Source organism: Schistocerca cancellata, chromosome 6 (assembly GCF_023864275.1).
Source record: "Schistocerca cancellata isolate TAMUIC-IGC-003103 chromosome 6, iqSchCanc2.1, whole genome shotgun sequence".
NCBI classification, from domain to species: Eukaryota; Metazoa; Arthropoda; class Insecta; order Orthoptera; family Acrididae; genus Schistocerca; species Schistocerca cancellata.
The window spans coordinates 441,625,992-441,914,349 of record NC_064631.1 but is presented as its reverse complement, the minus strand read 5'-3'; the positions used below and the strand labels follow the sequence as shown (position 1 = coordinate 441,914,349).

Here is a 288,358-nt window from a genome sequence, read left to right as displayed (position 1 = left end):
AATGATATTACCCGAGGGGGGGGGGGGGGGGTATTGTAACAGAACATATTAAAGGCTTTACTGTACCGAAGTATGCGATACCCTCCAAATTCAACCAGTTTAACGAGTATTTATGATTATAGAAAAGTTATTGTGTATGTTAACAATGATGGCATAACATGTCTGCATAAACAGTCAACCCATTAAATTATACTGAATAACTGACCCACACAAAAGTTTATATCACTTGATCACTGATACAGCAAATGTCATCATGTAAAAACACTAAGTTCATCTTAAATAATTAATATGAAGTACGAAAAATAGTGGCCAACTTAGGTATTTTGGATCTCCTTAAATAAAAATCACCCAGTGAAACCTATTTGTTCACTAGGAGCGTTTTCACTCAGTATGCACGAAATCAATCCTATTTTAGATGAAAACCAATGTAATTCTTAATAATTCATGTTATTTACTTATTTATGCAAATTAGAGAAGTCAATTGTCAAACTTCTAAAAAACGGCCTTTTTGTAACAAAGAATTATTCTGTCAAGTCAACAAATCTGTCTGTCATTTTAATAACATGTTAAATTATGTCACTCGATGCAAATTAATAACTTTTCTGCACAAATTATGATAACAGATGTACATGTGACTTGTAAACTATATCTCTTTTTAGTAGTTCTTTGACAATGTTATAAATACAAGCAGCAAGAACGGTCGAGGGGCAGTCGGAATGTCACTTTGGTAAAGTGTGTTTGTGTGTTATTGTTTGAGGTGGATAAACAATGCAAAGAACATGTAACAGAAGTACTACTTTGTGTTGAGTCATGGTCTTTGGTGGACAGTGGAATTAAGATGGCCACCAGAGTAATAAATATTTGAAGTTTACATATTTGTTGGTTTCGCTCGTTCTTTATCATCAAAAGCACATAAAAAACACGGGACCTCATGTTCTTAACCCTAGACAACCAGATGTAGAGCCAGCATCAGCATCGAGAGACAGCAGCGATCCAGCAAGTAGCAGCGATTACTACAACACAATGCATTTTAATGGCGCCAACCTAACATCGAGTGCTAACAAGCTCCGTAAATGGGAGTGAAATAGTGCGATTATAGCAATTAGCAATATCTACGACCAGGCGACCATTACAAGGTGCAGCCTTAAGACTAGCCGCTATCTATTTGAAAAAAGTAGCATGATATACCAACAGTTTCAAAAACGTTGTCTGACATTTTTTAAATGTGTGTGGGAAACATGTGGCATGCATTTTGAGAATTTAAATTCTGTAATACACTAGAGAAATTTATTTTTATATATATGTGGGGGTGACTCCACCTCAAAAACTTTAACTATGGGGCATGCGTGAATAGAAACATTAATGAATGAACCACAGTCTTGTAAGTAACAGGTGCCTGAAAACTGTCCACCCATGTGAATCTGTTGTTTATTATAACTCACCAGCCTCCATGACACTGGAGTCAGAGGGGGAGAACCCGAATCCATGTAAGTCTGAGAATTCAGCAATGTTGTTGCTGCACCTGTATCCACCTGCATTCTCAGTTACTTGTTAAACACACAAACTTCAATGTATAACTTGGTTTGAGGCACTGTCACTGCTGACGCAGTGTTCACACCCATTTTTGTTTCATCCTCACTCAGGTTTGGAAAGGAGTTACATACAGAAGCAATGAATCCCTTCTTGTGGCATCTAATACACATTACTCACCACTTGGAACATATCATCAGTTTGTGTTGAATGAGGCAGTATGGGTACAAAGGCATCAGAGGACAAGGTTATTGCTGTCTGTGATGTGGGCTGTTGTTGATGCAAATGGTGGTTACCTATACAATAGTGAGGTGCGTGCTAGTTTGCTGCAATAGCATCCACATTCCCTTGTGGCTAAAGGCGAGATGAACTGATTTCCGAAACTTTGGACCAGGTTCCTATCTGACTAACTGCAGGCCACGAAACTTCAAATGGTTGGGCTATGTTCAACACTTCCTTAAGTATAAGATTTTCTTACTTGTAAAGCTCAATCTCAAACATCCCTATCAAGAGTAAAATATACAATTGCATCATGAACCATTTGATCTGCATAGGATTCCTTATGAACATTTGTCACAAAATTATGACAACAGCTAAGTCCATGTAGTTCTGCTGTCCAGTCCCTGTATGACTATTTTGGTCACTTTTGGCAGCTGTAACACTTTTATTTATCTCTGTGAGTACTTTTACAATGATAGGTAGAAAGTAACTCACACATCTGGTTGAAAGAGAGACTTGAAGGTTGTTGTAAGGGGGCAAGCTTACACAACAACTGGTACCTATGAGGTGAAATCCACGACACAGAAAGTTTACATCTGTTATCCCAAATGCCCAGAAATGATGCTACACGCATTTTTTGTAAGCGCTCTAGTCTTCTGCTGCATCGTTGTACACAGGGGATGGCAGTAGATACATTGTTGGTGAGTCACAGGTTGTGCCAATGTAGTCATTAAACTGGAAATAGCAACTGTCAGTGCCCGCTGTTGCTGAAGCACTGCCTCTATGTAAATTAAACTCAAAGAACTAATGTATGAAGTGAAACACATGGGGTTGAATGCTGTACGTCTCACTTAGAAGTGTTCTAACCCAAGAATACTGTATTTAATTGCTCAGACAGTACACATATATGGAAGTGAAAGCAAGGTACAATACAACTGGCAATACACAAAGTGGCCAGTAAAGCTTTATGCTCCAGCCTGTATGTCCATTAGTTCCAAAAGGGAGCACAGCCAGCAGGCTGTGCACACAACTGCTCTCATGTTAGCAGGCCAGATGGCCTCTTGTGGTTTAATCAAGCACACATTTCATGTGTGAACTATGAAGTGGCACAAAACAAAATTGGTAGCTAAGCAGTGATGTTTTTTACAGATTTTCAATATCTCTTTCTCACTTATTGTACAACCTGAACCTGCACTCATTTGAAGAAGGAGTCTAAGAATTTTAATTAATTGCACAGCACAGAATAATTACCAAATCATGATATGCAATTTATATTTAAAAAATTCCATCAGTCTACATCTTTAGCTGTGCTGCTCCCAATACTAATCTGGAACAATTACATAGTGCATTATTAAACAGGCTCAGCACAAATTCAGTGAGCAGAGGTGGAAGCCAACTCACAATGGCAATTGCACCTACACAATTATTAAATTATAGTTTCAAGATCATATATATTCATCAACTTCCTAAGGGAGTCACACCTAGTGATACATGGCTGGCGACCATGGGGCCCTGAGCCGAGTCCTGGCATTGCTTCCACTTACTTATGCCAGGCTCCTCACTTTTATCTTTCCTATCTGGCCACCCTCGGCCAGCTCTTGTTCTTTTCCGACCCTGATGCTATTAGGTTTTGAGGGCTAGGGGTCTTTCATTTTCCAACCTATACTTCTCATGCAGCGTCTGACCCGGAGCGGGCGGCTGCAAAAGGCGTCTGTATCCCATGTTAGGGGCGGCCTCCAGAACTGCGGAAGGCAACGGAATACCACTGCAGATTATCTTCCCTGCATAATACAGTCTCCATTTTATGCACAAAAAATGGCTTCCTCTCATGTTAAATCAGTGTCCGGAGGTAAAATAGTCCCCCATTTGGATCTCCGGGAGGGACAACTTGAAAGGAGGCAAAAAATCAAAACGAGAATTGGTACCTGGAACGTCAGAACTCTGCTACAAGCAGGAAAACTAGAAAACCTTAAAAGAGAGATGGAAAAGAATCATATGGACCTCGTAGGAGTTGCTGAGGTAAGATGGAATGGACATGGAGAGTTGCAGTCAGATGAATATATATTCTACTACTCGGGAGGAGAAGTAAAAGGAATTAATGGAGTAGGAATGATTATGACAAAGGAATTGGCTAAATGTGTGGAATATGTAGACTATGCAAATGACCGGGTTATTGGTGTAAGGCTGAAAGGAGCACAAAAAGATTTACTGATTGTCCAGGTGTATATGCCAACTTCAGAACATGATGACCAAATTGTAGAGGAAACGTACAATGTAATAGAGAGAATAATGGATGAAAATAAAAAATGCTGCAAAATAGTAATGGGAGACTGGAACGCCATTGTGGGAGAAGGGAAAGAGGGAAACATAGTAGGCAGTCATGGTCTTGGAAAGAGAAATGACAGAGGTGAATGGTTAATTGAGTTCTGCAGGGAAAGGCAGCTGATAGCAGCAAACACATGGTTCAAGAACCACACGAGGAGGCTATACACTTGGAAATCACCAGGGGATAAATACAGAAACCAAATCAATTTTATACTGGTAGAACAAAGATACAGGAATGGAATCAAGAAGGTGCACACATTACCAGGTGCAGATATTAACAGTGACCACAAATTACTTATGGCAGAAATAGAAATAAGAATGAAAAAACTGAAAAAGGCGACAATGGTGAAGAAGTGGGATTTAGAGAAGATAAGGTCCAACAAAGAACAAATTACAGAAATGCTGTCTCGGGACTTTCTAAACACATTACGAGACAAAGAAGCACCTGACAATGCCAACGAGTACTGGAATATGCTGAAAGAAGGAATCATTAAAGCAGGACAGCAAAATGTAGGATATGTAAAAGGGAAAAGGTCAAAAAAACCATGGGTCACACAACTAATGATTTCCAAGATGGAGGAGAGAAGAAAATTGAAAAACAAGAACACTGAAGATGCAAGAAAGGTATACCAAAGGTTAAATAACGAACTGCGAAGAGAAACAGAGCAGGCTAGGAAAAAATGGCTAAAAGAGGAATGTGATGAAATTGAAGAACTGGACAGGAAGGGAAGATACGACTTACTATACAACAGAGTAAAGACTATGACATGGGAACAAAACAGAGCAGGAAGTGCTACTATGGAAATTTTGAGTAAAGATGAAGAGGTAGTGTACAAAGACCGTGACGATGTCCTCCAGAGATGGGAAGAATATATAAAAGAGCTATATGACACAAATAGCAAACCAGAAACTCTGGAGCTTGAATCACACAACAGTGTAAGTGAAGAAGAGAAAGGACCAACCATCATAATGGAAGAAGTAAAGGCTGCCATTGCTGCAATGAAAAATGGCAAAGCAGTAGGTACAGATACAATACCGGGAGAAAGACTAAAATGCTTGAACCACAATGGAATAAGAGAAATATTGAGATTATGTAATAAAATATATGACAGTGGTGAATGGCCTGAGGCCTTTTTGACAACAGTAATGATTCCATTACCGAAAAAAACAAGGAACCAAGAAATGCAGCAAGCACAGGACAATCAGCCTCATTTCACATGCAGCCAAAGTGATGTTAAGAATAATTAATAAATGACTTGAAAAAGTAATAGAGGAGAATCTCGGCGAGGAGCAGTTTGGCTTTAGATGGAATACAGGCACCAGAGATGCAATAGGGATCCTACGAATCTTGGGAGAAAGGTTTATTGAAAAAGGAAGAGACCTATATATGTGCTTCATCGATTTAGAAAAGGCATTTGACAATGTGGTTTGGGACAAGCTGGCGACTATTGTGAGGGAAAAGAGAGTGGACTGGAAAACCAGAAGACTTATAAACTCATTATACCTTAATCAAAAAGTTTCAGTTAAAGTGAGAGGAGAAAGTACAAACTGGATCAGACTAGGGAAAGGAGTAAGACAAGGATGCTGTTTATCACCTACTCTTTTCAACCTGTACTTGGAAAATATGATTGACCAATGCTCATTAGACGACAAAGGAGTAGAAATTGGAGGAAGAAGAGTAGGGTGCTTGAGATTTGCTGATGACATGGTCCTTCTAGCCACAGGGGAAAAAGAATTACAGGATTTGGTGGACACCATTGCAACTAACAGAAAAAAATATGGAATGAAAATTAACACAAATAAAACAAAAGTATTGGCAATAGGAGGAAATAAGGAAATAAAAATTGTGCTGAATGGAGAAACACTAGAACAGGTGCAAAATTTTAAGTATCTTGGAAGCAGGATAGACACCGCCTGGAAGTGCACCACAGAAATTAAAACAAGGATAGCAATGGCAAAAGAGGCGTTTTATAAGAAAAGGAGAATCTTCTGCAGCGGTCTGGACAGAGAACTCAGAAAGAGACTCATAAAATGTCTTGTATGGAGTGTTCTTCTGTATGGAGCTGAAACATGGACTATGAGGAAAAAAGACAGAGAAAGGCTGGAGGCTTTTGAGATCTGGACATGGCGGAAGATGGAAAGAATAAGTTGGATGGACAGAGTAAAAAATGAAGAGGTACTGAGAAGAGTGGGAGACAAAAGACAGTTACTAGACGTAATAAAGAGAAGAAAAAGAAATTGGATTGGGCATATATTAAGAAAGAATGACGGACTGATAAAAACAGTTTTAGAAGGTTATGTAGAAGGGAAAAGGAAGCGAGGAAGGAAGAGATTCCAGATACTGGATGACATGATGGACGGTACAACATACAGCAGCCTTAAGAAGGAAGCAATGGATTGCAGAAAATGGAGAGGCAAAGGACCTGCTAATATAGCAGATAACTGATGATGATGATATTCATCAACACTATAATGCAGCTTATCTAAAAGATACATTTTAGAGTGGTTTTTTTTGTGTCTTAATGTGGTGTGGAAACTTGTCAAGCTTTTTCCCTGCTAGTAGGGGCCCATCTTGTCTACGTTTTGTTTTTGCATATTCACTAAGCACTTCACTTTCTGTTGTGTATTGTACTTACGAATTTTTTATTTATTTATTTATTTATTTATTTTTACCCCTATGGTGCTTATAATTCTTTACCGGCCAATAAAGCAACTTCTGCTGCCAAGTAAGTTTCCCTAAAAAATTATGCCGTATCTTAACAGTGATTCCAGCGATGCATAATATATATTTTTTATCATTTGTTCTGTCATGCAGCCAGTGTGAATTTTCATGTAATAGCAGGTGATACATACTTAATTTCTTACTCATGAAGCTTTCAAGTTCATCTCACTCTAGGTTTTCTTAAATCCATATACCAAGAAATTTAGTGCTGTTTACAGTTTCTAATTGTTTGCCAGATAACATTATGACAGGGCTTGAGGGGTGTGTGCTTAGTGTTGTATGTAAATGCATAGCTACTGTCTTTCCTGCATTTGTGATAAGACTGTTTCCAGAGAACCAATAAGTTATGTGTAATTTGCATACTTTTATTTCATTCTCCAGTTCACCTACAGTTTTCCCTCTTACCAGAATGTTGGTGTCGTCTGCAAATTTTATACATGTCTGCAAAGGGGTTGCTGACTCTTAAGTCACTTATAAACAGAATATAATGAAGTATAAATTAATGATATGAATATAATAGAGGGAAACATTCCACGTGGGAAAAATATATCTAAAAAGAAAGATGATGAGACTTACCAAACAAAAGCGCTGGCAGGTCGATAGACACACAAACAAACACAAACATACACACAAAATTCTAGCTTTCGCAACCAATGGTTGCCTCGTCAGGAAAGAGGGAAGGAGAGGGAAAGACAAAAGGATTTGGGTTTTAAGGGAGAGGGTAAGGAGTCATTCCAATCCCGGGAGCGGAAAGACTTACCTTATGGGGAAAAAAGGACAGGTATACACTCGCACACACACACACACACACACACATATCCATCCGCATATACACAGACACAAGCAGACATTTGTAAAGGCAAAGAGTTTGGGCAGACAAATGTCTGCTTGTGCCTGTGTATATGCGGATGGATATGTGTGTGTGTGTGCGAGTGTATACCTGTCCTTTTTTCCCCATAAGGTAAGTCTTTCCGCTCCCGGGATTGGAATGACTCCTTACCCTCTACCTTAAAACCCAAATCCTTTCGTCTTTCCCTCTCCTTCCCTCTTTCCTGATGAGGCAACCGTTGGTTGCGAAAGCTAGAATTTTGTGTGTATGTTTGTGTTTGTTTGTGTGTCTATCAACCTGCCAGCGCTTTTGTTTGGTAAGTCTCATCATCTTTCTTTTTAGAAGTATAAATTAATTCACACATGAAGAATATTAATGCCGCTGCATGTGAAACTGATACACAATCTGAAAGTGACACATTTCAGTCATATATGCAATCAACTACCAGTAATGAGCAGATCATGATTGTAGTTGTTCGATATTCAGCTGATATTGCTCTCCCACCCTTTAACATTGAATGTTGTGAAAGATATTAACTAATATGGCCATTAAAGATGAAATGGCCATATTTAAGAATAAAATTGCTACAATGGTATCAGATGAAATGACCATATTTAAAAGTAAAATTGTTGCAGTGATATCAGATGAAATCACCTAAAAGTTCGATGGAGCAATGAAAAATATCATAGCGCAGATTTCAAACATATGTAAATAGGCAGAAAATAATATACATGATTTCTCATTACTATCTTTTTGCAAATGTTGATCAACTGGATGAACATAATGCAGAAAATAATAGAAATGACTTCTCTATACTACCATTTTCCATGGCAAAATTAGCAGATGATTGCAGTAATACAGAAAAATTTGAAAACTGCTTTTCTGTCTTGCCATTTGCAGATGATTATTTGTTCTGTGATGGTTCAAATGTTGTTGACTCAGTATCCATAGTCAAACAGAATATAAGTGAAGGATTACAACAAAATAAATTTGTCAGGGACGTGAATTGTGTCAGTTTTGTGAAAAAATTTAAAGTAATTTACATAAAGAGGCACCAAAGTGGCCAAACAATCTCACATCACTCATGACTACAACACAAGTTGAATTTTGATGCATTTAATACAAGTCCTCACTTATGTCTGTTCAACAACATGTATCCTAATTTCAGTTATGTTTTAGTAAACATGAAAGACTTTTTTACAGCCAAGCACAATACTAATATTTTATATGGAACTGTGTATGTTTGCAACCCACCCTATGATCTGGATGCAGTACTTGTTTTTTCCAATACTTAGATCCTGCTCTGATAAGAGATTTTAGAAGTCAGTGCAAAAATAAAAACTACTTACGTGTTTGGGGTAAACCATTTTTATTTTTTGACATAGTCTCCTTTTAGACTTATACACTTTGTCCAATGCTGTTCTAATTTGTTGATCCCTTCTGAATAATAGGAATTGTCCAAGTTTGCAAAATAGCTATTAGTTGCTGCAATCACCTCTTCGTTTGAATAAAATCTTTGTCCCACCAGCCATTTCTTTAAATTTGGGAACAAACAGTAGTCTGAGGGAGCAAGTCTGGAGAATAGGGGGGATGTGAAATGAGTTGGAACCCTATTTCCATTAATTTTGCAACCACAACTGCTGAGGGTGTGTGCTAGTGCATTGTTGTGATGGAAAAGGAATTTTTTGTGGTCCAATCGCCAGCATTTTTCTTGTAGCTGGGTTTTCAAATGGTCCAATAACAATAAATAATATTCACCTGTAATAGTTTTACCCTTTTCCAGATAGTCAATGAGGATTATCCCTTGCGAATCCCAAAAGACAGTAGCCATAACCTTTCCGGCCAAAGGAATGGTCTTCGTCTTTTTTGGTGCAGATTCTCCCTTGGTAGCCCATTGTTTGGATTGTTGTTTGGTCTCAGAAGATTAGTAACATATCCATGTTTCATCCACAGTGATGAAACGATGCTTAAAGTGCTGCAGATTCTTCCTGAACAGCTGCAAACCATCCCTGCAACACTTCACACGATTCCGTTTTTGGTCAAGCATGAGCAATTGTGGAACCCATCTTGCAGATAGCTTTCTCATGTCCAAATGTTTATGCAAAATATTATGTACCCATTCATTTGAGATGCCCACAGCACTAGCAAGCTCACGCATCTTAACTCTTCTGTCATCCATCATCATATGATGGATTTTATCAATGATTTCTGGAATGGTAACCTCCACAGGGCATCCATAACATTCAGCATCACTTGTGCCCACATGGCTACTCCAAAAATTTTGAAACAACTTATAAACTGTTCTAACCAAAGGTGCAAAGTCACTGTAATGTTTATCAAGCTTCTCTTTAGTGTCCTGAGACGTAATGTTTAATCACCACACAAAATTCTTTTTCGTTCATTTTTTGACAATCACTCAACTTCCTTGATTCACACGAACACCAAACGGAAAGAAATGGACCAATATGGCTGAAACTTGATGTGCGTTCTTTCCAAAGATGCTATTAACTAAATATGACCTCGATAAGCGCCGGTGGTGCCATCTCTCGGACTTTGCACAGACTTTCCAAACGCCCCTCATATAGTACATGACATCAACCAGCCAGCCATTTTTTGACAATCACTCAACTTCCTTGATTCACACGAACACCAAACAGAAAGAAATGGACCAATATGGCTGAAACTTGATGTGCGTTCTTTTCAAAGATGCTATTAACTAAATATGACCTCGATAAGCGCCAGTGGTGCCATCTCTCGGATTTTGCACAGACTTTCCAAACGCCCCTCATATAGTACATGACATCAACCAGCCTAGTAACACACATGACAGAAATCAGAACAAGACCCAGTTTCATTACCTAATGCCATATCATCCATGGGCATAAAATGAGATTTTAGCATATTTTCATGTTCCATAATATTTTGTTCAAACACTAACAGTTCAGTGTTCAAATCTTTAATGAAGTTCAAAGTACTTTTTAAATACATGATCTTGCTGTCATATGGGTACCAACTCATGGTCATTACAACTACAAGAAAAGAAAGGAATTAACACTATCAGCCAGACTGGCACTTGCATTATGACAACTTAGCCATGTTTTAGATAAATGAGAAACAACAGCCAAATGACATGCCATGGTACATTCCAATGTGCAGTGGACAGTGCACCAGTCTATGGTTAATAATAAATAAAGGTCACCAAACGGTTACATTATGATATGCCATAAGCATCAATAATGATCGTAATTGGGGCAACAACATGTCCCAAGTTAATATTGAGAACCAGAATAAGTAAGATACAAATCAGATAAGTATTGAGTACAATCAAAACATGGATCTTCAAGACAAGTTAACTGAAGAAAATACGAAATTTTGTGGCCCACAGAATGAAGTTGTACAGGCCACAACACTAGCTATTGTGAGTCGTGTGCCAACCACAACTGTTACAGATGTGGGGGCAGCAATAAGTGCTGTATCATATAATTTGTACTAGAGGATGAGGGAATTAGATCCCATTCCATATTTTCCTGTCCAGAAATGCCAAATTATGAATGCAGTTGGCGTTAAGTCACTTGGATTAGGATGCAGGCTTCTGTGATGATTAAGCTGAGAATTGGAGTGATGATATGTCCATTCCTAGCAAATGCTCATTTAGTTACTGATTGCCTTTTAGGTGTGGATTTCCTTAGGGAGAAAGATACAATAATCAGTTTCTACTTAGGAAAAAGTTTCTAGAGGCACAGTGGTGAAGAGATTGAAGTAATTCTGGACAGACAAAAGTTAAATCATGGCAAATACTGCCAGAGCTATCATATATTGTTCTTAGGTATTGGTGATGGCCATAACATTAGCCACCTCATAACAAAAGATAGCATATCAGTCTTAAAGGAACTTGTAGCTGATAAAGTGAATGAATCTACAGCAACTACAAAGGAACAACAAGGCAAATTATATGATTTATTACTACAGTATCTACAGGTATTTACACGAAAATCAAGTGCTATTAAAACCAAATGTTATATTGGAACATGACTCAACCATCTATATCACCATACTGTATCCAAAAGTAAAACTAATGGAATCTTCATCTAGTGTTAAAGACACTTGACCCATAAACATAATTATTGTACCAGTATACACAAAGCCTGGAAATCTTGATGAGCGATTAAAAAAATTCTACTGTGTTGAATACTTTACAATTATTGATTTAAATAGTACTAATGCCTGAATGAACAAAATTTACATACCTTATTTTTGATGGTAGGAGTTATCAGTTTTGCATCCTACCCTTTGGACTTAATCTCAGTTATGGAGTGTTCATCACTGCCTTAGACACAATACTACATCCACAAGTGTTAGAAAGTGTAACACTGTTTGTTGGTGACACTCTCATAGCAACAGATACTTGGGAAGAGCAGCTATACATTCTATAAAGAACATTAGAGACATTTTCACAAGCGGAAGTAACGGCAAATTTACGAAACTCGAACTTTGCAAGAGATGAGATCACATTTTTAGGACATATAATATCCTCACAAGGAATATGACCAGACCTGAAAAATTAGCGCAATCAAGAATTTTCCATATCCAAACACCAAGAAGCAGTTAAAAGAATTTTTTGGTCTTTGCTCTTCCTTCCAGCATTTTGTTCCAGACCAATTACTAAATAGCACAGGTTTTATGTCTTTGGACACAGGAGTGCTCCAATAATTTTAATGCAATCAAAGATATGTTAGTTAATTTAAATATCTTTCGTCAGCCTGATATGAGCAAATATTTTTGTGTTGCTGTAGATGCCCCATACATGGGTTTGGCTCATGTCTGTTTCAAAGTGACCAAGAGCATGATAAGTACGAAGTAAAAATGATTAGATTTACAAGTAGAACACTAACTGAATATGAACATCCTTATTTGGCAAGCATTCAAAAACTTCAATTATTTCATATGTGTCTGAAACATAAAGGTATACACTGATCACTAAGCTTTGAGTTTATCGATGTCATGCAGATTATTACATTCACACCAAGCATGTTGGGCTTAGTTCTTACAAGAATACTTGTTTGAAATAGTTCACTCATCAGGAATAAAAAACATTGTAGCTGACACACTGTCTAGACTGCCGCAACACTTAATCAAAAATGCAGAAACACTATAACAAGTAACAGACTGTTGCATCTTACTCATGAGAGATAAACACTACCAACAATACTACATTGATAGGTGCAAAAACATGAAAGAGCAACAAGAAGCAGATCCATGATGGCACAAAATGATAAAACAGGTGAAACAGGGTAACGCAAGCAGTTTGGAACAATAGTACGCCATACACAATAAAACATTGTTCTACAGAAGACATCCGAATACAAATACTTGGTGTTTATGCATACCATTTGAAAGCATAGGTAAACTTATTTGGTATACACTGGGGACACTAAAGTATCACAAAGTGTGTAAGAAAACTTAACATATTTTGCTACTTTTTCCAATATGCAACAAACAGTACTTTGATTACTTAGCACTTTGGTCACCTGTCCAAAAGCAAAATCCATCAACAAAACTAATAACAATGAACTGCATTCTATTTTGCATAGCAAACCACTTGAAATCACAGTTGTTGATTTTGTCAGTCCATACTTGCCCTTCCGTGAAGTTATCAAATATGTTATTGTATTATATGACACAATGTAAAATCCAAGTAGGAATATGAACAATGTAGGATAAGACAGATTGCTACTTACTGTAAAGAAGACATGCTAAGTTGCACAAAGGTACAATTAAAAGACACTAATGTAAAGCCTTCAGCCACAGCTTTCATCAGTAAAAGAGAAATAAGTGTGTGTCTCTTTTTCTAATGACGGCTGGAGCCAACAGCTTTAGGTAAGTGTCTTTTAATTGTGCCTGTCCGCAACTTAATGTATCTTATTTACAGTGTGTGTCAATCTGTCTTTTCCTGCATTCTTGTTATTGTATTATATGACATTCTTTTCAAATTTGTAAAGTTATAAGCTGATAAGTCTGCCATATCTTCAGTAATTATCAAAAGAATTTTAAAGATTACATTACCACACTGGGGAAGCCCAAGACACTGCTAATGGTCAATGTATCTTACATCACTGCTTATAAATGAAGAAAGTTTTTCAAGAAGATGGTAAAATAATTTTAATATAGAACTTTAATCTGCAAACATAAACTTTGCATGAGTGTTCCAAGAATTAAGCAGGTTTGTACAGTCTTATACTCATATCTTGATTTATTTGAGCAGGTAGTGAACCATCTTCCTATTTATGGCACACAATACATCCTGCAGACTTCACATTGAATGTCAAAGAAGGCAATGGATGGATAGATCCTCTTCCAAAATTTCCAAGACAAGCAGAATCCTATGAAGAAAGGGTAGGATCTGTGTTAATTGCACTCACTTATCAAGCACATCTTAGAAAATTGCAGTATGATGAGAACTTCAGAAACACACAAAACTATCAAGTAGGAAATCATGTTTTACTCAGAACTCACAACAAATCTTCACAGTAAATGGGAATTACATTATGAAGGACCATACATCATTTCATGGGTTTCACACATAGCTTGTTATTTGCTCACAAATCCTAGAAGCAAAAAGATTCAAGTTTTTTACTCAAACAAGGATGTGAACAAGTTATACAAAACCAGTAAATGAACATCATGAAATGTAAGTACCCACTACAAGATAATTGTCATATTGATCACTGAATCAAACATCACATATCCTGACTTCATTCTGGAATGAGCATTATATTTGCAACACGCACATGTATCAGTGATACAGGATCTACACTAGCTGGAAATGTATTTATCTGTTTGCATAACTACACACACATTAATTTCAAGTTCATGTGTGGTAGCACTCTTATCTAGAGTTTTCTATGTTTATTATGATTGCTGAATACCTTCTATGCTTAACATTTTGATTCTGTGACACTTATTTTGTAAAGTGGATAACAAATAGTCATGAAATGATAAAACTGAGTGACCAGTAAAATTCCAGAGAAAGATGCCCTGTCAATAAATAAAAATATTTATACTAATATATTGCACTGTGTGCCATGTACCATTTAAACACAGAACAATCACAAGCACACACATAATGTACTCACCTGTTCACAAAGTAAACATAAGTAGTATACTCACACAAAGGGTGGTGTACTGCTGATGCAAAACTTGTGGCTAAGAGTTCTTCCTTCTGCTCCTTCTGGGTGAGGATCTGTTTGTTTCGTTCTTAATAGTAGTACTTTGCTATTTTTCACTCATGTACTTCAGATAGTGATGTGTTGTTGTGACTGTCTCTGAACTGATTTTTATATGTATATCAGTAAATGAGATACTAACTTTAATATATATGAATCCTACACTGAGATTATAAATCATATTTTAAAGGCTGATAAGAAGCTAAGTAAAATTTGTAAAAATATGTTACTGGTTAAAAGAAACTGTAGATAAAATGACTTGGACAGAGAATCTGTAAATACATTGATGCGACTAAAGTCATGGGACTTTACATATACAGATGATGGTAGTATCACGTATAAAGGTACAAAAGGTCAGTGCACTGGTGGAGCTGTCAGTTGTAGTCAGATGATTGATGGGAAAAGGTTTCCAATGTGATTATGACCAGAACAAATAACAATATTTCTGTTGGATACAAAGGTGTGCACTTAGCTCATGAGGAAAACTGAAGGTGCTTTCTCCAAGAGGGTGTACTACTGAAGGGGTGTCAATGGATACCACTACACAGTAACTCAAAACACATCTCCAACACCAACCCTTCCTGAGAAAACTTCACATCACATAAGCGCAATGTGCCATGTCCAACGGCCATGTCTGAACTAAGCTGCAGGTGTGCCTGCAGTAACATGCAATTGTCATTGAATGGTTGTGCTATGCTCATTATTGAACATTCTAAATGTACATGCTAAGATGCCTCTAAGTCACCAAAACATGGACACCAAATTATTCATGTGAATGTATCAACTTTTTACTTTTGTAGATAAGTAGCATACTACAATGATAAAAAAGGAGTAAATGAATATTTAATTTTGTCTGAATCGGGCAATATCCAAGTCTCTCCAATTAAGTAAAATCGAATGAAAAGGAATAATTTCTCTTGTATATAGTATGAACATTCTGAACTTACGCTGCTATTTGTCAATACATACAAAATTCAAACTTTATCTGTTGTCTACATATTTATCTATGTATTTTAACTCTGCCTGCACCATAGTAGTGCATCTTTTTTAAGAGACTGATAGCATGGTACAAATGTTTCATGAATCCTGGAGCTTCAGCACTGCTGTATGTATACATGCAGGCATTGAGGTGAGAAGCAATAAGATATCACTGTGTACATAGACTGCTGAGCGTACTAAAGAAGATCACACCAGCCAGCCTGTCATTGCTCTGTGACATCATGCAACCTGTGTCTGATGTCACTCCTCCACTGGACTTGTATTACAAACACAAAGCAACTAGTGTCTCAACTCTGCTCTCACCCACAGAACTACAGCATTGCTCACATGCCATATTAATGTGTACATATGAACAAGTCAGTACCAGAAACATGATAAATAGACACGATAAAAAACACACACACAAATTTCAAGCTTTCACAACCCACGGTTGCTTCATCAGGAAAGAGGGAAGGAGAGGGAAAGAGGAAAGGATATGGGTTTTAAGGGAGAGGGTAAGGAGTCATTCCAATCCCGGGAGTGGAAAGACTTACCTTAGGGGGGAAAAAGGGACAGGTATACACTCTCTCTCTCTCTCTCTCTCTCTCTCTCTCTCTCTCTCTCTCTCTCTCTCTCTCTCACACACACACACACACACACACACACACACACACACACACACACACACACACACACACATCCATCCGCACATATGCATCTTTTTTTAATATATTTTTCCCATGTGGAATGTTTCTTTTTATATATAATAGAAAGAAACATTCCACATGGGAAAAATATATTGAAAACAAAGATTCCATGACTTACCAAATGGGAAAGTGCTGGTAGACTCTTTGCCTTTAAATTTGTCTTTCCCTCTCCTTCCCTCTTTCCTGATGAAGCAACGGTTGGTTGCGAAAGCTTGAATTTTGTGTGTATGTTTGTGTTTGTTTGTGTGTCTATCGACCTGCCAGTGCTTTTGTTTGGTAAGTCACATCATCTTTGTTTTTAGATATATTTTTCCCACGTGGAATGTTTCCCTCTATTATATTCATATCATATATATATATGTGTGTGTGTGTGTGTGTGTGTGTGTGTGTTTTTTTTTACATGTTTGAAGGAATGATTTGTTAGTTATCTTGTTTCTGGTACAGTGCAGATGGATATGTGTGTGTGAGCGAGTGTATACCTGTCCTTTTTTCCCCCTAAGGTAAGTCTTTCCGCTCCCGGGATTGGAATGACTCCTTACCCTTTCTCTTAAAACCCACATCCTTTCCTCTTTCCCTCTCCTTCCCTCTTTCCTGATGAAGCAACCATGGGTTGCGAAAGCTTGAAATTGGTGTGTGTGTTTGTGTGTTTTTTATTGTGCCTATCTACCAGCGCTTTCTCGTTTGGTTAGTCACAGCATCTTTTTCAATATATATATATATATATATATATCTACCAGCACTTTCCCTTCCCATTTGGCAAGTCACAGCATCCTTTTTTAATATATTTTTCCCATATGGAATGTTTCCTTCTAATATATATATATATATATATATATATATATATATATATATTAGAAGGAAACATTCCATATGGGAAAAATATATTAAAAAAGGATGCTGTGACTTGCCAAATGGGAAGGGAAAGTGCTGGTAGATAGACACAATAAAAACACACACACTGTTTGTGTGTTTTTTATTGTGTCTATCTACCAGCTCTGCCTGGACATCAGGAATGGGATTACCTTGGCAAACTTTGTATGGCAGAGTTTCAAGGAATCCTCAGAACATTAGGCCCCCTACAAAACCTTTCACCTGACTCCATCAACCTCCTGACCCCACCGACACCCCGCACCCCTACCTTCTACCTTCTCCCTAAAATTCACAAACCCAATCATCCCGGCCCCCCCATTGTAGCTGGTTACCAAGCCCCCACAGAACGTATCTCTGCCTACGTGGATCAACACCTTCAACCCATTACATGCAGTCTCCCATCCTTCATCAAAGACACCAACCACTTTCTCGAACGCCTGGAATCCTTACCCAGTCCGTTACCCCCAGAAACCATCCTTGTAACCATTGATGCCACTTCCTTATACACAAATATCCCGCACGTCCAGGGCCTCGCTGCGATGGAGCACTTCCTTTCACGCCGATCACCTGCCACCCTACCTAAAACCTCTTTCCTCATTACCTTAGCCAGCTTCATCCTGACCCACAACTTCTTCACTTTTGAAAACCAGACATACCAACAATTAAAGGGAACAGCCATGGGTACCAGGATGGCCCCCTCGTACGCCAACCTATTCATGGGTCGCTTAGAGGAAGCCTTCTTGGTTACCCAGGCCTGCCAACCCAAAGTTTGGTACAGATTTATTGATGACATCTTCATGATCTGGACTCACAGTGAAGAAGAACTCCAGAATTTCCTCTCCAACCTCAACTCCTTTGGTTCCATCAGATTCACCTGGTCCTACTCCAAATCCCATGCCACTTTCCTTGATGTTGACCTTCACCTGTCCAATGGCCAGCTTCACACGTCCGTCCACATCAAACCCACCAACAAGCAACAGTACCTCCATTACGACAGCTGCCACCCATTCCACATCAAACGGTCCCTTCCCTACAGCCTAGGTCTTCGTGGCAAACGAATCTGCTCCAGTCCGGAATCCCTGAGGCATTACACCAACAACCTGACAACAGCTTTTGCATCCCGCAACTACCCTCCCGACCTGGTAAAGAAGCAAATAACCAGAGCCACTTCCTCATCCTCTCAAACCCAGAACCTCCCACAGAAGAACCACAAAAGTGCCCCACTTGTGACAGGATACTTTCCGGGACTGGATCAGATTCTGAATGTGGCTCTCCAGCAGGGATACGACTTCCTCAAATCCTGCCCTGAAATGAGATCCATCCTTCATGAAATCCTCCCCACTCCACCAAGAGTGTCTTTCCGCCGTCCACCTAACCTTCGTAACCTCTTGGTTCATCCCTATGAAATCCCCAAACCAACTTCCCTACCCTCTGGCTCCTACCCTTGTAACCGCTCCCGGTGTAAAACCTGTCCCATGCACCCTCCCACCACCACCTACTCCAGTCCTGCAACCCGGAAGGTGTACACAATCAAAGGCAGAGCCACGTGTGAAAGCACCCACGTGATCTACCAACTGACCTGCCTACACTGTGATGCATTCTATGTGGGAATGACCAGCAACAAACTGTCCATTCGCATGAATGGACACAGGCAGACAGTGTTTGTTGGTAATGAGGATCACCCTGTGGCTAAACATGCCTTGGTGCACGGCCAGCACATCTTGGCACAGTGTTACACCGTCCGGGTTATCTGGATACTTCCCACTAACACCAACCTGTCAGAACTCCGGAGATGGGAACTTGCCCTTCAGCATATCCTCTCTTCTCGCTATCCGCCAGGCCTCAATCTCCGCTAATTTCTAATTTCAATCTGCCGCCGCTCATACCTCACCTGTCTTTCAACATCATCTTTGCCTCTGTACTTCCGTCCCGACTGACATCTCTGCCCAAACTCTTTACCTTTACAAATGTCTGCGCATAGAGTAATTACCAAATCACAATATGCAATTATTATTTCAAAAATTCCATCTGTCTGTATCTTTAGTTGTATGGCTCCCAAAGCCAATCTGGGACACTTACATAGTGCATTATTAAATAGTTTCAACACATATTCCGTGAAAGGAGGTAGAAGCCAACTCACACATTGCAAGGAAAAGGTAAGGAACAATAGCATAGTTAGCCTGCCTTTATATGTTTGACAAATTCCTTGAATTATTCTTAAAAAGCTCTTAACCCCTTTTGGATTTTGAGTGATAAAATTCATTATCTTTAACTTCATTTTGCACGCTGTTGTACAGAAGATGTCAAACACAGCAGATACTGTGCCATGCATTGGCAAGATAGAATGCTAGCTGATGTTCTGTTACTTAAATGAGCACCCAACTTGTCTATCAGTATGAGCCAGTAATTACTGCAGACCACAGTTACTGAATGAGGAACTCGAACTCTGTGAATAATTCTGCTTTAAAATATTATAATATACTGTGATATTTGAACATGAGAAAATTTGGGAAATCAGAAAAGATGGGAATGGAACCCGATATAGAAAAAACAAGTCTATGTCAAAGACAAGAACGTTGTTGATCTGACTATAGAAAAAGCAGATTCTGATGTTGATATTTCACAATCCACAATTGATAATGTAAGTAGTTTGTTTGCAGAGGCTGATGTACAACTGCCAATTTGTGTGCAAGTTATGCTGAGCTTGCAACGTCTGATGTTGGTTGATGATTTATTTGAAAAACTTATTGAACGAATAGTTTCTTGAGATACTAAACTAACAAATAAAACTGATCACTTAATGAAGGAACAGGCTCAAAAAACAGTCCAATAAAATTTTTTGTCACATTGCAAAAGAACATGTCATTACGATGGAAAACAGTTTGATGATGTAGTCAAAGTTATAAATAACAGATTACTACCACCTTAGATTCCATTAAAACTGAAATAGCATGTCTGACTAAAAACATACTGTGAAATACTGGGTGCAGTAAGCCCATTGTCTGAGGATGTTAAGAAATTAAAAAGTCAAAACTGACACAAAAGGTTAACATTTTGGCACCGAAGCAAGAACAAAGAATAAATCAAACCCTGTCTGCTCAAGGTAAACAGTATAACAAAATGTATAGTGAGTGGATTTCAGAGAAAATAGTGACATTCTTGAAAAAGCCTAAAAGGAAATTCATGCTACAACATAATCCGTTGGCATGGAGATCCTATCTCAACCAGGAAATTTATGCAAAATGAAGCAAAATAAGCTCAGCCATATAAGACAGACATCAATGTAGCTGGCTTGACTGATGTGAGAAGGTTAATATGCAAGTCTCTGACATAAAATAGGAACCTGAGATGACAAAAGCTCACCATTTTAAACAAAGCCTGCAGCAGCACATATGAATGAAAGATTTGGTAATGATAGGCAGTTTAATCAGTCTATTCCACAACATCAAGGTTTTATCCACAATGTTAGTATAATTCAGTGGGAGTAGCACCCATGATAACCATTGTGCTTTCAGAGGAAAGTGTGATCAAGCACCATAACTTTCAGGTTTACACACGTGACAAAAAGTATCCACACCTCCTCATTTTCTTTTGAAATTTGAAGGGAATCCTTCCTAAAGCATGGAGTGGCAGAAAACCCAAAGAGATTCTGGTCATACATAAAGCACACCAGTGGCAAGACGCAGTCAACACCTTCAATGAGCGATAACAATGGTGAAGTCACTGATGACAGTGCCACTAAAGCAGAGTTATTAAACATGATTTTCTGAAACTCCTTCACCAAAGAACACGAAATAAATATTCCTGAATTCCAATCAAGAACAACTGCCAAGATGAGAAACATAGAAATAGACATCCTTGTTGTTGCAAAGCAGCTTAAATCACTTAATAAAAGCAAGGATCCCAGTCCAGGTTATATACCAGTCAGGTTCCTCATAGAGTATGGTGGTACAATAGCTGCATATTTAGTAATTATATACAACTGCTCGTGCACAGAAAGAACTGTACCTAAAGACTGGAAAATTACTCAAGTCACACCAATACCCATAAAGGAAAGTAGGAGTTATATGTTGAATTACAGGCCCATATCATTAACATTGATTTGCAGAAGGGTTATGGAACATATACTGTATTTGAACATTATGAAGTACCTTGAAGAAAATTATTTATTGACACATAGTCAGCACGGACAGAAAATATCATTCTTGCAAAACACAACTAGCTCTTTATTACTCATGAAGTAATGAGTGCTACTGACAGGGGATGTCAATTTGATTTCATATTTTTAGATTTCCAGAAGGCTTTCAACACCATTCCTCACAAGCATCTTCTAACCAAACTGCATGCCTATGGAATATCACCTCAGTTGTGTGACTGGATTCGTGATTTCCTGTCAGAAAGGTCACAGTTCACGGTAATAGATGGAAAGTCATTGAGTAAAACAGAAATAATATCCAGTGTTCCCCATGGAAGTGTTATAGGCCCTCTATTGTTCCTGATCTATATTAACGACATAGGAGACAATCTGAGTAGCCCTCTTAGATTGTTTGCAGATTATGCTGACATTTACTGTCTTGTAAAGTTATCTGATGACCAAAACAAATTGCAAAATTATTTATATAAGAGATCTGTATGGTGCAAAAAGTGGCAATTGACCCTGAATAAAGAGAAGGGTGAAGTTATTCACATGACTACTAAAAGAAATCTGCTAAATTTTGATTACACAATAAGTCACACAAATCTGAAGGCTGTAAATTCAACTAAATACTTAGGGATTACAAATGCAAATGTCCTAAATTGGAATGATCACATAGATAATGTTGTGGGTAGAGCCAACCAAAGACTGTGATTCATTGGTAGAACACTTAGAAGGTGCAACAGGTCTACTAAAGAGACTGCTTACACCACACTTGCCCACCCTATTCTGGAGTATTGCTGTGCAGTGTGGGATCCGCATCAGAAGGGACTGATGGATGACATCGGAAAAGTACAAAGAAGGGCAGCTTATTTTGTATTATTGCGAAGTAGGGGAGATAGTGCCACAGACATGATATGTGAATTGGAGTGGCAATCATTAAAACAAAGGCATTTTTTACTGTTACGGGATCTTCTCATGAAATTTCAATCACCAGTTTTCTCCTCTGATTGCGAAAACATTCTGTCGGCACCCACCTACATAGGGAGAAATTATCATCACAATAAAATAAGAGAAATCAGGGCTCACACAGAAAAATTTAAGTGCTTGTTTTTCCCATGCGCCGTTCGAGAGTGGAACAGTAGAGAGACAGCTTGAAGGTGGTTCACTGAACCCTCTGCCAGGCACTTTACTGTGAATAGCAAAGTAATCACGTAGATATAGATGTAGATGTAGATGTAGATGTACACTCCTGGAAATTGAAATAAGAACACCGTGAATTCATTGTCCCAGGAAGGGGAAACTTTATTGACACATTCCTGGGGTCAGATACATCACATGATCACACTGACAGAACCACAGGCACATAGACACAGGCAACAGAGCATGCACAATGTCGGCACTAGTACAGTGTATATCCCCCTTTCGCAGCAATGGAGGCTGCTATTCTCCCATGGAGAGGATCGTAGAGATGCTGGATGTAGTCCTGTGGAACGGCTTGCCATGCCATTTCCACCTGGCGCCTCAGTTGGACCAGCATTCGTGCTGGACGTGCAGACCGTGTGAGACGACGCTTCATCCAGTCTCAAACATGCTCAATGGGGGACAGATCTGGAGATCTTGCTGGCCAGGGTAGTTGGCTTACACCTTCTAGAGCACGTTGGGTGGCACGGGATACATGCGGACGTGCATTGTCCTGTTGGAACAGCAAGTTCCCTTGCCGGTCTAGGAATGGTAGAACGATGGGTTCGATGACGGTTTGGATGTACCGTGCACTATTCAGTGTCCCCTCGACGATCACCAGTGGTGTACGGCCAGTGTAGGAGATCGCTCCCCACACCATGATGCCGGGTGTTGGCCCTGTGTGCCTCGGTCGTATGCAGTCCTGATTGTGGCGCTCACCTGCACGGCGCCAAACACGCATACGACCATCATTGGCACCAAGGCAGAAGCGACTCTCATCGCTGAAGACGACACGTCTCCATTCGTCCCTCCATTCACGCCTGTCGCGACACCACTGGAGGCGGGCTGCACGATGTTGGAGCGTGAGCGGAAGACGGCCTAACGGTGAGCGGGACCGTAGCCCAGCTTCATGGAGACAGTTGTGAATGGTCCTCGCCGATACCCCAGGAGCAACAGTGTCCCTAATTTGCTGGGAAGTGGCGGTGCGGTCCCCTACGGCACTGTGTAGGATCCTACGGTCTTGGCGTGCATCCGTGCGTCGCTGCGGTCCGGTCCCAGGTCGACGGGCACGTGCACCTTCCGCCGACCACTGGCGACAACATCGATGTACTGTGGAGACCTCACGCCCCACGTGTTGAGCAGTTCGGCGGTACGTCCACCCGGCCTCCCGCATGCCCACTATACGCCCTCGCTCAAAGTCCGTCAACTGCACATACGGTTCACGTCCACGCTGTCGCGGCATGCTACCAGTGTTAAAGACTGCGATGGAGCTCCGTATGCCACAGCAAACTGGCTGACACTGACAGCGGCGGTGCACAAATGCTGCGCAGCTAGCGCCATTCGACGGCCAACACCGCGGTTCCTGGTGTGTCCGCTGTGCCGTGCGTGTGATCATTGCTTGTACAGCCCTCTCGCAGTGTCCGGAGCAAGTATGGTGGGTCTGACACACCGGTGTCAATGTGTTCTTTTTTCCATTTCCAGGAGTGTAGATGTAGATGTAGATGTAGAGATATAAAATACAGTCTGCAGTATCCTATATGCAAGGAGAATCCACACTAGGGGCTGCAGCAACTTCTGGAATCCGTTCAATTTTTGATCAATTAGAACAGGCTTTTGTTGTGAAGTATTGGTCAGAGCCACCACACAGAAGCATCCCTCTTGTCACCCAATATTATCCTGGCCTCGAAAACATCAACAAATTACTCCGCCAGGGATATGACTTTCTCAAGTCAACCCCTGAAATGAGATCATCCCTTGACAAAATTCTCCCCACACCACCCAGAGTTGCCTTTCGTCGCCCCCCTAACCTCCGTAACATCCTTGTTAAACCCTACAATATTCCCAGACCACCTTCTCTACCCAGCGGTTCCTACCCCTGTAACCGACCCCGCTGCAAAACCTGCCCCATGCATCCCCCCACAACCACCTACTCCAGCCCCGCTACTGGTAAAACATACACAATTCAAGGCAGGGCCACATGTGAAACTACACATGTCATTTATCAACTGACATGCCTGCACTGCACAGCCTTTTACATCGGCATGACAACAACTAAACTGGCTGAGCGCATGAACGGACACAGACGAACTGTCCGCCTAGGAGATGCCCAATACCCAGTAGCGGAGCATGCCCTCCAGCATAATTCTAGGGACCTAGGAACCTGCTACACCGTATGTGCCATTTGGCTTCTCCCACCCAACACCAGTCCCTCTGAACTGCGGAGATGGGAACTTGCACTCCAACACATCCTTTCATCCCGCCATCCCCCTGGACTGAACCTACGTTAAACAACCTCACTCCCATTTACTCTTCAGTCTTCTCCTCTTTCCCTTTCCTCTTTAGCCATTCACGCATCTTTTCATCCTACATAGTTGTGTTTATCTTTATACTACATACCTCTTTACTTCTGTATGCATCCTCTTTGGTTTGAAGCTGGCACAGTACTTACAGTAGAATATCTTTGGCTTCCCTCTGACAACCATGCCTCCATCCTTGCTACCATCCCTATTTTCCTTTCCCTGTTGCTTCATAGCCTGGGTTGTGAGTAACTGAATCTCCTTTCCCTTCTTCCCTTTCTTTCCCCTCTCTCCTCCCTGATGAAGGAACATCTGTTCCGAAAGCTAGGAATGTAAATTTTCGGTTCTGTTTTATGTGTATCTATCGGCTGTACTGAGCTGAGGTAAGTACTGGCCAGCCCCTCTATCTCTTTGTTAGTATTTGTTTCACATCTTTATATGAGATTTTCCATTAATTATTTAGAGGCAACAAAGTGTTCTGCCAACCACTCAGTGGGGCAATGAGGTCAAGTGTTCCTCCCATAAAGAGAGTGGTAAAATCCCCATCCATGAATAAAATGTAAAACTAAGTCAGGCACTGAGGTATCATCTCCTAATACCAGTGGTAGCATGGCAGAGATATTAAGAGTCTGCTGCAGGATGACTAGATTGGGACAGTCCAGCAAAATGTTGTCCACCATTAAATGGGAACCAGAATGACAGTGGGGTGTGTCCTTGTGACTGAGGAGATGAACATGTGTCAGCCAAGTATGGCTGATATAGATTCAGCAAAGAACAGTACAGCCCTCGTTAGAAGCCTGCATGGAGGACTTCCACAGATTCTTAGTCTCGTTTGTCACCCACAGTTTCTTTTGTGAAGTCAGAGTGAGCCATTCAGTATTGCAGATACCTAAAATTTGACAGTGTATTACTGATTGGAGGCCTGTTTTTGAAATACTGATATCAGGAGTCAGTTTACTGGTAGCCAGTTTGGCCAGGCTATCAGTGAGTTCATTCCCCGGGATACCAACTTGGTCCAGGGTCCAGATAAAGGTCACTGAACATCCACATTGCTCAAGGGCATACAGGGAATCCTGGAAAGTAGTGACCAAAGGGTGGTGAGAGTAACACTGGTTGGGAGCTTTCAAACTGCTCAGGGAATCACTGCAGATGAAGCAGGGCCTACTGGTGCAAGAATATATATGCTCAAAAGCATGAGAGATGGCTACCAATTCCTCAGAGAAAACACTACAAGCATCCAGCAAGGAGTAAAGTTCAGTATGTCCCATGTCAGTAAAAGCAAAGCCAATGTGAGCAGCAACCATCATGCCATCAGTATAGACTATACTGAACCCCAAGATGCACCAAGAATGGAGAAAAACTGGTAGCAGAGGGTCACAGGAGGAACTGAGTTTTCGAACTTTGTGATAGATCAAGAAAAAGCTGTGGCTGAAGGACACACCATGGAAGTGTAAGTGAGTGGGCCCGGAGGAGAGGTGGAAGAGAAAACAAATGGAGTTCAGATAGGAAGGACCAGATGCAGATTGCAGACATAGTCCCTGATCTGGGCCACCATTATGGGAGATGGATTTCCATGTTTGGAAAGAGGAGACAGTAGTTTGGATGCTTAGGGGAGCTACAAACATGGATAGCATAATTGACAAGCTGTTTTTGGTGCCTGATCTGTAATGGAGGTACCCCGCCTCCACAAGTAAGCTGTTCACATGGTTAGTTTGAAAGACACTTGTCACAAGTCAAATACCACAGTGGTGTCTTTGATTCAGTATCTGCTTTGCTGAGGGTGATGTTGAACCATATGCCAGACTCCCATAGTCAAGATGAAATTGTATCAGGGCTCTGTAAAGCAGCAGGAGGGTACAGCGATCTGCACCCCAGCTGGTGATACTCAGGCAGCGAAGTGTATTAAGGTGCAGCCATCACTTTTGCTTAAGCTGGCAAAGATGGGGAGTCCACATCAACCAAGAATTGCAGACCAGTCAAAAAAGGCAATAAGTTTCCACCATATTGAGTAGTTGGTTGTCAAGATAAAGTTCTGGGTGAGTGTGAACAGCACAATGTCAACGTAAGTGCATGATGTGAGTCTTGGAGGTTGAAAAGCAAAAGCCATGAATGAGGGCCCATACCTGCACCTTCTGTATGCCACCTTGCAGTAAACGTTCAGTGACACCCACACCAGAGGAGCAATAGTAGAGGCGAAAGTTGAAAGCGTACAAGAAGCGTGATAATGAGGACCCCACAGCTGTTGCTAGACCACTGGTGGCTACTAGAAATAGAAGAACACTCAGTACAAAGCGCTGCGGGACCACACTCCCTTGGATATGGGTGGTATTTTGGGAAACACCAACATGAACCCAGAAAGTACAGTGCAACAGGAGGTCTGGATAACAATCGGTAGTGGTCCCCAGAGACCCCACTCATGTAAAGCAGCATGGATATGGTGTCACCATGTGGTGTCATAAGCCTTTTGCTTAAGGTGTTGACATTGGGCAAAAACTGTTCAAATGGCAGACTCCAGATAGACCAAATTATCAGGAGCAAAATGGCCTTGGCAAAAACCACCCTTGGATGGAGCCAGAAAACCCCAAGACTCAAGGAGCCAACACAACTGCTCGCTCTCTATACATTTCAGCAAATTACAGAGAACTAACTGGCTGATAACTGTCCATCTCTAGAGGGTACTTACCTGGTTTCAGTACTGGGACAATGATGCTTCCTCGGCATGGTGATGGGAAGTTGCCATCACTCCAGATGCAGTAAAAGACAGCAAGGATATGATGCAGACGATCCAATGAGAGGTGCTTGATCATTTGGTTGTGGCTGCTGTCTGGCCCTGGGGCTGTATCAGGGCAGTGGACTAGGACACTGACAAATTCCCACTTGCTGAATGGAGAATTATATGGCTCCAGCTGGTGTACAGTAAAAGATAATTCCTTTTGGTCCATCTGCTGTTTTAGGACAATAAGACAAAGGCTTGAGCATAAAGCAGAACAAAATGTTCTGCAACAGCGTCTGGGTCAGTGTAGATAGTGCCATTTGAGGTAATACCAGGTGCACCTGCACGTGTCTGGTATCTGCAGAGACATCTGACCTTCACCCAAATCTGTTAAGGGGAGATATATGGTCCAATGGTTGAAATGTACTACTCCCAGCATTCTTGTTTCCATCATTTGATTAGGTGGCAGACCTGGTCATGGAGGCATTTATGGGCAATGAGGTGCTCCACCAATAGGTGCCTTTTATGGCACTAGAGAGCCTGCTGACTATCTCTAATGGCCTCTGTGATTTCTGATGGCCTCCAAGGAAATGTCTTCTGTCAGTGCAGGCTCAAGGAACAGGGTATCGCCAAAGTTCCACAGGAGAAATACGTTGTTGAAGTACTGTGAAGCCATGAAGAGACCAAAGAGGTAAATTATGCCCTAGGGCCAACTGCTGGCACTAGTTGAGGGCATCAATACACACAAGTTCTGGATTGCGTTGTGTGGTGCAAACCAGGGCCTCAGGGGCCACCAGAATCTCCAGTTCAGCCACAGGAGTGCAACAGGTGGAATCTGGTGGCATGGGGTACACCAGGATGTCCTCCTTCTTGGAAGACTTTTTCTTATCATTCCTCTCTTTAGAGGATTTTGATGATTGTGTGGGCTTCTCTGAATCTGTTTCAGGTAAAGATGGTGATTGTGAAGCCCTGCAACCAGTAGCTTGTGGTTCCTACAGCCACTGACTAGTGTTCAGTTGTAGACTGGAGGAAACCTTGGAAGAAATTGTCCCAAGGGACCCCCTTCCTGTGAGAGAAGCTGGAGGAAGGTGATTTGTTTCCAACTGGGAGGTGGGAACCAATGTCCCTGGTGGGTGGGAAGCCATTGATCCCAAAACAGGTGTGGTGGAAGCAGCAAGAAGGGAGCCCCCAACCATCAGGGGGGCAGGCCCAATTGAGCAGCCCTGAGGGCCCACTTTAGGGGGTGTAACAGGTGGGAATATGGTCACTGAAGAGGTTGACATTACCTAAGCTATAACATGGAAGGGTATGGGGGAGATGTACAAGGAGCATTTGCATACAGCACTCGTCCACAGTCTCTACCGATGGGGCTAGTGTTACAACATGAAGACATGTGCCTGAATTTCAAGCACTTTAAGCACTGCATGGTGGGAAGGAGGGAACATATGGTTTCACATTGCACCAGTATACCATCACCTTGACCTTTTCACACAATGACTTGCCCTCAAAGGCCAAGATGAAGGCACCAGTGGTGACCCTGTTGTCCTTTGGTCCTCTATGTACACTACACAAGGTGTGTACACCTTGTCACTCAGTTAGCATTCAGTTCATCATTGTATTGCAAGAGCAGGTGTCAGTGTAAATTATGCCCTGAACCATATTTACACTGTTGTGAGGAGCGACAGTCACCAGTATGTCCCTCAGCTTGTTACAAGTGAGTAGCACCCATGACTGAGCAGGGGATAATGTTTTGATCAAAACTGACCTCCTATTATTTTAGAGATAGCTGCCACTTCCCCAAACCTGTCCTCTACGTTCTCCTCAAAGAATTAGGGCTTTGTTGATGAGAGGGAATCCCCATCAGACCTTGGGCAAACCAACTATTGGGGAGAGTATTTCTCTGCTTGCCCCTTACCGCTCTGTTCCTCCCACAGCATAGCCAGCGAATGGAACATGTTAGGGTCATATCTCTTTGAATTAAAAGAGGACTTCCCTTCCATTGAGATTGCTAGGACCATATGGCCACCTGTGGGAGATAACTTCATCCACTTCATATGCATCTCCATGGTGCCATCCAGTACCTCCAGTGACAAATACTTTTTAATTCTATAATATGCTCCAATTCCCTCAGTGCCCTTCGGAGCATATGAGACAATTTAAAATGCATGTGCTGCCAGATGTACTGGGTGGCTTGAAAGAGGGTGAAGAGCTCTGCTATATAAATCAAGCAGTGTTCTGGAACCCAAATGCCAAAAAAGATCAGTGCCAATGAGAAAGGCACAATCAACATCATGGTCAGTCTTAGAGCCATCAGTGTACATGAAGGTGCTACACTAAGTTGCATGTGATGGTCGATAAATTTCAGCACTAGACCAAACCCTGAGTAATGTCCTTGGAAAGCAAATGACGTCCAAGATGAACATGGGCCACCATGTGAAACCAAGGTAGTGAAGTGTTCACAACAGTGGCAGATACTGTGAAGTTAAGCTGCTGGAGCAGTAGGCAAAGGCTAACTCCAGGATATAACAAAGAACAAAAGCACACACCATACCGGTAGTCAAGGGGGTATTGAAAAAAGAGAACACAGAAGGGTGACTGAGCATGGAAGACAAACATCATTCATATCTACTGACGAGGACATCACACCAGTATGACAGTGATAGTTCAACAGTTTCTGATGGAGACTCTCAACTGGGCTACTGTAAAAGGCACCAGTGGCCAATTATATAGACACTATGGTGGATTGTGTTAAGACAGCATAAGATGGATAGATGTGCAAATAAATAAATGGAACACCCACAATCTGGTTTGGAATGGACAAGGAATCAGTATAAATGGAGGAGGGCCATCCAATCCACTACCCCAGAAGTATCGCTTAGGACACGTCTGGCATTGAGAGACCAGGGACAGAGTGTAGCCATGTAGTCATTTAGGAGGAACAAGAAAGTTTCTTATCAAGCATGAGCCCCAGGAATTTTGTAGTTTCAGCAAACAGAAGAGGCCTAAGATGTAAGGACAATAGAAGAAATCCATTACACTAGCAGAGATTAATACAAACTGTTTTCTCAGCAGAAAAATGAAAGCCATTTTCAATGCTCCATGAGTAAAGACGATTGAGAGACATCGCTGAAGACACTGCTCAAGGAGACAAGTCTGTGGAGAACTGCAGTAGACTACAAAGTCATTGATGAATAGGTAACCAGGAACACCTGGCAAGAGACAGGGCGTAATAGGTTTAATAGCTATAACAAAGAGGATGGTACTTAGGATGGAGTCTTGAGGCAACCAGTTCTCCTGAATAAATGTATCTGGCGAGGCCAAACCCATTCATACCTTAAAAACTTGGTCTTTTAAAAAGTACTGAAGGAAATGGGGCAGGCAGCCTCAGAAGCCCCACATGTATAGAGTATGGAGAATACAAGTCCTCCAGCAGGTGTTGTAGGCCTTCTCCAATCGAAAACCTGGCCACAGTCTAGTATTTCCACAGAAAACCATTAATGATATGGATGCTCGAAGTGATAAGATGTTAAACTGCAGAATGGCGCACGAGGAATCCACATTGTGCAGTGGTTAGTAGACTGCAATACTCGAACCCAATACCAGCCAACCATGAATGAAATGTTTCAGCACCTTGCAAACACAGTTGGTGAGAGAAATGATGTGGTAGCTAGAAGGAGGGCATTTCTCCTTACTGGGCTTAGTTATGGGTATGACAGTGGCTTCATGCCAGCATCTGGGAAAAGTGCCAACTGCACAAATGTGATTGTACATACAAAGAAGAAAGTGCTTGCCTGCAAAATAAAGGTGCTGCAACATCTGAATGTGAACATCATGTAGCTATGGGTCAGAAGGTAGCAATGAGGTGAGAGCATAGTGAAGCTCCCTTATAGTAAAGGAGGCATTGGAGCACTCACAATTCTGAGAAGAGAAGGATATTGCTTGAGCTGTCTCCACTCGCTTCCTTGGGAAGAAGGTGTGTTGATACTGGGTGGATCTCGAAATCTCCATGAAACAGCAGCCCAAGATGTTGGAGATAGCAATAGGATCCACAATGACATCATCTGCTATGGTCAGGCCAGAAATTGGGGAATGAACCTTGGTCCCAGAGAGCTGATGGAAGTTGCCCCACATGATGGAAGAGGCAAACTGTTAAAAGAAATAGTAGAAGAAACCCAGCTAACTTTTTTGCTATCCCAAAGAACACGACGAGACTGCATACCGTATGCTTCTGTTTATAATAATACAGGTTGGTATCATAGGGTGATGGTTAAAAATGCAGAGAGTGTGTATCCATATGTGGATCATGCTGTGGCGGGCTTCACTCCACCAGGGGATCAGGAAATGGGGTGGTAAAAAAGAGGTGCAAGGTATGGAATATTCTGCAGTGGTAGAGATAGTGTTCATAAGGTACTCTAGCTGGGGAATTATTGTTCATCGAAGGTAGCCATGGAGGAATAAAGCCTCTGGTCAGCCTTAGAAAGCTGCCATCTGGGATTACACACAGTTGTGGTAGGGGGCCAACAAACAGACAGCACATGGGAAATGGTCACTCAAGCATGTGTCAGAGAGAATGGACCACTCGAGATGATGGGCAAGCTGGGCAGTGCAGGTGTGCTTGGAGTCTGAAAGGAACGTAGGCACTCTATTGTTAAAACAAATGAGTTTGAGTAATTTGAGAAGGTCAGCTAAGAGGGAACCTCTCGGACAGGTTCTAGAAAAGCTGCAAAGGGGATGGTGGGCATTAAAGTTTGCCCAGGTGACAGTGAATGATGAAGGAATGTAGACATTACAAAGAGAAAAAGTGAAATGAGGAAGGAAAACGTAGACTGCAACAGCTTGCAGCTGGGTGTTCAGTGAGATCAGTTGGCTATGGATGTCATTCCAAATGAACAACATGACTCCCCCATGAGATGGAACGCCATCCTCAAGGGGCAGATCAAAGTGGACTGGAAAGAAATGCAAGAGGTCAAAGCAGTTGTGAGGATGCTATTTCATTTCTTGGAGGCAAAATGCAATCAGTTGCTGTAATTCCAAGAGCACCATAATTCCTCCTTGTTGGACCTAAGGCCATGAATGTTCCATTGGAAAAACGTCTTAACAGGAAATGGGGAGGAGGAACAAATGAAGGGCAGTCACCTTGGTGGCTGCCAGGTACCAGCCTTTGAAGACTCATTGCTACAGGGCACAGAGGCTAAAGGGTCCTGTTCCGTGAAATCTACCAAGGCATTCTGCCTGAGTCAGCCTGAGGATTACAGGGCACAGAAACGGTAGGCAGTGCACACTGCTGAAATGGAGTGCATCATGCAGCGACACCACTGAAGAGGATCTCTGAGTTGGTGAAGGAGAAGATAATCCGCCTTTCTTATATTTCTTTGAGCCTTTACGGTTGGAAGACGAAGATTCAGACGTTTGGTGGGTAGCAGAACATAAAAATTCTTCACAGGTGTGGTCTTTTCATCCTTTCTGGCCTGCCAGTTGTGGATCAGGTGATTTTGCTGCTGTGTGTGAATATTTGGTGACTTGCTGTTTAGCTGCAGGAGAAAGAGATGAGGATGCTACCTTGATACTGGATGATTTCACAACTTCAGTACTGAATTGGAGGTCACAAATCCGTGTGGTCAGGCCCTTTGTGGTGTGAGACGTACCAATGGTACTGTAAGTATGGGCCACTTATCAGAATACATGGGACACTCACGCGAGGAGGGGGGCATGGTCACCATTACAACTGATGCAACAGGGAGGAGGAGGGAGATGGGCATCTCTACCGCAAGTAACACATTTGGCCATGTTTTGACAGGACATGTGAGTGTGTTTTAATGTTGACAGCAGTAGCAACCCATCAGGTTTGGAATGTGCCATCCAAACATGATGACTACATCACCTTCCTTAATCTTTGATGGAGGCAATACTCGATCAAATGTGAGAAAAACAGTGCATGTAGGCTCTAAGTTTGCGTCAACCTGATTCACTTCCCAATGGACTGCAATGATGCCCTTATCAGAACATTAATTTTGGATTTCCCTCTCAGTCAAAACAATCAAACAGCCAAGTATAAATAACACCACCCTAAGCATTTAGCATACGATGAGCCTCGACACGAACAGGATAGCTATGGAGGAGCGAACCTATAAGTATGTGTTGGGCTCGAAAATCGCAATTGGTCTTCAGAAGCAAAGTCCCATTACATAAGCAAGGACAGGATTTCACAGATGTCACAGTAGTGCAAAGATTGGCAACTTGCTTTAAATGTTCCGAAATGTAAAATCAGGGTGTGTACGCCCTGGGACAACCAGGAAAAAACTGGCGAATTTGTTCATCTCTGAGGAAACCGGGGAAAAGATGCGCTTTTTTTATCGCGGTAATTTTTCATTGTTTTAGTTTTCAGCTAAATTTTCGTAATTTTGGCTGGTAAGAACAGATACTGTAACAAAGAATGTTATTGATCCCGCCACTGTAGAATAATGCTGCAACAATAAAACGAGAGGAAAAAGTAAAATAAGACTATAAGTTGCAGAGGAAATGCGCCCTTTACATTAGCAAAACACAGTGCACACAAAAGTCCGCTAACAGCAAAATGTGCCGAAGGCTTTAGAATGAGGACTGTGCAATACTTCATAAAATCAAATAGCTTCCGATTCCAGGCCCACTTTCATTGGCCCCGCTTCCGATGAGCGTAACATCACTATTCACTACTGTAACTGTTCACATTAGGTTCGTTTGAGCAGTTGCAAGTACGCGCAGGCGCATGCGCAGTTGAGTCGAATATAAGCAGTACTTCCTCCCGCTTCTGGCTACTTTATACAGGGTAATTCACGAGGATATGCAAATATTTTAATATGTTATTCTACAAGTAAAACTAAAGAAAAAGTTCATATAAAAATTGGCCCGCAAATGTTTAGTTACAGAGTTACGGCTAATATGAGGTTTTGCCTGAAATTTAGCAACTTCGCTAATGTGAAGCCATCGCAAAACTGTACGAGATTACAGTAAAGCACGATTTCCATTTATTTTGTTGTTATTGGTCTGGTGAATCTAATAAAACATGTCCTAGACGTGTATCTGCAGTAGTTTTCCAGAACATCAAGAGAAGCAAATTTGTTGTACTTCCTATTAAGAATATAGAAACGTTTATGTCATTGTTGGCAACCGTTAGTGGGTTGCTTTAGTCGTTTCCTAACCTTGAACGTGTTAGTTTTCTGTATTGTTCTGTGAATGAACATAACACAAGTGTATTTAAGTGAAAGCACATAGTAACTGTTGCAGTTTGTAGATTGTTTACAACAGAGGAATACGGCTGCAGTTAACGAATATGGCGTACGTTATCGAACTCGGAGGATTCCGAATGGACGAACCATTAGTGGAGTATTTAGAATGTTCTAAGAGACAGGTTCTCCACCTAGCGTTCAGAATCAGAACGAACGCTCGATACGTTAAGACGATGGTGACGATATGGATGCTGTTCAGCGTAGCCCAGGTACCAGTAAACGATGTATCTCTCAACGATTAAGCATTTCACAATCTAAGGTATGGCGTACACTGAAGTACAATAATCTGTATCCTTACCATAAACGAAAAGTGCATCACTTACGTCCGGGAAATCCTGCCCTTCGCTTTGAGTTGTGCAACTGGTTAAACACGAATCGGCAGTTACGCAAAAATTTTCCAAAATTAAATTCTCTACAACCTCTGTTGAAAACTACGTGCAATTGCCTGGAATTTCAAATTAGGCCAATAGTTGATTATTAATTTTACGAAATTACTTCTTTGTTTCCCTGGATGTTCTGGAAAACTACTGCAGATACACGTCTGCGGCATGTTTTATTAGATTCATCAGACCAACAACAACAAAATAAATGGAAATCGTGCTTCACTTTAACCTCGTACAGTTTTGCAATGGCTTCATATTGGCGAAGTTGCTGAATTCCAGACAAAGTCTTGTATTAGCCATAACTCTAATGAAACATTTGCAGACCTATGTTTATATAATCACTTTTCTTTAGTTTTACTGGTACAATAACGTTAAAATATTTGCACATTTTCACATGAATCACCCTGAATGTAACTGTTAGCTGTATCAGCAGTAGCAAGAAGTTACCCTGAAAAATTTTTCCGACACGCCCAAGCTGCCAGATTCGCGCATGCGCAGAGCAGTCTGAGTTGTGGTGAGCAGGGGTAATCATGACGTGACCCGTGCTTAGTTTAGTAATTATGCTGTTTCCATTTCGCTAACAGCTGTCACATCAAATGAAAACAGAACATATTTCTGCGGCCGGGAGCTATCAAGTGAATTAGAATACTTTAACATAATTACTGAAAGCTAAAATATGTCGTCATTAGTTTCAGTTTTCTTATTATACATACATCAAATAAGTTTTGCATCACCCTGGTTCCCAGAACTCCTGAAGATAGACGTTGTCTGTGGATGTTGTATCACAGACACAGGCCCTTTGACTGTTCAGAGATGTCACTAAACCCGCCCAAAGATGTAAACAACCCATGCATGATCAGTGGCAATTAGATGGAGGGGGTCCCGATCAGTTCCAGTCATTCCACCAGGATGAAGGTACACGGCTCATGTTGTCTGTAGTTTAACCATGCCTAGACGGTCAATACCGCGGTTCGATCGCCTCCACATTGTTACTTCGTGCCAGGATGTGCTCTCAACAAGAGAAGTGTCCAAGCGTCTCGGAGTGAACCAAAGCAATGTTGTTCAGACATGGAGGAGATACAGAGAGACAGAAACTGTCAATGACATGCCTCGCTCAGACCGCCCAAGGGCTACTAGTATAGTGGATGACTACTACCTAAAGATTATGGCTCGGAGGAACCCTGAAAACAACGCCACCATGTTGAAGAATGCTTTTCGTGCAGCCACAGGATGTCGTGTTAGGACTCAAACTGTGCACAGTAAACTGCATGATGCACAACTTCACTCCCGACATCCATGGTGAAGTCCAACTTTGCAACCACAACACCATGCAGTGCGGTACAGATGGGCCCAACAATATGCCTAATGAATCGCACACAATTGGCATCACTGATGAGTCTCGCATATGCCTTCAATCAGACAATCATTCGGAGATGTGTTTGGAGGCATCCCAATCAGGCTGAACACCTTAGACACACCGTGCAACAAGGTGGAGATTCTCTGATGTTTTGGGGTTGCATTATGTGGGACCGACATACACTGCTGGTGGTAATGGAAGGTGCTGTAACAGCTGTACGATACGTGAATGCCATCCTCCAACTGATGGTGCAACCATATCGGCAGCATATTAGGGAGACATTCTTCTTCATGGACGACAATTCACACCCCCATCGTGCACATCTTGTGAATGACTTCATAAGGATAATGACATCGCTCGACTAGAGTGGCCAGCATGCTCTCCAGACATGAACTGTATCGAATGCGCCTGGGATATGAATCTTCAGGATAGATTGAAAAGGGCTGTTTATAGACGATGTGACCCACCAACCACTCTGAGGGATCTACGCCAAATCCCTGTTGAGGAGTGGGACAATCTGGACCAACAGTGTCTTGATGAACTTGTGTATAGTATGCCACGAGCACCTCTGTAGGTCTCGCTGTATGGTGGTACAACATGCAATGTGTGGTTTTCATGAGCAATAAAAATGGCGGAAGTGATGTTTATATTGATCTCTATTCCAATTTTCTGTTCAGGTTCCGGAACTCTCAGAAGCGAGATGATGCAAAAATTTTTTTGATGTGTGTATTTTATTTACACGTGTATTAACCGCCTTACGGAACAATGAAGTTATTTTTGTCGATTTGCTAAAGAAATTTTGCTTTTATTAATGTTTTCCGCAGAGGCAGTCAATTTATTTGAAACGAGGTGTTTCATTGAACACCATTAGGGCCTAGCTACTTTCACCTCTTTGCTGAATTTCAAATGCACATTCCAATCTTCTGGCAAATATGGCATTATACCATAAAGAAGAACTAAACATGAGAGAATACAGTACTGGTACTCCAAGAAAATTTGCATCCCGAAAACTACAATGAAAAGGTAATATCAGGTTGGGGCACACTTCTTTGTGAATTTGGACAGACGAATGTGCACTTTAAGCCCATTTGTGCATTTCAATGTGGTTTACGAAGTTCCAATGCTCTTTGAGTATCATCTGATGTCCTGTTTCGTTTATGACGTAAGATCTCACAATGCTATACACGTACGAACATACGGGCTGCTTTTACGTCATCATAGCTGCGCGTTTTCTGGTGCTCTCTGACAGCTGTTGAAACGAACTCTTAACATGTTGCGGGAAAATACTGTGAATGGTGATTTGAAAAGCGTTACTTTCAAAGTAAATTTCATAGCAAATTTCTTAAATCACAGAGCGTTTGACTCTTAATTTAAACTGTAACACTCTGAAGGCCAGCCACTTACAAGAATTTCGAGCTCAGAAAACTAGACAGTCATGTCACTACTTAAAATTTTACTTGCACATTTGTCTGATTTATCTTAAAGTGGAACACACGCAAAAATGACTATTATTATATGTGAAAGCTTATCTTTTCTCATAGTTTATTAATCTTCAAGACCATTATTATATGTGGAAGCTTAGCTTTTCTTGTAACTACAATGTGTAAACTAATTTAAACCATTAACTTTTCTTACTTGTGTGTTCGCGCTACTTAACTGTGATGTTGCTATTAGCTGACTACATCACGTGTCCCATGCTCTGCAAAATCTGCTATCATTGGCTGGTGAGATCACATGGCATGAGGTATGACTGGATTACAAAAGATATCGCAATCTCGATTCCAATGCTTCGGAAACTAACATGCTGTGTTTGGTGGAATTCAAATGTATACTTTTGTAATACGAAAATATGCAGCATATCGTAAAACGGAAATATGTAGCGTACATGTTGCTGCACAAAGATCTTTCCAAAGCGCGTTTTTTTCCCCCTAGGGTTCGTTTTGTAAAGCGCCAGTGAGTTCTACACCGGTGTATAAAACCATAACCATTCAAAGGATTGAAAAGTTTTACAATTCTGAGGGAAGTATACTGTCACTTAAAATGGAAAAAAGTGTATTTTCACCTGCAAAAAAAGTATTTGTGACCCAGAAATACGGGAACTTTTTTCCCTTGTGCGTATATATACTCCGAAAAATGCGCACTTCACAGAAAAAGTACCTATCATATGACTGTAATTCAATGAGCCACTGTTGGAATCGGCCAACTCATACAATTACCCTGTGTAATACTTTGTAGGGATATGAGATGCAATGATAATGTAGGCCCAGTCATATGTAAAGTAGATGGTAGACTTCAGTTTATTGTAGAATACTGGAGAAGTGCAGTCCACTCTAAAAACGAGATTGCTGACAACTCACTCGTGCAACCGGTTCCCTAGAGTATTGCTCATGTGTGACCTGTACTAAATAGGACTAACAGGGGATACTGAAAGCAGACAGTAAAGGGCAGCACAAATGGTCACAGGTTGTTTTGATTTGTGGTCGAGTGCCACAGAGGTACTGAAGGGACGGAACTGCAGACTCTTCAAGATAACTGTAAACCATCCCAAGAAAGTCTGTTAACAAAGTTTCAAGAATCTGCTTTGAATAATGGCTTTAGCATCATACTACAATCCGCTATGTATCACTCGCATAGGGATCGTGCAGATAAGATTAGAATAGTTACTGCATGCACAGAAGCATTTAAACAAGCATTCTTGCCGTGCTCCATGCGTGACTGGAACAGGAAGAAACCTTTAATAACTGGGACAATGGGACATACCCTCTGCCATGCACCTGATGGTGGTTTGCAGAGTATAGATGTAGAAGGTAGCAGAGTCCAAGCCATGACCTAATTTACCTGTGCAATGAAAAATCGCATGTGGCAAGTAGACCATCTAGTGATGTTTTTGTGAATTTATCCATGTTTCAAAAACCAATTTACATTTTAGATTTATCCTATTACCTAACAGTGAAAATATTTGATCAGTAAAAGCCTGAACATGGGAAAAAATTTAAAACAAATATGTCACGTATCACAACCTATTTGTTGTACAAAAGTGTAGTGCTGAGCACTAACTAGAATTGAAAACCTGCCAATAGAGTATTGTGTGTACAGTGAAATGACTGTGTGGAAAATTTCGTGCAGTGACATTCCTTAGTTTAAGTAGAAAGCCAGAGGAAACAGTTACTTACATGGTAGACCATCATTGTTTTTACTAACCTATTTTAGATTTAAGCAATGACTTGTCCTTTTGTAATGTTGTTTTAACTATTTTTTATGTATTCGTGTTGTTATGGAATCAAAATCTAAACTGATCCATTGTGGTGTTTTACATGTGAAGTAATTACACACTTTATCTTATCCCATGACAGTGTACCTTGTGATTTGCTATTTTGCATCTCATTCCTGAAGTAACGTCACATGTGAGCCTAGAGAGCCTAGTGTCCTAACCATTTCTCCATAATTATTTCTGTTGTTTAGAGTAGCCCTCCTAGGCCAAGAAGTGTCTGTATATTCCAAGATTGGAAACACAGACAATCAGCAACGGATCCACACTTAAAAATCTGTGTGTATCCTACCATTATACTTTGTAAAGGTAAAGTCTGTATAATGTGAAAATGCTTTATAAGTAGTGATCATCACAATTCAGGGACTAGAATGGAAGAATGCATCACACCCTCTCCAACAGCCAATTAGTGTTCAGTAGTGTTCTGCTGTCTATCACCTACTCTTTTCAACCTCTGCTTGGAAAATATGATTGACCAATGCTCATTACATGACAAAAGAGTAGAAAATGTAGGAAGAAGAGTAGGGTGTTTTAGGTTTGCTGGTGACATGGTCCTTCTAGCCACAGGGGGAAAAGAATTATTGGATTCAGTGGACACCATTGAAGCTAACAGAAAAAAAAGTGTTGGCACTAGGTGGAAATAAAGAAATAAAAGTTATGCTGAATGAAGAAATATTAGAACAGGTGCAAAATTTTAAGTATCTTGGAAGCAGGATGGACACCGACTGGAAGTGCAACACAGAAATTAAAACAAGGATAGCAATGGCATAAAGAGGCATTTTATAAGAAAAGAAGAATTTTCTGCAGCAGTCTCGCCAGAGAACTGAGGAAAAGACTCATAAAATGTTTTGTATGGCGTGTTCTGTATGGTACTAAAACATTGACTTTGAGGAAGAAAGACAGAGAAAGGCTGGAGGCTTTTGAGATGTGGACATGGCAGAGGATGGAAAGAATAAGTTGGATGGACAGAGTAAAAAATGAAGAGGTACTGAGAAGAGTGGGAGAGAAAAGACAGTTACTAGATGTAATAAAAAAAGAAAAATAAATTGGATTGGGCATATATTCAGAAAGAATGATGGACTGATGAAAACAGTTTTAGAAGTTTATGCAGAAGGGAAAAGGAAGTGAGGAAGGAAGAGATTTCAGATTCTGAATGATGTGATGGATGGTACAACATACAGCAGCCTTAAGAAGATAGCAATGGATCGCAGAAAATGGAGAGGCAAAGGACCTGCTAATATAGCAGAAAACTGATGATGATGAGTGTTCTGAGAACTCTGCTCTGAATGCCTTAGATAATGTTAGCATTAAATGTGATCATAGCGAACTGTTTAGTGATTTTTAATTCCATTTGTTGCAAGTTGTCATCACTGGTGGTGGTGGTAAGTAACACATTCCTCATAAACAAGGGGGAAACACAATTTGCAAGATATAAGCTTTCTTCAAGCGGAAATCGTGCATGCACGTACCGCAACTGTCGCTTGACACTGTCAACAATCCTATCCTCATCTGTGCCCCGACATGCACAAACCACCATCGTTCGTGGATCAGACTATAGCTTTGGTGAAAACACGAGTGTGCAGATGCACAAATACTATACAACAAAGTGACACTTTCAGTGAATGAAGTGAACATTCTGTGAAGCTATGTGCAAGAAAGTGTCTCAGTGATGTGGAAACAATGTGCTGGTGAAAAAAAATGAATGTGCACTGTGATAGAGTGGTCACCTCCGCTCAGCAGTAAGTAGGGTGATGGTGAGTGAGACTTCGAGACGAGACGGAATCCTATGAATCCTGAGGACACAGACACTTCTGAAAAGCCTGTAAAAGGGTTGCCAACAATATTGCACTCTGCTATGGACCTAGTTTTTGCCGTGTTGTGTTGAGTGTGTGGACAAGTTTAAACTTCTCATGGTACACAAGTTATGCCAGTCTGCCATTAAAGGGCACTCTTGCAGTGCTTGTGGAAAAGAATTTAAAGAAAACGTGAGCAGTGCTTTTGGCAAAGGATTTAAAGACAATGTGAGAACACTATGGCTGGAAGCAAAAGGGAACTACAGCCATAATTTTTCCCGAGGGCAGGCAGCTCTACGGTATGGTTAAATGATGATGGCATCCTCCTGGGCAAAATATTCCAGAGGCAAAATAGTCCCTCCACTTCAGATTTCTGTCTGCGACTACTCAGGATGTCATCAGGAGAAACAAAACTGGTATTCTACAGACTGGAGCATGGAATGATAGCACCCTTAATCAGGTAGGTAGGTTAGAAAATTAAAAAGCGAAATGTATTGGCTGAAATTAAATAACGGGAATTTGTGGAGTTTGGTGGCAAGAGGAACAGGACATCTGGTCAGTTGAATATAGGGTTGTAAGTAAAAAATCAAATACAAGTAATGCAAGAGCAGGTTCAATAATGATTAATGAACTAGGAATGTGTGTAAGCTACTATGAACAGCACAGTGAACACATTATCACAGACAAGACAGACACAAAGCCAACATCCATCACAGTAGTACCAGGAAAAGTAAGAGAAGGAAAAACTGTAGGTGAATACGAACTGGAGGGAAAGAATGAAAGACGAAGCTGCCTGGTAGAATTTTGCACAGAGCATAATTTAATCATATCTAACTTAATTTATGAATCATGAAAGAAGATTGTATGCATGGAGGAGAACTGGAGACATTAGAAGGTTTCAGATAGATTATATAATTGTAAGGCAGATTTCAGAATCAGATTTTAAATTTTAAGACATTTCCAGGTATGTGTGTACTCTCTGGCCACAATTTATATGTTATGAACTGTAGATTAAACTACAGAAATTGTAAAAAGGTAGGAAATTAAGGAAATGGAACCCGGATAGTTGAAAGAACTGGAGGTGGTTGGGGTTTCAGAGAGAGCATTAGGCAATGATTGACTAGAACAGGGGAAGGAAATATAGCATAAGACGAATAGCTAGCTTTGACAGATGAAATAGTGACGACAGCTGAGGATCAAATAGGTAAAAAGACTAAGCCTAGTTGAAATCCTTGGATAACACAGGATATACTGAATTTAATTTATGACAGGGGAAAATTTAAAAACATAGCAAATGAAGCACATAAAAGAGATTGTCAGGAAGTGCAAAATGGCTAAGTAAGAATGGCTGGGAGTATAAATGTAAGGATTTAGAAGCATGTATTGCTAGGGCAAAGATAGATACTGCATACAGGAAATTAAAGAGGTCTTTGGAGAAGAGAGAAGCAGCTGTGTGAATATCAAGTCAGATGGGAAACCAAGCTTAAGCAAAGAAGGAAAAGCTGAAAAGTGGGAGTAGTATATGGAGGGTCTATACAAGGGAGAACACTTGCAGGCAGTACTGTAGAAATGAAAGAGGATTTAGATGAAGATGAGATGGGAGATATGACACTGCGAGAGGAATTTGACATGTCACTGAAAGAGGTAAGTCTAAACAAGGCCCCGGGAGTAGATGACATTCCATCAGACCTACTGCTAGCCTTGGGAGAAGCACCCATGAGGAAACGCTTCCATCTGATGTGCAAGATATACGAGACAGGTGAAATACCCTGGATGCAAAATAATAACATGAAATCTTTATAGGAAAATGAAAAAACTCGTAGAAGCCGACCTCAGTGAAGACCAGTTTGGATTCCAGAGAAATAGGGATACGTGAGAGGCAATGTTGACCTTACCACTAATCTTAGAAGATAGGTTAAGGAAAGGCAAACATACGTTTATAGCATTGGACAAAGCTTTTCATAATACTCTCTTTGGAATTCTGAAGAGAGCAGGAGTAAAATACAGTGAGTAAAAGGCTATTTACAGCACGCATAGAAACCAGACGACAGTTATAGGAGTTGACAGTGTAACGAGCAATAAGCAGTTTGGACCATATATATTCACAAATTTATGATCTTATCCTTTCTTCAATCTTATTTGAAATGTTTTACACTCTGACTGTATTATATGTCATGTTAACACAACTAACCCCTGTGATTAAAAAACAAATTTCATAAAATTACTATGCTACAAAAAAGATATATATTTTGTTTGTGTGATATACATTATCATAATTGTTCTACTGTACTGTTGAGTTTGATTTAATGTTCTATATTTCAGTCTTAGTTTGACTATATCTTTACTGATGTACTTTGGAATGATATTAACTGGCCACCGTCGGGTTGTGTGAGGGAAGGAGAAACGTAAAGTTTTCTGGGGTTGTGTACAAATGGAATGCATTTCACTGCGTGAACATTGTAAATTTATGACAGCAAGGCATATAGGACTATTAAATATGATAATTACACATGAATCAGTTTTGTCATCTACATTGTTCTACAAACATATCAACCTATATGGCTTCCAGAGAGAAGAAATTCCAGCAACGGATTTAAGGAGATGATCAAGAAACAAGATGAGTACTTTTTCTTTAAAACTATCACTAAACCTGGCCAACAATATTTAATTACTCCATGAACAATTATTACAATTAATGGTCATCCAGTGTGCATAACAAAGGTGGTCATTAAAATGGGCATGAAAAGAAAGGTGTGTTTGAGAAGGGCGTGAGAGTGTTGTAGCCTATCCCTAATGTTATTCAGTCTGTGCATTGAGCATGCAGTAAAGGAAACCAAAGAAATGTTTAAAAAAGGAATTAAAGTTAAGGGAGAAGAAATAAAAACTTTGAGGTTTGAGGTTTGCTCATGATGTTGCAAAAGTTTGAAAATTTACAAGTTTCAAAAATGCATAACTACATGCATATGTATCTTTTGTTAAAAAAGCCTCTAAAATACAAACCTGTAACAAAAACCACACATTGATATACCTACATAATTACAAAATATTAAATTCATTTTCTGCTTTCTGTAAGTTTTGTTACATATTTGCAGTTACATATGAAACACTGCATTAACTTTTTGCTGCAAGGTATTCTTTAATACTGTATGGTCAAGTTTCAATCAAGTGACATTTTAGTTTATTTTTGAAAGCACACGTTTTCTATGATTTTATGTAGTTTGGCAACTGCTTTATAGAATACATATTACTTTATAGACTCTGTCAGTTAACATGAGCTATTTTCCTTCAACATGATACTCATTTTCATTTCTTGTTGTAGTTGTGGATCTCTGCAGCATGGTTATTTTATACATAAATAATTGTTTCAGGTATCTATCATTGCACTGCTGTTAATAAGTTTAGTTCTTTGAATTTACTTCTGCAGGAATCTCTAGGAGATAATTTTGTTATGCAACTTACAACCTTCTTTTGTAGCTTTCGTACTCTTTGTTGTGTACGCTTGCAAAATTTCCCCAGACAAGGATACCATATGAAATTTGTGGATGAACTAGCATCAGTACAGTGTCAGCAATGTTTGTGTCTGTATTGTCCTTGACATTTTTCTCATTAGGAATATACCTGAACTCACTAAACAACAAATATTACGAAGGTCACTTCAAAAGAAATGCACACTATTTTTGTAAAAATACAGTTTTTATTCTGCATGTGTGAAAATTTTACAGTGTGTAGATACATCCTTCCCGCTCATTTTCAAACTTAGTTCAACCTGTTCCCGTGATTGGTGCCGTCACAGCATGTCTTCTAGATGGCTGCTGCACTTGACGTTCATCAGAAGCAATGTGCTGTCATAGAATTCCTGTGCTGTGAAAACGAGACATTGGGAAACATCCACAAGAGGTTGAAAAAGCTGTATGGAGATGCTACTGTTGATCGCAGTACAGTTAGTAGGTCGGCAAGCAGGTTATGTGATGAAAGCAGGCTCGGAAATATAGAGGATTGTCCTCGCAGCAGCAGGCCTCGTACTGCACACACTCCAGACAATGTGCAGAGAGTTGACAAATTGGCGACTGCTGACTGACACATCACAGTGAATGAATTGTCATGCTACGTTGGAATAGGGGAAGGAAGTGTTTGCAGAATACTGAAAGTGTTGACATTAAAAAAGGTTTGTGCCAGGTGGGTTCCCAGGATGTTAACAGTGGCTCACAAAGAAACAAAAAAAAATGGTATGCAGTGAACTTTTGGAACAGCACGAGAATGGTGGAGATGAATTTCTTGGAAGAATTGTGACAGGTGATGAAACATGGCTCCATCATTTTTCACCAGAGACAAAGAGACAATCAATGGAATGGCATCATGCAAATTCACCCAAGGAAAAAAAATTCAAAACCACACCTGCTGGAAAAGTTATTGCTATGGTTTTTTTTTTATTCTGAAGGACTCTTGCTTGTGGAAATCGTGCCAAGTGGAACCACTGTAAATTCTGATGCTTATGTGATGACACTGAAGAAACTTCAAGCTCGACTGAGTCTTGTTGAACTACATTGGCAAAAGCAGGATGTTTTGCTGTTGCATGACAATGCACAGCCACATGTCAGTAAAAAAACAATGGAAGCGATCACAAAACTCAGATGGACATCACTGAAACACATGCCTTACAGTTCTGACCTGGCTCCATGTGATTATCATCTCTTTGGGAAACTGAAAGACTCTCTTTGTGGAACAAGGTTTGAAGATGATGACTCCCTTGTGCACGCTGCCGAACAGTGGCTCCAACAGGTTGGTACAGAATTTTACCGTGTGGGTATAGAGGCACTGGTTCCAAGATGGTGTAAAGCAGTTGAGAGGGATGGAAATTATGTGGAGAAATGAGAATATTGGTCCTAAAGGATGTATCTACACACTGTAAAACTTTCAAACATGTTGAATAAAAGATGGATTTTTTAAAAAAATAGTGTGGATTTCTTTTTTAGTGACCCTCATATTTATACACTTCTCCCTTGTCAAGTACCTATCCACCATCACACACAGGCATTTGTAAGTTTCAGTCCCTTTCAGATCCAAGTCTTCAAGCTTGACAGTAATATTGTTCAAGTTATGTGGTTTCTTTTGCATATATGTGGTTTTATATATGTTTATGAAAAGATCATTTTCTCTCAAATGATTGTTTCCATACTTTGAAAAGCTTGCTTTTGTGTTGCCTGTTGAAAAAACCATTTTGAAAAAATGAAGTGTCATCTGCATAGATGACAGCATTTTCTAGCTACTATTTTGTACATGTCATTTGCATATAAAAAGTAGTCCCAGCACTTATTCTTGAGGTTCTCCATATTTAAGAAATTCAGAATTTGACTAGGCATTTGTAACAGTATTGCACACATTTTGGTTTATTTCTACATACTCTTCTCTAGTTTCCACAAATGATTTTATGATATCAGTTGTTTTCCCCCTTACACCATAACGCTTCAGCTTCTTTAATGATATGTTGTGACATGCACTTCGAAAGCTTTTTACAGGTAAATAACATACCATAAACTTTTTGTTTTTCTAGTGCCTTGGTTACATACCTATAAATTTAGCTATTGCTGTACTGGTAGATCCACCCTTCCTAAACCCATGCTGGGCATCATTCAAAGTACTGGACTTTTCTATAAAATTTACTATTCTGTCTCTAACTACACATTGAATTACTTTAGGTAAGACAGGTGTAACAGTTACTGGCCGGTAATTTCCTGGATCTTCCTTTCTCTCTCCTTTGAAAGTAGAGATCAATTTACTCTTTTTTTAAAGATGCTGGAAATATTCCTTGTTCCAAGTCTAAGATGAAGATCAACTAAAACGAAACAAGAGTAATGGAATTCAGTCATATTAAATAAGGTGATGCAGAGAGAATTAGGTTAGGAAGCAATACAATTGAAATAGTAGATGAGCTTGCTATTTGGGCAGTAAAGTAACTGATGATGGCCAAAGTGAAGGGGATATAAAAGTTAGCCTGGCAATAACAATAAAAGCGTTTCTGAAGAAAAGAAATTTGCTAATATCAAATATAAATCTGTGTGTTATGAAGTCTTTTCTGAAAGTATTTGTATGGAGTGTAGCCATATAAGGAAGTGAAAACATGTATGATAAACAATTTAGATAAGAAAAGAATAGAAGCTTTTGATGAGGTGCTACAGAAGAATGCTGATTATTAGATAGGTAGATCATGTAACTAATGAGGTGGTACAGAATAGAATTGAGGAGAAAATAAATTTATGGCATAACCTGGTTAGAAGAAGGGATTGGTTGATAGGACACATTACAAGACATCAACATATCACCAATTTAGTTCTGGATAGACATATGTGGGGTAATCAGATGAAACCAAGAGATGAATACAGCAAGCAGACTCATAAGGATGTAAGTTGCAGTACTTAAGCACAGATGATGAGACTTGCACAGGATACAGTAGCATGGAGAGCTGCATCAAACCAGTCTTTTGACTGTTGACCACAACAACATGAGAACACTGAACCCTGGACTTCAGTAGGAGGAATGTAAATCAGTTTACTTTTAATGTCAGTACTTTGTAAAGCCAGCAAACATAAATGCTAGTACCACTGTAAAACCAGTCAATAACCGAAGTCCCTACAGTTGTGGACTGCGACTGCATTGAGTACCTGAAAATCTCATTTAATGTTGATAGGCTATTTGATCAGGAATCTAAATAATGGCAGCTTTGTATCTTCAAGCTTCTATGTGCATTGATACTTCTGTATCAGTCTGCTTTTTCATGAGAGTCGCATGGTGGTGAGGAAGGTTGGCTGCAACACCATCAGTCCGGCAGTCTGTAATGATCACCAGTGATGCTGCTGCAACTAAACTGATTATTTGCTCACACCTACTTGATGTCAACACTAGAGGGGGGCAGAACCCAGCCTCCTCCACCATGCTGATCCCGAGGCCAGTGAGTATAAGACACAGAATCTATTTTGCTTTCTATTCAGCAAACATTTTCTAAATTCATTTACTATCAGCTAGACATCAGAAGACTGAGTCCACTTTGCATTATTTTCACTCAAATATTTCTCACTGAAGAGCATCAAGACTGCTTAGTATTACATAAAATTAGGATTTAAATTTGTCATTACATTAATGAAATTTCTCAAAACTACTTAATCATGGTACTAGGAACTATAACATAAATTACTAACCCCATATTTGGAGAAATCACTAACACTGATGGAAAATATTTTAGCATTAACAGTTACTCACTTTTTTCCAAGGTGAAAATACACTTTTCCCATCTTAAGTGACAGTATATTTTCCCACAGAACCATAAAACTTATCAATTCTTTCAATGGTTAAGGTTTTATACACCAGCATGGAAATTCCTGGCACTTTAGAAAATAAACTCCAGGGAGGAAAAAAGAAGTGTTTTCGAAAGCTCTTTCATGTACCGCAACATGTACACTGAATATTTTCATATTACGAATGTATATATTCGAATCCCACCACACACAGTACATTAGATTCTGAAGCATTGAAATCGAGACTGTGATTTGCGTTTGTAAGCCGATCATAGCTCGTGTCACATGGTCTCACAGCCGAAGATAGCAGATATTCAGAGCATAGGACACATGGTGTTGTCAGCCAACAGCAAACTCCCTCAAGTTGCATGAACACACAAATAGGAAACATTAATGATTTAAATTAATATACATAGTATAGCTATAAGAAAAGCTCAGATTTCACATGTAATATTGGTTTCTCTTTGTGTGTATTCCATTGTAAGATACATCAGACAAATGTGCCAGTAAAATTTTAAATAATGACATAATTGTCTGTGTCTTCTGGGCTCGATATTCTTTTAAGTGGCTGGCCCTCAAAGTGTTAAGCTTTAAATGAGAATCAGATGATCTGTGATTTAAGAAATTCAAAGCACATTTGCACATGTAATGTGTGTGCACAGCTATGATGCCATAGGAATCGTGTATGTTAATACGTATATAACATTAAGAAATATATCTATGGTGAACTTGGGTTGGTAAACAATAATCGTTGTTTACCAACCCAAGTTCACCATAGATATATTTTTCTCACGTGGAATGTTTCCCTCTGGATTAACATTAAGAAATCTTACATTATGTCATAAACGAAACAGGGCATCAGAGGATACTCCCAGACCATCAAAATTTTGTAAACCATACTAAAATGCATTATTGAGCTTGAAGTGCACATTCATATGTCCAGATTTGCAAAGGAGTGAGGCCCAACTTGATACTAACCTTTTCAGTGTGGTTTTTGAAATGCAGATTTTCTTTGAGTACCAGTACTGTATTACCTCATGTTTGGTTCTTTCTTATGGCATAATCCCACACACGCCGGAAGTAAAAAACTTGCACTTGAAATTCAGCAAACAGTTGATATTAGTCAACAGTGTTCCAAATAAAGTGACAGTCTTTGCAGAAAAGGTTAATAAAAGCCAAATTTCTTTAGCAAACTGACAAAAATAACTTCACCGTTCTGCGAGGCAGTTGATTCCAGGCTGGGAAAAAAAACCTGGAAATAAAATAAAATCGGGAAACTGGAACTAATAACAGCTTGGGTGCACCAGAAAAATTTTTTTCAGGTCGCATCTGGATGCTTGTTGCTACTGATGATACATCTAACAGTCACATTTAAAGTAGCCAGAAGCAGGAGAAGGTAATGCTTACACACGATTCAATTGTGCATGGGCCTGCACCTGCTTGCAACAGCTCAAACAAACCTAATGTGAACAGTTGTGATGTCACGCTCATCAGGAGTAGGGCCAATGAGCATGGGCCTCTCATCACAAGCAGTTTGATGTTCCGAAGTAGGGCATTGTCTTCATCCTAAAGCCTTTGCTGTTGGCAGACACTTGTGATTTGACAGCCAACCTCTCAACTGCGTGTCCAGCAGCTTAACCATTCCACCATATCATTTCGTACCTTAAAAATGAATGTAATACGATATAAATGTTAATTCAATGCATTATTTCTTGGCACCAGTGTTCCTAGAATTTCATTATTATAATGCCCTCCTAGTGCTCACAATAGTTGTCAACTTCATCATCTGAAGATGAGCATGTGGAATACCGAAGTGTCTCCATAACAAAAATGTGAACTTGTTTCGTAGTGGGTACAATGATTTACAGGTGAGTAAAAGTGAGTTTTACCATAAAATAATCACCTTTTATTTACTACATAAACAATAACAATAAAATATAGGACAGTTTAGTCCATACTCAACAATTCACATAATTTTATGTAAATATATACAAAACATAGTAAACTAATTTAACAGTGCATTGTTTTGCCCTCAGTACTGGTAGGCATTCTACCAAAGTAACCATCATTTACCTGATGGTTCACTCTGATTGACTTCAGTTAAAATTTGTTTTGCAATATGGTAAACTTTTGAAACTTCCACGACCACCTGTCTTTGGCACCTTAATGATTACTGTTTTACAGTTACTACATATGGAAAAATTTACAAACAGGTCAGCCATTTAACCAACAGTTCACATATTACTATAATTTTTCCACTATGTACAAATAGTGATATAATACATAATATTTACACAAGACAGTACATCACAATACATTGCATCATCATTAGACTGCCACTGTCAGAATTAACAGTCCACATAAACATTTGAAAGTATGGACAAATTATTTCATATTTGAGCATAATTTCACAACCCATTTACAATACACAGAATCTGTAATATGTTGATCAACTGTAAAAGCAGTCACAGCCAAATTTATTTTTATTCTCCTAATATAGGAAGTGTCCCTAACACTATAGATGTCTCATTCTAATAGACATATGAGCACATTTGGCAAGAATCTTCATCAGGCACTGTAATAAAAGCATTTGTGATAAAATGTTGTTGGCTTATCTAAGAATATATATGGAGTTAAAACTTTCATGATGATCAACATTAAAATGGTATTTACTACCACCAGAGCATAATGATTTAATAAGTAACAAGATTCAGTGCAATTGTCCTTTTTAGAAAATAGAAAGCACATCTCTTCCTGAGAGTATTATAAAATTTCATAGGAAATGTTATGTCTCTCACTCTCCAAGGATCAGACATCAGGACTCACAGCATCATTTTCATCACAAATGAATTACTACAAGATGTTATTAACATTTGGTGTATTGCTCCAACAGTAAAATGTATGGAATAAATAGTTTAACACAATTTTATATGCTGAATCAAATTCCATTTGGTTTAGGAATGTATGCTCCGACAGTATTATAAACCTATCCTCCACAGGTATTTTATGCGACATTTACTTTAAGGAATATTCTCATGGTAAAAAATCATAGTATCAACATGATAGGTAATGTAACTCTCAGCCAATCATTAATTAAGACACTGATAATGGTCCTTTTTTATATTATTTCTTAATTATAAAATATTTCTGTCAAACTTTAACAGCATAACACTTTCCTTGGGTACAGTCTACATACTCAAGAAAAGAGCTCAAAACTGTACTGCCTTTATCATTCTTTAGCACCATGTAAATAATGATAATTTCATTTTACTGAATAGTACACAGTACTACATGTGGTTATCAGACTTGGGTTTCTTTCCTCCCCCCTGCCACCCTAAATCCCTTCCCAGCCCTGGAAATGTAACTGCATGTTCCTTGCACAGTGTATCCCAAGGAAAGGCGCCTGCAACAAAAGAGAGAGTACAACAATGTAAGATGCATTAGATATGCAAACCCTCTCATGTTATATCTGATTCCTGAAGTTCCCTTTCCTTGGACCAACTTAAAATGAAGTTTCAGTCATCCATTGCTCAAAAATGCGTCACACACAGGGCTAGGCCAATTTCGCTGTTCATCATCGCTTCACACATACAAAAATGCCCTAAAATAGCACATACAATGAATGTCTAGTATTTTCAGAAAATTTCAGTGCTAAAATGCTGCATCTGGTTCGGTCTTAAAAGCAATGTGGTACTGCTCTGGTGTTGCTGGAGCAATGTGTTGTATGATGACAGGTGGACTGAGGATCTGTTGATCAGGAGGACTCAAGCCAGCAGAGAGGGGGCTTCCTGAACAGTGAGAGCCACCATTGGCTTGGTCTTGCTGCTGTTGTGGTTGCGGCTCTTGTAACTGCGGCGGAAAGTCACCTGCTGCTGCAGTTGCTGCCGAAGGGCTAAGTGGGGCAGGTGTTGGAGTTGCATCATTTGCTCCTGCAGGAAGTTCTCAGTTACAGAAATCCAAAATTGGAAAACATCTTTTGCAGAATACTTCAAGTGAATAACAAAAATGTATAATACAAGTAACACTTTTTCATTGAAGAAATACAAATTACAAATCTTTTGTGTATGTAGTCCATTAACCAAAAGCATTTGGAATAATTTCAAAATAGTGAAAACAAGATGTAATGCAAAATAAGTGTCCATATTTTGCCACAATCTAAAATATACACTAATTTTTACACAGAGGAGGGAAGGAGGGGATGTCACAAGAAGAGTAATGAATTATACAAAAGCATTTAACACAAAATTGAACACGCAGACTACCTGCACTACAAAACGCTTGTATGATCTGTCCACAGCAGACAACTGTTTCAGAATAGAGTGCGGGTTAATGCAGAGAGAGAGAGAGAGAGAGAGAGAGAGAGAGAGAGAGAGAGAGAGAGAGAGAGAGAGAGAGACCTAGGTTGGCTCATTTAGTTGAGTGGTATCAGGCGTCATTTACTAGAAGAAACCCGATGGAATTTTAAGCACGTTAAACTAACACACAGTGACCAAATGGTTAACTGTTCACTATTGTTTTGGCAACAATTTGTAACCAGATATTTAGTGCTCAGAAGGTTCAACAAATGAGAATCGATGACTATGATGTAAGCTGGCACTTTAAGGTAGATAAAAATCCTAACTATGGCCTGTCCTTTCTGCAGTCACTGGAAATTATATGTGCACTTTTCCTCAATTGATCTGTAGTTCACCATGTTGTTCAACCGTGTCCAACTTTTGCTAGCAATGAGACAGCAGACATTCTGATTTGGTGATACATGACAAAACATTATCATCCAGGAAACTTTCATAAAAGGCACATTTTTGGATGAACATGTGGGCATGTTTCTTTCATTTAAACAGATAGGCATTAGACTGTAGCAGAATCAAAACACGTTTACACGTTTTAAACAAAAGTCTACATAACCTGAGCCAAAATAACAAAACAACCTATTCCAGAAAGTAAAGATATAGATTACTGTTGAAGATCCACCAGAATGAGAAATGGCTCAGGAATGGTACTGACAGTGACATGTGCACATGAACAAATGATGATGTTAAAGGAAAATTGGGGGGGGGGGGGGGGGAGATAAAGGCATAAATAAGGTGTGATGTCTCCTCATTCCATTACATAGCACATAGCAATAAAATATATATCTTTGGGAAAAGAAACGGAGACAAATGCAATACAATTACTGAACTATGGGCTCTGAAATTATGTGCAAAAAATCAAAGGACTGCAAAATAAGTCATTTTATTATTACAGCATTGTTCACCAAAGAGGCAGTTAACATTTTATTAAGAAGAAATATTTGACACCTGTCTTTCATTTTTAACTGAAGTTAAATTTCTCTGCAATTAAATTCAAATTGCTGGAATTATCAGGAAAATTTTCCAATATGACAAACAATGACTGCCAAAAAGACTTAAGCCAAACCATCCAGAACTGTCTGAGATTAAGATGGAATCTCTCTTCAAGTGGTTCTACTTTAAATTTAAGACCATGCATTTCTTGTTACATCACATGTTTTAGACATGTTAGCGGAGTATCACAGATCCAAAACTATACCATTTTCAATACATTCACTATTTGAGGGGTAACATTTGATGTAAATTTATATAATGGCTGAAAGGTCTGGATGCACATATCTTACATAGAATTTTTACGCTCGTTCTCCTAATTTTGTCCCCCTAGGAATTCCTGTTTTCCACAGTTGGTAACTAATGTTTAGCTTACACACAAGTCTGACTTCTTTCCATTCTATTGTTAAGTATGTCATGTGCAGCACGTGTGCATGAGGTACATATCAGTAATAATGTTCAATCTCTTAAATAATATTTTACTTTCTATTTGATGTTTTGCATTTTAATACCAAATTTTGTTTCACTGTGAATGTAATTAATAATTAGAAATAAAAATGTTATTCAGCAGTTGTCAACTAACATTTCCATTTGTTAATAAATATGTAATTTAAATCAAAGTAGTAATAAGCTGCTCTTAGTGAGATTACAAGACTTTTGCTATTCACTCAGCAACTGGCAGCTTATTATTAAATTATAGTAAGGTCCCATTGTAAGACTGATGAATTCATGGGTAAACATTGTGTATTCTAGGTGGAACTCAAACTTAGTCATTCACCTTTTATAGGCAAACATTCTAACAATCAAGTCAATAAAACAGTACCTATGAAAGATGAAAATCCAGGTTCGAATATTTGTACAGGACACTGCTGTTCTCTCATGGTTTTACTACAGTGTAAAAACTACTGCAAAGAGAAAGTTTTAGAATAAAACACAATCATAATCCATAATTTAAGAACTGTCATTTCCTTTGCAATCTACCATATTAATGCAACAGTCAAAAATTCTAGTTTATTTCTGCCTGCAGTAACGCCTGGTGTGCTACTTGGGCATGTGCACCTGGCATTTCTGTCTTCAAGTTGTGGCACTGTTAGCAAGTGTCTTGTACAATGTTCAGTTGCTCTTTCATAGATAAGAACTGCTGTGTACATATATATCTTACCTCCAAGCAGCATTTCCTGAAGTAAACTGTCAATTCGAGCAACCCCAAACAATTTGGCAAACTGAATTTGCTCAATCATCTGCCAGTTAATTGACTGCAGAGCAGGTAGTGTAAGCAGAATCTCTCCAAAGCGACCTCTAGAGTCATACTGCCGGTCACTGATGTAGTCCTCAAGATTGATTAGTATCTGATGACGAACAGTTTTGATGCGTGCAGAATCGCTGAGTCCTCTGGCATCTACAAAATTAATGAAGATAGATTGAACCACTCCATACTAATTTACTATAATAATGTGGAGAGAAAGGAAGTTGGAAAAAAAAATTAAATTCTTCAAGCAAAGTTTAACAGAACTTTAGCTGTGTCTGGCCTGAAATTGGAAGAACCAATTGGTTTAGGAATATTATCCGGTAGAGATACAAAAATCTGGTGTCAGAATTATTATAAATAATGATGGTGGATGAAATCATGAAGGAGCCAAAAGCACCTCATAGAGGAAGCAGACTAAAATTGTTGCTATTTGCCCACAAAATTGCATAATGAGGAAGGACAACTATATATACTAACTTTTTTAAAAAGAAAGAAGAAAGAAAGAAATATTGTATAAATTGAAGTATGGAGAAAAATAAGACCATGTTTGTAACTAGAGCTGACAGAACAGAAAGGACAAATTAATATTAACAGACAATAAATTGTAACTGTGGACAACTTTACATATCTGGGAAGTGCAAGGTGGAGGTTGAAATTAACAGAAGGGTAGCACAGAGCAATGCATTTTATCAGTGTGTGAGGGGCTTAGTCTGGAGAAAGAAGTGTAAGGAAGCTCTGGGCAAGACATACTAGACACCCATATTGACATACACATCCAAGACCTGGACAATGACAAGAGGGGAGAGTATAATCCAAGCCAGTCAAATGCAGTTCCTAAGATGTATTTTAGAGAATACAAGGAGAGACAGCAAGGAACAAAGATGTTACGAAGGAAATTGGATTAAAAAGCTGAATGACAGCACTGAGATGAGGAGGTGTAGAGAGAATGAAAGGTGGAAGAATACCAAAACAAATAATAGAGACCATGACTGAATGCAAGAGGGAAATTCACAGCAAGATGGAAAACTTGATCAAGAGCTGTTTAAGGAGAAGGTATTTGGACTGCAGCAAAAGTGTTATAGAAGAAGAATGCCAGAGGGACAGGGAAAAGCAGTAAAGTATCATGAATAACATGCTTGGTTAAGGGGAAATTAAGGCAACAAATTTTAACTTTGTTTTGCTACTATTTCTAGTATAAATGGAGCTTTTATTAGATTGTGTAGACATTACTTTCCTTTTTAGTCACTGACAATAAAACAGAGAACAAGATTTTACTCCATCTTCTGTGAGTTTCTTACAAATTTCAGTGTGTGTTTGATAACCATTTAATATCTTTTAGTGTAATATTTGGTGTTGTAATACATCAAGATTTTTTGGTTCATCAGATAGATTTGCAATTATGTGTCCTTATGAGACGTTAAAAACAGTTTAAATTCACCTGCATCCTAGTGATATGTCACCAATGTAATAAGCGGTCAAAAAGCTTCCCTTTGAAGGCCAAATAGTCGGTAATTGGTATGCTAGCCAGTATAAATCTTCGTGAATGTTGAGGCAATCATACGACTGAAGTGCTAGGTTGAAAACACCTGTTTAGTAAAACACTGTGTCCTCCTGCATAAAGAAGTCCATAACTGCCTGAAGTACATCCTCATCTGACAGGAATAATTCACACTTCCACTAAAATTAGGAAAATAATAAATTCATTCAAAAGTTAAAGCTCAGATGGAATTTATTGCATTTCCAAAAGAGTACCAAAAGCTTGTTTACAACAGTAAGTAGCATTCTCAGCAACATATGCAGTGGCTCACTGAAACAGGGCATTTTTCTGGATGGGCTGAAATGTGCTATTGTTAAACCACTGCATAAAAAGGGGATAGGTCTGCTACTAACAATTTCCACTCAACCTCACTTCTGACAGCTTTATTCACAATTCTTAAAAAATTAATATATTCAGGAGTAGCTTCACATATTTGTAAAAATGAAGTACTAAACAAATGTCAGTTTGGTTTAAGAGAGATTTTTCAACAGAAAATGCTATACATGCTTTCATTGATCAAATATTAAATGCTTTGAATAACCGAACACCACCCACTGGGGAATTTTGTGGTCTCTAAATGGCTTCTGACTGTGTGAATCATGAAATTCTTCTAGCTAAGTGTAAGTATTGTGGTATGAGCGGGACAGTACACAAATGGTTTAATTTATATTTAAATGGAAGAATGCAGAAGGTTGAAATTAACAGCATAGTTAGTGTGCAGGAATCAGCAGAGTCCTCTAACGGGGGAGGTATCAAGAACTGTATCCCATTGGGTTCAGTCTTCAGTCCCTTATTGTTCTTTCTATATTAATGACTTGCTGCTTTATATTCATGAAGATGCAAAGCTAGTTCTTTTTGCTGATGATATAAATATAGTAGTCACATCCAACAAGCAAGAATTAACTGAGGAAATTGTAAATAATGTCTTTCAAAAAATTAAGTGGTTCGCTGCACATGGAATCACTACATTTTGAGAAAACACACACACACACAGTTTACTAAGGCAGAATATTCAAAATTTCTGGGTCTGTACACTTATGAATAATTGAACTGGAAGAAACAGCAAATTTTAGTGATAAATGTATCAGTAAATTAGCCTAATATATGCCCATTTTCATTCACTGCTTTCATATGATGTAATATTTTGGGGTAATTCATTATTAAGAGAAAAAGTATTTGTTACACAAATGTGTGTAAGCAAAATGATAGCTGTAGCCCACCCAGTGTCTCCTTGTAGACATACATTCAAGGAACTAGAGATATCCACAGTACCTTCACAATACATATATTCACTTATAAAACTTGTTAATAATCCATCCCAATAAAAAAATAATAGCCAAGTGCACAGTTATAACACTAGAAGAAACAATCTTCACTATTCTGGGTTAAATCTGACTTTGGCACAGAAAGGGGTGAATTGCACTGCCACTAAAGTCTTTGGTCCTTTACAAAACAGCGTATGTCTGACAGCCAACCAGCATTTAAAAATAAATTGAAAGAATTACTGAACGAGAATGCCTTCTACTCAACAGATGAATTTTTACGTATGAAGTAGTAACTGTAAAAAAAAAATTAATTAATTAATTTGTGTAAAAAACCTGTTATAATGACATGTTTCATATTATTACAAAATCTCGTATTCATTATTTTGGAACAAGTATTAATGTACTGTAATAAAGCAGCAGAACGCCTTCTTGCTGTTTTCCCGTATGTTTCACCTTAACTCCACAGATTCTTTGTTCTCCAATGGATATCTACTGGTGCTTGTCCTTCAACTGCAAAGACCAGAGTAATAGTACACAAGTCCTGTTTGGATGCATTTGGTAATAATGTTGCCACAATTCACATTCCCACAATTACCGCAGACACATTGGAAAGATACAAATGCCACACTAATCCCTTGCCTGCAAGTCATTGCATATACACTGCAACACTGCCGTCAGACACAAACTTTTTGATCCCACCTTGTACTACAACCCACAAGAAAAGACAGTTTCATGTTGCTGATCTCATTTAGTTTTCCAGGTATTTTTTACTATATTTAAAAGCAGTACAGTGTATCTGACTTTTTGCAAAGCCTTGTTTATGTTTGTGATAGTGCAACATAATATTCTGCACAAAAGTAAGGAAAACAGTTATAGAAATTTCTAAACTTTTGAAGCAGTCTCACACAGATAATGCCCTCGGTTGAACAGAGTGTTGGAAATGATTCTTCTGATTCAAAAGTGGTCATTAATCACTTTCAGATGGTATTTGACCCTTCCCTACAGCCTAGGTCTTCGTGGCAAACGAATCTGCTCCAGTCCGGAATCCCTGAAGCATTACACCAACAACCTGACAACAGCTTTCGCATCCCGCAACTACCCTCCCGACCTGGTACAGAAGCAAATAACCAGAGCCACTTCCTCATCCTCTCAAACCCAGAACCTCCCACAGAAGAACCACAAAAGTGCCCCACTTGTGACAGGATACTTTCCGGGACTGGATCAGATTCTGAATATGGCTCTCCAGCAGGGATACGACTTCCTCAAATCCTGCCCTGAAATGAGATCCATCCTTCATGAAATCCTCCCCACTCCACCAAGAGTGACTTTCCGCCGTCCACCTAACCATCGTAACCTAGTTCATCCCTATGAAATCCCCAAACCACCTTCCCTACCCTCTGGCTCCTACCCTTGTAACCGCCCCCGGTGTAAAACCTGTCCCATGCACCCTCCCACCACCACCTACTCCAGTCCTGTAACCCGGAAGGTGTACACAATCAAAGGCAGAGCCACGTGTGAAAGCACCCACGTGATTTACCAACTGACCTGCCTACACTGTGAAGCGTTCTATGTGGGAATGACCAGCAACAAACTGTCCATTCGCATGAATGGACACAGGCAGACAGTGTTTGTTGGTAATGAGGATCACCCTGTGGCTAAACATGCCTTGGTGCACGGCCAGCACATCTTGGCACAGTGTTACACCGTCCGGGTTATCTGGATACTTCCCACTAACACCAACCTGTCAGAACTCCGGAGATGGGAACTTGCCCTTCAGCATATCCTCTCTTCTCGCTATCCACCAGGCCTCAATCTCCGCTAATTTCTAATTTCAATTTGCCGCCGCTCATACCTCACCTGTCTTTCAACATCATCTTTGCCTCCGTACTTCTGCCCCGACTGACATCTCTGCCCAAACTCTTTGCCTTTACAAATGTCTGCTTGTGTCTGTGTATATGCGGATGGATATGTGTGTGTGTGTGTGTGTGTGTGTGTGTGCGCGCGCGAGTGTATACCTGTCCTTTTTTCCCCCTAGGGTAAGTCTTTCCGCTCCCGGGATTGGAATGACTCCTTACCCTCTCCCTTAAAACCCAAATCCTTTTGTCTTTCCCTCTCCTTCCCTCTTTCCTGATGAGGCAACCGTTGGTTGCGAAAGCTAGAATTTTGTGTGTATGTTTGTGTTAGTTTGTGTGTCTGTCGACCTGCCAGCACTTTCATTTGGTAAGTCACATCATCTTTGTTTTTAGGTATATTTTTCCTTCGTGGAATGTTTCCTTCTATTATAACCATGTCATATATATATATATATATATTGTTGGTAATGAGGATCACCCTGTGGCTAAACATGCCTTGGTGCATGGCCAGCACATCTTGGCACAGTGTTACACCGTCCGGGTTATCTGGATACTTCCCACTAACACCAACCTGTCTGAACTCCGGAGATGGGAACTTGCCCTTCAGCATATCCTCTCTTCTCGCTATCCGCCAGGCCTCAATCTCCGCTAATTTCTAATTTCAATCTGCCGCCGCTCATACCTCACCTGTCTTTCAACATCATCTTTGCCTCTGTACTTCCGTCCCGACTGACATCTCTGCCCAAACTCTTTGCCTTTACAAATGTCTGCTTGTGTCTGTGTATGTGTGGATGGATATGTGTGTGTGTGCGAGTGTATACCTGTCCTTTTTTCACCCTAAGGTAAGTCTTTCCGCTCCCGGGATTGGAATGACTCCTTACCCTCTCCCTTAAAACCCATATCCTTTTGTCTTTCCTTCTCCTTCCCTCTTTCCTGACGAGGCAACCGTTGGTTGCGAAAGCTAGATTTTTGTGTGTATGTTTGTGTTTGTTTGTGTGTCTATCGACCTGCCAGCGCTTTTGTTTGGTAAGTCTCATCTTTCTTTCTTTTTAAATATATTTTTCCCACGTGGAATGTTTCCCTCTATTATATTTATATATATATATATATATATATATATATGCATGGCAATGTTTATCCAATATCCAAGTGATGCTCACAGTTTTTTCCAAGTCAATGGCACTGTCTGCCTCAAGCTCAGGTAATCAACATCATTATTTCCAGAATGATGACTCCCGAGTTAGAGTCTCGGTCGGGCACACAGTTTTAATCTGCCAGGAAGTTTTGACATCATTATTGTTCATGTGTTTTTAAAAGACTGATTGATTAAATTTACAAAGCGAGAAATGTGAGAAAATGTAAAATGTGGAAGTAACACTTTAAACTTTAAAGTTACATACAGGATACCACCTAGCGTCTTTGCACTTTACATATAATATATGTGCATAATAGGCATCAAAATACTTATCAGAGAGTTTTTTTATTATATAATGAAGGTTTTTTTTATCTAATAATAGTTGATCATGTAACTGGGACTGATAACGGTCTGGGAAGTACGAACATCTGACTATTTCCTTCATCACAATTCATGTTTTTCGGGAAGCACATGACTGTCATTCATTATTTAAACAGTGAAACACTGCACCAGTTATGTATTTTTTTCATGCTTTGCAGGACGCATTTCGAGAATGGTTCTCTCATTGTTAAGTACTAATACGTAGGAAAGTATTTTTGTGGTGTTTGTGTGACACACACACACACACACACACACACACACACACACACACACACACACACACAAACAAACAACCACTCACATTGTTTGTGTGTGTGTGTGTGTGTGTGTGTGTGTGTGTGTGTGTGTGTGTGTAATATCACAAAATATTTTTACTACACTTAACAAGAACATATTCTCAAAACACGTTTTGCTCAGAATGGAAAATATGTAATTGGCACTTTTTAAACCAAAAAGATTTGATCAACACAAAGCGAGTGAAGATGTTAACTAGCAAATGACAAAAAACACTAAATATGGTTCGACAAAGCTGTCACGACAATCACAAAACTGAGAATCTGCAGTAGACACAGTTTGGAAATGGTTGTGATTAGTCACGATATATTTATTCAAACAAACCTAGTTACTCCTATCAGGTACCATGCCAAGCACAGCTTGGCAGCGGCAGGAGATAGGGCATGAATTGTTCCAACTTTTACAAGTTCACCTGTCCAAATCCACTGAGTAGAGCACCCTGAGTTAAGAAACTTAACCATGTAACGTTTGTACACAATACATGGTGACTAGCATCATTTTAAGTCAGTTTTTTCTTCACAAACATTTTTTTTATGAAGCATAAATTGTGGGGAAATTATAAATATGTTTGCATAAAATCAGGTGCAAATTAACATTGTAGACGTAGGAGATTTGATGGGAGCAGTAAAAAAATTGTCGTAAACAGGAGGAGAACATTAACTATGGGAATGTAAAAGGGGGGTTATACTGTACAAGATTGTATGAAGCTGAAATTGGTTTAAATCTGAATCTGTGATGTGAAGAAGACTAACTTCAGAGTGTGCTAGTCATATTTAGATACACCAGAATGAGAAAAACAGAAGCTGGAAATTCTACGAAAATTAAAAAGCAAAACTGCTGTTTACTGTATTATTGAGCAGTGCATGTTGTACCTCAGTCTGGTTCACCCACTCCTTCATCCATAACTTATTTTCTGTAGGCCTTAACACAGAGAAAGAGCTAGTTCAGCCACCTAATTGAAAAGATTTTCCCTTGCTTTTGCACCTGCAAGCACCATTCCTTTTCAAAGTATGAGAGCTGTGTGCATAAGCGTATCTGCTAAGTATAGGTGACAAGTGGGTGTGCACGTAGTACTCCTGTCAAAGAGTACCAAAGGGCCCACTGAGCGTAACATCTCCATCCAATGGATGGATCACCATTAACAGTATTCCTCCACATCATGGGAGACTTTCAGAAAGTTTTGGAATTGAATCTAGGAGACTGGAGCAGAGGCTTATAATCAGGGTCTTCATGCCACCGCCCCTATTGTCCTGTCTGCCATAAGGGCAAAAGGAAAATAGTCAACAGCTTGTAATGTACCCAGATGGTCACTCAGCGAAGTACTGGCCACATCTGATAGTGCTTAACGACGCTGACATTTACAGTGTAAGGAAAATTCAGTGTTCCACATATACATACAATTGATTCTGAATTTCTGGATACCTCAGTTTCCTTCAGATGATCCTCAGTAGTACTTATTGAATGTCACTTTCTCATTTAACACAAGAGCCAGAGGTCATAAAATTTCATCACTGGCACCCAGGCAACTCTGTGTGTGTGTGTGTGTGTGTGTGTGTGTGTGTGTGTGTGTGTGAGAGAGAGAGAGAGAGAGAGAGAGAGAGAGAGAGACGGGGGGGATAGAGGGGGGGGGAAGGAAATAGAGAGAGGGGGAAGGGGAGAGAGAGGGAGGAAGGGGAGAGAGAGGGGGGAAGGGGGGAGAGAGGGGGAAGGTGGAGTGAGAAGGGGAAGAGGGGGAAAGGGAGAAAGGAGGAGGGGACGAATTTCCAAGGGCTACATTTATACTCCATGAGGTTGAAATATTCTAAAGTAATAATTTCTTATTGTTTACATACTTAATGAAACTAAAAGTAAGTACTCACTTGGGTCAAAGAAGACAATCGCCTTGAGGCATGCAAATTCTGTGTCATCAATCTGGACCTCGCTGAAGGGTTTCACAAGCTCATCCATGACACGGTCTCCAACACGGCTGATGTCCACATCTGGTGATACGCCCGCTTCTTTAAAATGACCTGTTGCATCATGTATTTGCCAGCCCAGCTCCCACCACAAGCAAGCAATATGAACAGCCAATTAAGCATGTTCCCACACTTATTATTGCAGCAGAAATGAAAGAGATCTAAAGGAATATTGAAGGTGGGATGTGATGATGTGCTCCAGAGTTTTAAGAACATTTCTTTACTAGAGATAAATGATTTATTCAGTAAAATCAAAGTAAGCTCTACATTTTACTGTGTAAGAAAGGGACAATATTTTTAATTATGGTATTATGGATAGCATGCATAATTGCATACCCGTAGTCTCAGAGGTAACTGTTTTATTAGGCTGTCCCTTAAGAACTGAATCCAGAATACAAAAAAATTCAACAGGAGGGAAAATTTGCCTTCTCAAATTAACGTAAGAAGATAACATATTGCATGAAAGTCTCACTGATTATTTCAGATATTTTGTTTTTATTCTGTAGTTATTCCACAAAGATGAATCTTATATTCTTCCATGTTTTAGTACATCAAAGAAACCTCTCAAGATCATGAATAAAACTTTTTGCACGCTGTATCATCATATATAACAGCCCTTCCTCCCTCTAAGCCCTCTGTTACATCATTTTTACTAAAAAAAATTAAAAAATAAAAAGGGGGGACGGGAAGTACGGAACATAAATCTATAAGATTTATGTAAAATTTGAATGTAACAGTAATCCAATAAGTTTCCAACTGATAAAATACTGCATTCCCTGCTTAAACTACGTGACATGTCGGTTGCTGCTCATTTGGAAACTTAAAAGAAAATTGTCATATTGTGTCATAAGGAATTTTCTTGTTACCTTCAACAACATAGGAGCAGATATCGGTACTTACCGTAAAGGTAACATGCTAAGTTACCAACAGGCACAATTAAAAGATACTTACACATAAGCTTTCAGCCACAGTCTTCATCAGAAAAAGGGAAATGCGAGACTTTTCACGTGTGAGCAGCTGGAGTTGGCAGTCATGTGCATGACATGTGCCTCCTTGTGTGAATGAATGGTGTGGGTTCTCTTTTTCTGATGAAGGCTGTGGCTGAAAGCTTATGCGTAAGTACCTTTTAATTGTGCCTGTCTGCAACTTAACATGTTATCTTTATGGTAAATAGCAGTATCTTTTTCTGCATTATTGATATTCGGACCTGGCATTTCCGCTGTTTGTTAGTTACCTTCTTTTTAAAAAAAAGTCTGTAGGGTCAAGTCAAGTAATTTTGCAATAACACAATTTTTCTGCCTTACAATTTGCCATTTACTGTTGTTTAATTCTTTGCTTATATCACGCTCTTAAATTCAAGAGCTCATTTCTTCAAGAGAGAGTGGAGCCTCAGAGGGTTTAGAAATCTCTTGTACAGATTTTAAACTGACTGACTCTTCCATCTAATGGCAAATGAAATTATGTTAAACTGAAGTATGTCTCTTAGATTTTGTCAAACATACGACATTAAGTACAGACACAAAATTTAATTTTTTATTTATATTTTGTATGAATGAAGCACTACAGTTAGCGATGATTATGATGCAACATACAAATACAGGGGAAAATGTGCACCTAACTAACTTCAGTACAGAAGTTGTTCTGAATAATGTGCATGTGACAGCGATGGGGATTGTGGTCATAACAAGCATGCAGTAACACATGCTAACAAGCAGCAACACATCCAACAGCTATTGGTAATTACCAAGGAAAAGGCTACAGATATAGGCTTAAAGATTCATGAAGAACATTGAAGGAATGGAGAAAGTGAAGCAGGCAGTAGAAAGCTGGGCTGACCATCTACGTAAAACTATGAAAAGCAAAAACAGAAGAAAACTTCAGAGCAATATTAACATCTGCTCTGCAGTTGGAAATGAGGCTGCAATGGCTTTAATAACTTTGCTTCCTTAAATCTGTATTAATCTGATTCTTAAGAACCCTAAGTTTTGGAGGAACGTGGAACAGATACCACAAAATTAGAAACTTTTCATCTCCATTAGATGTTGCTTTCATGAGATGTTGGGGCAGCCAGTTTTATTGTTTCACTTGCTAGGAGATTCTGAGGGCTTGGAAACGTTTCTCACTTCCTTGCATTTCTTTCTTCTATCAGTTGCAGAACATTATTAAAATTGCTGAATGGATTTATTTATCATCCACAACTGATGTTGATCAGAGACTAATCACCAGTAAGTGAAGCAGTTTCATACCAACATTAAATGTTTACATTTTATTGTAGATATGATGCTACTTTGATGACAATTATTGTGTAATTAAAGCCAATTATTGATAATAAGTAAATCATTTGAAGCAACTGGACTGCTTTCTTCAGTATCATATATTGCAACACTTGCAAGCCCACCACAGTGCTGCATGACAATCATGGGTAAAAAAGTTTATGTTATTAACGGTGTTGCATGGATATCCTGGACAAGACAATTCCCTTTATTCATACTTATTTTGTGTTCTTAATGAATCTAAAATATAACTGTCATTTAAGATATTAAACCTTTGCAAGACAGCATTAATTATGGATGTGATTATTTCTTTTATCCTCCAATTTCTTACTTAAAAGAAAACTTTTGAAATATGAAAAACTTCTTCTGCTTTTGCTTTGTTCTTTTCTACATTAACCCCTTATGTTACTAGCAACAGCACTACTACTACTACTACAATAATAATAATAGTAAGAATAATAATTACACTATCTCTAGTACAATGGGCAGGAAAGATGACAAACATAAATACAGTATGAAAATGTTCATATTTGTGCAGACTCTACAAATGAATTATGATTTTAGTTACTGTAACACCAAAAGAATAAAATGTGTTATCCACTCACAATCCATATTATTGTATTATGTAGTTTCAGCTTGTATTAATATGAACACACACTATTTTATTGTTCTGTTAGTCATGAGTATCCATGGCTCAGTACAATATTTATGAGCACTTAACTGACATTTATTCCTGGTAATTCTTCCGCTGTGTTGCAATTTTCCCAATCAATATTACAACATGTGGACTCCTTCAAACCTTTTACATCATTGTGTTGTTGGTAGTATGTTCACTGAACAGAAATAATGATCCGTAGACTGTGAAATTTTTCCCAAGATCAAATAATGCAGTTATCCAATGCAGCAGTAGGCATCCTGACCAAAGTATGCTCTCTTAAGTAGATTGGTAGATGAGCTACTTATGAAAACATAATGTGAATGTCTAAATATGTGTAAGTAATGAGGTGTATGTAAGATGAAATTCTTGGAAATTTGTGAAGGTGGCACTTGGCTGTGGGCTAAAACAATTCCAGGAGGAAAATTTGTGGTACTGTAATCATTTATCTTCATTTTTCTTCACAATTACTTCTACAGGATTTTGTGTTTTGGTGTTTCATTAGCAACTAGTACTGAGAAGAAAAGGTTTCATCACATCACAACTACACAGTGCCAGTGCTAGTAATGTTTCAGATATGCTTTGTACAAGACAGTCAGCAGGAAACAGGTGAAGCACCAGAAAAAAGTACTCTTATGTATGATCTGCAAACCAAGGAACTGAATAATTTGTAGTTCTTAAGTTCAAAAGCAATGGGGAAACTAGAGCCACACACATTAGCATGATCACAAAGATGATGGAATGGATACCACATGTACATTTAATTGCATATAAGCTGAGAGGCCAGTAACTTTCTTAGAAGCTATTCAGCTGTAAAGGGAAAATTCTTGATTGTTATGTTTCTTTCAGAGTTTAGTACCAAAAATGTCATTAGTGCTGTACTTGAAATTAGTACAGTGAGTTTAACTTTGAGTACTTATAGTCAAGATGCCAGGAGTAGTTTTTAATTAGGGGACAGTTGGTCACATGCCACTACTATGCAGGGGATGGGCAAATTCACAACACAAGTACCATTCTAAAATTTCATGATTCAGTATCTGATAGCTCTGTTACTGTAATGAAAGCCATTTCTGTTTCTGAAAGCTTTATTTACTTTGCACTTATTTGCATTCCAAGCTTTTCATTGTAGCCTGTAACAATAGTTATGGACCTTACAACGTCTGGTTACAGATTACACAGCAGCTGGGACTGAAGATTGATACTGCATAAATATTTTATTATGTTACATCAAACTTTAAGATAAACTTTCACAACCCTAAGACAGTTTTAAATGCACTACTCTAAATACACAGAACAAAAGACACTGCCTATTTTTCTTTTAACACAACCAACCACTATTTCTTTGTGAACCTTTTTCTATGAACAATTAAGTTTAACAACATTTAACACGCAAAATATAGCAGTAATAGCAGTAAGTTTCGTTTTTCCTGCACAATAGCATTATGTATGAACATACGCTGTGATGCTTACCTGGACAATGCCTAGTAATTATACAATTGTTTCCAAGTAAGAGAACATCTTTCAGATGCATTGACCGTCTTGCAAGACCAAGCAGGAGATGTTCACCAGCATGTGCCCTTAGTAATGCCACCTGTTAAAGTTCAAAACGCACACATTTAAATATGTAGAGTACTACTTGAATAATGCTCAGATACTAGCAAATAAAACTACTTTCACAGGAATTATTCTGATTTTGACTACATATGGGGAAAATATTCCAATGTTTGAAGGAAAAGAACTATGACAACTTATTTCTGCATATTATTTCTTAGTGACAAAAATTACTATCAAGCTGTTACAACTGAATATGGAACATAAATGCTAAGATTGCAAATCTGAATATTTTTTCGAGTAAAATAATTACATAAAAAGGAACCCACCATGATTTTTATTTTTACAATAGGCCTAAAACATATGTGGTTTTAGGTAACAAGAGTAATAGCAGAGTTGAAAAACGAGTCACAGAACATCAAATTGGATACAGTAGAGTTATCAGAAGTGTATAAAGAACACAAAGTCCAAGTACAATTAAAATCAGTTTATTTGGTTGTAAAAGAGTAGGTCAATCAAGAAATTCAGCTATAGCCTTCAGTGTAAAGATGACAATAAAAACCAACATTGGAGATATTGAAGGAATTGTTTTATAGGTCAACAAAGGATATTCTGTGGGAAATACTCAAGTATAGGCAGAACTGTGTTTCCATTCTAATGTGGAGGTAGAAGATCTCTTAAGAAATTGATGCTTGATAGAATTTCTCTCAACTGCAGAAAACTAGCCATCACCCGATTTTTGGCCATCTATGAACTTATTTTCATTTTTGAAGTGTTTAATTTATGATTTTGGATGTTGATAAAGTTTTCTAACACTTGTATGAAACTTTGACATACATCTATTTCACCATTTATCTATAAATAATTACATATGCTGTGGTATTATACCACAAAAATTTGTCTTCCAACAAATGACAGTAAAAGGATATAAAACAGAATATTATCACTCATTCTGATCTCGCAACATTACTTTAAAGTTACTCAAGATAAAAGCCACTATTTATATTCTTACTGATTTACAATGAATAACTGATTATGGTATCAATGTAAGAAAGTCAGTAACATTGGAAATATTTACACTATTTTTACAATATTCTCATTACATGTCATTTTCATGAATCTCAAAGAATTTACACAGGTCGAAATATCCTTTACATGGAAATGATGGTAAAATTTAAAGACCATATTCACCTATATACTAGCCTGATTTATAGAACTTTGGGGGAACCTGCTGGAGCAATACACAATGTACACTAAAGTGACAAAGGTCATGGGATATCCAGTAACATTGTTATGGACCTCTTTTTGCATTGTTATGGACCTCTTTTTGCACAGTGTAGTACAACAACTCTATGTGGCATGGATTCAACAAGTTGTTGGAAGCCCCTGCTGAAATATTGAGTCATGCTGCCTCTATAGCCATCCATAACTATGCAAGTGTTGCTGGTGCAGGATCTCGTGCACAAACTGACCTCTCGATTATGTCCCATAAATGTTCAATGTGATTAATATCTGTGATCTGGGTGGTCAAACCATTCACTCAAACTGTCCAGAATATTCTTCCAACCAATCCCAAATGACTATGGCCATATGAAATGACATCACTGTTTGGGAATGATGAAGCCCACAAATGGCAGCAAATGGTCTCCAAGTGGCCAACGATAATGATTTCCAGTTAACAATCAGTTCAATTGGATCAGAGGACCCTGTAAAAAACAGCACACACCGTCATGGAGTCACCACCAGTTTGAGTGCCTTGTTGACAACTCGCGTCCACAACTTTGTGGGCCTGCGCCACAATCAAACCCAACCATCAGCTCTTACCAACTGAAGTTGAGACCCTTCTGACCAGGCCACAGATTTCCAGTACTGTCCAACCGATATGGTCACAAGCACAGGAGAGGCACTGCAGGTGATGCCACGCTGTCAAAAAGACACTTGTGTCGGTCATCTGCTGCCATAGCCTCTTAATGCCAGGTTTCACTGTACGGTCGTACCAGATAAGTTTGTCATACGTCCCACATTTATCTCTGCAGTTATTTACTCATTGTTCCTCATCTGTTTGCACTGACAACTTTAAACATTAATACCACTGCTCTTGGTCATGAAGCAAAGGTTGTCTGTAACTGCACTGTCTGAGATGAAAGGTAATACCTGAAATACGGTATTCTCAGCACTGTATGAACATTATGCACCTCACAATACTGAGTGCCCTAATGATTTCTAAAATTTGATGTCCCTTGCATCTAGCTTGAACTATCATTCTGTGTTCACTGTCTTAATTCCCATCGTGTGGCCATGATCATGTTGGAAACCTTGTAACTTGAATCACCTGAGTATGAATGATGGTTCTGCCAATGCACTGCCCTTTTATAACTTTTGTATATTATACTACCACCATCTTTATATATGCATGTCACTATCCCATGATTTGTCACCTATGCATATATACTATCCTCTTTTTGACACCAAATGCGTCACTCATGCTGTGACAGTGATGAACAGTTCATGAATGTCTTTTACATATGTCGAAATTATGAAGACAATGTATGATTTCACAATACATTTGTTCTGTATTAATTTATGATTCAATGTTAAAACTGACACTGTTTGTGAGTCTGTGGTGACTGATACTGATTGAAAATAAAACCTCGAGATCTGGAAACAAGCTGTTACACTTTAGCCATGTAATTTCCACAGCCCAGGATCTAACAAGTTGCACTAAGACCATGCAGTTATTGCTATCCCTAGATTCTGACACCATTTGCAAGTTAAGTAAGTAATTAACTATGTGTGTGTGAAGATTTCTTTCTTGAACATTGGGTATCAATGTACATTGCATGTGAAATGGTTTGCACTTGCAAGCAATGCTGTCTTTAAAATTTATATTTACAACACTGATAATTAAGGGAAGATCTTTACAGAATCTATAAGAGTTATGTAAGATGATATATAATAGCAAATCTACATCATGCTGTTAGTTGAGAATTTCACCGAAAAAGAAGGGCAAAATTACGGAACAGTTTTTCCATGAGAAACTTTTTATATGATATAAGAAATGATAGACACAGAATGTTAGTATAATTTGCAAAGAAGTTAGTACAATTTGTTCTTGGCACATTATGCCTGGAGATAATAAATAAGAATTGGACTTAAGAAAGGGAGGAATTACATACAGTTAGAAAGAAACAGGCTGATCATCTGAGGTGTCATATACACATTATGAGAATTTGTGTAATAATAATAATGTGGAACACCAAGGTAAATTAAGTAACACATTTCGCATCTTAGAAAATAAATAAGCTATCATACAGACAGGTGGTAAGGTAATCATTTAACAAAGGAAAATATGTTGCAGGTATAAAGGAAACACTTGAATGAGAGATGGTAACTATTAAAGATAAACTGAGAATTTCAAGAAAAATGCAATAGCAACTTGTCAGAATATGTTGAAGTAAACAAAATAATTCAGAAATGTCTGAAGAGGATGTGAAGATGTAATGAAAATATGACAAAAGAAACAACTGAAAATAACAAGACTACAAAACAGGCAAAACAACCTATGCTGGCTAGACATCAGATTTCATCACTGAGGTTGGAAGGTGGCCCACTAATGGTACAAGTAAGAAAAGTTATTTGTATATTTTTCTCATTCAAAAATGAATAAGAAATAAATATAATGAATAGTGAAAATAATGACATTCCAGAATAAATGTCAAATGATTTGTTTACTGTGGTTGGAGAAAAATATGGAAACACCATAAGAAATACATGATTGAACACAAATGCAAGAACTATACAAGGCTGCAGGTTGTGCTGCTGTACTTTACCACGAAGGGCACCTCGCGAAGTCCTGTATATGTTGTAAGTGTCAGTCACGCTCAGAACAGTTTCTGTGTAGTATGAGTATGTTGTGTCGGGGTAAGGGTATTCGAATATGATTAAATTTATTGTGCTTGTGTGGTGGAGGCTTCCATAACCAAGGTAACTGAAGTGTTGTTTGTTTCAAGGGGCACTGCATGGAAGATTTATACTGCACATAGAGAAAGTGGAAAATCATCATCTGCTACATTACAACACAGACAAAAGTGTGTAGCATGATCATGATACATGGTCACTGAAGAGGACTCTTGACAAAAGTAAGAGGATTGTGATAAAAATAAAAGGACAACGCATGCAAAAGTCAATGCAGAATAGAAAAGCACACTTGTGAATCCTATTAGCACCAAAAGCAACACAAAGGAAGCTTCATAAGCTGGGAACCAAAGGACAAGCTGGAATTGCAAAACCATTACTGCAAATACCCATAACAAGAAAACCAGGTGCTGAACCAGGACTATGGAGGAATGGAAGAAAGTAATTTTGTCAGATTACTCTTGTTTTAGAGTGCCTCCAACTTCTACCTAGATTACATTCAAAGAATGAAACATGGCAGATGTTCGGTGATGATTTGATATTCTGTGGTCCCCACGGTTACTCTACAATGCTCCATTACTGCCAAGGATTATGTGATCATTTTGGTTGATCAGGTCCATCCCATGTTACAAAGTTTGTTCCCAATAGTCAAGCCCTGTTCCAACACAATAGGGCCTATTTTTACACAGCTCACAGCACTCAGGACTGATTTTGAGGGCAAAAGGATGAAATGGTCTAGCCACCAAATCTCAATATTATTAAGCTTTTGTAGTCTACTTTGTAGTGAGGGTGCATGATGACTATCCACCTCCATCACTACCTGAACTTGCTGTTGTTTTTGCAGGAGCCGGCCGGTGTGGTCGAGCGGTTCTAGGCACTTCAGTCTGGAACCGCGCGACCGCTACGGTCGCCGGTTCGAATCCTGCCTCGGGCATGGATGTTGTGATGTCCTTAGGTTAGTTAGGTTTAAGTAGTTCTAAGTTCTAGGGGACTGATGACCTCAGATGTTAAGTCCCATAGTGCTCAAAGCCATTTGAACCTTTTTTTTTTTTCAGAAAGAATGGTACAACATCCCCTTTAAAACCACACAGGACCTGTATTTATCCACTCTGAGACTACTGGAAGCTGTTCTGAACATCAAAGGTATTCCTAAACCATATTAGGCATTTAAAGAGTTGTGATTTTAGTATTTCCAAATTTTTGTGTAGCCATTGTATATAGCCAATTGAGATATGTATAAAGGATGGGTGATGGGTGACCAGATGTGACGAAACTGGAGTGAAGGCAACCTGTAATAACACCGAAACAATGCTGCAAATTTTGTATTCCAAAAGAATGGGGATAGCAAGACAAATTATAAACATACCACTCTTCTCTCTGCAGTGTACAATATAAAATATTCACTGAAGGTATGACATAATACATTGATGTGTTCTACGGATGTGGACAGCATGTAATGTTTATGACTAATATTCAGGGCCATCTGAAAGCTTTTTAAAAATCATGAAACCTTAAATTAACATTTAACTTTGAAGCAAAATAGAGTTCAAATTTATTCCTTCAGTAATAGCTCACACTCCAATGTACTGAGGAATCTTTAAGAAATGGAACGTTTGATTAATGAATCTTATTTCCATAATCGTCCACTTCTGTGCTTTAAATTTACTTTAATTTTATTGAACATATTGCCACCATTTAAAATCTAGTAATATTCGTTTAAAAACAAAGTAATTATTACAACACTATTTCCCCCTTCAGGAGCATGTGGGAATCAAGTTTTGAGCAAATTCATCTTCTGAAAGAGCAAGTAGACAAATTTCAAGATACTTTTAAGAGCTGAATTTTTCAGATCTTTATTGTTTACAATATAATGTACACATTGTTTGTTACCACAAAATAAATATTTGGCATAAAAACATTTTATTATTAAGTTAATAGTGCATTAAAAATTTTGACCCCAAAGGGTGTCTCGCTTAATGTAACAGTTTCATATTAAAGGCTTAAATTACTTTCAAATGTTTAAAACATTGAAAACCGTACCATTCAAATTATTGTTTTAATAAGAAATAAGTTGGCACAATTTTGTGAATATGTAATGTTATTAAAATCAAATACTAGCTTATAATCAAGATTTTCCTATATCCAAAAATAAATAATTCTAAATGAAGTATTAGTAACTGTACATTTTAATTACAAAATTTTCCCTGGATTAGATCGTGGAAGTAAAATGTAGCGTAACACCTACCGTACTAGATACTTATGTTAGCAATAGTTACACAAAAAACTTAATTTCTGAAAGTGTACAAATACTGCTTGTAATTTTTACTGAAAACTTATTTAATTTGTATAAATCATAGGAGAGAAAAATGTGAGTGCAGAGCAGCAGGGGAAAAAAACCTGATCAACATGTTTTAGTCTCACTCCATGTAATTCTAATTCAGAGAATTAAGAAAATGCCACACTTTTATTTTTGAAATACTGCTGACATACAACTTTTCTGTTGGTTTCATTATAACTGCAGCAGACTTTTTGCTTTATTACAGTCCTATGGAGGAAGTTACATAATACATTCCATTACTTATGCAATCTATAGGAACATGCTTGTAAATAAAATTAATAACTTCATACTAATTTTTCTGTAGAAATGAACTGCCTAAACATTTTTTTAGAAGTATTATTTCAGACGATACCACAACTGTAAGTTTCAGTGTGTTAATGCCCTACATTTTAGTTGCGTGTGGGTTAGTTGAAAGTAATGCAAAAGTCATTTCTTACCTGATCATCCAAAGGCAATTCTGTGAAAGCATTTATGTACTTTGCCCATTCTACAAGCACCAATAGCTGCTGCTTCATTGAGTCACAGACATCATTGATGTTGGCAAGCTGCTTGTTTGCGAGATTGAAGTTTGCATCTGGGGTGCTAATTTGCTACAGAAAGAGGAAAAATAACTGAGTTGTACAGAAGAGACTAACAAAAACAAACAAAAAAAAACAATGTAAGGCAAGCACAGACCTAAAAGCCACTATTTTGTACATAAAAGCTATTAGTGCTAGCTCCACCTAATTAAGGTTCTTTATATTTATAACTAATGTCATCTTTAATAAACCTCTATTTGGCTTTATTTGGCGAATAGAAGCAGTGGAAGACATATTTTATTCAGAAAGGTCAGTCAGCTGGCTACATTGGAAACACTGATGTCATGTATATTTGGTTTATTTTGTTGGTATTATCAGGACACAAAATTATCTAAAAATAGTTATGAAACCAGAGCTTGTGTTTCTTGTATTGCATTTCAAACCAAGTACAACAGTTCCTGAAAAATTTGAAAAATATTACAGACTACTTCTGCAATATATAACTTGATGACAGCTTCCACTCTTGCAGCATACGTTCAATCAGGTGCTGGAAGTTTTCTTTGGAAATGGCAGCCCATTCTTCACAAAGTGCTGCATTGAGGAGAGGTATCTATGTCTGTTGGTGAGACCTGGCACGAGTCAGCATTCCAAAACATACCAAAGTTGTTCTATAGGATTCAGGTCAGGACACACTGCAGGCCAATCCATTACACGGATGTTATTGTCGTGTAACCACTCCGCCACAGGCCATGCATTATGAAAAGGTGCTCGATTGTGTTAAAAGATGCAATCACCATCCTCGAATTGCTCTTCAACCATGGGAAGCAAGAAGGTGCTTAAAACATCAATATAGGCCTGTGCTGTGGTTGTGCACATAACATCAACAGGTGCAAGCCCCCTCCATGAAAAACACAACCACACCAGAACACAACTGCTCCAAATTTTACTGTTAGCATTACACAAGATGGCAGATGATGTTCACCAGGCATTTGCCATACCCACACCTTGCCATCGGATCACGAAATTGAGTACCGTGCTTCATCACTCCACACAACATTTTTCCACTGTTCAATTGTCCAATGTTTACGCTCCTTACAGAAAGGAGGTGTCGTTTGGCATTCAACAGTTTTGTGTGTGGCTTATGGGCAGCCGCTCGAGCATGAAATCCAAGGTTTCTCACCTCCCACCTATCTGTCATAGTACTTGCAGTGGATCCTGATGCAGTTTGGAATTCCTGTGTGATAATCTGGATAAGTGTCTGCCTATTACACATTACAAGCCTCTTCAAGTGTCGGCGGTCTCTGTCAGTCAACAGATGAGGTCAGCCTGTACACTTTTTTGCTGTACATGTCCCTTCAGGTGTCCACTTCACTGTCACATCAGAAACAGTGGACCCAGGGATGTTAGGAGTGTGGAAATCCCGCATATGAGCATATGACACAAGTGACAACTGATCACCTAACCACGTTCGAAGTCCGTGAGTTCTGCAGAGCACCCTATTCTGATCTCTCACTATGCCTAATGACTACTGAGGTCACTGACATGGAGTACCTGGCAATAGGTGACAGCATAATGCACCTAATATGAAAAATGCATGTTTTTGGGGGTGTCCGGATACTTTTGATCACATAGTGTAAAACTTGCTCAAGACTAGATCACCACCAGCTTCATTTATCTTCTTAAATTAGCAATGCAAACACAAAACTTGCAGCTAATGTGAGCCACCAGTACAGTTGTTTATCATGGCACTGCAGGTTTTTGTTTCCTGTGACAGTGCCAAATTATGTGACTTACACCATTTTGGATTCTTCAAGTTCATACATACAGAGTTTGATTTAAAAAAAAAAAAAAAAGAAAGATGATGGCAATGTTTGTTATTGGCTTTGCATATTATTCATTTTGGGATAACAATGAACTGAGACGACTCATGCTTAATCAGCATGCAATGTTAAATGTGTAATATACATTTTCTGGTCTACCCTCCTTCGAGTTATCACTTACACCACATATTTATTTCCAAAATCAAAATCTGTGTGTGCTTTCTTCTAATGTTCACATTATTTCTTATTATTTGGATTTGGCTATAAGGGGCCCACAAACCGACATTTATGGACGGACAAACTTTTTCCAAAGTATACTTTACTTCACAAACTATGAGAATATTTTAAATGCAATAACTACTCATGGAGTAAGAAGGATATTAGCAGAGTCGTCTTTTTAACTATCACATGAATAACCAAGTTTGGGCTTATCAGTAGGATGTAATACTTCAGTAGGTTTTCTTCTTGCAATACCAAATATAAAACTTTGTTGTGTATAGAAGTTTCTTCTGACTACCTAAAATATTTCAGTGCATAAACAACAGGAAATAATAATTTACTTTTAATACTTGTCAGATTAGTGTTACAATCTAGATTTCTCACTGAGGAAGAGTAGATCATGAAAAAACTCATTTTTTAAATTAAAAAACCAGTTTTAACTCAATAACTAAAAAGAAGAGACGAAACATTTTTTTGCCATTCTTCTTTTGCTTATGAAGCAATGCCCCTGTAACAAAACTATAATCAAAATCTGTTTAAGAAACTGAATTATGCATTGTACTTTAGCAGTGTGTTAGTTTTCTCCATGAGAAGTATGTTTGTTAAGAGTTACCAATAACAGGATTGAACAGGACTCCTCTAATAAAAATTTAAAGAGAGAGAAAGTTAAGCACAAAGGTACACTTGTAATATTACTTAGCATGTTTTACTTGCTGACTCACCTCCAGAGCAGCTCCTACTTGGCGTGATAACAGTTCTGCATTAAGAAGTGATGCTGGTGACAACCCATTTCCTGTTGTATGCTCCTCAAGGCTCGTTCGGCGACAGCTTATCCTGTCACGCTCATTTTGGACAGCTGTAATTTGAGACAAAAATTTTATATCTTGCTTCTTTCAATGTAAATGTTGTGATGATGGTGACTCATTCTATATGCTGAACCAGAACTCAAACTCGCCTTTTCTAGGCAGCGTTTTCACCAGCTGATCCACTAGAGCAAGACTGATGAACTAACTAAAAGTTTTAACTTGTCCATGGCTCATCTCCATTTATTAGATACTTGCTAAAAGGATGACAATGCTAGCTCTGAAAGCCTCTTATTGACTCACTTTCAGCAGAATATGATTTTAAAACTGATCGAACATACAAAATTGCTGTCACTTTGTATCACTGATAAATTCTAATGAGCCTAACTGCAGAATTATTTGCAGCAGCAGTAGCAAATATTTTTATATTAGATATGAAGTGTACAGAAGACAAAAAGCTTAAAGAAAGTAAAGTGCGTAGAAAATACGAGGGTTGGAACTTAAATAGTGGCAATCATTTATTCACAACTGATACAAAAGAGTTACATGTTTGCACCTGTTACTGTCCTTCAAAGTAGTCCACAGCGTTGTGTAGGACCTGTTGCCAGCGATGTGGAAGACGTAGTATACCGTTAACAGAGCCTGTTCTGTTGATGGTCCAAAAGGAGCAGTCTACTGCCTGTCAAATCTCTGGAAAAGTTCTGAAGCAAATGCAACGAAGTGGTTCCTTCATCTTCAGAATCAAATGAGTCACAAGGACTTAAGTCCTGTGAGTATGGTGGATGGTACAGCACTTCCCAGTCGCATCAACCCAACAGAGCCACCATAGCTTGCGCTGTATGCGCCCACATATTGTCGTGCAGAATGGGTGGATGGGTTGTGCAGAAATTTTCGCCGCTTCTTTCACAAAGCTGGTCACAGGTGATGCTCCAAAAACGAGCAGTAATACTGTGCACTGATGGTGGCATTCGCTTCAGAAGTGTTCCAGAGATTCGACAGGCAGTAGATCACTCCACATTCGCACCATCAACAGAACAGGCTCTGCTAACGGTATACTACGCGTTCCACATAGCTGGCAAAAAGTTCAACACAGTGCTGGTGACTACTCTGAAGGACAGTAACAGGAGCAAACAAGTAACTCTCTTGTATCTGTTGAGAATAAATAGTTGCCACTATTTAAGTTCCAACCCTCGTAATTACTTTCCGTATGATTACAAAAATTGTTAAATTTGTTCTATGCAGTCTGTTAAATAAAGTACAGAATGGTTAAGTTTCACAAACCAATTTTAGTCTACAATGGAAGGAATGTTTCTGTCATATTTACCTTCCTTCTTCATTCCAGCTTTAAAACATTTGCGTAGACGGCAGTAACGACACTGGTTTCTTTTATCCTTGTCAACTACACAGCTGCGACTGAATCTGCAATTACAAGGAATTACAAGTTAGTTACTGACATAGTGTGTTTAATAAGGGTGTTTCCACATTGGCCACTGTAAGGCATTTCTTGCGTTTAGCTTTAACACTTCCTGGTCAAAAGGCATTAAAATGGCAGCTCTGCACATATCATTTTCGTTTCTGAATTTGTATATGTTGATTCCTGTGAATCCAGGACCCAAGACAAAAGAGAAAATTCGTAATTGCAAAACATCTGCTTCAAAAGAATCCACCTAGGGAAAGAGGTTATCTTAAGGAACTAGGTTTCTAAACAGCAAAAGATGAAATTAATGATTATGAATTCACTGGTTGAAACGTGCTGAAAACCATCATATGTCTTCAGAAACATGTAACTGTGGGATATGCTAGAAAGATCTAGACTATTAAATCTGAAAAGGCCAGATGACCTAGCCAGCAAAAAAATGATTGTTACTTAAGCATTGCACAATAGAGATCAAGTAAAGATCTCTTGTGACACATTTTATCCACAGTACACTGTAAGAAATTATGCCTACCATATAGTAAATTATAAGGCTAACAAATCTGAAACATGCAATTTGTTGGTAGTTCGATCAGCAGTTTCATGAACTGCTAACTGTAGTTTATGGCAACTTCTGTAAACTATTTCCTACAACTCCAACATGGAAAAATCAAGGAAGTTGAATTGGGAATGAGGAAATGTTACCACCACCACCACCACCACCACCACCACCTTCTTTCTACCTGCACGCACAAGAAATTACTGAGATCCTAAAACTCAGAGATGGCTGCAATGGATAACTAACTTCATCACACCACAACTTAGAACTAATGACTTTTATATCAAAGCTGACATGTTGTCCTTGGTAACTCACTACAATAACTAATAAAACTTTCAGGGAACTAATCAGACAGGTCAAAAGAATGTGACATGACAATAAAATATGTAACTTTCAATAATAATGCTGCAAGAATAATGAACACTTTACGGAAAAGTATTAGGTAAGAGAAAGTATCAAGGCAATGTAACCCAAAAAAAGCATATTAATAATAATGGAATACTTTCAATGACTATTTGTCATCCATTATGTGTGAAAACCTGATTCAATGAACCAGCAACTCCTAATACATTTCTAATAATACTGTCTTAAAAATGAATACACAACTATTGAAAGCAGGTAAGCACATTTAACAAGCAATAATTTCTTTGAGTGGAAACATTTTACTAACAAATTTCAGTTTATGAATTAACCATCAAATAGTCAAGCTACATATTTCTTATTTTATTAGATAGCAGCATAATGTGTGGATGAAGAACTACTACTGAAAGGTATTTAGTTACATGGATAATCTGAAAACGCTTTATAAATTAGAGGGCTGCAGAATTTAAAATGAACCGAAGTTTCATGTGTATTTAAATAAAATGTAGCCTCCCACAGTCCAACAGCATTTACTCCAACATTCAACAATACTGGAAAAAACATGATACCATGTCACACTTTCGTCTTGGGATATCCAAGCACTTTTTGCAGCACTCACCCACTGAGCAAGATCAGTACTGTTTGTCTACATATATATGTACGAAACACTGCTTCCATCAATCAAAATGTGTTCTCAATTTTGCCATGAGCTATTGACACGTTGCTTTTTCTCTTCCCTCTCTTCTGTGGGAAACTGCCGTACCCCCCCCCCCCCCCCCCCAGCCCCCAAAAAAAGGTCAGTAATGTAATCAGTTTTTATTTTATCCATTTAGATGATAGATGAAACATTCTTTCACATACTTCTTCAAAGAAAATGCACTTGCTGTTTTGTTCATAGGCCTGTTTTTTTGTTACTGCTGATAGGGCAGTGCCAATTTGTTAGCTTTAGACAGATTGCACATAATGCTTTAATGAAACACAGTGATCTGAGACTAAAGGGGGACCTAATTACACCTCAATGATTGATAACCAATTACAGAAATAAAATACAGACACAGTGAAACTTTTAAAGTAGCAAAAAATTGAATGTGGAGTCCCACGTTGGTCATTTCTGAGACCTTAATTTATTTCTACTGTATGTAAATTAATTGGTCAATAAAATAAATGATGGAACCACAGTAGTGTTTGCAGATGACAATAATATTCTAATTAAATCATACAGTGAGGAAAATCTGCAGGAAACAGCAATATTGATTATGCATACTTCAGCACAGTGGGTCAGGACCAACAAATTCTTAATTCTGAAGAAACTGATGCAGTTAACTATCACACGACAAAAAACGTTTATCCTATAAGTCCTATTTTAACTATTGAAGGAAGAAACTTCTCACTTGTGAGTCATACAAAATTTTTATGAATTAATATTCAGAAATGTCTGAAGTGGGAGAGAGACCTTAACCATCTAAATTGAAAACTGAATACATTTAAATGTGCTCTTAGGATTCTCACTCAAAATACAATGTGCTCATCAGTGGTGACAACACACGCAGTATACACTCACTACTTATGTGCAGAAAAATTCTTCAGGGGACAGAAAAAGGTTATCAGGGCAATAAAGGAAGCTAAATGAAAGGATTCCTGCAGATCCCTTTTGAAAAGTCCAAAAACACTGCCTCTCCCTTGTTTGTATATGATGTGATACTAATTTCTATGGAAGAGTGCGTCTTAAAGAAAAGATCTTCAAACATAACCATGATTTACACACGTATGAATCCAAGCAGGTGCTTAAGATAAAAATTTATGCAGACGAGAAGTGCACCATACTGGAGTTAAGTGTTACAACCATATGCCTTCTTACTTAAAATGCATACCAACAATAGACACACTATACACTTTTTGTTTGACCACCACTATTACTACTGTCTCTGAATTTCTGGAACATCAAAATAAGCAAGTCTGATTTATCAAATATTATTAGTTATATAATTATGTACTGTCTCACTTCATATGATCATTTACTTGTATTATGATCATTTATTGTATCATTCTGATCACACAGTCTCATAAACAGCTACTGTAAGTGTAAATTGTGTTATCCCGGACTTGGCCTCTATAAAATGTACAAACAATGTATTAAAAATGATTTCCTGGGCCAAATAAATAAAAATACATAATTTTTGTTACAATCCAGAAAGAATGACAAATCAGCATAGTTCCTGCTGGAGCATCTGAAAGAGTGTGTTGGGGCTTTTTAATGTAAAAAATGGCTTATCAGCTGTTGCAGCACTTCTGTAGTCAGAAGGTCAAGCTACATCCTGGTTGAGGAGTCTGAATATTGGCACGTTGCCAACTCCTATCTCTAGTTATGACATGATTTGGGAAATATTCTGCTGTCTGAGAAACAACACTATGGAAAGAGAGTAGTAGTACTTTAAAAACACCTAGTTAATAGAAATTGGAGTACAGCACAAGTTCTGTAAGGAAACTGCCAATGAGCCACAAACACAAAGAGAGAGTTCAGCAGCAATAAGTAGAGATTTTTGTCACTTGATTAGTTCTTTTTCAGACAGATTAAATTGACAGGTTTTGCAGATAGCAAATGTAGAGTGGCATTCATTATTACTCAGTGGCTTTGGCCACTATCATGGCTGAGGACAAGGATATCAAAAATGTTATTAGGCCCTAGTCTGAAATTTTGTAAGAGTTGACTCTGTGCTAACATAATTAAGCCAGACTTAGTGAGCTTTACAGTGCAACTACTTGATGCCAATGTTGCTTATAATTTTATTGATCCATTGATGGTACCTTACATGCTGCTACAGAATTTAGAAAAGCACAGGGGAGGCAGCTAACAGTTGTTGTAATCACTTTTATTAATGATTAACCTGCACTTCTGATGGAACTGTTTTGGAAATAACAGGAAATTTATAGTACAGTCTATGGACTGGGGAAGTGTCAGATATGATTGGAAATTTCTAAAAGAGTTACCTGCTGTCTTGTTTGGTGAGCTGCTAATACAGTCATGAATATGAGTGAATAAAAAAGAGGGGACTAATTTTAAGTTGAGCTTGAATTTTGTTATCATAATTTAATTCCTGTGGAAGCCTACTGGTACTGAAAACTATGAACTCTTCTTGAATGTGTGCTAAAGCTGCATAATGTTTACCCATTTGATCCAGCATTTCCTTACTAACAGCTATTTTGTTCATGTTGCTGCAGAGGAACATAGAAGTGTTAATATGTTTTAATATCAGTGTAAGTCTAAATCTTTGCAGTGGATATATAACTCTGAATTAATACTTAAGAGTATCTGCTAGGTGTCTTTCTTCCATTCTAAATTGTGTTTTGTTACTAAACTATGCCAACCCATTGATAATTAAAGCATACAAAGCAAAGAAACTTAATTACATATATACTTATTGGGCTACTGATGGATTTGCGTTAACATCAGCATTTTCATTTTCATAAAATACAAAGGTAGTCAACTTTTGATGTTAGCATTTTCTTTTCCTGCACATGTTCATTCTTCAGCATATTCAGAATTTTAGACTACACTCAGCACAATTTATTGGTCACTGACATCACTGACCCCTTCACGATGTGGATGGTGGCTGATTTGCATGCATTCAGGTGACATGCACTCACCCTGATTAGTCTATTTTGATCAAAATATCACTGGTGTGAGATGGGCATTACTAACCCTATGTTGACATTTCCTGGCTACGAAGCAGGGCATAAGCAGCTAAAATTTTTACTCTTAAATTAAATAGCTACAGCCTTCTCAAAGAGGCCAACATTGCACAGTGCAGGAGGATGTGACATGCCATGGAATAGGATAATGGCTCAAACACCAGGACAGCAATAAATAGGTCTACTGAACTGTCAGTTTGTCTTCCAATCTGATGTCCAGCGGGAGACTGGATCTTCAGTACCTCACATACTACCTACAATACGGGTACTGAAATGTGAAATACTCCCGAACACCATCAACTTCCCCTATGCTCCACAAGACTACTAGGCCTATGACAAAAAGGAAACTATATGTAAAGTAGTCTAGTTGCTAAGACTCTTAGATGTTGCTCAGAAACATTCTCAGTACATTTTACTTTCTCCACAACTTTTAATAGTGAAAAACTGATTCTTTCTTTCTCTCCAAAGATGACCACCACCACCACCACCACCACCACCACCACCACCACCACCACATTGAACAATATTGTCATCAAAATTTTCTTTCTTCGTAATATTATGCAGCTGGAAGTTATGATAGATAAATTAGTAATACTTAGTTTACAGCTAAATCTTACAAAACACATACGCAGATGAATGCACACCAACGGAATGGTTGTTTGGCAAGAGGTAATGTGGTCATCAATACATACTAGGTATGTAAATTGAAGGTGGAAAGGGAAAGAGAGGAAAGGAACGGGAAAGGATCACTGCTGTCAGCTGCACTGGGACATTATGCAGAATCAGTGGTGATGAGTGACAACGTGTACTGGACTTCGATTCGAACCCAGGATCTCCTGCTTATTAGGCAGGTGCATTAACCACTGCGTCGTTTGGGACCCAGTATTATCGCAACTTCACAGACCATCTCAGCACATCTCATGGCTGATCCACATTCCCATCAAGTGCCACCTATCTACAGTCCCTGTCCACCAAGCACTCATGTAGCATACTAGGCACTTTGACCCCTCAACTGTGCTCTACAAACTGTGTAAGAGCTGCCTGGCAGCCCTGCACTGTGCGCTCTACGAATGGTGCTCAGGGCTGCAGTCAGCAACATTTTGGAGGCTCTACAAAATGTATTTGGCATTTTATGCTACCTGCAATACTCACACTACCTAGAAAAGGCAGTGCTGGTGTTTCTGTTGCTGGGAGAAGACAGCAATGATGAGGACTTCAATGACAGTGACACAGAAACATCAAGTCAAAAAACTGCTGATGGTGGTTCTACAGGAACGCGATCTGTTAGTTGTCGTGTAGGTAAGAATAAATTTGCATTTACAGGGACATCACATGTAGCCTTGTCATGGGAGTTGAAAAATAAAAAAAAATAAAAAAATTTATCGGTTTTGTACAACTTGATTCAAAATTTAATGTAAAAAAACAGTCCCTTTAGTTGGGTAGGTGATGCACCATCAACAAAGATAAGTAAATAGGAAAAAAACTTGTTACAATGACAGGCTGGAGTGCTAGAGACTGACCTGCATGTGTAAAGGTGGTTTTTGCGCACCGAGCGCCGAAAGAAGCCCTTGCAGCCATCACAGGACGCAGCGCCATAATGCTTGCCTGTGGCGCGGTCACCACAGATGGCGCAGTGTTGCTGGCCCAGAGCAGCAGCGGCTGCTGCCACTGCTGCCGCTGCCGACCCCGACCCACCTCCGCTGCTCACGAGCGCCGAGCCATTGCCCACAGCAGGCACTGCGCTGCCGCCCCCACTGCCGAACACTGCTGCCCCTGCTGGCCCCACAGCCAGACTGTGCAGCTCGCCTGGTGGGTCGCCAACACAGCCACTGCCTGCTGCACTGCACTCTGCAACACAAACACAACACATCAGTCACAGCTTTGCTGGTACATACATTTACACAGCATTGTTTCAAACCAAGCAGTAGTTTTTCATGGTGGTCCATGTAAACACACACACTAAAGTGTAATTTTACTGATGATAGAGGAGTACAAAGAAAAAGACATCTTCCATAATAATAATAATAATAATAATAATAATAATAATAATAACAATAATAATAATAACAACAACAAAAATAATACAAGTCCCGATACAATGTGATCACCACCTATGTTCAACATTAGTGTGCAATAACCACTCACAGGTGGCAGCACTAGCAGTGGAGAGTATATAAAGGGTGTCAGGAGGACACGGGAAACGGTACAGTCGTCGTCACAATCCAGAAACAGAGTTACTTACCTGATGTCCAAAAGGGCATGACCATTGGCTTTCAGGCCAAGGGTGGTAACATTCCCGAAATGGCTTAGTTTGCTGTTTGCATGCATCGAGGTTAAAGTGTACTGTGCATGTCAAAATGGCACTATCCAAAACCTGTGTTGAGGCAACTGTGGTGCACCATGGACCATAGATGACTGGGGTGAAAAACAGCCGCAGAGATGTGTACAGGCAAATAGATGTGCAACTGTTGAGCAACCAACTGCCCAGATGAACCAGGGGGATACCAACAGTGTCTCTTCAGTGCCCGCTGATGTGTACAGGCCTCCACAGCTGGTGCCTGGTTAACACATTCATACTGACCATTGTCCAGTGGTGATGAAGGCTGAAATTTATATGCAAATACTGCAACTGTGTGTCCACTGGCGGGGTGTCAGATACCCTCCTCAGATGAATGACATTTTATTCCAGTTGCTTGCAGGACGTGAAACACCTGAAACCAAACAGCCTGCAAGAACTGTCGGAAGGGTTCAGACCAGAGAGCATTCCCTGGGTGATATCATTTAGGAAGCCACAATGGATCAACACAAGTATGCACCTATGCTTGGGGACCATGTCCCCATCCATACATGCGGTCTGTTTTTCCTCGGCACACTGGTATCTCCCAGAATGACAATGCAATGTATCGCAGCTTGAAGTGTACATGTTTACTGTTCTCTATTGGCCACAAAACTCCCAGGATTATAATCCAGTCAAAAGTCTGTGGGACCACCTCAATCTGGCTGCTCATACAATGGATTGGCAACCAAGAAACCTCACACAGCTAGCCACAGCAGTGGAATCAGTATGGCTCCACACCCCTGTTGGTATCTTCCATTGCTTCATTAGCTCTTCCTGCATGTCTCACAGCGGTCTGAGCTGCAAAAGTGGTTCTTCAGGATTCTGACGTGATCACACCAATGTGAGTAGACTGTGTAAATAATGAAGCTAAAACTCTAGTCCAAAAATTAGGTGAAGTATTTAGAGGTATTGCAGACAAACTGTCCAAATAAAGTTTCAATGCCACAGTATTTATTAGGTGTGGCATACCCTTAGCTGCCTCTGGTCTTTGCACTGAATCACCTACTGACCTACTGCTAAACACTAATTCTGAACCATTGCCCAACTACACTTTTTCACATTAAAGATTTTTGTCAGAGGCGAAAGAACTTATGTGACTGATAAAATTCTAGGACTGGCCAGGAATGAACCCCAGATTTTTAACTCTGCAAACTAGCACTTATTGTTCATTTAGTTTCACCACACAATTTCATTAATATTTATTTTCCTGTGAAATATTAACATTTGTTAGCCATAACCCATTAAACGTATTATCTATATTACAAAGTTTGTGAAAGATTATAGTCATGATATATACTTCACTGAAACGTCTGTGTTCCACAGGTATATGCCCACACTATGTTTCCTGTTACACCAAAACTTTATGAATATAGTGCAACAGAGTAAATCAGTATTGGAATACTTGTTCTTACAATGAAATATGGCTGTTTACGAGTTTGGCTATATGTACCCAATATGTTGCATTTAATTAAAATGAACAGATTACATGGTTCCATTGACATCCTGAAATAGTTGCTTGGAAACAATTTCTTAATCTCCCTGACCTGTTATCTGATGATGAGTAATAAGCCAAGAACCAGTTAATAATAAACAAGTATTAGGACAAAAATTCAATTCCAGAATGAGATTTTCACTCTGCAGCGGAGTGTGCGCTGATATAAAACTTCCTGGCAGATTAAAACTGTGTGCCCGACCGAGACTCGAACTCGGGACCTTTGCCTTTCGCGGGCAAGTGCTCTACCAACTGAGCTACCGAAGCACGACTCACGCCCGGTACTCACAGCTTTACTTCTGCCAGTACCTCGTCTCCTACCTTCCAAACTTTACAGAAGCTCTCCTGCGAACCTTGCAGAACTAGCACTCCTGAAAGAAAGGATATTGCGGAGACATGGCTTAGCCACAGCCTGGGGGATGTTTCCAGAATGAGATTTTCACTCTGCAGCGGAGTGTGCGCTGATATGAAACTTCCTGGCAGATTAAAACTGGAGTCGTGCTTCGGTAGCTCAGTTGGTAGAGCACTTGCCCGCGAAAGGCAAAGGTCCCGAGTTCGAGTCTCGGTCGGGCACACAGTTTTAATCTGCCAGGAAGTTTCATATCAGCGCACACTCCGCTGCAGAGTGAAAATCTCATTCTGGAAACATCCCCCAGGCTGTGGCTAAGCCATGTCTCCGCAATATCCTTTCTTTCAGGAGTGCTAGTTCTGCAAGGTTCGCAGGAGAGCTTCTGTAAAGTTTGGAAGGTAGGAGACGAGGTACTGGCAGAAGTAAAGCTGTGAGTACCGGGCGTGAGTCGTGCTTCGGTAGCTCAGTTGGTAGAGCACTTGCCCGCGAAAGGCAAAGGTCCCGAGTTCGAGTCTCGGTCGGGCACACAGTTTTAATCTGCCAGGAAGTTTCATATCAGCGCACACTCCGCTGCAGAGTGAAAATCTCATTCTGGAAACATCCCCCAGGCTGTGGCTAAGCCATGTCTCCGCAATATCCTTTCTTTCAGGAGTGCTAGTTCTGCAAGGTTCGCAGGAGAGCTTCTGTAAAGTTTGGAAGGTAGGAGACGAGGTACTGGCAGAAGTAAAGCTGTGAGTACCGGGCGTGAGTCGTGCTTCGGTAGCTCAGTTGGTAGAGCACTTGCCCGCGAAAGGCAAAGGTCCCGAGTTCGAGTCTCGGTCGGGCACACAGTTTTAATCTGCCAGGAAGTTTCAAAAATTCAATTGTTTGCTTTTCACCCTGAAATATAAAATGTTTATACCAAAATGTGTTTAAAGAATCCATTAAGATCACATACATTTTGCTTTGTAATAATTACATAAAATAAAAAAGTCTTGTTTAGTACTATTTACATCGGTCGCGGCAACTACAAGCTAAATATGTATAATTGAGAGGAAGTACACAGGTATTTAGAGGGTTCCATCATGAACAACAACAACAACAACAACAACAACAACAACAGCCATCAGTATAGCATGTTTTTTAGAATTTGGGAATAAAACAAGCACGAACAGCTTGACAGATACTTGGATGGACTATGGGAGAAGGGAGAGAATTAAGGTTAAACAAGGATACTTTTAAGGAAACATTGGAGTAATCACCTCAGATGATGTAAGGAATGTACACAACAAGAATGGTCGGATGAAGCTTTGAATTTCTTCTCTCCTGGATTCCACTCCAACGACACAGACTCATCATAATAACTTAACCACCTGCACCATCTCTGTCAGTGATCTCTACACAATGGCTCATACAGCAGTGGGACTGGGACTGTCAAGTACAAAAGTACACACCCCTGCTCTGGCATGTCTACAATGGTGATGAGTTCCACGCAGCGAAGAGAATGTAACAAAATCAATGCCACCAGGGGAAGAAAAATAAAGAAAAGGAAAGAAGGAAAAAAAGAAAAAAGGTCTGTTGCGAGCATTCTGACCTGAAAATTAATTTGGACACACTTTAAATGCCGGTACACTGCAACAGTACCATTATACTGGACTAGGTATGCAGTAACTGAAACAGGATTAAATTTTAAAAATTCAGCATTACAATGATAGTTTTGCAGCGAATAAAGAAACAGTTTTGAGATTTCGCAACAAATGGCTATGGGTACACTTCCTACTAAAGCTACTAGCTGATGCACTGAGGTGACAAAATTCATGGGACAGCGATACGCACATGCACAGATGGTGATAGTATCACATACACGAGGTATAAAAGGGCAGTGCATTGGTGGAGCTGTTATTTGTATTTAGGTGATTCAAGTGAGAAGACTTTTGACATGATTATGGTCGTGTGACGGGAATGAACAAACTTTGAACATGGAGTAGTTGGAGATAGATGCATGGGGCATTCCATTTCGGAATCGTTAGGGAATTCGACATTCTGAACTATATAGTATCATGAATGTGCTGAAAACACCACATTTCAGGCATTACCTCTCAACACAGAGAACACAGTGGATGATGGTCTTCCAAGAGCAGCAACGTTTGTGTAGAGTTAACAGTGCCAACAGAAACGTAACACTGCATAAAATAACCACAAAAGTCAATATGGGACAGATGACAAACATATCCATTATGACAGTACAGTGAAATTTGGTATTAATGGGCTACAGCAGCAGATCACTGATGCAAATGCCTTTGCTAACAGTGCAATGTTGCCTGCAGTGCCTCTTTTGGGCTTGTGACCATATCGGTCAGACCCCAGACAATTGGAAAACCATGGCCTGGACAGATGAATCCCAATTTCAGCTGGTAGCGGATGATGATAGGGTTTGAGTGTGGCACAGATCCCACGAAGCTATGAAGCCAAGCTGCCAACAAGGCACTGTGAAAGCCGGTGGTGGCTCCATATAGGTGTGGGCCTTGTTTACACAGAATAGACTGGGTCCTCTGGCCAAATGAACCAATCATTGACTAGAAATGGTTATTTTGGCTACTTGCACACCTTTTACAGTTCTTCATAACTTCATGTTCCCAAGCAATAACGAAATTTTTATGGAGGACAATGCACCATGTCACCAGGTCACAATTGTTAGCAATCTGTTTGAAGAGCATTCTGGACAATTCACACAATCTGACCATTCAGATAGCTCGATATGAATACCATCGAACAATTGTGGCATATAATACAGATGTCAGCTGGTGCACAAAATCCTGCACTGGCAACACTTTCACAATTATGGACATCTATAGAGGGAGCATTACTCAATATTCCTGCAGGTGACTTCTAACGACTCTTTTGAGCCTTTGCCATGTTAAGCTGCTGCATTACACCGGACAAAGGGAGGTCCGACATGATTTTGGAGCAATCCAATGACTTTCGTCACAGTCAGTGTATCACATGTGTTGGCTTTCTTCACACTGACTCTGATTTCGTAAATCAGTCTTTTTGGTGAGGCATGATGCACATTCGGTTTGCTAAGATTTGTCTTTCTGGGAAGGGGCGGGCGGTGCTGCAGGTGCTGTCTTCCTCCCGTCACTGAGGAGAGTGCCAGAAAGAGATGAGCGTAAAGCTTTGCCCAGCTATAGGTGCCTGAGATCCGATTCACGCAGGTCCGCATCAGTTAATGCGACAGATTTGCGAAGGCGCGCGGCAGCGCCACGTGAGGCCTACGACGGCTGTCGCATCGAGCTGACGGAGCCTGGGCAAAGTACACGCCGCCTTACTGACCTGCGCAATGCATCACCGGTACGAGATTTGCGTCACAGCGGGGTTTTCAGATAACTCTAGCCTGCTTTTGTTTTTATGCTCACTTCTCTCCCTTTCGCAACATCCTCTTTTTCCTCTCTCTACGACCCTGACCCCTAATGCAGTTTCCCTCCCGCCACTACTCCTTAGAAAGAATAGAAAGATTGCTAGATGTACACAAGGGCAAGGGATCGTCAAAAACGGTCCCTTGTTTCCTACTGAAAGCACGTCATTAACAGAAGGAAAGTTACAGAACTAATTTAAAGATTCTTCTCTCCAGGAACTTTCAGACCCAAGAAACCTGCCTACAACACGAAAAAGAGATGCAGTGTCATGAACAAATCATATAAATAGAATAAAAGTTACGCCAGAAAAGATTGGTACAGTATTATTACCCGACACGGTTTGAAGAGCATTCTGATGCATAAAAATATTAATATTTCTGTAAGAACTCCAATAAGTGAAATTTAAATGCAACAAATTACTGTGTACATTTCATTGTTATTGAAACGGTTTTAATCCTGTCTTTGTAACTACAAAAATGCTTATTTTTTTAACAAACGCGTTTAGTTTCACTAGAAAAAGAAAAAAAGAAAACATTAGTGGTCTGTAATGAAAGATACTTATAAACTGGCTTGCTTTCTAGATCGTAAAACAGTTCGTTACAAAACTGTTAATTTTACTTACAATGTTTTGTGCCTGATTTTCGCTCTAATCAGGAAACGTCATCTGTTTGCGCATTCAGGAGTTATTCCTTCGTTTGGCAATGTTGATTCTAGCCTAAACCCACACTGCTTTGCAGAATTTCGCATGTTTTCATTTTGAACACACCAAACTATAGCACCAACACTGTGTGTGTTCATCTTTCTGCCTATTACATTTATATATTCATCTATATTTATATATTCAACTATTATATTTATATATTCATCGTGTGTTACCAACTTAACCGCTAGTTTATCTCTTTATCTAAAACTGTTCTTTTACAGACCTCTGAGGACATTTTATTTCAATTAAACTAAACGTGTTTGGTGGCAAAAACACGCATCTTTTTATACTTCCACAGACGGAATTAAAAACCTTCAGTAATTACAAAGCAACTACGGACAATATTGCCATGCAAGTGAAAATTCTATGTATATATATATATATCCGCTTCAAACTACTTACTGTATTATGCCTTGGTCGTCTCCAGTAATTTTTTGCCTCCCCTTTTCTTCTTTCCACTAAAATGAAGATTCCTTAATGTCTTCCGTTGGGCCCTGTTTATCAATCCCTTCTGTTAGTAAAGTTTTATTATGAAGTTATTTTCTCCTCAATTCTTTTTGTAACTTCTCATTTCGTCGTGATACATTCCATTACATATGTGAATTGCTGATGACAACTGATTCTTAGCACTGTCATTGGTTTCTTTTAACCTTCCCATGGTTGTGCAGCTTCGCATTGCATAATCTGCGCTCTTCTGTTACTCACCCAAACGTGTATGGGACTCCGATCGAAATTCACTCAGCGTGGTCGATGTAACAGACCAAGTTCGACAATCGGATGTGCTAGTTCGGTCTTTTTCCTTGTTCACCAACACCTACTGCCACCCCGAAAATCACGTCAACATACTAGCTCTCTCTGGAACACGTGTCTAATTATCTCAGCTATCAGCCTAAATGGTTCAAATGGCTCTGAGTACTATGGGACTTAACCTCTATGGTCATCAGTCCACTAGAACTTAGAACTACTTAAACCTAACTAACCTAAGGACATCACACAACACCTAGTCATCACGAGGCAGAGAAAATCCCTGACCCCGCCGGGAATCGAACCCGGGAACCCGGGCGTGGGAAGCGAGAACGCCACCGCACGACCAGCTATCAACCTAAAACAACCCTCCATATCAAATACAAAATGACTGCTGACAGCATGTACAATAAAGGAAGGTGAGCTGGACGGAACAATATTTTGTACAGTCAAAAATATCCGTCCCCTTCTCCTGCAGCATTTACCATAAAGGTTCGTACGTAACGTTTCTAACAGTTACTGCTGAAATCTCGCACATGCAAAGGTGAAAATCGATATCGTTAATAATTTCGGTACGATTATTCTATTTAAAAAACAATAGTTTCCATAACCACTGGTGTATATTAATTGTATGAAAATTTTTGTTAACAATATTTCGCTTTTACCGATGAATCGATTTGTAAGTTACTCACGCAGACTATCATGCACATGTAGATGAACTCTCAAAACTATTTTATTCAAACAGATCCTGCCCGTGGAAGTCTACGGTCTTAACCGACTAGAAGTGTGTGTAGTTCGAAGATGTTAAGTACTCTATAGATATCAAGTGCAGACTTTAATTGTAGAAAGATGACTAATCATTGTTGAGAAACACATCAAACTTCTTTTGATCTGATTCCTTGGCCTAGCGACCCTATTGCAGCTTGCTAAGCGCTCACAGACTACCGATGTCCAGTCTTAACTACCAACTTCGCCCGCTTTGCACGCTAACAGTGAGTTGGATGATGTTTTGCGATAGGACATCGCTAATAGTTGGGTACGCGCACAGGTCAGTTTCCTGTCACAATGCCCCTCCCCACTGTGACAGCAGACATGCCACGGAAGTGAAACGCGGATTCCTTCGAAACTAATTTTTTTGTCCAGAAGCCTACAAAAACCGCGCGAAAAAGGGCCTTTTTTTACGAAGTGTGGAGCTGGCGCCAGTTTGCTCGTTTCACTTGCTGGCGTGAAGCAGGAAGGCGGGCGGCGCCGAGTTTGTGCTGCGTGCGCGTCATTGAAGACTCGCTTCCGCCGATAGCACGTCGGCCGCGCACCGCTCGCCGCTGCCGCTTCTCAAACACTCGGATCTGCTGCGTCACTAATAACCGCAGCCACTACATGCGCCGGGACGGCTTAAGGTCGCGCGGGACCTAAGGCACCGATTAACTGAGGAGGAGTGGTGGAGGCGGGAGAGGGGGGGGGGACGTGCTATTCAGCAACATGCACTTTAAAAAATGAAGTATTGTGTTACTTCCACACAACACTTCAAGGGAACTTCTAACAAAAAAATTATTTCATTAATTTAAGCACAAACAGATACTACGCACTTCGATTCTCGAACCATTTCTGATCAACACGACCAGTCTATGCTGCGGAGATTTTACCGTGGCAGTCTGCCTACGAGCGTAAGCAAACGAGAACAAGAGTCCCGCACATGAGTCGCTCGCCTCGGCACCCCACACATTAGAGATTTGTCAAGCAATCTCAGTCAGTAATACGAACGTCGATAAGTTCAGCTAAGGGAAATGAACTACGTTTAGCAGCAGTTGCAGCTGACTTACGAATCCCCACGAATACTTGCAAAACAAATTTAAAGTAAATGGGAAAACTTGTTTTGAAATTCTCTCTCTCTCTCTCTCTCTCTCTCTCTCTCTCTCTCTCTCTCGTTAGAGAGCATAGCGATGTCATTGTCAATAGCAGCACTACTGATTATCTTAATTTTTATTGTATACTGTACGAAGGAGAGTTGGATTAGATGAAATGACGAGGGAATTTAGTATAACTGTATAATAGATTTGTCCTGAATATTTAAAATGTCCTCTTAAGATTACAGTACGTATGTACGTCATTCTGTTTAGAAGTTAAAACTTTAATAATGCATATAATTATTTCACGAATGACTCGAAATCGTAAGATGGAGCCCATTGTATCGCGACTATTGCTATGAACTTCCTATCAATTCTACATTTTAAGCATTAGCTTCAAAATGCTAACCACTGAAAAATCGTAGGGAGTATTTTGTATTATCTCTTAATATAAATGGCAACTCCGGCTTCCACTTCACTTTTCGGAGTGGTTCGTGATCCTGGATAACTACAAAATTTCTTACTCAGCGTGAGCAAAGCCCAACGAAACAAAAATACACAACCACACTTTATAAATAGAGAGCCGTATTACCAACATCGCTACTAACAAGCCAGGCAGTTACATTACAAGCGCGAATCGTATGCGATTCATCACATTGCCTGGGTTTTCCATGCTATCAGCGACCGATCGCTCCGATTTGCCCATACACACGCAATTTACGAAGTGATCGGTCGCCCATGCGAAGGATCACTGCGATTCGTCGCTCATGTGTGGAGCCCTTTAGACCGTCCGAAGTGGTGGTGCAAGGGCGGGGGCAGGGGCAGGGTGTACGGAAGGGGGAGGGACGGAGGGAGGGAAACAAGTCCCTCCTCCCTCTCTTAAATTCGTGTTCTTACTCGGCGAAATCAGAAATGCTACACGGTCGTACGGTTTGCTGATCCCTTCTGGCTATTTCCGTGTTTTACTCGAACCCTGTGATGGACCAGGATTAGTCTTTTCATTCCTTTCAAATAACGAAACAATGAGCTACGCACAGGTCAAGGTAAACCGGAGTACACACAGCATTTGGTAACGACCACCGCCAAATGCTCGCTGAGACGTAGTGTCGTAAAGGTGGTACACCATCTGATCATAAGTAACCGAACGTAATGTGGAATTAAGCACTAGATGTCACCGTAAGCGGGTTCACAAATATAAAGGAAGGCGAGGCGTATTGTGCTGTCCATAGGCAAGCCGTAACAGCAGAGCCGGTCGGTTACTGCCGTCGAACATCGACTAGTCATTGGATGTCACCCGAATAACGAATCCGTCAATTACACTACTGCAGATATGATTGTGAAATGGAATTGTGAATGAACAGCCACAGCTAATCCAAGCCAAGGCAGTCTTCGCGTACAGACGAGCAGGGACCTTCGAGCATTGCGGAGGTTCGTTGTTAAAAAAAATAGCATGAGATCAGTGGAATGAATCACTTGAGAGTTCCAAATGGCTATCAGCAGTCCAGCAGGCACAATGTCCGTGCGTATGGAATTAAAAGAATAGGACAGTGTTCGAGCAGTTACTCTTAAGCCACGCTTTTCTGTAGTCAATGGTAAGCGACGCTTGAGAACGAAGCTACTGGACAGTGGACGATTGGAAACGAGTGATTTGGCGTGATGAACCACGCTACGCACTGTGGCAATCCGATAGAAGGGTTTGGGTTTGGCGAATGCCTGGAGAACGTTACCTACGATCATGTGTGACGTCCAGCACCACTGCCTTCTCTGCTATTAGCTCTTGACGAAGACGGCTGCCATTCCTTCACAGGCATTCAGGTATTTCCCAAGGACAGTTCAAGCCGGCTTAATGTCCACTAATAGGTGCCCTGATATGTCTGATTAGTAAACTAAAACTGACACGTTAATATCCGGCATAGCTGACTTATTAGCTCCGTTCTATACGAAGGGAAAAACCACCGTATAGACGGGTAAATATTCAAATGAAATCGCGTAGTTTGCGTCCCTTTCAAATAATGAACTTGTTAACCCACTGAGGTAACTCCACAGTAATGTCAGGACTGTCATACAGTTATCTCGATTCGATCAAAGTCATTAGGAGTCAGTTCAGCTACTCAACGTCACTGTATCTTACAGGCGGTTTTCCGCACTCATTTAGGCACTAATGGGCTGGATAAGCATTTCTGTGTCAGTTATGCAACGCGAACAGAAAGACTACGAATGAAAATGGCTTCTCGTAGAGGCTATTTCGTAAATAGATTTTAACACTCGTGCACTTCACCTCATACATTAGTCTAGATTTTCTGCCCGAGTATGATCCGAAGCAATGTCTTCAAAATCGTGGAGGTTTAGATTCGTTCAGTTTGTCGCAAGATATCTTCACGATAGTGGTAACAGAAGGTGTATCTTTTACCTTTTTCTCGGAATTAAGAGACGTTGATATAAGAGCTTCGATGTGTCCATGGAAACATTCGTATAAATATTCCACAATAGCATCACAATTTTGATATTCAACATGGTAATAGTGTGCAATTGCCTTTAAACCTGTTGGCTGATCTCTGCCGTATAACCAGTACCCACATAAACGCCTTCCAAAACATCCATTATGACAGGACATCCGTTATTGAGAGCTGAGGAGAGTTCCATTCGAGCACTCGTTTAATGTTAGATACTCGTTTCGGCAGATGAATGTGGTATTCAAAATTTCACAGTTTGCTTGCCAGAAGTCACCACCAACAGGCGAAAGCACAGAATATGTGTAACATTTGCGCAGAGTCTTGTGCCAATTTGTAATACGTAAAATGTGGTTTAACGGAGCAGAATTACAATAGATTTATTAAATAAAATTCCAAGGACAAACAGATGTACTCTTCAAACGTTTCAAAAATACACAAATGTTATTTACAATGGTTTAAAAAATGCTGCCCAACACTATGCTGAAGCAGCATAGGCAAGACCACCTGTGACTTAAAAGGTGCAACCGCTAGAATGTAGAAGTACGTATGGGAAAAGGAGACTAACCAATCCTTAAAAAAATAAAAAATAAAAATAAAAAAATAATAAAAAAGGGGTAAAAACAGAGTAAAAGGGGAAGAAAAGAGGATCTCGGTCAGGGAGGTGAGTCGGGAATCTCCAAACACGGCTTACAATGGGAGACACCCAAACACTCACCGCCCTGCCCCAACACCAGAGGGGGATTAAAAACCTTAAAACTGAGAATAAAAACCACTTTCCCGGAGGAAACCGAGAACCAGAGAGACCATCCGGGAATCGTCAGCCAACATCAAAGGTAAAGTGTGGGGGAGTCTGTACTTATTACGCAGAGCCAAAAGAAGGGGGCATTCAACCAAAATGTGGGCTACTGACTGGAAGGCTCCACAACTACAAAGTGGGGGTGGCTCATCACGCAAAAGAAAACCATGGGTCAGCCTGGTATGGCCAATGCGGAGACGACACAGTGTGGTGGAGTCCTTTCGGGAGAGGCGAAAGGAAGAACGCCACGGGCCTGGTGTCACCTTAATTGCACGAAGTTTATTAGACAGGGGAGTAGCCTCCCAAGAGTTGGCCCATGACTGTGCGAACTGGGATTTGATGCGAAGCCGTAAATCCGCTGCAGGAGGGGTTACAGAAAACGGGGGGGTAAGTGACTGCTCCCCCAGCCAAACGATCAGCGAGCTCATTACCAGGGATACCCACATGGCCAGGGACCCAAAGGAAGTCAATGGAACAAGCACGGCTTCGCTGAAACGGGAAGTTAGCCTTATTGAAAAACATGCCGAACATCTGCTGGACCAACTATTTTCGTATTTTATGCACTTAATCACTTGGCGTGTGGTAATCTCAAATATGGTTTAAGTACTGTTGCACCAAGGCAGTCATAACATAAATCTAAACCTAAAGTGAATTGTGTGGAATTAATATCCTACGGAACATTGATCTATCTACTGAATGCTGCTTCGATCTTTACGCAACATTCTAAGGCATTCGTGTTTCCAGTGTTCGACATATGGCCAATACATCGCACCATCAGCAGTGGATAGTGATTATTTAAACCGGAACCGTTACTGTCCTAGAATAATTTATTACACTGTCCTCCCGCGGCTAGTCTAACGCCGTTCCAAAATGTCTCACCTAGGAAATTATTCTGGATGTACCGAGGATCCAGGCTACGTTCTGTGTTCATCAGACACACCATGTAGTCAGTCAAGAATTGTCAATCACGCCACGCCACGCCAGTCAAGAGACGCTCAACATTTCTCAGCGTGAAAAAAACATTTTGCTTTCGTTTTCCAATTTTTATTTAAACTCCGTCCGAACAGGCCTCGGAAGGCCCAACGGTACCCACCGACCGCCGTGTCATCCTCAGCAGATAGGCATAATTGGACGTAAACATTGAGGGCCATGTTGTCAGCACGCCGTTCTCTCGGCCGTTGTCTGCTTTCGTGACTGGAGTCGCTACTTCTCAATCTAGTAGTTTCTGAATTGGGTTCACAAGAGCCGAGTGCACCTAGCTTGCCAACAGCGCTCGGCACACCCGTGCGGTCACCCATCCAAGCGATAGTCAAGCCCTACAGCGTTTAACTTCGGTGGTCCGACGACGGGAACCAGTGTATCCACTGCGGCAATGCCGTTGGCTTTCTTTTTCCAATGGCACTTGTAAATCCACACATTCATTCCAAACATCTTTCCAACTTTTAATGACACGCAACAAAATACGATTTGTCTGCCAAATAAGCGTGTGTCAATCGTATCATTGATGCTAATCTTCATTCACCCAGCCATTCAGGTTCGAGAACAAACAATAATTTTTCCACGATAATTGTGGTTGAGCTCCATGGATGTTGATTAAATTACTTGAATAAATACACCGACCAGCAACTTTTTGTACAGCTTTACTTATAACACGTATTTCGGGCTTTCAGCCAGCTTTAGTTGGTGCAATACATTTACAAGCGTAACACACACAGTATGTGCAACACATAAGGAGCGACGAGTTAGAATAAAAGTAAGTACACATAGCTATTAATTATACGAAAATATAGATCTCGGAAAACATCACAGCTAAAATTATTTTGCACAGAGTAGTGGCAGCGTCCAAAATGCTATCGACAAACGGTTTTACTGGTGACGATAGAAGTGTACAAACCCAACGGATGATGGACGAAAACGTCTGCGGCTGGTCGCTATATTTCTAATAGTAAAAAGTAATCGTTGGAGGCTGAATCCGGTTAAATTAGCTGTTTCGGAAGCACTTCGCAACTAATTCCATGCAGTACTGCATCGACGATGAAAACGTGTGAGTGTAGGTCATCGTGATGACGTGAACGTTTGGCATTAAAGGTACCCCTGATTTTGTCCAATAGTGATGTCTCGTGTTCGCTGGTGATGGTCCGGTCCTTGCGGCGACCGGACGAGCGGCACACGTCGACGAAACCACCACAGCTGTCGCCACGGCTTTCTTTCTGACAGGACCGGTTTCTCTTACTTTGGCGCACTTTCGCGTGCTGTCACCAACTGCTTCGACTACTCCGTCTTTGGCACGTAAGGGTGAATCCGTTTCATATGCTGATAAGAAATGCAGGAGAAACACACTGGAACTACTTTTTAAAAACTCAAAACCGTCTCAGCAATACTTGCTAAAACAGTTGAATCAGTGGTTAACAAACGCAGCACTTTACGAGCTGAAAGCTTTGTCATACTCAAATCTTGGCGTAAAATGTGGTAGAAACGGCCGATCAAGAGTTACCTTTAGCGAGTTCTAGTACCTTCAACTGAAGGTCGCTAGGTATGGCGTTGTCAAAGGTGGCCGCGATCTTAGAAGGTTTTGGGCGTTCTAAGCACTCGACATTTTCAATAAACGCACTGCGACGTTTAAACTAAGCAAGCAACGCATTACCCGTCTAGAAACGAACTGGAAGAATTCTTTAACGCCGAACAACACTTTATGTTTACTGGGGTTAAAGTTTCAAGACACTCTACTTCACTGAAACACACAATACAACTTTATCCATGTCGCTTTAACCTAGAACACACTATTATTTAGTATAATCGCCAGGAACAAATTATTAAAGAACGTCTATGAAACCTTTCAGTGTGCTGTCTAAAGAGTCGTACGTACTTTTCAAACAGACTGTTTTACAGACATCCTTGCCGATAAGTTTCTTGAGTTCTTGTTGCATTACGCATATTCACGGAAGCTCAACGATAGCCTGGAATAAAGTTTGTTCTGATATGCGTGATGCTCTGTTGATATTGAATGCAGTGGCGTTCCCAACACTTTTTTCGAAGCCAACGTAACCGCCAGAGTAACACACTGGGGCGCTGCATGTCGACTTCACTTACAGGAAATGTATCAACAGAACAGCAATGACTTCTGAATTCTGAAGTGATTCTGTGTTCCAGGCAACCCTGTACAGTAGCTGCCGAGTGCAGATGACACGTAAGGAATATCTGAGCACTGGCCTCCCTACAACTGTCACTTCTTTGTATTAAGTTGACTCAGCAGCCAGCACTGATTAGCCCGTCGATGTTTACGGCTAAGGAGGCCTCGGCGCGTCCAAACAATGCTCCCTGCACGATACGGCTCTAGGCAAACAGCTTGAGTGGCAGCAGCAGTGTGCTCCCAAGACTCTAGTAGAAATCTTTCTAAGATGTCAACATTTGTCGCTATTCAATTTTTTTTCTGTTCGCCGACGTTTGTTAGACCAATCCACTCATCAAAGGTTCCGGCAGGAAAAACAGTTACAAATGCGCTTTACATACATTTCAATCTAAATTTGGGTGTATCTTCTCCTGTAAATACATTAAGAAAGAAAGAAAAAAGAAAAACTACGCAAATCAGAGGAATTATCCGATCGGGACAGAAATCGATAGATGTGATGTACACGTACAGACAAATGAATGATTACAGTTTTTAAAAAAATGGATAGGATTTATTCGAGAGAGAGAGAGAGAGAGAGAGAGAGAGAGAGAGAGAGAGAGAGAGAGAGGATGGGAGGGAGGGAGGGAGAGATTCACCAATTGAGAAAGTCAATAACGCGTCAGACCACCTCCGGCCCTTATAGAAGCAATTATTCGGCTTGGCATTGACTGATAGAGTTGTCGGATGTCGTATGTAAGTCTAGCGGCCTTCCTTCTCCCTTGTCACACTGCATCTGTGCAGATCACGCGGCAGTGCACAGCAGAGGGCACTTCCAATTGTATCACTTATTAGGCTGCTTGTCGTCTTATTCATAATCCTAGTTCTTTGAACATTAAAGTAGGTTTTCACGCGATAGCTGGCATCACCCTGAAAAAAAAAAAAGGTCTAGACGGGTTTTCCAATGTCTCCATGACTATATAGCGCAATCAATGTTGACGACTATTCCACTTCGTTTTGAGGGAACGTGAAATTACATGGAGTCCTGTCCAAGAATTAGGACGAATAATGGCCTCTCCTTTCATAAGTGTCTCGTTTAAGTGCAAAATTTGTCTCCTGTCAAACCAAACTCTCCAATTATATCCACATTGACGTTTGGAACACCGGGTACACAGTTCAAACGGTCTTTGAAGAACCTGTGACTCAGCTACAGCAGTGCTACATTTAATCTTGCCAGGTAAAATAAATGCATAAATAAATAAACAAATAAATAAATGCTCCTTGCTCGCAATATAACTACAAAACACGATATGACTATGATTTATTTTGCGCTGTTAGGATGTGTCAGTTCTGGGGACACACTCGAGTCTGCAGCTTCTGCTGCCAACGAAAGATACACAGATACACGCGAACAAAAGTAAATTTTTATCACGCGTTTTCCACTGTGTGTGTGTGTGTGTGTGTGTGTGTGTGTGTGTGTGTGTGTGTGTGTGTGTGTTTCAGCGCAATGTTTTACTCTTTTGACATATTTAACAGCACGTTACTTCTACTTCTCTGTTACTTGTGACGGAGACCAGGGAGGATGCCTGCGCTGTTCTGCAAATGCAGGTAGTAACTCATAGGTCTATTCACTTCCATAACATGGTCCGAAACGCGATAATTCGATTTCGGTAATTAAGTATAAGGAACAAGAAAATTGGCGGAGGATTTGGGGGCATCCTATTTGGTGTAATGATAAATCCTCTCAAATAATTTATTTTTTTCACAGCTTTACTCTTAACATTAGGCATCTTAGTTCTCTAGCAAATTCCACATTACAAGCTGTCTCACTGCAAACCTCCCATAGAGAGAACAGTTTGTTAACTGTGTGCACCAGCGACGACGAGTTCTATAAGTCTAACATTATCAGTCTGGGGTTTCCGTGTTTTATGACATATAGTACGTCCCAAATAGCAAGAAAGATTTCGTATCAGATAAAGAGCGTTCTTCTTGGAAGAAGAATACATGCAGTGATACAGAAACAGTAGTGGGACTGATTGTACAGCGTATAACACCAACTCCTGCAGACGAGAAAACTTCAACGTTGAAGTATCTAAGAAGACTGCATTATAAGTACAGGGCTATTACAAATGAATGAAGCGATTTCATAAATTCACTGTAGCTCCATTCATTGACATATGGTCACGACACACTACAGATACGTAGAAAAACTCAAAGTTTTGTTCGGCTGAAGCCGCACTTCAGGTTTCTGCCGTCAGAGCGCTCGAGAGCGCAGTGAGACAAAATGGCGACAGGAGCCGAGAAAGCGTATGTCGTGCTTGAAATGCACTCACATCAGTCATAACAGTGCAACGACACTTCAGGACGAAGTTCAACAAAGATCCACCAACTGCTAACTCCATTCGGCGATGGTATGCGCAGTTTAAGGCTTCTGGATGCCTCTGTAAGGGGAAATCACCGGGTCGGTCTGCAGTGAGCGAAGAAACGGTTGAACGCGTGCGGGCAAGTTTCACGCGTAGCCCGCGGAAAATTGGCTCATGCCAGACCTGGAGACCGACAGCGCTGACTTCATCTTTCAACAGGATGGTGCTCCACCGCACTTCCATCATGATGTTCGGCATTTCTTAAACAGGAGGTTGGAAAACCGATGGATCGGTCGTGATGGAGATCATGATCAACAATTCATGTCATGGCCTCCACACTCTCCCGACTTAACCCCATGCGATTTCTTTCTGTGGGGTTATGTGAAAGATTCAGTGTTTAAACCTCCTCTACCAAGAAACGTGCCAGAACTGCGAGCTCGCATCAACGATGCTTTCGAACTCCTTGATGGGGACATGCTGCGCCGAGTGTGGGAGGAACTTTATTATCGGCTTGATGTCTGCCGAATCACTAAAGGGGCACATATCGAACATCTGTGAATGCCTAAAAAAACTTTGAGTTTTTGTATGTGTGTGCAAAGCATTGGGAAAGTATCTCAAATAATAAAGTTATTGTAGAGCTGTGAAATCGCTTCAATCATTTGTAATAACCCTGTATTTTATCCATTGCGTTGTTGATATTCATGAATTAGATGTGAAAATCTTACTGAATCGAAACAAACATTCAGAGGAGAAAAGGCTAAGTTGGAAGAAACTCTTCCACGAGCAGATCCAGACTGTGTCGTTATCGCACGTGAAAGAAAAGCGTACAAATTTAATGTGCTCTGAGTGCTATCGAGAAACAGACAGACCACTACACAGTAACTACCCCGCCTAAACTAACAGCCAATGGAAACGTTCGCAAGGCAACGTTCCACGAAAAAGACATGTTAGGAGGCACTTACGTAATACACAGTGAGAAGCAAGCCTTTTTTTTTATCGCTAATGTCTACGCGCTGACGAAGTTAGCGTGATAAGCAGTGATGGAAGATTACGTGCAGCAAACACACCCACCAAAACGCTTGTGCTCAGAACCAGACACTGCGGATCTGAAGTGAGGAGGGCGGGGCACTAATGGCTAAAGGTCAATGTGTGCTGACACCGCACGTGTATTTACGAACAGTTTTTGACACTTCCATTCATGGGAATTTCGCTGCTGATAGCTCCATAGCTTACTTCAGAACACGAGTCCGGCACCATACTATTCTCACACTCTTTTAAACTCGCTGTTGTGCACCTGCACAAACGACAAATTCCAGCTCTCCAACTGCCCAAGTAAGAAAATTTCTCTTTACTGTTTTCCCAGAATAATGTATCGACAAAGTGCTGTTTGTCAAGTGTTTGATGTTGCATTATAGTACCAAAATTATATATCGTACGGCAAAGTTATTTCGGTCATATTTTTTTAAAAAACCGTGCGAACTTACTGATCCTCAGTCACTAATATATGGGTGGTAAATTTTTGCAGTTGGTAAGTAAAGCGGTTTTTACAGCGGCCAATGTTATTTTTGCACTTGTTTCGTTAGAGGTATGGTTTCCGTATGGAACTACCTTGCATAGGTAGCACCGCTCGCAACGCTGACGCCTAGCTTTAGTGGTAAGGTCTTCACGTATACATGTTCTGAGCTATTGGTCTGAAGCATCCTTCTAAGCAGACTATGAGGTACTGACTGTTAGAAAAGTTATTTACTTTATCCAGATGCTGTTTGATTAATGTGAGAGATCAACCCCACACGCTGAAAGAAAAAAGAAAAAAAAAATGAGCGTATGGCATTGTTGGTCGGGAGGCCCCATCCGGGGAAGTTCGGCCGCCGAGTGCAAGTCTTATTTCAATCGACGCCATATTGGGCGACTTGCATGCCGGTGACGAGGATGAAATAATGAGAATACAAGACAACGCCCAGTCCACGAGCGGAGACAATCTCCAACCCGGTCGGGCTCGCTTCATGGGAGGCAAGCACATTACCACTCAGCTCAACAAGCGGGCCCCACTTGCCTTTGTAGGACAACGATTCGCAATTTTAGATCAGAGAGTGAGTTTATAAACTGAGGAGCAAACTGCATTTTCTTTGTAAGCAGTAATTAAAACCTCAACCACCTGTTCCTCTTTTCCAGGTGTGTAGGCCCTGTCGTGCAAACTTTTAGGTTTTCGTGATCTCAGAAACTCTCGAGATCTGGACACGATTGTTCGACTAAATCTGAAAGCAGTGTTATGTCCTCCCAACAATCCCCAGTCGTCTAGTCAATGATGCGCGAAGTATCCTTTTAATCAGCCGCGTACGACAGAGTAAAGAATAACCGCGCATCCAACTCCTGAGTGACGTAATTGTTCCACCAGCTCTAGAATCTTTTATAACTTAATAAGCCTCAAACCAATTTTAGACCGTTCTGCACATACCGCACAACAGACTAAAGTTCAAGTAATAGCGAATCTACTGTAAATCATGTGTGTCTATTCTACTTGAATTGTCTTTTCCACAACAGCTCTTCCTGACTCCATATTTTACTACAGACATGCACAGGAACTGTACTTCAGCATTCTGTAGATCCAAGACGTGTACATGTCACGGTTGTAATCCGTGGATGATGATGACGACGTTTGGTTTGTGGGGCGCTCTACCACGCGGTTATCAGCGCCCGTACAAATTCCCAACCTTCGCCCAGTCCAATGTCGCCACATTCATGAATGAGTATGAAATGATGAGGACAACACAAACACCCAGTCATCTCGAGGCAGGTGAAAATCCCTGACCCCGCCGGAAATCGAACCCGGGATCCCGTGCTCGGGAAGCGAGAACGCGACCGCGAGACCACGAGCTGCGGACAATCCTTGGATGAATCACAGCAGAGAAATTAGTATCTTAACTCTGAACTGACGCACTGGAGTAGCTTTCCAAGAACCTGGTAACGTTTCTCAGTTATTCTCTTCCTTACATACTTTCCCACATATTCTTTGAAATAAAAGTAAACTGTCACCAAACACGAAGAGTGCCACAGTGCTCCCACTGCACATGGTGATATTTGTCGCACTATGGCCTTGCCTTGCTCAAGTGTGTATAAACAAGCTCACAGGGCAGTTTTAGAGGGTGACCTACAGTTGAACATTTATTCCATACTGCGGTGAAATTTTGTTCCTTCACGTATATGCAAAGCATTGCCGCAGGTAGAAATTAAGTTAAAAAAGAAAAATGTAAAAAGAGCCAACTCAAGATGAAACGCTGACATTTTAAATTTTTAGTCCGATGCTTACTCAACGAGACACCTCTTGCTGAAGCGGACCAACGGAAATCACCTGTAGCTACCGCTCGGTAGGGACCAGATATTCTGCAAGACGTAGAAGCAAAGAGCGGAAGCATGCGCAGGCCATAAGGGACGGACGCTTGCGCATAACAGATTATGCAGAACGCTTGCATCAGCTTGGCAGCGAGGGATTCTCTAGAAGCCCACCGCGTTCACGTCACTTCCTGATGTGGAAGCGACGCCGCTGCCACTTTGCCTTCCGCCGGCTGTGGTTTGATTAGCGCTGCCAGCTCAACAGGTTGGCTACCGGTGTCCGCGCGGTTTCATCTACACTGTCGATCATCTGCCATTTCGTACTTGGTCTGTTTTGTTTTCGACATGCGAGATTAGGCAGCTGATACTGCGCACAAATCGACAGGCAAAAGTGAGCGAGAATTGACGCGCAATAAACACAATGAGACTATTCGGGAAGAGCAGAGCCTTAAAATCCTCCTAGCCATCCTGATACAGGTTTTCTGTGATTTCTCTGGCCACTTCAGTCCAATGTTGCGATGCAAGCTTTTAAAAAGATTGCAGGCACTTTCCCATCACATTACTGTCTCCGTTACCTCGTGCTCTGTGTATAACATTGCAACGTTTCTTGTTTCTAGTTAAAATTAAAATCGGGGTTTGTACTCATCCATATTATCTGTCGCAGCCATAGTCCTGGATTCGTAAACAACAACTGTAAATAGACCGAAGTCAAATGAATAATGAAGTATTAAGTTTCAGAATACTGTTTATGGTAATTTTGAAAAATTCAACCTTCTTTATAAAAACTCAGTTTCTAACATACATACAATACTGAAAATGAATCTTGCTGAACAAGCTATATGCTTTCCATCCAAAATCACAAAGTACTTAGCTACTATGCTAACATGGCTGGCACTATATATATGTTCTTTAACAGTGCACTGTATTGTTGTAAGTGGTTTTTCAATGAAATAACAAACAAAACTCATCTCTCAGAATTAGCACAACATTTCACTAATTATACTGACTCTTACATATAAAACATATACGTGAATTTTAACGTGTGTAATACTGAAGCGTGTACAAACGCTTAGGTAGCGAGGGTTAACAATACAATGATTATTTTTATTGATTACAGAAGATTCATGATTCGGGGTATATTCCTACCAGTTACAGGATCTACACCCTTCAATACAATTATTATGTAGTAACTGGCTCCTTTATATCCATACCACAAGTTCATTTTTACCTACACCCCTATAGTATTTACGTCAGAAATTTCTGTTTATGGTCGAAAAATGTTTTTAAATCGGTTTCAGTGGGCTGTTACGTCTCAACATCCTGGATGTCAGGGGAAGTTTAAGTAACTCCACTGATAGCTAACTTTGATCCTTTGATCGATTTGTTCTTCTGCATCCCACAGGAATCTTCGTTGAAAAAGTTGTTGAAAGAGTGAAGACTTGTTCCTCGTGGTATTGAGAGCAGTAACTAGAAATGATTCTTACGATGTAATGAAGGAACAATTCCACACTTAAATGTAGAAAAGGAGAGTGGTACATCCTACATTGACGATTTTGATACCGTCTTAGATTTTTGTCTATATGTAGAACTGTCTCCTTTGACTTTCGCATTCGGAATAGTTTTGAGTTAGTCCCTTATGTACAAGTACTCAATCCATGGATGTTGAAACAATGACATTCTGATTGTTAACTACTACTTGGTTTGATTTTTTTCCCTGAATGTTTCTCATACTGACAGGTAACGAATTAAACGATTACCAATTCACTTTAGTTTATTAAACCATTTTCGCCAGTAGTTAATAAATTGCGATTAACAAAACCTGCAAAAGAAAGTCCAACCGTGGCGAAGCAGTAACTGAGGTTGGACTCGCATTCGGAATATGCGCCTACCAAATCTCTCACGTATCTCATCTCACCCGCAGTTTCTTTTAATCAGTCCTTCAAAAGGAACACAACCGGCGGAACTACTCCTTCCACCCGAGTTTTTCGATGAAACGTAAGCCTTAAGTTTTCCTTCCCTGTGAAGGAACCTAACCTATTTCCAGGAGAACAGGCATACAGCCTTTAAGAAACACAGTGACCATCTTTTAATTTTTCTTGTTAAATATTTCAGCCTCATGTCACTCAACAGTTATCATTACCAGTTTCGGACTTATTTCGAAGTCATAATTATAGGATTGGAATACGTTAAAATATTAACTCGTAAATGAACAGAATTTAAGTTATTTCTAAAAAATGCAGATATCAAGGACATCTTGATATCTGTCATTATGTCCCTGAAGTATGAGTTTGAATCTTCCCAACAGCTTGAAATTTTTACTTATTTGAAATACATCGGTTAAATTTAGAGATATTTCCAGAATAAAAACTTTTTGAAAGTGTTGCCTGATCTGTTTTGATGTCTGTGTTGGTTTCCTTTTTCCACCTGCTCGCTATTGTCTGATAGCAACTTTCATGGCGGTACTTTGGCGTACACACGCGACCGCCAGTTACAAGGAGCAGATCGCGTCTGCAGGTGGGCGTCAACTATTCTGTTCCTGGTGAACGACTACCTGGTCCACGTCAACAGTTAGGTCATTTTTTTACTAGTTTTCAATCTGAAAAGGCTTTCTCTCTCAAAATCAATTATACGTTGTGAATATTATTTATCCTATATTTGAAATTCAAGAGATACAAACTTGATATACCGAGAGTCAGCTGTAGCCTCCACTTGAAACAGTTACACCGCGGATATGTTTACATGGTGTCTCTCCAGACCTCCAGTTGACGAATTATCACGTAACGTGTTCCAAGAACGTATGGTTATGTCTAGTAGCTAGTTTGATTTGTAATTTAGTTTCCTACTATTTTACTATCTCTCATGCGCTGCTTCCCGAGCGGGAAGGCGTGCCGATCCCCGACACGAATCCGCGGTTTTCCATCTGCCTCGGCGAATGCTGGCTGGTTCCCCGTGTGTGTGTGTGTGTGTGTGTGTGTGTGTGTGTGTGTGTGTGTGTGTACAGATTTACACAGAAAATAGCAGTAATAGTAGTAGCAACATTGGGAGGTCGTTGTACACAGGTAACAAATATTAGACATCTGTCGTCCACTGTAACACTGTAAACTAGACAGTTTTACCAGCTTCCTGCAAGAGTCCACCACAACAGATAATTTTATATACAAACTATTTGATTAATTCTCCGCCATTCAAATGAAGGCTTATATCTAATCCACCTGCGGCAAGAAGAGTAATAATCCGATAACGGGAAGATTGACAAAGATGATACGATAAAGATTTTTTTTTTTTTTTTTTTTTTTTTTTGGGAGGCAGACTGTAAGGAAAGAGATGCACAGCCCATGCAAAGAATACTAAGTCAGTCTGCCTATTACGATGGAAAGGACCATGTAAAGTTATTCTGCCATCCAGTTTCTCGGCCTCGCACACAGAGAGTTATTATCCACATCTTCGATTTTTTTTTTTTTATTACGTTGGTACGTGAAATGTCCTGGCAGACTGGAACTGTGCACCTGGGCAGGACTAATTAAACCTTGCCTTTCGCGGGCTGTACTCTGCGCCACTCTGATATCCCAGCACGATTCACGACTCGCCCTCAGAGCTTCAAATTCTACCAGTGCTTCTCTCCTACTGCCCAATTTTGGCAGACGCTCTCCCAAATACACTAATCAAAAGTATACTGACACCCCGATATAATGCGGTATTGACCACTAGATGTCACGAGACGCGGACACGGAACTGTACAAGCAGGATGGGATCACTGTGTTGTCAGTCGAGACGCAATGACAGCAGGACGGACCACTCAGGAAAGCTCAGTGACTTCGAACGCGGATTTGCGATTGGATATCACCTAAATGAGAAATCCATCATGGACGTGACAGTCCTTCTGAAGTTTCACAGGGCAATTGGTGTGACTGATGGGGGAATACGAAGGAGCAACAGCAGCTAAACCAAGGCCACACAGACCTCATGTAATGACGGACAGGCACCGTAGGTCATTGTGAAGGGTGGTTGTAAAAATCAGCGGAAGAAGCCAATCGTGAGTTCGGAAGTGCTACCTGCAGCCCAGATAGCACAATGACCGTAGATATGGAGTTAAAAAGAATAGGGTACAAGAATCGAGCACCTGATCATAAGGCACACATTTCTGTAGCTACTGCTAAATGACGCTTTAGTTGGTGTACAAACAGCGGCGCCACTGAACAGTGGATAACTGGAAATGAATGATTTGGAGTGATGAATCACGCTGAGCCATGGTGGCAATCCGATGGAAGGTTTCACACTGCCCGGTTAACATTACCTGCCTTCACGATTAGTGCCAACAGTGAAACAGGGAGCGGGTGGCTTTATAGTATGGAGGTGTTTTTCGACGGTTAGCATGTCGTCAACTTAATGAGTTTATGAAGACGTTAAATACGGAAGGATACGAACAAATTTTGCAGCACTGTGTACTGCGTTCAGTAGAAGAAAAGTTCGGAAACGACGACTGTATATATCAGCGTGACATTGTATTCTGTCGAAGCAGCATCTGCGAGGCACTGGTGTATACGCAGGACCATTCCTGCTATGGTCTGGTCTACTCAGAGTCCCGAGCCGAACTCAATGGAGCCATTTTGGGATGAATTATAAATTAGATTTCGCTATGGATTTCAGATGTCGGACCGTCACTACCTTTTCTCATTTCGGCTCTTGAAGAAGAATAGGTTGCCATTCCTCCGTAGACATTCAAACACTTCACTGAAAATATCCCCAGCAGAGATGAAGACGTTCGAGGCGAAGAGTATACACATCCTATATTAATGTACAGTAATATGGATGTTCGGCAACTATTGATCAGGCAGTGTACCTTCCTGGTCTAGCACTCCTGGAAGAAACGATAGCTGCAGTTGATAGCGAAACGGAAGGTTCCCGGTAGAGTCCCAACATTTCAATACACAGAATTTCAATACTGCGGGCACCCCTCTGCAGAGTGAAGATTTATTCTGGATATTAGTACGTGCTGAGCGCTAACGTAAATCAAGTGACTGTTTCACCTGGGAAATAGAATTGTATGTAGAAGTAGTATCGTATGCCGATCTAGTATTTGAATACCTTGCCATCAAGAAGGTCTTTGTTGTTTACGTTTTGTAGTCAACGGGAACGCAAAGTTAGAGAAAGATTATATGAATCTACTCCATTTCCAACAGTTACGAAATGGTCTAATGAACCAGAAGGAGTCATACTTCTCTTTAACTCGCAGATCAAAATATCGCAGAAGTGAACGACTAGATATGAGTTGACTGGCGATTAAAAGTGTATCAAGTAGGTCACGTCATATGCGTGTAATAAGAAAGCAGAGTATACTGTACATGAAGATTTATCTGTGAGGAAGCACTGTACAATATGGGGACAATACCTGGTCTGTTTTAAAATAGATCTAACTGATTTCGTATGTGGATAAGATACTGTGAATAAGTGGACCCACCACTTTGTACAACAGGAAATATAAATATACAAGTGCCTTATTTACTTTTTTTGGTCTTGTTTTGGTGTAAGGAATCAATCGCGTAAGTTTATCGGTGTTTTGTGGGACACCCTGTACTTCCATGTGGCAGGAAGCTTATGCGTCAGCACTTTTCGGATGCAAAAAGAATTTATTTGATCGTTTATCATCCAAAATGTGAAGCAACAACTGGTGAAAAATATGCAAGTCTTGTGAAGCAGCTGGTGAAAAAAATAAAAGATTAACAAGTAAATAGTCCAGGAAAGTCCCGGCTTATAAAAACACTCTCACTGTCACGAGAATTGAATGTACTTCGTTAACGGTGGAACAGAGGGATCTGAAGTAAAACTTTTCGATAATTCACTTGTTTTCCAACTGTTAACATGTAAGATATCGATGGCCTGGACGACGCTTTGAGTCCAATGAGAAGATTCTGGCAGTTAAAGAGGCGCATATTTCAGATCTTAAAGAATTGCAGTCCGCAATTTTTTTTTTCTTTTAACGGAAAACGTTGAAAGATGTGTTGTTGACGTCATTACTGTCAATTCCAAGAAATTTTCTCCTTCTGCGTTAGGATAATCATTACACATAGGCGTTTCCTGACCTGAAGTTACTTTTGTACTTCGCCTGATATTTCAACGCCATCTACGGGAGCACTGCACCCCTTATGGCTTAAACTAAGAATTCTTTTTATTTTCATTTACGAACAGAAATGTTTACTACAGAAAAAAATTCGAAATTTTTCACAGCAAACTAATACACACTGTAAGATAACATTAGCAATATCTGTGCAAATTTCTAAAAATACAGTCACCATGACACAGCAAGTTTGCTCTGAGAATGCTTTCTCACGATGAGCGTGCAGCAAGGCGCGGGTTTTGCCAAGTCACGGCCACTGTGCGCATTTCCACGGCGGCAAGTGGAAAACCGGTCAGACGGGCGTACAGGTAGGTGCCGCGCGCGTCCTTCGTTGGAACTTCGTCAACGAGAGGGGCCGTGAGCTAGCCGCACCTCGCCACGCGACTACCTCACCTAGGTAAGCTAAGAACGCCTCTTGTTAAGATCCATTATTTTGTCAAATAATTAGCGCCAATAGTCGAGGTTGAAATATGAGGATCCATTAGCTGACAGTCAGTTTGGATTTAGGAAATGCAAAGGCACGAGCGAGGTCGTTCTGAGGTAAAGAAAAATCAAGACCTCCTTACAGTTTATTCCCCTCCCCCGCTCGCTGTCTCTCTCTCTCTCTCTCTCTCTCTCTCTCTCTCTCTCTGCGCGTGATACATACATATCTCTTCCTCCCCCTTTTCCCCTCTCTTCATCTCCTCCTCCTGCACATTTCTGTCCATATCCTCTTCCGTGCTCTCTCTAAGCTTAAGCTTGTTTATTGTTGTTGCAAACGAAACACTAATTGGGAATTTTAGTGGCTTAAAACGAATGGGTAAATCGACTGGAATCGTTGGAATACGGGGTGTGAGAGATCCCTCCAGCTGTTAGACCTGTGAGGACAATAGCTTCAATTATAGTGATCCTCATAGTTTTAATCTGCGAACCGGTGAAATTACTAAGTTCGGAACCAGATTGCACACTAGTATTCTGATCATTAGCCGAAAAGCCACAAATACGATTTTCCTGTTTTCAATGAACACCAAACACGAAGAAAACGAAAAACACTGTGTCCAATTTTTGTTTAAAATTATATGTAACGAGAAAAAATACGATTATTAGAAACCTGTTTGTCTTACGGTTTAAATACCCTGCTATCGTAGTTAAAACTGACTGCGAGAAAGAAAACGAAACTGCACGTTTTCACAGCACAGCATTTTCTTTCTCTCAGTCGTTTTTAACAGAAAATCTGTAGTTCATTGTTTATAAAACTATTTATTGTCCACGTACGTCCAAATGTCTATTAGAATATTGTGTAAAAATCACAAGTAAATCAGTCAAGAACCTTTCGAGGAATTTGGGAACAACATAAATCACCGACCTACAATGTTATAATGGAAATGAGCGTTTGGCGTCATTGCCCTCACTGGGCAGGTCCGGCCGCCTCGGTGCAGGTGTTAATACATTCGACGCCACATTGGGCGACCTGCTCGCCCGTAGGGCGGCAATCCGTCACGCTGACCACTCAGCTATCGGGTCGGCATATTATAATATAGGTGTATGAATTCAAGAACAAAGAAGCAAAAATTAGAATGGAAAGACAAGAAAGAAGTGTTCGGATTATATAGGGTGTACGATAGAGACGTAGTCTTCCGCCGTACTCTTCAACCTATGCGTCGAAGAAGCAAGCGTTCAAGCGTGGGATTAAAATTAGGGATGAAAATATATCAATAAGATTTGTTGGTGGCATTGCTATCCTCAGCAAAAGTGAAGAACTGCACGACCTGTGGAATATAATGAACACACTACTGAGCACACACTAAGGATTGAGACTGAACCGAAGGAAGACAAAGGTATTGGGTAGCGGAGATGAGGTTAGGCGTAAACGTAACATCGAAATTGGGGCCCATGAAATAGACGAAGTGAAGGAACTCTGCCATCCTAATTACGTATGACGGATGAAGCGAGGAAGTGATATGCAGACTGTCAGAGACAAAGAGGGCGTTCCTGGCCAAAACAAGTCTACTACTATCAAACATGGATCTTAATTTGAGAAGAGCAGAAGACTGTGTGGAAGTGATTCACGGACTTTAAGGAACTGGATGAAGAGAATCGAAGGGTATGAAATGTATTGCTATAGATGTTGAAAATTAGGACTGATAAGAGGCGACTCTCCGCAGAATCAGCGAGGGACGAAGGGGCAGGATGACAGGTGAAGTGTTAAGACAGCAAGGAGTACTTGGGGGTAAAAACTGTAGCTGAAGGTAGTATTATACTACACCCTACAAATAATTGAGGGTGCTGGGTGCAAGTGCTACTCTGGGAGGAATGTGTGGCGAGCCGCTTCAGACTATCAGAAGAGTGATGACCAAGCAGAAAAAGGAAAACAATCAAAGACGTGAAGGATCCTTTGTGTGCTAACATAACCCACAGTACGTAGCTGGAATACTTGCAGTGGATTAATTTTTTTTTCTCTCGGAATTTGGTGAGGCAAGATAAGAAATGTTGATGGCAAACAATTTCTGGTAAGACAACTCTTAAGGCATCTGATTTCAGCCGTTAAAACAGCATCTTACCAAGAAGGTTAAATTACTAAGCACAGATACTCTGTTTCCATCTATTTCGTTTACTGGTGATGACAATAATACCTCGACATTTGAAGCTTACAAAAGATCCGATTTCTGGCATGTTTTCAGCTATCAAAACAGAAGACTCCGTAGCGCCAGTCACACTCTCTTAATATCCATCACACAGGTGAAAATCATCTATTTTGCAGAGCGACAAACGATAGCTGTCCACTGGACTAGGCAGTGCAATCGGAACTTAACTTGCAACATGGAGGTGATAGCCCAAATAACGTGAAAAAGATTCTGCGAAGTTCCAAAGGAACGGGGAAAGATATAACGGAAATTGGGGCTTCAAGTCAGTCATTCGGACATGCTCAGGTGGGGGTAACTACCAGTGCTGAGGTCGTGAAAGGCACGTATCTCTGTTGGAGTACAGGTATGGCACACAATTTTAACTTGCCACACACAACCGAAAGTTACCCTGTTGTCACTTTTCATATTGCAGTTAGTGTGGTATCACGTATCGATACCACACCACGGGCGTCATAGCAAGTTTCCATCTAACATCGCTAGTGGTTGCTTGGAATCCGGCGGACCCAATGAAGCACGACTGCTGAGCCACACCTCCAGAGTCTCTATACCATGAACGCCCTCTGCTGCCGCGGTAGAGGACGTCCTGCGACAGCTGCTCAGCCACTCGCACTCGGACCCACATCGCTATGCGATGCTACACAGAAGCCATCTAGTCACTGTTCCACTACCATAGTTCGTGCTTAGTACAGCAAGACCCTTCCTTGACACTGATGAGCTGGGCTCTGTTTCTTTATGCAGTATTTGTATCGAGTATTCATTCACTTGGAGAACTATAAGTTAAGTAAACCTATCTATTTTGATATCTTGTTTATTAATCATTCCAACGATGACAGTTGTCACACCAGTCTATAGCCCACTTCTCCTTACTGTTGTGTATGAAGTCGTACATAACCAATGGAAATAGGTGTGGAAACTTTTAGAGGTTTTATCTATACCACGTTAACAGCACGACTGTTGTGAAAAATATTCTGTCCTATTCAGTATGTTGAGAGGCGATAGCACAAGGTACTATTAGGAACTCTTACGAAACTTAGACCATCTGACCGTGCATACATTCAGTGAAAACACACACATGCAAATTGTCTTCTTAACAACCGCGGATGTGAGTAAATATTTTCTAAACAAGAGGCATTCTTATTTATCGGCATAAAACATCTATAAAGAGAACAAAGGGCTTCATTTCTAAAAGCACGTACACGTCGCCAGTGAGAGATCGGTATGCTTGCGACAGCATGCACCAGTGAAACTTTTGTTGCTACAGACGAGCTCTCTGAATTCCGCGCTGGGGCCGAACGCTGGTGCCTGTGCTCAGAGGCTGCGTTCTGGCCGATATGAAATATTTATCATCCGATTTTTCGACAACTGTTTGGGGGGGGGGGGGGGAATGGTTCAAATGGCTCTAAGCACTAAGGGATTTAACATCTGAAGTCATCAGTCCCCTAGAACTTAGAACTACTTAAACCTAACTAACCTAAGGACACACATCCACGCTCGAGGCTGGATTCGAACCTGCGACAGTAGCAGCCGCGTGGTTCCGGACTGAAGCGCCTAGAACTGCTCGACCACAGCGGCCGGCATTTGGGGGAAAATTTTTCATTTTTGCAGATCGTACAGTCTGATACCTTCAGTCAATAAAAAACACAATTTCTTATCGTTGTCCGTCATACTTACTGCGCTGCATCAAATTAAGTAAAACACTGCACGAAATTTCAAAGAATTCGAAGAAGTAAAAACGCATTGCGTAAACTTTACGTATGGTTGATTTTAGCTAATACACTGCATTGAATGACATGTCGATGAGATATCGAAATTTTATTTAAAACTGAGGGCAGAAGAATATCTCATTTCTTTCTCGAGTTATTGGGTTTTACCGTATATCCGAAGGAAGGTCGCACGCGACGCGCTAATTCATGTCCTTGCAAATCGCGAATTGTGTGTTCCTAACAATCGTCAAATTTCAAACAGTTCAAGATATCGAAACGAGGTTTTCTGAAAATGATAAAAAGCAATAAGACATACGTTGTATGCATGAATACTCGAATCTCGAGTTATCGAAGTAATTCGTCCGCAGCAGTGGGAGAGGACGGCGCCTCAGGATGCATTCATACGTCCATAACACTGTAGAAAACCCAAACGGCGAACGTATACAAGTCTACATCTCCTGTGTTTACAGACCCACATTTGCTGAAGGGTGAATGCGTTCCAAAACGCCGCGCATAAAAACGGGATTTGTCCCCGGCTCATACCTCGGAATCTATTGGTGACGGAAAAATATGATTAAGTGTTTTGGATAGCCCTTCGGCTAGGGGCCATTTGTATACCCCCACATAACGATAGTAATACTGTAACGATATTATATCACAGTGTCGAAGTTTGAATATTACACACTTCCTCCAACTCAGGCAAAAGCAACAAATCGGTTCGTTCGTTTTGCGTTCCATGTAGTCTATGGTGCGCCTTAAAGATCTTACGAAGGCAACATATAGTCCATGTGTGGTTTCTGACAAAACCCGAAAAACATGGTTTTCGGGTACCAAAACCGAGCTGTGGATTCGAAGACAGGTATGCACAGCACATGGCTGAAATTTTTACGATATATTCTAAACCCTGAACTCGAAAAAATCTTTAAAACTTCCTTGACATCTTTGTCCGTTTTTCAGGTACGGAGGTTCACAGTTACCCTACTTCTACACGCGATATATGCACGTAAAATCCTGTTAGAAACGAAAACGTAGTTTGTAACGTGACGTATCACGGAGAAGTAATATGCTGTAAAGTTTCTCCATAATCTTCAGAAGAGTTCTGGGAACGCCATATAGTACTGATGCAAATGCAAAATTTTGGTGCACGTAAGATCCGGTTTGAGGGGTAAATAGTCTTACGTCATTTCAATTTACATAAGTAAACTGCCAAAATTTTACTGACCCATAAAGTTCTTTTCGTATGGGTGATGTGCCCTGCTGCGGCGGGAAAAACGAGGGAACCAGTGAAAATCATCCTAACGTGGCGAAAAAACGGAGAATATGCTTCTATTTAAAAGACTGACTGAAAAATGGGGTAACAGCTGCCTTATTGTAACTGCCTCAGCACCTTTAAAAATTTTCCCAAAAATGTTGGCATGCGAACATATCCGCGATTGTCATGTTAAGAGAGAAGGAGCCAATGGCAGTAGCAAAATAATGAAAGAAGACAGCGGCTGTGGTATAGAAAAAGCAAAGGACACATTGATAGTATGGGACATAGTGTCAGTGGAACATAATTGATAATGACGTAACTGTGTTACGAAACGAATGAAGGAGACAATGCGAGTTGGAGAGGAATAAAGATAAGGAGAAAGTGGAAGTTGATGAGAGCTAGTGATGTTGAGAGTGTCTGGCAACGACAAATATGAAGAGGAAGAGAGAGAGATAGTGACACGAGAGACAGAAGTAGTGGGAATGAATGAGTGAATGAATAAGTAGTATGCGAGAGCAAGAGGGAGACATTGACAGTGAGACATACCAGTACGACAGAACGAAAGATACTGTGGCTGTTACACGGGCGACAATGACAGACACAGAGAGGTGATGACAAACAGTGAGAGAAGGGGCAAGTGGGAAATGAGTTACAGTTAGGGGAGTTCGTGGGAGTGAGAGGTGAATTGCATATTGAAAAGAGTCTTGGAACTTGCCAAGGTCACGCTTTCGCCGGCCGTGAACACATTCTGGGAGCGTCAACTGCTTCCGTGAGCTGCGGAGAAAGCCAGCGATACATGGCGTCGACACACACACACACACACACACACACACACACACACACACACACACACACACACCTGTGTACGATTCCTTCAGCGACTATAAGTGGTACGTGTGGAGGAGACAAGAACGTGATAATATCGTCAATTTTCTAAAAACGTTTCATTTTTAAAAAGGACGAAGCCCAGACCAAGCTCTTTCAACTTCTAAATGATCATTTGTAGACGCTAATAACATACAGCAAAGCAAAGACCTAGTGTCTTAGACTGGGAGACCCCAGTGGAAGTGGGGCTGCTGATTACCGTGCAGTCAACGTCGTGGCCATTAAGAGCTGGAGCACGAGCTTTTGTGGACGAGGATAGGTCAAGAAATAGTCCTGACCTTTTCCTGTAGTGATTATTTGGAAACTATGGAAAAATTAAGCAGGAGATAGCGGGACATGGATTTGAACCCCTCTCCTCACGATCCGAGGCTAAGCTTTTATATACTGTGTAAAGTAATTCGGTCGAGATCCCCATGTTAAGATTCAACTGCCCTAATAGAGAAGCTCCACTGACACTTCTCCATGCAATGTCTAATGATTAAGTCTATCTATTAAAGGTTTTAGATAGAGTGCAGAGGATGCAAACTGTCTCTGGCTCCTCACCCACCATTCTGAATTAGGGAGCTATGAAGCCGCCATTATGCGAATAGGCACAATAGAGAGATTAGCGATTTAATCTATGACTTCGGCACCCCGTTTTCACATCCAGAATGGTACAGCACGACCTCTGCTATGCTTTCAGGACATATTCTGGTGGTGGAACTTTCTTCCTTCTCAATGATCACCAACCAGTTACATCTGGGTCGTGCGTCAATGCGCAAATATACATAAGCGACACCTAACAACTAGGTGTGTATGACAATAACAAAACAGTGGTCGACTGAGATACCTCGAATAGAGTGCTATATTGTGTGATTACATTTCACAACGTGGTGTTCGATTCAAATAGTAAACTGGTTTCCTCGCCAACACAAGTGTTTCCATCGGTGAACTGCTGCGTACCCTTCACTTGTAGTGAAGATACAACGATAATAGCTCACGTGTGCTCAGAACAGCGAATGTTCCACTGGCTCTTTTTCATACTTTATTGTGATGAAAATTTGTGTGTATATGCTCCTAATTAACCATATCTTTATTTACAAGTTTTTTATTCTTATGCACGTATTTCAGTACGAGTTTTGAACTTAATCTCATCATCCGGTGATTGATTATAGGTATGTGTGTCATCGAGCGTAAATACACGTTTAAAATAAATCCTCTCTTGCGCCTGCTGTCAAACATCACTTTACACATGCGTCCCATAACCCTCTGTCCGATACCTACCACAGTTCGTATTGGTGGTCTAGTGGTAAAGCAATCCTGTCAACCAAAAGGTCACGTGATAGGATACCAGCAATTTTTACTCTACCTATACTCTAGCCTTCACCTCTCAATAACGTGAAGACATGCCAGGAAAGGCACGTGGTTTGGGTTCGGCGTTAAACTGTAGGTCGCTTTTCTCCTGCAGGATTACTGGGATACTTTCGGGCCATGCAGGCTGTCGAAGTGGCGTCTAATTGAAAGAATTGCACGAGGCCAGTTATGCCATACAACTATTGCTTTATTGTGCCTGTCACGAAAGTTGTTCATAGAGGAAATAGCTGTGGTATGGCTTCCTCTGATTACTCAATTGATCCATGGTGACGTGCGACAGAGTACAAAAATAGATCAGTTGGACAAATAGTCTATCAATGTCATAAAAGACATGACTCTCGAAAACTTCTCTCATAACAATGAACCAGATACCGCATGCTCAAGAACATAGCGGTAGAACGGCATCGAATGCAGAAAAGTCGTCTCCACACCTTCCTTATGAAATGAGAAGTGCACCTCCCCCCACCCCACCCCCACGGACTGCACATGAGTACAAAACGCACGACATTGTACTGGGCGATTTTTCTGCTACTGCAGGCAATATTTTCAACGGTGTGTGTGAGTCACTGGCTAGAGACAATAAGTTCCGGAAGTGGGTACTGACGGTGAGTCATGCAGACAGTGGCTAGTATCTGCTCTCACGATGATAAGGCGCACAGCCCGCGGACAGATACGTCTACGGAAAGCTGACAGCTGTACCACAGTACACTATTCTCCTCTACACTTCACTCTAGGGAAAAAAAACCAGAACATTGGAAACTTAGATGCATGATCCGCGACGGCGCCAAATGTTCCCACTATAAATCTTCTATACCTGGACACATGATCTCTCAGAATCGCATTCACAGATTCTCGTCTATGCACTTCACCAGAGCTTCACATCTCTCTGCAAATCGCCCTTATTGTGGTATTCGGTATAACTTTATTGCTTATCCGACGAACATTCATCAGAAACAATGATTTTCTCGAATTCCCTAAGAAATCGTGACATTGCTGTTCGCGCTCTCCCTGTGTTTGAAGAGTATCACAGAGCGAGAAGCGTACACATCGACTGCCCACTCACAGTGCTGCTGTTCGCAAGAAAACATCGCTGAGTAACCAACAGGAATTCCAGAACGCCGTTGATATCTTCGTTCAGTTTAGAGAATCATAGTTTGCTTTAAATGCGCACGAATTAATGGTAAAGTGCAAAAATTTGAGGAAATGATAATATGCATGTGCAACGTAAGTAATAAGTCTCTCGCCTCAGCTACGTCACAAACATACAACTGTAGTATTTCACGGCAATGTGAAGGGAAACGAATACTCAACGTTAGTAATAGAGATAGCAGATGGTAGACACGAGTGTGCAAGGAAATTTCTATAAGAGTGTGAACAGTGTAGGAGGAGGATTGCACGTACGATTATCGTGAGACACACTTGAGCAGTACTGTGGTATACTGGGATATTCGCCGAACTGGCCTGAAGAAATGCGTGAACGAAATTCGTGCACCTATTGCCAGGTTAGTCAATACGGTTGCATCACACGTTGCCTGAAAAGTTTGAAAACAGATGGAAAACTGTCTAGCAGATGTACACAACCAGTTTTTTTCCGATACTACACAAAACAATCGCATTGTCTCTATGAAACATCACACTGAAGTCCCACAAGATGCGGTGAGAAGAGATGGTTCACGGGGTTTTCTAGTATCCATATGAGAATATACCTGAAAAAGAAAAAACTAGCGATAGTATGAAACATCCTCCACTACCACTAATATTCTGCGATAAACCAAATCGTGACAAACCATTTCATGAGACCTTCCTCGATTATTCGAAAGCTATTTTAAGTATCAACACCTTGCGGATGTTCTTTTCATTTCAGTTTATGCAACTGATATTTTGCTGTCTCTGGCATATTTGTGGTAAATTAGCGTATGAAGTACCGTTATTCTCCGACATACACGTAAAAATCAGAAGCCGTTGCTTGGACCTCCATGCCATTTCACCTGTGCTCATTCGTGTGGACAGCATCTTCAATTACCTACTTGCGGTCCTTCAAGTCGTACGACGACAAAAAAGGTGCACGATATCTCCTGCTTCATGACGCTTAACGTATGTATTAGGAAGTAATCGATAGATAGGAAGTAATCGACATCCGTACGCCTTAGATCTTACTCCTTTTTTTCTGGTTTACTGGCATTCAAGTGCTCACATTTACGTGGAACTGCGACTCACTAAGAATAACATAATAGAAAATTAAGCAATAGCCTACACAAACTACTTAGGCCCGTGAACACAAGCGGTTAATACATAATGGGAAACATGCGCATCAGCTCTTTAGGCATGCCGCGTTCCCTTGCCTACTACGTCAAATCGTAACACAAACGGCTCTATGCGATCAGCACCCACATACGAATCTGTGAACATCCTTACATGACGAATGTGATAACAAGTTGCACGCTGCCGTCGATGTGGTCGACAACAGTCTTCCCATGAGGAAAACCATCAACATCTAACAATGAACGTTTAATAGATAGAGATCTACTAAGACTCTTTGAGAAGGATTACGTTTATTTGACTTCTGCTTCGTGCCTAGATGTGTTTTACACACAACTGCAAAACCAAATTAAGCGAGAAAACTAAAATAAGTAACTTTACTTAGTATTTCAAACGTAAAAGTTGAGAAAATGTTTTGTTTTTTCCATATTTAGTTTCTTAGATTAATGACTCGTTACGATTGATACATAACTTAATTCTTTGGTTTCACATGGCGACAAACTTTTCGTCCGAGTATATTGCCGACATTACTGTAGTCTGAAACAAATACAAATGGCTGAAGTATCAAAGTTCAAGAAAAAGATAATTCAATTCATTTTATACTTCTGTTGTTACTTCAGATAAGATACGTAGCAGCCACATGTTTGTTCACTCCTAAATAACAGCAAGCGGCAAATTATTATCCATATAAAAAATATACTGAAAAAGACACAAAAAACACTAGTACGTATCACACCAACAATCGTCAGGCATCTATTTGTTGTCAAAATCTTCAGACATACTGCAATTCTGTCTAGCTATTCACGTCATCTACTGTTAAATGTGAAGCACTAAGGATTAAAAATTAACAGCAAAAGGAAAGACAATACTGCCTTGATTGTAAGTAACAGCTTGCACTGCAGTACAGAATCGTTGCTACGAGTTAGTTAATAGAAGAAACGTTCCATAGCGAAGGAACGTTTCTACGTAAACAAACATGAAACAACACACAAATGTTTTGAAATCGCGAGTCGCGCCGCTCGGAGCTTTCTTTACCTTGCGTGTATAACCCCATCTCCTGCCGTTGCAATGCTACAGCGCCGACTGACGACGGCTGTGTGGCACGACATACTACCTGTTGCGCGAGCGACGGTGGCGCACTCTTTCGACCTTCCGAGACTCGCGCCACAGCGCCACGTTCCGCGTTCATTATCCGGAGCTCGGACGACGCTAGCTGTCGAGTCTTGTTGCGCGTGATGTTCGACTGACGCGGCAAGGATACGGAATCTGATTCAGTTTAAGTGTCAGAAAGCGTCCGACTCGGCAAAATAATTCTGTATGACAAGCATTTGAAAAATACGTTTGTGAACAGTTCGTGTAAACAAGACCAAGTCTCGACAGCCTGCAGATCTTGACGACAAACACGTTCACTGGAAATCGGAGAGTCCCAGCTTGAATTTCGCTACATTGAGTGTATTTTCAGTAGTCTAAGAGCAGACTAATTTCTTTGTAAAATACCGCTACTTTTTGCACCTGAAATATCTTTCAAAGACCATTTATTTAGATTAACCGTAAGATTGGCTTGTTAAATTTCGATTAATGGCGATGAGTAATAACAAATGGATAATAACAGCTACTAATACGATCACGATGAGGGCAACGCGGAACAACTTACGCCGGAAAACGGTGAAAACAAGAGATAAAAATACGTTAAAGTATCATTTACAATCATTAAAACTGTCAAGCCAAGTGAGTGCAGTTGTTTAATACACTGGAGTCATATTAGGAAGAAGACGGGTTCAAATCTCAGTTTGATAATGCATATAAAGATTTTCGGTACTTTCCCTAAATCATTTCATTTCAATTCAGTCTTTCTCTATTACGAGCTTGTGCTTCGCGTCTTCCTCGATGTTTTGGGGCAGTATCCGCCTGACAGACAAGTATATTTAAGGAGTATATGGTTCAGCTTTCAATCTTTCCTACACCAGATCCGTTACTCTATTGTCCACGGAGTATGCAGTACATTTTTATGTTTCAGTTTTCCAAATATTTAGTTGGTAATCTTTAAATGCAGAGGTTGAAAATACCGCTACAGTTGTAAATTATTTTAATTTCACACGAACGGTTTGGGACTATTATAAGACCATCCTCAGGTGTCGTAGCTGTGCTGTGGTCCTCGAGCGCCGCGTGTACCAGGCGCGGTGCCGGCCGGAGTGACCGAGCGGTTCTAGGCGCTACAGTCTGGAACCGCTCGACCTATACGGTCGCAGGTTCGAATCCTGCCTCGGGCATGGATGTGTGTGATGTCCTTAGGTTAGTTAGGTTTAAGTTGTTCTAAGTTCTAGGGGACTGATGACCACAGCAGTTAAGTCCCATAGTGCTCAGAGCCATTTGAACCAGGCGCGGTGTGCTGCCTATGAGCGCAGAACAGGGAGTTTTTGAGTGGGACACAGTGTCTGGCCTTGGGTGCTGGGGAGTATGGTACAGCGAGGAAAACGAGAAAAAAAACTTTTCATTACACACACAGCGCTTGACATTCAGTGTGAAAGTGACAATAATTAATGCAAACGCTCTGAGCCGCGCTTCTGTCTAAAGTATTTTTGTTGCACGTTTAATGACAAAGATCAGCCTAAAATTGGTCTGAAGAGCCCATAAAATATTTTCTGTCACTCTAACACTGTATTCAGTAATTTCGAACGATAAATCACTACATTCCAGATTATTTATGGTGTCATTTCGAGGCTTTTACGGAAGTTGAAAGTGAAGTAAAAGTTATGTTCACCTTCGGCGACACTGGCGTTTCATCAGCTGCCTGCTTGATACGGCGCCTTGACCAGCTAGTGATGTAGTACTGTTCCCCTCGGGAAATGAGAATAAATGACAGGGTCGATTCGAAACTTCGCCATGTGCTAAGTTCACGCAGCGATTAGGCTTCTGCACGCTGGAGGGGAATATTCTTCAGACTAGTATTGCAGCCAAAACAGATGTTCAGAGACTCCCATCAATCCCAAATACCTAAGGAGGGTCCAAATAACCCAATAACGCTTCAAGTTTGGGGTTAGGAGGCGTCAGAACACACTTCAAAAATCTAGTTAATGTGACATCTTGGGTTGTCGGGTGATCTGCCAGATATCAGCGTCGTACTTGCACGAGACTGTCTCAGGTCGCACCTGATGAAGGTAACGAGCTACGTTACCGAAATATCGTGCAAGTACGACGCTGATATAAGGCAGAACACCCGACAACCCAAGATGTCATTAGATCGCCTGGAAAGCCTGAAGAATTACATCTAGCTAATGTGTTTTACGGAGTACGCAGACGATTTATGAATGTGGCTATAAATAGTTAAGGCCAATACTGTTTGGGGTTTTTTGACGCCATTTATTTTGGCTCGCTGTAGGGACGCTACGCTGCAGCTTGGTTTCCTCCTTTTCACCTGAATTTCCATTTATACCGAGGATTTAAGTAGGAGTGACCTTTTGTTTTGGCTTGCAGACATTGGTTTACTACCTAATTTTACTAAATATAATTTTGTATATAGGTTTCCAGCATTTCTGATTTGCAAAATCGAACATAAAATATCTAGTGCACGAGTATTATAATGTAACGTATGAAATTTGAGCAAACCCCTAACGTCGTACTAAAGTAGAAAACCGGACTAGACAAAGGGGCTTAAGGATAAATTCCGGGACAATAACATTGAAAAGCCTCCTCAAAGAAAGACAGACGAATATGTACAGCCGGCTTTGCTAACCATGGCGGAAGTTTTACGTACTACCGACGCCGATGTCTACTGTGAAATACGACAAAAACTGCTTCGGACTATTCGAAACTAACGGCGGGTAGTGCTGTGATGGCGAATTTGCTTACTGCGCGACGCCCATCTGTGACCTGCGCTTAGTCAACAGTAACTGTTGGAGTCTTATTTGTCAGCATTCAAGTCCTTGAAAGGGCAAGTTTGCAGCAAGACAAGTATCCGCACGGACAGAGAAAGTCTGGATCATCACGTACTGTCAGCACGGTGACCATTTATTGCGACTCCACTCGACACGGCAGCAAAGAGGACGCATGCCGGCATTGGCGTCGCTCAACGACAATCTCTGGCTGCAGGAGAGCCACCACGGCGCCTTCTCAGACGAGTCACTGTTCTGGGTAGAGTATCGCGACGGACGTATACGTGAAGCCTCCGTGGATGACGAACGTTGCCAGACTTGCGCGACGGCATGCGGTGCCATTGACTGCACAACGCGATACGCGATTAGCTGTGGTTCGCTTAGGCGGTAATTCGGACACCAGCATTTACATTTCTGGCTTGTTAAGACCTGTCGCTGTGCTCTATTTTAGAGGTCTTCGCGACGTCACAATTCAAGGTAAGCAAAACGGTTTGCAGACGCGGTGCTACGATCCGAACAGCCATTACGAAAGTGTAACTTAAATGCTCCAGGAACTGAAAGGGGGAATCCATGGAAGACGTAGCTCCCGCGAAACGCGGCTGGGTGAATTTAGAGAAGCTGTGTTCTAAGAAGACTGTCGTGCCGTCATTGTGCTGCCAGCATCGTAGAGCCTATCTCACGTAGTGATCATGAGAATAAGACAACGGCAAGTATAAAAGCAGACAGTCACTTTTCCCTCGTCTTCTACGCGTAAGGAACGTGGCAGAAAATCGATAATTAATCTGTGGGTCCACAGCCTCGACGTAATTTCTGAATGAAGAAACCATTTTCAGTAAATCATCGTAGATTGTCAGAGTCAGTTACGCAGGACGACCATTATTGCACTATCTTAATATGTCGTTACTGACCAGTTTCGATCTGTGGTCATTCTGAAACGTATTTGCGTCGGTGCTATATATGTATCGTATTTAAGAGGTTTTGACGTGATTTCGTTCATCATAAGCGATGTTTTAGGAAAGCCTGTAACTGTTTCATTCATGATTTAAATAATGAAAAACTGCACCACATTTTTTTAATGCTTGGCACAACACGTTTCGAGAATTCATTCTCATTTTGAAGTGATTCGTTCATACGTATATTTTTGTTGATATTTGGACATTTGATTCTTTTTTAATTTATTGGTTTTCGGGACTCCCCCACACAACCATCTCAACAGTGGAATGTCACTTATGGCGATACGAACGTAAGGACAATAGAATACCCAGTCCCTGAGCGAAGAAAATCTCCGATCCAGATGGAAACCGAACCTGGGTCACATCGGCTAGCAATTCGTCGCGGCCGGCCGTTGTGGCCGAGCGGTTCTAGGCGCTTCAGTCTGGAACCACGTGGCTGCTACGGTCGCAGGTTCGAATCATGCCTCTGGCATGGATGTGTGTGATGTGCTTAGGTTAGTTAGCTTTAAGTAGTTCTAAGTTCTAGGGGACTGATGACCTCAGATGTTAAGTTCCATAGTGCTCTGAGCCATTTGAACCAATTCGCCACGCTGACCGCGCAGCTACCGAGACGGACGGTGCGAATTTCTGCCACTCTTGCCCTGTAGATGTCTCTTTGGGGTAATAAGATATTTTGTCTCCTCACAGAGCGTGACACACGGGCAAAGCATCACTTGCACAGTTTGTTTTTGTAATCAAATTTTGTTTCTTCTCTGGTTTCGGCTCTTGAGGAAGAATTGGCTACCATTCCTCCAGAGTCATTCAGACACGTTGTTGGAAGTGTACCCAGCAGAGTCCAAACCATCATAAAGGGTTATCACGTATTGATGTTCACTAAAAGATGTCCAGAAACTTTTGAACAGGTAGCATACCTCACAGGGCCATCTGATTTCGGCGATGTGTCATTTTGAATGCTTACTCATTTGAGCATTTGAAAACGACACGTCGCCCCGAAATCAGTTCATCGTACAAAATGAATGATTGTGATCTAACTACGGCCAAGGTGGAAAATACGATTGTCTTTTAATTTGTTGTTCTTTTCACTCGAAGCAGAGAGATTTTAGCAACTACTGTGAAGTAATCCAACCCGTAGAATCGGTGTGACGGAGTTTGTTCAACATCAATACGATAATAATCTGAGGAGTGCAGAGAAGCCGATATCGGAAGGCAGCCTGGTAAGCGCGCCACTTAAGCAGGTTGGTTTGCTGGCTCAGCTGGAGAAAGTCCCTCCCGGAAGAGAACCAGAGTCCGCCTCGAGAGGGCGTCAGCCGGCCGTCAATTAGCAGTCCAGGACGTCGGAAACCGGCTCTCATGGGACACGTTCCTTCTCTCCGAGTGCCGATCTCAGCAATGTCAAAGAAGCCTAGCATATGTCTGATTTATTTATGTAATTCATTTATTGCAGGTTGATTCAGTTTGTCATGTGTCAATGAATCAGTGACATAGGAAACACAGACGGAACTTACTCAAAAATAAGAAAACGGAACACCAAAATACGGCAATATACAATTCCACATTTTAAATTACGATAAGCATCCAGGCATCCAAGAGATAACAACAATATGGAAAGAAAAAAATACTGACGAAGAATACTCTAGTCTTCAGAAGAATCTTATGTCGACCGAAGTGACTCCTTACAGTAGATCCTGGGCGGGATTTTGTACATTAAGACTGAGGGCTACATCGTGAGAAATGAAGGCTAGGTGATGAATACATGGAACTACGAGAGGCATATCCTAAAGACCTAAATAACTGGCAGATGCTGGAAATGTGAATGACCTGGTTGCCCCACACTTTAGGATCTGTGTATGTGGGCAGACGTGACCAGTTAGCACCTGCTTAAACGCCTCCATGCGTCTTATAATGAGGTTAACCTGGTCTTCGCTATCCCAGTGAAACCGAAACGTAGATTGTTGCATTTTCTTAATGTCATTACGCTTTCATGGGATAGTATGTGTCCATTATCAGGCTTCTGCCAGTTCACTTGTTCCAGCATCTACGTGACACACTTCCATGGGTCGAACAAACTTGTGACCACTCGCGGTGCCCTTCTTTGTGTAGTTCAGTATCTTATGTTAGTCCTATCTGGTATGGACCCTGTACAGTTGAGCAATATTCTAGGGTTGGTTGCACGAGTGTTTCGTAGACAATCATTTTTCTAGACTGATTGCATGTCCCCTGTGTTCTACCACTGAACTGCAGTCCTCCGCCAGCTTTATCTACCACTTAGCCTATAGGATCGTTTCCGTTCATATTCCTACAAACTGTTCGACTCAAGTATTTGTAGAAGTTGACAGATTCAAATCGTAATTCACTGACACTGTAGTCACAGAATACAAAGTTGTTTTTCAGTTCAGTGAAGTGCAAGATAATACAATTCTGTACATTTAAAGCAGATTGATAATGTTTGCAGCATTTTTAATCTTATTAAGATCTTACTGAACATATACGCAGCTTTTTTCAGACAGTGTTTCATTATAGGTAACTGTATCACATGCGGAAGGTCTCCGGTTACTATTAATATTGTCTCAACGGAAGAGAAACAGAGAAAATAATTTCTATAATAGGTCTCGTGCACATCATGAACTTAGTTGCAAAATTCAACTAATGTCACATAAATAAAATTTTGTTAGAAACAAACTACCATCCTTTGACTATGTGCCTGTCTGTCGGCTTCTCATATGAAGATGAATAACTTTGTGTCTCCGTTAATGAGTCAAATATGTTGCATCATTACTTTTAAACCTAACTCAGTTTCACATTTCATGAAATTCTAAGCTCTATGACTTTGCCTAGTACTTCCCGACGCAACACATCTGTTTTTAGCATTTTTCCTCCCCCCCCCCTCCCCCTCCTCATTCTGAGACTTTCGCTTTACAGTTGAAGTTCGCTGTTGCCACTCTACACAGCGATTTACTAACAGCTTATCTGGTGTAATATCCGATTTGTAGTATGCCGCAGTCTTCATTCTTAAGCAACTTAATCCACAACAAAGATCTGAAAATTTTTTTCTCCCGTTGGTTCTCTCGCCTTATCCCCTCGCTGGTACTGATCTGCTCTTTTTTATTAGTCGTGTTGTTTTCCTTTATACATCTTTCAGCTACGTCAGCTGCTGCTGCTGTTCCTCAGTAGAAAACATTAAATGCATGACAATGATGGCGTGACATTTTCTCGTAATTGCGATTCTCCTAAAACGCTTGATGCAGATTTCAGGATACTTCTTAAAAAGGAAACTGCCGATTTCCTTCCCCACGCTTCCCCAATCCGAGTTTGCACTTCTAGTCTAATAACCAACTCGTCGATGGGACGTTAAACCCTAATGCTCCTTCCTTTTTCGATTCTCCAAAGGGTGACTGACAGACTTCACAGACTAAATTGGGACGTAGTTGTTTCTCGCTGCGAAGGTAATGGAGGGTTCCCCACGAGCAGTTGTAATGAGAGGATTACTGACCTCACAAAAACTGGCCAGGGATGCTCAGCAAGAGGCCTGTTGATCCGCAAGCGGACAGCACGGCTCTACAGGTCATCGAAAAGCTGACTCGTAACTGGCACCAAAATCCGCGATCAAACTGTCTCTGGCCAGCAGAACACCACCGCACCGTGACAGTTACAGTACCGGCAAACAATCAAACAGTTAAAGTCGTACTGATGGTACGTTTAACGTACACGCTTTGAAATTTTGATACGAGTGGGAGAACAGCCTGCTGAACAGTACAGGCCAATCACAAACAGCTCATCAACCAGACTGGAATAAAGTTCGCGAATGCCGTGATAAGACGTAATAAAATTTAAAATTTTGAAATCATGTTTGTTTATCTTTGCATGTAGCTAAAATAAGAGGAAAAAATTATAATTCTAAAAACTCTTCATACATATGCTATCTAACTGTGTATTAAATTCAAACCACTTATAACCAGCAGTATGGAGCAAAGCACCATTGTACATTGTAGCAACTTAGAAGCCCTTCTGTAACAGTCGTTAACATGGCACCTATAAAAAAACCTTAGTTTAAATAAATAAATGACTTTAGAGTTAGTATCATTAAATCTGTGTGCCTGTTGATGGATGTAGTTGTTTTTACTTAAAATAAGAGTTATATCGAGTAAAAAATTGGTGACATTCTGGAAGACTTATAAAAACGTAATGCATAGCCGACAAACACACATTAATTTGATTTCTGTCGCGGTAGTCGCCGTATCCCGCTTTTCTGTCGCTAAAAACCTCTATCTCACTATTTTTCCACATCAACTTCCGTTCCTCAACTCTCCTGCGGTTTTTTGATACCCCTGGGCCACCTTTTTGATGGTCTCACTTTTTTCGTTCAGGAGGTTGCCATGGCCGTCTGTCTTCTTCCACTTTTCTGACGTTCTCAAACCATCCAAGCCGTCTTTCATCCATTCTTTTCGTAATATGGCAATGGTGTGAGTCCTTCCTCTTGTTTCCTCATTTCTTACTATGTCAAGTCGGAAAATTCCACAAGCTCTTCTCATTAGTTCTATAGGTCTAAATCTATATTTCTTTCTCTGAGTATCCGGCACTCACTCTCTTCACTTATCACTTCCACGATAGATCTCTGTTCTCTCATTTTAACCTTCAAATTCATTTTTGAGGACCAAAGTACAGAGTTTAATTTTTGGATAGCCGCCCATCCCTGCCTGATCTGTTGTCGAATATTTCGTCACATCTCCATCATGTGGTAGGATATTCCGAGGTACTTATACTCTCCACATATTTTAATACGAAAGGCTAAATATATCTCATCTAAGTGGTAGAAAAACTCCGATACTATAAGAACACCAGTTGGGAAATCAGTGAAAGAAATTTGAAAGAATGTGTGCGACAAATCTACTAGGTGATCCAGAAGTTACGACATAAAGGACAACATCAGTACTTCTACACGGACTGTCTGAATAGTCTAACAGATTCAGAAAAAGCAAGATATTCCTTTTTTAAAAACAAAAACTTTTACCCTTTTGTGGCAGATGGCACTTCAATTGAGCTCTTCCTGGAAAGAAGTAGTGCGCACGCTTTCTTAAAAGAAAAGTGTGCTTCCACAATCCGTAGATCATGTTACATCCTATTATTTTTCTTTTGTACCAGCCATAAAAACTGTTAATTAAGAGGTGCTACAACGCCACGTGTCAGTTCAACGTTTTACAGTTCTAGCAAGAATTCTTGTGTAAACCCGCATCATGTAAGCGCTCTTCCTTGTCGAATTCTTGATTTTCTAGTTCTCTGCTGCTTTTGAATCTTTCGGAACGCATGGCGACAACCGAAGTGATCCTCGAAGTGTTGGGATAGAAACTACCGTACCATGATTCAACAAGTGCAGTGACGATCGCATACAGCATAGCTGCTAGAGTGGCTGCCTATGAAACTTCTATTTATCTTGAATACGAAGTCCTTGAAAGCTCGAATAACTAAAGATTTTGTTTTCAGAGACGAGCACTGCGATTTGTTATGGGTACGTTCGGCGAGCACTAGCATCTTATGGCTATTCTAAGTAATTCGAATGAATGAAATAAATTTTTAAAAAATTTTGTCAGTCTGTCGGCTGTGTTAACGTTTATGAGAAATCAAAGTGTCCGCTGGTGGGGGCACATTGTTCCACGAACAGTGGTCTTCCACACTACTACTACTACTACTACTACTACTACTACTTCATGGTCCTGCAATTCTATATGAGACGAACATAACGGTTTGCGTCTCTTCTGGATGGAACGTTTACAAGAGTACTGCACTACAGTAGCGAATACTAAAGTATCTTTATTCGTCAAAAACAGGCAAATCTGCAAGCTCTCTGACAACCACCAAACTTCACTATCCCGCCCTTTACACTTTACCCTTCCCACTCCAACAGAACGGTCGTTGTAGTTTACGTTCTAATGTTTTGTAGTTGGCTGTAATTTATGTACGTAATTAGTACTTCTGCTTAACTTATAGGCTCCACGCACACATGAGAAGATCGGCAAACCAAACTAGAAGCTACTTGCGAAGTATTGTAATTAGCATAAAACGAATAATGCGACAGGTAACAGACTACAACTAAATACTCGTGTTTGAAACAGTCATATACCTTGTATTTTGTCAATATGTCCACAATTAGTTGATAATTTTCTGCATTATTATGAACTGCCCAAGTCAGCATGTGCTCTAGGCAATAAATTTCTAATGATTTATTTTTATTCTTTTAGTTTGGGTTAACTCCTCTTGTTCACTATGGTGCTACAATTAGAAATATAGAGCAAACACGAGAGAGAATGGAAATCAGTAATTTTGTGCCTTAATGTAATGGTATCCAAAGAGAGTCAAATGATACTTCTTATTAAAACGCCACATAATCACTAAATTGTGATCCATCTCGTAGGATATACAAGAAAAAACAGTAAGTAAAACTCAGAAATAAGAACAAAATTACAGACTATAAGATATAACACACAAGAATTCACGTAGTACGAAATGTATGGGCCAGCACGACAGAACACAAAGTCGCACTCCTAACAGGGAGATCACTTGTAAAGTTTTAAAGATGTTTCTCACTCGACTTTCTCAGATTATGTTCAAATTTTGTTTGCAGGTTTGCTGAACAACCAAAGGAAAACAGATAGGTTTCTAGACAACAAATGTTTCTACAAGTCGCATTAGGAGTTGTAAAAAGTGATAATATCGAGGCTACATTTAAAAAAACTTTGGCAAAGTTTGAAGTGCTATATCGTAATGATTAAGCGTGACAAACGAAGCTCCAAAACTTGGCACGGTTGATAAACAGCATCCTGCGACTTTTATGTCATTTGATTAACTATTTTGGCCCCAAGTGGCACTCAAAATCGTCCATAAATTTTGCCGCGACAAAATTTCTCGCAAGTTTACGTAGTTAGATCGCTTCACGTATTTGCCTTAGGAAGCTTTCTTCTTGCGGTCTAGTAGTTTGCTTATAAAAACTGCATGTTGTATCACTTCTCAGTTTATAGTCTCAGATATATGGGGTCGAATTCGACTGCAAACAAATTTGCTGCAAAAATTAGTTACTGTTAAGTCCTTGTGCCTCAAAAGGGACGCCTAATTCATAATTGTGTTAACCAACATCTGAAAGAAAATTCTTTTCCCTACGAGATGTAAACGTCCACAATTGCTTTTATCGCTGAAGATCTTACACAAATCAACACATCGAAACAAGATCGTCGACTTTGAGACAAAAGTAGTAAATACATGCACAAACTCAGTGTGCATCAACTGAAAAATGGAACACCAGGATATTTTGTGAGGGTATTCTGTGATTTTTCAACTTTTTATAACCATTACGAACAAGAATAAATAAATCAACTGTTCAAAAACTGTATTTTTGAAGTGACTTTTCATATCGTTGCTTTGAAAACGAACTATTCAGCAAGTGAAAAAGACCTTCCAGAGTGCACGTTTGGCAGTTTTCCATTTACTCACATATAATTCGAGTAATGCTAATACGTAGACTGTTGGAGATTTTTCTCTTGAATTAAAGGAACTGTTGTTGAGTCATTCTGGTTTGTGATTCTGCGACGAGTCTTGTGTTTCTTCATCATACAGACGTTTTACTGACAATGTTTGAATCTTTGTAAGGATCAATGCTGTAACACTTTCTAAAGAAGGATCATCGTATTGGCATATATAGACATCAGCCAAGCAAACTCCGGAGGACAGAAAGACGTCGGAAAGGATGGAAAGACGCATAGCGTCAATAAGATGCCGTAATCGGCGGAAATGAGGAAGGTCATTATATGTATTGCTAACGAGCTTGAAGCTGGTCGTCTTGCGTGGAAGCTCATAGCTCACATCGTGACTAATTGTAAGCCGACTGCAAGATTCTGCTGAATGGAGAAAATGGCGAACCAGCCGGACGACCAGCTGCGGCCGACGCATGAGTCATGCACTTTGACTCAAGAACACGCGCACGCACTCATACATGTGCGCGCTCACACGCACACACACAGTGGTGGAGTATATCGGTATGCGTGCCTCCAGAACCAGCGCGATATCCTCCCTCCTCGAAGATTACTCAGTGTTCGGGGTACGCACGTGACAATGCAGAAAGAAAAGATGCCCCACTAGCGAAACCTGTGCAAGACACCCGCCATGACGTCTCCTGGTAGTTATTGTTCTGTTGGGCTCTTTGTTCCATAACTGATGCCCTGTATCATTGTATTTATGATGATCTTTAATTCCATTGTAGAATAATTCTTGCGACGTCATTTAAAAAATAAAATAAAATCTCCTTTACGTGCTTTCTTGTATTGCATTATTTTTCACTTGTGTAGTCCAAGAAAATACACATCTTTACTTTATAAAGCGTTCAAAGTCCTTTTACAGAACCAAACATCCTTTGCTCGCTGCCTATTTAATGTGCAGACCATACCAGCTTAAGTGACAAACGTTTCAGCAAAACGCTTACAATTGATACGCCACGTTTTTTATGTTGCTATTTCGGTTTAGCTGTCGTATTGATATGGGTCCTTGATCTAATTTGTTATTTAGAAAAATCGTACTTGTGCCAATATATGTTAAGCATGCTCCCAAATATCTGAATGACTTGACTCCTATGATACTATTCGCGCAATCAAAGTTGACACACGATGCATTTTTGATTTGCATTCGCTCCCATCAGCCATTGCGCCGAGAGTCAACTTGGTTTGTGCGCATAGTATTTGAATCTCCAATGCCTAAATCTCCTTTAATACTTCTCTCTCTGCTTAATATATTTTTCTACTCCATATATCAGTCCCATTTGGATTTCGGAACGTGTTCCGACAGCAATTTCAACAGTGGAAAGTGGATACGACAGTGTGCTTCGACAATTCACGATACGGAGTTACATGGGCTTAGACTTGTCATGTGGCGTCATGCAGGCGGTTTTCGAGTCAGTTACGACATTAAGAAGATAAAGACAACACAGCACCAAGTCCCCGAGCGGAAAAAATCTCCGACCAGGCCGGGAATCAAAACCGGGCCTCTGTTAGCAACGTGCCTCGCTGACCCCGAAGCTACCGACGTGGACTATTCCTTCTTCAACTCTCGTAGCGTGTAGCAACCATCTTTCATGTCCTAGATGGTGGAGGGCGCTGGTGTAGCCGGATTACACTCATCAACAGTCATTTTCACCTTGTTATAATAAAAAAACTAGTACGTAGTTTGATTTGTAGAATCCGAATCTATCTATCAATGTTGTAACATGTAAAATTTTTGAGTTTTTAAGGGCGTTTATTATCCCATATTTCGATGCTTACTGTTCTTCTGCTTGGATGCCTTATTTTTTAATTTGTTTTACACAGGAATGCTAGTACAACTACAAGTTGTCACTAGATGGCAGGTGTGATAAATGGCAAACAAAAGATCATCATTGACAGATTTTTCGAATACCATAGTAGAATTACCTTGAAAATATGTTTGAGCTAATTTAGACCTATTGGAATCATGGCCTAATATACAGGGTGTTACAAAAAGGTACGGCCAAACTTTCAGGAAACATTCCTCACACACGAAAGAAAGAAAATATGTTATGTGGACATGTGTCCGGAAACGCTTACTTTCCATGTTAGAGCTCATTTTATTACTTCTCTTCAAATCACATTAATCATGGAATGGAAACACACTTCAACAGAACGTACCAGCGTGACTTCAAACACTTTGTTACAGGAAATGTTCAAAATGTCCTCCGTTAGCGAGGATATATGCATCCACCCTCCGTCGCATGGAATCCCTGATGCGCTGATGCCGCCCTGGAGAATGGCGTATTGTATCACAGCCGTCCACAATACGAGCACGAAGAGTCTCTCTATTTGGTACCGGGGTTGCGTAGGCAAGAGCTTTCAAATTCCCCCATAAATGAAACTCAGAGGGTTGAGGTCAGGAGAGCGTGGAGGCCATGGAATTGGTCCGCCTATACCAATCCATCGGTCACCGGATGTGTTGAGAAGCGTAGGAACACTTCGACTGGAATGTGCAGGAGCTCCATCGTGCATGAACCACATGTTGTGTCGTACTTGTAAAGGCACATGTTCTAGCAGCACAGGTAGAGTATCCCGTATGAAATCATGATAACGTGCTCCATTGAGCGTAGGTGGACGAAACTAAAATGAGCTCTAACATGGAAATTAAGCGTTTCCGGACACATGTCCACATAACATCTTTTCTTTATTTGTGTGTGAGGAATGTTTCCTGAAAGTCTGGCCGCACCTTTTTGTAACACCCTGTATACATTAAATATTGTTAGTATCTGAATTTCTGAATACGTATTTCTTGTTTTTCGTAATTTTGTCAGTGTTCGCCACTACCGCTTTTGATTCTGATGTGAATTTAGGAAACGTGATGGGATAGAGAAAAACTGATTTTACCAATGAATTCAAACCCCAAAATTAGACCTACCTACTCATTTACAAACCAGCCGAAAAAAAAAAAAAATGTTGACTAGTGTTTATAAGTGAAGAAATGACGCACAGGTATTTCTTAACCTCATCCATCATTCACGATCGTGTTGTGCCAGAGACATAAATTGACAGCTTTGGTTTCCAACATTGAAGATCGCTGTTTTAAACCATTTATTACGAAGCTCATTTGACTCAAGAAGTTACGGGAACACGTTTTTACTCCTTGAAATATACTTAGCACGCAACAAGCACAATAATGATATCGCCGAAACATAAGGGTTAAGGACGCGAACGGTCAGGCGCTCCGCAAACTGAAACAGGAAGGAAGGAGAATGATAATATTATCACCGAGACACAGCAACTAGCAATATGATGACTTTTCTTTCTTGTTCCTCTGTCCGCATCGGCGCAGTGTCGACACGGTTAGTAACGGTTCTGGCATGGTTAATTTAAGGGGTGGCTTGATGCACATCCTGTTGCCACCACTGTACCCTCCGGGACGTTAAGATGTGTGCCCCATTTGTCTGCGCGTAGTGTTACACATGCAAGCAAAAGTTTTCAAAGTATTTGCGAATCGTGTACCTGAGCTCTGTGTCCAGCTAGTGGGAGTGGCAAACTGCTTAAAAATTACATCCAAGCTTGCCGGCACATAGACTGTCGTCGTTAATCCGCCGGACGGATACGGTCTGGGGCCGGAGCTCATCCCAGTCCCGGAAAAGAGGTATTTTCCCATTGCGAGGAGGAGGGAGCGTCAATTTGGACACTCGGTGGGACTACACAGGCATATTTCCTGTGAGAAACACATTCGAATGACCAGAAAATAATAGGTACAAAGGGTGGAAAATGCATACATAACTGCTCATTGCGTTAACACCCCAACTCCGCGATTGGTTAAGAAAAACACTACAAAGAAAATTAGAGGCAAATTGTCTGTATTTCGGATTGCGGACAACTGCACGACATTAAGAAACAGCCAAAAATCAATGACATTTTTCTCGCCGTCAGTAAATAAGTAGTGAAATGCGTGTCCACAAATCGAATTCATGGAGTTCGTCATTGTTTGTGGGAAGTCCGGAAAGTAGAGCAGGTGAGGAGGTATTTGATGAAGAGTCGTACGGGTAATTAAGTCCAACATCCGTCACCGCAGCAACCAGACCCCTATTGCCGATCCGCACACATTGCTTTGACACACTTGGCTACATCACCTTTTATTTCTTTTTTTACTGTGTGTGTTTTAACTTAGTTGTTTTATAGTTTGACTCACCTGAATGGATCCGTCCACTTTCAGCGGACCCTCTTTCTTCTGTGATTAATTTCGGAATAGTGGGACTGACGACCTCGCAATTTGGTCCCATAAACCCTCTCAATCAGTCAATCACACACACGGCTATCGGGGCAGATATACAGTTCTATGATTTGCAGAATATAGACGTAGAATGCAATTCTAGTAATCGCTCTAAGGCCTGTAGGTAACTAAAATTGTTGGAGAATCTAAACACAGCCAGTCTGATGTAAAGCCTATATTCTCCCGCAGGATTTAACCAATCTCCACACCAAATTTCATCAAAATCGGTTCAGCGATTTAGTCGTGAAAACGTAGCAGAAGGAATTATTTTCCCGTTTATAATGCTAGTATGGATATTGATTTTCAAGTTTACATGTAGGTTGTCCCGCCTGAGAATCGTCAGGCATATTTTCTCTGGTGTTTCGGCTGATATTTCAGATTTAAGTTTTGCGATGTGTGACTGAACTAAGCCCGAACAAATACGTCTTCCATGCGACGCCCATTCGATAGAGCGGTCCCAAATTAGTCTAGCGCTACATTCGTTTTATCGGCCTGTATCAACAAGAACGTTAAAAAAGACGACTGACCAGTACTCCAGGAAGGACAGCACCAAAATGGCCCGCGCTGAGTGCTACCGCTGTACAGTAGCGCTGCAAAGTTGCTACTGGGGTACTGGTTTATTGACCGTGGCTCACTGTCCCTGTTAACACACATCGAAAAACCGAATATCGTACTAGACAAGTTGTTCCCAATCTGGGTGTAATTAGCCCTGATGGGTTAAATGAAATTTTCTCAGGGATAAAAACTAAACGATTCGATTCTGTTTCAGTCACGAAACTAAATTATTTTCAAAAGATCATTACTAGCACCACAATTTTTTAAGACTGATACTGATTATGTAAGTTATCGATACTTACTTTTTCCTCAATTAGTAGCATTAATGCGGTGGAGGCTACAGGTTCCTCATACAGTCCACCAACTACACACATACGTTGTGCTTCGTTCCGCACTTCGCTGACGATAAACGTGAGACATATACCTAACAAATGCTAAATATATCAAGGAAAGTCTTCTCAAGTTGTAGATAGTACCTGCTGTAGTCTAGAAATTTCTTCATTGCTCGCTTTGAAATAGATAAATGAATTAATTAACAGCACGACACAGCAGTAATTACATGAGGAATACTATAGTACTGCACACAGTGTTATTATTATTTGGTTAGACACAAAGCATTAACAGTCTGAAGTCGTCCAATTTCAGCGAGTTCAGAAGTAAGAAAGGCAGCAATAAAGTGACTTACAAACAGTAAGTATAGTACGAACAGGAAGAATAGTCGACACATCTCCACTTGTTTGATTTTAAATGTGGTTGCAGAGTGAAGGTCAAGGTAGTGTCGCGATGGAGAGGAATAATGTAAGGGAAGCATGTTTGGTAATAAGTGTGTACCCTCACTGTGGGTAGTTAGCTTCCTTTTCTTAGGAGGAATTGTGGGTAACACTTGCGATACGCCCCAGCTTCTTTCGTCATTCTCTCTCTCACTCACACACACACACACACACACACACACACACACACACACACACACACACACACACTAAATATTCATTTTTCGTCACTTTAAAAAAATACGAAGTGTTCCAAGGAAATTCTTTCATTCTACAGTGTAATTAGGTGCTAAAGTTGGTGATAATGTGGGGGAGGGAGTGGCAACAGTTGGCAAGGGGAGAGAGCGAGGGTACTAGCTGACGTCTGATTGCACTCAAGGGTAATGGTCTAAGAAAGGTTGGGAACCACTACACTATACTAATTTGGAACCCCTCTATCGAATGGGCAAGTACAATTTCGCTTTAAATGTCAGTTTGTCATAACGGGAAGCAAGCTAGCGCTTTCAGTCGACACTGGACACGGCATGAAAGATGCACTATTTGTTTAGGCTAACCGCAACTACACATTATAAAAACAAAATTGCAATTTTCTGCCGGAACACCAGACAAAGTGCGCCTGACGACCCTTACTTTATATATTCCACGCTAGGAAGTGGGAGCTGTTCACAGGTGCATGTGAGGATGGGGCTGGCTATTCTATACATTAAAGAAATTAAAAAGCATCCTTGTAGCCGACGAAAATTTATGTATAACGGCAAATAATGACAAAATGTTGACGTTACAACGCTGGGAAACCTTTTGATCTTCAAATTCTGCAATACGAAGAAAATCGAAGAGAGATAAATCTTGTCAGCGATGTCCCATCTCACTGAAATGAGTCAAAACGTACAATGGGCACCGTACGAATGTAGCGCAGTGGCAAGATAATGTAATAGTATTCTGCATGACGGCGGTTCAAATGCCTGTTCGCCCATCGAGATTTACGTTTTCCTTTATTTCCCTAAATCGCTTAAGGTGAATGCAGAATCGGTTCCTCTGGAAGGGAATCGCTGATTTCCTCCGCTCGCGTTAACCAATCTGAGCTTGTGAACCGTCCATAATGATGCTAGGCTGTCTTTAAACCCTTGTTGTTGTTGTTGTTTGAACTACGATAACGCCCCCCCCCCCCCCTCACCTCCTCCCCTTGCAACAGAGACCTGTAAAGTTTGAATGGAATGCAGGTTTGTGTGTACGTGATACTGCACTGTAACAGTGGAAGGAGAACAAGTAATGAGCGAAAGATTAGATCAGCAGTTTTTGCTACACTTGGACTGGAAGAAACCCTGAATAACATTAGTGTTTTTTTCCCTTCCAGTTTCCCTGCTTATGTATAAATGACGCTGATTACACGGAATTGCGTGGATTTTCCCGCCGTCCTTGACAGAGGCTCGCGTTGGTTGCGGCGGAACGGCAACGTCCACTTCTTCACTTCTTCTCGCCTCATCGCTCTTAGAGTCTCAGTGTTCCAAGGCGCGCAGCATCCGTCTAGCTAAGTGCGCCCTAATTCTGACTGTCCTCATATTTGCATTTTAACAATTTACATTCTTAGTTCCGCTGAAAGAAGAATCTTTGTAAATCAAGTATTTCAAGTTAAAAATCATAACGATGCATTTCGAAACGTTTATCACACCATTCTGTAAAAAGTCTGGGCATTTTCATATCGCGTTCGTTACAAGGTTACATGGGGGTACTGTGATATATGTGAATATCAGAATAAATGAAGTTCTTTCGATGTTAGGAATATTTTGACTCAGTTGCAGATTAACAGCTGCAGAATATAAATACATGCTTCTGCGCTATTTTAATTTGCTAAAAGCAGCCTTGTAACAAACTGGAGTGTGACAGGTGGCGCGGGCGGTGGGGGGGGGGGGGGGGGGACGGTCATCAGTCGCTCGTCTGGTTTGATGCGTGCAGCCAAGAATTTATCTGCTGTGCTGACTACTTCATGTAAAGAGTATCACTTGGTCTCTATGTGCCCAATTGTTTTTGGGACGTATTCAAATCTCCGTCTTCTCCCACAGTTTTTACCCACTGCAGCTCCCTACAGTTACAAGGAAGTTAATCAGCAATGTCTTAACACTGTCCTATCATCATCCTGTTCCTTCTTCTTATCACTGTTTTCCACATATTCCTTTTCTGACTGATTCTGCGGAGAACCACCTCATTTCTTATCAGTCCGCATAATGTCAACACCCTTCTATAGCACCACGTCTCAAATGCATCGAGTCTCTTCTTTTTTAGTTTCTCCGCCGTCCGTGATCCACTTCTTGCAAACTGTGCCCTAAACGTACGTTCTCAGAAATATCTTTCAATGTCCGATACCAGTAGATCTGTATTGTTCAGGATGCCCTCTTTGCCTTTGCTAGTCGACTTATGCCCTCCTTGCTTCGCCCTTCATACGTTATTTTTCTTCCAAGGTAGCACATTTCCTTTACTACTACTACTACTACTACTACTACTACTACTTCGCGGTCCCCAAATTTTATGGTAAGTTTGTCACTGATCTCACTCGCGCTCCTCCTCATTACTTTCACCTTTCCTCACTTTACTCTCTCTATATTCTGTGCTCAGCAGACTGTTCGTGCCATTCAGCATTTTCTGTAATTACTATTCGCTTTCACCGAGTACGGCAAGGTTATCAGCGAATCCGTCATTGATATTTTTTCATCATGCACTTTAATCCCACGCGTAGGGAAACTAATCTAGGTTCAAGACACTAGTTATCCACCTTTTGAGGCAGTAATCATTTTACAACGTGTTGCAACCTCTCCCTTCATAAAAGGTGCGTGCAGGTATACAACATGTGTACTTCCTCGCGTGATAAGGTTCAACAGAACAGCTTGTGTCTCGGTGCCAAGCTGACAGCATTGCACGCGAGACACCAGCGCTCGTGTTAGGAGACACTGGCTGTTGGCCAAAGCAAAGCTCTTTACTGTCAGTAGGCCCACAATTTAGCACACAGCCGCGCAGGCCTGCATTGCAGGTAGCACGTGATAACACCTGCAGGCGCTTGTCTGGTTACGGCGGGCGCAAGAGCACGTGGAGCCGGAGGCATTCTGATCCGGATTTTGGCAGCGCGCAAGTGGGCATCGAGCCGTGCTCTATTTACGTCCTTAGGCTGGCACGGCACCCACGTCTTCTTTCGGAACCAGTAACTGCCCTTCCTCAAGATCCGCGTCTAATTCTTTTGCCCCGTCTTTTCGAGCAACACCATAGCTATTTTACTGCCTTCAGAACCTTTCAAAATTAGGTTTTCGGCTGTCAGGTACAGTAAAATGCCATTTCATTCAGTCACCAAGTTTTCTTTCAGTCTCCGCATCTTTCCAACTCTCCCTCTATAATGAGTACAATTTCCGATCGTTATGTCCTCGAGTTTCTTCTTCGTAGTCGCCGTCTCTGCAACCCCATACAGCCTTTCACAGATATCAGGACTCATTTCTGATCCTGTTCTTATTAAGATGTTTTGTACGTGCCGCACACGTATCTGTGCAGTACAGCAGGAATGGCACAGCCATCACTCCATGAAAGTGCTGCTAGGTATTTTTCTTTACACGACACCCTGCTAACATTCCTTTACCGCTCAGGTTCTCTCCATTTTCGTTATATGGTCATTTTTCTACCGTTTTTATTTTCTTTTGTAATTTCTCGGAACGTCTTACGACCACTATTTTAATTTTTGTTGCTTTTTAGTGCTACAATCCTTCCAACTCTTTTTGTTAGCAGTATTTTTTGTCTAAAGGACCACATGCTTTTACTTCCTGGATAGGAATAGGGAAGACTCACAGCAATGCAGCTGCTGTTACTGTGGTATTTTGTGATTGCTCAGTGGGTCGCTCACTAGAGATTCTAACTGTGATTCTGTATGTGTCCTGTTGCGAGGTTTCTCTTTAATTTAAATATCTTATAGGTTAAAACGTCCATCGTAACTGAAACTGGTACCATCTGACATTACTCAGCACCATGGTGTAAATTTCGCTATACATAAAATAATAAAGTTCTTTCTTCGGGCAAAGTGGATCGCGATGTGAAGCTGTAACATGCGGAGACTTCTTAAAATATCTCGTTCTTTATTAAAATTATTTAGAAGCAACATAGACTATCTTAACTTTTTCTTACACGCGTCTCAGATACTTTTAAGTCTTGAAAGTGATGGACGTTGATGCCGTCGTGATCATCATCATCATATCATCATCATATCATCATCATATCATCATCATATCATCATCATATCATCATCATATCATCATCATATCATCATCATATCATCATCATATCATCATCATATCATCATCATATCATCATCATCATCTTCTCAGTGCTGAAAGCGTTACAACACTGGGCATTAAGTTAGGGAAAATAAGGTAAGGAAACATGAGATCAAGTCGTCAGACTGCTATTTGGACTATCTAGGAGGGCTCTGTTAAAGACAATCTATAATTAATAGTTTCAAATGTTTACACCACTCCTGCGAATGATTGGAACAATCTGTTGGAAATATGTGTTGGAATTATGTCAAAATGCCGTGTTGAGTAGCAGTGTCACACGAAATATATAAACCTTGGCAAAATGAATAGCCCTCACAGAAACCACGAATTAATATTATAAATGTCTAACACTATGGCTTTGACCTTCAGCTGCTGGATCTCCCAAGAAACAGGTCCAAGACCTTAAGAGTCTTATTTACAGATTTAATTCCCTAAGAATCGCCTAATTTAATTCGATTACACTGCACTATCCTTGTTTTAATTTATAATTCATATATAAGAACATAATCTAGAATATTTACAACAGTCGGTTGCTTACTTCACACAGAGACAATTGGAGGCAATCGTCGAAAGCGATTTATCCTCTTTTGTTAGACACTAATCACCGTAGTGTAATTTCATCCTGCGCAGGACTTCCTCGAGTTTAACAGTTTCACTATTCAAAAAACACTTATTACAAATCGCTGTTTTAACGCGGTGCACCTCGACAATGCTATGGCCATCTTTGCAATGACGCAGTTTTTTTTTCTATGATGCAACAATCAACTGCCAACAGTTTAGCCATTCAAGGATAACTCCTGCCAACTGCCAAGTCGACAGTACACCTTTCCGGAACGTTATTGCTCTTTTAAGGTATGAGGTAGTAGGTAAAATTATGCTCGCTATCAAGAGCACGACCATCCAAATTTAGGCTTTATGTGATTTCTACAAATCACTTTAGAGAAGGAGTACAGTGGTTTCTTTGAAAGAAGACATGACCAATTTCCGCCCCTTCCCCACCCCAAACCCGAGATAGGTACTCCATCTCTAATGATACCATTGTGGACGGGACGTCAAACCCTAATCTTCAAAAATGGTTCAAATGGCTCTGAGCACTATGGGACTCAACTGCTGAGGTCATTAGTCCCCTATAACTTAGAACTAGTTAAACCTAACTAACCTAAGGACATCACAAATATCAATGCCCGAGGCAGGATTCGAACCTGCGACCGTAGCGGTCTTGCGGTTCCAGACTGCAGCGCCTTTAACCGCACGGCCACCTCGGCCGGCCCGTAATCTTCCTTTCCCTTTTGTATTATTATAACTTTCCCTGGAGTTCTGGCTTCTGCTTTTATGTTTTATCTATTTTAGCTGTAAACAAACCGTAAAGTAGATTTCACGTTAAACTTATCCATTACGGATATTTCAGAACCCGTGACTGTTAACTGAATGTAAATACACAAAATTACAACCAGTCTCGTTTTGTATAGTTATTTATTTTTTCATGAACTGGTTTTAGAACCTTTTCAGGTTCCTCTTCAGTTGGTTTTCTGGAAAGTTTCGCTGTCACAGTGTAAATACATACAGATTGTGTAAAAGTGTGTGAAGTGAGTACCGACGGGCCATCAAAATGGAAGCGCACAGATGGACACTAACAGAAAAAAGCCGCCCATACTGTCGCAGTAAGTACGAAACTAGAAATTTTGCATCCACATCGACAGATAAACAATATTCATGGCGATACATTAAAGCATATTCCATCTTCTTGTCACAGAGCTAGCACCCAGCATTATGCTACAAATATGTATATAACTTCCAGAAAGCCATCTTTAGATAATCCTGGAAAGGTTCTAAAACCGGTTCATGGAATAATAACTATTCAAAAAATGACTGGTTGCAGTTTTATATATTTACATTAAATTTCAGAGTCGAGATAGCGCGCCCCACTCACTCCTCCCTTTCCATTCGGCGGGGATGGGGCTGCTGTGCACTCCTTTTCCAGACGGAAGACTGTTGAGGATTAAGAGACGGAAGATAGAAAAAAAAAGTCATTTGTAAAAGTCAATCTGAAGGCAGGGAAACGACCAGAAAAGGCGCTCCACAGTGTCGCCCAGTAAGACATCAACAGGGACCACTTGATACGCCTGCTGAATCACAGGCCGCTTGCGCTGTTGTGCGTTACGGTCTGCACTTTCGCAGTACTCTGCAGAACTGGGTCTGCTGAACTCGGAACTAGCACCTAATTACAGCAGAGTTGACTACCTCGCAAAGCCTGGACGTATCCCGCGGAATGCCAGCAAAACGTGCCTCGTTTCTCTATTTTCTCTTGTCGCCCTGCCTTTGAATGCTTGTTCGGTATGTGTGTGTTAAAGAAGACCACTGGGTCGGTAGTCGAAATAGCGAATATACAAGAAGAATATTTGTTTTTTCATCTTGTATGCATTCCTATACCGTTCATCCGACTGTCATGAAACTTGGGTAACTTGTGCACACGCAAATGTTTCTGAGGACGTAGGAACCACCTACCTTACAAGGAGGAAGGGAGGGGGTCAAAAATGGGTTGACATACAAGCTTAATGTAACAAGTTCGAAAACGACGTGCTGGAATTTATTTCTCGCTTTTACCTGGCTTAGAATATTGTGAAAGTATGAAGCGCTATCTGTCTCTTATTCGTGTTCAATGCGTCAACCAGGTCGCGAGAACACTATAGCAATATACAGATGCATCTCTCCTACCAGTCGTCAGGTGCATTTTCTCTGGCGTTTCAGCAGATATTTGACATTTCGTTTCTGCTTTGTGTAACTAGAGTCAGCACAAACGAATGGTGTTCATTAAGTCTCTCATTCGAAGCCCAATGTCGATGGAAAGCGTCGGTATGTTGCCCGTTACAAACAAAACACGGAATTTTACGTGTACACTCGATAGAGCAGTTCCATGTAAGTCTACTGCGATATTTGTTTTATCGATATGTATAAACAGAGAGAGTAAACCAAGAAGAATAGCCAGTACTCCAGCAGGGAAGGCACCTCCCTGACACGTGCTGGCTGCTACCGCTAAATATGCAGCGTTACCTAGTCACTGCTGGATTGCTTTTTACTCTTCCAGTTTCACTGTCCCTGTTAATACATACCGATAAAACAAATATCGCCGTAGACTTATCTCGAACTGCTCTATCGAATAGGCACGTAGCCGGCCGAAGTGGCCGTGCGGTTAAAGGCGCTGCAGTCTAGAACCGCAAGACCGCTACGGTCGCAGGTTCGAATCCTGCCTCAGGCATGGATGTTTGTGATGTCCTTAGGTTAGTTAGGTTTAACTAGTTCTAAGTTCTAGGGGACTAATGACCTCAGCAGTTGAGTCCCATAGTGCTCAGAGCCGTTTTTTGAATAGGCACGTAAAATTGCGATTTAAGAATAATTGTTTTTTTTATGGGAAACAAACCTGAGCTCTCTATTGACACTGGGCGTGGCATGAAAGATGTGACGAACAGTAATTGGGCAGACTCTAGCTACAGTGCAAAAACGAAATTGCAGGTATCTGTAGTAACAACAGAGAAAATGCGGCTGATGATTGTTAGGATAGACACCATGTACATTATATATAAAGCGACAATTCCGAATGCCAAGCCAAAAGGATATGTGCTGGTTCCATGTATTCGCTTCATTTCCACCGACATGCCATACGATTTCAAACGATCGCAGTTCCCCGTTCTTCTTGCATTCTCAATCATCAACAACAAGGCACAAGGTCAGTCGTTTCAAGTGCGTGGAGTACATCTGGAAAATCCATAATTTTCACAAGGTCTTGTATATGTTCCGTGCTTACGAATGAGGAAATCGAAAAATTTGTTCCTCCTGAAGAACAAAAAGCCGAAAATACTTTATATCCCACGGCATTTGAATAAACTTCTATAAACTTAATTTGATGAACAAATATCACTGTCTTTCATTTATTTTGTAGATCTAAGTGCATCCGTTTTGAATAAATGTACCTACTTACAAAGAGACACTGCCGCACATGCCAGTTGTGAATAAAACTGGAATTAACATCATAGCCGAATACCCAAAGCTCATCATTAATTGTAGAACAGCGATGCGTTGACACTTCCAGTGAAATGGTACGTTATTGCATTGTTTATCGTCGAGGATACCGCTTGGGCACGTAAGTGGGACCACCTGTTTGCTGCACAGAGGGCAGACATCCATGCAGCAGTTGCCCAGTGTCCTCTGGGACGCTGGAGCCACTATTCACGTGTCACATGTGCCACGCTCTGCTCTCATTACTACAGAGTCCGTTATTTTAGTTTTGCATCCCAGTCATCTCCGTGGGACAAAGTGCGGCGGCTGTTACGCGTCACAATGCGTCACTGGCGGCGGCAGCGTTTTCTGCAGAGGCTGTCACGTGAAGGCGGAGTTAGTCACTCAGCGACAGGGACTCCCTGACTCACGTGCTCGTCCGTGTTATGCGGAAAGCTCAAGTGACAGATCGGATTCCATGTAAGTGTCTACTCGGCACAATGAAAAGTGATATTGAAATAAGCGAGGCTTTATTTCGTTTTAGTCATGCTAGAAAGTTTGGAGACCAACAAATTCAGGTACCAAAGGACTTCAGCACACTACTCTTGACTCTAGACGCCCAGTATAGCGCTAACATTTAGTGTCTCAAAAACGTACACAGTCATTCCTCGTATTTAGAGCGGCAGAAGGTAATGCTTACTACAACTGCTATCACTGCCACAGTATAACGGTACGAAAGGATACCTTCGGTGAATCGCTTCTTTCTCGACTACATGCAAATCTCCAATTTACCTGTTATGCTACTGTGCACTGGCGTTGTTAATACTGATTTTAACTCATCGCACCTCATCTATATAGTCTTATTCGCAGGCTGATACAACAAATTTTCTTTAGCGGATATATGCTGAAATGAACATTGGTAACCTATTAAAATGATGAACCGGACAGCAATTAAACCCGGTTCGCTGCTCTTCATTCTATGAACTACGTAAGTTTAGGTTAAGATCAATTAAAGGAGACCCGATTCAGTAGTTTAAATCCACATCTCCCGGTAATGTACTTTTTATGCAGTATTTTGCCCATGGTTGCAGGTCCACGGTTTCGTATGGTGTCTGAGACGATTTAAATGGTTTCAATAACAAACAGAAACACTGCATAATGTTTATTGCTACTAGCCTACAACACAAAATAACAACATGTCTTGCTGCATTTCTATATAGCCACCGTATTCTTAATCAAAGTCGAACATATGCAGCTGTCAAACTATGCTACCACGAGTTGCTCAGTTATTTTGTTACAATTAGCATAATTCACTGGAAAACCTCCAAAGTTCAGCAGGGGGCAGCATTTTTTTATTTGGCTTTCAGAATTTGTACTTTATTTACTCAGCTTACCGCATTTTTTAACTAAAGACTTAATCGTATGAATAAGTACATAAATGCAATTTTTACAGAATTGTTTGATGTCCAAACTGTCAAATTTTTTTCCCATAATAAAATTTTAACGAACACCAAGATAAGTAAATTAAACTATTTTGTTATCACGACATACTGTTTAATTACATTATTTGTAGTAGTTTCTTTTATTGTGAGGTCTTGCGAGGTGATTATTATGACGTCAACGAAGTCCCACGTTAGAAATATTAGGCTAGTGCCTTAATTTTTTAGCGTGTTCCCATAAGTTTAATGAACTCAACAGATACTCATAAAAAAGGACTTTAGTCATGAATAATACATTCTCCTTCACTACTTATAACAGCATGCCAACTCTGGGGTAACTTTTAGTTTCCGCGGCTGTGGAAATGGCGTAGCTTTGAGGCGAAAAACTCGTCGAGCCATGTTCGGAACGCATTTTCATCCAGAAAGGAAGTTCCTTTCGAATGAGAGCAGAAAAAGTGAAAACCTGAGTGCGCCACATAAAATGAGCAAGATCGGTCCGGAACGACCTTCCCAGTGCCACTCCTGTTTTTGTCTGTCTAGCAGAACGCCGGCGAGCGTTATCGTGAAATAGCACCCTTTCACGCACTCTTCCCGATCGGGAATGCGTCTGCCACACTTCTCAGTTGTAGAAAATAAAAGTCAGCAGTGATGGTTACAGATCAAGGAAGCATTTCGTAGTAAACCCCACCGTCGCTGCCCCACCAGATGCATAACCTTATATTTTGTGGCTGCGCCCAAGTCTGTGTATGGGGAGTCGCTGCTTTGTTTGGGCTCAGCCCACCTTTTCCGTATGTCAGCATAAAGACAATTTCTGATCACCAGATATGATACAGGATAGAAATGGTCAGCGCTGTTCGTGGACCAATGGATGACGAAAAAAAACAGACGCACATATGGCTACCCACGGGTTTTTGTGATTGTGGATTAACAGCATGCGGTACCGACACACACGATTTTTAGGAAATCCCCTCTGCGTACGAATGTCGCACGATAGTGGAATGATCATAGTTCACCATATTTGAAAGTTCTCGAGGACACTGACATAGATAATTGTGGATTAATGCGTTTAAACAATCTTCATCGAACCTAGAAGCTCTTTCTGAATGTGGAAAGTTGTAAAAGCCAAAACGGTCCTCTTCAAAAAGAAAACCATTTTCTTTCTGTGCTCTGTCCAATGGCATTATACCCATACAAGGCGCAAATGTTTCTTACTACCTCCGCTGCTATCACCCGTCTACTGAACAAAGAAGAATATGTCGGAAATGTTCCGATTTCTCCACTTGGCACCCCATTTTCTAGCGTCCACAGCTCCACACTATCTACAAACGCCAAAATGTCATTATGTAAACTCAAATACGAACAGTGGACTATAAATAAAAAATACAATCGATAAATAAACCCATAGCAACAGGAATACCAACACGTTAAACATAAAGGATACGAACGTAGCACTAATTTAACACGAAGTGTTTTTGGAATCAGTTATCATCTGCAAAATTTCAAAATACATTTGAGGCAAAGTTTTAGCTTGATTTAGAGGACCAAAGGAAAATCCAGGAGCACTCACAGATTGTCGGTTCCGTTCGTATGCAAATAATCTGTATGCGATTACAAACACGGTCACTTAATTTGTCAAGGTAAAGTATTGCTAAAGTTATGATTTAATTAATGAATATTGAATAAAACATCGTGTTTTAAATGAAACAAGTTACCTGTAACCAGGTATTCTGACCTCGTACTTCGTACCTCAAGTGGTCCGTAATGCTTGCTGCGATTGGTCTATGGAAGCTATCCTCCACAAAATCTATTACCATCAGTCAGAATATGAGGCGATTTTACTTCCAATGAATATTACCTCACAGTCCTGTCACACTAATGTGAGCACCCGTCAACAGCCGTTTGCAGGCGGAACGCTGCGAGACCTACAGGAGGAGACTGAATGAGGTTCTGGAAGTACCGCCTGCGATTGCAGTGCCGTGCAGAGCTGCACTGGGTTTTTCGGATAAGGGTCCACAGCACGTACAGCCCGACTGAAGCGGTCCTACAGATTCTAGATTGGGGTTTAAACCCGGTGAGGTTGGGGGCAACGGAGTAGGTAAACTCATCCTGGTGTTGTACGAACCAATCACGTACACAGAGCTGTGTGGCACGTTGCATTGTCCTACTGGTAGATACCCTCGTGCCTAAGAAAAAGAAATTGCATGTAGAAGTGGATATGGTCCCCAAGGATAGATGAATACCTGAGTTGATCCATTGTGCCTTCCGGAATGACGAAATCACTTAGGGAAAGCCACGAAAACATTCCTCAGCCCGTAACTGTTGTGGGGGGTTTGCTTTCAGACGTTTCGCGCCGTACAGGATAGAGTAGCATGGAGAGCTGCATCAAACCAGTCTCAGGACTGAAGACGACAACAACAACAACCGCAACAGTCATCTGAACGATGGAGCGTAAAACGTATTTCATCTGAAAACGCCTCCTGCCACCCACATCGGACGTCGAACTGCGGTAATGGCGTGCCAATGCCAGCCTTAGTTACCAATGAACGGCAGTCAACATGGGCGCATGGACGAGGCGCTTCCTGCGGAGACCCATACGCAGCTCGACCGCCGAACGGTCTGTGAGGAGACACTGTTGGCAGCCCCTTGGTTCATCTGGGCGTTCAGTTGCAGCTCTATTTGCCCGTATACATCGTTCGCAGCCACCTTTCATCACCGTCCGTGGTGCACCAAGTTGCCTCGGCGCCAGTTTTGAATAGTGCCATTTTGCCATGATCGGTATACTTTAACCACGTCGGCACACGAACAGTTTACAGACTTAGGCGTTTCTGATATGGTTCAATCCTAGTGCCGAAAGTCAATGGTCATGTCCTTTTGAGCTTCAGATGAGTCGCTCCGTGTCCGCATCACGACAATGACTGCACTGTGTACTAAATAGAAGTAAAAAAACCAGGTATGAACAGAAACGGAAAATTTCAAGCAACTTTACGTTTCACCCGAAAGTGCCTCACACTCCAACTTTTATCACACAAAATTTTATGTTATGACGAACACAAAGTTTTCGTTTGAAGCAATCTGTTACATTTAGGTCTCAGTTTTGCTAATCTCTCTCTCGCAGACCCTGACTCGTTAAGCTGTACAAGCAAGTCAGTATCTCATAATTATTAGTGTGTGTTAATGACGTACGGTGTGTGAAATACTTGGAATCTTTTTACGAGGCCGATAATCTAGTAATAAATACTGATTAGCGAGTGTGTTCATACTGATCGACGGTCGTAAACGACATTGTCCATGATTTCAGTAATACACCATCAGATCTTATCAGGAAGAATCGTGGAAGCTTGTCACTTATCACAGAATCTCTAATGGACTTCTCGCACGGTTTATTACATGTTTTCTCGCGTACATGAAACGCTACTATTTTCTTCGCAACTACAAATATCTAAATCTATACGTCAGAGAAACGGTATCAACTCTTTGCTGTAGTTTTCGTTATAAGCTGCAAACCTCAAATTCCCTGGTTACCATAAGTACAACGAATACACTGATGATCCAAAACATTATGACCATTTAAGTCACCGAGGAATTAAAGACATCGGCTCTCAGTGGGCACTGATTTATAGCAATGGGAAAGTTGAAAATTTGTGCCAGACCGGGATGGAACCCATACCTCCTGCTTACTAGCCAGACGTGCTGGCCACTAAGGACACAGTCGTCGCCACATCGACTACCCTAGCACGCCTCCGGTCAGACTCATATTCTCAACTGATACACACGCTAATGATGTAGTGCCCCTGCTCATAAGCCTCATTACTCGTGACATCTCGCCGATTCCGTAAGAGTTCGAACTTTGTCTGAATCTGCACTGAAGGGATCACTGGGAATCATCGGCTTAATTATGTGTATACGTGGTGTCTGTTCTTTTGGACATGTCTGAAAGAACAGACACCACATTACGTATATTACGACCAGTGCCCACCACGAGATCAAATGCCGCCTCGTGGCCTTACGGGCATGTAACGAGTCATAGCAACGATGCGGGACGCAAGAGGGGAAATCCACTGACATAAGCGACTCTGACAAAGGGTAGAACATTCTTATGACCCGTTGCCTCGGAACGCGCGTCTTGGAAAAGGCGAAGCTGATCGGCTGTTCCAGTGCTACTGTCGTGAGCACCTACGGAAAGTGGTTGAAGCGCGGTGAAACCACAAGTAGGCGACGAAGTGTTGGATCTCCATACCTCGTCACGGAAAGTAGAGATCGGAAGCTTGCCCGTTCTAGATAGGTAGCAATGATTGGCAGAGCTGATGACGGAGTACGATGCTGGTGCAGGCGCAAGTGTTTCGAAGGACGACGTTCAGCGCACATTGTTGAACAATGGGCTCCGCAGCATATGACTCCTACGTCTTCCCATATTGACCCAACGACGTGGTCAGTTACTACTGCAATGGGCACGGGATCATCGAGATGTGGTTATCATCAACGTAAACCTGTTGCTTAGTCGGATGAATCACTTTTCTTGTTACAAAACTTCGAGGGCCGTGTGCAGGCACGCAATGAGATGTACGGCTGCTCGAAACCGCACCACGCCGGTGGGGCAGTATTATGAACATTCAGCTGGGCTTCCACGGGACGTGTCGCAGTAATCGAAGTAATATCAGCCATAATGGCGATGGCATCTTCCAGCACGATAACTACCCCTTTCACAACCAGAATTGTGCTGCACTGGTTTGATGTAACTTATCGAGCACACTATAGGGAGGCTGATCCTGGTCCTCTAACTACCGGCGCAGACATCTTTTTCCACAGACTGACGCAGACCTACAAGGACTATTCAAATCCATACCTCGCTAAATAGCACCCGTATTGCGTTCCAAACGTAGAGCAACAAGCTATCTAGCAGGTGGTCTGTGTTTTTAGGTTCATCAGTATAAATAATCGTGAAACAGTTTGAGCTTTCAACGTGTCACAATCACGATTGCTAAGAGATGCCACTCATCACGTTTCAACTCGTCTTCAGACACTGGAGATTGCTTACTTCGTAGTGTTCCGTTTTTATTCCAGAGAATGCTGAGCTAACAGCAGTTTTTGTTTGTTTGCGAACGTGTACTCTATTGCCAGCGTCAGAAAAGCTTACTCTTATCACTCGCAAGCGACGCAATAATTTCTCTTCCTCTGTAACGTACAATATAGACCAGGCACTCATGGTCAAGTTGCCAATAGCATTCTGAAAGAATACGGGTAGCAGAGATTCCCACTCGTAAGGAAACTTCGCTGTAATTTAACATTCACTGGTGGTTCAACAACTTTAATGGTGGGGACATCCGGAAAGACGACGTGTATTGTATTCGTAAGTCAATGCGATGAGGGCGCTGAACTTTGACCACGGAAACCAGGCCTCTAGTTTAGATGTAAATTTATTGATTCCCACAATACGTCAGATCAATGCTCTTTCCTTACGAAGGAAAGTGCACAGAGTAAGAGCATAAGCCAGTCGAAAAGAAAAACAGGTAAGTAACAGCTGTGTCAAACTGGGGTAAAAAAAACTAAAATAATATCTGTTTCTAACAAATATGAATATAAAAGTAGACAAATTCAAAACACACAAACACAAGCAAGCAAACGAAGTCTTCTTCGCGCTATTTTCTTTCTTGATGGTAGCGACTGGCAGGGAAACTTTGGTGTTTGTTTTATGAGTGAAACGTTCCATTGCTAAGAGAAAGGATTTTAATATTTCCGACTCTTTCGTAAAAGGACTCAACAAGTAGATCATTGCTAAAGAAATTGTGCTCACTGTGTTTATTTTTTGGATTAATTTTGCCACTGAAATAAGTTACAAATATATTTAAATATTTTTACCACCTGGCATAATTTCCTTCTTCAATGTACTTGAGATTTATTGTGTGAAGTTAGTATCACGCAGAATTTCTACCTCTATCCTCTGCAAGCGTGGCGGAGTCTCCCCCCCCCCCCCCTTTACCTGCTCATTTCTTGATGGCACGTGGGAAGAATTATAGTCGGTAAACCGCCGTATTAGCTCTCGGATATTTTAGTTGTGCTCATTTCGAGAGAAGTTTGTAAATCGAAATAAATTGTCGCTCAATTCTTCTCAGAACCTGCTTATTCCGAATTTTAACAGTAAACCACTCCGCCATGCATAGTCCGTCTTTTGTAGCGTCTGATATTGGAATTTGTTGGGCATCTCTATAATGTTCTCGCGGCAACTAAACAATCCCAACAATCCCATGTCGTTCTTCGTTGGATCTTCTCTCTTCCACAATTACGTGACGAAAGTAATCTCTTAATATTGTGTTGGATCTCCTTACGCCGGCGTACTGCAGGTATTCGACGTGGCATGGATTCAAGAAGTCGCTGGAAGTGCCCTGCAGAAATATTGAGCCATGCTGCCTCTATAGCCGTCCATAATAGCGAAAGTGTTGCTGGAGCAGGATTTTGTGCACGAAGTGACCTCTGGATTATGTCCAATAAATGATATATGGGATTCACGTAGGTCGATATGGGTGGCCAAATCATTCGCTCCGATTGTCCAGAACGTTCTTCAAATCGCGAAAAATTATGGCTCTGTGACGGGGCGCATTGTCATCCATAAAAATCCTATGTTTCTTTGGGAATACAAACTCCGTCAGTGGCTACAAATGGTCCCGAAGTAGCCAAACATTAACATTTCCAGTCAATGGCCGGTTCAGTTGGACAAGGGGACCCAGTCCATTCCATATAAAAAACAGCCCACGCCATGATGGAGCCACTACCAGCTTGCACAGTACCTTGTTGACGACTTTGGTCCATGGCTTAGTGCGGGTCTGCGCCACAATCGAACCCTACCATGAGCTCTTACCAACAGAAATTGGGACTCATCTGAGTCTTCTAGGGTCCAATCGATATGGCCATTAGGCCAGAAGAGGCTCTGCAAGCGATGTCGTGCTGACATCAATGGCACTCGCGTCGGTCGTCCGCTGCCATAGTCCATTAACGCCAGCCGCGGTGGTCTAGCGGTTCTGGCGCTGCAGTCCGGAACCGCGGCACTGCTACGGTCGCAGGTTCGAATCCTGCCTCGGGCATGGGTGTGTGTGATGTCCTTAGGTTAGTTAGGTCGTAAGTCCCCTAGAACTTAGAACTACTTAAACCTAAGATGTTGAGTCCCATAGTGCTCAGAGCCATTTGAACCATTTGAACCATTAACGCCAAATTTCGCCATATTGTCCTAAACGCATACGTTCGTCGTACGTCCCACATTGGTTTCTGCCGTTATTTGACGCAGTGTTGCTTGTTTGTTAGCAGTGACAACTCTACGCAAACGTCGCTGCTCTCGGTTGTTAAATAAAGGTAGTCTGCCAATGCATTGTCCGTTATTAGAGGTAATCCCTAAAAATCTGGTTTTCTCAGCTCACTCCTGACACTTTGGGTCTCGGAATATCGAATTCACATAAATCACCTGAATAAAACTGACAGTTCCACCAAGGCACTGGGCGTTTATACCTTGTGTACGCGATACTGCCACCATCTGTATATGCAATCGCTATCCCATGAGTTGTCACCTCAGTGGTTAATCCAACCTGCTAATTCCAGTGTATCTCAACCCAGGACCTGCTTTTCCTACAATTTGCTTTATGTGGTCAGTTCAATTTAGGTCACTGCGGGTGGTTACTCAAAGGTATTTTACGGTAGTTATTGTTTCGAGTAATTTGTCGCCTATAGTGTAGCCACAAAGCAGTAGTTTTCTTCGTCTATTTACTGGGTATTTAAGCTTCAAAATTATAATATAGATGAAAACTAAAGATTAAAACACGGGTAACAGAGTGCAGTCGAATTGTATCCGATGACATTGAAGGAACTGCATGAATTAGGAAATGATACACGTCGCAGTTATTCACTATCTGAACACTTTAGAGAGAGAGAGAGAGAGAGAGAGAGAGAGAGAGAGAGAGAGAAAGCGTGAGATGTGATGCTATGGAAGGACGTTAAAAATTAATGGACAGATAAGATAAGGAATGGCAGAGTTCTCCGCAGAATCGACGAAGAGTAGAACATGTGGAAAGGACTAACAAGAAGAAGGGGCGAAATGATTGGACAAGTGTTAGGACATCAGGTAATAGTTTCAATGGTTAATGAGGGAGCTGTAAAGGATAAACACTGTAGGGGGAGACATATTGGAATACAACGCACAAATAACTGAGCATGTAGGGTGCAAGTACTACTCTTTAGATGAAGAGTGACAAGTTAGAACTTCGCAGCGGGCCTCACCGAACGAGTAAGAAGAATGATGACTTCAACAATGAAATCCTACTACATAATTTAGACTTTTCATTTCTCAGTCATTTTTATCGTTCCTTCAACAAGGAAGGAGGATAGGGTTTAATGGATATCAGCGACCTCTCATATGAAAAAGCGAGTCTGCTGGCTTATTCTAATAAACAAGAAAAGCCGCCATGAACAAGAATGTTCGTTTGAGCACCTGTATCCTTAACATTGGGCGGTGCTGCTGGTATTATGCATGTCTTCTTCCAAAGTGGGCGCCAGCGTAAGGCGCCAGTCGTGACTGGATTCGTAGTTTAAAGTGAATTTCCGAACCTTGGTGCGACTAGGCGACTTTCTAATAAACGAATTATAATAAGAGGAAAACGGAAGCAATGTTCCAAAGAAAATAATACCTGATTGTTCACTTCGCTTTAACAGCTACGCTCTAACTCTGAAGCAACGTGTTGCCTTGCAGTTTATGCGGCAACGTACGAAAGCCAATCGCGGTGTGACGTCATCACTTAAAAGCCATTTGCAGCCGGCAGCGATTACCCCCGCGTCCTCTGCGACACTTGGATGTGACACGGTGATTTACATTCCTGATTGCGCAATTAACGAAGGGCTGACGTAGTAGATTCTGAAATATACCTGAACTTCTATGACACAGCTAAGCGTCCGACGCTGGAATTCTTCCATTCGCTTAGGTTCCTTTTCGGTAATGCTTCGAAGTTTTAATCTATTTAAAATCAGCACAATAGAATCTCGAAATGCTGTTGTAATGAATATTTATCCACAGACATCTGTTTCCAATCTAGCGAAAAACTTCAAACTATTTAGTTTCTGCAAATAAACTTAACTACGTATCTGACGCCGAGTAACCTCCCTTAATGTGAAAGCATCGTACATCCGTGAATACTTGTTATATACAGTGGCCCAGAGTAATTACACCGCCTGACAATAAATGTGAATTACCCAGAGGAGATGGTCAGATGTCAGTGAAATTGACTGGTACGTGAATGATTAGAGCTGCAATTCTCTGTGACAAGAAAGACGGCCACCACAGTGCATCAGTTTGTTACCAGGGATAACGTCACAATTGAAAAGGGGGCATGAACTGCATCAGATGCTGAGTGATCACTGCAGGACGTAGACAGCAGCGTATTAGTGCGAGACAGCATTATCTACGTGTTGCCCATCAAGCACATCGTAACTTAACATCTGCGCCTGCCATCCGAGAACAAGTAATGGACTGCATGCAACACTTAGTCATCCTGCGCCACTGATCTCAACCTAGGAGCAGTTGGGGAATTACCGTTCCTTGCGTGGGCAGTCGTTAACAAAACAAAACAAACGGCGGCGGTTGGAGGGGTGCTGTGACCAGGAAGCATGCACTGTTGAACGTCGTGACAATGTATTCGGCTATGAATTACGGTTCTGCACTACCCCAGATGACCATTGCCAGAGAACATAGCGGTGACTTGGGAAAAAGTCCCTTCATTCCAATGTTTTGAAAAGGCACAGCTGTGTTACTCTTAAGTGCCACGGTGTGGGGACCCATCGGGTGTCACCTCAGGTCTCGGCTGGTTGTGACTTGAAGCACAACAGTACTTCAACGTTCCTGTGTTCTCGTGTGTTACCTCCTATGTGACAGTCTCGTACCATCATTTTTCAGCAGGACACTGCTCATCTGCGCATGTCACGTATATATCCGTAACAGCCGAAGAAACTGGTACACCTGCCTAATATCGTATAGGACCTCCGTAAGCATGCGGAAGTGCCGAAACACGACGTGGCATGGAGTCGACTAATGTCTGCAATAATGCTGGAGGGAACTGACACCATGAATATTGCAGGGCTGCCCATAAATCAGAAATAATACGAGGTTGTGGACATCTCTTCTGAACAGCACGTTGCAAGGCATCCCATATATGCTCAATAATGGTCATCCCTGGGGAGTATGGTGGCCAGCGGAAGTGTTTAACCTCTGAGGAGTGTTCAAGGAGTCACACTAGCAATTCTGGGCGTGTGGGGTGTCGCATTGTCCTGCTGGAATTGCCCAAGTCCTTCGGAATGCACAATGGATATTAACGGATGCAGGTGATCAGACAGGTCGTATCTAGACGTATCAGGGGTCCTATATCACTGAAACTGCACATACCTCACAACATTACAGAGACTCCACCGGCTTGAACAGTCCCCTGCTGACACGTAGGTTCAAATGTTTCAAATGGCTCTGAGCACTATGGGACTCAACTGCTGTGGTCATAAGTCCCCTAGAACTTAGAACTACTTAAACCTAACTAACCTAAGGACAGCACACAACACCCAGCCATCACGAGGCAGAGAAAATCCCTGACCCCGCCGGGAATCGAACCCGGGAACCCGGGCGTGGGAAGCGAGAACGCTACTGCACGACCACGAGATGCGGGCGCTGACACGTAGGGTCCGTGGACTCATGAGGTTGTCTCCATGACCGCACACGTCCATCTGCTTGATACAATTTGAAACGAGACGCGTCCGACCAGGCAACATGGTTCCAGTCATCAACAGTCTAATGTCGATGTTGATGGTCCCAGGCGAAGCGTAAAGCTTTGTGTCGTGCAGTCATCAAGGGGACACGAGTGGGCCTTCGGCTCCAAAAGCCCACATCGATGATGTTTCGTTGAACAGTTCGCACGCTGACACTTGTTGATAGCCCTGCATTGAAATCTGCAGCAATTTGCGGAAGGATTGCACTTCTGTCACGTTGAACGATTCTCCTTAGTCGTCGTTGGTCTCATTCATGCAGAATCTTTTTCCGGCTGCAGAAATGTCGTAGATTTGATGTTTTACCGGATTCCTGATATTCACGGTACACACGTGAAATGGTCGTACGGGAAAATCCCCAGTTCCTCGTTCCTCGGAGATGCTGTGTCCCATCGCTAGTGCACCATTCCAACACCACGTTCACACTCACTCAAACCTTGATAACCTGCCACTGTAGCAGTAGTAACCGATGAACAACTGCCTCAGACACTCGTTGTCTTGTATAGGCATTGCCGACGGCAGCGCCGTATTCTGCCTATTGACATGCCTCTGTATTTGTATACGCATACCTAAACCAGTTTCTTTCGCATTTCAGTGTTTGTACACACTGAGTGATGTTGAGGTGCTCCTGTGGCCAGCAAGATCCCCAGATCTGTCCCCCAAAAGAACTTGAGTGGGACCAACTCTGACGTCAACTCACTTCCATTGACAGTCTCCAGGATATCAAGGGAGAGTTACAACAGTAGTGGACCATCTGGCCTCAGGAGAGGTACAACTGATTTAAAGAGGCTTCCCAACCGAATTAATGTATGCATCCAGTTGTAATGTCTCTTGCAGCGATCTCTCCGCGATATTTTCAGAAATTTTATAAATTATATAACTCAGTACATATCTCGAAATCTCTCTTCTTATCTTACCGATTATCAATGCAAAGTAGTTTCAAGCCCAATTATTCCTTGGAGCGTCCATTTACTCCATGGAATAGCTTCTCTGCTATATATGTTTTCTCTTATGAAAAGAACGAAGGAATTCTTGCCGATTAGTCGTGAAAGAAGGAGGTTGTATATGTATGTATTGTTGAGCTAGTCGCCGTCTTGATGAGATTCTGTTTGAGAAGGAATTTAATACATGAACTAAACTAAAGAAAGTGTGTTCGCGTATTATTTAACTGATTATTATTGACAGTGTCTGCTTACTACGCTGTGTTGCACGGGATCAGTGGGGAACGTCTGATTTACACTGGACGAACCTGACGTTTTATGTGCTCAAGATATCCAGTTACTTCAAATAAATAGGCTAACACGGTCTTACCAGCAGATCTCCGGTCTTCCTCATGTGATCTCCGAAAGTTAATAATTATTACAAATGTTTTCAGGAGATCGACTGACAATTTTCGTCGCACCGAGACTTCGAAATTGCTTCACTGCCTTATGGAATTTAAGTTAAGCTCAATTTAATCAGGGTAGAACAGTATTGAACTGTGTGAATGTGATAATCCTGCTTTGTGAATGAAAATTCCCTTAACATACGCATGTTTTTACTATCCTGATCAGTGAAGCTAAATCAGGCCGGTGTGAGAGAGGTTTTTTAAATTTTAGATCCCACAAAAAAAAAATATTAAACAGTCCAGTGCGGGTGCTAAGTGATACTGAGAAGTGAGTTCATACTGACAAAGTCCTTGCAAATTTGACTCGATGTTGTAACCACTGAAATGACATCACATTCTCCTCCCATTCTAGGCTGCTTTTTTTTTATCAAGCAATGTATTTGATGCGAATGGCGGAACATTCTATGCCGAAAGATTTTTTTTTTTTCGGTCATGCAAAATAGCTAGACGGTGGTGTGCCTCTGACCTAAACATGAAACAACCGGTGTGTTTCCAGGATCTATCGCTTATTTTTGCGACTAACAGCGTTTTAGAAGGTACTGAAGCAGCATTACTCCACACTTCTACAGGTCAGTGATGCTTTTCTATGCAGAATGCTTTGGAGACGGCTCATCTAACGACCTCATCGTGTCAAGAGTTTCAGGAATTCTAGAGCTCCGAGGTCATCAAGGTGGTTCCGACTGTAACAATAAATGCACTGTGGTGACGTAGATAAGGTCACAGACTTAATTAAGGTGTGTCGCTAGATCTCGCTCTCAACGAGAAGCTTAACTCGCACCTATTGTCGTTCGTTTCAAGGGAATAAAAATTCAGAATACGTTATACAAGTAATAGGACGCCTGAGAAAAGTTTAATAACAATTTTTAATATACTATTTAACAAGAGTCTTATTCCCACGCCAACACGACCGCTATCAAGTTTTCGCGGCAGTCCTTTATCCCGCGCTAAACTCAGTGCGATATGGAGCCATTCGCGCTGGCACTCGAGATAAAACTGCGCTATCACCGATGAGGGGAAAAACAAAAATCGCGTAGTCAAACAGCGAAACCCGTCAGCGGCGGCAAATCCAGTCCGGTTCATATCTCGCGAGATAACTGCTTCGACAAGCATGTTTTGTGTACAATGCGGTCCCTCGGTTGTTATCGGCCCTCGGGTAGGCGCTGCTTTGCACTCTCTGTAACAGCTTCACTTTGTGTCTGGGGTTAACCTAGCAAGCTACTGAACAAAAATTCGAGCCTCGATGCTGTTGACTGTAAAACACGAATACTGCCAATGGCATAACTGTTTCCTATAGGTCGCGCTTTTAAGGCGACAATCTTTCTGATCTAAAGTAAGGCGGATTTAGAACTGATTAACGAAATGACCAGCCGGCTTAGCATGGAATATAGGCTGAAATGAATAACAGAAGGACTAAATGAGAAACGATAATTTCAAACAGCGAAGTATAGCAGAAGAAATCAGACCGTTCTGCTATAGATGACGCAGGATTGGCCAATATGGCAGAAGGATGAGAGGCAACCACAGCAGATTGTTACCGATTAATAAATCGGTCTCCAAAAGAAGCTCTGCAGCCTTAAAATGTTGGCATGAAACTGAGGCAAAATTTTCTGAAACAATATTTCTGGGCATCAAATGTGATCCATATAGAAGCGGAGAAATAAGAAATCATCTGAAACGTGGTATTCCAGAAGAATAAAGGATGTAACTCACGTAATAAAGCGGTGCTAGAAGAATGCCAGAAGAGAGATGTCTATGGAAAAATCTGTGCTAAGAGGAGGAACCGGTTAATGTATATACGCAGGACCACTGAGGAATCATGGACACACCATTACATGTTACTTATTTCCTATGGAATTCCCGTTGGCAAGACATCTCACCGAATAAAAACGCTCAGAAATTTATCTGTTAGCGTCTTTCAGATGTCAGCATTAGTGAAATGGAGGGTAGTGTTGACATCTGGAAATGCCTCAGTTCTTTGACATCTCAATCGTTTTCGTCTTCAGTACCCTAATGTACGGAAAGCCTTACTAGAAAGTCAGTTTACGAGACTGGATTATTGAAACTCTGCTTGACAAAATATCAGTTTATCGACGGTCATGTCTTCTGTATTATTCTGAAATACTTTGTTTATAATATTATTCTCGATGATCGAAGTAATGGTTTCATTTTTCTTTGGATGGAAAATCGGAGGGAGGAACGAGGTCGGGAAAGGTAGGATCATAATATTCTTTTAATCATTTGGATGAACCAGAATTCATGCTAAAAACTTTATAATAGCTTCGTTCCTTCGTTTGCAGTGTGTTTCGAGAAGGAAGGGGAAGGGTAGGACCGCCAAACCCCATCCTACTACAATGTAACCTCTCAGACATTCTACCTATCATCTTTCTATAAGTCAAGTAACTATACACCATAGTATGATGCTGAATAACCACATGTAACCGCACCAAGATTGTGGAGGGGGGAATACAGACTTTTACCTGGTTTGAGTAAATACCCGAATATTTCCAGTTCCGTGAGGTGGCTAAGGAAAACCGCAAGTAAGTATAGTAACGAAAGGTTGGAACACGGCTGGAACGCAAATGATCAAGAATACAAGTACTGTTTCTAACCACTGAACAGATACGTTCAGTTAATGCTGCTTAGAACATTGTGGTGCGAAAAAAATAGCACCACGCAATCTGCGACCGTCAAACTTCTTCAACGCAACATTTTTCGTAATTATGGATGACTTTGAAGAGACTTTGATTATAGAAACCCGAGTATTGGATGGTCAGGAGATGTTCCACCCCTAAAATGACCAGATCGCGATTGTGGACATGCCTGTTCCCCAATGGATTCTTCAACCGAGGAAAGAGGAAGAAGTCACTGGGTGCCATATCAGGAAAATACGGGAGTGAGGAAAAGTCTGATAACCCAAACAAGACGCGTGTGTGAGCGTGTCCTGTGATTAATGACCTAGTGCGTCGTCGGGGAGCAAAACCACTCACTTAGATATCTTCCAGCTGAGCTTCGTTTTGACAGCTTCCCATAACCTAGTTAGGAGTGTCTGGTAGTATGTTCTTGTGACGAGCATAACCTGTTCTAACTGCACCATACCAGTCCCAAAAAACTCTCAGTACGCCCTTGCCCAACGATGACTGGATCTTTGCATTTTACGGCGTTGGTGGATCAAATGTTTCCACCGGTTGCTTCGCTCCATTGCGTCGAGATCACAGTGGTGCACGAAACAGTCTTTCTTAGTGATATGGTGGCCAAAGAAGTCATCTGGGTTGGCCTGACATCGCTGCTTAGGTTTGGCGATCTTTCTGAATGGGTGTGCCCAGTCGCACCAGGAGAAGGCGACCTTTGTCACCTTCAAAAAGTCGTGTAAGACGGTGGAAACTGATCCATGCCCGATTCTATTTGTTCCACTATCACCTCGACTATGATATGTCTTCAAGCACCACGGTCTTTACCTTTCATTTACATCTAAAGCTATACTCTGTGAACCACTGTGAGTTGCAGGTAGGGTGTATGTCCAACTGTAACAGTTATTAGGGCTTTTCCCCGTTCCATTCGAAGAGGGCGGGGTGGTGTATTCCTAGAGTCATCATTTAAAGCTGGTTCTTTAAACTCTCGTGGTAGTTTCCGTCTATCTTGAAGAGAGTACCAAATCAGCTCTGTCAAAATGTCAATAACACTTGCCCGCGGGTCAGGCAAACCTGTTACCATTCGTGCTGCCCTTTCCTGTATACATTCAGTATCACCTGCTAGTCCTATATCGTATGTGTCCCACATAATTGTCGTGCGGTAGCGTTCTTGCTTCCCACGCCCGGGTTCCCGGGTTCGATTCCCGGCGGGGTTAGGGATTTTCTCTGCCTCGTGATGGCTGGGTGTTGTGTGCTGTCCTTAGGTTAGTTAGGTTTAAGTAGTTCTAAGTTCTAGGGGACTTATGACCGCAGCAGTTGAGTCCCATAGTGCTCAGAGCCATTTTGAACCACATAATTGAGCAATATTCTAGGACGGGTCGCACGAGAGATTTGTAAGCAATCATTCCGTTTCCCTAGCATTCTTCTAATAAACCGAAGTCTGCTAGCTGTTTTACCCACGACTGAACCAATGTGATCGTTCCACTTCATGTCCCTACTAAGTGTTACACCCAAATATTTTTACGAGTTTACGGATTTCAACTCGTGGGTCACAAATATCATAGTGATAGAATACTATGTTTTTTCGTTTTGTGAACAGCGCAGTTTTACATTTTTGAACTTTTACAAGGCAAGCTGTCAGTCATTGCACCACTTTGGAATCTTATCACCCTCTGACTGAATATTTGAACAGCATCGTTCAGACTGTAATTTGCTGTAGATAACAGCATTATCTGCGAAAAGTCTGAGGTTGTTATTAATGCTGTCCGCAAGATTATTAACATGCAACATGAACAGCAATGGACACAACACACTTCCTTGGACACACTCGAATTTACTTCTACATTTGACGACGTCTCTCCATCCAGAATAATGTGTTGTGTCCTTTCTACCAAGAAATCTTCAATCCAGTAATATATTTCATCTGATACCTCGTATGCCGGCCGGAGTGGCCGAGCCGTTCTAGGCGCTATAGTCTGGAACTGCGCGACCGCTACGGTCGCAGGTTCGAATCCTGCCTCGGGCATGGAGGTTTATGATGTCTTTAGGTTAGTTAGGTTTCAGTAGTTCTAAGTTCTAGTGGACTGATGACCTCAGAAGTTAAGTCCCATAGTGCTCAGAGCTTTTTTTTTTATACATCTTATGATCGTACTTTTGATAAGAAGCTTAGATATGACACCGGGTCAAACGCTTTTCGGAAATCGAGAAATACTGAACAACCTTTCTTACGATTCGCATTTCTTCATAGAGAGTTGGACTTCCACTTCCGTCTACGTGATTTACAATTGTCTGGACACAATGGAAGTGTCTGTGCCATTTAATCCGTGAGTGGTACGATGGGTTTTATCTGTAAATTTCTATTAACTCAACGCGGGCTGTTTCAGTGTTGTTTCCTTTCAAATGCTGAAAACGGCCTACAGCACAATATTAAGTTTTATCAAAGGGTTGCACGATTTTCTTTTGGGTTCTCTAGCGCTTCTGTGACGCGTTTATTTCAGCGTGTACCACGGCTGCTGACATGTTTCTCCAAAAAAAACGAAAAATGAATTATATAACTTTAGTTTTTCGAGCTGGTGATTGAAACATTCGACTAGAAAGAAGATTTTGCTCTGGTGGTACATGAAGTAGCGCAGCGGCCAAGGGAGACGGCCGTTGCAGGATAGACGCTTCCTTGCCCTCCAGCAGCGTCACATTTGGCGCTGCGAATCTGCACGAGAGATGCCGGGCGATGGAGCCTCGCCAAGCGAAACTGGTCGCCAAGTCTCAACGCTCTGACGTCAAACCAACAGGTTCCCCGCGCTGCCTGCGTAACACTCGCCACAATTGCAACGAGCCTGACGACAGCAGCGACCGAAGTAGTCTTTTTATGCCAGGTCAGCAATTTTATTAATTAGCATCGGCTTGCAAGTCACTAGCAGGTATATGCATTCCTCCGTCGTTCTATACGTATTACGCATTGCGTACGTGGATGGAAATAATCTCAGTTACTGCTTTTATAGCGCAACTTCCTGACGTCAAAAAAGTACGAAGCGCGTTTTTAAAGTAAGCGCCGTTTTGAAACTTGGCCTTTGGGGCTCTGTAATAGCCGCACTGTGCACAGTCGTGAAGTATTTTCAGCTACTGGCTGTCCACAAAAACTTTAGATTGCGTTAACATTAATTTATTGTTGTTTAAAATAGCTCAACAGACTGAAAATGTCTCCGGTTGTGAAAGACGTGCAGTTATGCGTTTCTTAGATACAAGAGACGTGAAATATTCCGAAATTCACTGGCAGATTAGTGAATTGTATCGAGAAAATGCAATGAGCAATGAAATTGTTAGAAAATGATGCAGAGCATTTAAAGATGGCTGCAGAAATGTGTACGATGAGAAACGGAACAGGCGATCGTCTACCATTACTGATCTGGCGCAGAAAATCGATAAAAAAATTCCAGAAGACAGACGGAACACGATTTGATCACCCTCTCATGCTTTTCCTCACGTTTCAAAAAGTGTTCAGTACGGAACTGTAACTGAGCGCTTACAGTATCGAAAGCTGGGTTCCAAAACTGCTGACTGAGTTGCATAAAATCCAGTCATTTGGGCAGTGCAGTAATATTCCTCCAGAGGCACTGTGTCGATGGGAGTAAGTTTTTACACGTTACACCTGAATCAAAACAGCAGTCCTCGGGATGGAGGCATTCAACATCCCCTAAACTACTCAGCCTAAAAACTCCCATGCACTGTGTATTTGAGATAGGTAGGGAGTTTTGCTTATCGACTTCGTGACTCAGAGTAGCACAGTCAATGCAGACAGTTACTGTGAGACCAACTGCTGCGTGGAAAAAAAAGGCACTGGTTAAACCAATGAGGCGGCATGTTTCTATGAGGATAGATTTCAGAAGCTAATCGTACGAACGGTAACTGCCTTAATATGGCTGGAAATTACATTGAAAAGTAATTTAAGGTGCAGAAAAAAAATTGTTCCAATACTGTTTGTTTTATTTCATTTTATAACGGTGCTTACTTTAAAAAGGCGCCTCTCATATAGTTTTCAAATTACATTTAAAAAAGTTTAGATGGACCCATTCTTTCAGAATGGGTCTCGAAATCACTCTGTATAACTTTCAGAACTATTCGTCTCATATCCATGTCCATTTCAATTTCCTTCTCATGCCTCTTATCTAGCTCAGCTAGTCGCTATTGAGCTCGTTGTCGACGAGAAGTAAGACTCTTAATCTATTTGCATCCTTACGTTCATCGACACATCACACCTCTGGTCCGCAAGCTCAGTACGTTCGCTTTATCATTATTGAGACATTTCACAGAAAATGTAACTTGCATAGAGAAACTGTAGCTCCAATTTATATTTAACCTTTGGTGGAAATTAATGTGGTTCAGTTATCTGCGACATCATCTATATTACACAAGCTACTTTACGATATATGACCGAGGATACTTATGGTACTGCTATCTGTTCCACTATTCCCGCTTATAATCAGGAATGGCGAGTGCAAGAACGACTGTCGATAAACATGCATGTGGCGTCTAATTTCCCTGACTTTCTCGTCGTGACCCTTTCGCGACGTGTGCCATAGCTGATCAAAAGTATCTGGACACTTCCATATAAAAGTGGAAATGACCACTAAATATCATGAAAGGTGGACTACCAGTATAAAAGGAGGCGGGGGACTATTGTGTTGTCAGTAGAAAAGCTGTAACAGCAAACCGGGTCGATCAGTAGAGCTCAGTGAATTACAACGTGGGCTAGTCATTCCATGTCACCTGAGTAACAAATCCATAACGCACATTTCAACCCTTCTAAAGTTGCCCAGGATGGCTGTTTGTGATGTGAGTGTGAAGTGGAAACGCGAAGGAACAAACACAGCTCACCGAAGATAGTTTAAAGAATGATGCAACTAGACACTGGATGATGGAAAACTAGTAATTTGAAGGGATGACTCACTCTGTAACCTGTGTCAATGCGGTGAAAGTGTTTGGATTTGGCGAATGCCTGGAGAACATTACCTGCACTCATGTGTAGTGCCAACATTGAAGTCCTGAAGAGATGATGTACGAATATGGGAAGGTGGGCGGGGGGTCTTATTCACAATAACGGTGCGGTCCCCTTCTTGCGTTTAAGCAAATGCAATATTCGGAATGACGTGAACACATTTTACAGCAGTGTGTAATTCCCACAGTAGAGAAATAGTCGGAGACGATGACTGCCTGTATCAGCATGACAGTGCACCCTGCCATACAGCAGCGTCTGTGAGGTAGTCGTTTGTGGACAGTAAGATTCCTGAAATTGATTGGCCTGCCCATTGCTTCGACCTGAACCCAATGGAATCCCTCTGGAATGCGTTTAGGAAGTCGACTTCGCTCCAGACCCATGGCGTTCAATACCACAACCCTCTCTGGTTTCGTCTCTTGAGGATGAATGGGCTGCCATTCCTCCGCAGATATACAGACATCTAATTGAAGGTGCCCCCATGAAGCTCAAGCCGGGGGTGGACACACCCGGCATCAGTATCCATTAATATGCGTTCGGATTCTTTCGATCAGCTAGTGTATGAGAGAGGAAATTGTCTCGAAATTTGGTAGAAAATCCGAAGAAATTCTGGTCGTATGTAAAGTACACAAGCGGCAAGACGCAGTCAATACCTTCGCTGCGCAGTGCCGATGGTACTTTTACCGACGACTGTGCCGCTAAAGCGGAGTTATTGAACGCAGTTTTCCGAAACCTTCACCAGGGAAGACGAGTGGAATATACCAGAATTTGAAACTCGAACAGCTGCTAGCATGAGTTTCTTAGAAGTAGATACCTTAGGGGCTGCGAAGCAACTCAAATCGCTTGATACGGGCAAGTCTTCAGGTCCAGATTGTATATTGATTAGGTTCCTTTCAGATTACGCTGATACAATAGCTCCCTACTTAGCAATCATACACAACCGCTCGCTCACCGATAGATCTGTACTTACAGATTGGAAAATTGCGCAGGTCGCACCAATGTTTAAGAAGGGTAGTAGGAGTAATCCATCGAACTACAGACCTATATCATTGACGTCGGTTTGCAGTAGGGTTTTGGAGCATATACTGTATTCAAACATTATGAATCACCTCGAAGGGAACGATCTATTGATACGTAATCAGCATGGTTTCAGAAAACATCGTTCTTGTGCAACGCAGCTAGCTCTTTATTCGCACGAAGTAATGGCCGCTATCGACAGGGGATCTCAAGTTGATTCCGTATTTCTAGATTTCCGGAAAGCTTTTGACACCGTTCCTCACAAGCGACCTCTAATCAAGCTGTGGGCCTATGGGGTATCGTCTCAGTTGTGCGACTGGATTCGTGATTTCCTGTCACGAAGGTCGCAGTTCGTCGTAATAGACGGCAAATCATCGAGTAAAACTGAAGTGATATCAGGTGTTCTCCAGGGAAGCGTCCTGGGACCTCTGCTATTCCTGATCTATATAAATGATCTGGGTGACAATCTGAGCAGTTCTCTTAGGCTGTTCGCAGATGATGCTGTACTTTACCGTCTAATAAGGTCATCCGAAGACCAGTATCAGTTGCAAAGCGATTTAGAAAAGATTGCTGAATGGTGTGGCAGGTGGCAGTTGACGCTAAATAACGAAAAGTGTGAGGTGATCCACATGAGTTCCAAAAGAAATCCGTTGGAATTCGATTACTCGATAAATAGTACAATTCTCAAGGCTCTAAATTCAACTAAGTACCTGGGTGTAAAAATTACGAACAGCTTCAGTTGGAAAGTGGGGAAGGCGAACCAAATGTTGCGTTTCATTGGCAGGGCACTTAGAAGATGCAACAACTCCACTAAAGAGACAGCTTACACTACACTCGTTCGTTCGTCCTCTGTTAGAATATTGCTGCGCGGTGTGGGATCCTTACCAGGTGGTATTGACGGAGGACATCGAAAGGGTGCAAAAAAGGGCAGCACGTTTTGTATTATCGCGTAATAGGGGAGGAGTGTGGCAAATATGATACGCGAGTTGGGATGGAAGTCATTAAAGCAAATACGTTTTTCGTCGCGGCGAGATCTATTTACGAAATTTCAGTCACCAACTTCCTCTTTCGAATGCTAAAATATTTTGTTGAGCCCAGCCTACATAGGTAGGAATGATCAACAAAATAAAATAAGAGAAATCAGAGCTCGAACAGAAAGGTTTAGGTGTTCGTTTTTCCCGCGTGCTGTTCGGGAGTGGAATGGTAGGGAGATAGTATGATTGTGGTTCGATGAACCCTCTGCAAAGCACTTAAATGTGAATTGCAGAGTAATCATGTAGATGTAGATGTAGGAAGTAATATTGACCGCCTCTGCCTGGAACATACCATCTTGAAATTTGAACAGTAAATTCCTCCGCGCTGCGCCGCTGGAGTTGGCGGTGCCTTTAATTTTAAAGTCATGCTATAAGAAATACCCAGTTACAATATGCTGAACCTGTCGTATTGGTACCGGTCGCTGCGTTCTACGTGAGAAAAAGTCATGTACTTTTGTGCTGAGCTCGCCCTGTTTGTCCACTAAATAATGATGGCTGTAATGCGAAACTTAATTTGTATCCAATCTCCCGACTTCCTGAAGACTTTCGATTCCATTCCGCATAGGCACATAGTTGGTAATACGTGCTTTCCACTATCGATGCAGGCACGTGACTGAACTGAAGGCTGCTTAGCAATTATAACTTAATAGCTCGTTTTAAGTGGGAAGATTTCATCTGAAGCGAAAGAACTGTCCAGCACAGCAGAAACTTAAATGGGCGTTACTGCAATCAAACCTTTTGTGACTACAGGCTTCATCGTCAGAACATTCGTAAAAAGTCAAGGACACCACAATGAAGGCGTTTTCCAGCGCAGATAGACGTACTCGGAAAGCCTCAGAGAACACGTCCCAATATGAGACAAAGAGAAATATTACATTCTTCAACTTAAATCTCGAGTAACGATAAAGAAACTGAAATGGGAACAATCTGAGCGGATGCCGAATGCTAATGTAAATCTGTCCTTCCATGCAACACACGTAAACGAGACAGGAGAGGAAAGGGTGGGAGTGTGGAGGGGGGTTGAATCGGTTGACTCTAGTTTTGGTTTGGGGAGTACAGATTTAGTTGTAAATGTGAAAGTTTCAGCAACTGGTCCTCGACCCTGCCTTCATTTCCTAAGACATGATACGATTTCCTGGTAATTCCGTGTTTCTGTACCGGCCTTCTTTCGCTATAAGAACCTGAACTTTAGATTATTTCTGTCAGTGGAATGCGGGTGTAGAACTCCCTTGCGAGGAGAAATGGGTATTTCATAGTTCTGTGAGTGCGAAATGTAAGAATATGTAATATATGATTTGTTTTTTTGAGCCGCCAATCTTTTAACAGGTTTGATGTGGTCTATCAAGACTTTCTCTCGCGTTCCAAACTCGTCATCTCAGAATAACTTACACTTTTGTCTTCAATTATTTGTAAATTATAGGTCAACCTCTGCCTCCCCTCAAGTTCTTGCCAGTGTTCATTCTACCAATTCTGCGGAGAGCCTTATTTCCTGTCAGCGCAATTAATTTTCAGCAACCTTCTGTAGCTCCATCTGTCAAACGCTTCGCTTTTCTTCTCTTTCACTTTTCCCAGAGTCCTTGACTCACTTCCATGCAATGCTGCATCCCAGACGTACATTCTCAAAAATTTCCTCTTCCAATTAAGGTCTGGATTCGATACTAGTAAGCAGCAATTTTTTAAGCGAGTTATGCCCCTTCACTGTGATGCCTACATCACCCTTGTTCCGTTCACCACCTATTATTTTGGTTTGATCACTTCGTCTGCTACGTGGTCCCCTATTTTGATATTACCTTTAACGTTAATGTTATTCCTGCTCTTCCCTCAATACTTTCGTCGTCCTTTGGTTTTGCTATTCATACCATTTAACAGATCCTGTAATTCTTTCATCTTGCTGGTACACTGTAGGCTGTATTCGCGATTATACTTTATTCACCAACGTGGTATCTGGCATGGCTCATCTGCAGTGCCATATCGGTGTTTATCAGTGACACTCAGTTGTCAGCTTTAAAAGTTCTCGAGAATTTCCACAATTACATGGATTTATTACGACAAATACAGGGTGTTAAAAAGAAAGCAGTCTATATTCTGAGAGCTATTAGTTGTTAGTGAGGTCCAAAATAAGAAAAATATCCAGTAAAAATGGACTCTAAAAAAATGCATACCTTAGGAGCTGTGAGCACATGTTCATTTTCGGTACTGAGACATACATCTGTTCTATTGCAATCTCTCTGCTATTAAGAGCGACCAATAGAATGCAGTGAACAAGTGAAGACACATTTCTCTGTTATGGTCCGCAGATACAGGATGCAGTAAACGTTTGTTAGTTTAAAATCATGAACACTGCTGGATGCAGCGACTGTAGAATGGAATCTTCGTGAAGATAAAGTGAAATAGAGGTATTCAGTTGCAGAAATAAAAGGTTTATTCATCCCATTAGACATAGGTTTCGACGCCTTTAGAAACGTCTTCTTGAGAAGGATCAGTCGTTACACACGTTACATAATATTACAAAGGTAGGTTAAAATTGTAGCTGTAAGCCATCAATGAAAGGTAAAATTCACCTCCATAATAGTAAAACCTTATAATTAATGCTGATAGTCTTTGGGCTGTACTTCATCAAATATAACTGAACTACAACAGAAGCTTGGTGGTAGCACAGGTTCGCAGTCATGGACGTTGGAAGGACGCAAGGTCACAGGTGTCTGCTTCGTGGCAGTAGGGCGTAGCATGAAATCAGTGGGAGAACTACAAGGAAGGAAAACGGTCCTGACTATTTATAACGAACCATCACGACGTCCGCCTGAAGTGAATAATGACAACCATGCTGGCGATCAGGCTAGTTTATACTGTGGCAAATGAGGCAAAATATAGTCGTATAACAACTACCTTGTTATTACTAGTAGTCATTGCTGCTTTGTAATGTATATTCAGTTAATTACGAGACGTAAAGCTGAGTGTATAAGCGAAACAATCGTAAAAGCATAGCCTCCCAGCGAACACCTGTTTATCGTCGTCTTTTTCACTTCGTATCTTAAGCTGGATCTCGCGTTATCGTCTTTCTGTTGTGTATGTCCGTCGCTGACGATAGGAAACTGCGGTTGAATAAACAGCCTTCGTAGATAACTTTAATCCTTTCGTCAATATGGTGAATGTATATCCGTAAGTTGTTCTTTAGGTCGATAATATGTTACTGTTAGAGGCGCCACATGAGATACGGATGAGCTTAACGAATTTATTATCAGATCAAGACAAAAGAAACACACAGGACTCACTGCTTCGTGAGCTCATAGCATGTACAACGCTACCATGGAGTGTAGTATTGTGTTCATATTGCTGACAGAAGCGATGGTAGGATCTAATCCATAACCCTTCTGTCGCCTACCACTCTAAAATAGACAACCCAACTGAAAAATATAGCGTCCCCATACTCTGACGCAATCACAATCATCAACAAGACCGTTAGTCCACACGAGATTAGACACTGCGTAGAGTTCTGGGATTTGCTATAGGACGTTGACATAGAAAGCGATCGTGAACAGCTGTACGCCAAAACGTCTCTTCTTCCCACTCCTCATCCCTGTTCCTCACTTGCCAGTTAAATTCCGATGGTAAATTTACCTACAGCGCCATGATTCGAACCAGCTGCATCCAGATATAGTGCTAACAAAATTAACATGTGCTAGCAGTGTCGATTCCGGAAAAAGAGTTGGTATTTATTTAGTTGACGTCGGCGTATTCGAGGTATTGAGCTTCAGCTGCCCTCAATGCTACATTTTTCTTACGCTTACCTAGTTCAGGATTTTTGTAAAGTGCTTCCAGAAGAAAAAAACACTCAAATTTTATGGCTCGTTAAGCGCATTTAAACGAGGATTGGGGGCGGAGGGGGGGGGGGGTTGAGGGAAGGACGCTTCTATTCGACGTTGGGAAATAGAATAGTCTCACTAGAATAAGATTTGCCCGACTGTGCATAACAAGTGTCTAACACAGCTCCGATCTCATCAGCTGATGTGAATCCTCCACCATCCAACGATTTACTTTGATATAATACCAAGTATATGGCAGAAGCCAAAAATATGGAACGAAGGTCATGCAGTTCTGAAGCAATGATGAGAAACTTAACCGTGGGGTTCTTGACGAATGAGAAATTTATTCTTATTAAGATGTGGACGTTCGGCTGGAGTAGCATACTTTAGTTTTCCCAGTGGTGAAGTTTAACACTCCCTTACAATGGTTCCTGTCTACAGATTTATCCTGTGAGTACGACAGCTCGAGAGTTCCTGAAAACTGTTTTTTTTTTTTTTTTTTTTTTTTTTTTAAATCAAGACCATCATTCTTTCTTTGGTGCACTTCCACACTTCGTCACCCACTGTTTCGACTGTTCTGTTCACACATGAAATTAAAAATTTTTTATCTATAGTAATGAAATTTAACAAAAATCTTCTGGAATCGCGCTTGATGAAGAGTAAATGCTTTTGAGCAACGTTCATTCCAACGGGAAATTGGTTGATGTTTAACAATCACGAGCAGAAACTATCGTGCAGGATGTGGTGGATATGGGCATTAGATCTTTGCAATCCAACGAGCAAAGGTATCCTCAAGCGGCGATTGTCAAGTGTGACATTATGAATGTTTGCCACACGTTTGGCGGTCGTAAAGGTATTTGAACGATTGGTCCGCTCATCATATTAGCTCTAAGCATAAAAGAGGTTCCCAGATCTGCTTTTCTTACACTGATTTCCCAGTACCGCCTCTGGCTGAGCATGTAAACACTCCAGTGTCTATTCTGGAAGTATCGTTCTAGTTGCTGGATTTCCTTTTCCGCAATCGATATTCGCTGAAACGTGACTGGGTTTCCTACTTCATTTTAAAAATGTCGGCAAATCTGGCCGAAATGACTGAGCAACGAAAAAGAAAGAAAAAAGATTATCCTTGCCAATTTGTCCACCTCAGGCGTAATGCTGATAAACGGGAAACCAGAACAGCTAATGTACAGAGATCATTCGCATAAAAGAACTGACGATCAGAAAACCGATACTTGAACAGGCTAGCAGAAATGGTTCAGCCCGTAACATGTAAATTGATCTGCGAAAATCAATCTATGACATTCATCTTGTGGAAGTTATGTCGTATATAAAAGTAGCAACGAAGCCAGTGAGCATGCTTAGTTCAGCAACTACTATCTTAATCATCGAAAAGGAAAGAGGAGAACACTTTCTTTAATGTTGAATGCAACTTCCTTCATTATAAGGGGTAGTCCAATAAAAATGAGACCGATGGAAAAACAGTAAGTAAACTGTTTACTATTTCAAGAGTAATCGCTATAGACGTTAGATCATTTATCCCGCTGTGAGACAAGATAGTCAATGCCTTCACGGAAAAAATGCGGTTGTCTACCGAACCATGATTGTACCCAGGTGTGCAACCCTTTTTCCGAAGCAAACCGATGGCCACGAATGTCTCTTCAGGGTTCAAAAATTTGGAAATCGCGTGGGGAGAGATGGGGACTGTTGGAGAATGTGCAAGGGCTTCCCAGCGAAACTTACGCAGCGTAATCTAAACAACCGGCGTGCAATTTTAAGGTCAAAAATGTCCTCTTCAGACTGGAACCTGTACAGGGTGCAACACAGGGAAACGTGCAATCACGTAGTCACGTATTCGGCAATGCAGTTGGCATAAGCGCATAATGAATTGTTAAGCTGTGGAGGCAAAGGCTATTTTGCTTCAGTCCTACGTTTTAGGCGTCGGTTGCACAGGACAATTTGAAAGTATTTTGGGAGGTATTTCACATTCATGTACCTGAACCTTGATCCTGGTATGTATGCACCTTACACAAGCACCTCAAGGGCTACAGCTTCCAGAAACATTTTTTCCCTTGTCATACGCATGTTGTATGGCGTCGGCTTGTTAATTAGGCTTTGGCATTGTAGGTGGTGACCAGATACCCTTCCTGTCGCGCCCACTTACTTCCCACCGGGAGGGAATCATTGTAGTCCAACTGTCTGTGCCTACTTTCATTCCATATGAAAGTGTGACGATTTTTTTCCCGAAATGTTTCCGAGTTATATAACTGAGGCACATGGATACACGCCCGGTATTCAACTAGTCGGATATGGAAAACCGGCTAAAAATCACATCCAGGCTCGCCGGCACACCTAACCTTGTCGTTAACCCGCCGGTCAGATTGGACACAGGGCCGCCACTCCGAATGTACTGTATTTCCGAACCGGGGCAAAAACTTTATAGTGGGGCCCCCCTCCCCCACGAGCGTTTGAAATTGGAAATCAAAAATTTTAAAAATAGATTTTTCAAAAACATGTTCATTTTGTAGTGCACACCTTTCTGAAGAGTTTATATATAAAACACGTATGTACGAGGAAACTTGAGACATGATATTTCGTCTTAAGTGTGGCAAAGTGCAGTGCCACGCCTCTTCTCACAGCATTATTCTATTGCGCGTCACTGTATTTGGCTCTGTGGAATTCAAACGTGTATATTTTGTAATGGAAAGTATCAAATCTATATTGAGGACAGTGGAAATTAAAATGTCCTCTGGTACCCCTCCTGCTCCAAGTCGGCCGCTTTGACATGCTAATCCTCTTAAAAAACTCAATATTGGATGTGATTATTTGTGACCGGGAGAATGGGAACTCTAGAAAATTTGCACTCCTTATTGCCTATTAGCTAATAACTTTCTCTTTTGTGCGACATGAAATTAAATATAGGAAACATAAATGCAGTGAAGACAAGAGACAAGCAAGACAGTACACATTTCTTCAATCCTTAGGTCCCATCAGCTTTTTTTTTATCTGTAATCTTGCTACGGCTTTACACGGCGTGCTTTTCTTTCTGCGAAAGAATCTGTTGCCTCATCAAAGTTTGTCAGACGTTTTGGTACACGAAAAATCAAAATGTTGCTGTCTAATACCAAAAAAGTTGTTAATAGTACCCAAGACTGGTGTGGTTTCACGATTTGATTACGTCTGTTTTGTCATTGTGTGCTAGATAAAACGAAATAGGCTTGTCTAATATTGCAGTAATTGTAACACACGCCAAATAAGCGAGACTGTTTTGGCAGAAATGGTCGTTTTGATCTACCTTATTTACATAAATAGCACGACAGAATATAATTCACGAAGTACCAACATCAAATGCCTATTAGGCCTACTACAAACAAGAAGTTTTATATCAGGAATTAATTTAACATTTCATTCATATGCTCCAGTTTCTCAACCATGAGAACAAAAGTAGTAGTATGAAATGTTTATATAAATTTAGAATCATCCTATTCTTCCACATACTTTGTGTGATGTACCCGTCTCCTCTTCTTCGTCGTTCTAACAAACAATCTTGTCATTTCTCATTCTGTAAATATTCGTGCTATTAACAACTTATCCTCCGGTTAACTGCACTATCCCTACCAGAATCACCAGTTACTTATTTCGCGTTTATTCTCCGGTTCTGTGTTATTACATGTTCGTACAGCGCGTTTTCCGCGCTGTTCTGAGAATAGAAATACTCGGCTGCTGACGGGGGACTGTACCAGTAGTCCTTAGTAGTGTAGCGATCTGACGAGAATTTTCTGTGAAAACTTCAATTTCTTGGGTACACCGAGAAGATAATATGTAATCTTTTTTATCTGGTATTCCTCTTAGTCGTTTATTTTCACTCTGGTAGTCTGGATCTATGGATTTCGCTAATAATAGTAACAACGCTTATCATTCACGCGCCAAATCACCACTCAGACGGCTCAAATAGCTCTAAGCACTATAGGACTTAACATCTGAGGTCATCAGTCCCCTAGAACTTAGAACTACTTGAACCTAACTAACCTAATGGCATCACACACATCCATGCCCGAGGCAGGATTCGAACCTGCAACCGTAGTTGCAGCGCAGTTCCGGACTGAAGCGCCTAGAACCGCTCGGCCACAGCGGCTGGCGACGAATAAACCACTAAAAGCGCGATTGGCATTCACCCGCTCGGGTTTAGTCGGCTCAGCTCGTATAGCCCCGTCCATGGGAAAGCGTTTTATTTCTAGAAGCGAGACAGGGATTCCCCTGGTAGACAATCACGTACACTATGGACGCATTCGAAAATCAATTTATGATTCGTTCAGATATCAACTTAGAATGTGTTCAAATACCACCAGGGACGCGTTTCAAAATCGTATGAACAATCGATAGACTAATGGAATAATGTGCGCTGCATGCAAGGGGATTTGTGAAACAAGGATTGTTTTCTTCAAGAATATGAACTTGGCGCCCCCCCCCCCCCCCCACTGAAATTACCGCTCGGGGCAGATACGACGATACGATGAACCCCCCCCCCCTCCCCTGGGCCTGCTTCCCAATCCAGGAAGAGTTGCGCTAACGCGCGTGGCTATCTAGACAGGTTTTCCAAAACATATTTTACATAAAACTTTAACTGTATTTGCTGACATTCAAGAAAAAAAGCATGAAAATAATGCAAGAAATCCGATAACATGAGCAAATGTGAAGCTTTGGAAGCAAGCAAAAGGCATCAAACTTTTAAGTTTATTCCTCATCTCCACTTTGAGGACTAGTGTCCAACGACACTCCTTTTAGTTATATCTGTTGATATACAGCATGAATTTCTCATTTCCGTTTTGGTTTCCAAATTTCAGATTATTAATTTTGCGTGAAACTAAAATAATACATGTAAATGCTTTTTGTGAATATTTTCTAGTTTTATTTCGTAATTCGTTTTCTACAGCTGTAATTTAGGATCATTACGTGACTAAAGTGGCATTCATAATTGATTTAATAATTCAGAAAGTTATTCATTTAGTACCAGAATTAAATATGCTTGCTTGTTAGGTGTTAAAGTAATGTACCTTGAAAAGGTAACTGAGTGGTCACCTATCACTCTTCCGGAGTAAAGTTAGTTCTGAGTATCTTTTGTGATACATGGTCCGGTCACAATGTGACCTCATGTCAAAAGCCTGAATAACGGCCTTTGCAGCACGGACGTGCAGGAAGAGTGTCAGTGAGGTTCTTGAAGCTGTCGACCAGGATGTGAAGCCATACCGACTACAGTGCCGTGGGCAGCTGCGCTGGGTTTCTCCTGGGAGGATCCATGGAGCGAACAGCCCGATCGAATTGGTCCCACACATTTTCGATTGGACTTAAATCCAGGAAGTTTGGTGGCCAAGGGAGTATGGAAAACTCATCCTGGTGCTCTTCGAACCACGCACGTACACTGCAAGCTGTGCGACACTTTGCATTATCCTGCTGATGGATTCCGTCATGCCAAAGAAATAAACTACATGTAGGGGTGGCCATGATCCCCAAGGATACGTGCATACTTGGGTTGATCCATTGTGCCTTCCAGAACGACGAGATCACCCAGGAAGTGCCACAAAAACATTCCTTCGTCCTGGGTCCTTCCGACGATTCTTGCGGACTGTTTGCTTCCAGGCGTTTCACGTCTTACACGCAACAGTTACCTGCCCGATGGAGCATAAAAAGCGATTCATCTGGAACGCCGCCTGCCGCTACTCACAAGGGAACCTCCCCATCGCACCCCCCTCAGATTTAGTTACAAGTTGGCACAGTGGATAGGCCTTGAAAAACTGAACACAGATCAATTGAGAAAACAGGAATAAGTTGTGTGGAACTATGAAAAAAATAAGCAAAATATACAAACTGCGAAGTCCATGCGCAAGATAGGCAACATCAAGGATACTATAAACTCAGGAGCGCCGTGGTCCTATGGCTGGCGTGAGCAGCTGCGAAACGTAAGGTCTTTGGTGCAAGTCTCCATCGAGTGAAAAGTTATAATTTTTTATTTTCACACAATTATCAAATTTCAGGCACTAAAACATAATCAACTTCGCTCTCCAAAATTCCAGGACATGTTAAGATTTGCTTGGACACATGCAGGATTTGACGGTCTACACACGGAAAAATTTGAAAACGTTAAAAACATATGTTTTGACAGAGCACAGGGAAAACTGTGCGACTATGAAACTGTTGCATTCATTTGTTGCAGTTTATGTGACAAACTCTTGCGTTTTCATCACTTTTTTGGGAGTGATTACCACATCCACAAGAAAACCTAAATCGGTCAAGGTAGACGAATCTTTTTACCCATTCGCCAAGTGTACAAGTTAGTGGGTCGACAACATATTCCTGTCATGTGACGCATATGCTGTCACCAGTATCGTATAGAATGTATCAGACGTGTTTTCCTGTGGAGGAATCGGTTGAGTTATGACCTTGCGAGCAAATGTTTTCGGTGCCCATTGGAGAGGCACGTCCTTTCGCATACTAATCGCACGGTTTTGCGGTGCGGTCGCAAAACACAGACACACAACTTATTACAGTGAACAAAGACGTCAATGAACGAACGGACGGATCATAACTTTGCGAAAATAAACAAAGTAAAATTTTCACTCGAGGGATGACTTGAACAAAGAACCTCTCATTCCGGAGCTGCTCACGCTAACCACGGGACCACGGCACTCCTGAGCTCACAATATCCTTAATGTTGCCTATCTTGCGCATGGACTACTCAGTTTGTATATTTTGCTTATTTTTTTCATAGTTCCACATAACTTCTTCCTGTTTTCTCGATTGATCTGTATCCAGTGTTTCAAGGCCTATCCACTGTGCCAACTTACAACTAAATCTGAGGGGGGCGCGATGGGGAGGTTCCCTTGTCAGTGGACGTCCTGTTGCGGTACTGGCGCGCAAATTTCACCCTCCACCGCTGGGGAACAGCAGTCAATTTGGGTACATGAACCAGGCAAAAACAGTAGAGATCCATACGCAGCAACGTTCGCTGAACGGTAGTTGAAGAGAGACTGCTGGTAGCCCTTCGTTCATCTGGCTGGTAAGTAGCTCGACAGTTACACGTCTATTCACTCTTACACTTCTCCGAACCCGTCTGTCATCCCTGTCATCTATGGCCCGTGGCACCACAGTTGCCTCGGCGCCGGTTTTAGATAGTGCCATTTTGCCTTGCACTGTATGCTTTAACCAAGGCAGCACACGAACCGTTAACTGACTTAGCCATTTCGGAAATACTTCCACCTTGGCCCGAAAGCCAATGACCATCTCCTTTTGGACGTCAGATAAATGGCTCAGTTTCCGCATTACGAGAACTACTACACATTTTCCGCTCCTCCCCCCCCCCCTCCCCCCTCTCAGACATCCTTGATACGGCCTCCACTGCTGATGTTGCCACCTGCCGTTTGTGAGTGGTTATTGCACGTTGACGTCGAACACAGGCGGTGGCAGTACTAATGTGACTGGACCGTGTATAGCGAGTCGCGATGAGCCGCGGGTGGCCCTTACGCAAACCGCGCCGCGGCTTTCTTGCGCCTTAATAACCTGGCTTGCCGCGAGCGGCCTTGGCGGCGACTCTTCCACCCGTACAGTCACGGCAGCAGCCACATGGGAACTCGCTTCTGGCTCGCGACAGTCGAGTTCCACTTCCATTACTTATACTGCCAGCCGCTGTCAGACCACAAGAATGTTGGACTTTCATAAATTTGTGAACGAGGTGCAGCTGGTGGCTGTAACGCTGAGGACTAAATTTTGAAAGTAAGTCTTCGCTACAATCGGGACAAATACTCGTAAAAAGTATTCCTTACTTTTACTCGTTACTATCGTTACTGTACGTACTGATGCAACCATTACATAAAAATTCTATTTTCCTAACCTAGTAAATTGTGGGTATAAACGTGCTGATCAATACATTGATAGGGGCCTAAATACGTAGTGTATTTCTGGCAAAATTTGCGTCTATTTTTGACGATTTTCGCATCTAACTTTTTTAAGACGAAAAAAGGAGTGATGGGGAGCTTTTTGATTGAAATATTTGCTTTTGGAAGAACATTTTTTCACAAAATGGTCATTGTTTTCTTTTTCGGTTCTACTTAATCCTTCGATAACTGTTTATGTTGAGAAGCAGCAGCAGCAGCATTTACTGCCAGTGGACAGAGTGCTTATCTGGTTTAAGGTTTTCCTTCAAAATGGTTCAAATGGCTATGAGTACTATGGGACTTAACATCTAGGGACATCATCACACACGTCCATGCCCGAGGCAGGATTTGAACCTGCGACCGTAGCAGCAGCGCGGTTCGGGACTGCAGCGCCTAGAACCGCTCGGTCACAGCGGCCGGCTAATTCTTGAAATTTTTCTTCTTCCACCCAGTTCTATAGTTCCAAAATCTGCAGAATACTGGTTTACAATTTTCGTGGGCATTCAAACCCTTGCGACCCATACTTGGCAACTGTACAGACGTAACAGCAAGGCATGTTGAGTAGCAATAGAACCAGAAATAACTATTCCAAAGTTAGGGGAAGAATTTCGGCGTGGTCGAAACACGTTTTGTTTCCCAGTCGCTGTAGTGCAAAGTGCAGACAATGTAAACTGGCAATTAGAATTACCAAAGTAAAAAAGAAAACAATGAACAAAGCACAAAACGTCGAACACATTGTCGCCTAGTCGTGGTTTTACCGCCCGGCAGTGGCACGCGAACAGACGACCGCTTATGTCAGTGGATTTTTCCATTCGCGCCCCGTATTATCGCTAGAATAGTTCCCCATTCGTTTCTGCTTCGTCATATACAATCACTATTCATTAGACGGTATTAATCATCTGCACTATTTTGACTACTTGTGTCACCGTTGTTAGTTATGAATTATATATTATGTTTATGTTATGATTTGTTAACTTCTCTAACACTATTTTTCATGTTACATGACGCTGTTTATGTTCACGATCAGTCGGAACGCGCTTTTACTAGAGTGCTTTCAATATACGATCAAAAGTTCAATTTATCCTTCAGGTTTCGGGTAACCTTGGTTGTTGGACCTCCACTCTTCGAGGCCATCTAGTATATTAATCGTTGTGTGAAATAGTATTAAAAAATTCCCTTGTCCATATCCTCACGTGAAAACAAACCACATTCATTAACTGACAGCACTTCCAGCATCAGTTAACATTCACATTCTAAAAAACAATGCGCTTGCCACTTCAAATATGCATATCAGCTGACTGCTATCTTGTTAGACTTATTAGAATGTCTTTATTATGAATCTGTGCTGGCCGATTCCCACTACTTCCTTCTGGCTGTAAATTAGATACGACTATAGGTTACAGGGTGAACCATAACTCCGCTGACAAAGTAGGTATGAGAGCTGCGATTTCCACTGGCTCGTTTCAGAGTAATGATGTATTAGCGCTTTTCTGTTTATTATCCCAGTTACCTTTGTTTCTTTGAGAACACCTTTACAACAGTGAAAAAGTCTGCAATATGTAATCACCAAACCGTACCAGAGGAAAGATAGAGTACTGCAACAACCACCAGACAGCTGAATACTGTGATGAAGTTGCCGCTCAAGAGAAGAACGCGGGAAGTGTTATAACCGATTTCCTGGAAAATTCGGCCAGTGAAAGGACGGTCAAAATAAGCGAACACATGTCTCTGCTTATAGGTAGATACTCGGCTTTTTCTGAGAAAACGACGGTCAAAGTTTTCGAGGTACTTTATGTGCCTTTGAGCGATTAAACAGAACTGAAGCGGTTGCGCAGTGGTTCGAGTCGCGGCTTCACACTTTTGCGTGTTCGAAAGCCGTTTATTATTCTATTTTTGTTTCTCGTTTATCTACCCGTGTCCGATGACGATTACTATACGAATACTTTCCATTGCATATTGAAATAACATTGTCCTTATACGTTTACTATTTTTTGTCTGGTAAATGTGTTTAATAACAAAAAAAATAACAATAAATGAATAGAAAAATCATCTGAAATTGTCTGCGGTGAAATTCCTGCAGTGCATCTTGATTCATAATCAGCTGAAAGCGCCAGTTTTCGGAAAGTATTCCGTTACACGTGCTTTGCCGCGAAATTATTGCCAACGCGTGAAACCTTCAGCAATGTTAACGACGGTTCTACCCCGAGTGAGATTTGTAAGAATGAATGTCGCTGTGGCAAAACCTGCATTCGAGCCATGCTCGAGGTATTCCGAATTTGTATGTTCGGAATGTTTGTACGATCGGTAAAATCCAAGGGACTACACAAAATCTTCCAGGAGAATAAACATAACAATACAATATAAGAATTAATACCATAATGAAATACAAGAATATGAGAATTTAAAAGAATTATAACCCTCGGAAATTCCATACACCAAGCATTATATAAAGTGTGTGACATTTATTATGGCACCCCGTTGTAATTCTACAAGTAATGTAACACCCCTGTATCCCCTACCTTGATAACCAAAATCCATGCACAATCTTCTAAGAACAAGATAAACAAAAAAATTCAAATAAAAACAATCTAGTTTGGAATACAGGACGCACGAGTGACAGACCACGATGCTAGCCACTGTGACACTACTTAGTCTGAGCTTATGACCGCTAGAAGACATCTAAATTACGCTGCAAACTTTTAACGGTCGTTTTCTCGGGGACAGTGGAGTATCTGAGGATAAGCCGAAACGTGTGTTAGTTTATTTCGACTCCTGTTCCATTGAGAGAAGTTTCTGCAAAATCGGATTATGGCACGTGCCGTGTTCTTTTCGTCAGCATTGCGTCGTAGCACTGCTCTTTCACTGCATTCAGTGGACCCACATACGAGGTGCACGTCTGCCAACTCTTCACCAGTTAACGTAACCATACCGCCGCGTGTCAATGTTGCCGTACAACTACCACCGCTGGTAAAACAAACCCGAGACCCAACAGAGCAGTACGGAATGCAAGCTTGAAGACACAGTAAAGTGGGTATTATTGTTGCAGACAGTAAATGCCGTGAGTGAATGAAGCAAGTTTGTTTCCAAACATACACAGCACATGCCGTCAACATTTGCACTGTTGTTCATGTGTTTTTAGGGCAGAACGGATGACAAATAGGTTAGGAGGTAAGAAATCAAACGAAATGTAATTACGCTGTAACGAGTCACCGGAGACATCAAAATTCTCGGAAAATATTAGTGAGCAGCCTCCTAAGTTTTGTCGGTGGCGTTCTAGTTCACGCTAACGGAACATAACATTTGAAGAAAGCATATTTTTGAATATACGATTGCCGGCCGTGGTGGCCGAGCGGTTAAAGGCGCTACAGTCTGGAACCGCGCGGCCGCTACGGTCGCAGGTTCGAATCCTGCCTCGGGCATGGATGTATGTGATGTCCTTAGGTTAGTTAGGTTTAAGTAGTTCTAAGTTCTAGGGGACTGATGACCTTAGAAGTTGAGTACCATAGTGCTCAGAGCCATTTTTGAATATACGATTACTCAGAACTATACTCGTCAGCAATTGTATCTGCTATTTGTTCAATTTATGGAGACTGATCATCGGTGTCAGAAGGATCATACGGTTTCAGAATTGCAGTTAGATGGGAACTGGTTCGGAAATTTTACATTTCAAGTACATTTTTAGTAATTAGTGCCAGGTCGTAAGCACATGTTTGAAGTTACCTCGCGAAAAATCCGTTTGCGGACCCATGATTCCAGGAAAGTTTTTGACTAGTATCATTAGCTGTCACCCGTGTGGTTCCAACTGTTGCTATGATACATCCTCTAAGTGGGTATGCTTAAAAAAAAAAAAGAAGAAAGTACTGCGCTTCGGTTTTAAAACGGCAACGTGGAACCCGTTCGAGATCGTTTTTTAAAATCATATTTACTATTCCGACTGTCTGAAGGACACAACGTTAAATTGTTGCCTTTAGCTTAACGTTAAGGCAGTCTCGGGTTCAAGGCGCTGCGGAACCTTGGGGACGACGCGGTCTTGGTCTCAAGCACATCGCGTCGGAGTGCTGGCGCGCACTGCGCATGCGCCGATCCTAACCGTTTTGTTTACGCGCTGCGGCCCAGTTCCGGCCACGCCGTCCTCGCCCCCACGCGGCCTGCTGTCACGTCGGCACTCAGCTGGTGTCGCGCTGCGATCCTGGCCGTCATCGCCGAAGCGTCAGTGCCGGTGAAATTTAACAGCGTACGACGACGGGGAAACCGGAAGACACATTATAGCCCGATTAAAATTACTTGACAGTTGACACTTCATGCGTTGGAGGTGGTTTCCTCCAATAGGAGCGCTCAACGTCATCCCCGAACGGTTCGCTGTTGCCAAACAGTCTCAACAATTGGTCAGTTCATTTCCAATTAAGTGTCTGGCTTTCTTTCTTAATATATCTGGATCCCAAATCCTGAGTCTGGTCATGTTATTTCGTATCTCATCACACATAATAACCGTACCAGAAACCTCACACACAACGATGCTAACGGCGTTACATATACAGTTGTTATAATAACAGAGATCGTCTTACATTAGATAAGTTTCGCACGACATTGAGTGAAGCCAAATTATTTGACGCTGCAAATTCGCCGATGCGACTGGTACACGAGAATCATGTTTTTAACAACAGTACGGATTATTTGGCGAAGTGCAGTGGTTAGCATATAAAACTGACATATAGAAGATCGTAAGTTCGAATCTCGTCTGGTACGGCGAAGCGTTTTTAATTTCTAAATCTAATCAAAGACTATTTTTTTTCAATCTATTGGTTTTAATGTAACTTTTTATTTCTAATAGTTCGCCGCGTCTTTTTCTCATCGTATTGACTTGATTTTTCTTGGTATCTTTTTTTCGATCTGCCTGTATGATCTACAGTCTGCAAACAAGTGACAACCAGGACTGCTCATCGGTCGGTCACGCGGCAGCCTGTGTAGCCAGTGTGACTATAGTTTCATGTAACCAGTTATAGCGAGAAACCACAGGCTGCTTTCAGCGTTGAATCTGAAATCTTTTTGTGTTGTGTTTGCTCATTGAAGTTAGCTTTAATCGCTGTTGACACAGCGACAGTGATTTTAGTTCTGCCGCGGATTGTTGACAGCCGTTTTCTCGGATACATTGCACACCACGAGCTTGTGGGTAGATTAGGACAGGAGGTTAATCACAGGGTTACAAAACGCGTTGTGAGCTGCAGTTTAGTTCAGTCAGCAATCACTTAAAATCGGCTGTCGACAGAGCTTCTCGCTTTTACACCAAAACTCGTGCTGGCCGCTTTCAAAATTGCTCCGCGTTAGAAATTAACAGCATTTATGAAGTGAGCCGCCATGTTTGTGTGTCGCCTATAAACGAGCGATAGCCGGCAGCCGTAGCAACACTTAGCGGCAAGTGACAGATGTCAACTATCAAGTAATTTTAATCGGACAGTAGCTAAAGTACACGTCACTAGGCAGCGCGTCGGAAATGAACTCTTGATGTGCACGTGTGTATTGATAACTGCAGCACACAGACAGTCCGCCTCCGTAGCTCAGCGGAGGAAAAATAAAAATGGTCAACCTGTCTGGCTGCTTTGAGCAGAACCAGGGTTCGATTGCCGGTACCCCAGATATCTTTTTCTTGGTGGGTGCACTCAGCCTCATGATGCGAACTGAGGAGCTGCTTGAGTGAGAAGTAGTGGCTCGGAAGTGAAAAGAACCGGCAACGACCGGGAGAGCGATGTGCTAATCGCTTACACCTCCACACCGTATTCAAAGACGCCACTGGCAGAGGACGACACGGCGGTCGGTCGGTCCCTATTGGCCTCTCAGGGGCAGAACGCGGAGCTTTGCTCGTTTGCTAGCATGCGACAAAGTCAACTAAATTTTATATTGCAAAGTGTGATCGCGTTCTCCACAAAATTGATCAAGTATTATAAAAAGATATATTCTCCACCGGGAATGAAATACGAGAACTAGCGATTCGGCCTACTTGAGCACATTTCACGTGCAAAGTAGTTAACAAACGAGCAACGAAACGTGCTAGGAAGTAATTCGGGAGCCGCTGCAGAGAAGTACCAGCAGGTGAATTCCTTTCAGTCCGTCTAACAGACGCGTTAGCTGAAAATTCAGCGGTTATCACGCGATGTGATGGCGTAATGAGGTACGAATACTGGCTAACGCGGAAGTGTTGAGTTTGGGGCCTACGGTTGCCAGTGCGACGCTGCGCGCGCCGTCTGTCCCCGATAAGAGCGCAGTGTAGCCACGCCGGGGCGCCGTTATGTAAACCGGCTGCCGCCTCTAGAACGGTGTCCTCACTCGCTCAGCGATAGATGCACAGCATTTTTTCTCGGAAGCTTTAACGTCTTAATTTAATCTTGCTTGTACAATTCAGTGTTCCGGAAGAACAAGGCTGGTCCTGTCGACTCTCAACAACGTGACCACAGCCTATGCTCAACGTCAACGAGCAATACCCACTCTCGGGCGGTGGAGCGTATAAAGCGTATTAGGCGGAGCGGGGTGGCCGCGGAAAACAATTCAGTCGTTGTACTGTGCAAAAAGAGCGATTTATCTGACATTGGCTTTCGAGTCAAGGATGGAACCATTTTCAAAAAGGCCAAATTTCTAAACTGTCCGCGTGCCGCTGTCGTTGAAAGTATTCCCTGCATGGCAAAATGGCGCTATCCAATACCGGCGCCGAGGCAACTGCAGTGTATTACAAGCCACAGGTAACAGGGTTGAATGACGGTTGCGGAGATGTGTACGGGCGAACAGACGTGTAACTACGAGGGTTGTTTTTTAAGTAAGGGCCGTTCGCGCGTATAGTCCCGTAGTTCGCGCGGACGCCGCAACAAGCCACCGCGCCACTTGCCGGCATCCTTCCCGTTCACACGGATGCAAGTTGCAGCTCTGTAGCTGACGTGTACGCATCGCTGTGCTACTTTATCATGTTTACGATTATTGAATCGCCCGCCACGTATGAGATACGGTCAGTGATACGTTTTTTGACCGCGAGAAGTCTATCAGCTGCAGAAATTCATCGTCAGTTAACAGAAGTTTATGGCTTGAATGCAATGAGTGAAGGTAAAGTGCGTCAATGGGTTAGAGAGTTTAAAAATGGCCGTCAAAACGTCCATGACGAAGAACGCACAGGCCGGCCCTCTGTGATCACTGATGATTTGGTGGCTGCAGTCGAAACAAAGATTCGTGAGGACAGAAGATTCACAATTTCCACTCTTTCTTTGGAATTTCCACAAGTTTCAAGATCGGTTTTGTACAAAATTGTGTCTGAAAACCTAAACTTTAAGAAACTGTGTTCTCAGTGGGTACCCAGACTCCTCACAGAGGACCACAAAGGGAAGAGATTTGCCACTTCATTGGACTTTTTGATTCGTTACGAGGAAGAAGGGGATGACATGTTGAGTCAAATTGTCACTGGAGATGAAACATGGGTATCCCATATCACTCCCGAAAGCAAGCGACAATCGATGGAATGGCGACACACAACCTCACCCGTCAAGGTCAAAGCCAAACAGACGCTGTCAAAGCGCAAGATTATGGCAACTGTGTTCTGGGACCGGCGCGGTGTTTTGCTAGTGGACTTTATGCCACGAGGAACGACCATAAACTCAGATGCCTACTGTGCAACTCTAAAGAAGCTCCGCAGAGCAATTCAAAACAAAAGGCGCGGCATGCTGACAAAAGGAGTTTTGATCCTGCACGCTCGACGATAACGCTAGGCCTCACACCTCTCAAAAGACTCGGGATTTGATTGATTCTTTTGGCTGGGAAGTTTTGGACCATGCACCATACAGCCCCGACCTTGCTCCTAGCGATTTTCACCTTTTCCGGTACCTGAAACACCATCTTGGCGGGCAGCGCTTCAATGACGACGATGAAGTGAAAGCGGCCGTGAACTCTTGGCTGTCGGAGCAGGCGGCCGAATTCTTTGAAGAGGGAATTAAAAACTTAGTTGTACGGTATGACAAGTGCTTAAATAAACAAGGCAACTATGTAGAGAAATAGGTAAAATTGTGTAGAATCAGAAAATAAAAGTTTTTTTACAAAAGTATTTGTATCTTTTTTTAAAAATAAAAACGGCCCTTACTTAAAAAACAACCTTCGTATTAAGCAAATTATCCCCCAGATGAATCGAGAGATACCAACAGCCTCTCCTCAGCAACATGCACCCATGCTGACTGCTGTTCATCGGCTACCAAGGATAGAATTTGCACGCCAGTACCGCCCTCAAATGGACGTCCACCGAGTGGCGACATGTGGCGTTTTCAGATGAATCACGTTTTTTGCTCCATCGGATAAACGGCTGAGACCCTGCAACGGTCATCAGAATGGTCTAGGCCAGAGGGGGGAGCGTTATGGTCTGGGGAATGTATTCATGGAATTTCCTCGTCATTCTCGAAGACAGAAGAGGTCAACACTTGTATGTATCTACCCTATAGGACCATGTGCATCAGTCATCTCTGCATGCAGTTTGTGTTTCCTCGCACGATGGCATCTACCAGCAGGGCTAAGCAAAGTGTCACACGGCTCGCAGTGTACATCCGTAGTTCAAAGAGCACCAAGATGGCTTTACTGTACTTCCCTGGCCACCCAACTCCCCGGACGTAAACCCAACAGAGAATCGGTGGCACCACCTCGATGAGGTTGTTCGTGCCATGGATCCTCAATTGGGCGATCTAGCGTAGCTGAGTACTATACTGGAGTCAGTATGGCTCCACATCCCTGTCGGTACCTTACAGGACCTCACTGACACACTTCCTGCACATCCACGCTGCAAAAGGTGGTTATTCAGACTTTTCACAAGTGGTCGCATTAAAGTTACTGGACAGTGCAGCTGGACAAAGGCAGTTCTTTGATGGATTCCAAGAAATAAGAAGAGACCGAGACGATGACGTAATGTAGGATGGGGATCCACCTTTAGCAAAGCTTTCAGGAGTAACATAGACGCGTAAGGCTAAAGTCCTAATGTATGGAGAGGTCTTAAAGTCTACTGTATCCAGCAGTGGCTCTGAAATAACTGTTTCGCATGATATGCTGTATGCCCATCGTGTAGTGGCCCCCAAATAATTATATTTGTAAAAAGTTCATGTATAAAGAAGGTTTATAGCAAGATGGCTAGTGATATAGCGCTAAGGGCAGAGTATTCTCCCGTTTAATTAGCTGTCGTAATTTTATCTACACAGATACTGAAAAAACTATAAATATTTTTAAATTGATTATTTTCATTCACAATAGCAGTCAGCAGCCCTCAAAAGGAGAAGTATTATCGTATAACGGTTGTGTATGTTTATAACGATACTTTTTCTTGTAAAAACAGTTGGGGAATACGCCAAAGGGGCCGCCGAAAAACTGGAGTTGTGGGGCTGTTGTTAAAATATTAGTAGTCTCCATGATATTTGGGGCACCATATACAGTTGTATGTAAAAAAATTCTTCTTCTGTCACACGCTGACAAATTTCAATCATCACTATCGTCTACGTATCTAAATCTTGATCTTGTTTATTGTTACGAAGCCTAATATGTAACAATTTTAAATTATGAAGCACATATCTCTTTAATACATACAATAGTAATAGCTCTATTAAGAATAAATTAAAACAAATATACATTAAAAGATAATTTACAGTCTGTGAATAAAGTTACTCTTGTACTTCGTACGTTGCTTCCATTATACATGTATCGATGGGGGTGGAGGGGGAGAGGGGTAAAAGAGCAAGGAGGGGAATCAGGAGTGAAGAACGTAATTATTCGTCTCATACAGCACTCTGCAAGGCTTTCTTTTACAAAGCGCTACGCTCTGTATGCCTTCTCTAAATAGTGAGGTTGTGTGTGAGAACGACGTACTGTGATTACAGGCTAGACGCCTGTTCTGAAAGAAGCCACGTGTGCAAATTTTTAAGGAATATCCTGAGAACAAATGTACAGGATTATTATGCTGCCGGAAGTTGCAAAAAAACTTGTTTCCAGTGTGAGAATTTCCCAGACTAAGGGGAACATTAAGATCGAGGCAAGCTGACACTAACTTTGGGTGCAAGGAGGGGAAAAAACTCTGGAAGGGGATTAACGATTTACAGCGACCATATTAGCGAACTAGTAAAAGGCAAATAGCAGGCGTACCTAAAAACCTTCCCGTTAAATAACATGACTTATCGAGAGGATTATAAAAGTAAGGCTGTTTTAGTAAAGAAGGAAGTATGAAAAATTAGACGGGATCGTCGGGATCGATATTTGAGTGAAACAGAACATGATGTCATGGAGAACAAAACGAAGCATACAAAGGATTGAAGCACTTTAATAAACAAGTAAATATTTTACAACAAAATCCAACATCCGGAAAGGAATAGTTAAAGTACTTTAAATGTTCATGGACTGATTATGAAGAGGAACCGAAACAAACACCAATACCAATTACTTTGTAGATATTATATCCATGAAAAAAGTGATCCAAGAAACAAAAAACAAAGTCACCAGGCACTGACAATACAAACATGAAGTTGATTAAATATATATCTGGATTAACTAAGACAGAATTTTAAATTTTAAGGCTCTTTTTCCGGCTGAGACGACATGGGCTAGACGAAAGCAATGAAGCTTCGGTATGCCTTAAAATAAAGGAAATAAACCATAACCCGAAAATAGCCGAGAAATAATTTTGTTAAATTATTGTTACAAACAGTATGCCAAAATTATAAATAAGAGATTAATACCAACAGTGGAAGCACTTATGTTACAGGTATAACATGGTTTTAGAAAAAGTAGGTCATGTTTGACTATCTTTATACTCCGGGGCGAGTAACTATGAAAAGCAGAGAATTTAAATTACCTTCATATTTTTTATTGATTATGAAAAGGCGTTTGTCAAGGTACACGGAAAATGCTATACAGATCGGTAAAAGAAACGCGATTTCTAATGCATCTGATTACGGCAGTTCGGTCGTTATACAAAAATTATTAAATAAGGATGCGTACTGCAAGAAATTGGGCAGAATCTGTCGATATTAATCAACGAGTTGGAGAAGATTGCCCACTGTCCCCTCAACCATTTCAGTGTTTATACTGACGATATCATTCATAAATGGATAACTATATTAAGTGACACATTAAGAAGTGATAATTTAAATTTCACGACGGCAACATTTGCTGACGATCATCTTATAATAGGAGAATCTGAAGGAAAGCTCCAAATTGCAGTACATAAGTTGAGGTAATCTGCCGCTGGAAACAGAATGAAAATGTCGACAGATAAACACTGATAGCATTTCGAGGACTGGAACAAGTAAGAGCCAAAACTGTGTTAGATCGACAAATAATTGACCAAGTAACAGAGTTTAAATATCTAGGATGCATTTTTAAATTTCCTTAGATGATGTAGAGCTAAAATTGGCCCTATTCAGATATTTCTGAGGAATCATACAATGTGCACTACAACATAGCGCAGGGAAAAAAAAGACGTTAATTAAACTCTACGAAATAATAGCCTTGCCTTTACTGCTGTATGGTAGCGAATGCTGGACCCAAACATCTGATCAATTATGACTGATGGACTCATCATAGACAAAGTTCCTCCGTTTTGTAGCGTTATGCTCGGTCACAACAGAAATACTAATATTATACAATATCTAATAGAAGCCATTACTACTGTAACTGAAAAATAGAGACTGAACTGGAAAGCATGTACAACGTACATCTAAAAATTGTATAATTCAAGCTGCACTATTATATAACCCAACTGGAAAGGGAAAAGTCGGACGTCCGTTAAACAGTTGACAAGACCAACTCTGAGGCGGAACACGCCAAAACGCTCAATCCTTTAAGACTATGACGACTTTCATAGCCTCTTCTTATCAGGTATGTCGCATAATTTTGCAACTACTGTGCAGTATTTTCGTTTTCTTTTTGATCATCGTCATCATCAGAGCGGTTTCACTCTTTAGATGGGTTCTTTTTTCACGTCTCAGGGTGCCATTTTTTACAGCTATATTGTACTGGTCAACAATCTGAATGTCCTGTTAAGATTGCCTGCCATCTCTGCCTAAACCGTCCTCGTCGCGCCTACCTTTAGCTTCCATAATGTATGGTGCCCCAGCCACGAAGCGTAAATACCGTTGGAGACGCCTTGCATCATTTGCTCTGTAATGGGAGCTGTCTGAAACCTCTGTCGGACACTGTCAGTGCTGAAACATTCAGGTAGCTACTGACACACTACTGGCAACTGAACAGGCAACTGTGCCGGGCACTAGACTTCTCAGAAAACAAGCTGTTTGTTCTTGACAACGTGAAGACTTGCCTCAAGGTGTCGACATTACTGCTGTATTTATTTAGGAGGATTAGAAGTGTGCGGCTTCTGGTGACTTTAATTTCTACTTTTTCTGTCAGTAATAACTTTTTTGCCTTTTATAATTAACGCTGCCTTTTTATCTTTATTTCGGTTACCTTTATTTGTGTTGTTTCTAATGTGTTATTCGTGTTGTAATCAAGTTATTGTGTGTTCTTTCGTTATCCTGTTTTGAGTTCCAAGTACAATTCTTTAGCAGCTTGGCTCGTTTCTAAATCTGTAATGCATATGGATTTACTTCTTTCGGAAACATCATCTCTGCACTTATTGCTTCCGGATTTAATTACCAACAAAAATCTCTCAATGTGTTGAAAGCAAAACTATATTTTGAATCAAATCGGCTAAACTGCATTTCTGGTCGATTTTCAAGAATTTAGCTTTCTTTACTTTCGTTGTGATACCCATTTCAAGCGATTACGTCCTAGTCTAGAGTGCATCAGTTCTGAACGTTCCACTACCTTATTAGTGAGTTTCTTCGTGTCACTGGAAAGAAAGTATTTCAGGTAACTGAAACCTTCGATACCATTTCGGCAATTCACAATCAAACTCTCACCTTTCAACTTAACATAGATCTCAGGCTAAGCAACATAACAGTCTGCAGACACAAATTACATTCCAAACAATACAGAGGCGAAAAAATTCAGTGTTCTGCCCTCTTTCTGTTTGTATACAGATACACGATACAGCATCTCTATGTCACGGGCGAAGCCAAAATCTGGTATTGGTAAGTTCAATTGAAACCATTCTCGTGCTGTAATATTTAGGCTGCGTACGCAACCCTCTTAACGCGCACAAGTATACCGCAGTTGTGCCAGTTGTTACATGGAACTCCACTCTCACAAAATTGAGCAGAATAGGCTGAGATTAAGACGACCGGACGAGAATTGATGCGCCCCGCCAGACGTCAAGTATCAAACAGGCGCAAGCACCGCAACCTCAGCCCGTAAGTCTTTCGCAATGCTGTAGATCTGTGGACAATGGCTGAGGACGGATGCCGCGTTTCTTGGTGGCCAATATTTCCTCATTTCACTCTTCTTGATTGTTTCCTTGTGGGACGTTCAAGAGGGCTATTGGACACGCAGTTAATGCTTTGACGTCTTCCAGATCTTCCTCCTAGCTTTGTTTATTCTCAACGTTCCTGTTCAAAATAGCTTGTGCTCTCTGATTAAAAAGCCAAAGCGGTTACGCATATGAAAGTTCGTTTTGACAGCCGGAAGTGCTTCACTACGCACGATACTATTTGATGTGGTATGCTCTTGCCGTATTAATGACCTGAATATTAGCTGACTAAGCTAAAATTTAAGGTGGGTTACGAACAGTGGTATAATTTAGCTTTTACACACACACTATTAATTCCCCTTTTTAATTCCATTCAATGATCACAACAAATTGTTGCCAGCCTGCCGTGTTCGTCCACAATGACCTCCAGATTTTAATAAAACAGAAGCCTTACATTAGCGTACCGTGATTATGACGATCCTATTTTGGCTTAATATTAGGATAATTTTCTGGTTCATTCATATCTGAAGATGGTTATTAAGGGCCGAACTCTATAGTCTGGTGACGGTTTGTTCGTCACCACTGAATGGAATTCTGTACTTCCTGAATCACTGTATCAGTTTGCGACTATGTTGCAGCTTGTAGGCTAATGCTAAAAACTGGTAGATGTTGAAGCCGCGTTAAGAGCCAGAAAAAAATCGGGAATCAACAGGCTAGCGAAGCCTGAACGGTTCTGTATGTAATCTGGGACGTAGCCACTCAGAAATAAAGTAATTTTCTATCGTCCACTGGAACTATCTCACATGCTAACCACTGGTATGTTTCCTCTACAGTTTTCAAACTGTCAGGAAAATTTCTTCCTCTTTCTTCACTGTTTCCAGTAAAGGCCAGTTAAACAACAGCGCTGATAGACTGTAATCCGGAACGCACCTAATTTCATCATGAACATGCCTTTCCTATGTTTCACTTTTATTACTTTTACTCTATTTTTGTAGATAATGACAATCATGTAACAGTACCTACAACCTATCGTTAGTTCACAGTTTTGAAAACCAGGTTCCACTGTACATTCTCTGGGGTTCATGTTTTTCTTACAACAAAGTGACTACAGAATTAGAATGCAAACTTGTGGTTGTCTTCGTTACAGTTGCTTAGTGAAGAAAGCCAAATCGAGGTGCACATATTAAAACTTACTGTTATGACATACTTTCAACGGTTGTGGTTTCTCAAGTACGAGAGAATTCATTTAAACTCTTTGCACGCAGACGTTTAGTGTTAAATTGCTAATAATGTAATCGCATGAAAGTTATCCCTGTAGAGCGCCATTTCACTGATGCACAGCTGCACACCTAACAACGGGAGTTGAAGGTAATTACTGCATTGTTCCCTGCACAAAAAGAGGAGATTTAGAAATACCTCTATCTATATAAATATTTGTAGGTAGAACTATATTGCATGGCGTCTGCCTCAAATCATGATGGAACACGTGAATATCCTGACCAATCATCGAAACCTGACCGCTTGGTGTACTTCATTTTCCACAGGGGGCTAAATGCCTCAGATACCAAATCATCTCCACTAATCCTCCCTCGGAAAAATTGAAAAATGCTGTAATTTAATAATTTATGATACCAATTGTGGTTTCTTCGGCTGACTAAGCGAAGTGGTTGGTATAGTGATCAGGCATTTGGGAAAGTGCAGTTCAAAACTGGCCATCCTAATTCACGTTTTGCGAACTTTCTCTAAATCATTTAAGGCTAATGCCGAGTTGTTGTTGTTGTGGTCTTCAGTCCTGAGACTGGTTTGATGCAGCTCTCCATGCCGAGTTAAATGTGCAGAAATGTGAGTTATGCAGATGAGTAGGAAAACGATCCCGTAATGTTTGAATACCACACTAGTGGTGTGCTGTTTGACACAGTCAACTCAAATGTCTAGGAGTAACGCTGCAAATCGATATGAAATGGAAAGAGCACGTTATTGCAATACTAGGAAAGGCCGTTTCGTTCGACTTCGGTTTATTGGAAGAATTTTAGCAAAATGTGGTTTATCTGTAAAAATTTTTGCGACGCATTCTTGAGCACTGGTTGAGTGTTTCGGACCCCCATCAGGTCGGATCAAAGAAAGACATCGAAGCAATTCAGAGGCGGGCTGCTAGATTCGTTACTGGTAGGTCCGATCAACACGCGAGCGTTACGTAGATGCTTCGTGGACTCTTACGTTCTTTCCGCGATTGAGAAAATTTAGAGAATCGTCACTTCAAGTTGATTGCAGAACGATTCTCCTGCCGCCAACGTAAATTTAGCGTAAGGACAACGAAGATAAGGTAAGAGGAACTGGGACATGTCCAGAAGCATATAGACAGTCATTTTTCCCTCGCTCTGTTTGCGAGTGGGACAGGAATGTAAATGACTAGTAGTGGTAAAAAGTATCCTCCGCTATGCACCATACGTTATCTCGTAGAGTATTTATGTAAATGTACCTGTAGATAGTTCTTTTGAAACGGACCGATAATTACCTGCAACTCTCTCCGTGCGCAGTATGACTTGGTCGTTGACCGGATGTCTAACACTAAGTATCCCCGCTTCTTTCTTTCATATTTTACTGGATAATTTAGGCGATTTAAGCAACTGAGGAACAATGCAACGTTGAATTATAGCGCTAGCTGCTGATACGGAATGTAACCTAATACTTGTGGCATCATGTATACAGGGTGGTCCATTGACCGTGACCGGGCCAAATATCTCACGAAATGAGCGTCAAACGAAAACGCTACAAAGAACGAAACTTGTCTAGCCTGAAGGGGGAAACCAGATGGTGCTATGGTTGGCCCGCTAGATGGCGCTGCCATAGGTCAAACGGGTATCAACTGCTTTATTTTTTAATAGGAACCCCCATTTTTTATTACATATTCGTGTAGTACGTGAAGAAATATGAATGTTTTAGTTGGACCACTTTTTTCGCTTTGTGACGGTGGCGCTGTAATAGTTACAAACATATGGCTCACAATTTTAGACGAACAGTTGGTAACAGGTAGGTTTTTTAAATTAAAATACAGAATGTAGGTACGTTTGAACAATTTATTTCGGTTGTTCCAATATGATACATGTACCTTTGTGAACTTATCGTTTCTGAGAACGCATGCTGTTACAGCGTGATTACCTGTAAATACCACATTAATGCAATAAATGCTCAAAATGATGTCCGTCAACCTGGCATCTGGCAATACGTGTAACGACAGTCCTCTCAACAGCGAGTAGTTCGCCTTCCGTAATGTTCGCGCAAGCTTTGACAATGCGCTGACGCATGTTGTCAGGCGTTGTCGGTGGATCACGATAGCAAATATCCTTCAACTGTCCCCACAGAAAGAAATCCGGGGACGTCAGATCCGGTGAACGTGCAGGCCATGGTATGGTGCTTCGACGACCAATCCACCTGTCATGAAATATGCTATTCAGTACCGCTTCAACCGGACGCGAGCTATGTGCTGGACATCCATCATGTTGGAAGTACATCGCCATTCTGTCATGCAGTGAAACATCTTGTAATAACATCAGTAGAACATTACGTAGAAAATCAGCATACATTGCACCATTTAGATTGCCATCGATAAAATGGGGGCCAATTATCCTTCCTCCCATAATACCGCACCATACATTAACCCGACAAGGTCGCTGATGTTCCACTTGTCGCAGCCATCGTGGATTTTCCCTTCACCAATAGTGCGTATTATGCCGGTTTACGTTACCGCTGTTGGTGAATGACGCTTCGTCGCTAAATAGAACGCGTGTGCAAAAAATCTGTCATCGTCTCGTAATTTCTCTTATGCCCAGTGGCAGAACTGCACGACGTTCAAAGTTGTCGCCATGCAATTCCTGGTGCATAGAAATATGGTACGGGTACAATAGATGTTGATGTAGCATTCTCAACACCGACGTTTTTGAGATTCCTGCACGACATTAGGCGAGTGTACCAGTTTGACTCTTCAGTGTATATTAAGTATCCACGGACATTTACGAAAATTGTAATACTAAGTACATACGTCTCAAATGGATTTTAATGTTAATACGCAAATGGTTAGAGTTACGGCACTGTACATGTTCTCTTCGTTTCATAATTCATTAATATGTACAGATATGCTGCAATCAGAGCGTCCAATCATTGTGTCATGGAACCTTAAATAACCTGGACATCGTAATCCGTTCGGAACTATCTACCAATTACACGCCAATCACTTTAGGACATGAAACGGAATTCGTCCCGAAACAGCACAGTCTGCCACTCATAGTGCTAGAGACGGCGGTCTCATGTCCACCACAGTGTAAGGCGTTATACTGCACAGTCCCTGAAGAATTGAATCCTACGCAATGGCACCAGCTCAACCCGAATAGGTATCGAATAGCTGGCGTGACAAATTCGCAGCCATTACGGCGATTCAAGATAAAACCAAACACTGTGGCACAGGCTGTACGGTCCGTTACGGCCATCGTGATGTGATGGTCACGTTACATGAAACACTGTCATACGGTCTCAGGGCACGACACTCACCTAATCACTGGTGCCACAAGCGTGCCACTGTATTAGCAACAAGCCCTCTACGAGTCGAAATATCAGGTTGTGGCAGAACTTTTCCAGAGACCGTGTATTTCCTCAGGTTTGGACCCTTCACTTGCTGATATTGTCGCTTTTTACGTCCAGGGGGCACGCTGCTCCTTGTTTCCACCTTTGCACTTTTTTTCTGGTCTCTCATTGAGCTTAGCGCACCTATCACACAAAACGGGAAACTGCTGGGCCTACTTGTACGTCATCTCTCTACAGCCTACATCTATGTTTATTGCCGCCAAGTCACCTTACGATGTGTAGGAAAGGGTACCTGTAGTACACTATTCTTTGCCCTCTTCCCTGTCCCATCCGCGAATGGCGCCTGTGAACAATGACTGTCGGTAAAGCTTCGTGTTAGATCTGACTCCTCGTATTTACTCTGTTGTCATTTCGCGAGACGGATGTGGGAGGAAGTAATATGGTGTCCCACTCTTCCCGGAACGTCTTCTCTCGGAATGTCAACAGAAAACCTCTCCGTGATGGACAACGACTGTTGTTGAGTGTGTCTGTAGCACCCTAGCGCCGGCTAAACGATTCCTTGACAAACCGTGCCATATTTATTTCGATCTTCCCTATCTCTTATTTTAATCCAACGTGGTGCAGATCCCAGATGGAGGAGAAATACTCAAGAATCGGTGGAACTAGTATTCCGTAAGCCACTTCTTTCATGAGTTAATTACATTTCCACAAGATTCTTCCTATGACTCAGTCTGGCAGCCGCTTCCCGCACCGTTTGTTTTATGTGGTCATTCAATTTTAGGACGAGCAGCATGGATACTCATTGGCATTTTAAGCTAGTTACAATTTTGTAGCGATTTCTCGTCAATGATGTAGTTGTACATTAGAGGACTTTTTCCATCAATAACTGCGCACTACGTTGCATTTATTTATGTTCAGAGTCAACTGCCAGGCCCTGCAGCAATAATCGATCCTCTGTTGCAGGTCATTCTGCATGTCGACACTGTCTTCTGGAATTGTCACCTTCTTACAGACAACCAAACTATCTGCGAATAGCCTTATGGAGATTCCGAAGTTATCCACTAGACTATTTATATATGTAAGTTACACTGTGAACAATAATGGTCTTATGACACTTTCTTGGGGTACTCTGAAATTACATTTACGTCTGTCGATTTTATTCCGTTAAGGGTGACGTGTTGAGGTCTATCTGCAAGAAAATCTTGAATCCAGTCACAAATCTGTTACGATACTCGGTAAGCTCGTATTTCACTAAGACCGAGTGAAGCTGTATCACATATGTTCCTAGAGTCAAGGAACGCGGCATCAACCTGGGAGTTGGTGTGTGCGGCCCTTCGGACCTCAGAGCTGAGGTTTCACAATATCTGTTTGCAGAAGCCATGTTAATTTTTATAGTCGAGATCTGCATTCTCCATAGACATCATAATACGTGAGCATACAAGACGTTCATTAATTCTGCAACAGATCGATGACGGCGATATAGGCCTATAATAAACTGTATCTGTGCTTTTTTCCAGTCGCTAAGTATCCTTTGTTGCTCCATCGACCTACCATAAACTTTTTGTATGTCCATACTTTTGATTGGACGTCTGGGTGATCACGACCGTTCACTATTTTAAGAAAATAAAGACTACAGCCGTCCTTATGTTGTTATTTAATGCGTAGCTACCAGTTTCGGCTCTACTGCGCGCCTACTTCAGGCCTTGGTTGATGCTGGAGTTACCATGATCCATATACACGACGCATCGGCGGCGAACACAACTGATTTACGCATACTATCTCTGACTGTGATGTCGTCGGAGGTTGGAGAGACCACATCAGATAGTTACAGATACTCTGCGTAAACTAGTTATGTTGGCCACTGATGCGTTGCATATATGGATCGTGATAACTCCTTCAGCATCAACTAAAGCCTGAAGATGGCACATTGAAGCGCCGATACAGGTAGCTACACAATAAACAAGATCGTAAGGACGGCTGTAGGCGTTTCATTTTCTTGCAATACCATAAACTTTTGTTAGACGTGAAGTTAGTTTTTTCGCATGATCTCTGGAGAATCTTACAGATACCGCAACCAATCCAGAAGACTTTCCACTACGAAGCGATTGTAGTTGCTGTCTTGTTCCACGATCAACTGTCTTAACATCTGCCATTTCGGTGTTCGTGCGACGATTGAAAGGAGAAACCGTATTACGATCATCAGCGGCGAAACAGTTCCGGAGAACCGAATTTTAGTATTTCAGCCTTTTCTATGCCATCTTCTGCGTCAATGTCACTATGGTCACTGAGCGACTGGACAGATAACTTCGATTCACTTACTGATCTTACTTAGGAGCAATACTTGAGGGTGTTAAATAGATTGGATGAAGAAAATTTAGTTTCAAATTCACTGAACGCTTCACTCAGCGCTCTCTTTACGAACATTATCGCTTCTTTCAGCGTTAGTTTCTCAGTTGGGCTGATCTCTTGAATCTGCGAAAAAGCTCTTTTTTATGTAGCAAGTTCAACACGACTGTTCAGCCATTTATTTTAGATCAGTTTATACACTACGTGTTCCAGAAATCTTGCGACAGACTTCGTGGGGTTGTAGTGTGTGTTTTGAGCAACAAATCGAGGATAGGAAACCGAGTTCGGGAATATCCAGCAACGCTACAAAACATCGAAGTTGTTGGCACCGCACCTGCCACTGTCCCACCCCTACCGCAGCAATCGCGACTTTGACGGTGACGGACCGTAGATGGAACGTCTCGCATTACTGTTTGTTATTCAGTAGTTTCGGCTGATTGCCAAGCTCACTAGTGGACAAGATGGAGCTAGCTACTGCGTAGACAGGCCTCTATGAATGCGATGGTCGGTTGCGTTGGTGGATGACTGTTTCGGACAGGGGTTTCCATCCAAAATTAATTTATTTTTCTCCTGGTACCCTCTAAAATCTCCAGTCTTTTTCGGTGTGCAGGAGAAAAACTGCAGGTTGAAACCAGCGTATGAAACCGTCACCCACTAACGAAACAACGTCGTATTCATACGAGATAAGGCCTGTCTACGCAGCAGCTAGCTCCATCTTCCCCACTGGTGATCATGGCACTCAATCGCTATCACTGAATAACAAACATTGCGAGACGTTCTGCCTACGGTATGTCAGCGTGCAGTCACCTTTACTGCCTAAGGGGTGGCCTAGTGGCAGGCGCCAGCGCTTAGAACGTCAACGCTCTGTAGCGTCTTTGGATGACGTTTCCAGACACAGATTCCCATTCTCGATTTATTCCTCAAGACAACTTCTACCACCTCGCAAGATTTCTGGGATACTCTGTGCAGCACAAGAAGGCATCGTATGTAGAATCACAACGAACTCCAAAACGCGAGGAATATTTGATTTTTGTAAGACACGTCGACTCAGACGATAGCCAGGTAGCAATGGGAGGGGATGGTAGACTATGCACGGCGATTATCAACAAGTCTGAATGGCATCCTATTCGTGGTAAATGACTATCATATCAGTAGGCTCGACTGGACGTAATTGCTATTTCAACGCTGTTTCCTATTTCACTGTGGGCAGTAGTGCCAGCGTGCGACCCGCTTGTTCAGATGACGTTAGTTGACGCTGGCTGCGTCCTTGGCGGCTGCCATGTGGCAGCAAGCGATCGGAGGATAATGATGCTGCCACTTCAAACGCAGCGTTGCGAAATGTCTGTTTAAACGCTCCCGCGGCCTTGAGACACCTGCCCAACAACCGCTCTGCTGCCACGACATGTCTCGTAAAAACGAGGAAAAAATAAACAGGAAAATAATATATGAAACCTATTGAGTGCTTGTCACTGAAACATGTGTAAGTCATTTATAGTAAGCGCACGACCGACACACCAGATATTTTAGACAAATATAGAAACAATGGTATGCAGTAACTATCATGGAATTTGTCTGAGACGATTTAGCAAAAGAATGCGAGGGTATTTCTGATTGGACGGTGGAATGGGATTTGAGCCGCCGTCTTCCAGAATGCTAGTTCAGTGTCTGCAGTGGTGCGCCTACTCGTCAATTCGCGAGGAACGGACTTCGTATCTCCGTTGTCGTCTTAAGACCGAAGACGAGTTTGGTGTATCTCTCTGTCGTGCCTGATCGTCTCTGTATAATTACTAAATCAGGCTTTGCTCTATCATCCAGAGAATAGTATGATTCGTAAACCGTTCTGCAGGATGTCCCTACAAACTCAAGCGAAATATCACATAAATGAAAAAATGAAACAGCTTTGCTTAAAGAGAAATATTTGCACGCTGCAATATGTACACGATCGTCAGATTAACGAGGCGGCTAGAAATCTGCGACAGTGTGGTTAAGCATTGGAGCTGGCAGGCTGTCCTTGTGCAGTTCTCAAATGGAATTACACGTTGTATAGGTGCGATTCTTTATATTTTCCTCAACCGAGCTGCCAGGTTTTACTACCCTCGCTTGCTTTTTCATGTAGCAGTCATCTATAAGCGGCTTTTAAGCGAACGGAGCATGTATATTCGGTACACTGTGTATGATTTTTTACACTCCTGGAAATGGAAAAAAAGAACACATTGACACCGGTGTGTCAGACCCACCATACTTGCTCCGGACACTGCGAGAGGGCTGTACAAGCAATGATCACACGCACGGCACAGAGGACACTCCAGAAACCGCGGTGTTGGCCGTCGAATGGCGCTAGCTGCGCAGCATTTGTGCACCGCCGCCGTCAGTGTCTGCCAGTTTGCCGTGGCATACGGAGCTCCATCGCAGTCTTTAACACTGGTAGCATGCCGCGACAGCGTGGACGTGAACCGTATGTACAGTTGACGGACTTTGAGCGAGGGCGTATAGTGGGCATGCGGGAGGCCGAGTGGACGTACCGCCGAATTGCTCAACACGTGGGGCGTGAGGTCTCAAACAGTACATCGATGTTGTCGCCAGTGGTCGGCGGAAGGTGCACGTGCCCGTCGACCTGGGACCGGACCGCAGCGACGCACGGATGCACGCCAAGACCGTAGGATCCTATGCAGTGCCGTAGGGGACCGCACCGCCACTTCCCAGCAAATTAGGGACACTGTTGCTCCTGGGGTATCGGCGAGGACCATTCGCAACCGTGTCCATGAAGCTGGGCTACGGTCCCGCACACCGTTAGGCCGTCTTCCGCTCACGCCCCAACATCGTGCAGCCCGCCTCCAGTGGTGTCGCGACAGGCGTGAATGGAGGGACGAATGGAGACGTGTCGTCTTCAGCGATGAGAGTCGCTTCTGCCTTGGTGCCAATGATGGTCGTATGCGTGTTTGGCGCCGTGCAGATGAGCGCCACAATCAGGACTGCGTACGACCGAGGCACACAGGGCCAACACCCGGCATCATGGTGTGGGGAGCGATCTCCTACACTGACCGTACACCACTGGTGATCGTCGAGGGGACACTGAATAGTGCACGGTACATCCAAACCGTCATCGAACCCATCGTTCTACCATTTCTAGACCGGCAAGGGAACTTGCTGTTCCAACAGGACAATGCACGTCAGCATGTATCCCGTGCCACCCAACGTGCTCTAGAAGGTGTAAGTCAACTACCCTGGCCAGCAAGATCTTCGGATCTGTCCCCCATTGAGCATGTTTGGGACTGGATGAAGCGTCGTCTCACGCGGTCTGCACGTCCAGCACGAACGCTGGTCCAACTGAGGCGCCAGGTGGAAATGGCATGGCAAGCCGTTCCACAGGACTACATCCAGCATCTCTACGATCGTCTCCATGGGAGAATAGCAGCCTGCATTGCTGCGAAAGGGGGATATACACTGTACTAGTGCCGACATTGTGCATGCTCTGTTGCCTGTGTCTATGTGCCTGTGGTTCTGTCAGTGTGATCATGTGATGTATCTAACCCCAGGAATGTGTCAATAAAGTTCCCCCTTTCTGGGATAATGAATTCACGGTGTTCTTATTTCAATTTCCAGCAGTGTATATAGAGATTTTTTTGCCTTTGAAAAGCATATATAGTGTTCTCGCATGTTCTTGGAATGTCTGTTTATTACGTGACACAAATTATTGTACATACGGACGAGATGATTCGAAGTGCAGGGCAACATACATTTGCCGAAACAGGTAATTTGAATAAACGTTCTACTAACGCATCGTGGCATTTTGAAGTTCGTTATTTCTACTGTCACGTCAACTTAGATCGCCCCCAGAGTGGAATAATGTCACCCATATATGAAATCTTAATCGCTGTGAGGATTTGTGGCTAGTTGTGCTTCACGTAACTACAAAAGCGAGTGTATGTGTATCGCGCGTGTTGCAAAAAAGTAGCTGACTAATTTGAAAAATCTGGCGGCGAATTATATTATCACCTGACCCATCAGCCTTAGCGTGCGCGTTACAGAACCGTGGCGGCGGTCTTCCGGTTCTCTTAGCGGAGTGTGTACGTGTATGGGCGCTGGCAAAGCCTCAGGGCCTACCTACGGCTGGCAGCTGGCCAGACCATTACGTCGGACTGCCGAGCCGGCATTAGGACGCGTGCTCTGTCGTTCTAAATGAGTCGCGCTGCCCCTCCGTGTCGTTGCCACTACGACAGAACTTCACGGGCCCTCCAAGACAGTACAGCGCATTTTGATTACCGATACAATATGCCATATCACTCCGCACATTTCGCAACTATTGCGCCGTTCATATACACTCCTGGAAATTGAAATAAGAACACCGTGAATTCATTGTCCCAGGAAGGGGAAACTTTATTGACACATTCCTGGGGTCAGATACATCACATGATCACACTGACAGAACCACAGGCACATAGACACAGGCAACAGAGCATGCACAATGTCGGCACTAGTACAGTGTATATCCACCTTTCGCAGCAATGCAGGCTGCTATTCTCCCATGGAGACGATCGTAGAGATGCTGGATGTAGTCCTGTGGAACGGCTTGCCATGCCATTTCCACCTGGCGCCTCAGTTGGACCAGCGTTCGTGCTGGACGTGCAGACCGCGTGAGACGACGCTTCATCCAGTCCCAAACATGCTCAATGGGGGACAGATCCGGAGATCTTGCTTGCCAGGGTAGTTGACTTACACCTTCTAGAGCACGTTAGGTGGCACGGGATACATGCGGACGTGCATTGTCCTGTTGGAACAGCAAGTTCCCTTGCCGGTCTAGGAATGGTAGAACGATGGGTTCGATGACGGTTTGGATGTACCGTGCACTATTCAGTGTCCCCTCGACGATCACCAGTGGTGTACGGCCAGTGTAGGAGATCGCTCCCCACACCATGGTGCCGGGTGTTGGCCCTGTGTGCCTCGGTCGTATGCAGTCCTGATTGTGGCGCTCACCTGCACGGCGCCAAACACGCATACGACCATCATTGGCACCAAGGCAGAAGCGACTCTCATCGCTGAAGACGACACGTCTCCATTCGTCCCTCCATTCACGCCTGTCGCGACACCACTGGAGGCGGGCTGCACGATGTTGGGGCGTGAGCGGAAGACGGCCTAACGGTGTGCGGGACCGTAGCCCAGCTTCATGGACACTGTTGCGAATGGTCCTCGCCGATACCCCAGGAGCAACAGTGTCCCTAATTTGCTGGGAAGTGGCGGTGCGGTCCCCTACGGCACTGCGTAGGATCTTACGGTCTTGGCGTGCATCCGTGCGTCGCTGCGGTCCGGTCCCAGGTCGACGGGCACGTGCACCTTCCGCCGACCACTGGCGACAACATCGATGTACTGTGGAGACCTCACGCCCCACGTGTTGAGCAATTCGGCGGTACGTCCACTCGGCCTCCCGCATGCCCACTATACGCCCTCGCTCAAAGTCCGTCAACTGTACATACGGTTCACGTCCACGCTGTCGCGGCATGCTACCAGTGTTAAAGACTGCGATGGAGCTCCGTATGCCACGGCAAACTGGCTGACACTGACGGCGGCGGTGCACAAATGCTGCGCAGCTAGCGCCATTCGACGGCCAACACCGCGGTTCCTGGTGTGTCCGCTGTGCCGTGCGTGTGATCATTGCTTGTACAGCCCTCTCGCAGTGTCCGGAGCAAGTATGGTGGGTCTGACACACCGGTGTCAATGTGTTCTTTTTCCATTTCCAGGAGTGTACATGTTATCAACACTCTTACTTCCACAAATGAGATAAAATTGTAACAAGGCGGCTGTTATACAGGTTGATAAGCTTCGCGCGTCATGACCATTAGCTGTTGAACTTTGATCAGTTTAAAATAGCAGTGACTTGGGGAATGCCATAGTTTGCAACGAATTTTGGATTAATTAGCGGTCATCATAAGCTCCACTATCTAAACTGGATTTAGAACATTAATACAGACCTTGGCCTGTTGATGAAAAACCATTTAACTAAGTGCAGCGCCCATGCAAGGTGCACCGCCATTGGGCTTGCTGACGCTAGATCCTCTTGCGTCACTATCTATGGCTGAGCAGAGAGTGTAAAAGGGGCAGTGAAGCAAATGTCTCATCGTCTGCTCAGCACAATATCCACAGGATACGTCTTGGTCATCAGCCTCCATTTTCATTTTTGACATGGCAGTTTTACTTCGGTCAGTTCGTACGCGAAGACGATTAAGTAATATGCATGTTGGCGTCTATTTCAGTGGTGTCCAATTACGTCGAGCTCTGCCTTGCCAGTGTTGAAGTCTCTTTTCTGTCTTTAATTTCACTAAGGGGCGGTACTTGAGAAAGCTTTTCGTGCTGCAAAGACGGTGAGCAACAGGTTCCGGACCCGAAGTGGGTGTTTGTCACCAGTGCTCACTTTGCTCCTTTCGAATTTGGCCGCTATTATTCATTTGAGGTCGAGTGGAGCTACTCCTTCCAGAACTTCGATCTGCTCCATTCGAGATGGCGTCAACCATCCTGCCACTTGGCGGCAAGGCTGGTGTGAATCAATGACAACCTGTTTCGAGTGTGTCGATCAAAACCACCAGGAGAAGCACATTTTCCTGCCAAGTAGTACAACGCTACGGCAGACTAAGTGCATGTGAACTTGCTACTCACTTGTGCAGATTAAAATCTGCTTGCTGTAATAGCCTTTGTATTGTGAAACACACGTATCACCATATGGAAGCAAGATTTGCCTGGAAAACTACATCGAAACATAGTAATCAGTATACTAATAAACGCATCTGTTGATGCTAAAAAGCGTGTCAACACAAGCTCACGAGAGGGAGGAAAGGCACTCAACGTTAGTGTTAACGCTCGACCGCCTAGAAAGTCGTTAGAGTACGATCTCGTACTGGACAATGATGGCGACAAAAAAATGTGCCGGCACCTTTTCAAAGGAACCATCATGGCATTCGACTAAATCGATTTATGTGATATCTAGGCGCGGATGGACGGATGGGGTTTTGATTGTCGCTTCTCCAGGATGAGTGAGGCTAACAAACATCTTAACCGATGCTCAGTGCATCACGAAAGCAGGGGCGACAACAGTCACAATACCGCACTGATCAGTGAATATAACAGAGGAACAGAGACAGCCCGAGGACTTTCTCAACGATGTTTGGTTCCACCAAATGGTTACAAGCTGCCTAATGGATTCTCAAAATCCCTGGCTGTCAGAGGGGTAGAAACATGCGGATAAATGTGTAGTGTACAAACAAAACACATTCTACCAGTACTTGGGTTCTTTCACCCTCAAATGTTCGGTGCACTTAAATATACTCTCCCAAGTATTTTTATTGTATTTCATCCAAGCAGTCTTGGAAACACAAAAGAGACTCGAATTCTATATTTTTCCACTTTTACGTCCATTTAAACCAAGATTATTAACTCATTTCACTGTTATGAAACTGCTAACATATATACGTCATCAACATGTTAAGTAACAAAAGAAAGAAAAGAAGTTATACTTCCTATTTTGAAGAGTTTTCCTCGTATACACTAAGATATATTTGGTCTCTCTCTACTTAATAGTTTTATGTTGCCCCTCTAATAGTGAATTCTAACTCTCCTTTATAAAGTGCATGCTGTTATAACAACAGTCCACCATATCAAGAGTATGTTTTCCAAACGAAAGCTTATTCCTTGACTTTCCAAACGAAAGCTTATTCCTTGACTTACGGTAGTATGTTTGTAGAATCAATTGCGTGTAGCTTTCCTTGAATTACATATTTCTGTGAGCTAGAACGCAGTACAGATATATGATGAACAATTTTCATCTTACGTTATTTTATGGCTGAAAATACGAAGTTAGCAAATAGCAAGTATAAATAGTCAATAACGGTTCCCTTATACGCCAACGATTCTATGCATTCCAGATTTACCCTCTATACATGTAATTCATACCATAATCGATTTGTTGCAAATAAATTCTAAAATGCCTAGATAGAGTAAATCGGATATTACCAAACGCCATCAGACAGTGTTTTTCTGTGCTACTTCGATGAACGGCTATCCTTAGATGCGAATAAGAAATTCGAGGGTAATGCGTGATCGTCCGAGGATTTCATTCGCCCTATGTGTAATAATATACTTTTTAATTAGATATACACATGCTATGAGAGCATATTTATCCTACATTTAACAGTTTAATATGACGTATGTTTTCAACACGTGGGCGTTTCTGAGGTTGCTCTTTTCATTCCGCTTGCGAGGTTGGAATACGCATTTCGCTCTCCGATACTGTACCTTGTGGTACACATGATGTGAAACTGGTGCTAGTTACGTAGTTTATGAATTAGTTATACACCTGCACCTTTAGCACATAAGCAACTAACTACGAGTACATTCTAAAAATTTCATTCCAAATGTTCGACAATTATACATCGGACATACGCCACATGACTCTTCGATGATTAGTTAACAAGTGCATGGCTATTTACAGTAAGCCTCCTAATATTTCAAAGCATTTGCACTAGATTTTTCAGTTTTAAACACAAAGATGGATCATCGCAGTGTGTAACGTTACTAAAATACCACAACACATATTACAAGAGTAAACGTCTTTAGTTTTGATGGCGTTACCTATGCCTGGTTGCTGTTCCTAAGTTATGTTCTTTATTCACAAACATCACTTTTCATAATTAGGCACAGTGTCGATGCTGTAACTAGCAGAGAAATTCGTAAACAATAGAATATAAATGCCTGTGAAAATATTTGTAGATACTTTCTTTTTTCCTACCTGCTACTGAGTTTATATATTTTACTTTGTGATAGCTATGTTATGTTTTTAGTAACGCAATCAGTTTTTCGACTGCATTTCTGAAAGATTTTCTTTTATAAACTGGAACAAATTAAAAGTAAGATGTCCCATGTAACGAAAAGTGTCTACTCTTTAGAGGTAGACACAGAAAAATTGCTCAGAAAACGAAACCGTTAGTCCTGTTCTCGGGCAACTTACGCCGCGATACCGTTTTACGTAACTTCGTCGCAGCCAAGCACAGCGTATGTGGTTCAAGGTGAAACATGTGCTCCCTGTGACTGGCAGAACGTTATCAGTATCACATTTTGGCGTTCAGTTTGTAAGAACTGGCCCATTCACATATTTTTCTCACAACAGCAATGAAAGTGAAAACATTTTTATTCGTTATCACATCACCTCCCTGAATGAATCATCCCGACTTCTGCTTGCAACGATTTAGTTCAACCACGGATAATTCAGCAAAGGTAGATTTAAACCCCCTCCTGCTCTAACCAAATAGCAACATATTCCAGATTGAAACCTGAATTTCACATCTGAACTAAAATCCGTACTCATGAGCGCGATTTCATGGAGAGTTAATTTTTTTTCACACGTGCCTAGTGGCTGAGAAGGAAACACGAGAACGTAAACAGCTAAGAGCTAAAGTTTCGTGACTACAAAAAAATGGCTCTGAGCACTATGGGACTTAACAGCTGTGGTGATCAGTCCCCTAGATCTGAGAACTACTTAAACCTAACTAACCTAAGGACATCACACAACACCCAGTCATCACGAGGCAGAGAAAATCTCCGACCCCGCCGGGAATCGAACCCGGGAACCCAGGCGCGGGAAGCGAGAACGCTACCGCACGACAACGAGCTGCGGACTTCGTGACTACACAACTAAATATTCATGCTTTAAAATGTGTGCTACTGTAGTAAAGGGAAAGGAGGGGAGGGAGGGAGGGAGGGAGGGAGGGAGGGAGAGGGAGGGAGAGAGAGAGAGAGAGAGAGAGAATTGAGCCAGAACTTAAGGTGAGCATAAAAAACAGTTTGTTCACATAACAGCATAACAGAAGACTCAGATAAATAGGAACCTGAGGAGGGTGAGTTATGTATTGAGAAAGTGTTCTAACTGCCACGTGCAAAATTATTTGCTATTATTTGTAAGCTGAAGCTGGCTTCAGTGCACAAATGACTTCTGCGAGTGACAAGCTACGGTTTACTGAGGACACTGTAAATCTGTGAGAGAAGGAAAAAGACTTGCAGGAACAAGGAAGGAAAGGAGATTGAGTTTAACGTCCTGACATCGAGGTCATTAGTGACTGAACACAAGCTCGGATTGTGTCAAGGATGGCGAACGAAATCGGCCATGTTCCTTGCAGGAACAGTTGTCTTGATAGGAAGTTGTATGACGAACACCAACAGAGTGAAACTAAGTTAATGGAATGTAGTCGAATTAAATCACATGATGCCGACAGAAGTAAGTTGGGAAATAAGACATTGAAAGTAGTCGCTGAAACTTGCTATTTGGGCAACAAAATAACTGACGACCGGCAACAACAAGAAACGCGTTTCTGAAAAATAAAAGTTCTTTAACATCGAATGTAAATTCAAGTATTTTCTGGATTTATACATATACGTTGTATCCCTGTACGAAAGTGAAACTTTGATGACAAGCAATTCAGACAATAAGAGAATATAAGCTTCTGAAATTTGATGCTACAAAAGACTGTTGAAGATTAGATAGGTAGATCGAATAACTAATGTGGCGGTACAGAATCGATTGGGGTGGGGTGAGGGGGGGGGGGGAGGGGGGGAGAGAAGAAATTTGTGGCACAAAGTACTTAAAAAAGGGACCGATTGGTAAGATACATTCTGAGGAATGAAGGAATAGTCAGTTTGGTAATGCAAGGAATGTGAGGAGGACGGGGGAAGGGGGAGGGGTGTTAAAACTGCAGAGGCAGACCAAGGCTTGAATACAGTCAGCAGGTTCAAGATGACGTAGGCTGCAGATGTTATTCAAAGGCGAAGGTGGCTGCATAGGATGAGCGTGAAGAGCCTAATCATATCATCTACAAACTGAAGACCACAACAACGCATCAATCCGTCAATCTACTAAAAATCTCCAGACGGGCAGCTGTTTCACAAACAACAGATCCAGCACAGACTACTACCTGCAGTGAAGAATTTACAAGTGATTCGTTCATCTCTTCGTCCTTCCCCAAACCGCACTTCATCACTAAGGCATTTACCTATCGAATGTTGAGGTACTCCACACCCCCCCTTCCCCCCAATGCCAGAATTAATTGCGTCAACATCGGAACTAATTGCTGCGGCAGCATTTCGATACAAGGAACTTTTCACCTCTTGACAATGGTCGAGGAGTACTTGGTGGATCGTAAACCACTTGAACGGCTGGAAGCCCGAGAGAATTTTACAAGATAACCTTATGCACACAGCGTATTGGTCAAGAGGTAAGCTCTAACCGGAACACATCAGTCAGGACCCTCAAAGAAGAAAAATATTCTGACATTTTTCGCACATTAAAAGTGTGTATCCTTTTATCTCCTGTATCAATCCTGGTAAGTTATAGACAAACGTTGTAACACTCCACATATACATTTTAACGACCCACGATAAGAATTACTAACAAGTATACAAAACTCAAATTTAACTAATGATGAAGATAGCACAAGTTACAAAATCTCCTGGCGTCAAGAGGGACTTCAGGAACATGATTCAGAGCGTGCGACTGCAACACAGCTTTGTGTTTGAAAGTCAAACGCCCATAATGGAATAGCTGCAAACATATGAAATCAGGCACCACCGAAGGACGCCGACAATTGTGCGACCAGACAGAGCAGAACAGAAATATACGATGGAAAAAAATGGGCAAAATGTATCTTTCATTTTCTTGACATATTCAGCCGCCTCGTAACTGATTTGAAGCTATCCTCCGTATCTTCCCATACGGTGCTAATCGTTTCCTCTGCCTAATGGTTCAAAAATGGTTCAAATGGCTCTGAGCACTGTGGGACTTAACATCTGTGGTCATCAGTCCCCTAGAACTTAGAACTACTTAAACCTAACTAACCTAAGGACATCACACACATCCATGCCCGAGGCAGGATTCGAACCTGCGACCGTAGCGGTCACGCGATTCCAGACTGAAGCGCCTAGAACCGCACGGCCACACCGGCCGGCCTCTGCCTAATACCCAAAACACCAGCAATAGTCCGTTACTCGTGTTGCAGTACTGTCGGTCCTTACAAATTTTTCCGATTTCAGTGGCAAGTAAACTTGTGCAAAAGACTTCTGACTAATCGGCGCCATCTTTCGCAGAGGGCTTTTCCGCAGACTTGTGAGGGGACTTTAAAAAGCAAATTACATGTGTCGTCCCACGCTAAGATCATTGCACAAGTAAAGTGTCGCACGGTCAGAAGAGAGCACTAGTTCTGGATTTCCAGCAGAGTCAGCTCTGCCGCGGAACGTGCAACAGGTGCATCACATCACGGTGTGCGGTTGAAATGGCGCGACAACTGCTACAGTATACCAAAGTTGAAGTACGCGGGAAAATATGATTATTGTGGGCAGAATGTCTAAATACCACACAGATTCACTGTGAAATTCTGGCGGTATATACACCAAATGCAATGTCACGTTCACCCACAGTGAGAAGGTGCTAACAATTTGACAGGCCTGCACAGACATCGATGACGCTGGTCGTTAAGTCCAAATCGTGCAACATCAATTTCCATCTTTTCCATAAGTTGAAAGAATATCTGTGAGGAAAAGGCTGAGGACGTTCACACAGCGGTTCTCAAATGGCTCCGTGGCCAACGAGCAAATTCCTGTCGTCAAGGAATTGAAGGATTGGTAGAACGTTTCGATAGTTGTTTACAGAGGCTTGGAGACTGTTGAAACGGTGTCGTGTAACTTCTGTGTGTAATACAGTATTAAATAAAAGTTACTTGGCGGGCTGCAATAACGTGTAACTTACTTTTTGACGTCTCCTTTTAGAAGTCTGAACAATTTGGGAAAACAGTTTCATGAGATACCAAACGAGCTCTTTTGACGAGGAAACCATTCTCTATGGCACCCTGTTTATTTTTTTTACATTCTTTGACAGTTAAATCTTAAAGACATGTATTGTTTACCCTCTTCGGTCTGCCTTAACGAATATTACTTAATAATTTGCATGTAAATAAGTTATACACAACTGCAACCAGTAACTTTTTTGAATAATAATGCTTTATTCCATAAACCGGTTTTCAAACCTTTTCAGGTTCATCTTCAGATGGTTTCGGGAGGATCCGGGAAGTTACATCATTACTGGTAGTAGCATAATGCTGGGTGCTGGTTCTATGGCCGAAAGATGGGTCATACTTTAATGTATCGCCATGACTATAGCTTATCTGTCGATATGGATGTAAATTTAGTTTTTACTTACTGTGACAGTATAGGCGGCTTTTTTCGGATGTGTCTGCGTCCATGTCACAGTAAGTAAAAACTAAATTTACATCCATATCGACAGATAAGCTATAGTCATGGCGATACATTAAAGTATGACCCATCTTTCTGCCATAGAACCAGCACCCAGCATTATGCTACTACCAGTAATGATGTAACTTCCCGGATCCTCCCGAAACCATCTGAAGATGAACCTGAAAAGGTTTGAAAACCGGTTTATGGAATAAAGCATTATTATTCAAAAAAGTTACTGGTTGCAGTTGTGTATAACTTATTTACATTCAGTATACAGTCACGGTTCTAAAATATCCGTAATGGATAAGCATAATTACTTAATAATGGTTTGGCAATCTTTAGCAGTGCACATGATAGTGCCATAAAAGCCTAATCCGGATAGTACTAAAGGTAAACATAATACACAATCAAACGGCGTTTTACTTTTTTAAAAAGTATTACACGATTCTGGCTCAACGTCATCGAAAACTTGTTTTTTATGACTTCCTTCACTCGACTATCTTACGTTACTTTACTTTTAACTCTGTGTCTGACAGCCATCTTTGGAAACGGTTACTGAAAGACGCGCCAGAGTATTTTGACTTCTGGTGTATGAATAGTTAACATGTTGCTGTAGCATGGGCGCCCGAAGAAACTTTCCAGAGGGAAGCGGGACTCTAAAATTGCCATTTGTGATATAAATGAGTTGGTCAGTGTCGAGACGTGACATGCCACAAGAACTAAATTTTACAGTCGACACGAAAAAGTTATCTTATTCCGGAGAATTGATGGTTATCCTTCACTTTTAGTAGTGTACGAGAATTCTGTAATGAATATAAACTCTGTATACCAGACTCCATAAGTGAAAACGGTTTGGCGAGGTGTGGCGGTAGTGAGGGTGGGGGGTATGTGTTGTAGATACTGGCGCTACTGTAGGATAACAGGTGCCCAGAGCAAACTTAGAGTTTGCGCCCCCACCATTTCCCCCACCTGAAATCTCCCAATTTTTTGTTTGAACATCATCGGTAGTTGGCCGGTTTATTGAGATCAACATGACTTTACGCTGAAGTAACAGCTATAGGTACCGAGAATTCATTTTTCTATGATGGATCGAAAGATGGAATAACACAGCTCAAATTTGCATTGCTTGCAAAAATAACTCGGGTCCGTTTTCAGTTTCATTGCTGATCAATGGAAAGCTGTAAGAAACCCAACAATAAAAGCACTCTCTTAGCGTTGCCTCTCTTGGTTTAACGAGAGTGGCTGCACCATGTGGGTAAAACCAAGAACCGAGCCTCTCTGTCAGGGAGAGGTAGGTCTTGCAGAATTGTTGCTGAACACAGTCCTGTCCGAAAGTCTTCAAGATTCGCTTTCGTACACTTCCGACCCCTTCCCATTTTAGCGCCCTCCAATCTGTTTTCCTTTTCTTCCCCGTCCCTCTTTGCCCCTCACTTTCTCCTTTTGTCTTTCGACATTTCTGGCTATTTTCGCCTGTCACAAAACTGCAGCCCCACCACCTCCCACGGGACTCGGGCCCAAGACACACGCCCCGGCTGCCGTATCCTATAGTCAGAGTCACTAACGATGTCGGTTCGCGGAGGTCTAGGCACCATCGGGAACCGCACAGTTACCTGTTCCAAACGACAGCTGTTGTGCGCCCAAAATATGTGATTTTCGCTTGAAAAAAATCGTGTATTCCGCAAATTGTCTCCCTTGTTTATGCAGAATTTGTCGCTTACTACTCCAACAGTGATGACAACTCACAATAAATGGAACAAAAATTCACCAAATAACTGGCTACGATACCGTTTAAGGTTCGCATTGGTTACAACACTCACAGCAGAGTGTTTAGAACACTACTGAACGCCCAGTGGCTGTCTGAGAATGCGTGACTTAGATGCGCAGAACAAGCCTACACACGACCGCCATCGTTCGTGACTCCAACTGTAGTTACGCCACTGGGTATAGGCAGCAGCATGGGTAATCTAACAGATCACGCGTAGCTTGGATGTAATCATCATGGACGAAAGAACTCCTGCTCACTCGAGGAGCTACAAATGGTTCCGCCGCAGTATAAACACGTGATTAGCGAAGACGCTGTCGCAGCAATTACAGAGAACACCTACGGTGAGATCGCTTAATTGCAGTAACAGCCACAGTACCTGTGTCGCTCGAAGTCTGCGAATCTTCCAAGAAGAGGGGCGGTGATACAGACGACGCACGTAACGTCGACATTGCGGTTGACGCCGGTCCTAAGTGATGGAATAAACCGATTACGTACTACACCAAAAAGCACAGCTGTCATGCAGGTGGAGTGGTTTAAGGGAATTGATGACGCAGCTAGTTGGAGGTGGAAGCGCCGCGTGTATTAGCAGTCGCGACGCGGGGACGGAGGAGGGAGGGCCATCAGGTGGGATCGAGAGGTGGCGGGAGGTGACGGATGGCACTAGCGCGTGCTCATATAACCGCGGCTCGCGGGCTGCGCAACTTGGCCGGGTAACAAAGCTTGGCAGTGTGCGAGGAAGCGGCCGCGTAACGCGCCGACGAGCGGTTGGCAGGTCGGCGCGGTCCGGCTGAAGGACGGGGCCGCCTCCGCGGGCGTGCGGTGTCGCAACGGCGACAGACGCGGCCGGCGCTCGGCACCGACGCACCGGCGCAAGTATGCGAGCTGGACGGAGCGGAGGCGGCCACGCGACGCACGACGCACGACCGCCGAGTCCGCTGCTGCGGAGCCACTGCCGCGGACGTGCGTACGCGGCTGAGCTGTCGCTACTGCCGTCGCCCAGCTGCGCCGCCTGGCGGCCGGCCAATCGCGGGCGGAGAAAGCCGCTCCACCACTGCCGGAACTGCCGCACTCGGCGGCGTGCTTCGGAGTCGCCGTGTCGAGTTCTCACTCGCGTACTTCCACTTGCTCAGGATCGTTTCCACACACAGTGAGGTGCCGATCACGGGATAGCGATGTGCACATTTCCGGATGGCGGCGGTACGGCGTACACACGATATAAAATTGCAGTGCATTGGTGGAGCTGTCATTTGTACTCAGGTGATTCATGTAAAAAGGTTTCCGACGTGATTATCGTCGCACGACGGGATTACACACATTCTGAACGCGGAACTGAGTCGAAGCTAGACGTACGGGACATTCCGTTTCGTAAATCGCTAGGGAATTCAATATTCCTAGATCCACAGTGTCAAGAGTGTGCCGAACACCAAATTTCAGGCATTAACCTCTCACCACAGACAACGCAGTGGGCAACGGCCTTCACCTAACAACCGAGACCACGGAGTTCGCATAGAGATATCAGTGCTAACAGACTCGCAACACTGCGTGAAATAATCGGCAGAAATCAATGTGGGACGTAAGACGGAAGTATCAATTAGGACAGTACTGCGAAATTTAGCGTTAATGAGCTATGGCACCAGACGACAACGCGAGTGCCTTTGCTAACAGCACAGCATCACCTACAGCACCTCTCCTGAGTTCGTGACCATATCGGATGGACCCTAGACGACTGGAAAATGTTGCCTGGTCGCATGAGTCCCGATTTCAGCTGGTAACAGCTGATAGTAGGGTTCGAGTGTGGCGAAGACCCTGCGAAGTCACGGACCCACGTTGCCAACAAAGCACTGTGCAAGCTGGTTGTGACTCCACAATGGTGTGGGCAGTGTTTACATGGAATGGCTGGGTATTCTGGTCCGACTGAACTGGTCACTGAATGGAAATGGCAATTTTTGGCTACCTCGAGACTATTTGCAGCCGTTCGTGGTCTTCGTGTGCTCAAATAATTACGGAATTTTTATGGATCACAATGCACATGTCACCGGACCACAACTGTTCGCGATTGGTTCGAAGAACATTCTGGACAGTTCGCGCGAATGATTTGGCCATCCAGCTCGCCAGACATGAATCCCATCGAAGATTTACGCGACATAATCGAGAGGTCAGTTCGTGGCTAAAATCCTGCACTGGCAACAGTTCCGCAATGACGGACGACTATATACGCAGCACGGTTCAATATTTCTGCAAGGGACTTCCAACGACGCCACGTCGACTTGCTCCACTACGCTGGGCAAAAATAGGTCCGGCACGATACTAGGAGGTATCCCATGACTTTTGTGTCACGTCACGACAGTGTAAATACTCTACAGACCACTGTCATGTAGACTAGCTGATCGAAAGTATCCCTATGTAATGTGATATTGAGTACTAGATGTCGCGAGAATATATGCACCGCAATAGGGCGGAAATGATTTTCTCGGAAGTTATTAAAGCCGAAGTTTCCAGGATACACAAGGGCATCCAACAATTTATTGCAGAATACATTACGAACAACACTCATTAAACGTCCGAAAATGTTCAGAAATATAATTTTTCTATGGAAGTAAACAATGAAATTAAGGAATGATTTTTTAATGAGGATCTCGACCCAAAGCTCTCTAAACAGCACAAATTAAGTTTTCAAATCACAACATAGTACAGCTTCTGCGACCCTCTTGCACATAAACACGCAACAAAATTAAAAGGTCATTTAGATTTCGCATGCGAACTGCACGCCCTAATGCAGCGGTTAGTGACACTTAGCTAAGGGATGTCGAGAGGGTTGCTATCTGGCTGGTGCCTAGACACCAATGAATACATGTTTCTGTACTGGGAGATTTTTAATGTGCCCATCAAAAGTGTGCAGGTGATACCGAGGGAGTTGCCGAACTAGGATGTTACAGACGGACACTTTGCCATTTCATTCACGTGCGTGTCAATGTCGTAGCCCTCGCCCCTCTCCTGCACCTGCCACAGGGGAACGGGGGTGGCGGGAGGTGGGGGTAACAAAAAACGAGGGATGAAGAAGAACGTAAACACCCTTACTGCTTCGGATCACGTTCAAATTTCGTCGTAAAGTTTTGAACGGTCCCTAGTAGTTACACGCTGCATACCAGAGAAAAATTCTAGTCGCGCTACACTCCAAAAGGGCGAGATCATATTCAATGTATTTGCAGTCCCATGACGTCCTTAGAGAAGGGTTGAATCGTCCGATGGTGTCTGAGCAATGTGACAGTCTAGAATGCCGTCCTGTTGCGTATTGTATAGCAAACTGTCGTTTTCGATCGCGAAATGTATGGAAATAAATGCCAAAAGAAAGAAGAAGCGTCATTCAAGCCATTTATACATCTTCTGAGGCTTTTTCGTGTCGATTCTATGCAGTGGTGTGTCCGTGTGTTTTCCTTGGCCAGGCGTCAAGAGAAGGTTGAGATGTGGGTAACGGGACGTGAGACTACCTTACCAGGACGTGTCACGTCCACGGAGACGGTGGACAGAATTGTTGTGAAACATGGCGCCAATGAAACTTCGTTAATCCATCTTGCACGTCTCAAACTTCTGAGCTCTGGCTTTTTTTTTCCGCTCGTGTCGACAGCCTGCCGTTTGAAACGTCGCCGAGCCCGACGGTGAAGTGACAGGGTGCCACGCTATTGCACCATTACAGAAGAAGGTTGTAGGTTCCTTAGAGCGAAAATTCGAATATGTGCATCGCAATGGAAGAAAATGACCGTTTCAAAAACGTGACATACAATTTTGTTGCGCTGCGTATTCGTAAACATACAATATATCACGATACACACTAACTATGATGATATGAATGAAATATAATGCGAAAAATATAGGGACAGTAAAATATTAGATTTCCAAATTTCAAATCGCGCACGCTCGCACACACGATCTCACACAAAGGAAAATCTGGAATTCACGTTATACAATATAAAAGTATGTTAATACGTATCTCTGGTGTTTCAGAAGATGACTGCTCAAAAATAGCGAAGCATAGATGAATGATACTAATAATTGGATAGATCATCTCTCCAAATTTTTAGCTCAAATTACAGGTGGGCAGCGACTGTGATGCGGAAAACGTCGGTACATGCATGCTATTCATTTAAGTCGCTGCTGTGGAGTCTGCGAAGGTGCAACGGCACCAATCTGCTGTGGTCATCTGTTCGTCGAGTTGTCCATCTGCAGGCGCTAACTAATTCGAGGTGACAGTACAGAGCGCATAATTCATGTACGAGGGTTGCCCAGAAAGTAAGATCCGATCGGCTGCGAAATGGAAACCGCAGTGAAAATCAGAAATGTTTTATTTGCAACATTTTGCTTCCACTTAAGACAGTTGTAGCAACTTTCCAGTACCCTTATCACATAAGGCAGCCGCCTGTGTTTTCCGCCAGTTCTCTACACTGATCTGCAGCTCATTGTCTGTGCCAAAATGTTGCCTTCACAGCCAGCGGGTCACGTGAGCAGAGATGAATATCAGAAGGAGGCATGTCTGGGCTGTATGGTGCGTGATCGAACACTTCCGATCGAAAACGATGCAGGAACGTTTTCATTGTCCCTCCAGTGTGCGGCCGAGAATTCTCATGAAGAAGGAAACGCATTACAGTTACGTTATTTGGGATTGCATGAAATCAGGCAAAATCTCTCGACTTGGCGGGAGACACCATTTTACGACGTCTTTACGTGCTCACTATGCGCTCAGAACAGCGAAGTGCAATGTGACGCGATTCACAGGCATACTAGAGATGCTGTCCAACATCTGTGTAAAGCTTCATCGCATTTTCACTGTTAGTTCCATTTCGCGACCAATCGAAACTTATTTTCTCGACACCCCTCGTGTACGTCCCGACACACATGCACCACCGCCGCCCTCCCCTCCCCCTCCCCCCTTTCCCTGGTCCGCCTTCTCCCTCACAATGGTGCGCTCTGCAACTACACCACGGCGTGTAATAATTGGAGAGGCCCTATCCAGTGATATGTTTTATTTTTCTGCATGTCTTTACGTTTTCGCGTGGTCGTGTTCTGAAACCCAGAGATACATACTTCATGTTTCTCGATGGCCTGGTGCAAGACTTTCGACTGAACGGCAGTTCGGCGACTTGCGTGTCACTCATCTACCGCTTTTATCCAACCGAGGAAACGGGATCTAGAATTTAACGCAAAGTCTGAACCATGTGCCATTTCTGGCAACCCGTCATATCGTTCAAATGTGACTGAAGACAGAAAATTTCTGTCGTCCGACCGGGATTTTAACTCACAACCCCTCTGCTTCCAGGCACGAGCTTTACCGCAAAAGCAGCAGGCCCGATAGGTACTTGTGAATAACTGAGTGTAAATAAACGGGCGGAATGTTTGGATTGTTTACTTGGCTGCATTTGTGACACTGTGATAGCAACGTGGTTGACTAGCTGAAAAAAATTGTTATATTCTCGGAGACAGTCCATTCTATTCCGTTCTAAATCATTCAAAAGCCTACTTGTTACGCTGGACATTGTTTTCGTGCTCAAACACCGTTTGACAGATCTTAACTGATTACAGAAAAGACGGCTGCCTGATCACTTACTGCTGTTACGTTGCTATCCACATCCTCAGAGGACGGATCCCTCTGAGTCCTCCTTTCTGGGTCTCGCAGTTTTCATAAAGCGTTAGGATATTTTGAATGGTGGTGACTGGTGAATGTCAGTCTTCAGAGACACGCGAAAAGATAATCTAGATCGAAGGTTGAACGAACAAAGATGACTATTGTAAAACATGAGCGGAGTAGAAGTGCTTCCATTCTTTTGTTCTCTGTGGCTTCCTTATATTCTGCTAAATACGAGCTAGTGCTATGTCTCTTTGGAGACTTCCCTTGTTCCAGAACATGGCGTATTTTTAATACAAAATAGCCGTAATCTAAAACGGTACAGCGTCAGATATGAGGCAGTAAACGAAACCGACATAGGTTATGTGAACAGCTAGTTTCCACCTTTATGTAACAAAAGAAAACAAAACTAAAATGAGGAATGATAGAAATAAGTTTGTTAGCAGGACGAAGTCTTAGTCCTACTTTAAAAAAAAAAAATTGTAATAGTCATATCAGAAGTGTACCCTTGGTGCCAGCAAGTCATTAATGCTTATTTTCCACTGGGCACTAAGTCAGTGTTGAAGAGTGGACGCTAAACGGTAAGTCTATATGACAAGCGTAGTCCACTTCGTAGTGCTGTTAAGACCATGAATGAAACAGCAGGTCGCAATGTTTAGGTGTGTTTATGGGACGACTGTTCGATGCAGAGAAAAAACGATCAACGCACTTGTGTGTGTTCATATTAAGGTACCACATATGAAAATATCTGAACTTGTTCCCAGTACACCCTGTGTACTGACCAGTAGAATTGGAACGCTATGAAAGTGACATGCAACAATCATCAAATTCGCAGAAAGTTTCCTACAAACATAGATATGCAAATGATTGGCACAAAGCAGTTAGTAGATGAGAGCAACGGCACCAATATTCTTTATGTGAGTAAATATTACACAGTGGGATCTCATTCGGAAATCGCATCTGAATGTAGGTTTCTTAGTGAGAAGATCCTGTTATGCTTCGTATAAGAAGGAAAAACGTCAACTAACATGTGTCGGAATTCAACAGCAGTAGGACCATGACCTACAGAGATTATGGTTTATCGTTCCACGCAATTTCTGTTGGCTACGGTCGGGATTACAGAGCTTCAAAGCGAATAAGAAGTGTACGGATCCAAGATATCTGTAGTAAACGGCTTCCAAGAACTCAACGGCCCTACAAGACTAGCGCTTGAGTCGAGATACGTTTTATTTTTAAAAATGGAAAAGTATACGTTTTTGGTCATTTTAACGTGCTGACGTATCTTGTTCGTTAGTTGTATCATACAATGAAGGGACGGAGAGCGCCTCTGGAGATGACCGTCGCAGCTCTGGACGAAACGTTAGGAACGAGAGGTTTCATGGACCGATATCATACAACCCGAAAGATTCAACAGCAACTGTTGGTGTCATCGTTGCAATTTTCGTAAGTGACGCACGAAAATTTGGAATTATTTTGCGAGATGAGTTAGGAATATATTTTTTTCCAGACAGCAGTTTTATTGTCACGACAGGGTGGCCAGAGGCAACGCCTAGAACAGTCACAACCAGTTTTCCGACAATATTTAAGTAGAGTAGCGCTGTGTGTGTGCCTGTAAAGTTCACCGGAATGTTTCTTCGCACATGCATTCATTTTTGCAGACACTGCCCTACTGGTATTCTTGCCAAATCAAGGCAGAATGACTAGCAAATCAATGTTTCTCCCTGTGCGGTTCTCTATGATTTGACTGGAACACTACGGGACGTAGACATTTAGGACATACGGAGGTCTGGGTCGGTCCTGGAGGCGTGGTCGGATGGCCGAGGTGGTTAAGGCGACCGCTCGCGTGAAGCGGGAAATCCGGGCCCCTAGTCCCAGTCCGATACAATGTCTAGTAAATCGTACAGCCGTTGTATAATCGTATTCGCTATTTGTGAATGTATTTCATAGTCATCATTAAGTTCTAGCAGTTGGTTGTTTGACAAATTATTTTTATCAAGAAAGACGTATGTTTTTACTGACCTAGAACATTAGCTAACTTCCGTTTGCTATGGAAGTTAATATTTGTACATCAGTTTCGATACTTATTCACTATATTACTTCATAAGAGCAGGACGTGTTTTGTATGTTCTTGAGGCACGCTGTTTTCGAAAATTACACTTCAGGAGTCAGGGAATAAAGATATTATGCAACCAAGATTAGAATCACAACATGCCGTAAGTTTAATACGAATCCATAGGAGGCTGAGTTTGCGAAGGTAACAGCTATTTTGCTAGTCTAAGTTACACGCCACATAACCAGTAACTGCGTGTACCTTTATATGAACAGATTCCAGGAACGACTTCAGGAAAGTAGTTATCGTTATGAGGCAATTGTGAGATATCAGTGCTTCTATTAACCGTGAAACTACTGCATGAGCACTAAGATGTATCCGCGGTTGTGGTGTCAATGTTATTTCCAAATGACGCCAGCTGGAGCTTATCAGAAAGATAGAGAAAGTTGAACCAAATGCGTATGCTTTTTGACCTCAAATTGTAGCAAAAGCTAGTTTTCCTACGACAGGTGGCTTAGAGCCCTAGGCGGAGACTTGGAGTTTCCCGGAAGCGAGCACCGCTAACTTGCTCGCTCTTAGGGAGCCACGGAAGCGCTTCTGCGGTCAGTGTCGTCGATCAACGCGCGGAGTGAGAGTAGAGGGGAAGGGTGCGGGAAGAGCGGCCATCAGCGGAGACGGGAAACGAGGTCAAGGACGTCTCCGGGAGAAAATAGAAGCCGGCCGGGACGCGGGTGGCGGGTGCGGGCTGCCTGCCCTTCAATTGGCGCCCACAGCCTTGTCTAATAGGCGGCTGCCTCTCGCGTCTTGGTGCTTTACCGCCACAGGAGCCGGCGAGAGAGCAATAGAGCTCTATCAGACCAAACCTGATAGGGTATTAAAAACGGGCACACCAAATAAAAGCGTGTCACAATACCTTTCACTTCCCAACAGCAATTAACTACTGAGACGCGCGTGGAAGATATGCAGCTACGAATAAAAATAGTTCCTTTAAAGACAGTGGACAAGATACTGCAACGGAGGAAAAATGGAACACTGAAGTTTAACGTCCTTCGACTGAGAGACCATTAGAGATGGAGCACTAACCCGGACAGGGAATACAATCGTTAGTGGCTTTCTCAAAGGGATCTCCCCAGTATTCGACATGATAAATCTTGTGAAGCCACTGGAGACCTAAATGTGTGTAATGTTTTTGTTTACACGTGGATTCACGGCTTCTGTATACTTTCCAGACGAAAACATTGTCCGCTATGGACAGTTCATTTTCATATTTCTTATTAATTTTTTAAATTTAGAAAATTTGTACAGCCCATATCGGACAACGTTTTCATTTGAAAAATATGCCGAGCTGTTGTCCTACCAAAATTTCAAAATCTTACTGTCCGTAACAGACAAAGTTTTCATTTTTAAAACTGTGGCTGTGGACCCACTTGCAAAACAAAAAAGGTTGGACGGTTATATGGAGATTTGAAATAAACCCATCCTACAGACGAGTCCCGTGCACCAACTACCACGCCACTTCGATCGGTAGGACTGGGCTGCAACTATGTTTGGGCTTGGGCCAGATAGTGTACCTGTTTAAACACTGGGTACATATTCCGGATGAACGAGATTCAACAACAGATAACTTAGCAGTGGTCGCCAGCGAGATCTTTTCCCTATACCAGCTACGCATGTATCAGAAAGTCACATTCCAACGTTACTATAAAACACAGGGCAATGAAATTTGCAATCCTTTCGCTATAGACAATTAGCGAAGTTAAACAGTTGTATTATTTAACAAATTAGTGTTAAAATATTGCACGTTTATTTTCAGACATCCTGTAATAAATACTCTTATTCTTCTAACATTGCAAATCATTATTCGCAATATCTGTCATTATTCGCAATAGCTGCCTCCTTAGCCGAGGTCGCTGACGCACTCCTGTGAGGTGGCGCTCAACTCTGATGTGAGCCGGTTCGAATCCTGGTGTCGAAGGAGTTTTTACCTCCAGTGTTTGTCCAACAAGGGAAAGGGAAGTGGTGACGTGTTATGTTCATGGTGGCTTACACTTTCACCAGTGTCCTGGATTAAATTACAAACCTCTTTGCAGTGCGTCATGCTATGAAGACATACGACAATTTTGATGGTGATCCGAATGTCAGATGCGGACGTTAAGCTCGCATGTGCATCCATTGTGATTTTGGGTGAGAGGAGTAGGCTCAACGGAACCCGCTTGCATTGCGAGAGATATAGCCATTGTGTGAAGGAAAATAATGTCCTTACCGATTAGGCGGTTGAGCCTACTATTAGCAGTCTCCAAATAGAGGGTACGCTAAAATAACATTTTTCTGCTCCTTCGTTTTCAAATACTATTTCCTTTGGGCCTACACTTCTTTCATTCTTCGAGAATGATGTTTCTTCTCTTCTTGTGCTCATTTTTATTTATTTTTCTGTCCTGAAAGACTGCCTGTTCTATTGCTTCTTTCAAAAGCGTTCTGTTTTTATTGTGTACAAGTCGACTCCCACGTTTTAGATTTTTTTGCTGTTTCTCTCAGCCATATGATTTTCGGTTTGTGTCTGTTTAGTAAGTCAAATAGTTGTTCAGTTGTTCTGTTTATATTCATCCTGCAAATGTGTCCGTAGAATGTTGATCTCCTTTTTCTCATTACATCCGTTACGTTTTCAACTTTTGAGGTGCAGTTATGTATTATATCTTAATCTGCATTTTGATTCACAGCTAGATTTGGGTACTAGTGTTTTTCATACTACTACTCCAACTTATTATCTGCTTTCGAAATTCTTGATTCGTAGTCGGTTTATGAGTACCTGCTGATTATAGTATTTCTAGCTAGACCACTGTTTTACAGTGTTTGTTTTGTGTTTCTGGATAGAGATTTTTTACTACCCATGTTCCTTGTTGTTTGGAACGCCCTCTCCATTTTATGTATTGTAGTGTATGCTGCTATCTTTCCCTTCATTTCATTTAATATTCATTCTCCTACGAATTTAAAACAGTCTACTCTAGATATTGTTTTATTTATTTTAAGCTTTTTAATTGCATTATTGGTGTCTATCACGGATCTTTTTATCTTATTATAACCAGTTACAAAACAGGAATAAGGAAACACAATACGGCGAAGTCAACTAATCCTAGAGTTTGGAAGGTGAAAGTTAAATACGTTTTGAGAAAAGACTACATGAAATTTATACAAACACATGAGAAGCAACTTAAGTCGCACTACTGAAATCGAACTACGTATTGATTAGTCGTCCGGGCAGGAGTTTCGTCTTTTATTATTGTACTCAGCTTCATTATCTGTCTGGCTTTTGTACATATACTTATAAACGAGATTTCGTCTCTTTCTCTGTTGAGAAGTCTTAGGCCACTTGTAGCCTTACGTTTACAGTTGATGCATTTTTAATTTTACATGTCTTACATACATCCCCCTTAACTTTCTTCTACTGTCCGAACCTCACTTGTTTTTGACATTTCGCGCACACAGAAGCTTTACACAATGTCTAAAGACACACAAATCTGTATCAAACAAACAAATTAAAAGTTAAGAGGGAGGCTTTCGATTCTTGCTTTGCTATGGAGTGCAGCGACAGTGCAAGAAACCTTCGAAAAACTTGCAGCTTCTAAAGATGTTAAATCAAATTTTAAGTGCAGTTAAGCATATACGTTTACAATATTTACAGTGTAAACGCAATAGTGCATGTAGTATTTGTGTACCAGGCCGACACAAAACATTTATTACAGTTAATATGCATATCGAAATGAGATTAAATAAACGGTAAGTTATACAGAAACTCCCTGATATTTTAATTGGGGAGACCTCTTTCCTGTTCCTAGTTCGATGTGAGTTTTCCTGAAAGGAACCAACCCTCCCTTGTACAACTGGACAGGGAGTGAAAATTTATAAGTATTAGTGTGTCATGAAACATCTACTTCTTTTTCGACCATTAAAACCAATGTTTGAAAGGATACTATGTTTTCCATAGTGTTTCCCTCGTTGTAGATGCGAATAAATGAAAGTGTTGGCTGGCTTTCCGCACAGCTGTCTCAGATTACAACACGAAATATTCGTACATTCAGACAACTGTATGGCAACTCCAACTGCGTCACAAAAAATTTCGCAGCACATTCGATAAGAAGTCTTAAGAATATACCAACTACTATTGTTTAAATGCTCATAGAATTTTTCGCTCCGATCGGACGGCAATGCTGGTTCGTTCTCGGGACGCAACAAACTTCTACGTTTTCCTGCTAGATGGAATCTGAAAGCAAATCCCGACGTCAAAAATTTAAACTTTCGATGAGACGGTAGCAAGCTAATGAATTTCACTGTTCGTGAACGTATAGCCTTATAAAATCATTGAATTGTTTGTATCAGCAACCTAAGAAAATGTTATGGAATATCCACGTATATGCACGTTTAGTTCGTGACACGCAACATATTAGCATTTCGACAAGCCTCTCCCCGTTGTCACTGCCTATTGTCTGGCCCTTAGGATGGAAACTGTAAGTTAGCAAGCGTGATTCCGTGTCGATCATCCAACTGTTCCTCCCACACACACGTTCGCAGGCTGGTGGACGTGAATGCTACACAGAGCTGGCCTAACAGCTACCAAGAGAAAACGCTCCTAGTTTCACGTCTGCCTGGTCGATGTATCGAATGGCGAGTGCAGTATGGGCACGCGTGGCCTCGCTTTTGTCGGGGGGGGGGGGGGGGGGAGGAGGGGGGCGGGGGGGCGGAGATAAGGCACAAATACATCATTAGTTCGCTAATTCTGCTGAGGCTAGGTCCTCTTCCCAGCATGTAGTATGACTCGCGTTCCTGCAAAAAAAGTCTACAGTAGTCGTAAAATCGAGAACGCGACAGTTTTGGTGGTATATTTGCATGTAATTATCAGGGTATCGGTTATCAATGAGGTAGTGCAAACTTGTTGGTATTTGTCTCATAGGCCCATAGTCAGTATTTGTCTGGATGAAAAGAGATTAAAATATCTTTAGCGGGTCAAGAGGTGTGTTAAGTGAGAGAAGTTCTCTGATGAAAATCCGGACACCTCTATGTAATGCTGTACTGATTATTAGGCAACCACCGGAAAGTTCGGGTTTGGCGAACGCCTGGAGAACGTTACCTATCATGTGCAGCACCAGCAATAAAATACGGAGGAGGTGATGTTACGGTATAGGGGTGTTTTTTCGTGGTTGGGTCCCCTTATTGCGCTTAAGAAAACGCTAACTGCGGTAGGACATACATCCATTTTACAGTATTGTGTACCGCGTACACTAGAGGAACAACTCGGAGACGATGATTGCATCAGCATGGCTATGCACCCTGTCATAAAGGAGCAACTGTGAGGGGCAATTGTTTGTGAACAATAATATACCCTGAATGGATTGTCCTGCACCCAGTTCCGATCTGAACCCTATAGAACATCTTTTGGATGAGCTAGATCAGACAGTGTAGAATGAGTCGTCTTCTCACATCGCAAAGTATATAATAACTGGATCGTTTAATACCAGTCAGTAAACACGCATTTAATTATCAGCATACAGATGATTAACGAATTCACTAAGACATGTTTATATATTTATTTCACGAAACCAGCTCAATAATGACACGAAGAGAAAACGATAGGTGCATCACGCTGTACACTGAGAAGCATCGTGTTCTTAGAGATTCTGTGAAGTGGTACTGACGAAACCGCGAAAGCCGCTGTGAGTCTAATACACCAGTTTCTGAACGGGACCTTTCAGCTGAATTTAGAAAGCATGTTTATGTCTGGCCGTTTAATGCGTGTGAACTCAGCTCTCCTAATGCTGCTGAGTATCTGGAGGTTCGAACGGCTTTCAAGGTACAGAAAAGCCCAGCATTTAGCTGTACCTTTGGTTCCCAGAATTATTATGTTTGAGTTATGCTTTTGTTTTAAAAAGAGAATTTTTGTGGTGCACGTGTTAGTATCAGTGCAGCTTACCTATTCTCACGATTTATTTTCTTTTCTTTCTTTTAAACAAGAAGTAGTTTCTGGGCTCCTTAACCATTACTAAGAGAAACGAAACTTTTTTTCGAAAGAGGATGGAAGTATATCTCGAAATTTGATGAATAAAACGCAAGTTTGGTACAGAAAACAGTCACTATAGTCGTGTGAACGTAATTAAACGGTTGCGAATGTATTCTACGCAGAGACAGACGGAGAATACCTTGCAGGAGTGTGCCCTCCGTCTCTGTCCCACGCCACACGCTCTAGCCATTGTTGGGCCACTTTCTGCTTCTGATTCCCCATAGAAAAATTTATGTGGTCAGACAGCCATCACTGTCACTTGTTAACACAAAAAAGTATTGTGTTTGCTTTATGCTATTCATAATTAACCCTACAATGCTAAGTACTCATACCTTCACCATACCTAAGCTAAGACAAAAATCTAAGCAAATTCCTCTATTTTTTGAAATCTTTTTGAGTCATCATTCTTATGATCGATTCGATGCAGCTTCCAACGAATTCCTATCTCGTAACAATGTTGTGACAAACTCATCGAGAGAGTAGCACTTGCACCCTACGTCCTGAATTATCTGTGGGATGTATTCTGATCTGTCTTCCCCTACACTTTTTACCCTCTACAGCTCCCTCTAGTACTCTGGAAGACATTCCCTGGTGTCTGAACACAGAGATCTTATCATTACGTCCCTCCTCCTCGTCAGTGTTTACTATATGTACTTTTCTTCGCGAATTCTGTGGAGAATCTCCTAATTCCTTACCTTATCAGTCAACTTAATTTCCAACGTTCTTTTGTAGCACTACATCTCAAAAACTTCGGTTATCTTCTGTTCCGGCTTTCCAACTGCCTCTCTTTTTCACACTACAGACAGACGTGGCAGAACGACGCTATTGACTAGAGGGTCTCTGGTACGTTGCCCCTTGCTGCTGCTGCTGCTGCAGCTACTCCTGATGTCGCTCTCCTCTACCTCCCGACTTACGTCTAAACTGCTATTCCTTTATTGAAAGTTGTCCAACCACTCATCACGTGAGAGACGTAATTTTCCTTCTGAAACCTCTTGTATTTACCTCGCAACAAGGTAGGAGAACTGTTATGTTGGAATCTGTCGAGATTTATTTTGAAAGTAGCTGACGAACCTGGCGTTGACCGGGTATTCATTTTGCCAATTTTCTGTTAGAAACGGAAAGATAAAATGAACTGTGTTTGTAGTATAATATCGAAAACATCGTCCAAATTATGAAACAGCCGTACAAAGGAATGTGTAATGTACAATCGTAGAAGTACAGTTTACAAATCAAGAAACGTAGTATTTGAAATCGAAATTCTCTGTAATGTTCATTTAACTCACAACTTCATAATAAATAATATTTCTAGTTACATGACCAAGCAGTTGAGCGCGAGTCTACAACGCGATTTTGTTAATATCTCTATGGCAACGCCTTTTCATAGCTCTATAGACGGCTATTCTTTTCGCCTACAGTCGCAGTTGAAAGCTGTCAAAATGGCTGCCAACTGTCAGGCATTTCCCTATTCACGAAATTGACCGGAAAGCGTTAATTTTAAATTTATTTTTTATTTCTTAGTAGCATTCATGGAAAATGAATTCCCAAGTTCCAGTGAGGATATCGTGTCGAAAGTGCATGAAACAATACACGCGTGACGCGATCTTCCTGCGATGCCCACTTTTTGTAGGAACACTTCAATACTAGTTCGGTGAACAGCGATTGCATGGGTTATTTTCAAGCAAAATTACACGGGATACATTTAGAAGATTGTGGTGTATATACTCTTTGGATTTATAGATCATTTGTGACTGTTCCGTATCTTACAAACAATAACAAACCAGTTGCTTTGTTTATGAAGAAGCAGATCTTGTTTTGCCTTGTGTTGACGGGGATGGCAAGGCTATCAGACAGAACCTATCCAGTGTAAGTGACATGAAAAGTACAGTATGAGCTACATATTTCCACACTATGTTACAGATGAATATCCCTTTAATCACCTGTGTCGCATTAGCTATTGTAAATATCTACCGGTCCAGAGGGATAACAACCACCATGCTCACAAGCAGAGCCTTCCAAATTGTATTCTGGATATTGTCAAGCCCACTTACAGGTATCTGCCTAATCCTGCGTTTCTAACAAAGCGTGTTCACGGCAAAATCCAGAATTCGAATGGGTGTCTAAATTCGCACATACGGAAACGATGCCCTAAAACCACATTTTCATCTGATACAGTAGGCAGAACAGCAACTTATGGTGCAGTTCTTGTATTTAATAATGGGAACGTAGGGAGGACGAAGGGCTTTAAGATAGGAAATTTCACTCAAGACATCAGGATAAAAAGATATTTATAGCGCCTCTCTGCGCCTGAAAAGTTATTTGAAGACCTGGTAAAGGAAAGACGGCAGAAAACAAGATACCAGAAGAGAAGCCTTGAAGGGAAAGAGGGCCAAGTGTACAAATCTGATGCCTTCTGATGCGGTGACAAGAAAAAACGTTAGGTTGAATTTAAATTGAATTTCTTGAAAATTAGGTTTCTTTAAAGTTTATGTATTTTTTTCCTGAGAGTCTATGAATGCTAGAATTACGATATTTTTACGCTTATTTCTATAAATCCAATAAATGTTCTCCCTAGGGTAAATTTTGAAATTTTAATGTAAACTGAGATATGGGGCAAATTGCTTGGAATTTTGCATGAATTTTATTATTCTTACAGAATTATAATTAAAGAATTATTAAATTTCTCCTATTCGATGTATTAAAAAAATCTCATGACAGAAGCGTGCTGTATGCACAGACATTAAACAGAGAAAATTTGGTAGAAACTTCTTTAATAGTTTCTGTTGGAAAGGTACATACATTATTTTTTGAAAATAAAATTTTTAAATTCCATAAATAAGTTGATTGTATATAATTCAAGGAACTTAAAGTAAAAATGTTAATTTCATGTTAAGCTTGGTACAAAATTCCATTACCCCATCTTCAAAATTGTGATAGTGTGTGTTTTTCCCGAAGTTCTCCCATTAACTTGGTGCGATTGTAGTTTTGTGTTACTAGCAAAGAATGAAAGTATTAAAATTTCATGCACGATGCGGAATTTTTCACGCATATCAGTGTTTGCGACGTCATATCTTTTGAACTGCGTGTTGTAGAATGCTATATTTGTGTAGGTACAGACAATGGCATATATAGATGTCTGCGCAATATGATGCGAATAGAGCTAGTAGCAAACGAGTAATAAATCTAAACATCATGATGCGGCCGTTTTCATGCATCTCATTTTTTATGACTTATCACCTGAACTATAATAGGTAAGTGATTCTTACCCCCATAGCGATTGTTGCCTGACCGTACGGTACACGTGTATCAAATTAGGTTGAAATCGGTGAAGGGGTTTAGGATTAGATGTGGAACACAAACACACATGTATTGAAATATGTTCACTACTGTAATATGTATGGACTACATTCTGGTAACAAGATAAAAATACTCGTAGAAAAACTCAACCTAGGAAGTACATTAGGGACGAATGGATTCTAACTGAATCAACTGCGTTATTTACGAGGTGGAACAAATCAGCAGGTAGAACTAGCGTGGGAAGGATGATGCAGTCTTGCAGCAGAGCTCGCTAGAGCCATGACAGGCGGCAGACAAATATACAGCCGCGTCGGACCGAACAATAGCGAGTCCTGAGCCCGTTCTTTGCGCTGGCTTACGTCTGCCTGCACTGCGTGTCACCGTTCTCCACACATGACACTTAGAGGCGTCGCGTGGGACTTCTCTCCGACGGAAGCAGATGTCTACACGTAACTCCACGAGATGAAGTATAATGCACTGCTTACGCGCAACAGATTCTCAATGTGAGGCGGTGGCAACAAGATTCTGTAACGCCATTAGATACAAAAAGATAGATTGTGAGCCTGTAGTTTGCGTTTGTTATTATTTTGTTTGTTTCCTGATGACAGTTTTGTAAGAGTGTTGCGCAGTTCGGGTGGAGGATCAACATTCACTTCTGCGTCAGTGGACGCTCTTAGAGGATCAAAATACCCCTTTTGCACAGAGGTTAAGGACCTCAACGTCTTTCACAAACGCCTAGGTGTGATAGATCTCGTCACGGGATACAGCTTTTGTTAAAGAGAAAATATTCCCTAACACTGATCAAGTGTGCGGGATACTACCTACCCCAGTATACTGGCACTGTGATTTTCAACAAGAAACCCATAATAATAAGTCTCTAAACGGATAAATATATTCTAGCACTTTCAGCACCATGACTGTACGTCATACCAGCGCGCATGTATTGCCCGTATGGACGGCGCAGCTTTTCCATTCACTGAAATGTGTTTTCCCGCATCCTACACGAACTGCCAGCTGTAGCGTAGATGTAGTAGTACATATTTCGTACACTACTTAAAATTGTGCATTTACTGAACATGCTGTAGGAACATCGGACACTATCTGTCGGAACTGTCATGAACAGAAAGAGCCTACCAACAAGCTTCAAAACAAGGAAGCTGAAGTCTTTTAGTGTTCTATTCTAGCGCTCAAATGGAAAAATAAACGTAATTTATACTGGTTTCCTACAATACATCAGGCAACATAGTCATAGCTGTACTTTCGAAAGGAGATTTTACAAGAATAATAAAGCCAAACATTCTCATAGATAATAACAAGAACAAGACAGGTGTAGTCCGTGTCAATCAGCTCTACAGCTACTACCCATTCGCAAACGAAACAAAGAAGGGGCGCAAAAACTTTTCTTTCACGTTTTTTCGACGTCTGCTGTAAATAGTTTTATTTTGCACAAGGATGTCACCAAGCAAAAGATATCTCAATAGAAATTTATACCAAAGGTTAGCATGGATCTGGTAGCTGCAGGAGCCAGAAATTTTGGTCGCCAATTTTCAAAAAAGGTACCACCGGTGACAACTAAGTAAACGCCACGTACCACTGTAAAGATTAGTCTGACACAGAAGAGACTGGCAAGCGGATAAGCAAAGAACGCAGGTCGTGCTACAAGGACAAATGTTGGTCTTAGTGTACCACAAGGTTTCATGACTACTATTTGGAAACAAATTGTGTGTAAATTACATATAATCGTTTTTGTCATAGTGTTAAAGAAATATACAGTTATGAAGTTACTTAGGGTTTTCGTTTCTACGTGAGACCTTCGTGAGAAAATGTAAAACTTCTTCCGGCGGGGGATTTTTCATGTTTTTGACAACGCTGGTACACATGCGACCACATGTGTACGCAAGGATATTTCCTCATCTATAAAGTATGATGCTAGATGCGTGCCTCTAAGTTCCTTGACTATTGTATAATTATTACTTATATTTGCTAGAAACTCGCCAGTCGGCATACGCAATCGAAGAGGAGATATATCAGTGTTTAATGTTGTAGAAGAGAATCAGGAACTTCAGTTTCGTTCAGCCTACCGCCTTCATGCAGAGCAGATGACTGTACAGGGTGATTCAAAAAGAATACCACAACTTTAAAAATGTGTATTTAATGAAAGAAACATAATATAACCTTCTGTTATACATCATTACAAAGAGTATTTAAAAAGGTTTTTTTTCACTCAGAAACAAGTTCAGAGATGTTCAATGTGGCCCCCTCCAGACACTCGAGCAATATCAACCCGATACTCCAACTCGTTCCACACTCTCTGTAGCATATCAGGCGTAACAGTTTGGATAGCTGCTGTTATTTCTCGTTTCAAATCATCAATGGTGGCTGGGAGAGGTGGCCGAAACACCATATCCTTAACATACCCCCATAAGAAAAAATCGCAGGGGTTAAGATCAGGGCTTCTTGGAGGCCAGTGATGAAGTGCTCTGTCACTTTTCCCTTTGCACAAACACCCATTCTCTGTAAACTGTTTATACCAACGTTTAATACACCACCTATCAGGAGGTTTAACACCATACTTCGTTCGAAATGCACGCTGAACAACTGTCGTCGATTCACTTCTGCCGTACTCAATAACACAAAAAGCTTTCTGTTGAGCGGTCGCCATCTTAGCATCAACTGACGCTGACGCCTAGTCAACAGCGCCTCAAACGAACAAATGTACAACTAAATGAAACTTTATAGCTCCCTTAATTCGCCGACAGATAGTGCTTAGCTCTGCCTTTTGTCGTTGCAGAGTTTTAAATTCCTAAAGTTGTGGTATTCTTTTTGAATCACCCTGTATTATAGGCAACATACATTGTATACGAACGTCGCAGAACTACTACGTCCTGTCGCCTCTCGGGGCATAATCAGTCAAACGAGGCCTAGTGTCACCGGGAAACGTCAGCGAACATTCAGCCTCTCACAAAAGTTGTCTCCCGTGACTTTGTAACTCCTAGACGTCTGCCGCAAATATTTTTAAACACTGTATACATACAAACGCAGGTATGTGTGTCGGGTATTGCTAACTACTTATTAAAGTAGATGAAATTCGCACGCGTCTCAGCGCTCTAAGTTCGCAGCACTGCGCATAGTTAGAGGAATTCGTGCCTATTTCCAAAATTGTGGAAACTTAATGCACTGAAGAAACGATAGGAGTTGTAAGGGGCATGCAGTTTGTGGTTCTAATTAGAGAAAGAGCTAGGAAATTCATTGGTATCTTCATTTTTCCATATATGCAGTATAAACAAAGATCGCAATATTTTGCAAACAAATCCAGTTAGATTTTTCATTAGCCCTCCTGACATCTATGAGTCTTAAGGTAGCCCGCGAAAAATCCTTGACGCAAAAGAAAACAGCGCATTTAAGGGATAAATATTAAGGTACACTCACACAATACAGAATTTATGCTTTGCATTTTTGAAGAATAATAATGACAATTTTAAAAGTAACAAGGGCCTTATTTAGGGCTGGTAGTATACTTACGTAATATACCTAACTAGCAGGTAGCTTCATTGAAATTCATTGTATTTATTGTGTTTCGATACAGATACACGTTCTATATATTATTTAACAATCTTATTTCCATTGATTGACTGAATTGAGGGCGTCGATGGGCATCGTGCACACACCCATAATGCATCTGATTCCCGATTTTTGTTTCTCACTACGAACGGAAGTACGAAACGAAGCACTGGGCAGGTGCGAGGGGCGGTCACTGCCATGGACTCGGAGTAATAATTGGCACGCCAAGAGAAGTCGCGCTCACTCAAAGGGCGATGAAGGGGAGAGTAAGGGGAGAGGGCAGAGCAAGTTGACTGTTCAGAAAACAGCAGCATGGTGGTAGAAATTTAATAATGGAAGCCTCGCGGCTGTTCGAAAAGTACAATTCCCACAAGCACTGATGCATCCCGTTAGCTCATCGGCTAATCGCGACCTCCTGACGCACTGTATTCTAACTTCCTTGGTTATCGCCATCGATGTGTGAGCTACTCATTTCGGATCTTTCATGTACTCGACCATTTCTGAAGTGATTACGAATTTTAATGCGAATTGTTAGCAGTGCCCAGAAGTCGGGACGTTTGAATTCCTGCGTAAGACTTAAAGGAGATAGACCATGACACCCCTAAAAATTGAGACTTTTCAAGAAAATCGGAATATCCATAAACGGTAGACAAAACAGCAGCAGCTGTATCCTGGCTGCCTCTCATTCATTGTTCCACCAGGTGCAACAAACATACTCTGTGCACTACCTGGTGATCTGCCATATCTCCCTTGGTTGTTAATTACTAGATAGAATAATACGCAACAGAATAGACGGAAGGTTAAAGAGGTACTACATAAAGCTGACTGACTACAGAATACGTAATACTTCAGTCTTGAAGTTAGAAATGTAAGAAAAAATAAATGAAACTCAGGATACATTGGCTGATCTATATGCAGTCACCGATGGCTAAGATAGAAATCGTAAGACGAGTTGGGATATAGCGAACAGACCGGAACGTGTCCTACAACTTCGCAAAAATAAAACGGGAGTAATTCAAAACAGAGCCCAAGCAAGACTTTTTCGTGTTGAGAGGGGACTTTAAGTGATTTCTACGCTTATTTTTAATGTTATTTAACAAATATGCACCAGAAGCAATGAAAACGCATCCTAGGAAAAGGTAAAAGTAACAAAGAATCTACGGACGACTATGAGGAATAGAATGACTAATTATCACAGTATCTGAATTAAGGGTAAACGAAGGAAAGAGCGAAGCGATGAAGGGTAGTAGAAGAGAGTGACGAATTTCTAACCATTCTGCGTGTAGGAGACACGCTAATTACACAATGTAACTGAAGCAAGGGGTACATCAGAAAGATGACTGGCACAGGGCATGAACGCTTTCTTCAACCGAAAATTTGTACCATCAACAAATAATGATGAGAAATTTAACATGTTATCAAAACTATACATCTGCATCAGAGAATTGTATGAAAGCAAAACATACACTGCAGAAGATCGGAGAAGAAACTGGACCTTTATAAGTATACTGGAGGGAGATGCTAAATATTAGTTGGACAGATAAGTACAAAGTGGTAAGTTACTTGAAGAAACAAACAACGGGAACGCCTTTACCAGAACAGAACAGACTGGTGGCTCATGTTCCAAAGTGTCTAGGAATAGTTAACTTCCTACAGTAAAGGGAAATTGATGTGGCAGAAAAAAATCAGAAAACGTAAAACGCGTCGTCGACAGGAGCAGAACTAGACTGAGGTAAACGGAGCATTGTGCCAGGGGTCCCGAGAACAAGGGACCTTTTCGCGCCCGAAGGAAAGAAAGAAGAATAATGCCGAAATACAATGGAGAGGAGAACTAGAAAAATTATCAAAATCGATCTGTCTACATCTACATCCATACTCCGCAAGCCACCTGACGGTGTGTGGCGGAGGGTACCTTGAGTACCTCTATCGGTTCTCTCTTCTATTCCAGTCTCGTATTGTTCGTGGAAAGAAGGATTGTCGGTATGCCTCTGTGTGGGCTCTAATCTCTCTGATTTTATCCTCATGATCTCTTCGCGAGACATACGTAGGAGGGAGCAATATACTGCTTGACTCTTCGGTGAAGGTATGTTCTCGAAACTTTGACAAAAGCCCGTACCGAGCTACTGAGCGTCTCTCCTGCAGAGTCTTCCACTGGAGTTTATCTATCATCTCCGTAACGCTTTCGCGATTACTAAATGATCCTGTAACGAAGCGCGCTGCTCTCCGTTGGATCTTCCCTATATCTTCTATCAACCCTATCTGGTACGGATCCCACACTGCTGAGCAGTATTCAAGCAGTGGGCGAACAAGCGTACTGTCAAGTGACTCGGATTTATTTCCATTCATAGTCTTAACTTGGGATAATCAGACAAGGGCTACTGGTGCTAAACATGAGGACTTCTCGACAGAGGCATTCGAAGGTTATTTTTAAGCCGTGCGTGTGTAGCGGGGTCGATGAAGGCGACCGATGGAAGGCGATACTGCTGCCGAGATTGACAGAGTCGTGTCTCTCGTGTGTCGGGCCTATAATTAACTCCTCGTCGATGGCACTGCTAGATGTACCAGACCAGGTGTACACAACGGCGAAAGAAGTCACGTACATGTGATACTTTCTGCTAGAAACGTGTGTCACCAAAATGAAATGCAGCGTTAAGCAATGTCGCTTATGACGTCCGGCCTATCGCACACAGTATCGTTTGATCTCCGGCAACATCTACCTATCTAATGCTAGAGGCGAGAAGCCACGAAAATATGGACGAATTGATCTATGTTTGAGGATACGAACTGCATCAACAATAAGTCGATGAATTTAATTATTTGTAGCAGAAGCACTAATTTTAAACTGCATTTTATTCCGTTTAAAGCCAAACTGTAGAAGACGTCCAGGATATGAAAGAAAATTTACTTTTAAGACAAAAATAGAGCTTATGACATGAAATCGACCTATAATGCATTACAAATTCCTATAAATATATGTTATTTCTTATTACACGTCCGTGTAAAATCGTGTGTGTAAGGAAACCATGGTGATACACTCGACTGATTGAACATTATCTCTACGAGCTCATACAGAAGTTCACTTGGCACGGAAACATCACGGGAGAGTGGGCAGTTTGTAATGGGACAATTTTGCTGTAATTACAAGATTTATAAAATCCAGGATTCTCCAAGACAAACTGCTGCAGAGAAATTGTGATAAACAGTCTAGATAACTGGTTTGCAAAAACAAACTACCCTGATTACAACTACTTAGTCGGAAATCCACGAGTCCATTACAAGTATACGTCTTTAATAAAATTATTTACCTTGTACGTCCGCAGAAATGTGAAATCGATTTTACCCCTATGTTTTGTGTGTCACGGACTGACTGAACTCTGATGTCTGTTGATTGGCCTGCCTTCTGACTAATATCGTCGTGCCGTGCTTTCCATCCTTCTTTGCGATCTTCAGTTCGTTGTAACCGCTTTGGCAAGGCGCTGCAGCAACTGGCGTTGTCAAACATTTCGATGTTTGGCTAAGCATCTCTTAACCTTATCTTTGAAAAACACTTCAAAATATTCAAATTGGAAGCCGTATCTATCCTCTTCATCAGCTCTTCTGCCTGCAACTTGAAAGAATCTATTTCGTAACTACCTCCACTGTTTCTGTATCTCTGCTCTATTTGAAATCAGCTGCATATTTTTCAAAATAATATATAGAATGTTCGCTTTACAGGGACAACAAAATCTAAACATACAGGTTGTAAGTGCAGATATTTCTATTGGTGACTAGGACGGTGTACTGAACATCATTACATCAGTATTTCTGTCATTTGCCGTTACAAGCCGTTTGTTTTTAGATTGGTTAGTAACTCCAAGTATATGTGGCAACAGAAAGCCAATAATGCGTATTTTCCCCTGGGCAGCAGGTCGTGAGTTGGAAGTGTGGACGCAAAACGCTCAGTATATACTGAGTGGCGTAGTCTACTAGTCTACTTCGTGGTGCAGTACGACCGTGCTGATAGCACCAGGTGGTAAAGTTAGTGATGTGTTTGTGGGGAGACTGTTCAACGAACAGAAAAAATGTTCACATGCTGATTTTTGTACATATTAAGGTAGAAATATCTACATTTATAACCGTTACACCCTATATAAGTAGGACCTAAATCCAGTGACCTAATATCTGAGAAATGCATCTTATTACCAATGATAGTGCGTACATTTGTTTACAGGAGCGTTCACCTCAGAGCCACAGAATATAGCTGTTTATAGGATCAACGACTAAAAACGGAAGGCTTATTCTTGAATTCCTTTTTGTGTACTAGTCACATCGTACCAACAGTATTATATGCAGGGGAAAGTAAATTTCATAACCGACCCCCACCCCCCTATTTTTTGCTTTCTTCCTCAAGTACCGACTCCTTAATCTTCAGCCGCCATAAAATCGGAAAAATCAGAAGCATATTTCCTTCATCACGTGCTTGCCGACCTTTGAGATCCTATAATAGCGTAGCGGAGTAGCGACAAGAACTCCGTAACTGAAGGTGAGCCAGTTGTCTAGTTGGCAGTTGTGTGGAACATGCGCACTGTTGGCACATAAACCATGTTAGCGATAGAAGTTTGTTTGGTGGTAGTGGTTTCTTTCTGATGCTATTAGGACGAAACGACAGTGAAGAAACGACATTGTGACAACAGCGCGCGTATACAGCCGCGGGCAGAGGGAAAGGCTACTTCTCGTAGGCAGAAGATAGGAACATGTGGGATAGGAGAACTGACGTAACCGTCTATCTTTCTCGTTTTTGTTTTTCCCCGGAAGGTTTTTGTGCCCACTCCGTGCCCATGCCGTTGGCGGTGGTCTATCCTGCCAACCCTTCGGTGCGGCTCTGTTCGACAACTGCAGTATCTAGTATCTTGCCGGTTTTTCGAACTAATTAGCGTTTAAATATTCACCACTCGGTAGCTACTCTTCGTCTCAGTGACGGTTTACGCAATCGGGAACATGCGCAAGAACCGCAAGACTCAGAAGCAGACAGGCTGCACGGAATCTTCCCTGTGAGCACGCGATGACGCAGCAGCTTGCGCGCCTGGACTCTCGTCTGACGCGTTTATATTGTCTGCCAAGGCCGCATCGTTTGACACTTCGCTAAAGCAATATTTTCTCGTTCCTTGCTTACTATCTGCGAAACGTTTTACTGACAAACATTACACCGGTCGCAGTCAACTACAAAAACTAAAGCCGCAAGAGTCACACGTAAATCTCCATCAAGTCATCCGCACTTAACAATCGCATTCATGCCCACACGGCATTCCATACGCAAGTTGGAATTCATCGTTCAAACATAGTGACAAAAGTTCTTGTCTCACGTAAACAAATCAGAACCGACGTCGTCTATCTGCGGTAGAAATACGCATATTTCTTTGAAGCGAATCATTCCTTATGGATCATACGAAGCACTCGAAATGTAATTTCTCACAGGCCCCCTGCACATACTGTTACACAACGCCGTCAGATGTTCCTATAATTCTAGATGTTCCTATAATTCTGTCTCCCGAAACCACATTTTACGCCTTTAGAAATTAGCAGTAACATTTTTTGGTGGCTCGTGGAGTCAAAAGAGATCTACAGAAATTAACTGTTAAAAATAAAAATGATTCTGATGCTGTAGTATGATCTCAGAACACTAGTTATGCAGAGGTTATTATGGAGGTGCATTCGAGCGCGGAGAACGAGGAACAAATTTTTCACCGGACATTCAGACATGCGTTTTCCTTATTTTTCGACATCAGTCTAGTTCAGTGCTGGGATGGTTCCTTCAACAAGGGCCACAGCCAGTTTCTTCCCTCAGTTATCTCGAGTCCGAGCACCATTTCCGCCTCCAGTGATCCCGACACCAATGTGACTTTACTCCACGGCGCGATGTTACAAGCTTTCAGGGATGATGGAAAAGAGTAAGTGTATAACTTGGGGTAGAGGACTATGGCCCGGAAAAAACCGAGTCGAAAGTTATAGGTTCTGAGCCTCTGACAGGGAAATACATGTACCGGTACTGTTGTTGGTAAGATTGTACGGTTGGAAACTTTCAGAGGTGGTAGTATGGTCAACAGAAGAAAAAAAGTCCAATAAGTATGGGATCTAAAATGCGTACCGTAAGAGCTACGAGCATATGTACCGTGATACAACTCTTCTGCGCAATAAGTCCTCTTAGCTCTTAAGGTGTGTATTTTAGAGTCCAGGTTTACTACTAAATGTTTTTCTTGTTTTGGTGTACCCTTGAAAGGTACCTACCCTACCATCTTAGCAACAACAATACCTGTACATATTTTTTCCACTGTCAGTGGTGTCAGAACTATTTTTGTTTATAACTTTTGACTCGGTCGTTTCCGGACCACGGTCCCTTACCTCAATTTGATACGTTTACCGTTCTCCATCATCCCTGAAAGTTTGTAACGCCACGTATTCATCCTGTGTAACTCCCCACCCTTGTGGATTTCGAAGAAGATATATCGATGCAGTTTTTCTGTGGGATTGATGTAATTTCGTGTCTAATGTCTCACACTGCAGAAGAACACTACTGTTTTCTGTTCTGGACTCGACAATCGAATTTAAACCTGATGTACGGTGTACTAAGGGAGCGACCGGGCAGCATACTGCACTGGCAGTGCTGCGTGGCCTGAGACGTCAGCGGCAATTATCCCCATGCGCCGGACAGGCTTGTAATCGCCAGAGGCGGGGTCACTTACTGAGAGAGCGCCGTCTCCTGGCGCGGTCGGCCAGCAGGGACGTGGTGAAGCCGCGAATGCCCACGGTGACCATCTCGATCAAGACGAGCGCGTGCTGGCTGCGTCGCGGCTCGCCTTGCATCCGCGCTACGGAGACGCGTCACGCGGGCGGGCCAAGGCGTCCGCCGACCGGACAACTGACGCATCGCGCCGCGGTGGGCGGCGCCACGCCACCACGCGCTTCCCGCGCCCAGCACCAGATGGCAGCTACTGCAGGCCGCACTCGTTTCGACTGCTGTCGACCGCTGCCCTCGAAAGATCGACTGCTCCAGACAGTGTTTCACAGATTCGCCCTGAAACTTCGATTCCCGTAGAGCACAAGTCGAAGTTTGGCCGCTACATCCACGCCTTCACGGTCGAAGTCGACAAACAGTTGCGCGGTGAAGTTTGACATCGGAACTAGTCGCTTAAATAATTTCACTGCTGTTATTTTGACCGTCGTACGGCGGACTCTTAATGCAGTAGTGGAACTCCGTACAAGGGCAGGGTGCTTGCAAAAGTAATAGTACATATAAAGCATATATACATCAAAGACAGAAAAAATATCACGGAATTGCTGAATTTCTTCCATAATATCACTAACAAATAACGCGTTTGCATTTCTTGGGTGGAAACTAGTATAAACACACTCACTGTTGTCCGCAGCTCGTGGTCTTGCGGTAGCGTTCTCGCTTCCTGCACACGGGGTCCCGGGTTCGATTCCCTGCGGGGTCAGGGACTTCCTTTACCTCGTGATGACTGGGTGTTGTGTGTTCATCATTATTTCATCATTTCATCATCATTGAGTCGCAAGTCGCCGAAGTGGCGTCAACTAAAAAGGAATTGCAATACGGCGGCCGAACTCCACCGCATGGGGCCTCCCGGCCAACAATGCCATACGATCATTTCATTTCATTACACTGTTAGTACTGTGTCCAACATTTGTCTTCCTAATTACCTCAAAATTCTCTTAGGCATTGATTTTGTTATGGTTGTAGTTCTTGTAGTGGAGTTGTCGCCCACTCTTCTCGTGTTGCTCGCCGGCCGCGGTGGCCGTGCGGTTCTAGGCGTTTCTGTCCGGAACCGCGAGACTGCTACGGTCGCAGGTTCGAATCCTGCCTCGGGCATGGATGTGTGTGATGTCCTTGAGTTAGTTAGGTTTAAGTAGTTCTAAGTTCTAGGGGACTGATGACCTCAGATGTTAAGTCCCATAGTGCTCAGAGCCATTTGAACCATTTTTTCCCGTGTTGCTCGCTTAGCTCACATGCGGCCTCAAATTGCTTACCATTGCGATACACACAGGCCAGACAAAACATCGATATCTTTATCTTCAAATTACTTTTTTGTTTTGCAGAACCCTGCACAGATGCAGTATCTTAATAAATAGACTTTCGACGACTAAGTCCTCAAACATTCAAACCAATTCTGTTTCTAGCATCTCAGTGTACGTATTAGAGTTCATTCTAGTGTTCACCCAAGCAACACGTGATTTACCTTTAGTGCAGCAGGCTTCCAACACCAGAATTTCTGCTCATTCTAAACGGGTTCCCTGTTCTCAAATCACGCCAATAATATTGAAATTAATACGGCCAATCTAAATTAAATTACTTATCACTGTAGATCACTTTATCCCGCTCTGAACTTCATGGTGGATGTTTTTCTGAGAATACTGTAGTCTGTCTGGATGTGATAGCAGGGATCTGCAGGTGTTTCTTGAATGCAGAATGTTTGTCATTTGATAAAATTTGTCTCATACGTCTGGCAGTTATCGGCAACTGAGAATCAGCAATAACCTGAGAAGAATAACGGTTTGTCGCCCTTGGTAACCATTTCGACGCCTCATAATTTTCTACTCTGCCCATCTTTTCTGTTCTGTCCATATCGTGTACCCAGTCATGAGAGATTTTCAGTCACTGTACGGTTCAACTTCTTGGCGATTTGACTAGTAGAGTTCCATTTCCTTGTATGGACCGATTTTTGCTTTTTCATCACTTACTAACTTTTCAGCGTGGCATTATTACAAACGTGATTTATGTACACACCACGGACTGTCACTGATGTCTGCTTCCTATCTGTAGTAAAGGCTCATACGCACTCTCTCACACCACACCTGCTTTGATATCAATAAATTCGAAATCAAATTTCGAAATAATGATCCTTTACTACTATTATGCAGTGTAGGTGAACATGAGATGGGAGTTATGATACTGTGAGAAGCATTTGACAGAGAACTGAAACGTTTGAGTCGAAACAAGGGCCATGGAATAAACGACATTCTGTCAGAAGAACATGTACCTTTGGGAGAGCCAGCCATGATGTAGTTATTCCAGTTGGTGTGCAAGATGATTTAGGCCAAATACCTCCAGACATTAAGAAGAATGTAGTAAGCCCAGTTCCAAAGAAAGCAGGTGCTGACATCTGTGAATATTACTGGACTGCAAGTTTAGTAAGTCATAGCTGCAAAATACTAACTCTAATAATTTACGAAAGAATGGTAGAAGCCAACTCGGGGAAGTTCAGTTTGGATTGGAAGAAGTGCAGGAACACGCCAGTCGATACTAGCCCAACAACTTCTCTTAGAAAATATGTTAAGGAGAAAAAAACCTACGGTTATATCAGTTGCAGATATGGATTTTTTTGTTTTGTTTACTATGTTGACTGGAATACACACTTCGAAGTTCTGAAGGTAGCAGGGGCAAATTACAGAAGGCGAAAATTTATGTACAAAGTGTACAGGAACCAGACGACAGTTACAAAATATTAGGGATATGAAATGAAAGCAATGGTTGAGAATGGAGTGAGAAGGGGTTGTTGCGTACCCCGATGTTGTTCAGTCTGTGCAATGAGTAAGCAGTAACGAAAACCAATGAAACATTTGGAGAAGGAATTAAAATTCAGGGAGAGGAAATAAAAACTTAGAGATTTGCCTACGACATTGTAATCCTGTCAGAGATAGTGGAGGTCTTTGAAGTGCAGCTGAAAGGAACTGACAGTGTGTTAAAAAGTAAGTGTAAGATGAACATCAACGAAATCAGAACATGAGTAATTAAATGTAGTGGAATTAAATCAGGCGATACTGAGGGAGTTAGACGACGACGACGACGACGACGACGACGACGACGACGACGACGACGACAATAATAATAATAATAATAATAATAATAATAATAATAATAATAATGTCTTGTTGCTAGGGCCTCCCGTCGGGTAGACGGTTCGCCGGGTGCAAGTCTTTCGATTTGACGCCACTTCGGCGACTTGCGCGTCGATGGGGATGAAATGATGATGATGATGATGATGATGATGATAACACAATACCCAGTCCCTGAGCGGAGACAATCTCCGACCCAGCCGGGAATCGAACCCGGACCCTTAGGATTGACATTCTGTCGCGCGGAACACTCAGCTACCGGGGGCGGACTAGGGAGTTAGATTACGAAGCGAGACACAAGAAGTATTAGATGCGTCTTCTTATTTGGGCAGTAAAATAGCTGACAGCTGAAGTAGAGGGGATATAAAATGTAGACACAAAGACAAGAAACGCGTTTCTAAAATAGAAATTTGTCAACATCGAATATAGATTTACGTGTTAGGAAGTCTTTCCTGAAGGTATTTGCCTAGGGTGTTGGCATGTGCGGAAGTAAATCGTGGACGATAATGAGTTTAGACAGGAAGAGAGTAGAAGCTCCTGAAATGTGATGCTACAGATGAATACTGAAGATTAGATGGGGAGATTTGGTAACTAATGAGGAGATACTGAATAGAGCTGGGGAGACTGAGTTGACAGGCCATATCCTGAGTTATCAAGGGATCACCAATTTAGTAATGGAGGGTAGTGTGAGGGTGAAAATCGTAGAGGGAGACCCAGAGCTGAATACAGTAAATGCATTCAGAAGGATGTAGGTTGCAGCAGTTATTCGTAGACGAAGATGGTTGCACAGGATAGAGTAATATGGGTAGTGGGATCAAATAAGAACAGCAACAACACGGTGTACTTGCACCGAAAACGCGCTAACTTCCGGGTGGTTTCCCAATTCAGGCAGCAGTCAATATTTGTTTATAAATCTTATCTGCGGCTCTGATAGTTGTCCTAATAATGTCCGAATGAAATCGCCTTCGACATGCAGCCGAGTAGCAACATATCGCATCTCCGCCGGTCACAATAAGAATAATGTTCTTATCTTAACTAAAGGAAATTAAATATTGCTTTCGTCGTGTAGCTAGTTTTCCTCTTTTGTCTGGAGGGAAGTCGGACGGTAGGAGCGGCAACGCAGCAGATAAGGCTAGTATTTGGAGAACCGTTGCTAGGAGCGCGGCAGCTGGCAGGGAATTGTCTACGAAATGCTGGGCTGGGAAGCCAACCGACGCCACAGCTCCACATAGGTGCGACCACGCAATTCCTCATTCCCCGTGCGTTAGTGCAGACGCTCGAAAACAAAGGTGCACGCGTCAGAACTGCCTGAAAGTGTACAATGAATCCAAGTTCACTGTAGTATCCGCTGAGTCTATATCTATACAATCCAATACTACTGTGAAAGTTTGGTATTGTTCTTGGAAATGCATTTTTTGCAGAGCTAAAAAAGGACGGCAACAACGCTTCTTCATCTTAAAACCGATTATTCAAATCCAAGCTTAAGGTACTAACAATGATTACAAAATTCACCGTCTTCCATTACATTTCTTGTGTAATAAAATTGTTTCACGACATTATTTTCAGATTTACAATTAAAATGATATTGTCAGTATTAGCGCGTATGCTTCTCACGTTATTCTTGTATTGTAGACATCTTGATATATTGTGGACAACGCGCTAATCAGAATCAAACCACTAAATTCATTGGCACTATTGGTTTTAACTGGTTTTAAAAACTCCGCCTTCCACAAAACACAGTGCTTTTTTCCTTTTCCCTGACATGTATCGATGCATTAGAGATATCTTCGGTGGCTCTCGTTTTACCTCTGTAAAACATTATACGAACTTTTGGTCGGTTCTTTATTTTAGACGTAAAAACAAAAATCTGTGAATTCTACTTTGTTGCCTGAAACTGCATCGATTTTAAACACTGAAATATTTGAGCAGTCTTGCTTTTCTGCATTTTATGGCACTAGAATGTGCCGTCTGCAAAGTAGGCGGTAGTATGTTTCTTTGCTCGAAGAGCATCTGTCTTTTACACTTATCACGAGAGCAACAGTACCAGTTTTTTTTTTTTTTTTTTTTGCTATGTTGTGCATCCCTTGCTGTGTTTCGTGGGTTGTACAGGTAGGCAAAATAAAACTGACGTGGAAAAAGATTTCGTGCACCGTAAGATGGACAACCCAACTTTCATCATATGCACCTGAGGTTGATGATGTAAGCTGGCTTGCCCATCTTATGGAGCACTAAATACTTTTTTTTTTCCAGGTCAGTTTTATCATAAGGGGCGATCAAAAAGTTTACGTTTGAGGTCGGTACTGCAGCGTATACGCAACGTAGCGCGACTCCTAGGCAGGTATACAAGCACTGACGTGTAGACAAGACCTTAGTTTATCATGCGTGTATTTCCGACGTGCGTGCGGTAAATGTGGAAACTTAAAACTACGGCGACATTATTACCAAAAGCGTCCAAACAGGACCAAACGTGCTGTTGTTCTTTTCTTGGATGCCGGAGGATAAAGACTGGTAGACATCCATCGGAGTATGAAGAACGTGTATGAAGCAGCGGTGTTATCCAACCTCCTCTCGTCCCAAGAAGTTCAAGAGCCAGCTGGAAAGGCGATGCTGACCATGCGCTTTAATTACAGGATGCCATTGCTTATTGATTTCAAGTCACCTGGTGCCTCTGTTACTGGGGAACGGTATCTATGCGATTACCACACCTTCGGTCCCTTAAAAAAGGCCTTGAAGGGTCGACGATTCCTATCGGACGAGGATGTGCAGTAGGCGTTATGGACTTCGTAACACAGCTGGATACGGAGTTTTACCGAACTGGCATCATCAGTGTAGTGTGTCGGTAGGATTACCTCACTGCTCACGGCGATTTTGCTTTATTGGCATACCGATTCTGAACTGCACGGTCTTCGAACGGATACTTTTCTAATGTCACTCAAATGTCCATCGAGTAATTATTCACACTACTTTTCACAATTTTTCAACACAGGAAAAATGCAGTAGGAGTTTCTAAGATGATTATTTCAAGCTTTTCCATTTATTAGATTGCAAATCATTTAGGCAGAGGGCTGTTAGATCTAATACACTATTATTTTTACCATATTTTTCAGACTGGCTTCCAGAATAAGCATCTAGTCTATGAACTTCTTTTCGTTAGAAATCACGGTGCGAAACACTCACCAAAACTCCTCTAAATGCATGTTCACTTCATAAGCAGGATGATCACGCATAGCTGTTGTCAAACAGCGCAAGGTATTCCCAGTAAGAAGGGGAGTTATGCTCTTTGACGTGCGCCATTCATTGTGTCAAAATCAAGTGCGAAACAGCACCTTAATGCCTACTATCCTGGCAACAGACTTCTGCCCACACTGTACTTGAAAACTGTGTGACCATTATTATTTATAATTAGTTGTTATGCGTTCACATTTTTTCAAATCGATTTATGCGATTTAGAGGATCATCAGAAGTTAGACTTTTAACGAAGATTACTTCTTACAATCAGTAATATAATTCGATTCTTGTAGTGGCGAACTGGCGTCCTATTCTTGCTATTTCGGTAACTCGTGACGCAGATACCTCTGCTTACCTTTAGAGGTGGTACTGAATAGCCGTTCCTCCTCATGATTCCCGAAGAATCCTCTGTATAATGCAAGGGATGGGCTGCGAAATGCGGTAACGACCTCTTGTAAATTGTATCTCGCACGTGAATTGTTTGTGGCCACTCAAAAGTGGGCAAATATCCCATTTTTTTCGACAGTACGGACTATGCCACAGCTGGCGCCATAGTTGCTCCAGTGTATGAAACAATAGCTGCCAAAGAAGGGAGACCTTATTGTATTTGATTGTAATGGAGCAAAACGAGGCGTTCAAGTATTCACACCACTATCGAAAGTATTTCTGCCTATAATGTCCCTTGCCAATCCAGGGTACTTTCTTACAGAGTTTCATTATCAGTAGTTAAGCATCTTAAGGAAATGCGAGATCACAATCAAACAAATACAAAAATGACTTTCTCTGTAGACCTGTATTAAGCACTATGAGAACACTTTTTGCCATTTTAAGAGGAAGTATGAAGAGATTTTACACCCTGCTTTAGATCTGCAGGGAGCATAGCCTTTAGGTGGAGTTAACCCTGCGTTGCTCATGCACAATGACCACTTAAGAAAACCGAAACCGACTTCATCTGCTCCGTGGAGAGCACCAACGAACACGTAGTATTTTTTGTAAGTGAAAATAAAATTATTCTGTGAATTTGTTGATGGTGTACCTGAGACATTGTCCACAGCAGTCTTGCCACAGTAAAGTATTAAAATACAGAGACGACGGACAGTGACATACTACTTTAATTCGATTGAAGCAGCCAAAGTACTACAGCAAGGTATCTCATTTCCTGACAGAGAGAGAGAGAGAGAGAGAGAGAGAGAGAGAGAGAGAGAGATAAAGTTCACGTGGATTTTTGAATGTAGAATATCTACAAAAATAAATCTGTTTTATCATATCCAGCAATGAAACTTTAGAACATAATTGTGTTTACACTGAGATATCTGTAATCAAAATTCCTTGGCCTCTTAGAATTTGATAGTGTAGTCTAATTTCTGTTTGTCATCCAATACCTCCTTATTGACAGTGAAAAAAAACCGTAACATGAACATTGTGTGAAGTTACTGACAACATTATTTCTAGAGAATAAGAGTCTTGTCTGCGTTTCTGCAGAACCTGTTCTCTTGATCCTGAATTCATGCCTCGGCTAAGACAGTTCTGCTAGGAACAAGACGCAGAGAACAGCAACAGCACGCTGCACCAGGGGCCGCCGTAAGTTTCGTCATGTGCCACGGGGTTATCGTCTACTGCCCTCAGGATCGCTGCCCGGAATGCCGATGACAGAACGAGCACGACATCCTCCTCATGTTTGTGACGTCACCAGCATTTTGCCGTGTGCCTTTTAGGCAACATGCTGGGTCTTACGAAGCCATTACTGCTTCTGGACACAAACACTGCATCTCTACCCTAAAAAGCAGTTCTTAACAACAACCAGGTCCTGTATGTATATACAATCAACGATCTCATTTTCCAGTTCACTAAAAAATATTCGAATGCTTTCTGTTGTGCCTTTCGAATCTAACGTTTTATTTTGAGAGACAAGGTACCTAAACCCATGAATATACATTATTTCTGTTCTTTTATTATGTATTTCAAGAGTGCATTTCAGATAAAGAAGTAAATTTTTAACGTTGTTTCCAATCAGAATACTTACCAACTCTATAGCGAACGGTGCTGAAGTTAATACTACTGTGGAATAAAAGTCGGCATAACGAGTGTTTCGGTTGACAAACTATGCACTGTGTATGCTTTTAATCTGGTACACGGAAGGTGCAGTATGCTGGATTCGATGATAGATCTCTGCAACATTAATGGGGATGTGTGAAGCAACGTGTGTTACATTTTATATACAAAGGGTTTGAAAAGCGTTCCTTGAAAATATGTCCGAGTGGGAAAGTAAACAATTCTTACGAATCTGGCAATCACTAATTCTTTACTAATTATATTTGTGTTAATCATCTTTCGTTCTTTGGTAGCAACAGCTACACAAAGACTAATTCAACAACACAGTTTGATAACGTAGTTTAACGGCATTCCTGTGAAGTAGGTATACTTCCCGGATTCTTGAACTGCCCATCCATATGTCATGAAAGGGTCCACAAACCTGATGAAGCCAAATTTTGCTACAAACCGAATATTGTTCTATTGTTTATGTCTTTATATCTTTCTTTTCTCAGACAACCAAGAGTTTGGGGGGGGGGGGGGGTGCACCCGCCCCCTCCCGAGAGAGAGAGAGAGAGAGAGAGAGAGAGAGAGAGAGAGAGAGAGAGAGATGGGAGGGGGAGGGGGGGGGGAGTTATCTGATTCGTAGCGCGCAGAATGTTACTTTGATAGCGTTCAGTTCGATAATGTTAAGTATGTCACTCAGAGTTGCTGATATTCCATATATTCTATTTTGTCGTATTAGATTGCAGAATGTGGCTATAGCGGCGTCTTTTTTTATAACTTATTGAGGAAAGCAGTATTACCAAGACACTTCACGGAAAAAATTATTTCATGATATCATGAGCAGTATTTGGACAATTCTTTTTCGTCGCAGAAATATGTAAGTTTTTTTTATTCCTCCTGTCTCGTTTATCTCTAACTGGTCAAGAAGTTGTAGACGATTAATTGGCATATAAAAAGACTCTGCTATAACCATATTTTACAGTCTAATACGACAAAATAGAACACGTGGAATATCAACAACCCTGAGTGACACTTTTCATTAGCGAACTGAACGCTGTAAAAGCAACATTCTGCACACTACGAATCAGATAAGCTATTTAACACCAAAAAAATCAAGATCCATTGACGTTGAAATACAGGTTTAGACATGTGAAGGTATTATGTACCTACGTACAGTTCTCAACTGCATTCGAGCGACATTTGAAGAGAAGTATAGTGGCAGGGCCAAGTATCTAATTCATACCCGATGATCGCTAAGATTTTAAACTGATGAATATGTTTTTTGCGGCTTCTGGTCTTCTGAAAGACTTCCGCTATGTCTTCAGGTTGGTGGTTTCCGACTGTTCCGGTTCTTATTTTCTCTAGCGGCTTCTCATTTGACCTCATGTGGCTTCCACTACTCCTAAATGCACGATAGTCATACTGTCACCATAAGCGAATGGAGAGTACGAGTACAATCTTCGCATCGGTAGCCAAAGGTAATGTCACCTAGTACAAGTTGTTGACCTGCAATAATAAAGCAAATATGATAGAAGCAATTGATTTACGATCATTTGACGCCTCAGAGAAGAGAAGGAAAGTGATGGAATGGCTGTTATGGTACACAGGAGGAATTTTCACAAGATATGGAAACTTGCTATGTGGTGTAAACTGCCTGTTGCGGTATTGTGCGGGTTTCGCCCGGAAAACTGTTTTCTCGTTGAAAAATAGGGGAAACTACGCTGTGCTGGCGGGAATGGTCTGGATATCTAGTACGTTCGCTGTTTCTTTCAAAGCGTAGAATGAATGCAAACCAAACCACTCTAAAAACTTTTGCACTGTCCACACGACCAATGTAGTTTGTATTTTTTAAAATTTAGAATCTCTTTTGCAAGATTCCTTTGACTTTAGTTTATCGCTATGCGCAGCCAATTGTTTAATGGAGGTCAAGGTAAAACTGCATTTCCAATGCAGTTCATTAGTATGTGCGCTGCATCGCCAATACTGTACGAGACCTTATAGATTGCGTGCATCGCTATCTACACTCCGCAAGCCACCTCGCTGGACGCTGTGGAGGATACACTGTGTACCACTGTCAATTTTCCCATTTCCTGTTCCAAGTGCGAATGGTTCCCGGAAAGACTGACTAATGGTACGTCTCTATGTCAGCTTGAAGCTAATTTTACCATCGGCGTCTTTCGCGAGGTATAGGGGAGGGGGCAATATATTGGTTGATTCTTCTAAGAACGCATGTGTCTGAACTCTAAGGTACGGTTCTCAGTGAGGCGATACAATATGCTTTACGACACGCTCCAATTAGGGTCGCGCAACACTACTGTTGTCAGAGCGACACGTGTGTTCTCACAGGAGCCATGGTTCAAATGGCTCTGAGCACTAGAACTACTTAAACCTAACTAACCGAAGGACATGACACACATCCATTCCCGAGGCAGAATTCGAACCTGCGACCGTAGCGGCCACGCGGTTCCAAACTGAAGCGCTTAGAACCGCACGGTCACACCGGCCGGCTCAGGAGCCATGCAATGGGCAAAAAGACACAACAGGAGGCAATAGCCTCGCCTGTGGCACGTCGCTGGCAGTCTCGTCACAACTTCCAAATGTGTCAGGTAATTACTTGAGACTGGAAAGAGGTATCGCTCTCCTTCCAGTATTAATAACAATTTCGATATATTAGCTACATTTAGTACACAGCAATGTATACCTAAAATGCACCATTCGTAAACTGGCCAGTAATTGCATCTTCTATTGCAAAATTTTCAAAATATGCCTTTGTTTTACTTAAGTTCGAAGTATGACAGCAACTATGGGCAATAGTGAACTGAAAAGCAACTCTGTCAGCGGTGATATCAGACTATAAGATGCAAAAAAAATTAATTTTATCGAATAGTTTCTTCAAATAAAATGAAAAAGATTGCGTAATGGAGTATACGCGAGAATCCCGAAACAGTGGTTTTTAGTTTTTAATACAGGAACTACTGAATAACTACAGCGATGGATATACTCGTAGCATTGACTCAGTTGCATAACAAAAGTTTTTTTGAGGCACATCAGATATTTGAAATTCCATTTCTCTGTGTAGCACCTAGTGATATGACACAATCGTATTGGTTCTGTATCGCTGTCGTTCCAGTGTGAACCAGTTAAGTCGCTTCAGCTACGTTTCTTATCCCTCCACCAAAGCAGGTTGCTTTTGTTATCTATCGCGAGTTGCTTCGCGTATCGTATCGCCTCAGGGAGAAACGCCCCTAAAACCAAACCCCCACCATGACACACAACGTGTCTCGTGCAGCACCTGCCACTGGATGTGGCTGAGGATCTCCATGACGTTTTCAGGCTTATTAAATGAATCGGAAACGAAACTCACTGCTCTTCTTTGGATTTCTACATTTCCTCAAATAATCCTGTTTGGTATGTTTCGCACAGTGACGAGCACTATTCTATTAGTCTAACGAGAGCTTCATAAGCTATCTCTTTTTCCGGGGGGAGGGGGAGGTTACACTTCCTGAGGATTTTTACAGTGAATCTGTCTCGCATCTGCCTTACCTGGGATTAGTATGCGATCGTTCCACTTTAAACAGCTCCATATGCATATCCCTAGATTTTTTTAAGGTGTGACTGCTTCTAGTGATCGTTCTTCAGTCGTGTTGTTATTTTATAATAGTCTAACACAGCTGGTCTGATATTCTTTACTTTCGTATTTCCTTCATTAGCCCCATAGCGGAAACGGCACAAATTTCATAATACATTGATCAGTCTGTCAGCATCCCTCGAACGGTCATTTAAACCACAGACTACGAGCGAATTGCTGGTTTACGGCTAGGAGAGGGAGAAGCTGTCCGCCACATTAGCGGTCAGCTACAACAGCTAAATCACAGCTCGTAGCTATCCCGAGGTGAATGGGACGGAAGGTGCGCTGTCTTTCTGGAGGCAACTGGGAAAGTTGTCGACGCAGACCTGGCGCAACCGTCTTGACACGATCAATTTGGCCTCTAGTCGCCCATTACGACCAACGGTGCAAACCGTTCAGCGTGGTATGCAGGGGAAAAGGCGCTGGGTTCCCTTCACCGACGAGTGCAAGATTTTCCTAAAACTGATTATCATCAAAGAACAGTGTTAGGCAGCGAGCTATCAATGCACCCCGCACGGATGCAGTCTCGTGTATTTAACAGGAAGGTAGGTCAGTTGTATTTTGGGCCGTTACCATTTAAGGATGTAGGACGGCTGTCATCACTATCGCATTTCGACGATGGGTTGTGTTTCAAACGCACAACGGTCCCATCGTGAACATTTTCCTATAACAAAGGAAGAAACAAGATACTTAATGTTACCCAGAAGTAGACTTATTTCACAGATGAACACTACCGAAAAGACTGCTTCTATTTTAGTTATCGTTTAATTTTTATTTCGGAGTAAAGTAACTTGTTTTAGTCTCATAAAGCTCTTTCTTTCATTCCCCGTTCTCCGTGAACCTAAGCTCAAACGCGTTTGCAGATATGCAGGTGGTGCAGTATGATCTTGTTGTGCATTATAACACACTCAGTGTCACTTATCTTCTCTTTTCTAAAGCATACAATGTCGTAAAAACATTGTAATGAAGAAAAAAAAAGAACACAGGCCCAGCAGCGTCGCAGAACGTTATGGAGTTCAAGCATTTACGATACAGAAAACAACTCTCCCTCCTTCATACTGTCTCTTGTAGAAAATCTTGTGTTGATATCTTGAGGGTGTTCGGAAATTATTCCTGTTGACACGTTATCTACCTCATCCAGGTTTTTATGAAAAAACTCGTCTTCTGTTTGAACTGTCCGTACACTCAATATCAAATAATTAAGTGAAGCTACAGCATAATTTACCAGTTCGACAACCTATGAAGGTGTCGAGGACACTTCTTGATTGTTTTCCACTCCAACGGAACATGCAAATTAAATGAGATAAGGTGATTTCCCTACGTTTCTTATCTTATCTCGTCGTTATGATCTTAGCACTGCTGTTACGTGTCAGGTAGGGAAATATTTTGAAGTGTGTCACAGTATTTAGACATACTCTGACAGGTTTTCTATTGGCAGTAAACTGCTTCCGGCATCATTTAAATGATCTCCATATATACGCTGAGACTCAAAGTGAAGTGCGCAGCGGAAAACACTATTTTTTTTAGCATGTATTGAGGTTTCTTACCGTTACATCCTCTAATGTAGCGTGGGTAGGCTGACAGTGTTTGTGCGTCTATGCGAGTTTTTATTTGGCTAATTGTATGTGCAAAATATCTGTGGGATATATATGCAGATTTTGAGGGATATCCGTTGCTTCTTCTCGGAAAGCTGGCTCTTGAGATTTGATATGAGGGAACAAAGGACAACCGACGAGGTGTGGCTGAAATGTTGGTTATAAATGGCGACACGGTGCCTGTGTGATAATTAATTGAACAATTGGATGTGAAAGTCTTGTGTAATATTAACATGATACAACAAAATCGTAAAAAATTAACAAACATTTCATTTGGTTTCGAATTTTTTCTGAATACAGCCGAGTTGGATTTTTAGTAAACGAGAGGGCTTCTTTTTGAAACACTGTCCTTGTACTCTTTTACAGTGAAAAACTGATCACTATGTTGTGATGATCTTTAACGTCAATCTGCCCTGTGCAGTATTTAGCGTAGTTCAGCAGAGTATTTTGGAAGCTATCTTTTTCTCTAATTAGCTTTAAATCCTACAATGTCAGTTTAGTAACTTCGTTTACTACGAGTTTTCGTTTGTCAATGAGCTGCTCAAACAGATTTTGGTTTTTGTCTTCTTGAAGACAGTACAGCATTTGACAAGTTCAGTAATATGTGTATTGAAGTCGCACTGAAATCTAGTAGCATTTTTCTGCGTCTGAGCTATGTCATCTGCGATTAAATTCACAGGTGTATGTCCTTGTTGCGTTCCCATAATGTGAGATGGAGACTGCAGTAGCGCCTCATGTTACGCCTAGTATCAGTAACTCTGACAGCCAAAAGTAATACTCCCGGCACGCTACAGTGCTAAATCCCGACGTTATCTGCGCTTTCGGTACCTTCTTATTGTGTACGTGTGTCAACCAATTCATTAGTCTATTCACGAATCTGATGCTATACCTTTCACATTCTCTCCACTGCTCTCTCCTTCCCCACCTCTTTCCCTTTTTTTTTATAATGCCATCTGCAGCTATCGTTTTCAGCGAGACCGTAAAAACCAGAATACACAATCGTCCTGCCTTTTAATATGTCTGGAACAAGACAGAGATGTCTTATCAACGATAGTCACAGTACATCTCGTCGTTGTATGGTATACACCGATAACTTACGCCTGCTACGAATAGTACAGTTACACAGCATTTGGTGAATCTCAAATCTGATCCCAAGTAGACACCATGTTCCTGACACGGTGTACTTCAACAGTATGAAGCTGTTTTTATTTCATTCTCTATCTCTCCACCATAAAAAAAAAAACAGGAAGACGAGAGAGAGGGAGAGAAATAGACGGGGGGAGGGAGGAGGGGAGGGGAGGGGAGGGGAGAGAGAGAGAGAGAGAGAGAGAGAGAGAGAGAGAGAGAGAGAGAGAGAGAGAGAGCAAAAGAGATTAAGTAAGCGAATGCTTGAAGTTTTAGACGATGCACGGAGAAGGGAAACGTTACGTAGCTGTGGTTTCTGTCACTAATGTTTAGTCAGCACTGACGTCATAGGACAACAAGAAACACACTGACAGTGCAAACTTTGCGTCGCCATACTTATATTACCTTAAAACCTTTTATTTTCGTATCTCAATGCTAATTGAACTGTGAAGTAGTAAAAATGTTCTTCAGTACCAGGTATCTTATTTCACTGAACATGCCGTCTGAATTGTACGTAATGCCTTGTTTCCGAGATTTTTGCAATGATGGTTCGACAATCTTTGAATGGTATGGAGGAATCACTACAAAATATCATTAGATGTAGGATTTGTGAATTAGCGTTTCATATTAATTGAAGAGAGATTATTGTGTACGAAAATCAAGTCCGCTATCAGGTCAAATACATCAAGTCAGGAAATTAAATTTTGACGGTCGATTTTCGCGTTTTCTTCAGTAAAACAAGTTACGTCTGTTATTAAATACAAGTTGTAGCACGCTGGCACAACGTGAAAGGCAAGACAAGACACTTGTCGGAAGCCTGCCTGTGGTAAAACTGTGTACTAGCTATGGTAGGCCATAACGTCTCATCGATTGTTGGTCATGTGTAGAATGGTTACCTCGAGGTGGTATGTACAGGCACACTGCAGATTCGGCAAATAAGCTGTTATTGTTAACAAATCGCTGAGACTTTAGTACGGTTTTACGATATAAGCTCAAAAATGAGGATGCAGGATATCTTAACCTTTCAGACTAGCTTGTCCTGGTGAAAATTTAAAAACTTTTTCGGTTTTCGTATCTCGAAACTGCTTCTACCTGTGCGGAGATGAAAGGCAGCATGATTCCAAGTAGCATGTCTTAGTGCTAGTACCATTATGATAAAGTCATTAAACAAATTCACGGTCGCAGTTGTTTTCCTTGACCAAACACAAATACTTCGGATTAGCCATTTTCGAAGTAACTTAAAATAGGTGTGTGTGTGTGTGTGTGTGTGTGTGTGTGTGTGTGTGTGTGTGTGTGTGTGGGCGCGCGCGCGCGCGCGCGCGCGCGCGCGCGCGCGCGCGCGCGCGCGGCGCACGCTACCATACGTAAAGTTTGGCGTCTAGTGTTTATGGAAACCCATGGGAAAGAATAGTGACATGCTGGTGGCTATTAAATGTGATTTAGGGAAACTTCAGGAAGCCTGAATTAGGATTACAGGACAGCTATGGGAATGCTGTTGTCCTTAATACGACGCCAGCTTTCTTAACCGTCATCTACCGTCTGTGGTCGCTGTGTTGATTAGCTACATACAGTATATGAATGATACTAAAATAATACAATTAAAATTGGTTTACATGATACACACACACACACAAGACACAGGGCTAACATAAGTAACTTCAAGTTTCGATTATTTAATACACTTTCACGCAGAACAGCTTTCGATGATAGTGCTGTTACACTGCATTAGAAGACTAGAATTTTGCTAGAACTGAACCAACTCTACAGGTTCTTTTACATGACAGAATTACCTCCATATTAGAGGGTGACCAAACTCTTCCTGCAGTAGTACTGTTTCATACACATATTGTACGAGATCCTTATGTTTCTTACGCTGAACATCACCTTCCTTTCATTTCCTTCAAGGAGCTCAATCTGGTAATTTGTGGTAGTCTTTTGTCGTTTAGAGTCGAATATTGTAACTTCATTCACGGTTGGAAACGACATAATTCAATAAAGATGCAACGTAATTGTATAAAACTGGACATATATTACAACCAGTGTTAAGTGTCAGTTCCTTCTCTAGAACCACCCATGTTGATGAATTTTGTGTATTCGAAAACAACTGCCCGGAATCATTTGTACCTGTGAATAACACGTTGAGTTCACACTATAAAAGCGATCTAGTATAGTTTTTGGAAACTAGCTGTGGTAGTAAGAGTTTTAGTGAGTTACAATACTTTCTTTCCAGCGCCCTGTCATTCGGAAGGAACATTTCATGGGGAAATAATTGGTATGGCGTATAACTGCACCAGAGTGATGCAACGGGTTACTGCAATTTTCCTACTTGTATCATTACGAAAATTAGGGCAAATCACATCTGGACGGCTGTACAATTATGTGAACGGCGCACTGTGAGTTATTATGGCGTGTAACGCAACCGTGCCTATCTTTGTACAACACAAGATCTTTCATGATTAATTGTTATTCAGATTTATCTGAGAGGAATGTATCGTGGAGGGCATATCGAACTCCAGTCACGCACAGTACCATTTAATCATACTGACTAATAATTTTACGATTTTAACTGGGATTTTTTTAAATACTTACGCGGTTTATCACGCGCCATTGTCCACTACAGAAAATCTATGTTGGCGAAGATTAACCGTCCTTCGAATTCGTGGTACCTTTATCGCTCCCAACGTTTACATCTTGAATTGTGAAAGCTACGCATGTGTAACACGTTGGTGTCACCCGGTATCTACGCATTGTTTTCATGTTGTTCTCGTGCTCCGTGCCTTCTGAAGTTGAGATAGACTCTTATTGTGATATGCTTTAGTGTTTCGCCTTAACCGTGTTGCCTATGTGCTATTTCCTAAACAATAAATTACTCCCACATTGTTAAGTGGCTATTGTTCACACATGCTTATGTATTGTTTCTATAGTATGCAGAATGAAACGCGTTTATATTATAGCTGTTAGATCGTGTATATAAGTCCACATTCTAAACCTTTAGTCACCACGGTACCGCAATAATCACAGTGCGAGAAATGTCATACTATGAGGAACTATTCATGTATACATCCGTTGCGATTTCATTTTGTAAGAGAAAAATCTCATTATTTCGTGGGCTGTGACTTTAACAGAAACCATTTCTTAGAAAGGCTAATCATTTACATATGATTACTTATTAGATGAGTCTTGATGGAATATCTGCGTTCCAGGATGGGTGTTCTATAGTACCAGCAGTTCTAGAGGTTTTTTTTAGGTTGCTTCCTTAGTACTTCACTACAAGAGAATGTTCAGTTTCAAGACATACTTCTCAGCAATACAAAAACTCAGAAGTTTGTATGAGCAGTTCAGCACTATTACATGTTTACAATTTCGACGTCTCAATTCTCAAATTTTATTTGGAGGCTGCAACACAAATGCTTGCTTTCAGTAGTGAACAGCACAAACTCTTTTCCTTCGAAAATCGGACGAATGAATAGTAAGAAACGTGAGAGATGAGTGAAAATCGAGAAGGCAAAGCAAAGAGGTAAAGTCGTAAGAGCGAGAGCGACAGGACATACAGATGGAAGATAAGGGTTTTAGGGAAGACTACCCATGTCATTCACGAACCTAGGACGGGTGTATTTGTTATTTAATGGATAGTTACGGAAAAGTAGACATTTTTAAATAAATTGTTTCTATTCTTTCTTTGCGCTGCTGTTACAGGTGTCAGCCCTCTATGATTTCACATAGTAAAGAACCTGATTCTCTATATGCCTTATATAGGAGGATTCAGCTGTCCCTACCGACAGCTTTTATGCAACCTGCAATGCTTTCAAAAATTATGGGAGAGATTGTTATATTCTCAGGTACTGTATGCACAAACCGTTAGTATGATAGAAAAATATGAACAAGACCCTTTTATAGATACTTTAATGTAATCACATTTTTTACTAGTATACGTTTTTGCTAGAGACCATGGTTTTCGAGTTATTCAAGAAAAACGCGTTCGAAGGCCACTTTTGTAGGTTGTTCTTGAATAATTCGAAAAATACGGTCTCTAGAGAAAACTTATCCCAGCACAGACTAACTACACTAAATTTTCTACAAAAAGGCCCTGCTCATTTTTTCTGGAGGACTAAGCTCGCACGGAGCAAGCGAAAGAATGTGAAAATGTTGCACGAGATATTTGAAGGTGTTGCAGGTTGCATAAAATCCGTAGGTAAGGGGCAGCTGCATCACCCTGTATACACTACTCATCTAAGAAGTTTCGAGATTGATTTTGATCCTGGTGTGTGACGTCATCGCAGTAACTACGGTGGCAGCTTGAACTAACAACTGTAAACAACAGATGAGCATTCGTCCAGTCGACTGTGAGCAGATAGTCTTGAAAAGTCCATGTGAGGCCGTTGTTTGTCAATGGTCTTTTGCCACAAATCGCAAAGTAGCAACAAACCGAACATCTCTCATCTACATCATGCGCCGCAAGCCACCTAACGATGTGTGGCGGATGTACTGCTGATAGCAATAACTGACCCCCTTTCTCTGTTTCACTCGCGAATGGCGCTTGGAAAGAGTGACTGTTGGTAAGCCTCTGTATTAGCTCTAATTTTTCTTATCGTCTGTTCCACTCATTTTCCAGAATGTTTTGAAGAAGAGGGAAGAGCAAAGTTTTTGTCCCAACACAGACTGGCCATCGAACAAACACTACGTCGTCTGGACCTTTGCTGCAATTGACTGTAGTGAAAAACGCGGGAATTTCTTTTCTGGAAGGAATCATTGTTGATCACGAGACTGTGTTAACAGTGAGAACCTAGCACAAAACGACAGAGTGCGAATGAGTGAACAGCACCCGAAAGAGGGACTTTTCTGACAGTTTGACATGGTTGCATGAACGTTGTGTGCGTTGTAAGTGGGGGAGACTATGTAGAACACCTGCCGCCTTAAAACCACATCTGTGTAATAGAAACTGAATGTCATGTGTGAGCATGCGAGCTACGGAGTGAAGAAAGAGGAAAAAATGGTAGACTACGGTGGGGCATTGATATGTATCGATACGAAGTGGATAACTGGGAAGGTTTCTCTAGATAGGGCTTGCAGATCGTGTAGTGACCCGTAGTAGAGGTGGAACTTTTCAGCGAAAGAATAGGTGATCTAGTATTGCAGCAGAGGAAGTCCCAATTGGAAATATTGGGGGGGGGGGGGGGTAGGAGGCACCTCTCTTACAACCAAAGGAAACCTCCGGAATTTCCTCCTCAGGACAGGGGAATGGGAACTTTTTTAAACAAATAAGTCCAGACAGGAACAAAGTATGCGGTAGTGTATTTGATTATGTATAGGCAGTGTAAAGTCAATCACTTGATCGACATTTGAAGTGTACCTGTAATTCTCCAATCGAATTGGGAAGTGCTTCCTAGTACGTCACTAACAACGTTTTGCTCAGAGTTTAAACTGGCTTGATATGCATTTATGTTTCAATGTTGAACGTTTGTACATCGAAACATCTGTCTATTACAAAATAACGCCTAAAAATTCCTGTCCAGTGCAGTAATGATCCATTCCCAGACTTTGCCAATTTAATGAATGAAAAATGCTTTGGAAGTATGAATTCTCAAATGAAATAAAAATTTTGGCTTACAAACCTTAACGTTTTTAGATGTCTTCTCGATGGAAATACGGCACGTTCGAAACAGTTGAGGTCACATTTATTCAGACCCCTCTGACAAAACACTGTCGTAAAGACTGGCGTTTTCCTCATTTCTTTGATATTCCTGTTTCAAATGTATCTTCTGGTGCTTTTGCTTGTGTACCGGATCAAAATTTTTTCCTATGACTCACTCAGGCGGATACAAGCATGATCGGCACACAGAAGTTCAAGTTTGATTGCAACACACTCTAACAAGGGCGACGATAACTTGACTAGAAATCGTATTTTTTCGCTGTAACTTGTTAGTGTGCGAAAGAAAGTAGTGTCTCACTGGAGGCAAAAACAACTCCAACGAAGTTGTTTCGTAACTGTCTTGTTGCGTCTGATTTTCAAACATGTTATCGTAAGCCTGTTTATAAACACTAGCCAAGAGTTTTTTTATAAAGACAAGCGCGACCGAATAAACCGTTCTTTATAGTAACAAGAAAGGCAGATTAATAAGAGTTCGATTGCATTTATTCCTCAGAGAATTAAAGAAATCATCTGCTGAGGGACTGTCTTTTTTTCTCCTCAGACGAGGCAAGCCATTTTTCCTCCAAGATATTAGTTACCTTAAATTACTTGAAAACAGTGCTTATGCGTACTACGTGTATTTCTGTCCCTTATGACATGTTGGGCACTGAAAATATTTAAATTAATGCCCAGGTTTCGTACGCATGTATTTTCCCCTTCTATTCGTTAAATGCAAAAGCAACTGATTTATCGGAATTTTGGTAGCTTTCTTTTGCTATACTCGTAGAAAAATTCTAGTTTGGCCTCTTTCAAGATACTTTTTGTTTGCCCTGAGCAGCATCGCTTGGGCACTGTTATACGAGCAGTGCCGAAACACTTCTGTAAGAGCTTACAAGCTGCTTCACTTTTATGTTATCCTGTATGTCATCTCAGAGTGTTTCGAGGTAAGGAATTATTAGACGATATAAACTGTAGCCTATAATACAAAAGAAACACGTTTAAAATAAGGTACGCCAGTAGCTCAACTTATTGTATTAGAAAATGAATGTACAGAGTTCGTATATCTTTTATTCTTGACAGTTACACGTCGTGATGGCCGGAAATTTCAATGTTTAGCCCTTTTACGAAAAGGATTACTGTTAACAAAACAATTCTTACTACAGTATTATTTCGCTAACAGACGAACTTGTCTGGACGTACTATAAAAGCGTAGCATCTGCATTGCGGTTGCTTAAGTAGCTCGGAATTTTGGGTATCTTTTTCTTAATAGGTACCAAAAGCTGTCACCTCAGTTTCTGAATCACACTCTTTACAAAACCATGTCCTTGACAGTTTTCAAGCACAGTAAAACATAGTTTGGTAGACGCTGACATCGACGAACATATAAAGAATCGTTTACCAGTCAGTAAAGGAAGCAAGACTCAATATTCAATGTGACGGCACTAATGGCAGTGTCAATTACGTGCAATGGGTTAAGTGTGCAGGACCTCTGGGAAACCTGCTTGTTAGGCGGTGACAGACACGTATGGTAAAGCGCAAAATAGGTTCTGCTTTTTTCGTACGATGCACTGTTGTGAATGAGTGCCCACACCCAGAAGGTTTCAGACGAAAAAATTTAGTATTAAACATTGCTTAATTAATTTTGAATATTTAGTGCGCAGTTTACAGTTCCTAGGCAGCTCGACCAATATCCATAATTACTGGAGAGCCACAGAAGAAAAAAGCAGCTTCTCGGACGCAGTCTTTGAGCCGATATGCCAAGGGACGGCAGGTAGGATCACCCGCTCCGAAGAGAAGTGGGTCTGGACGGGAGAGGTACTGCGGGCTGCGCCGGAACTACTCACCGGCGAACTGTAAGAATACGTCCTCCAGCTTCATTCCCTCCACAGGCTCCGCGCAGACGTACATTGGATCTGTGAGCGCCGACTACTGAGTGTGCCGCAGCAGCCACTGGTTTCCGCGACGCTGCTGCCGCCCAGCGGCTGATGGCTACTGCCCAGCCGACTGCCGCGCTCCTAGCGGCCGTCACCGACCGCCAGCCTCCCAACTCTTAGAGCCTCCGGAACTGTACCCGCTGTTTATCTTTACGTGGGTGCAGCCGACAGATGCGTAGCTCTACACCTGTAGCTCTCCTTCACACATTGAAGTCTGGTGTACATTAGCGGGAAAGTAACATCAGGGAAGTATACTAGACATTGTATGAGGAAGTTGACATACATGGAGAGGTAATGTACCAATGGCCATTTCGAGAAGTCAAAGCTATGATTAGCACACGCAGCATGTTATATGCAATACCTGCACAATTTGATGTCAGAGTATTACATCTGGAACGTATTTTTGCGACACGCACAGCAAGCGCAAAGCCTCAAAGAAACCTGTCTCTGACGTCAGCATGGGGCGTGGCCATCTTGGCTCACAAGATTGTTTGCTAGGTTCGTTAGAGAGCGAAGTCTAACAGACAAAAAGTGCAAAGAAAGGAGCAACTGTTCATTCACGTTTTAAATACTTGTGTGCGCAATGGACACCAATTCCAATTAGCACCGTGAACGTAAACGAGCTGTAAAACGCATTGGCATTCGTTTTCAGCATGGTAATTGGCATCAAAAGAATAACAAGGAACATCTGTCAATTTTCTGTGATCTGCATTTGTACCATTTTCGGTAGATTTCAATAGTTGCTCCTCGGAAATAAGAGATAGTGTATTATAAACCAAAAGAGAACTTTCATTCCTTGGCCCATATATCGTAGAACCTATGTAATACTTGTTGTCGTGGATTTCATATATCAGGAGTCTACGCTCTATAACTTGTTGCCACTACTGTGACGACATGTCCATATCCACAACTAGTGTTAGACGTGTTCTAAAGGTACTTGGATCAAGGAATGAAAGTACTCCTTTGGTTTATAGCAGACCTGAAGATGGCTTAAGCGTTGTGCCGAAACTAGTCGTTTGAAATAAATTTGATGATACGGCTGTGGTAGTTCGTTTTCTTTATTTATATCATCAGCCGCTCTCCCAAGGGCGGGAGGACGGTGGACTTCCACAAGTCTTAAACGTATGTCTTATCTCCTGAAACACCCAGCGGAGGCACCGACGTCACGTTTACAAGCAGCCACTGTAGTATTTGCAAGGCTGTACCCGAAAGAATGCAGTGTCTTCAGAGTGCCAGATCACTAAAAACAGTGAATTTCTTGGAAAATACGCCTCTGAGGCATTCAAAAGCGTGTCAGCCGTCTTCTCCGAGAAGTAATGCCGAAACATCTCGTAACAACGAAGTTCACAAAATTTGTGCTTGATAACAATCCAATTACTTACTCTTCAAAGCAACATTATTGAAAACACACAGGAAAGTCAACTGTAAATTCCACTGGCCATTACGTTCAACATGTCGTATTGTTACTTCTGAAACTACAGCAGTAAAGAGCGGTTACTTCGATCTCCAAGATATCTGAAGATGTTATTGCTCAAGCGAAATTGTTGAAGAAGATGCCAGAGAATTGTTTCCTGACAAAGGTCCTTACTTAACCGTTAAAACCTCATATTTGGAAGCAGTACCCTTCAAAACTCCGTTCAGTTATCCTGATACAGTATTTCCTACGTTGGAAGGGTAACCTGGCATGGCTGATTTTCAGCACGTCTCTCATCTTCTGACAGACTACAGTTCTGCGCCAATGTGCGACGCAGAAGCTGTTAAGGTGGCAGCGTTATATTCCTATAGATTGGAGGTTTGGCCTTCATTCACTCACTTTCAATAGACAGCGAAAATCGTTATCACAGCACCGGGTGAACGAGAGTATTTAATGAATCTCTTAAGTAATACTAATCGACACACAGACGACATCTCGTCCCAAAACCAACCTCTTTTTCATGTCTCCTGTTCAGCTCAACAGTATCGGTAAGCCTCCAACGGCCACTTCGCCAATCTGCAGGTAATCAAAAATCTCCTCTTAATCAAATTCTCCTTCAATTGCAAACTTCACTGATACCTTAACAGATAATCAGCAAATCTAAGTGCAGTAGTGCAAATGTCGAATTAATGATGTCCAGCATCACTGGGCACGAAGAGTCTGTGGCTGTCTACTTAGACCATTGGTCTTGCAGAACAACTTAACGGTTAAATACGTTTGAAAATCTTTGAGAATACACAGTCTTTCGAGCTTTGGAAACTGACAATGGTAGTATAATGTGCCATGTGACTGACGTATGAAGATGCGTCACACAACTTGCCATAGGGTTAATACCCTCTCTGAAAGATGGCTAGGCTTGAGGGGTACTGCGTTTTCGCTGCCAGATCATCAAATTTAAATTCACTGACTTGTTTGCGGGAAAGCTTGTGTACTAGGGATCCGACACGTGATACGCAGATACTTGAACACTGCACCTTCCAGAGTAACTTTATAACTGTACAGAATGAGACAATATGCGCGAATCTTGTTATCTGACTAGTACCAATAATATTCGTTTGAACTCAACTGCCAGCAGCTCCAGAATAAATGAGGCAACGACACAGCTGGGAATGTGTCTGGCAATATTTGCGGTTCCATGTCAAGTTGAAACGAAGTCTCTGCAGCTGACAGCCAGGAGCTGTTTTTTCTTAAGCTAAATACACCCATCTGCTTTTATCAATCTATCAGTCTTCATGCCCTGATAAATCTCTTATCTGCTGTCCACTTACGCTGAAAGTCGCTGCGTCACTCTGACTTTCGCATTTAGTTCTATTTTAGTATTCTTTGAGGATGACCTGTTCCCATAATTTTCCACATTCCATCGAAAAATTAGCTGTAAATGGATTCCGTGCCATATATCCCACTGAGGTGCTTTCCATAGCCTTCTCTCGTCATCAGGTGTTTCTGGTAACTTGTTATTTCGTACTTTGTCGTCCATTATATTTTAGCAGTCCTCTGTAGCAAATGCAGTTGATAATACAGTTTTATTGAACTCGCCGCTCTTATCGTAAATCGATCGGTTGCTAGGTCCTGACCTAGCCTACATGCAATCTAATGCTTCAGATGATAACGTCTTCGAAAAGAACATAAAATTTTAAGTAGTAAGTCTTGCTTCTGATGTAGCATGATAGACATTCACGGCAACTACATAAAATTGTTTCAAATTATCCGTCCCTTTCCAAATCGATCTTTTTGCTTCTGTTTCCGTCATTAGCTTTCTTCGTGTAGTTCAAGTTTTCGCTTTTATTTTCTCTTTTAGAAATTAGCCTCTGTTTTATTAACATGTATTGGAAGTCACAACCACCTTTTATTCGCAGTGACATAATAGGTTTTGTGGAGGCCTACTTCAATGAACTAATCCTGCAAAGCCCGATGTTCGAGCAACGCTCATTTTAATTTTGGCACATGTTTAGACTAGCCGTTTGAATTGAGTGAGATTCTTCAGTCTAAGCCCAAGATCAAAATTCATCGATTCTGAAAACTAGTTTCCTTAAAAGGTAATATTTTATTTTCTATTAATTGCTTAAAACACCAATCTTTAAACATGGAAACAGAAAAGATTGTAACAACTACATAGGTATCTCTTTAATCAGCGTTGTGGGTAAAATCTTCTCAGGTATTGTTGAAAGGAAAGTGCGAGTATTAGTTAAGGACCAATTGGATGAAAATCAGTGTGGGTTTAGGCCTCTTAGAGGTTGTCAGGACCAGATCTTTAGCTTACGGCAAATAATGGAGAAGTGTTATGAGTGGAACAGGGAATTGTATCTATGCTTTATAGATCTAGAAAAGGCATATGACCGGGTTCCTAGGGGGAAGTTATTGTCTGTTCTACAAGATTATGGAATAGGAGGCAAACTTTTGCAAGCAATTAAAGGTCTTTACATGGATAGTCAGGCAGCAGTTAGAGTTGACGGTAAATTGAGTTCATGGTTCAGAGTAGTTTCAGGGGTAAGACAAGGCTGCAACCTGTCTCCACTGTTGTTCATATTATTTATGGATCATATGTTGAAAACAATAGACTGGCGGGGTGAGATTAAGATATGTGAACACAAAATAAGCAGTCTTGCATATGCGGATGACTTAGTTGTGACGGCAGATTCGATTGAAAGTTTGCAAAGTAATATTTCAGAGCTAGATCAGAAATGTAAGGGCTATGGTATGAAGATTAGCATCTCCAAAACGAAAGTAATGTCAGTGGGAAAGAAATATAAACGGATGGAGTGCCAAATAGGAGGAACAAAGTTAGAACAGGTGGACGGTTTCAAGTACTTAGGATGCATATTCTCACAGGATGGCAACATAGTGAAAGAACTGGAAGCAAGGTGTAGCAAAGCTAATGCAGTGAGCGCTCAGCTACGATCTACTCTCTTCTGCAAGAAGGAAGTCAGTACCAAGACTAAGTTATCTGTGCACCGTTCAATCTTTCGACCAACTTTGTTGTATGGGAGCGAAAGCTGGGTGGATTCAGGCTACCTTATCAACAAGGTTGAGGTTACGGATATGAAAGTAGCTAGGATGATTGCAGGTACTAGTAGATGGGAACAATGGCAGGAGGGTGTCCACAATGAAGAAATCAAAGAAAAACTGGGAATGAACTCTATAGATGTGGCAGTCAGGGTGAACAGGCTTAGATGGTGGGGTCATGTTACACGCATGGGAGAAGCAAGGTTACCCAAGAGACTCGGATTCAGCAGTAGAGGGTAGGAGGAGTCGGGACAGACCGAGGAGAAGGTACCTGGATTCGGTGAAGAATGATTTTGAAGTAATAGGTTTAACATTAGAAGAGTCACCAATGTTAGCACTGAATAGGGGACCATGGAGGAACTGTATAAGGGGGGCTATGCTCCAGACTGAACGCTGAAAGGCATAATCAGTCTTAAATGATGATGATGATGCTTAAAATACCGATAAAGATTCAGGGACAACTTTTAATAGTTTGTCTAGATAAAATCCAATTTCAGTTTCGTAATCCTGTGATCAAAGGGAATCGTTTGAAAAGCATTACAACAATATTTCCTTTTATTTTTATATTCTTCTAGTATTTTTTGTTTTTGTATGTTTTCAGCTCTTCCATATCATTTTCAACCGGTTAAATTAATGTGTAAGGGGACGATCGAAAAAGTTAGTTTGAGGGCGCTGCTGAAGCATATAAGCAATGTAAACCGTCTCCGATGCGGTTATATAACCACCGACATCTAGGCAAGGGATTAGTGTGGCATTCGCGTCTTTCTATAGTGGGGAAGTAAACGCGGAAACGTGAAATACGGCGACGTCATTACCAGATGCATCCAAACAGGACCAACGTACTGTTATCCTTTTCTTGACTGCCGTAGGACAAAAACAGGTAGACATCCAACGCAAAATGAACAATGTGTGGGGCAGCATGTCTGTCGAAATTCACAGCTGCGATATGGTTCAAGAGCCAGTTATCTACTGGAAAGGTAATCCTCAGACTTCCTTTGATTACCGGGACCCAATGCTTATTGATTTCAAGGAACCTGGTGTGACCATCACTGAGAAACGGTAACGCGCAACTCTGGAGAAGTTATGGCGCACAATTAAGCTGAAATATCCGAGAAAACTGCGAAAAGGGTGCTGTTTTTTCATGGTAACGAGCGTCTCCATATCGCAAATGTCGTAATGTAGAAGCTACGCCACCTCAACGGAGAGAGAATCATGCACCCGCACTATAGTGCTGATCTCTCTCAATGCGACTATCACCGCTTCAGTCTCTTACAAAAGGCGTTGAAGGATCGACGATTCCTGTCGGACGAGGATGTACAGCAGGCAGTTGGTGACGACTTCACGCAGCATGACACGGTGTTTTACCAAACGGATATCTTCAACCTGGTCGCCGGTGGGACTATTTGCTTGAAGCACATGGCGATTTTGCCTGTTTGGCATATCTATTCTGGACTGGACAGCCTTCTAACGGAAACTTTTTGATCGATTCCTTATTTATTGATATTATTTGCATGTAGACAGATCTGGCAGTTTGTGAGCAACTCCTAAGCCTTTTGGATGCGTCGAATTATCCGTTTGATTGGTCATCAGCATAATTCAGAATAATAAAACAATGTGTAAGATATGCTATAATTGTGACGTAGAGCCTGCTGACGCCATGAGAAGGACCTGAGGCGACATCAGAATAACCGAAGCAGCGTCAGCCCAAGACGGCAATTGTGGGCAGTCCTGCTACGACACTGACGTTAGTAACTATTTGACGCTCTGACAGGTACAGATGTACATGTTTTACAAGATGGTGCTGTGTGCAACACTGACGCAGAGGGATGTTTCATTAATTTTCAGTAGCATTACTGTTTTTGCACACACCAGTAATAAATGAACATTACTCAAAGTTCTCGTTTATAAAGTTAACATCACCTAAGACATAAAATTGATTAGAAGACCTGTTACCCTGGACAATCAACATCCAAAAGAAAAGTATGTTCAGCGGAGTTGTGTATTTTGGATTCCGCATTAAGAGCTGCAGCTCGTATTAATGCCATTTCGAAGAAACATGCATAACTATAACGATGTTCTAATACTTTAATGTTTTTTATGTTTCGTCAGAAGCAAGTAGACCGTGTTCTGAGCCCATTAAGAAAGGACTACTTTGGATTTGTGACCATGATCTTTCCCTTATAATGTAAGTATCGCTGATACCTTGGGACTTCCGGCCAACCAACCAACCAGTTCTGCACCGTGGATTTTCTAATCGGAGTCCCCCTAGGGGCCGCTGATTTACGCCAGTCATAACCAGCAGCGGATGTGTTGTCAACGTCTGCCAAGCAGTGCCCTCGCCGACAGCCTTCAGTTCCGTATACACTACACAACAATTCAAGGACTACTTTTTCGAAACACAATAATCGTCTCCCAATGCAACTTAGAAGTTTGAAATTTGACTCAAAGATGCCTAAAACCTTGACCTGCAATAGTGCAAAAGCATGGCTGCCTGCGACGTCACCCTCGAGCCCTGCGACGTTTCAAGCAGCAAGATTCTGCCACGTGCGAAAAAAGGCCAGAGCTCAGAAGTTGACGTGTGTGTAAGGTGGGCTAATGACGTTACAGTGGCACTAAACTTCAGCACAATTCTCTCCAACGTCACCACGGATTTGTCACACAATTGGAATGTCTTCACACCCCCAGCCCCTCTACGCTCAGCGTTGAAATCACGCAGTTTTCTTATTGGTGGCCGAAGAAAACCATTTCACACACATCACTGCTCAGAATAACTTCGGAAAGGCCTCAGGGAGAGGCATAAACTGCGTCAATGAAATCACTCTTCTTCTTGGAGCGATCATTCTCACACATTTCGATAGTTCTCAGTGCGACGAGCAGCAGGACGGCGGTCTTGGGAACCTTGGACGCTGCCGACACTCCTCGCCGTTTAAACCCCTCTCTAAGGATTTTGTGGGGCTGCATCTCTTTGTAGTGCAGTGCGACAGTAATTTTTCTTCTTGTGAGCACGTCATGCGCCTATGAAAGGAAGAGCGGCTGGACGTGACGGAAAATAAGTTACGATCAATAAAAGCGACTGTGAGGATCTGGCGCCCCTCCTTCCGTCCAATTCGAACTGGTCAAGTCTGTTTAACGTGACTTCGGATAGGATACAGCCTCCTGAGCCATGGCTTCCTTCTCAGACGTGAAGAACCGCCTGTTTGTGGTGCATGTGGTGTGCTGTTTACGGTTCGCCACATTTTAACCGACTATATTTTATATAACGACGAGAGAGTTCAAGCTCGTTTAGCGACAGACCTACCCTCAGATTTTAGGTGATAATGAGCTGATGTGGCACGTGTTTTACGATTTTGTGTTTTGTCTTCACTTCTACCTAAGCTCTTAGGTCGCCGCTTTTAGTGTGTTAGAGAGCGATTTGCTCATCCCATTGTTTCTATGATCCGCCGACCTTCTTTTCTGGACTTCCCTCTTAGTGGCCGTCCAGATCAGATGTCATTGTGATAGTCTACCTTGCTCCGCTACACACACACACACACACACACACACACACACACACACACACCTGTGTACACTTTGGAACCACTAGGGAGCGTTCAAAACCAATCTATGAAATCTGAACGCTATCCGAAGTAGCAAACGTTGCTTATGCTTTCTCAGCCGTCCCGTTTTGCACTTACCTCTGATGTGATCACGGAAGGGTGCAACATTGACACATGCGTGAATAAAATAGCAAACGGCCTCTCTAACATCCCTCAGTTCGCCATCACATTCGGTGCCACTTTTCCATTTTCGTAGAACCTTTAAAAATATACCTATACAGAGAAACTGTGGCGGAGTCCTGGGCACCTGAAGACAGGCAACACCTTTACACACCTTCGATTCCGCATGCCTACTAGCCGGCGCAAGACCGGCAGCGTAGCTCGCCTGCAAGCGACAAGGACTAGTTTAGTTTGTCTCTGTACAGGTACATTTTGAAAATGCTCAACAAAAATGGACGAGTGGTACCCAGCGTGTTGGCGAACTAGGGGATCTTAGAGGGACCGTTTACCGTTTTATTCACGCATGTGTCCGTGTCGCATACGTTCGTGATCACACCACAGCAGGACTCTAAATGCGAGGACTGAAAAAGCATAAGCACCTTTTGCTGCTTCGGATCGCGTTCAGATTTCATCGAATGCTATTGAACGGTCCCTAGTGGCTCCACGCTGTACTCCAGAGCAAAAACTGCGGTCACACTACAATCCAAAGAGGGCGCGACCACGTTCAGTGGGACTGCTGGCCCAAGATTTCCTTAGAGAGTGGCTGAATCGCCCACAGGGTGCCAAGAGTATCCGAGGTTATCAAGAACAGCGTCCTGTTGCTCGTTAAACTGCTGTCGTTTTCGACTGCGGAATGTGAGGGAATCAATACCACAAAGGAATGGCTGGTTCCATTCAAGGGCTATATAACACCACCTAAGGCCTTTTCGTGTCGATTCTGAGATGAGGTGTGTGTGAAATGTTTTCCTAGGCAATCCATTAGAAAACTGCGTAATTTAAACGCTGGGCGTCGCGGTTCCGATCTCCATCGCGGAGGCGTCAAAAGAAGGGTGAAATGTGGGTAAGGGAGGGTCTAATGAGCTTCCCATCATGTGCCACGTCCACATTGGCGATATGAAATGTGGTGCTAATGTGACATCATTAACGCACCTTACACCTCACATGAACTTCTGAGTTCTAGCCTTTTTTCCGCATGTGTCAACACATTTCTAATTGAACTGTCGCCGAGGGCGAAAGCTTGTAGGTAAATTCGAGACGAATTTCAAACTTCTATGTCGCATTGGGAGACAATTACAGCGTTTCTAAAAAGTGATCCTTTAGCTGTGGTGCGCAGTGTAGTTCACTAGGCCTAAGCTACTTGAGATTTATACACTCTTAGTAATGGAAATAATCACAACAACGGAAGAAAAGCAGTGTCTTCTCCAGGATGTCCGTCGCTACCGAGTGCACACAAAATGTGAATATACGAACTGGTGGTGCGTGAATTTCGAACGGATTAAGTGTGAGGTGGAAATGGTTCTGAAACATGATGTACGTTTCTCCGCACACCATTATGTTAGTGTAGACATATGTTAGCTCCGGCTGCAATTCTACCAGGTTACTTATTCAGTATGTGATGTGAGGTTTGGTGGATCTGCTACATCACATGAACACTCACAGTCGCTCGCTCATATGTCGATGTCTATAAGGAGCCGGCGGAGGTTCGAGTTCTCCCTCGGGCATGGGTGTGAGTGTTTGTCCTTAGGCTAATTTAGGTTAAGTAGTGTGTAAGCTTAGGGACTGATGACCTTAGCAGTTAAGTCCCATAAGATTTCACACACATTTGAACATTTCTATATGGAGGACCGTTGTTTAGTTATCACAACTTCAGCACGCCATTCACTGTGAGGAATTCTGTGACCCATGACAGCACAATATAATGTGTATTGGTGCATTTCCCTAACCGAAGATGCGACACATAGGTATCTGAAAATTTCTCGTTGTTATAAAGCCAATAGATAGAGATAATAGCTCCTATTGGGGTGCCCAGATTTCCTTTTGAAGTATTCACAAATTCCGGGCAGGTATATTATAATTTATGGTCATTAACTTTGTTATTGGAATTCATTCACATTTTGGCGCAAAATTTCTGAGTCTTTCACACTTTTCCTCCATTGTGATGTCTAGACTTTCTTCTGATTTCATTTGTAGAAGCTGTGTATTTTAATGGAATGTTTATGCCTTTATTGCTTTTAAACCAAGCATTCCGTAAACTGTGTATTAATATTCTGACGTACATAAAGCAGTCTTAGGTTACCGTTATCCTGCAAAATATATAGCGACCTGTGTCTCCATAGTTTAAGAAACGAAAAATTTAAAAAGTATACCTGTGTCAATTTGTATTAGAAATCACAGGTCATGCAATATTTGTATTGAAATTGTTCATCGTAAAGTGTTAAGTCCCATAGTGCTTAGAGCCATTAGATTTTGCAACGTAAGTTATGAGAAACTGATTCGACATTTCCTATCTAATTTCAGAATTAGAAGTACTGTGCAGATCATATCACCTTTACTTTTTAGCTTTCACTGTTTGATTTCTTACACGCTAATACCTCAGTTGGAACTATTCATAAGTTCCCTGATGGTGACGTAATAAGTAAAAACAAGTTAATATTAAAAAATACTAGTAGATGAAATACAATTTGATGGCTGTTCCTCCTTTAAAATTACGAAGAACTAAATACAGCAAGCAATTTCTTAATAACCAATGACATTATCGATTTCGAGTGATGTGTATTATTCGATATCCTTGTCCACACACTTTCATCTGCCGTTTGAAGAGTGTCAAAACTGAAATCAGGATGACAATAGAATGTTTCACTGTGCATTTACGCACTCTTTTTTCCATCAGTCTTCTACTATGCCAGCCTCTTCTTATCGGAGTAGCACTTGCGCTCAACGTCAATTATTTGTTGTATACATTTCAACCTCAGACTTCCCTTACAGTTTGTGTCCTCCGCAGCTCCCTCAAGCACCGTGGATGTTGTTCCTTGATGTCTTAACACATGTCTTACCATTATATCCCTTCTTCTTACCATTGTTTTCCGAATGTTTCTCTTCTCACCAATTATGCGGACAACCTCTTCATTTCTTATCAGTTCACCAGATTTGCATCTCAAACGCTTCCATTTTATTCTTTATCGGTTTTCTATGACTCACTTCTTCATAATGCTGCGTTCCAAATGTACATTATCAAAAAAATTCTTCCTCTGATGAAGACAAATGTTTAACACTAGTAGACATATTTTGGTCAGGAACGCCCTTTTTGCCTGTGATTAACTTTTCATGGTCAGGGTTCACAATCGAGTAGTTGCCTGTGTCAGTCTGCTTTTTATGTCCTCGTTTCGTCTGTCATGCTTTATTTTGCTTTCAAAGTAACAGAATTCCTTCACTCCATCTACTTCATGGACCCCAATTTTGGTATTAAGTTTATTGCTAACCTCATTTCTGCTACTCCTCATTATTTATTTCGATTTATTCTCGATGCATGTTGATTTCATTCAATGGATCCTACAGATCTTCAATTTCAGTGAGGATAGCAGTCTCATCATCAGAAAATCTTATCTGAAATTGTTATCTTCGAGACTGCGAGGATATTTTTCCCAAAGTTTGATGGTATGTCTCCAGACACACAAATTCTGCAAACCCACTTGAATAGTCGTTTATTTGCCAATTCCTTCAATAATTTTATAAACTTCGAAGATGTGTTCTCTGTTTTTCACCTTATTTAATCGCAATCTTTCAGAGCTCTGTTCAACTCTGACTCTAAAAATGGATCTTCCACACCAACTCCCAATGACAAGATTTTTGACTCCTGTTTCCTCCCAGTTCTTTGGGACTTGCAATCACGTTTGGTGCCTCGGATACGAGTAGGGAGAATTTTATCGATGGTCAAATGAAGCATCGACTATGGCTATCTGGGTGTCACCTCCTGATTCTATGGATCTTTTAATTACGCTCGACGCCTCGATCACGATTGGCAAAAGTTTTTATTCGGTTTTCAGATGATGCCTAGAACAGGCGAAACACTTCACATCTGAAGATTAAATGAACCTATCCTGTGCAACCAAGACTTTTTCTGCATCTAAAGATCTATTACTGTTGCTGTACCAGTGCCACCGCAGCAGTTATTGAGTGGAGTGATTTTAATCCATTTAATATTCTTGTAGATTTACATTTATATTAGAACACTTAACAATGGACAATAAATCATTTCAGTGGATGATACTGACTAGCAGCACATACTAACAATTTCTGTAGTGATGCATGTCTGGCACTTCATTAGGGCTAAGCACTCACAGGAAAGGCGAAGTCGGCCAGGTGTTCCTCAAAAGGGAGGCTGGGAAGAGACTTGTCATATCCTGCAGGAGCGGACACTTACTGCCCAGAGAGAGGGAGAGGGAGAGGGAGAGAGAGAGAGAGAGAGAGAGAGAGAGAGAGAGAGAGAGACTTCGATGGTGAGAACCACATTGGAGAAAGTGGCGGTTAAATTTTTTAGAAGTGTTGCTTTCGACACAGTGAGTGCGTAAAATCTTTTCTCCGTCAGTGATTTGCTGTTCTGTTAACTCAGGTGACAATGTTTTAGTTGTCTGTGGAGTCTGACACACATTGAAATGTTTCTTTACGGGAAAATACTGGAGTCTAATTTCTGTTACTGGCTAGTAAGTAATCAGAAAACTTGACTCGTGCTCTACCTTGTGCTGTGGAAATTTCAATCCTAGGAGTTTGCGGACAGCACATTGCGTCTACTGTGTAGCAGGTACGCCACGTACGTCATCTGAATAGCAGCTGATGCGCAGAAAGCAGATAATCAGTGCAGTATAACTGTTGTCCTTCCTTCAATGCGTGATAAGCGCACTCCGGTTCGGCGGATAGGAAAATGGTAGCAGGAAATGTGTTGTGTTCCATTTGTTTGTTCACTGAGCATTTTCTGAACGTGCCAGTCCGGTTGAAGGTCTTCGGTTTCTCGTTGCTAATCACTATCAGCCAATTCTGCATCCGTCAAATAAGAGCGGTAGGGCGATCTAAAGAAAGTCCAACATATGTTCTGCCAATCTCTAAATTGCATGTACGGTGGAATTCGATATTGTGTACTTCTTATTTATACATAGTTTGCGCTCTTCACTTTTTTAGAATAAATAATTCACGATGTCCAAGTTGTGACTCATTCCAGCAGTATCTCGATATACACACACACGACGTATGCGTATGCTACACATACCACGGGGATTCACATCACATCATCTTCGGTCGAGTCATCAGACACATCCTGCACCTCACAGACGTCTTCAGTGTACCCTTTCCACGTATCCGCTCTTTCCACTGCACTTTACAGCAGAATTCTTACTACACTCTAAGTATTGACGCCATCGCTTTCAATTTTACAGAATTTTCCCTTTTTATTTCTGTATAAGCTGAATCAATCCTTCCGAAGACGATTTATTTTTCGATTTCTTCGCATTCTTTCTGCAGCCATTTCGTATTGGCTTCGCTGTATTTACTATTTTCGCTCCTAAATGACATATTGCTGCACTCCTTTCTTTTGCTGAAAATTTTTATGCTTCCTCTTTCGCCCATCAAACTGAAGCACTTATTCTGTTACCAAAGATTTTTCGCATTTATCTCCCTTGTAGCTCTTTTATTGTCCACCATCTGTAATTGTCATTTTTAAAGATGTCCATTCCTCTTCAACTGAACTGCCTATTGTGATACACACTGTCGCCATATCTACAGCTTCAGATATCTTCAAACGCACATCATTCCTTAGTATTTCAGTATCCCAGTTCTTCCCACAGATTCTTTAGGCTGATGCTGTTTAACTTTAGTGTAATCTCCATCATTACTAAAATCTGTGCCTGTATCTACTCCTGGATACGCCTTAAAATCTAAAATCTGATTTCGAAATCTGTCTCATAAGACACTACTGAAGGAGCATAAAAGACGCTGAAACACGAATCGATCTAAAATCATTGGTTTCACAACAACTTTTTCAATGTTTATCCCGCCTCTTGTATTACATAGTGCATGGATGTGGGTTTATGATGGTCCCTTTAGGCATAAATTCCAAATGCATCACACCTTGAACATCCCACAACTCTGTGAGCATGACTTCTCCTGCTGATAGCATGGGCTTCAACCTTTTTGGTGTCAACGATCCTTTGTGGCGAAACGACATAGATGTTCTTTTTCAGGGTCAAAATGGTGAACCCAGCTTTCATCATCTATCAGAACGTTTTTAAGGAACCCATCACCCACACACTCAAAGCGGAAAATAAATTATTGACGAATGTCCAATCTCCTGTGTTTCGTGTCAGCAGTGAGCTTCGAGTGACCAACTGCGATGATGGCCTGTACACGCTCTCTTGTTATGTCACACTTACCTGAGAGCTGTGTGTGTGTTATCCGACGATCACCTTTGATGAGTTCATCAGCCAGATTCCCACGAGTCTCGTCGGCTGCTGAGCGCAGTCGTCTACTCAAAGCCCTGTCACACACACTGAGGTTAGCGCCCCCATCTCCATTATGAAAATGAACAGCCCAACGTCGCACGCTACAATTTTCGGTACAACCACCACCGTGCAGAACTTTCATTCTTCTATGGATTTCAATTGGATGCACGTTCTCTGCGTGCTAGAAACTCAATTACAGCCCGATGCTTCTCACGCACCGATGTAGTTACGTCATACACAGGTACGTTACGTGATAGAATCCGGAGCCCTCTAGCGGCAGAAGGTTGCAACTTGCATCAGTGGTGCAGAAAAGTGACCAAGTAATGTGCATGACATTTAATACCTGAACCGATATTGAGGACAAAGTAAATAAAATCGGGGATATTACTTCTCAGCACGCCCTTGTAGTATGTTTGCTATCCAATTTCCACGTCGATACCTCTGTTTTGCTGGAACGTCTTCTGAATGAGCCTGGCGAGTTCATTCTTTGGCTCAAGTAGGAATGTAATTTAAGTAGAAAAGTTCTGAGCTACTTGTTCCTTCCGCTGCCTGCGGAGCTCTTCTTATCAACCCGTAACTGTCTCATTCCACCCGATAAGACTTATCTGCTTTTCCACTTGTTTTGGACGTGTCTGTGCAACTCCCCCCCTTATATTTGTTTGGTTTCTCCGAGATGAAATGCATTACAATAGTTCTGGCTTCCTCATTCATACAAGTTTAGCTGCGGCAACCGCGCGGCCAGGAAATTAATCTCTTCATTAGCATCTGTCTCTTACGGAGGAAACAGCAAATAATGACGCGCTTTCGTTCGGCGCCTTCATTTGACTGAAGTTAAGATAGACATATCTACCGCTCATCACGTATTACCTCTGGCTGCAGAGAGATTTTCTGCTCTAGTGCCATCACATATACAGGGTGTTACAAAAGGGTACGGCCAAGCTTTCAGGAAACGTTCCTCACACACAAAGAAAGAAAATATGTTATGTGGACATGTGTCCCGAAACGCTTACTTTCCATGTTAGAACTCATTTTATTACTTCTCTTCCAATCACATTAATCATGGAATGGAAACACACAGCAACAGAACGTACCAGCGTGACTTCAAACACTTTGTTACAGGAAATGTTCAAAATGTCCTCCGTTAGCGAGGATACATGCATCCACCCTCCGTCGCATGGAATCCCTGATGCGCTGATGCAGCCCTGGAGAATGGCGTATTGTATCACAGCCGTCCACAATACGAGCACGAAAAGTCTCTACATTTGGTGCCGGGGTTGCGTAGACAAGAGCTTTCAAATGCCCCCATAAATGAAAGTCAAGAGGGTTGAGGTCAGGAGAGAGTGGAGGCCATGGAATTGGTCCGCTTCTACCATCCATCGGTCACCGAATCTGTTGTTGAGAAGCGTACGAACACTTCGACTGAAATGTGCAAGATCTCCATCGTGCATGAACCACATGTTGTGCCGTACTTGTAAAGGAACATGTTCCAGCAACACAGGTAGAGTATGCCGTATGAAATCATGATAACGTGCTCCATTGAGCGTAGGTGGAAGAATATGGGGCCCAGTCAAGACATCACTAACAATGCCTGCCCAAACGTTCACAGAAAATCTGTGTTGATGACGTGATTACACAATTGCGTGCGGATTCTCGTCAGCCCACACGTGTTGATTGTGAAAATTTACAATTTGATCACGTTGGAATGAAGCCTCATCCGTAAAGAGAACATTTGCACTGAAATGAGGATTGACACATTGTTGGATGAACCATTCGCTGAAGTGTACCCGTGGAGGCCAATCAGCTGCTGATAGTGTCTGCACACGCTGTACATGGTACGGAAACAACTGGTCTTCCCGTAGCACTCTCCATACAGTGACGTGGTCAACGTTACCTTGTACAGCAGCAACTTCTCTGACGCTGATGCTGACATTAGGGTTATCGTCAACTGCACGAAGAATTGCCTCGTCCATTGCAGGTGTCCTCGTCGTTCTAGGTCTTCCCCCGTCGCGAGTCATTGGCTGGAATGTTCCGTGCTCCCTAAGACGCCGATCAATTGCTTCGAACGTCCTCTTGTCGGGACACCTTCGTTCTGGAAATCTGTCTCGATACAAACGTACCGCGCCACGGCTATTGCCCCGTGCTAATCCGTACATCAAATGGGCATCTGCTAACTCCGCATTTGTAAACAATGCACTGACTGCAAAACCACGTTCGTGATGAACACTAACCTGTTGATGCTACGTATTGATGTGCTTGATGCTAGTACTGTAGAGCAATGAGTCGCATGTCAACACAAGCACCGAAGTCAACATTACCTTCCTTCAATTGGGCCAACTGGCGGTGAAGCGAGAAAGAACAGTACATACTGACGAAACTAAAATGAGCTCTAACATGGAAATTAAGCGTTTCCGGAAACATGTCCACATAACATCTTTTCTTTATTTGTGTGTGAGGAATGTTTCCGGAAAGTTTGGCCGTACCTTTTTGTAACACCCTGTATACAGCAGTCCTTAATTTATGAAAGTTTACGTGCTGGACCACACCTCTTTAACCATACAACGGCCGCCCCCGTCCCCCCACACCTCCCTGCCTCGTCGCCATCCCATAAATGTCACTAGATTCGATTTTTGGTAACTTTTTATAAAATTTACAATGCGATACATTTTTTACAAGACACTGTCCTGAGATTCAAGCTTTTAAAACATAATTTCTTATAATCAAAACAATAAAAAGTTGGTTAATTTGTTACAACCGCTAATAAAATTCCAAACGAATTGAGAACTAGTATCATAATTCCCATGTCCAAAAAAGCGTACAAGAAAGACCCATCCAACTACAGAGGGATAAATCTAAGTTTAGTTCTTAAACTCATAACAAAAATAATATGAAATAGAAAAGCATTACAACCCTTTCAAATGAACAGTATGGTTTTAGAGCCGATAGGTCTGGCACGCATGCCGTATTCATTCTTAGACAGGTTGTATATACGTCAATTGAACACAACCATCAGCTTATCTTTGTTTTATTGACTTACAGAAGGTTTTCGATAGTACTCAGCTACCAGATATGGTAAACCTGCTCTACAAATGCGGGTTTCCTTCGAACTTAAAGAAGCAATTTAAGACATTTATTCCAACAAGTACATCCAGCCGAATATTAGTTACAGATTAACTAGCTGCATAGCAGTTGATAGCCCGCACCTCTTTAATATAGTCACGGACCAAATGATAAAGAACGTACTGGCTGGTAGTGGATATAGGCTGGGGGCGAATAAATAAAAATCGTTTTTTATGCTAACGATGCAGTACTGCTGGCAAACAGTGACGTTACCTTTCAGAAACTTTTACATGTATTTACCTTGGCAGCCAAAAACCTAAATATGGTCATATCCCCTCAAAAAACCAAATGTATGACCTGGAACCGATTAGACGCAAACTGAAAGTAGATGGAGAAATTACTCAACAGGTAAAGACATTTAAATGTCTTGGTATTGACCAGTCCAGAAGCGAGAATGTCGAAAAATAGTTGGAAAACAAGTAGCAAAAACGAATCAGGTGGCAGTATGTTTAAATGATACTCTCTGGAAAAACAGGCATATAGGAAAAGATGCAAAGGCAAGAGTATACAAAAAAAAAGTGAGACCAATTATGACGAATAAAGCTCAGACAAGACCGAAAACAAAACGACTTTTGGAAACCGTGGAAATGAAAATTTTGTGAAGAATTCCAAGGAATATACTGACAGAAGTGAAAACAGATGTAAAGTGGACTCCATTAATGAGTTGGTACGTAAGAGAAATCATGAATGGGTCGACAATGTAGTCAGGATGGATGAACGGAATATTGTGAACATTGTAAGAAATAAAGTACCAGCTGCTAAATGAAAAATTGATCGTCCAAGGGAAAGATGGAGCGACAACATCACGCTAGACTGCTAGGTACTGAAGTAACAGGCTTTAGCCTACGAAGAAAGGAGGAGGAGGAGGAGGAGGAGGAGGAGGAGGAGGAGGTGGTAAACAGGTGATACCAGCTGTCATAGTAGCAGCGTCACTTTGCTCCCTAGTTCTGCTCGATATCAGCATAAGTCCTTCGCCCAACGCCCCTGCGCATCTCCAGGGCCGACTTGTTCCAGTGAGTTCAAAAAACATTCCCTGGAAGGTGCCGGAAAAGCAGTTCCGGTGCATTCCGGCCGAAATTAAACTCTGACATACAAAGAGTGTGTGTGTAATGCTCTACTAGGAAACGCAGATTCCAAACGGCAAAACAAAATTGGAAAGGAGAAGCAATCTGTAGAATTCTCCTCTTAATATCAAAAGAATAAACTGCTCTTGCAAGCAGCAGCGATGACCCTTGAACACCCTGATGTGGCGTGACTT

At 41.7% G+C, this 288,358-nt stretch overlaps 1 protein-coding gene and 1 pseudogene across 6 annotated transcripts; both read right to left on the bottom strand.

The window, feature by feature from the left end:
* Positions 1-50,980: 50,980 nt before the first annotated feature.
* Positions 50,981-269,488, bottom strand: LOC126190768 (hepatocyte nuclear factor 4-gamma). Of its 6 annotated transcripts, none has more exons than XM_049931290.1 (10): positions 269,393-269,488; positions 220,224-220,313; positions 85,729-86,056; positions 79,510-79,604; positions 78,105-78,238; positions 75,263-75,415; positions 68,492-68,612; positions 63,998-64,147; positions 55,587-55,823; positions 50,981-53,014 (listed from the first exon to the last, which is right to left on the bottom strand). In XM_049931290.1, the coding sequence occupies exons 1-10, from the start codon at positions 269,454-269,456 to the stop codon at positions 52,737-52,739; spliced, it is 1,650 nt and encodes a 549-aa protein (XP_049787247.1). In that variant the 5' UTR covers positions 269,457-269,488; the 3' UTR covers positions 50,981-52,736. The 6 variants fall into 6 exon arrangements, with proteins under 6 accessions (XP_049787247.1, XP_049787248.1, XP_049787250.1 ...); XM_049931291.1 differs by having other exon boundaries at positions 63,998-64,135; XM_049931293.1 differs by having other exon boundaries at positions 63,998-64,117.
* LOC126089832 (5S ribosomal RNA) lies at positions 99,584-99,705 on the bottom strand (annotated as a pseudogene).
* Positions 269,489-288,358: the final 18,870 nt, after the last annotated feature.

Coding starts and splice junctions, on each gene's coding strand:
- LOC126190768 (XM_049931290.1), bottom strand. CDS start 269,456: ATGTACGTCTGCGCGGAGCCTGTGGAGGGAATGAAGCTGGAGGACGTA. Junction 78,239..79,509: donor AGCTGGAATGAAGAAGGAAG/GTAAATATGACA, acceptor CTCAAATTACAG/CTGTCCAAAATGAGCGTGAC. Junction 55,824..63,997: donor GATTGTCTTCTTTGACCCAA/GTGAGTACTTAC, acceptor TTAATTTTGTAG/ATGCCAGAGGACTCAGCGAT.